The 283,392-nt window shown below is 41.2% G+C and overlaps 1 protein-coding gene and 4 long non-coding RNA genes across 16 annotated transcripts; 3 read left to right on the forward strand and 2 right to left on the reverse strand.

The window, feature by feature from the left end:
• Nucleotides 1-27,432: 27,432 nt before the first annotated feature.
• Nucleotides 27,433-221,646, reverse strand: LOC148385285 (uncharacterized). Of its 11 annotated transcripts, none has more exons than XR_015853072.1 (4): nt 221,524-221,646; nt 219,739-219,874; nt 156,891-156,979; nt 27,433-27,912 (listed from the first exon to the last, which is right to left on the reverse strand). It is a non-coding gene; the product is annotated as an uncharacterized LOC148385285 (long non-coding RNA). The 11 variants fall into 11 exon arrangements; XR_015853070.1 differs by lacking the exon at nt 27,433-27,912 and adding an exon at nt 46,823-47,311; XR_015853075.1 differs by lacking the exon at nt 27,433-27,912 and adding an exon at nt 63,582-63,748.
• LOC148385286 (uncharacterized) lies at nt 80,667-97,748 on the forward strand. 2 transcript variants are annotated; one of them, XR_015863456.1, is made up of 3 exons: nt 80,667-80,855; nt 95,487-95,539; nt 97,494-97,748. It is a non-coding gene; the product is annotated as an uncharacterized LOC148385286 (long non-coding RNA). The 2 variants fall into 2 exon arrangements; XR_015863455.1 differs by lacking the exons at nt 95,487-95,539; nt 97,494-97,748 and adding an exon at nt 92,964-94,025.
• sox11a (SRY-box transcription factor 11a) lies at nt 112,214-115,513 on the reverse strand. Its single transcript, XM_088401233.1, has one exon. The coding sequence runs from the start codon at nt 115,013-115,015 to the stop codon at nt 113,861-113,863; it is 1,155 nt and encodes a 384-aa protein (XP_088257359.1). The 5' UTR covers nt 115,016-115,513; the 3' UTR covers nt 112,214-113,860.
• Nucleotides 121,295-130,832, forward strand: LOC148385288 (uncharacterized). The gene is made up of 4 exons (XR_015853081.1): nt 121,295-121,580; nt 124,650-124,765; nt 129,631-129,776; nt 130,465-130,832. It is a non-coding gene; the product is annotated as an uncharacterized LOC148385288 (long non-coding RNA).
• LOC148385289 (uncharacterized) lies at nt 180,824-207,356 on the forward strand. Its single transcript, XR_015853080.1, has 3 exons — nt 180,824-180,975; nt 198,584-198,705; nt 206,980-207,356. It is a non-coding gene; the product is annotated as an uncharacterized LOC148385289 (long non-coding RNA).
• Nucleotides 221,647-283,392: the final 61,746 nt, after the last annotated feature.

Here is a 283,392-nt window from a genome sequence, read left to right on the forward strand (position 1 = left end):
TGCAACCCGGGAAATACAGACAAAATATTGCTAAAGTTGCTGTTTTAACTTTCCAGTATACCCGCTGCAATTTAATTTGTGATGATCACTTCCCTGCTTTGGTAATTTATGTCAAGCTTTGTTGAATCTGCGTGAGCACTAGTAGGAGTCACCGCATGAGAGTGGCCGCTCGCAGGGGTGCAGATTGCGTGGGCAGATGCTGCTTTATGCAGCGAGCTCATTTTTTTCATCAGTGTGTACGCTACACACTGGCGACATAAACCTAGCGGTGCAGTCATGCCCGAAGGAAGTAAGAAGGGGTTGTGGTATCGTTTTCACTTTCTTTCTCTCATTAATGGAGTCATTTCCAGGCCAAACAACTGGCAAGTGTGAGGAGAATTGATCAAGTGTGCATCTTTTGCTTTTATTATATTGTCAATGTCTGGTAAAAATCTGATTTCTCCAGGTTGACTTTTTACAGTATGCCCGTATCCTCCTCCAATAGTCGAAACCGCTGAGGTCAACAAGCAAGTAAATCAGCTAAATGTTTTGCGAGAGGTATAAATTTGACTGACGTTTATTTGTTCCATTGTTAATAGGCAAGACTGTGCAACAACCACAAAATAGTTTTCATGAAATAATGTTCCTACCTGTCCCATAAAAAAACCCCGATAATACTGTCTGATTAATCACCATCATTCTCAATGAACCAAAAATAAGGCTGCTAACTATATATGGACAGAGAAGAAGAAGAAGAAAAAAAGGATTTTCCCCTATTAGCTGGTGCGTTTTATATTCTGTTGCGCCTTATAGTCTGTAAATTACGGTATCTTGATAAACTTTACCAAGCAGCAGCTATTTTTTAAAACGGGGTGAGTTTTAATCCAGCAACAATTTCTTTCATTCTACACCAAAAATTATCATGCAAGGAACGTAAACGTGCAAGTGCGGAAAGACCAAACGCCGTTTCTCAACCTGCCAGTTTGGCGGTGGCCTTCGGAGGATAGCAAGGATAATGGAAGTAGTCTAATAAGTTTGTTTGGCTTGTTAGAGTGATTGTTTTCTCGCAAAGCTAATTAACTGTCTCGACCTTAGGGACCCTCCCATCCTATATCCTGCCATCGCTGCCCACCCCCTCACACACACCCACGCTTCAAATATACACATTCATCTCACCATCCCCACCTTGCTCACCCCTCAAACCTCCCCCTCTCTCACCTTTACCAGCAGCAGATCTCTGTCTTTGCTTCCTGTCATGTGTAAATTGATGAAGGGTCTCGTGATTGTCTGGATGGTCCCAAGGTGCCTTTCCTCACTTCACAGGCATCCTCCGTATTCTCCTGCTCCACAGTTGATTACGATAAATCAATGTGTGGGGGTCAAACTGGACCGGGGCACTGTCATCCCCAGTGGCTGAGGAGGTATGCCGGTTCAGGATAAGAGGGCGTTTCCTGAAACCTCAATGACCCCCCCGGACCACTCTTGTTTCCTCGCTGACACCTTTATTAAGGGGACAAATCTGTTTCTGGAGTTAAAAAATAAAAAAAATAGCTAGAAGTGTCAAGACTGTGGGGGTATCTTCCGGGTTTTTCATCACCTCTCTACCTCGGGTGGCCTTATTTCTCAGTCTCTAGGAAAGAGACACGTAACAGCCAAGCAGTGCAATAAAGCCCCCCCCCCCCGGCCTGTAAGGCAAATAATGACGGAGATTTAATCAATGGCCGAGAGGAAAAAGCAGGGGCAAATCAATAGAAAGCAGGCTGTTTGCACCCCCGCTTTTGAAGGTGAATCCAGGCCTCGCTGCAAAAACCGGACTAATTGAAGAACACAGTAGGAGACAAACCTTCCATAAAGCATGTTTGTACCAGCATGATTTCTATGTGAGCGATTTAAAAACCTCAAAGATGAAAAAGTAAACAGAACATGATAGGAAATACATTAGCACAAATCGAGTTCATAAGACTAAACACAAGAAACCTTGAAAGTATGTTCCAGGATTCTGGTTTTTGCCTGCTTTAGTGAGGTTTAGCACAAAAATAGGATATGAACTGTAACTTTATTATGAAATAATGTGGACAAATGTATTCATTGTAATATTATTGATTTACGTATTTTCTCACCACACTGTTTATAATTATGTGGCTATTTTTTGTCTTTTAACATAGCTTGTAAAATGTAATTAGGCAAATTATAATTTTTTTTTCTAACAGATACATGACATTTTTTATACCGTCATTAAAAATAAATCAAAAGCTATGTTTACCGACCAGTAAGTATGCAATTTTTTTTATGACACTACATCACACATCATTTTCATTTCACATCTGTCTCCGGCTGTACAGTGCATGCGCCAGTGTTTTGCTTTGAGCTTTGGACATAAATCCAGTGAAAGAGATTCATCTCATCAGCAGATTAAAAAGAGCCACCCATGAGACACTGTTAAATAAATTGGCCTTATTTTCAGAGACAAAATGGAGCATTCTGTACCTAAAACCAATCAATCAGGTAAACGACCGTGCATTTCACACAAATCTGTCACTATGGAGCCATGTCAAATTACCCAGCGGACTTAGTGGCATGTCCAGTGTGTGAGACCTCATTTCATCTTCAATGTCTCATGAGGCCGAGGGGTTTGGAGGTCTTAGTCTTCTGCTTGGCCCTAATTGATAAGTTGGGTTGTAATGGTGAAACAACACAAGGTGTTAACCCAGTTAGTGGAGTGGGGGGAAAAGGGGGAAGGAGGTATTAAAAGATCCCTGCTATGGATTGCTTCACAATGCACCGGGAAAGAGATTTGAGTCCAAATGAAATGATTGTATCTGATAGAAATCGATAACAATCCATGCCTTCCTTAATCCTGCACTCGCTCCTCGGATCACTTGGCGGCGCAGGCAATCTCTCAGCCATCACTACGACGCGTAAATCAATAGCGAAGCCTTCGCTTAACTTTCTGGCTACACTGCAAAACAATGAGAGAGTGGCTTTGGGTGTCTGATAGCACTGCAACACTTGTGGTAGAGGTCATTAACAAGACAGGGAAAAATGGGTGACGTCCCTGGCTAAACAGGAAAACAAAATGGTCTCCAAAATTTCAAACAAACTTCCAAAGCACAAAGTTTACAGATCATAATTACTTTAGAACTTCAAAAAAGTTGTTTAGCCCCGATTTTATTTGATATTCTCAAATTTAATTCAAAATTATTTTCTCAGTCTCCCTTGCCTTATATGTTTAGTAAACGGAAGAATAACAATGCCGCCATGATTGGAGAACAAATCTCAGGCGTTCTATTCACAGACAATTAATTGGTATATTTATCACTAACTTTAGTGTCTTAAATGACAAGAAATCCATCATTAACTTCAATGGCCTAAAAAGTCACAGAGAGAAAATCTGTCCGCCTTCAGCTTTTTCCACTTAAGTTATTAGCAGTCAAGTCACAGAGCGAATGTTAAAAACCCCTCAATTAAAAAAAACCAACCCAAGTTAGGCGCTTCTTTAATGATAGTCATGATTTTAATCAGGGGCGTCATATTCCTTGTAGGTCCTAAAGGTCTGGAGGCCTCAGTGCACATGTCGACTTATCTCTTTCCTAAAGCTCTAGTTTTAATTTCCCACCGCCTTCGAAGTCTCCTCGACTTTCTCCATCCTCCTCTTACCCCTCCCAACAGACAAACCGCATTGGGAAAAAAACACAACAGGAGTCATTAATTCCATTAGCATCAACTCATCAGCAACAAACACAGGCATCAGGAGTCAGTATAGTAATCTCAGAGATAGGAATCCAAAAGAGTTTTTTTTTTCTCTCCCGCTTTTTCCTTCGGCTCCTTTTTCTCAAGGACGCCCGCTGGCACCGAGGCGCAGCAATTAAGAAGGGACGCAGACACATGGCGTAATTACCGCCACACGTTGCCGCTGTCACCGAACTCAGCTTGCCCCCCGGTAATAAAAAAAACATAGTGAAGAATATTTAGAAATGAATTATTCAAAATGATTGTTCATACTCAATTATTTATGGGGCCCCAGCGAAAGCGGATTTGCATCTGAACACTGTAAAAATGATTTAGGCTGCCAATTACAAAAATGTCTGCCGTCCAAATTTCTTTGATGTTATATACAGAATGATAAAAACAATGATCTCAGTTTTATATTTAATACACTGGTTTAAAAGTAAACAACAACAACACTTAAAGCTCAGGACTAGTCGTTGTTAAGTCTATTAAGTAACCCATGCACAACCCAAATTAAAATTCTTTCTCATTAGTAAACCAACATGTGCAGGAATATCTATTGCAAGTTGAGGCACAACAAAAACGAGTGATCTACATTCTCCATTAATATTATTCAAGTGTGGATCGATAAATTACACGCAATCTACATTTCATCAATGATTTACTTCTTATGTGGAGTTAATGGCCGTGCATCGACGGCCTTGGCGGAGCACCACTGTCAAGCTTAAAGGAACTTCTTTCCCGTTGATGAGTCAGAAAGTTAAAAAAAAAAAAAAAATCTAGCCAAATGCATGTATTGATTCATAAACACATCCATCCTGTGAGGACATCAGCAGTCTGGATCTTAATGGCGGCACGCTATCTCGATTGCCGCCGGCTTCTGCGAGGTCCCAGGATGAATGGCGGAGTGACACCTCCTAATGCTTGCGGGGCTGAGGCACGCACTCTAATAGGCCTAAACTTAATTAGTATGGGACTTCCCCGGCAAGGAAAGATAAATCCTAACCCCTCCCGTGAAAGAAAAGCTGCTGACACACATGCAAACACTATTATACAAACACAGGTAGAGACAGAAACACACAGATTAGATTCAGTACATATTTATGCAGAGAAGAGCGAATCAATGTGCTTTAGGCAGAGCTGATTAAGGTGATGAAGATTAAAAGAGTTTTCACTTTGTTTTCTGCATGTTGCTCTCATTGCTTATACAGGCTGTAGGGGTGATGTGTTATTTTATAATCACGTGCTGGCTAAATTGCATTAGGAACGTCCTCTCATTAATTTGTCCTGCTATTGGCAGCAGTGGAGATGAAACAGATTCCAGAGAGCTGAGAGCTGAGACACTGAGGCGAGAAACTGCTGGTGTCAGCGTTTAGTTGGTGTGTGCGTTGAATGGCGCTCGTGTGTCTGCCAGAGTAAATGGAGGGAAAAGAAGAAAAAGTACGGGCGAGACGACAGGATGAAATGGCACCGTTAGAATGTTTGAGTGAGTTTTTTTTTTTTTTTTGTACGGACAGTGCTGCAGTGGTAAAAGTGTCGTCCTCAATAAGGCCTTTGAGATTTAATGTTTCACGTTTCAAAGATGCTTTATCCATAATGGGATTAGGTTTTATGCTTTATGGATGCTCTTGGCGTCATCTTTTGCACCATCTCTGCCAAGCGACATATATGTGTATGGTGCATTAATAAAAAAAAAAAAATTCCATCATCCATGTATAGAATGAATTCAATAGATGGAATTAGATGTTATCTTGTATGCTAGCGGATGTTTCAATGGAGGCACACAATAGGGGATGTCTGCATCTTTTTATTTGGGTTGAAGGCACGGTTTGAATTTCTAAACACGAATTCCAACATCATTCCAGAAGAAAAATGGAATTGGGGCCGGGGAAAACCCTGTTTGAACAGACAAGACCTATGAGGACTGCGTCAGAGAAGTTCTGGGCCTCGTGTCACAATTGGTATATTTCAAAGCTGCATTAAAAATTCCAAATTATCCTTTTAAAAATTGGTCAGACAATGAACTGGTTACCGCATCTTCCGCACTATAAGGCGCACCGGATTACAAGGCACACCTTCAATGAATGGCCCATTTTAAAACTTTGTCCATATATAAGATATATACATTTGGCCCGTGGGCCCGGACTTTGGACACGCCTGCTGTAGTGGCTCAATATTGGTCCATATATAAGGCGCACCTGATTATAAGGCGCACTCTCGGCTTTTGAGAAAATTTGAGGTTTTTAGGTGCGCCTTATAGTGCGGAAAATACGGTAATCTAAAAAATGGTCCTTGGGTATATGTTCCCATCAGTGCACGAGAAGAAGCAATAAGGATGAACCGAACATTGTGGGTTTATGTGACGCAGAATCAATCAAGATACCTCATTGGAATGTATCACCAATACCTGGTTCGATGAAGATAATCATGCTAAAAGTTCATATTAAAGATTCCCCTGTCACATCTGAGTAATGCAGCTAAGAAGAGAGAAGGGGAAAAGAACTTGTAATATATATCAAGTGAGCCCAAGTGGGACCGCATGTTACCTTTGTATGCACAGCGTGTAAAGTCATTCCGGGGTTCACATGGGTGACTTACAAACCGATAAATCACCGTCGGACAAATTAATCAAAGTGGCCAGCTGTTGCCGTTCATAGCAAAGCGGCGACAGCCCCGCTAGAGGCCGAGTCTCCTTCTCCGGGTGTATTGTCTGCCTTCTCTACCTCTTCTCATGTGCTATATTGGGTTTGTCTCTCACTGAGTGATGTAGTGCCACTTCCCGCCTGATACTTTATCACCAGGTCAGATGTTTATTACAGCGATACGCTTCTCCACTTTCGCCCCAAAACGATTCAGAGAATGGATTTTGTCGTCTGTGACCGTTCCTGCAGAGTAGCTTGTTGTTTTGCAGGAAGCCAAAAAAAAAAAAAACACCACACAGTATCAGTGCGGTTTATTGCCTCAACAAATGGAAAATGCTGTTTGGACAAAAGTTCCATTATTGTTTAGAAATAATGCAGTTGTTTAGAAATACATGATAAAAAGTCACTTACAACAACAACCCCATTGTTGGAGGGGATTTTTTTTTATCACTCAAATATATTCCCTAACATTAAGCCGACCATAGAAAGAATATCAACCAAATTCTGATTGAAGCATCCACAATAACAAATATTTTCTAGTTTGTGGTTTCCAACAAGATTATTCAGACATCTTGTGCTTTTTCAATCATGATGGAAGAAATCTCAGGCTACCTTCAACAATGCTTTGACTTTTAAATGGGGTCTACTTTTTAAAAATGACATCTATCATATAGTTCTCTCCCCTATAGGATATAAAATGGACCAATTCACAACCCCATCCACACTTCCAAAAGCTAAGTAGGATAAAAACATCAATGTTCACCACACAACAAACATCAGTCCAATTTCCAGACAATTTGTCTTCAACAGATTTAAAATAGGATCCCACTTGACATAGGGCGGGTCAGTCACAGGCCATTTGTCCGATAACTCACAGAAATGGTGATGCGAGCTTGCCGTGCACTTGTGACATTTCCCAAGCTTTACCTCAAAAGATGAGTTCAAACTGAAACTAAATCCCAACTTGCTTTTAAGGCTACAAAAGAGAAAACAAACAAAAATTCATTGACGTTCCTTTGGTCATTCTGCAGAAAAAAACCTCATTTGTTACCTACATGAGTGTCTTTGTCATAAATGCTTTCCAGTCATTGCACTTGAAAATCCCTGTAACCTCACACTTGTCCTCTAAGACACTGAAAAAGTGCAAACAACATGGATAACCATCATCCCTGTGACACCTCCGGTCACCTGCTATGTCTCAGACGTACTGCACTTAAGGTAATGGAGATATTTTGTCTCTGTCTTACTTTATTTTCCCTGAAAACATGTCAAAGCTCCAACACAATATCCCCGCACCATGCTGTGAATGATACCTGAACTGATCGTGAACCCGAAGCTCTGATGATGTCCTCTGTAGGGGGAAATCAGTCTAAGAAGTTTACTTGGTGCTAATCTCATAAATGCCCTCCACCTCCCCCTGTCTCCCAATGATGCAGGCACACAATAAACCACTTACATAAACCTCCCCTTTGAGACAGGGCTAAGGAAAAAAAAAATAAAAATCAGCTGACGTGTTCAAACTTTGTGTCTGCCTCTCGCTCTTCATGCCTGTGATTTCCACCAGGAATGCTTTATTTGGCTCTTTTATTACATGTGCTGTCCCGATGACGTGAAGGGCAGTTTTAATACGCGGATTGTCTACAGCGTGTGAAACAAGAAGACAGACTGAAAAAAGACATTGATATTTATGAGCCGGAATGCTTTTAACTGGGTCTGTATTATGCGATCGATATAAGATGGCATCACGCTGCTCAACATCATTTTAATGAAAGATGGCTTAATATGTTCTGAAATGTATTTTTTAAAGCTGATTTAATTTGCATACCCTACATGTGAGCTATAAAATAATGCTCTCTATTTTTTTTTTTTTTAAAGATTGTAGCCACTAGTGCACTTTTCTACACTCTCACAGGTCTTCATGTTATTTTGTCACGGCTTGTTTTTCCTTCACCGCCTCTCTGCAGAAAGTATATGATGGGCCATCATACATCTCAGGAGAGCCATTCTCTCACCGAATTGCATCATAATTGTCCCATGCTTTGCTTTTAATCACCAATGGGACAACACCCTGCATATGGGTAAGTGTGTGTTGCTAAGATGATGGCCTTGTGGCTGCAAGGGGGAGCCAGTGCAGATGTGATCACTGAAGCAGAACTGCTTCCGAGTGCCAAAATCTAGACATTAATGTGAAGGCGACAAAACTCACGATTAGGAAAGTTAGGCCATATTAAAACAAAAGAAAAAAAAAGATAGAAAGAAAAGATTAAATCACAATGGAGGGTGTAGAAATAGTTAAATCATTGTGTCTTCATTTATAGATTAGTTGACTGGTTCTTTTATAACAGACAAATGATTTAGGTTGTTTTATTTACCTGACATGTTTCGGAGTGTACTTCCACCTTCATCACCACCACCACCACTTTGTCTGCTACACTTGCAATAACTTATTTTAACTTTAAGCCATATGCTAAATCAACTACAAAATTGCTCAGCAAAAATGTTTGCTCCACCTCATCAGTCATACCTGTGCACTCAAGGAAACCCTGATTTTATAGCTTTCTGGGCTCCACCCACATGTGGCTCAGGTAAGTAAATGAACACACTGCCTCTTAGTGGTTGGAGGCAAAACAAAACAGAGGAGACTATCTTTTTGTGGCCTTCTATGCTATATATATATAAAATAATAATCACCACCACCAAGAGAGATCTAATCAAAATGCTTTCTAGTACTTTGAAGATGGTGCAGGGTCAATCCAGTCAAATCTGTTCTTGATTGTAAAGTGGCCGTATTATATAATATGTCTTTTTTAACATAAATCAAATGCAACATAAGACATATAGTGTAAAATCTTACATCTGTGCATTAACCCATGGCCCATCACCATTCATCTTTTAGGCTTATGCTACATTGCAGAATTTTCAAGTGATTTTTAAAATGTTTTTTTTTTTACAGTATACACGTATGTGTGAATACAGTGCTGCAACATGCCAGGCATTACTGGAGTCTACTGAAAGAGATACAGCGTAACTAGCGGAAAGATGCTGTGGCAGCTAATGTTTCCAACCGAGCTCCGTTAATGGTCGTTGTCCTCCCAGAGCAAAGAATATGCACTATGCCCGTGAGCAATGTCGGTATGACTGCAGTGCAAGAATAATAATCAGGGGAATCACCAATCCGATCTTATTGCATCACCTGATGACTCTGAATGCTCATACCAAACTTTATGCTAATATTAGGTCACATGCAAAAAATTTTGAAGGCCAGAGGATCACTGCAGTAGGAGGGCACGATTGTCTGGGGATTGTGAATTTGTTGTTAAAATTGCCTGAATCAAATAGTGACTTTTCCCACCATGAGCCAAAATGCTGAACTGATCGACTCTTGAAGAATGGATGTGCACTTTGTTGACCTCCTTGACTTTAACTTACTTGATTACTCCATTATCGACCATTCTGCAGTCCCATTTGACTTTGTTGGCTGGCGCACACTTGGCACGTTCATCTTGGCAAGAGAATTTGGCTCAAAGCAAAACTAGCAATTACATTGATAACAGTAAAGAAACTAAAGGGGGACGCCCTCTCGATAAAGTATAGATGGGTCAGCAGAGTGCAACATTTGCTCCATATATGCACTTTTTAAAAACTAGGTTGAGCTGTGGTTCTATCTGCACCACTTGTTAGACAGCAAGTGGAGTAACTTGGGTGGCAGGTCCTGTTCCAACATGGTTCTAACATACGAGTTCGGTATGTCCGACCCCCGTGCAGTCTGCATTGATCGACCTCCTTCCCTGGACATTCAATGCAGCATGACCTCTTCAGCAAGCAGCCGGTAATTGATCCTTGTTGGACCGTTGCTAGTCCCCCATGGCACACCCACTAACCACTTACAGTATGTGTGTGCCTCTTCTTCCACTGTGCTCCTTAACGACCACTCAGTTGCATTTAAAGTGTGACCAATGGCTAAAGTTCACACCTGTACTGACTACAGTACATCTATTTTATTACTGCTGAGGTTTTAGTCAGTCTGGTTTGGTCTTGTGTGTGCAACTTCCTGTCGGCAATTACTAGTCAGAGAAAACTCAATTTTTCGAATAATTATTTGGAAATTTGGATTATTGCCCAAATGCTTACATTTGAAAACACACATTGATTAGACTGGGTAACAATTTGGGAACAAATCTGTTGAGTTCCGTTATTATGCTGATTAAAATTTAATTAATTAAAAACATTTTTTTTCTCCACACTTTATCCTTCAGATAAGCAAAATTCCTTTGAATACCTGTCATGAGAAAAATTATTACAATTTGACTCATCTCCAGCTATTTGGCAACTTGTTTGAGCATTTCCAATTGAGACGGAAGTGTGTGCGGCTCCCATTCATAAAACACACATTGCTTATGTATTGGTATGCATGATACACACACATATTGACACAGTAAGATAGATAGCCCCTCAAGTCTTTCAACACACAAACACATCCACACACCAACTTCAGTTAGGGCAGTTGCCGTTCCTTTCACTCTCAGTGATGGCGTGTATCTGCAATTCAAAATTCTGTTGGTTTTGCCGCTGCCAAATTACAAGCTCCATTTGGCAGCCTAATTAATGGCTCATTGCATCCAGTCAAGTTTATTGCTGAAGCCCGTACGCATGCCAAACCAAACAGGATAGACCTCACAGATAACCGTTGGCCAGTGGAAGCTGACACCTTGAAAAAAACAAACTTGTTACAGGGAGTCTGTTTATATAAAGCCCTTGCACCCCCCTATGTGTCTCTCCTCGCTCCACTGTCTCGTCTGACAGTTACTTGACTGTTTCACTCCATAGCTTCTATGGTGATGGTTGTTAGGGGGGTAAACGTAGACTGGCAACCTATTTCTTTTTGACCGCAATTGTGGTGTATTTGTCAGTAGGTTCCCGTAGGGTCAGTAGTATTTGAAAGTGCTAGCTGTAATGGGAAAGGAGGAACGGACACTCCAGCTTGGCAAGACACCATGTCCTCTTATACTTGGTTTCTAATCCAAAATGGTAGAGTCCAATCAGTCCAATACTCTCCTTCCGGCAAAGTTACATGTTGCAGCAACATCGGTTTCCTTTTCAGCAAAATGTTGCTTCTGCTTTTGTTGTGTGACAAAGGTGTCACATATAAGACCTCTGTCAGGCTTGCATAGTCTTGCATCACAACCGTGAGCTTATTGGCTCGCCCTTGGTTTGAGAGTGCAGAGGACACGAGAAAAACAAAGGAGACACACATATGTGTTATAAGACTCACTAAATTATGTAAATTTACAATTGCAAGTTGAATGTTTAATTAGTTTCACATCTTGCATTCATTAATTTCAACTTATATGGGTATTTTTGCTTTTTGTAACGATGGAGCTTTTTCCCTCCGTATTTCTATTCGCGTGACTTGTTAGAAGAAATTGTTTATAAATCTGAATAAAAGAAAAAATCTGAGGTTGATCAGCTCACCGTAACTGATTACACTTCCCTTCGAGGTTCCATTACACGAGTAACTTTCCCCAAGCCGAGATGAAAACCTACTTAGACAGAAAGATAGATTAAAAGCGAGAGTGTTGAAAATGAGAAGAAATGGTTGAAGGATACCCTTTTGCCCATACCCCTGGGGAACGTTGTTTTGTTGTCGGTAGAATCAGTATATCAATCAAGCCGAGTCTAAATGAGACACAGAGGGATGCATACATAGCAGTGTTGCTAATTGATCGATGGCTCGCAGGAGGAATTGAAAATAAGATGTTTGTTTCATTAGCACAAAGCTCGGGAACTCCAACCCGATTTCCATATTCAGAAACAAGCCGGAGACATTTAAAGTGAAATGAAAGAATGAAACCCGTTATTTCTCCTCTGTCAAACCGAATTCCGTCATCCCGTATATATCCTCGAAGTGGGCCACATAGAAATAAAACTTTACAAAAGCACATGTCATATTGTCCTCCGGGGGGTGGCCATTAGTAGAAAAGAAACTGGACTGGGTTTAACTTGTCAGACGGCTTCAAAGAAGACTGTGTGGGCCTCTCGGAAGCCTCGCCGGCTGATGGAGAATTATCGATTGTGTGTTCAGATATCTTGAGGCGCTGGTGTATAACACTGGGGCTTAAATTCAGCCCTGATGCACAGCCCATGCATAATTTATGGGGTTCCCATCAAAAGGTAGAAGCAATGCAAACTAAAGAGGTCTCAAGAAGCTTTTTTTTTGTTGTTGGTGGTGGTGGTGAATGTTTTCACACATCAACAAGCTCGGAAACCGGTATGAGCTTGATTTTACAACACTGTGAGCAAAAGGGAGAAAGTTTAGTAAGAGGGTGAAACTGGAAACTGGCTTTTGTAACAATTAAAGACATCTAAAGTCTTATTATTTTAAATGGTTTGTTGTCTCTATTATTTTTTTATGCTTGTACAATAAAAGCAAGGAGTACAACATTCGGCATTCACTTTGTTCCTTGAATTTGCCTCATGCATGTAAAATCAGCACGCATTAGGTGAATAATGACAGCACCATTCACATATTGATCTGTCTGTTTCTATTGACCAGTGCTGCTCCGGGCTATGCTTTTGCACATACTAAAGAGATTTGTTCAGGCAGAGCGACATTTGCTTGCAAGTGTAGAACAGATATATTGTGTTGTATTTGGGTATATTGTGTGTACATCTGAATACATGTTCCATCTGTTGCAAAAAATAAATATGTGGAAACTCGATAAAGATACAAGAAAAATAAGTGAATTGGAATTAACTGGGGTTTGGTAAAATTTGCCGATAAAATCAGATCTAATCTTAATCGGTGTAACAACAAAAATATTTATTAGTAACCACGTCGGTCCTCAATCTTGTTTATTTGATAGCTCCGCCCATCAGAGATCCCTCGCTTGCAACGCATATTCGTGGAGACTAGTGAAGACTGATTGATTAATTAGATCAGCCTCATTAGAAGAAAAAACAATCAATGCAAAGTTTTACAGAAAAACAAACCAACCGACAAGCCGCATCTTATTAAGTCTACACCCTGCCACTAAGTTTAATTGTAGCAACATATTCCTTAAGTGCTACTATATTCCTCCAATGTGTTGTCTGGGAAATTGACAGAATTACAATTTTTGCATAATCTGATGTGGATGGGTGAAAAACATACATACATACGTATGCATGTATTTGCATTTTTATTCCGCATCAATGCACAATTATTTGCATTTGACGCTTTGCAACAGCCTCTGACAGCTTTCAGGAGGCCTTGTTCAACACACGCCGTCATTTCGGAATAAAGTTCTTAAAGTAACGGACTGCACATGTCGGCAATCAAAACGGAAAGAGCTGTGACGAGAAAGACAACACAGACGGTCGATCTCGTCTGGTATGATACCAGACGCTCTAACGAGTTGAAATGATATTTTTCATGCTTATTTTCTTCTGTTGTACAGTACGAGACGCTTGTTATGCCCTCCCATGCGTCTGGCACAGCGGGACCTCGTGTTTCGACAGTGCCCGTCCTCATTACTGGTAGGCGAGTACCTGAGAGATGAGCTGCATCCTGACACCCGGAGCTCCTTCTCACCTCCATTAACACCAGCAGGGGGTCGCCATGATCTGATTAGGGGACGGCGTGAATAAAGAGCGGAAGGAAATGTTGGGAAACAAGAGGGGATGAGAATGAGGTCGGTAAGGGAAGAGTGATGTACGTTGGGGGGGTTTCTGGATCGGGGGATGAGGGTGATGACAGCGACACGTGTGATGTGCTTAAGCCGGAGGCCGTCACGACTAATAATGGAGGCCATCGGCACGTCGTCTGACTTTGATCAATACCACCTGATGAGGTGTCTGACTTCTCTGTGATGTGCATCAAAATGGAATATGTTTTTCCTCCCTATTCAATCGATGGAACGAGTGTAAAACTAATTGGGCAAAATTGCCGGGGCACTTATTGATTAATCGTGCAGAAAAACGAGGTGAACGTATCAGAAGTCGAAGCCGCGACGTGACACAATCTGTTTTGATTGGCCAAATGAATCGATATTGGGCGTGTGGAAAGTGGAAAGGTGCGTGAAATATTTAATGATACAGCAGATCTAAAGAAAGTGGAATAAAAACAGATGATGATGCCAGATGATGGAATTCTTTGCACCGTAGAATTTTACTATCCTCTTCCTATTCACAGTCAGGCAGCGTGTCTCTATTTCTTCTTTTTTTTAAAGTTTGGAAAACCATTTTCACATGTAGGATGTCACAGTGAGGTCCCCTGAGATCCAGGAATGTATTGGCAATAATCCCTCCTCAGTAGCGTGGAACCCCTGGGAAAAGTTGAATCAGGCTACTTGATTCAGACTTTGAGTTCCACTATGCCGTACAGTACGCAGACACAAAAGCCAACCATTCCCCCGAGGTCGATATAAATGGAAATTTGAGGAAAAGCTAGTCAGGGTCAACCCATATATAGAAACTTTCTAAATGGGAATGTGTGAATGTCTAAATTGTATTATTTTAAAAGCTGGGTGCAGCAACCCTGCCAGATTAAATAATAGTATGGTCCAATATTGTTAGAATGCACAAAGGTAGGTAAATTCTACTTTATCATGCTATCGGAGTTATTTGCCTTACTTCCTTCTCCCTGTGCTCCACTGGAATCTTGTTTTTCCCTTTCCGAATGTGGCGATGGAACAATTTCCATATATAAAGCATGATGAAATGAGTTGCAAGCAGCCAGTGCATGAGACTACCACAGAAGAGGGGGAAGACAAGATTTAAAAAAAAAAAAAGAAGAGGGGGAAATTGGCATCCATGCCTCCAGAGGTCACCACAGTGTCAGGATGGAAGAGCACTTAGTGACTTGCGCACACACAATTTACTTAAGAAGATGTGAACACTCTGGTGGCTACTGGGAGGCGGTTTGATAAGATCATGTGTTGACCTCTGAGCGGCCTCGCAACGTTGCTGATTGCCGGATGGAGTCAGCGGGGAGGCTGGCGGTCTGGCTCGCACAGCTCCTGGGCTGGCGGTGTCTGTCAGTGCAAGAGTCTCAAGGCCACGTTATTCTGAGTACAAGTCCGCCGGGTCTCGTTGTTTTGACCCGCTGCAGTCCTGTTTACATACTAATGAGAGGTTTGGTCTTCACAAGAGCTAAGCGCCATGTATGCTTCTGCTCGCTTGCCTGGAAGTCAGGCTGCATCCTGTAATCCATAAAAAATACGTGGGATATATATTGTGAGTCCAAAATGGTCAACTCAAGAATTGGTTATGGAAATAAAAGGCTAAAGTTGATTCAAATCAATAGACTTCAGCTCCTTTTTAGGAGTTTAGTTGTTGAGCCAGAGGAAAATGTCATAAATTACTCATGGCCCAAATCAATAACTCAACTTTTAGAATGCATATGGTGAAACTCTACAAAACTTGAAGTTGTTTGTGCATCTTCTCACAACGAATGACATCATTTTATTTCTCTGGCAGCACACGGGGGAAGAAGTACGTGCCTCTACGTGACAAAAACATGTCAGTGGATGTGTGATTTAGTAAACACATTTAACCATGTAGTCTAACATAAACAAAATATCTTTAGTCACGGTTATAAACAACGTTTTTATATTCTGCACCACTTGCACGCTAACAATTTGGGTGACGATAGAAAACAGGACTATTCTGAAGTTAGTTGCTCAAACAAACAAGTCAGGGTTAGCATGTCCGAATCACGGTCAAGAAAATTTGGGTTCAACACTCTCCGATGTAAAGATGAACAAAATGTCTAAATTATGCATAGGTTTTAATGTGAGTGTCTATATGTGATCTATAGTGGACTGGAGACTAGTCCAGGGTGTCTTCCACCTCTTGCAAGACTTTTTTAAAAATCAGTAAATTGGGTGAAATCAAGCAAAGAGGAGATTAAACTTGACTGGTGTGGGACATTGTTGGAGACTTAGGGGCCAATCTTCAAGTCACAGTGAGTGACTCTGCCGCATGTTTGGCAGGTAAGCAGCCCCCATAAGAAGGCTCCAGCAAATCTCTGTACACTGGCAAGTCAAGTTTGCAAAGGGCGAGAGGGATGTAGACGAAAGGGAAAGAAAGACGGACCCCCATTTACAACCTGTTTGGGATTTGGCTATCGCACCGTGACTAACACCCCTGCTGGAGCGCAGATGCTGCTGAATTTTAAGTCTGGCATACTGCGGGAGGTACCCGCTTAGAAAGAGCACAGAACAAATGCCATCTGTCAAATAAACAAAACATATTCAACATTTTTTTTTTTTCAACACAGGAGAAACTTCCCTGCATGTTAAATGAATGCAAGCCATTCCACCTCAACACCAGACGGCCAATTATGTTTTATTTTGGCACTAAAAGTTTGAGAAGGTGTGCAGGATATTGCCCATAATGTATACACACAAGCAGCCTGCCGCCGCAGGACGTCTTTTTAAACGGGCCCCCCGGGGTTCCGAACTGTGGAGGGAAAGGTAGCACAGAGGCGGGGGCAACCACCTGCATGTGTCTGCTCATATTACATGTGTGCCAATTACTCGGTGACAGACAGGCAGAGGATGCTGACAGGCCATTGCTGTTTGGCACATGTCACGCACAAATGCTTCGCACCAGGCTAAGATGAAGGTTCGGCCTGACAGCTCGAATGGAGCGGGACCGAGGAGGAAAAAAAAAACACGGGAGTCATGGTAGCGATGAAAAAAGTGGCTGGGTATTAATATTACATTCTTGTGTCTAAAGAGTGTGACAGGAGCATGACAAGAAGCATGTGGAAATCGCTCCAAAGTTTGCAGGAAGTGTTTGACTGTTAACTATTTATGTGGCACATAGGACGAGGTGGGGATTTAAGTGTGCTTGCCTGAGGCGCAGTGGTACGGCTTTCTGTATGAAATTGTGATTTCATGTTAATGTTGGAGTTGTCAAACAACGAACAGAGGTGTAAAATAATGGATGACGCCCCAATCACTACCAACACAAATCCTCAACCCAATCATATTTACCTGACAGTAAATACGACTACCGTATTTTCCGCACTACAAGGCACACCTAAAGATCTCCAATCTTCTCAAAAGCAGACAGTGCGCCTTATATATGGACCAATATGGATTTGTGGATGAGGACTCATTTATTCAAGTAAGCTTCACGTGTTTATTTTGTGTGTTGTGTGATATTAACGTTTGAGCAACATTGAGTCATTGATATATTGTTATTGTTTTCACTATTTCGAGTGTTACTATATTGTGATTGCATTAATATCTGAGCAACGTTGAGTTATTTTTTCTATGCTCCTTATAATACGGTGCGCTTTATATAAGGACAAAGTTTTAAAATGGGCCATTCATTGAAGGTGCGCCTTATAGTGCGGAAAATACGCTAGTCTTGTATTCCAAACCCACAGTTGATGTTTTTTTAAAAAAGTGATTTTAACTCCTGGCCATCCTTTTCAAAACTGTACAATTGTCATGGAAATGAATCTTTAGCTAGCAAGAACATTAGAGTGTTTCAGAAACGCTGGAGTCAGGTCCCTAGATTCAAAACAGTAACACACAAACAGTATCCTGAATGAAATTGAGTTCCCGAGTGAATCACAGCAACGATTGGATGGAATAGAGTGGACTGAATGGATAAGTGTTCTTTCTCCTTGAGGGGCGTCCATGTATTTGTGTGTGTCTGCATGAGTGATGGACATCTGTGGATGAATTCAAAGGAGGACGTAGAAGAATGAACGTCCCTCCCTCCCCGGTGACACCGGCCACCTCTGTCATAGATGTTTCCTATATGACATGATTACCAAACACTCTTACGGGGCCCACCGCTGCACTGCGCGCATCCCAATGTGACAAAAGAGCCCGTCTACTTGCTTTGTGTGCGTGTCAAGGATTCTCCCAGAAGCCGAGACGGGTTGCGTGACACCGTCACACTATCCATGGATCCCTGCAGGCAGCCTTGGGACAAGAAACTCATCATTGTCCCTCCCTATTTCTCCCAGGTGAACAACAGGGAGCAGGAGGATGGGGGTTTACGTGCTGATGAGGAGGATGGTTGGCAGAGTGGCAATAGACCTCGGGCCTATTGTGGAGATTGAGAAATATCCACGGCGGCCACTCAGACAGGCAGCACGAAGGGCTACTCAGACGGACAGCTCTGTCAACGGTGATTACCCTGCTGCCATTCTGACATGGAGAGATTGGGGCCATATGAACGCCTCCGTAGCCCTAAGCGGTGTTTCGGGGGCAGGGGTTGGCGAGATGCGCCAAGCGCTACTTATGAGAGGTCATAATCAGATGTGAAAGCTGTCTTGTACGCTTACAGGCAGCATTGTGGCCCAAAGTGCCGCTTGCTGTAATATTGATGCCGTCTTTCACCGAGGGTTGCATTAAGGGGACGGGTTGGAGGAAATTGCCATTAGCGCACCTTATAGCTTTGGATTTCAGGTTCAAGGATTGTGAACTCATTCCACTTGTGTCGAGGGATTCGGAATGTAAAACATGTAGGAGGATTATCATCCCAGGAGGGGATGAGTGTGAGATGGGAAGAATTGAAGGAATTGTCGCCGTTAAGCACTTAAAGGGATCGTCGAAGCTTTGTGCCCCGCGGTGTTGACGTGATTGTATGAAAATAACAACCTGTCACCAAAATAAAATGAAATCCTCACAAACCAGCTCCCCATGTGGTTTTCACACAAAAATATAAATGCATGCAACATGTTTGTTTTTCTTAGTGTGTTTCCCAGGAGTCAGTGCGGCGGAAACCCTCCATTAACTTGAAACCGTGCTGGCCGGTCAGCCGGAGTACTGTAATAGGTGTGAGGAAATGCTTGTGGAACCGATTTATTTGATGCCACTCTCACTTCCTCCAATCTAGTGCTACTTGATGGTTGCAGCGCTCACTAATAAAAAAAAAAAAGGAGGCTGAAAATAGCAGATAGCACATCTCTGGATGAAAGGTGCCTCAAGGGTGGCTATCAGGACGGAGGCGCGCAAAGTATGCACCTCGCTCACATGCACATGCCAGCCCTCGGGGTCTCGGGGAGTGATGAGAGCTGACAGTGGTTTGTGCACGATGACTACTTGTGTTTGTGATCCGCAGCCACTGAGCCGCCGCCGCCTTCACAAATCTCCAATGCTGGAAATAAGTGCCAAAAGATGGCCTCAAATCACAAAGCGAGCACTCTTTTTTTTTTTCTTCTAACACACAGGGGATGACTGAAGAAAAACACACATTTTCCAAAGTTTGTCGTATCCTTAACAATAGAACTAAAAAAATGGTAAAAGTCTATATCTGGGTAGATCTTTTTCATGCATAATTAACGTGTGCATTAGGCACTAAACAGCGGTAATGATTTCAAAGTGCTGACCGGTAAAATTGTACTTGCATTCATGGTGTCATCTGAAGGTCCTAGCAATGTAATTTGGAACGGTTAAACTCGTCCACCTTTGCCTGTCTTGCATGTGAGATGGCACAGTAATGGGCCACCATTTGCATAAATCATGAGTCGGCTTCCCTCTTTTTAACATGACATGCAAACCACTGCAAAGTGTTCATATTTGGAATTATCACGTGGATGTCAACCTGCACTTTTATGTCAAATTTAATGCAGCCTCAAAAATGCGTTTTGCACTGTAAGCCAATGTGCCCAAAAAAAATCATATCAATTAATGACACATCACTGTCTCTAATTCTTATAAAAAAAAAATCCTTATATATAATACAAATCGTTTCATATAGCTGAAAACGATATATTTATCCCTATAATTATGCTTATGATTCAAGTCAATGAGCAAACAAATTTCATTAATGGATTAAAAGCTAAAAAAAATTGTCTGTTATCCAGAATTGAGCGGCAAAGAGGATTAGCCTGCAGGCACATTAGACTTATCATCGTATGCTAATAAGAATGATTAGTAATCAGTGGCTCCTCTAAATGCAGCAATTGGAATTAAAAAAAAATACTTTGTAGTTTTGAACTATTCTGAACACAATAGAGCCCAATGCTCAAGGGGTCAGACCCAAAAACAAACATTCGATGACTGTTTGCTGAACTTTATGTTTTGCTCAGGATTCACACTCAGTGAACCAGCTGCTGTTAATATTTTAAGACAGCTAGGAAATAATTTGTGTGTGAGAGAGCCGGGACCACTTATAGCTTTTAAGTCCTTCCACTATAAATAGATCGTTATCGCTAAAATGTTACAGTGTATGCATGTTTACATCCTTGGAGTATTTTATTGGCATTTCATTTACTTCAGCTCTTTCGCTGCAGCTTCTTCCTAGTCCCATTTTTTCTTCTTCTCTCTGGGTGAGTGGTCTCTGAGGGCTTCATTTAGAATGGCTGGTCACCCCTGCCTTGGATTCATGTTGGAGTACTGGGCCAATTCACACAGATTTGCTTTGGCATGTTCACTAGGGTGTGTTAAAGGTCTCCAAGAAAACAAAGTGTGACACGCATGTTAAGGCCATACACGTGGATTCCCAGCCGAGTGGTCACTCGCTTCACTGGTGTATTCTCCCAACTGGCCTTTGTCCATCCGACAACAGGTAGTGATTCATAAATAAATCTGGCACCTTGTTCAAACGGTTTGTGGAAGATGTTATTAATATTGAGCCCATGGAAAATCCCCAGCCTCCTTATAAAATCATCATGCCACAAATTATCTACAGTATTAAGGCAGAACTTTTTCCACCTCTAAGGACTCAAAAGCAACTTGAGGAAGTTTTATCTTGATGACGCCATGCTTCTGCAATGCTAGCACCTCCATCATCCACCTCAACCCAGTAATGAACCACAGCACCCAAACAATGAGTTCAGCAATTTAAGCAGGATGGAAAGAACCCACACAAATATATAGACACTGATTAATGAACGCTCCCTAAATTGGCAGAATATTTTATTTTCCACATGCTGAATCAATTTATTGTCTGGTGGGAGGGAGGGCTTTTCGGTCGTCTTCCATAAATAAGGCACATTAAGGCTTCGGTGAATTCACATCCAGAGAGATAATGAGTCATTTAATGAAATGTAAGAAACGGGTCATTGTGGCTGAACCCCATTGACTCTGCTTATATGAAAGCCAGCGCATACTTTAATGTCCAATCAAAGCTCCGAGGAGGCCGAGAGATGAGCTAATCCAAACATGGCGGTTCTATGAGACGATGGACTTTTTTGTAGTGTTTAAAGAGAAACACATGATGAAACCACTTCAAAATGTGTAACATCCTCCAAAGCATTTGTTTGACGCTGACGAAACAAAACTGACTGATGCTCTTGCATTCAAAAATCTCATTACTATGAAAGCTCCTTATATAATTGAGTTAGACATTTCACAGTCTATTACTAATCATGCAATGAGAACATTTGAAAAGTCGGCTTCCGTGTCCGACACTGTCTAATCTTTCCTTTTAATGTATCGGGAGCCAAACAGTTTGCTTGACTTAGTCAGCTAAGGCTCTCAGTTATAATGAAAGCAGAGTGTATGAAACATTCAAGGAATGAGTGTTTTACTCTGGAGAAAAGTTTTTTCCTGGCTATCCAGCATGTCCTTGTTAGGGGATTTTGCTTTCTAAAGCAAGGTCAGAGCACCCGGCAACTTTTTAGCTTTATTAGCCGAGGGCTTGTCCTGAGGCGCTAAGTGGCTCTCACACAACAGCATAGATTGCAACCTCTGATTGCGCCTTACGTCTGGCTCTCTTACTTTTTCATGTTGCGCCTTTTTTTTTTTTCCTCTACTGCTGCTTTCTGTATTGAGGTTTCCCCGCAGCTCAGCCTCAGCAGCATGGCTCCTCTTCTCCTCCAATCCTCCTCATTAGATTCTCCCCGGATAACCTGAGAAGCCCCTCTGCCGCCACCCCTCTCTCCCCTACCCACCGTCTCTCCATCCCCTTTTCCAACCCCGACCACAGGATTCATCAGCTGGCGACGAGCGACCTTTGACACCGGCGCCTCGCAGGCAGGATTACCATTGAGTCCGGCTCATGCTTTGTTCCTCTCAGCCGAGGGAGCAGAAAGACTCTTTAATGAAATTCAAACTTTGGGCGTGTGGAGAGCTAGACATCTGAAGACCTTCTTGGCAATGTGTGGAGATCAAAACACCTTGAGCCAAGGCGAGAAGCAGAGAAGTGTGTTGCTTTGCTCTGTGAATGCGCAATGATAATGAGAAACAACGGTTGGCTTGGATGAGAGCCAAGGACTCAAACAAGTGCCTTCGATTACTTTTCATCTGAAAAGTTAGAGAGTTTAAATCAAACAAGAAGCAAAACTGCTAAAATAAGTTATTGCGTGTTTGAAAGGTACTTTCAGGAAATTGAACCTCGTAATGGCCGAAGTCACTGAGGTTGATGAACTTTGAGATGCACAGCCATAATATTATTCCATGTTATTTTGCAATTCCCAATTTTGGTTAGCCACAGCAATTCAATGTACAATAACAATCAAAAGAATCAATAATAATTTAATCTAAAAGATATTTCATGTTTTAGTTTCACGCAGCCCTATTGCCCATTCTCGAGGAATAAAAATAGTCTAAATCGGTCTATTCTCCAAATGTCCAATATGAAGAATCAGTTCATTGAGAAAAGGGGAAAAAAAGAATCTATAAAGCCTGATAAGCTCTTCCATATGGTACATTGAGATGAGACTCCAAAATCCCTAAAAAAAAGGAAGACAAGGAAGGAAAAAGAATAGCAAATCCTAAAGGCCTCATCAATCACCGGGGAGCAGGCTCCATCGCTGGAAGCCCCGCTCTGCTTTTGTCATTGACAAAAAATAGCTTTCCATAGAAAAATGAGGGAGATCACACAGCCCGGTCCTGTATTGATTTTTATGGCGGATGATGGGGATGCTGGGTAGTGGAGGCAATGCTCTCGGAGCAGATGTCTAATGGTGTTTAGAGACTCTCTCCTTTATCAAGCCAGGCCAGCACTGACAGTAAGATGCTGGAGGGCAATTAAAATTAAAGCCTGGCTGATTAGAATATCATATTCATCTGGATGGTAATTACTATGTCTGGCTCCCTATAAATAATTAATTATGCAAAACCCATGCAGCTGCCACTGGCTAGAGTTAACTGACTTTCTGTCAACGTCTCACAGTTCGAGAAAGGATAAAGAGATTTGGGGAAATAAGCTCTTTAGCCGCTCGCTATCTGGGAGCCTGCTGGGGTGCGCACGCCGTGCCCGTTGAAACAGTGGCGGGGTGCCCTCGCTGTGTGCAGGTGGCTTTCGTGACACATGGCGAGGGTTCTTGTTGCACTTGTTGTCACGTGAAAGGAAAAAAAACTGTCTCCCTCCTTTTTATGACTTGTCAGTTTACAGTCATGTCTCACTTTTGTGACGCAACATCTCTGCATCAGTTAAAAATTTGCCACTATTAGCACAAAAACAAAAAAGTTGTACAATAAAACTGCTCTTCATGTTGTCTGTTATGTTTTTATGTGATAACACAACTTTTTTAATACCGTAATTTTCGGACTATAAGCCGCACTGGACTATAAGGCGCACCAGCCAAAACTCGTGATTCCGGGTTCAAAATGTGTGAAAAAAGTCACGGTATAGTCCGAAATTTACGGTAACTATTATTGAAAAAATGCTAAAGGTTTTTGTAGGCTGGAAGCTGTTCAATGTTGATTTGATGTACAACAAAATTGCATTTCAAGCCAGGTCACAAGAAAACAGTGGCAGCTTTGCTCTCTTCTTAACGTTTCCAATCACGCAAACATAAACAATTACTGAATGTTTAATAAGTGACACTGAAATCACGTTTGTGGTCTACTCTTCATTACTGTGACCTTCTCCCAAAGACACTCATGGCACCACAAATTAGTTTCATGCTGTTAAGGATGTTAATATGGTAATCAAATTCAGGTTATATAAGCAGGGAAGGTTATTCTATTTCATGTGGAAGAAGTTGGTAAAAGGAAATTGAAAACAATTGAAAAGACCCCAGGATCACTTTGTGTGTTTATCTGTGTGCCCACTTGGACTCCTCCACTCAGTTACGCTTTTACATTCCCTCACACTATCATTTTAAAATTTGGAATATGTTTTATAGTATAAGAAATATCTGCAAAAAAAAAAAAATCAGCAACCCCAATTGCTGCATCTGAGTTTTCCCCTTATATTTACATTGCCGCAACACTCCAGCATGCTCAATGTAGTTTTACAACATTCTTATTGATTTTATTGTTCCACTGACCACTGGGATGAGGTAGCTAATTGTGTTCGCCAATGTTTAACTTGATGTATGCATGTTTTCCCTGTTAGCCTCGAGGAGTGCTACATGTGTTCTTTGATAATCTCTACGCAGAGGGAGGTTTGGCCATTATGGAAATTTCCAGTTAAACTATGTGAACTCCGAATGAGCATCGTTGTGCCGCGGTAAAATCGTATTCCTGTCAATGCCTGGTTGGTTTACAACAAAATTTAAATTTAATTTCCATAATGAGACAAATTGATTTTGATTTTATTTTAGTGGATGCCATTTTTCAAAAACTAATCAATAATAAACCACAATGTAGATTAGTGGGGTTAATTATATTGATTCATGTTGGATAGATGGAATTTAATAAACGTATTTAATCGGATGGAAATAAAATTATATCATAAATAATGGCTTTAAAATCATGACTGGTTTCTATTTGTACTCCTGCTTTTGTTAATGCTTTCCTTTCCTTCATCTTGAAGTCACAAAGGTCGCCAAAGAACTATATGGGATGTTTTTAAATCTTTGAGCCAAAATGTTGGTGTATCAGCAGTATTGTTCACTCAAAAGATGTCTACAGTAAATCTGCAAATCATTCAACCGCTAACTAAGCCAATCAGTCAAGACCATCTACCCTGTGCGCTCTATTCGAATGCAAATCAGACTCTGAATGGCAGCCCATAGTTCCACTTGTGTGAGGGCACCTGCTGCTGCTGGCACATTGGACCTCACAACGGGGAACCATAGTGTCAAGTTTTGGCACCAGCTCAACACTTCTGTTTGCAAGGTCACACCGGTCGTGTCTAAGCCCCGCCTACAGTCTCGCTCTTCAAACGTGTGCCAGACTCTGTGTCGTCTTCACAATCACACCTGGGAATGGAAGACGATGAAGGTAGAGAAGAATTACAAGCATAGGTGAAGAACTGGACCGGTTTTATTGAGATACAACCGACATATCACCATCATTCACCCACACAGACTACCAATAAGCCGTTCAAAGAAAGCCCCTTTTTTTATTTGCGGCCTATAGATTTGGGGATGACAACACTAGCTTTAGATCTCGCTGACAGAAAAGAGGAATGTGCACCTACAAACACAGACGGAGCAGCCGCTGATAATAAAGTGTGTCATCTTGCTTTGCCCGGAATAAGATGAATAACGGTTATGTGAGCAGAGTGTAAATAAAGTTCCCAATATGTTGTTTTTTTTTTTTTAATATCACAGCTATCTTTGAGCTTGACTCGACACCTGCTGTGGACAGATATGGACTGGAGGGAAAAGGAAAAGGCTGGAGGTTGCCGCAGGACCATGGCAACCGTCCACACTGAATTTCCCTGTTGCTTTGACTGCATGTTGAAAGGCGTGATTCCAGACATGGGGGAGATTTAGGAAGAAAAGCGAAGGGAAAATAAATCAAGACTGTTTCATGTAAGATATGAGTTTTGCATTGAGCCCTTTCAAATAAGCTCCTTTATGTTAGAACATGAGTGACAGTCATAATAGCCCCAGCAAGTCACAGAAAGAGGAGAATGGGAATGGGCAGGCAGCCAGATCTTCTTTCTTCCTGGCAAAAATGTGGCTTCCAAAATAAAACAACCAGCTAAGCTCATTAAATAAATAGAAAAAGTGACTATACTCTACATTGAAAGTGAATATATATTATTTGGATTAAATAAAACAGGACCAAAGTGCTCACAGGAACAATCCTGCAAATTGGGCACAAGTACAAAAAAGCTGATGAGCAAATTCTTCTTGTTTATATCACAATAACTTACAAACAAAACGAGTCACCAGCCACCATGTTGACAAAACCATCCATTGCTGTGTCCCATCGCTTCAAAACAATTTCCAGCACATCCTACAAAACATACAACACTATCGTGCGTCATCATCAAACGCTGTGAGGTGTTGCAGAAAAATGGAACAAGGAAAAGCCTGCTAATTGAATTGGTCACACTTCCTGCTTCCCATTAGTGTAATTGGCATATCTATTTAGGATGTACATATTTTGTGAGAAGCTGCAACTGAGCCATATAAGATATATGGAAGCAATCGTCATCAGCTAGCAAAACAGATTCAAATATTTTACATTCTGTCTAGCAGAAGCAACCATTTGCAAATCTTACCTTGCTTCTCAATTGAGTCTGTCTACACTTTGCAGATGGGAAGAATTGGCACACACTTGCTAGTCTTGGCGCCTTCCCGCATTCCTTACACACTTGCTGGAGCTGTCCTATCAGTCGTCACCTGATGTTGGTGGTCTAATGGTAGAGATGACCCTGTGGAAACAGGCGTGCTGCCACCCTGGATCTTTCCCATCTGCCACCATTATCTTATGATGCCCTTGAAAGCAAATGGCTTCAAACTAACTCTGGCCAGGGATGGAATAAACAAAGAGATTAAAATCTAATGAGCCGGGGAGAACATATTTAAATGAATATGTTTGTGATCCTCATTTTTTTTTTCCTTTGGTTATTCAGATCTTTAATATGTGCCTTTTTATGCTCATTATGTTCCTGCAGGTTTCATCGGTGCTAACGAGAATAAAGTGGTAAGATTGTAAGAATTAAGAAAAACTGGCCTATTATATAAAAAAGATGAAATGGTATGAGGCAAAAGCGAATTCAAATAAAAAAATATTCTCCTAAAATGACGTTTTTTCTTTTAACATGCCAAAATAGTATTTATATTATTAACCGTGTTTTTCTTATTATTTTGTAATTTTGTGACTTTTACAAAACACATCTTTTCCTAATATTCTAAATTGGGATTTTATCATTTCTTTTTCTCATAACAAAAATAATTGAACATTGTTGACAATTTTCAAACGTAACTTTTTTCTTGTAATATTTTTTTTATATACATACACACCAGTATAAATAGATGATCACTTTAAATAATGAATATTGGAACTGACGGGGTATAAATAAGTAAACAGATGGAGGTCTTTGTGAAAATATTGGTTGAAGGTGCTCTGCATATGTTACCATGTAGGAGAGAATACGAGTCAAACCAAAATAACATCACCCACACACAAAACATTCCAAACCAGACCATGTGCTCCATTTGTTTACATAATTTGGCAGTGCTGAGCACCATCACCGCTTAAGACTCCCGTTGTGTTGCGACTATTCTTTCCTCTTCCTTCCACACATGTGGAGGCAGCTATCTGAAGCGTCCACGCCGTCGGATTATCCCACTAACCACCAATCCTTTTGCACCAGTTGAGAGGATGAGCGCGCCTGTTGGACCACCTCCAGGGTCTGCTGCCGCTCTCGCTTCTTCTGTTCCCTTTTCTCCAGCGGCTCCAGGCGGACGCCGCAATCCCACATCTCATCATCCACTCCTGCATCCCTCGGACCAGCAGCGACTGGCACAGACAACGCTCTGAAGGGGAGCAAAGGGTCCAGATGGTTTTGCTTTATGATGGTTTGTTTTCACTCGCACCTGTCAGCATTGCACAGGTGGGTGCTTTTATAGACGGAGGGAGGAGGGCGGCCATGTTTACATAGCATTTACTTGTCATAGTTAGAAAACTGACATTGACGTAACAGAGTTACACTCAAATGTAAGAGGCAAATATTCCCATAAACTTCCTGAATCTGAATAATTTCCTATACCAGTTGAGCTCTATGAAGCCCCGCCTCCATTCACCTCATTACATATGGGCCTCAGACATGCAAATGACTTAAGACAATAAAGCCAATGATGAGGAGATGCTGTTCTGCATGTACAATCAGCCCTCAAGGCTTTAGTTTAAACAATGTCTAATCACACAAAATAACTGCAAATGGAGAAATGGATGAATGGGTCGATGAATGGTTGCGTGGAAGTCCAGAGGGTGAATATTTTATTTCAAAGAAGCGGCAAACCCGTCTCACTAGCAGTTTACGAAGGAGACTTCCAAGAGGTAGCTTGAAATAGGAAAGTGGGGGGTGAAGTTTTCCCCGAATGTTGCAAACGTTTTTTGTTTTCATTAAACAAACTAATTTGAAGCTGATTTGTATGCAGCCATTTTTTACCGAGACCTTAATGCTTCGTGCAGTCACACTGGCAACGGACAGATTGGCTTCTAATGGTTATCCAATACTATGCAGCTGTGTACCTATGTGTTCTTTAATAAGGTTAACTGACCTTTCATGGTGGTTATAAATCAAAGCAATTGTCACACTTTAAAGCACTGCTAGAAATGCATATTATTATCTTCCTATCACCTTCTCTCAAAATAAAGCCACAAATATAAGGCAGTCATTTCAAGGCGCGGCTTCTGTCTTATTGACACAATTTTAAAAAGTGCCTTGAATCACACGTTCCATAATGGCAGTATTTGGGGGGAAAAAGCCACAGTACATCTTCTGGTGCCATAGAGCAGTTTTTGGATCAAAGGGGACTGTGAAATTACCTTGACAAGTGGAACAAGGTAAAAGAACTCCATGATTGTGGTTGATTGCAGGTAAATGCCCTATGTTTTTGTCAAAGGTCCACTACGCTGCTATCTAAAGGAAGTGCCGGCTATTATTTCTGGGATTATTATCCCCCGGCTGAGGCGTAATGGCCTAGCTACGCACTTCTGCAATAACGGCATTACAAGAAAGCCGAACGGAGCAAGCCTCATGTCCAGAATCCACCCATTTAGCCTCACAAATAATGCTTCACTTTAGCCCAGAGCGGTGGCGGTATTACCAGCAAAATCGCATCTAATGCCATCTGCTCTGTCAAAAAACGCAATATAAAAACACTGTTATTCTTACTACTACAGCTTGAGCACAATAAATGCAATAGAGTGCTCCAGCTACCGATTTAAAATGTCATTTGGAATCAGTAACACATTTGCCGTACAAAAAAAAAAAATACTTTGTGTATGCATATCATCTCAAGGGCCTGATGTGTGGGTTGGGCAAAAGGGGTGCGAATTGAATTTGGGATACATTCCCCGCTTTTCTAATAAGCCACCGGCATGGTGCCACTTTCCTGCATGGGATGAGATAAGAACTGGCAAAGCTGTGGCGTGGACTTCCACTGAAACCCCGTGTGCTGCTAAATCCCTCCACACACCTGAATACACACTTCACACAAACCGGTGAGGTAATGTTGTGATTACAGATGCAAACGCAGACACGGCGTTTTGGGAATACGAGGTGGAAGAGAGACGAATAAAATCCACTGAGAAAAAAGCACGTCGTTCGGAAAAAGCAAAAACTGAACTTCTTAAAGTCGTGCCGGCTTCAAAGAAATTACCACACCAGCAATATTTCCTTTTTATGTTCCCTCAACAATCCCCATTTGTGGGGGGGATTTAATTTGTATATCAAATAAAATATTCCCACCCACAAGGGAGTAAAGCTTGGTTAAGATTAACCCCATGCAAAACAGATTGGCCATTCCTTCAATAAATTAACACTTTAAAAAAAAAAAACATTTGTGGAATATATTGTTATGTAGAGCGAGTGGGATCTTCCACACCCAGCAAGTAATTGCCAAATTGTTGCTTATCCATCTGTGGAATGTTTTTGTCAAGGAAAAGAGGCGAGAGGAGGTTAAGCAAATATTAAAGTGATCTTTTGCCTTAACACATTTAGTGGCCATCAGGCACTCTAAAAAAGTTCCCGCCAACTCAGGTTACATTAATTTGCAAATATTTTTGTGGAACTGACAATTGTGCCATCGTCATTTTTACTGCAGTTACAGTATTTGTTGATTTTAGAGCAAATCAACAATCACTTCATAGGTTTTCACAAGTGAAAAAGTAGAAGAATACAACTGGTTTGATTTCCCCAAGTCCTGTGATTGTTCATTTTTTCTGAAACACCAATTACGTTTCCACATTGTTGTTTGGATTTCGTCACTGTTCCATCCATGCCAATTTAAATGCATGAATAAGACATTACAGTAACAGCAGAAGGAGAGGGAGTGTAAAACTAAAATATGATCAGCACTGATTTGTTTTCCTTGCTGTGTCAATAAACCCAAAACATTGTTCAGGGAGAAAAACTTTGAAGGAGGCAATAAATATACCAAAGAGTCATACTGCAGGGAAACTGTAAAAATAATACTTCACATTGTGCTAGAATGTCGTAATAGCAGAAAAAAAAAATCTTTCTAAATCGTTTTGTCGCCTGCAACATGATTTCCCCTGCACTAGTATAACCGTTGGCAGACACTTTTAGGGGACACATCAGGAATTCCTCCAATACCAAAACATCTGAAGGTAGCCAGAAGAGCAAGGGAACAAACCGATATTATGAGAAGCTTGAGAAATAGAGAGTGGTACCAATAAGAAAGTATATACGAGTAGGAAAAGGGAAAATATTACAAGGGGTTTATAGTCATTCTTGCCGACAATATTATGAGCTCCTAAAACCAACCTGAGGACACAGCTGCCTGTCAGCTGCACACTAAGGCCTGAAACAAGTCGTGCAGGAAAAAAATCTGGATTAAGCATTGCTTTAAATGCATTTTGAATGTCCTGTGGTAGACATTCGGTTTTACAACACCATTATGAAGAAAGGGAGAAATGGACACCCTTAAAAAATGCTTTTATGAGTCAAGAATGTCATCAAATATTACTTTTTAATAGTATGATATTACATCCAGACGTTGATAACATGTTAGCATATGGTACCATCAACTTAAGCATGTGACTTATGTCTTTGGAATGATTTAACACATTTAAAAGCCTTTTTCCAGCCACCATTATCATTGAGTGTGCATTTTAATAACACACATTGTTATCAGTGTTACTTTTGGAACATCTTCTGACAAGGTCAACATGTAATGCTTGTCTCAGGGCCAAACAGCTTCCCGTGACCGACCTGTGCTGAACATCTGTCTCTTTATGCAGATAAGCATATTGTTTGACAATTTATTATGTCTTTTATGCCCTTCACTGAGAGTTCAGAGCCAACGTCCATCTTGGCAAAGGCCAGGTGAAAAGTGGGAATGGTTCAGGTCACAGCTGTCGGGGTCTCAGTAAAGAGCCCCGAGAACCTTTCATGGCGATCTTGAAAGACTTGTGAGATGTGCGATGGTAAGTCTGAGATAATCGGAACGACACGCAGATAAATGTGGACATATTGCTTTCAAGTTGTAAGGCTCACAAAGTCAAATGAGGTAAATTCTCACGTTTAGGATCCTCCAAAGAGCAATACTGACTGGAACTTTACAGGTCTACCTACCGGTTAACGTTTCAAATACTTAACCCGCTCCGGTCGCCCATGGCAACCTCGCTCATGTCGCTTATTCAAAATACACTCCTTCTTACATTGGCCTTAAAAATAACAAGCACGATATAAAATGGATGAAAATCCATTAGTGACCAGGTAGCAGACCACATTTTACATGGATAAGCTAAAAGCAATGGCTGATCGAGTCGGGAAGTGTGACTCAGCTAAGGGCCTAGTCTCGTCACCTGACCCGCTACTTCCTGGTTAACAGCAGACATACACTTAACACCCTTAACACTCCCACTGCTCCAATCCTCCCTGTACCCCCTCCTACATGGGGCCTCTTTTCCATCATGCATATCAATGCTTTATGAGCAGTGGAAGAGAGGGGGATGAGGGATTGGAACGCAAATAGAGGAAGGGTCATCCGAGGAGGATTGGGCAGTGCAGTGAGGCCTAAACACCGGTCGGAATCAATCTAGTCCGAGGGATTACTGCTCCACCGAGTTGTGATCAATATCGCACTATCCCCCTTGCTAGGAAGCTTGACAAGCTAAATGAGGGTCCGGGTGATGCACCCCAACCTCATCGGTCCCTGCTCACATACACCTCCCTTGCTTATGAGGTGATGCAAAGATGTTTTGTTCGTGGTGAAGAAGGCAAAGGCTTGTTATTGGTCCAGCAATTTTGAACAATAGAAGTAGAGGTGTTAAATATTCAGCTGAGAGGAAACATTGAGCCTCTGCACCCGAGGGCTTTAGTTCCAAGACTTTACCCTGTGACAGAAGGGCTTCGGTTTCCATTCCACAAAGCAGTACGGGGGGCTATGGATAGCGAATAGGTGCCGAATTCTCAAGAGTCTAGAAAGTCATCCACTGTGTTTACAAAACTGATAACGAAAATTTAAGATTGAATGAATGCACTGATGAATGCAGAAGATGACATCATCGGTTATTACTTCCGATTCTGTGAGTCTGGCTTCCTAACAGGAAGGATTCAGTGCCAGGAATGATGACTCGAAATGTTGTTGGGTGACATCATTCCTCTTCCCGCTCCCTTCTCTCTCTCGTTCTCGAGTGTGTAAATATATGGGAGTAGCTGTTGTGCCCAGCAGATGGCACTCCTGTTATCCCAATGGTGAGCTGGAGCCTACAGCAGGAATTTGGGACTGTTCAAGATTTAACTATGTGTTAAAGTACTCCAGCTCTCAATTGCCTGGCGGCTGATTGGGGGGAAGCGAGCCAAAGAAGAGGGGAAGAAGAAGAAAAAGGAGAGATAGCATCCCAAATAACAGGTTATCTGGATCAGAGCCAACAAACTCACAAATGCTCACACATGCTTCAACAGAACAATGAAGCACAGCCATTCTCCCGTTAATAGGCAATCTGTGTTGTCATGAACATTTAGTTTGATAACTGTTACTGCTGTGTAAATGATGTCATAGGACTGCCATTCTCGATAAATTAACTCGCTGCCTCCAGTGAGCTTTGTTGACAATCATTCAGCATTTTTATTTATCACAATGTGACTTAGTCAGGAATGACGTCATGTAAAAATCAGCATAATATTTCATGTTGTTTGACATACACATGGTCAACAGACAATGGAGTAAATGCATTCTAAATATCCTAAAGGCATAATGAGTAAAATTACATAGTGTAGTTCAATTGAATCTACTATAAAAGCTATTAGAGGCCAAGACATTTTACAGAAGCAGCCAACAAAGTGACCCCGGCACCAGACAAGGAAGACAGGAGATAGAGGATAAAAATAAGGATGGCCTAACTTCATTAGTGTGGTCATGAGTGCAGAGAACGATGTATGCATTTACTGGGAGCCTGTTAGCGAGGCTTACCTGCAAACATGTAGCAGTAATAAGGATGGTCAGGCAATTAGTTATACACTAATGCATGATCGGATGACCTTAATTAGGTCAAACTGAGCCAACCAGTTTTAAAATGAAAAGATTCAAGAATTTTTTATTCGCCGTGTTTGAGCGTGCCAAACAAGGAATTTAACTTTGGTACAAAAGTGATACAATATGATGATATTTATGAATTATTAAATGATAACAGGGGTGTTCTTCTTGAAGCATAGTCGCATAATAGTGTACCCTGACATTCTTCACGGAAATGAGTCAGTTTGACAAGATATTATAAAATTCTCCAAATTGTTGGTTATAAAACACTTTGGTAGGAATATAAAGCCAACCAAAATACTTCCATTCATTTTCAGTATTATATTATGTTTTTTGGGTCTCAAATTTTGGAGGTAGGAGGATTTCGCCCCAATGTTGCCCGAATATATGCATCAAATAACTGCCCATGATCTAAATGAGCAAGAACTTAATGAACCCTCTCCCCTTTAAGATCCACCGAGCAGAGCAACATCGAGAGAAAACGTGTAACGTCGTCTGCAAACACCTAATGAGCCTTTTGGTGCATTATTGCTTGTCTCAAAGTGGTTGACTCACGCTGTGAAGGTTTGAAAAAGTAGGTGTACAATTACACAGCATGCTAGCTTCAGTAAAGACAGAGATGTAATGGTAATGTGCAAATCAAATGAGTCTATTCTTCCCTCGCGTCTGGCTGATTTGCAGACGCCGTCACGCCGTGCAGCAGAGCTGATGGCTACAGTATATGATCTAAGGCGCCTTGATTGGAACATAGTGCACTGCACCCATGAGACTCTGTGGGAAGCTGCAGCGGCATAATATGTAGCCGTGAGGACGGTGGCCAATGCTTTGCTGCTTACAAATGAACTGTTACGGAACACGAATGAATGGGCCAGACACTCGTGCACGTGCTTACAAATAAGACAAAAAAAAGGCGAAACGCAGCTAAATTGTGCTTCGGACCACACCGCCTCCATAGTGATCTCCCTTTCATGTTCCTCTATTGACTGCTCTTATATCCTGTGGCTTGATTGGACCACACGAGACAACATCTCACACGTCTAGCTTCCCCTCCATCACCTCCCCCTTCTTTTTTCTCCCCCTCTCCCCTCATGTTTGCCTTTCATTAGCTTTCATCTCTTCAGCTTATTGAACTCCACCACTGGCATCAAGAGTGTGATGCTTTGATGATGCGGCCGCTGCCCAACATACGTCTATATTTAGTGCCTTTACATATTTCCATAAGAAATGATTTGCAATGTCTGCCAATTCTCAGGCTGTAACGGGACGTAAGGGGCCATAGAGTACTATGTTGCCCATGAGCCGTTCAAAGGGTGCCTTTGGTCTCTAGATACACTGAAGGCCTCACTTAAGATTTTTCTTCTTTATGTTCTGCCCAGAAGTGTGTTCCTTAATAAGTATCACACTGATATAACTTAGAAACAAGAGAGGGCATTTGGCAGACGTGGTCAATGTACACTGCATCACACTTTACTGTGGAAACACGATAACGTTTTAAAAGTATAGATCCTGAGCCTGGTTTGTTGACTTCCTTGTTTCTTATTTCAAAATATTAATTAAAACAATTAATAGCTGTACCAACGTGCTGCGCGGACGGTGGAGAACACTTGCATGAAGAAATAAACAGGGTTAAGGCCTTACCCTACTTTGAAACCCTAACACTAGCTTGAAACCCTACTTTTATTCCCTAACCCTAGGTTAAACCCGACTTTGAAACCCTAACCCTCGGTTAAATCCTACTTTGAACCCCTAACCCGAGTTTTAAACCCTACTTTACACACATTTTACACACACACACAAAAACAACTCGTGGAGTTAGTCCTTTAAATACTCACTGAGTTGAAGGCTCCCAAGAGTTTGGTTGAACTTTGTGCTGACCTTTTCCTTTGGAGATTAAATATTACCCAATATGATTTCAATTAAAAACTCCGCCTTCCTGCTGCTTGTCCTTATCAAAGTACACACAATTTCCAACACATCTGCTATACACAGAACAACTCTCTGGGGTGAAGACTACTTCAGATGACAGTTGCGTGATTCTCTTGGTCTGGTGGATTTAGTTTTCCTGTGGGGATGTGTGTTAGCAGGTGTTACAATGTCCCTTTCTTAATAGAGAATAAAGCCTTTGTTGCTCGATAAAATAAGAAGTCAATTACTTACACGCGTGGAATAGTGTTCATAAAAATGTAGTATCAAACTGTTTACATGTGACCTCTGCGATCTTGCATATCTTTCAAATACCGACAGTTTTGGTGTTATTTAGTGCGATCTTGGCTCAGTGTTACATCACACTATGAAACATGGCAAGGTCTTGTTTTATTTGAACAAGAGTTGCTGTAAACTCGAAAGAAACGCAAGCGAAAGAGAATAAATTTCCATGCACCCTGTGGTTCTAATCATGTACTTTGCATGTCATAGCAGTCAACATAATAATAAATAAAATTTTAACATCATTAATTTCTTTAGGCCACAACAATAGTCTAATGTTAAATTGGGTTACTTGCAATGCAAATGAGCCAAAAGTGATGGCGCGTTTATTTGAAGTTGAACCTTTTGTTGTCAGTTCCAACTGTATTCTCTGTTTTTCAACCCCGGCGAGGGACCTTTTTACACATTTCAATGGGGAATTTGCCTTTGAATTATTCAACAGACTAATCCGCCATCGCCAATGCTTTGGTCTGTGTGGGCCTGCTGTTCCAAGCACCAGCCAGTTCATCGTGAATGCTCAGAGAAAAAGATAAAGAAAGACACAGGGATGCAGACAACAAAACCTTGGAGAACGCCAATGATGTCAAACTGTTACTACTAATGATGTAAATACATTTGTTATTTGTAGAATAGGTGTATATTATGGGCATGGCTGGAGCTTCTGGACAGCCTGTAAAAAGATCCTATTGGGAACTATCAACTATTTAATATTAAGCTCTTGCCAGTTATGGACCCAGAGATTTACTGTTCTTATAGCAACTCGGTATGCATAAAAAACAAACAGATGGTAAATTATTACACATGGCAGTTGGGAATTATTATAGTTGTAACATTTTCTGCAACTATACAAATTGTTTGAACGTCATGTTTTATTTATAGGAACTAAGATTAAATGATGTGTATCTGAGAAATATGGGGAAAAATTGGAGTAAATTTTTTGTCTGATGTTTATCGTTCTCACTCCTCACTGATTCACAACTTGTGTGGATTAGTTATGTGTGTGTTTTGCAATTATCCCTGCTTCCATTTTTGTCCAACTTTACCTCTGATTGGCTTACAATGAAATTTGACTCACGCATTCCCCCAAAGTCATCTTAAATAGGCTCAATCTCACCTCTGACCTGAACTATTGTTGCTGTACTGTTTTGCATTACTTTAATTGGTTTAATTGTTTTTATGCTCTGGGTCTTTTTTCATAAAGCAAACCATTTCCATACGTAAGCCATTACGTTCAGTGTTTTTGATGATGCCAACAAAGGTCAGTGTGACTATTAGGAATTAAGGGTTTACAGATGCATGTGCCATGAATGAATGTATTGAGGTGTTATGAAAAGCTACTGTTCAACGTGCTGGTCTTGTATAATGATCACAAACGACATGCAGTCAATCAGTGTTGATTGGAAACGTGTCACGTCGGTTTGTGGTTCACGTTTCGGACTAGAGAGCCTCCTGTGGTGTACTGTAAAGCAGACTAAGTAATCACACGTGTTGCTAACCAAAAAGAGAAAATTGTACCTCCACATGAACCGATCTTGAACTTGTGCCTACTGGATAAATGCTGTTTGCTAATGAGTACCGTTTGCTAATGCAAGCGCAATTTCATTGATCTGCCTGTCATTTTACTGCTGTCAAAAATAGATGAGCATCATAAATAATTTTTGGACACTCATCCATTCCACACTGATTGAATGAACTAAATGAACCTGGATCCATTCATTATTCTCTTTAGTTATAGTTTTGGTGTGTTTTTTCCCTATTGTTGTATGCCTTATCCCTGTTATTATTTTTTCTTTTTTTTCATCTGTATGACATATATTAGGATGCATATTTCTCTATTCATTGAAATTTTACTTTAAATGTATTCATATTTCTAGAGAATGCCACTTTGCAAGCCCCTGGAGGTTTTTTTTAGACATTCTCCCTCACATTTATTTAATCTCTCTCCATTTTAAATGTTTTTGTATGTGAAAATAAACTGATTGAGAGTATCTGCCCCAGACTGACCGACAAACTGCGCATCAACACATCTAGACATCTTCCAAGCTTCCAAAATAGGTCTCACTTTAGAGAACATTCTCAGTTTTACTGTACAAAATAGCTTAACAGAGAACGGCGAAAGTGTGTGGGAGGACGCGCAGCTCAAGTGTTTCTTGTTACGGTGGAAAATTATGCAAAAGCTCTCCGACTAGCATGAAAGATCAAAGATAAAGGCCATAGGGCATGCACATTAAGAGTTAGAATGAGAGCCCTTAGCTGTGCACTGTTTAATTATTGAAACAAGAAACATCTTAGATATTTTAAAGAGCCTCTAATAATGTAGTTTGAAAAGAAACACCTCGGTGAAGACAAAAAAAGAAAAAGCACCCTTTAATTTGCTGAGTCGCTTGAGCCTTGTGCAGTTTTGCCCCAAAGTGAGCGAGAACATTCCGCAAATTAGGCCGAAAAGAACCACGCTTGCTGCGAATCAGTTTCCCCACGAATGCTCCAATTATCCCAATTACTTCTAATTAGCCAGCGTGATCAACAGACAAACACAACTCAAATCTCATAAGCCAGATATTGTCAATGCTGTTGTTATGATGCAAGCATTTAATCCTACACTCATATTATGGGAGAATGTGTGTTTGCTGGCCGTGAATAAATCAAGATTCCGGTCGCCTACGCATGCAAGATGTCTTTATCCAACAACCGAATGCAAAGTTTTTTTTAGTTTATATTAGTCCCTTAAATAGTCCACTCGATAAAAATCCCTATATAGTGATTGAGGATTGAAAGGATTATCCCTGAATAGAAATAAAGGCAACACAACATCTGAGAAAAGAAGTTCGACTATAGCAAAGAGCTTAAGAACATTCAACGGGAGTTAACTTGCTACTTAATATCTCACCATTGGTACGGGCCAAACATGTGTGACCAAACGCAGAGGGAGGAAAAAGGGGATAAGGGCCACATTAATCCATGTCAGCGCAGGCCAAATTATTTATCACCTTGTGCAAACAAACTGTGTCCTGGACAGCCTGTCAGGGTGGGGAGGGGGGGTTATGTGAGGTCCGTAAGGGCTGCCAGCTACTCTGCCGCATGACCCCCATCATTCTTCCTCTTATCTCCCGTCCTCGTCCCGCTCCTCATTACTCCTTGTGCACAAGCAACCGGGGCCTGTGTGCATGCAGGAACCCCAATGAGATAACTGATGAAGTGGCCCAGTGTTTTTATTTTAGTCTTCTGTGACATCTTTGCTGGATTGCATTTAAAGCACCCGAGCGCTACGCTGATCACCCGGGAGGTTGTCGGCTACTTTATGTCGCCACTTGTTCATTTGTGTGCCTGAACTTGTTTGTGTGTTTATGGGCAGGGAGGAGGGAGGAGGGGGGGGGTACATCTGGACTCTGGGAAGCAACCTCCTCAGCCTCTCTCACCCACAGCCAAGCCCAGCCAGGCCGGGGAGTTCCAATCAATAAGCAGTCCCCGTAGCTGCCCCGAGCAAGCTGTTTGAAAAGTCAGAGAAGCATGAAATGGCCATTATTAAATTACTGGGACGGACACATTTAGGAGGCCATTGCATTAAGAGAGCAAGCTCACCCAATTAGTGGATCAGCACATTAATAGCCCTGGATGAGAACACCATCTGATCAGAGATTAGGCGTACACACAATCTATTGACCTATTTTAGCGGTCCACTGAAAGCTTCATATAGCATTCGAGCGGCGCAACACTAACTCATGTCCCATGGCCAGAATGGATGGTTTATATTTCATGCATGATTCATTTGTGGACTCGCTAAAGCTTTGTGATCTTCCTGCAGTTGCTCTTTTGCTGAGTCAAACCTCATCCATTTGTAAGAGGCAAAGCCATATTGTAGACGAAGAAGTATTATTGTGAGATGTTCACTCGCTCTTTTCCAAGTGCATTCTCCAGAGTGAGAACTGATTTACTTCTTTGCTTATACTAGAAAGTATGCAGTGCCATATGGGTTAGTGTTAGCCAAATTGCACAATTGCTCAAGTCACCAACTTACAAACTAATTTATAAATATACCAATACACTTGCTAACAAATTGAATCTAAGCTTGTTTACACAAAAATTTAGATTTTTTTAGATTTATAATTCAATCAAGCAAGAAATAAATAAATCCCTTACCCATTTAGAAATATGGTGAAATAAGGTTTGATACATTTCATGAATAAATTTGATAAAATATTTGAAAATAATTCCAACCTTTATCAATATGATAAAGGAACAAATAGAAAAATGAATAAAAAATATTTTACTATTTATATATGAAATATTTTTATCGTCTGCCTACTGTTGACTGATCGCATTCCCAACTTTGGAGTTTTGACGCAGACGATCCCAGAAAAGAGTTCTGAACTATATTTCTTGACTTTTTCTAGCACTCATTACAAAATATCTATGTGAAAACATCGCTGTCTCTTCAGCAGTATCGTTGCTGTCAATGCATTTTAAAACAAGCATCCACAGACTTGGCACGTCAAGGGCTCTTCAGAGCCCTGGGCATATTTTAGGGCTTTGGTGAGTGATGTTTTTAATATAAATTATTCACCCCAGAGAGGCGAAGCTTTGGATGCTAGCCCTTGTTTTTAAAGAGCACCTTGTTTGCTCCTAATTTTACAGCTGGTCAGGCAGAAGTACAGCGGCTAACCTGTGGGTCAGACTGGCAGATGGGAATTGCCATCTCCCTGTGCACTTCCATTGCCGTTCTAATGCCTTTGAGCACACACACAAACACACACAAAACACACAAGACTAGTTGAGTACTCGTAGACAGAGGTTACAGGGGTAACTAAACCGCCGGGATGCCAAGATCGTTATTTCGCACTCTTCACAGGGTTGTGTCCACCTCCAGCGTGCTCTGTCTCAACAGCACCATCAGCATCACCATCAAACGCACAACCTCAACCCTCAGCCTGCGGCGGCAATGTTTCCAGCAGGCCGAGGTAAGAGTGTGCATGTGTATTGATTTGGCTCTGCTATGTTCACCCACACAGAATCTAGCCTTTCACTTGTTAGCCTTTGACTTTTTGGAGTGTGGACTACAGCGTAGATCACAGTTGCAGGAAAGCGAGTGGCGGTATTGTGTGTTTCGGAAAATATTATTATTGGTGGCGGTAAAAGAAGATATAATTAATCCACAATTTAATCAAGTCATCCTTTTTTTTTTTAGCTATTTTTGACTGTATAATGATGCATGCTGCAGGACTTACATTTTGGTAACTTCATGATTATGACTTAAGTTGAAGAGAAAAATATGCGGAGAATCGCAAGCCCCTAAAGATTGACGGTGTTTTGTGTGGAAAAAAGTAACTTGTAAGAACGCTGCCCTCTGAAGACTTAGATTTCCCGTCAGCAAAATTGGCCCAGACAGGCAAAAATGTCTTTGCAAAGTGATGAAATATTGAGTCTGTTTTGATTATGAACTCCCCCTTACCTCTTGCAGCTCCTGCAACTTGGCTGAGGTATTGACGAGGTGAGATTTAGTCACATTTATTTTCTGCTCTATTCCTACTTCTTGGCAAAGAAATTGAGCGTTGTCTGACAAAAACAAGCTTTGCAGACATCCAGTCGGCCGACCTGAGCTCACCCTGTTTTCTCTAGCTCAGCTTGTTTTGCAATGTGGCCCGGAATAAACGGTATTATGGGATGTTGATATCTCACTGTCAAAAGAATTTGGTATTTTAGAGGAAGCTGTTGAATTCTTAAACAGTGACACTTAAATCGTAATGCATTCAAGTGAATATAAGCGTATGAGAGATTTACACATCCAGTTATGGATTTTTTTTAGCCTTATCTTTCATTTATTTACTGAGAGGTGTGTCAGAAAAATCCCAGGACTATACATTTTCATTTCCAGTGTAGGTCAGATGATCACCCGGCAGTTCTTTTTCGGCATTTGCTTTGCTCAGTGCGTGAGCAAAGGTGAGACCTGTAGCAAAACAACTGCATATCTTTTGTGACACTAATCTTGGAACTTTTCTGACACATCTCCTATTCCATGTATTAAAAATAACGCTTGCTAATATTCGTGATATGTATTCTCCACTCTCCTTCACTGCTCATCGGCAACACACTCCCAAGAACAAACAACAGATTAGAAACCAGCAAAACAAAAAAAGGGGGCTGCCTACTGTTGGCCCACATGGAAATGGCCCAGATCTGGCAGGGAGGGGAAGGAGCTGTGGAAGCCTGCTGCCGGGCCGAGGGCCAAGGTTTGATGCCCAGCCGACTGGCGTCCTTCCAGCCCAGAGGAATGAGTGTTCCACCCACACCCCCCGTCCTCATCATCGGCAGCACCCCGCCTTCATCCCCCCCAAAGTATGATAGATGCTCTGTCCGCTCCCTACAGCCGGGAGAAGGCATTAGACATCTGTATAATTGACTGAGGATGAGAGAAAAGAAGGGCAAAAGGATGGAAAGACGGAGGACAGATTGAGACGGCGCATGTTTGCACTTGACGGAGACGTCGGGCAAAGAGCTGATGTTTTACTTGTTTTTGTCTGAGTCTGAAGGCCAAACGAGAGACATGAGGAAAAGAGAAGAGCATACAAGGTGAGAGAGAAGATGGCGGTGAAGAGGACATGTCGGCTTTTTGCGCCACAGGACATCCTTTCACACACATTACACATGTCTTCTCCAATCCCCTCACACAAGCGGCTCAGGAGCAGCGCGTCACAAACAGGCTTACACTTCTGTCTGATGAAGCTAGTGCTATTTCACAGTCATGTGCTCCAATTTCTTTTGCTTTTATATCCTCCAATTCCAAGAGTCTATCTCTGGGACTTTGACCCAGTGGCGTGTAAAGTGGGGGGGGCACATTGGGGCAAGGGGCTCCTCAAAAACACCTGAGGGGTGTCCACAGCACCCCCTAAACTTGTTGACATAAAAAAAATTATTCTTGTAAAGTTGAGAAAGTTTAAGATTTATGATATACCGTATTTTCCGGACTATAAGGCGCAACAGACTATAAGGCATACCTTCATTGAATGGCCCATTTTAAAACATTGTCCTTATATAAGGCGCACCGGACTATAAGGCGCACCATTAATACATCATGTCAGATTTTTAATCCAAATCAAATCATTCTCCATTTTATCTTTTTTATTTCAACTTCAGTCGCAACAAATTACTTTATAATCTCAAAATAATGATAATAGTCTTTTGGATTCATGTTTCATAGTCTTCAGCGGGCCACTTATGATTGATTTCATGACAAAATGCTTCGGGCCAGTTTAAATTTCGGAATTTAGTCCATATATAAGGCGCACCGGACTATAAGGCGCACTGCCGGCTTTTGAGAAAATTTTTGGTTTTTAGTTGCGCCTTATAGTCCGGAAAATACGTTGAATTAATTCACTTTGCTGTCAGATTGTACTTTTCGCACAAAGTCAGCTGGGCTCCAATTAACTCGTGTTCAACTCTTACGTGCCAACTCCAAGTCTACATTGTGCTTTGTGTGCGAAATACACCAAAGAGCAAACTGATCAATCCACCAAATGGCCTCATTTAAAGAACATGCGCCTATAAACGCTGGCCATTGTCCACATATCAAAGGCAAAGTTTATTTGAAAGCCACCACGGGTGTGGAACTTTCCAGGGAAAATAACACAATTATAAGCGTACACAGACTGGTTCATTATTAATGGACACTGCTTTTCAAGCGCCTCACTCAAAAGACCTCTCAATAATTTATCACCATGGAGACACATGTCAAGGCAGTGTGCTTGGACACTTCATGAATATCAAATAGATATGCAAAACAAAAGGAGTAGCTATACACTAGATCATTAAGCACACTTGCCGCTCCGCTTGCAACTAGCCGGGGAGCCCTGATTGTTTGCCGCACCTTAAAAGCAATGGCAGCACTTTGATTTTGTTCCTCATGAAACGCTGCGGAGGCCACGAAGCCACAAGCACTTTGCCACTTTGGAGTCTTAATGATCACTTTTTAAGGGAACGGGTGGGAGACACGCGGCGACGTCGTGATTAGATTATACTTTAATGACCATCCTTGATCAGTTATTAATGAGACATTTTTCATTAGTTAATTGAATAACTTGCTAAATGTGCTCAACACTACGCGCCTCGTGTCTTTGGATTCATTTCAAGCATTAGATGATGATGAACTTGAGATGAGAGGGCTGAGCCATGCTTCGTCTTTATCGCTGCTAAGTGCCTGATGAGACACGGGCGGCTTTGGCAATGTGACTGCGAGGTTCGTTCGGTCATTAACATGAATACGTTGGATAATGTTAGCGAACAAACCTCCAAGGTCTAACTTCATTTGTCTGGTAAAATTGATTGAGTATACAAATAAGGTGAACACTGCTAAGAAAATAAAAAAGTCATATAATGAACCAGTCTGTCTCTTAAAGAGTTTAACCAAAACAGCAGGATAATTGTAGACTTAAAATGTACTTCTACAATTTATAGGTCATTCATGGATCTATGGTCTGGATAAAAAAAATGTATAGGTCAATCCATTCATGGATCCATTCTCATATCTGGATAAAAAAGTATGTTTGGTCAATTGGCCACTCTAAAAAGATTTTGGTGTATTTCTTCTTTCGTTATTTATGTGTCATCTAGCAGTGTATCGGGATACTTATTGGCCTCAGTGATCTCTTCTGTCCATCTCAAACTCTAATTTGGTTCTCCTCTTGTTTTGTTCTCCTACATGAACGCATTAATCCAAACAGCACTTGCTTGAGAATTCTCTCATTCTCACTTCCTCCTCCTTATTGAGACAAATATACACTGCAGCACTAGCCACTTTGTCATTTGACACCAGCAGGATGTTGCAAATGGGAAACACCGTCTTGACTTTCAATAAAGGATCAAATTTGGCCAAAGAAACCAAGGCTCTCCCTATGCCAAACAAATTTATTTCCACTTTGCATCTATTTATGTCGAAAAAAAACAAACACTTCATTGGAACGGACTGATTGGATGGATTGAAAACGGACACGGCCTGCTGTGTTGTGCATGCCTATCCACGCGTGTTCAGTCTGGGTACATGTAGATGGAATTCATGTTTATAGATGCACGACACATCCTATTAGCGTACTCGGTTCAGAGTTGAGGGTCACTGTAGGTACGCATGCGTGTGTGTGAGGGAAGTGGAGATGGGGGGCCTGCTCGGGGGGTCTCCAAGCGAGCAGGTGAGAGTCATGCTGGGTGTTCTCTCGGTTCACTGCTAATGGACTTCAATCTGGATATGTGGAGATCCACTTTAGTTTCCAGTCGCAGCTCGCTCACTGTGGGATTTCACATTTTGCCTTTGCGTGATATGCTTGTTTATTTAACCCAGATAGTAAAAGTGAGGAAAAGACAGATGGTAATAGAAGAGCAGTGGAATATGGCAAAGATGTTTATGTTGACAATGAGGCACCAGTATTGAGTTCTCTTATATAATGTTTTTTTGTGTATGTTGATGTAGTAAAAAATAACATGAATAAGTTGTTTGGAAGAGCATATAGAGAAACTTAAGGACACACACTCCACTTGATAGTCCTGACATGAAACAGCCTCTCTGAAGAATTGGGGAGGGGCGGGAGATGTTTTGCTGATTCCATTTTGCTGATGATGGAGTGCATAGGGGGATGCCGCTGCCATGGGAGGAAGGCTGAGCCAAAGGTTCGGGGCGTGTTGGACTGCCAATCACTGTTGGATGTTAACGTGGAGAATAGCAATCTAAAGCCAGCTGTAACATGGATGACCTAAATGCACAAAGTGGATGAGGAAGCCAATTAAGAGACATAGTGATCTGGAATTCCTCCGATTTAATGTGAGTTTTCTACTTTTCCCCCAAATTCAGATGGGATTGGCTGCAGCTCATCTATATGACCCTGAAGAGACTAAGGGGGACAGAAAATGGATGGATGGACAGTTGGCAGATTTATAGAGATGGAATCTAAAAGCCAGCTCACGTTAGCCAAGATCAAATGGAAATTTATGTTTAAAAAGTTATATAAAAGTTTCCCTATATGTTAAGAAACGCAAAGTATGGCAGATTTGGCCGCAGAGTGAAAACAGAAGTTAACCAAATTAATCAGTAGGTTAAACGCTAACTAAAATATTAACTGCTTGTAGATTTAGTGAAAAAAGACAGTTCGACAATAATCAAACAGCAGATGTAGATTTAAATAAAACATTTGTGTAGCCATTAAGCTCTTGCAGATTTGTAGGGAATTGAAATGTAACTATCAAAAAACAAACAGATCGGCATGAAGAACTCGCAACCATTTTATTTGCTCATATCTTTTTCTCACTCTTACTCTCAATCAGCCACGCACCAAGGGAAAAAAAAAAAAAAAGAACCAAACGTCCCCATGCCGAGCGAGCCTAGATTACACAACCCGAGTCTTGACGGAACTGATATAAAAAAGTGATGAATTGATTCACAGACATGGCTGAACGAGTGAAGTGACACTACATTCCTCCAGAGCTTTACATTCAATTCCATCTCCGGCATGGCACCACAATATAGCTTTTCTTTTTTTTTTTCCCTCCCTGCAACTCCTGAGACACCATCACACATGGTCAGCAAAATATATGTGTGTTACACACTACTCCTCTGCTACCTCTGCATTGCACTGCAGTTTCATCAGCCGTGGTTCATGTTTAACAAGCACTTCCTCTTATTAGAAAACCTGGTGGGAATGTGCTGTGTCAGATGTCACATGTCACAGCCACTTGGTGTTATGTTTATACCAAACTCTTGGATTGCCAGCATTTTTTCAGATTGCTGTATTCTGATACTATCAGCACTTTTTGATTTTCACATAGCAACATTGTATTATCTGTCACGGTACAGTATACCTTTGCATCACAGCTTTTTTTTTTTTAATTATAAGTATAGACCCAAGACCAGTCAGCCAATGATTTACATTTAATTACAGTTTAGGCTACACAACAAATTTATGAAAGCTTTGAAATCAGACTAGGGAAAAACTGTTCAAATATTGACTGAATGGTAAAACAAATGTGCGTTATATCTGTAGTTTTTAAAATTGAGGACAATTTGCAATTTTAGTATTGACACCTGAAGATGCTAATTTGTCTTCGCGGGCCACATAAAATGATGTGGCGGACCGTATCTGCCCCCCCGGGCCTTGAGTTTGACACCAATGCCTTAGTATGTAGAACTATGTTTTTCCTGCTCCTTTTGTTAAAACAAAAGTCTCTTGGCTAACAGAATGAGCCTGAACTGAACCGCAGTGGTCACTCCAGTCAAACGTAAAACTTGAGAGAGGCGCTTGTCTACATGAAATCAGTGGCCTTCACTTTTGCTACATTTGTAGCCGGGGGGCAGCAGGGCTGAGATGAAGCCGAGGTATTTCTGGGTCTCCGGCGCCACATGTGCTGCTGCTCCCCTCTACCAGCAGCACACCTTGACAGTGACTTTGTGTGACAGCAGATATAATGTGATTGCTTCCTCATCCCTCGGGTCCGCCACAGTTGATGGAGACTTCTGGGTTCGCCTTTGCTTCTCAGCGACAGTAGTGACAGCAAAGGAGAGGGGAGAAAAAAAAAAAAAAAAACGAAGGGAAAAAAAAAAAAGACTTAAGCATGATGACCAGTGGCGTTTTTCACACAGCTTGTGTGCTTTCACTTTTGTCTTTAGTAAGTGGAAAAAGCACGGTCTACTTGTTTGCGATAAGGCCACTCACTCACTTGTCCTTTTACTGTATATATTCAATTTTCTTGCCTTCAAAAAGCTTTTTAGGTGCTTTTTACAGTAACTTGCAGACAAGTAAAGTGGATAATGGCAGAGCCATTTCATTGGCAAATCATTTTCTCTCAAGTGGTTTATTTTGATCATGCATTTTCGCTTCCTTCGGATGTACATTATTGCAAATGTGAATTACTCTGCTGCAGAATCTATATAGTCCTCTTCTCCCTTGCTCTATTTTTCTTGAACATCTGGAGAAGTGAATAAAGACTACATTTTTAGTCAAATCATTTTGTGTCACAGTTTTTTCTAATTTCAAATTAATGTTATGGAGTCTGAATCCACAACTCTGCCCTTGTCGAAATACTTGGTAATTTTGGTGCAACAATACTGATGTGTGGGGATTCACTTTATTTAGTTTTACACAGCCATCATGAGTCTAAATCGCTGTGATGATGTGGAGTGCGTACGCCGTCGGGTCTACTGTAAGTGTGTCAAATCAGGTGAATCGGCGCAGTCTTATCCCTGCAGGCGGTACACGCCACTGCTGTCTGTGCAGTTCACGGCTACACGCAGTCTAACATCTTGTGTCAGACCCCTCTTGTCTTTCGACACTTAAAAAAGGAGTTGACACCACCTGCGCAATCAAAAGGCACCCCACAAAAACGTAATAGATTTTTTTTAAAAATAAATTCTAAATGACATGCAGTTAAAACACAAATTATCTGAGATTAGGTGGCATGAACTATTGAATAAATAGCTAATACGTCTTCTTATTATTATTTAAAAAATATTGTTTTGCATTATTTTAAACCCCTATAGACTTTTTTTGTGATATATAAATACGGCTACCCAATGAGGTAGTTTTGAGGAAACCAGCAGTTATTTTATCATGTTAGTTTTTGGCATAATAAATAATTATGAACTGAAAACATTTGGGTAATTTTGGATTGAGAAATGGTATAAATCATTTTGAAAATATAAAAAAAATATGATATGCATGTAAATGGAACTGATAAGATTAAATAGGTGCATTGTGGACACTGTTGGAATGCATGAGCGTATTTTCAACACTTTCACTGAGCATATTAGAGTGCAGCAGGGAGAACTTTATATTGTCAAGTCCTTCCTATAAGTGCTTCACTCTTTGCTTGATGTGATAGCAATACACCATCTACATAATGTACGATAAATGAGTGTGGAGAAAAGACATTGCGGGGCCTGGGTGGAATTAACTTGCGCCAAGCGACTTGGCTCAGCTGTCATGGTTAGTGATGTGGGATGAAAATCCATGCACACATATAAAACCCACATTCAGTTTACCTTCAGCATTGGTGAAAAATACCATAATCAGACTGGAAGCTTGGGAGAAGCCAAGCCTAGCAGATGATTTATTTGATGTCGATTCATTTTATTTCCCTCCGCTTCTTGGACGGGATGCCCTTAATTATGGTTAGTCTATTGAAGAGCAAATGAGCTTGACAGTGTTCCATCTTGTTGTCACGGGAGGGGAGGGGGGGGGGGGAGTTTGTGTGTGTGTATGTATCTGTGTGTGTGTCGGCAGATTCTCAGGTGGAGTGTGTTGTGCACTTTCTCCTTGCCACTAATCTGCCCGTCACTAATGAAGTGTGGCGCTTAAGAGTGGGAGAGAGCCGGCATCAGCCATTAGTCTTATCCATTATCATTAATACTCATGGATTACTTATTATTCCCTGACTAATAAACAGTCTTCAAAGCAGCCTGAATAAAGTAAGCTTTGTTGATTAGTATTAAACCGATTCATATGCCAGCTCGCCAAAATGCCAGCCTACATTAATATTATAATTATGCTTTGTTTTGTTTCTCTCGCGAAAAAATATTTAAAAAATATCAACAAAGGCATATTTGACTTTGACAGTAGCATCTTCTTCCAAGGTATTCATTTCATAAACAATGCATATTAGGTTTGTGTTTGGACATCACGGATCAGAACCAAATAATCCAATTAGTAAACTGAGCGAGGTCGTATTGATTTTTCGGAAAACATTAGCCAATCAATTTGCAAGGGGTAATGAAATTCCTTTACTTTGTGCCCCAACCTCCAAAAAAAAAAATGCAAACGATTGTGCCAGTGAAGAGCATAATTTCATGTTAGGCATGCCTCTCAGGCCACGCGCTAATGGGCAACACAAATCTTAAACATAAATGTGATTACTTAGTTGGAGCATTCTATTCTAAAGTGTTTAAAGCAGAGGTATGGAATCACCATGAATACGTTAACCACCTAACTACTGAGCCACCTTTTTTTTTTAAAATGGTTAGAAAAAAAAGTATTCAATATGCTCAAGTGCTCCAAAAAACAAATTAATTCAGAAATTCATTTGCTTTTGATCCTCACCAATGGTTAGCTGTCCACAACAGTACAAACAAATTGTCACACTTGTCGACAACATGACACCACTGAAATATTAATTTCAGACCGGACTTGAACGTCTGCCACTGCAACTCTTAGTTGGATTAAATATTGGCCACAATTACATTGTAGTGGTGTGGTATAAATAGCCTGGGGATGTTTGCATGAATTATAACATTATACCACACCACCATTATACATCTCCCTGCTCTCACAACACTAATCCCAACATTGTGAATTCAATATTGCCTCATTTTACAGCAACCAGGGGTTGTTTTCCTTTCAATAATCTTACAGGCCAGAATAACTTGATTAGACTTAAAAAAAAAATAGTCAAACTCTCAATCATATATAAATAAAATTAATTAATGATTAAAAAGCATCACAATTCCCAATGCATCATAAAAAAACTAAAAAATCCATTAAATAAATTTAAAAAATCTATAAATTATGTACTTCACTCATTCCTGAAGTCATTAAGGAGCACCTCGGGTTTAATGCTCAGCTGCACATTCTTGATCCTGCCGTTATGATAGTTATTATAATGTGCAGTAAAACATGTCCACTTTATAGTCATTGTGGAGAATGGAATGAAGGGTGTCACTTTGAAATATGCCACTCTTCAATAAACTGTATATCATACACAACCGAGCGGCCGTGGTTACACCCAACACACTGATGTCTTCGCTATTAAAGAGCTTATTTCATTTGACTTCCCAGTGACAGTTTAAGAGCCAAAGTCACCTCTATTGCTCGCAATTTCCCTTGTGAAAGTGACTAGTGTAATCATTAATAACTAAATAATGTCTCCTGGATTGAAATGATTGTGTAATAAAAGCAGGGCGGATACAAAGTGGCTGAAATACCAGAAATGAAGCAGAGGCTTCATTAACAATCCATGTTTAGACGCATTAAACACTAGAGTCAAATACCAGCAAGAACGCCGTTAATTGGTGTGAAACAATGCTGATCGATTCGACGTTGGACAAAACATCTTTGCTTTTCTTCACAGTGTCTCGGTCCAATCAACGACTTTGATTAGGAGCGACAAAAGTGGCGCCTGAAGCTTCATGAACTATAAGTGCTGTCAATCACAAGATCTCTTAATTACACAAGAGCTGTCTGCCGTCGGAAAGAAATTTCTACTGGGTCAATGGACCCTTGTTTGGCATATACTTTGGCATATAGATAACAAAAATCTTTTCCGCTGACATTTCGAGTCCTAATTGTTATCAAATAGGACCAAAACAGTGCTTCTACAAAAAAGTTTTGTGAGGTGAGAAATTTCTCCAAGTTTGTCCCGGTAATGCTGCAAAATTGGCAAACAGGAAGTAACATGGGTGCTAAATTTCCCGCTGGTTGGTCTATTGGTTTTGGCACCTTAGCAAATTTTTGTTACAGAAAATAGATATATTTTCTAATTAAATAAATAAACGAATGAATGAATAAATAAGTAAGTAAGTAAGTAAGTAAGTAAGTAAGTAAGTAAGTAAGTAAGTAAGTAAGTAAGTAAGTAAGTAAGTAAGTAAGTAAATAAATAAATAAATAAATAAATGTTTAGGTGACCTAAAAGATTTCTTATTGTGCGATGCAGGTGCTGTAACACAAAACTAACCAACCTTCTTGTCATATACTCCTATCGTTTGGCTCGGTGTGAAAATGGACAACAATGAAATAACATCAAAAGGTCATTTATATTTGATCATGTCATGTGGAATATCCATTATCCATAAAACCTCCTGCCCCTATGTCACCTTACGCAACATCTGAGGAATATGTGAAGTGTTTGTGGGATGAATGCACAGTGCATGACCTGAAATGAATGTGCTTGCAATCAGCCAATCAATTAGTAATGCTGCCGGGTGATAGCAACTCAACTAATCCCCATGGGGGGCTTTGGGGGAAATCTGAATTATATTCCCCACTCTGCAGCGACTGTTTCTGCAGGAGGCAGACCAGACTAATCAAACAGCATTACAGTAGACGATCAATAGGCAGACAAAGTGATACATGGGCCTGTATATTCATATCATATAACATAAAGCATTCACATACACATTCAACGATGGCGTGTCCGCTGAGATTCATTAGTGTTACACACAAATATTAATATCCGTGCGTCTGGTAAAAATGTGCTGCCTTCACACTTTGGTTATGCTGAGTCAGAATACATTCCTGTTGCATGTGAATAATTACGGAAGCAGTATGAAATAAATACTCATGTGGAATAAGTTGGGCTCAGATTAAAAAAGTGTGTTTGCTGCTGATTCATCGCTTAATCGACAGTATCCATATCCTGCATGTAGACGATGGAAAAACATGGGAGTGTGGGATATTTCTTTTAAATCAAACCGTTTTTTTGAAGATAATATTGTATGGTGACATTGTATCTGTAAAGGACTTATGTGTGAGGTGGGGGGGGGGTAAAGCTCACTATAAAGTGGCAGAGTTGCATACACTTCTTTCACAAATAATCTAATCTTTTTAATTTGAGCGATAAGGTTGAATTGAATGTAATTACGTGCAGCTGGCTCTGCAAAGGATTCATAAAAAAAAATGAGGCTAAGCCCATCTGCTGACTGGGAAAACGAGGTGGAGGGTGGTAGGGGGGTGCAAGTGACATTGGAGAGAATGAAAGGAATAGAGTCTAAAATCATTAAATCGGCCACTATCTCCTCTCCTCTGTCACTCAGAGAGGAGGAAAAAAAAGAGGCACTAATGAAATATTAATGCCTTATTTGGAGATTTACATTAATCTTTCCTCCCTGTTTCTGGCCGTCGACGCCACTTTCTGTCGCCTCGGTGAATGTGAAATTTGAAAGCCGGGCTCGGGAAGCTTGAATGTATCTTTTGATGAGATGCATCTGAGAGTTTAATTTTCCTGTTTTGCAATCTAGTTTCACATATTACAGAGTCTGAGTGAAATTGCTTACCCCCCTCCCTCACCCCCTTCCCGTACTTCTTAACAGCATACATCTGCTGCGTTGATGTTCTTTTTGACAAAGGAATAAAATATGATTATTCCGAGCTTTTACGACATTGACCCATTGGAGGAGGCCACCCGTTTCACAAAGATGTATTTTGGAATTGTATTTTGGAAACTTATTTTACCCCAAGGACGAAAATGTTACTCAAATAACGTTTTGGTTAGTTGGTGTTAAGGATCAAGCCAAAATCCAGCAGCTTCCTCAGGGGTGGGTTCTCCCAGGAGCTGCTTAAGTGTGTGTCAGGTAAACCAGCTGCAGCTTGCCCAGTGTCCAATCTCCACTGAGAATTGGCGAGAAGAAAAAGCTGACACCACTGATGCTAACAACTCTCGGGCACACGGTGGTTTGTGTTACCTCGCTTATGAATAACAACCCCCTACAAATCTGCAAGTATACACTTCTGAGTTGAAAATTGGTTCAGAAATTGAAAACCATAAGACCCCTTGATACCGATCAAAAAAAGGTTTTACTGTGACATCTTTGGTATGAATTTACGGATTGTGTGAGAAATGATGGCAATGCTGCAATTTAACCACTGTTCCGTGGAACAAGATAAATGCACATGCTGTAAGTATGGCCAGTATGGAACATTGATTCTGGAAGTGAACATTTTTCTGCTAACAGCTATCCCATTAGCGATTCATCATTTCCGCCACGAGGCCTTCTTGTCAGAACTCAGCATTCCGCTTCCTGTCCTTCAATAGCCAGTCATTTCCTCTCAGTGTATCTACTGCACCTATAAATATTGTGCTGTAAAAATATCCCCCATCAATTTTACACAGCAGAACTGGTGTGGCAGTTGTTGTATATACCACACACAGAAATACAAACACAATCCAAAATCACCAACTGTTAGTGTGACATTGTCTGATGGCGCCTGGAAGGTTTCATGCAGTTGTGTGTGTATGAGTGGTGCAATGGAGGTGACGTTTGTAAGGGGAGGGTCCATATGGTGTGATGTCGTGTTGAGAGGGAAGAAGGTGACACCACGCAGCGTCAGTCACAATGACAGGCACACTCGATCTACCGTCAGGCCCGATGACAACAACCAGATGAGCTAATGGGCCGAAAGAGCTCAGAGGATGCTTCCAACCTTGACATCTACACAGATATACGTACTTATCAGGATTACATACTAAACTCATTCGGCACATATTACGTCAGGGGTGTCAAACTCATTTTTTTTCACGAGCCGCATGGTAGTCATAGCTTCTTTCGGAGGGCCATTACGACTGTCAACCCAAATAAATTTACGAGCACCTCATTATATACAGTAAAAGCTACAAAACAAACTGATAAATAACTCGTTTTCAAATCAGAGTAAAAACTGGTCACATATTTAAAAAAAAAGATATTAAAAGTGAAGACAATTTGCAATTCTAGTAATGACACACGAATTTGATGCACAATTTGTCTTCGTCACATAAATTGATGTCGCGGGCCATATCTGGACCCAGGCCTTGCGTTTGACACGTGTATTACGTCATAAGACCCCACACCAAAAAAAAAAAAGAAATTTTTTGTGGTTGCAAATTTGTATCTTTTCAAAATATGCAAAGATTATTTTTTATTAACCAGCTCAATGATGACTGTCGGCCCACCGAGTAAACACCCGGAAAGGCAGACTGTTCTAATATTGTAGACCTTGAAAACGTTTACCTGTTACCGCCCCCCCACTCTCTCTCTCATTACCCAGTCTGAGCAACCGACTTCCATAATCCTGGAAGGTTTTAGCGCCACTGTGTTGTGATTGGTTAGACATTACATCAGTGTGATGTAATACTCCAAGGACTGGCTAGTGGGTTGTGCGTGGAGGGGTGGGTGGGCTGGCTTAGTACTGGGTGAGGAGAAAAGGTGGAGTAAACCAGGGTGTTATTGAGCAAGAGTCTTTTTCTCTCTAACACTTTTTTCTCACTTGCAGCCAGTCAGTGTGCATGTGAAGCCACCACAGAAATCCTCTATAATCCCAAAGCACACAGCAGTGCTTTGGAGAAGGAGAGAAATAATCAAGACTGTTTCCATAGTCTCCCCCCCTCCCATCTAAAGGCTGGAGATAAGCTTTGCTATGCATGTTGTGTACTGTTAGCAGTGTGTGTTGGGGATACATACACAAAGCAGAAATGGGATTTTGGAGGGGACTGAAATTCAATCATTAATTGCAAATAGACATAGGAAAGGGAGGTGATTGTTTGGCAGGGACAGAAAATGCCAAGGCATTTGGTGTTTGTGCATAATGACTTGTAGCCAATTTCCCACTCCAGTGCAAGGTGCTTTTTCATGGATTCAAACGGTCTTATAGCATATCTGGTCTTTGAGATGAGGTTAGCACAAAGGCGAGCCGGTGGCACCGGCAATGTGTTTTCGCCTGATTGCTTTCATCCTAAGGCAGGTGCTGCTTTTCATATGGTAAAAACAACGTAAGGTCCTCAACATTAATCTACGGTTCAAGCATTAAACAGTTCAACTAAACGGTAAAGAGAAGGTTTGCCTAAAATATTGATTGTAATAAATGTGATGTATTTGTCCATGGCGGAACGGTGGAGTACTGGTTTGCACGTCACCTCACAGTTCAGAGGTGCCGGGTTCCATTCCGTAATATTACCGGTATGTACTCGATGAACTTCAGAAGTGTGATTCCAGCATTAATAGCGCAATACCAGGGGATCCAAAATTAGAGGTCAAGCTATCACACCATCACAAAGCATCCAACATCAGACACCGAGGCTACAATTTGGCCTCAAGACTAAATGGCTGCCTTCCATCAGGCCCATCTGTGAGTGTCTTTGGCAGCAAAACAACCTCTTATTTTCCAAATTCACAGTTAATGTATTCATAAAGATTGAGAGTGACCAAACATAAATATGGTCAAAACATGTTCATCATTAAGGATACAGTAAATAAAAAGAAGGGGTTCATGAGCCAGCATACATTTTAATAGTCTCTTCCTATGTAATGGGATTGGGGTGGGAAAAGAGGCCAGAGGAAAGTGGCTAAATTGTTGAGCCGGCTATAAAATGACACACTGAATTACGGAAAGAGAGCTTAATGAGATGGGCTAACCAAGAGATGAAATGAGAATGGCTAGAAAGCCTATTGAGGATGGTGTCAAAAACCTCGATAAGGTCATACGTTGCCCTAAGATAAAATCTAATGTTGAGTAATAAAAAATATGAGCATGGATGGGCCTTGCATGTACAGTATGTACTATATTCTGGGTACTTTTGTGGCTTTCCCTGCTACAGATGGTTTGCCCTAATCGAATTAACTAAACTAGCTCTGAACAACAGCAACAAAAGTCACTGAAGTATAACATTGATGCAGCAAAAAAAAAAAAAAAAAAAAACATGTTACTTGCCTCCAGGTGTGGAACTTCTAATAAATAAATTATAATAAAATAAAATATAATATAATAAATACACAGAGAATAGATTTTAAGCCACATTTTCTGAGGAAAAAAAAAAATCAAATTGATATACGTATTTGTACTCAGAGTTTACACAAACACCGCTGAATACATAATTTCCTTACTGGAGCTGAACAGATTAAGGCTTTATTTCACTGTCTCTTTTTCCATAAAGTTCACTCTCATTTCCATTTTTGTACAACCACTAAGCGTGAATCAATGGAAAATTCTGCCCCAGGCAAGCTGTCTGCAATCCTCTTTTATATTGCATCCCTTGCTGTACTTGTAAAGCATCTCCCACAGCACTAGAAGACACCGCCTGCACTGTTATAAAGCTGTCTGGAGTACACTGCACTCCTATCGCTGTTACAGAGGTCAGTGAGTGCTTGAGCCCGCCTGACGTCATCCTGCCGCAACCCCCCGCAGAACAACTGACAGACCAAGAACAGCGGGCGCCTTTACAGCCGCTTACTTATCCCGTATGCAAGCCACAGCAAGCTGCATCGGTAGATACGCCCTGAAGGCGGACCCATCTCAAGCGTGCCATGTTTTATTTTCTAAGTATATTACAAATATGAATGTTTATGATCCAGAAAATGCAGAATAATTCATTTGGGATCACTTTGTAGCATTCCCTGAAAAGGTATGCATTTTAATGTTCATCCTCGTTGTTAATGAACACATTGTGCTGAAAACCTAATAAGGCATCGAGGATGCACGCTTAGGACAATACTTTCCGCTATTACTTATCTAATAAACTGTAGGATGCAACTGCCATTTAGGAATGGCGCTGATGCGGGTATTCACCTCCCGTCGGCAGGATCCTGAAAGCTAATCTGCTGTGTGGCTGTATGCAAATATAAGAGTGTTACTGTCAGGATGCAGTCTAATTCCACATTACTCCTCGGGTAGCCGGCCAATCAGGTTGACTTTGAAATGGATTGTGGGTGATTAGCGGGGAATACTGAGAGGATGCAGAGGTCCCTCTAGTGAACCCCTGCAGCTGGTGCGAGGATCTGCAGAGCAACGATCCAGGTAATTAATTCTTTGACAAGCATCAGTGATTTGGAAAATCAGTAAGAATGGCATACGCTGATCAAAAGGGAAACACGTGGTGAGATGTTTAAACAGTGGAGGTCAGTCACGTGGGGGGGGTCAAATACTTGGGGCCTTGAGCACAAACACTAAACACAACGCAAGGAGCTAATTGTCTAACAACAGGAGGCTGGGAGGGAGCAAGTGTGTTTTGAATGAATATCACATAGACGTAACCTTGACAAAGTCAAATTTGCAGTTTCCAATTGTTACAATAGTGGACGATTGATCAGAGCTAGTTTCTCTACCTTTTCATATTTCCAATTCATTTTTTAGTATTTGGTAGTGACAGGAAAATGAAGGTTGAAATATTTATGAAGATTTGGACACATTGAAATCAAGGCATCTCAAGCTGAGCCAAGCCGAGCAGCAAAAACACAACAGTGACTTGAATAACGATCACCTCATCTAATTTATTTCCTACAGTTTCGCTCAACATTTAGGAAACAAGCCTTGCAGTGCGTAAAAATGACCAAATATGTAATGAACTCTAGGTTGAATCCATAAATATCCCTGCATATGTATGAACATATACATAATATAAACATACTATTTCTACCACTACGTGTTCCATGGCTACAGTAAACAAATCAGGTATATAGTCTAAAAAATGGAGCTAAACCTCACATTTATATTCCATTGGCAATTCCTCACACACAATACAAACACAATGAGCACACGACCCAGGAACATAACTCAATACACCCGCAAACACATGTGGTAAGGATCAATTCATTTTCCATATTTATTATACATATCCCACTAAGCCTACACCGTTGAATGAAATGCAAACAATCGCATAGTATTCACGGGCATGATACATGTGATGTGAGTCCACATACCCACGGTACTGCTCATAAACACACAAGAGCTTGGCTTGACATTACTAGCTTTGATTAAATCACGTGTATATCCTAAATTTGATTGCATGGACGGAGAGAAAAAAAACACACAAGCGGAAAAAACAATGAAACATCATTGGCGCAGCTATTACACACAAGCTGGAATACGAATTCCCTATGCAGGTATTTGTTTTCACCCATCAGTATTCATTTTGTGAGTAAATGTATCATAGGAGTGGAGCTATTGATCCAGAGCTAAATCTCATTGTTATGTTCCTATTCAGCAGAGAGAGGCAGGTGAGGGAAGAAAAGACGGTTGACCAAATGTCATGGCGACAACATGTTGCATTGCCGAAAGGTAGCTTTATCGATCAAGACAGCTATAGAAAGAAAGGAGAGTTCAGCAGGACCCCCTGACAAGTTGACATTTAAAATGAAAACAATTAATAGACATTTTAGCCGTTGTAGAAGTGTAGAAAAAAACGAGTTAACCACCGTAAAGAACATTTTAAAAAATACTCTCCGCTTTATTCTGCAGGAAATACGCACAGCAACTATAGAAACAAGGAGAAGGAATTCATAAGGAGAAGTGAACAATTGATTCGTCATTTTTATAAGTCTTGCTGTCATCTCTTCATTGAGAATGGATGATTGCAGTTTGGAAAATTTCCAATTAATTGGATACCAGCCATGCAAAGCAAGTCTACCAAACCACCTTGATGACTAAGACATGTTCCTTGTGGGACTTTCCATTCAGTATGTCTCACGGCATCGTAGGACGACAATAAAACTCCCAAGCGTGGTGATGGATGAATGAATTAGTTTTTGTAGACATCAAAGTCAGCCACTTCAGCTGCTCGAAGCCATCAAGCAAGAGCGAGATGCAGGTCAGAAGGTGTGCAGGTTTTCTGGCTGAGCTTCATATGTCTCTGCCTTGTCTGACTCTCTCAGGTAATTAGCGCCAACTTGCAAATTTTTCCCTCTGCATGGCTTAAAGCGTCTTGTGTTGAAGCAGTCCACATCAAAATGGCACGTCATAGCACATTATCTTCAACTGCATTCCCTCCAGCAAAAAGCCCGGCACCCTAGTCAGATCTGTTCTCCATCTGCTTGCCTGCATGTTTATCTGTTGATAGCACCGGAACATATCCACGCTCATTGTTTTTCCACCAAAGGGATCAGCAGAGTGGATTAAGTAGATCTTTTGATCGCTGGATTTACATTGCATTGTAACGTAGTCGATCAACAGAAGGTGGAAGTTAGAAACCAACACATTCCCATCTTACAGATCAAGGTCCCAAAAGGCGGGGAGGAATCAGGAAATTCATATTCACCTGAATTTTTTTTTATTGGCTTGCATATATATTCCAGATGAACAGATGCTAGGGCGACGTTTGACAGATTTTTGTCTATGGGATTTTTTATCCATTCATCCAAATAAACATTTGTGAGGTCAGATGTAACAGCTGTTTGACAAAAAAGAAATCTGGCCATCCCAAGTCTGTCTGATGGGGTTGAGTTTTTCCACACAAACCTCAGCCAATCATAGTTTGAAGGATTGAACAAAAAAAAGGGCATTCTGCAAATTGCTAATGATTACACAAGGTCCCCAATATAATGAAAACAATAAAAGAATTAGATGTGACTCATTACTTTTGTCTGTACGCAATCAAAACACATTTAAAGAATGACTAAGAAACAGCATCCTTCCAAAACGCTCTTACTTAAGTTACATCATAATTGCATGAAAACACTTTCCCATTTCTCCTGTGCAATACAACAATGCCTGCAAATTAGGCCAAACACAAAATGTAGGTGACCTACACTGAAGCTTTGAATGTGTTCTACTTTTTTTTTTCTTTTCCTAAACATGCCGTCTTGTGTAAAAACTGTGTAACAGGCTCCCCTTGTTGCAAAACAACTCTTAGGACATATTGTTAGACTTAAAACATGATCCGAGGGGAAGTTGTGTCAGGAAGAAGTCTTGAGGGTGGTTACTATCAGCGGTGCGGCAGAAACTTTGAGTGAAAGCCTTGCACAGCAATAAAGTGATACACGCATGAATAATGCAGGGGCATTTAGTTGAGCGCTTAGGCAGTGAGGGAATCAAGATGTCCCCGGTGCCCTAAAGGATTCCAGTCTACTGAGCCAGCGTCTCTGGTCCAGAATAGACCAACGCAGACCCAAAGGAAATCCCACAATCCTAGCAAGTCACACACAATTGCAAGACTGCACAAAATAACAACACATAAATTCACACTCATTTATAAAAGGATCAACCACGAACTCTTGACTTCCTCTTAAGTGTATTTTGAATTAATGTCTTTTTTTTTCCCCCTTGATTGAGTACATTGCATGTCTACAAGAAAAACATCACTCGCTTTCGTCATCATCAGATAAAGAAGCCGTGCGTAATTGCACAAACATCCGCTTATAGTTTTACTTTTAGTTCATTCCAGAGGGAATTTGGATTTTAAATTAAGCCGGAAGTCTCTCAAGTGGAAGTGAGTGGGCAGAACTGTGGAGGAGATTTCATTTAGTCATCTCAGCTGACCAAAGAATCAGCTAATGGTTAATTAATTACTACATAGATCCCAAGTCAAGTTGTGTGTTTCTCCTTGATATGTCGTATATGCAGCCTTTAGCTTGCGTCTAGGAAAAATAGCAAATTATTTATTTTTTAATATATATTTTTTTAGTTTAAAAGCATCCAACTAATCCCTGAGTAACGGGGGTGACCCAAGTGGTAAAATAAAAGCGCTACAAAGTAATGAGTACTTTTTGGTCTGCTTTGATCCAAACGGCATTTAAGTTATGCATCGTTACTGTTTACCAGCTTTATTTCTATATTTTTAATGAAAATGAGAGCAGCAAAGCGTCGCCTCCCCAACATATGCAACTCCTCATTTGCCGCCACGAGGGGCCTGTGAACCCAGGGGCAGGGGGCGGGGCTGCTCTTCACATCGGCATGGTAATTCGCCAATCAGCCAAGTGACATGTGCAGCGAGAGAAAAGGAGAGCGGCGCACCTCTGACAGGGACATCAGTTTTATGAAACATTTCCTCCTCTGCACCTGAAAGCGCGGCATAATCACGGGCGGGGGCGATGCACCATGAAATGGAATGGGCGCCAAGATCTGGGGGAGTGGGCACGGTGCCGTGTCCACAGAAATTAGGGTCATTCTTTACCCAGAGATGCCACGTGTCAGGAGGAAATGCCCTGCAGGTCCGGTCAGACAGTCACACGGGCGGCCTCATCACACCATTGCCCGTCAAAGATTTGACTTGGATGAGGCGTAAATAGATTGTTTGTATTCAACAAAAGGCACCAAGAAGAAGTTTTTGTCAGTAAACTAAAATAAGTAAGACATAAGAGAGCAAGGTTTTTCCAAATGAACCTCTAAGTAGAATATAATCATTTTTGGGACACATGGCTAATTTGAGGAGATGCAAAAAAAGGAGACCAGGTATAATCTCCAAGATGGATGGATGGATGGATGGATGGATGGATGGATGGATGGATGGATGGATGGATGGATGGATGGATGGATGGATGGATGGATGGATGGATGGATGGATGGATGGATGGATGGATGGATGGATGGATGGATGGATGGATGGATGGATGGATGGATGGATGGATGGATGGATGGATGGATGGATGGATGGATGGATGGATGGATGGATGGATGGATGGATGGATGGATGATGGGATTGTACGGTTTTAAAAATGGACAGACGGATGGATTATACGGATTTTATTCTATTTATGAACTGCCCAACTGTAACTTCTTTACGCCTTCTTGACTCCCTTCAAATGTGCAATATAAATACAAGTTATTACTATTTTTTATGATTAGTAGCAGCGAGCATCGAAAGGAAAGCCTTTTCGGTAAATCAAACATTACACATAGAATTCTCACCACCACCGTGAAGTGTGTTTTTATTGGCATCATCTTGCACACCCCCTCCCATAGGCTGTGTGGATAGTGAGACACATTTGAGCTTGTAGGGGAGCAAATGTGTGCCCAGTGAGATAAGGATAGAGCGCATTAATGGACTTTGCCTCTACAGAAAGTTCAATCTAGCCCAATAAATAAATAAAATAGCATGATCTGAATCCTCAAACTAGCAGCTTTCGCTATCTGCCAGATGTATCGCTGTTTCTCCAAGCAATCAAGAAGTAATTCCCTTTATCGGTCAACATGAATATTAAAGTTTTGTGCTTGAGGGATCGCTTGTATAAAGCTCTACCGTCGCCGGCACCTGTCAGGGACCGTGGAGGATGGTTGATGAGGCGCATGAGTGGCTTGCCGTTGCAATAGCACGGTTGGAGTGATACGGATGATGATGATGGCGGCTGGAGTTAAAGAGCAGGATTAGTGGACGCGATTAGAATCTTTGTCTTCAGGTCCTAGTTATCTCACATGTGTACATGTAAAAGCGAGGATGATGCTGGCGGAACCACATAATGTTGTTGACACCCACTGCAAATGAGGGCTAAACAAAACAAACGTGCAGATAGAGCTATCCTAAATGACTTTTACGCTTATAAAATTTGTATTTATCACGGCTTACGTCTTGCAGGAAATGAAGACAGAGTTTGAATCACACGGCACTATGGAAAAGAGCTGCTATGTGGATCGGTGCTGCTGATTTATTACAACTGTTCATTTTAGTATTCAAACATTTTGATAAACACATGAAAAATGACTTATAAAAGGGAGGTTTGAGCCATTGTGGGTGTGAACACAGCAGTTGTTCTCATTCGATTTCAATGTTTTTTCTACTTAATTGACATCCCGCAAATTAAATATTAATCAGAATACTGTGTTTAGACTTTTGAGCATAGAACATATTATAAAGAAATATTCCTAATTTCAATGTAGCGTAACACTTCTGATTAACAGGTGAGCACAATGAAAATTCAATGCCTTCCTTAATATGGAGAGAGGAAAACAAATGTATTTAAAATCCCTGTTGTATTATACATCGGGATATATCCACAGATTAGGACTAATGCCCATTTTTAATGGGGATATTAATATTAAGAGTATTAGCCATGATTGTACCCTCAGCTAATGGTAAACAAAAGACAGAGGCGATCAAGTCAAATGTCCTTGAGCATAAACTACAGTGTTGACTTTGTCCTGTTGCCATGTTGGATGGTGTCCACACATCATATCCAAAAGCAGATGCTACAAGAGAGATAAGTGGATTGTACAGTAGAGGCCTGTCAGGGATCCTTTACAGTCATCCGGAATCTGCGGATTGTGGGCCGCAAATAGGCTTTTCCAGCAAAGTGATTTAGATTAGAATTGGGGTTTTATTTAGTCTGTTTTATTATGGATTGTTTCACACTGACACAAACTTGGCTGAGCCTACGGGCATGTTTCTCGGATACAAAGCAAAACTGCTGGCAGCCTGGAAGGTCTTCGGTGGCTTTCCGGGGCCAGAAATTGTAACATTAGCAACCTAGTTGGATGCTCTGCTCGTGAAGAGTAGCTACAGTAAATCAGGACTGGAACGGTTCCTAGAACATCATTAAGAAGACACGGATAAGGCTGCCTTCCTGAGAATAGAAAACAGAACAATCTTCACAAGTGAAAACTAGGTTTTATATATTGGTTTTGATTGGCCCTGGCCTTTATTCTCCTAACGCCGCACGGGACTTTATAATGAGTTTTACAAAAGGAAATAAAATTGTTAATTTACACCTTTTTCTGATTGGATGGTTTGGCTGCTGTTTGCTGCACTTTATCAGAGTTTATTGCCTGCTGATTATTTTGTGGAATGACTCCCACGCAATAACACCAGTGAAGCATTAAGTCAAGATAAAAGCAATCTAAATATGAGCATGCATGATAGCTATGCTAAATGCACCCAACTAATGGTTTCATTAAGGGTTAATGTATATTCAAAACGCCTATTTACTCGAATTGTTCTTGCATATACACGACATGACTCCAAAGAAAAATGCTCAGCGGCTTTATTTGGATTCATATTTGCCCTTTTACAAAACTAAAGTGGGGGATATATGTATATTGACATTTACGTAGCTAGTAAACTATTGAGCGGAGGATTAATATTCTAACCTGATTAGAAACGTGGATTTATCTAAAACTTGGTTGATAGTTTACATTTTTTATGTTGCTTAGCAAGATTAGTCATAAATTATCAAACCATTAAATACTAATCCATGAACCTTCTTCCTATTTGTTTTTGGGCCAACTTTTTTTTTATATTACCGATGTGCTTACAATGATTTTGAATTGACCGAGGAAAAACGTAATCTTCCGTACGTAGTGCTTCTTCTACTAAATTGTTTTCTTAAATGTCTCAATAGCTGTTAGTCAGTCTCAAAGCAGTTATGCATGATGTCTTTCTCAACCTCCAAATCTCGTCACTTCCATCCCAGCTGCACTGTTGGGACAGAGTGAGTAGTGTTTGTATTTGAGCAGGGAGTGTGTGTTTGCGCCCGTGTGTGAACAGAGTGGGCAGTGTGCTGGCTCTGCTGATTAACCCCTGGGCCAGGGCCGTTCTCCTCAGTCAGACAGATCGCCTTTCGCCGGTCCCGGCCTCTGTAATGGGAGCTGCTCCAACAAGCCACTTCAAAGAGACACGGCCAGCAGGGATGTCAGGTTCACAGCCAGAGGGAGCAAGTGGAAAAGATCGAGGGGAAGAGTGTGAAGGAGAAATTGTTGCTGGACATCTGTGTGTGTGTGTCTTTTGGAGCTTGACCATGAGGAATGTGTGTTTTTGTAAGAAGGACAGCTGTATATAGACCTTCCTTGTTGTGGCAGCTTTCTCCGTGTCAAGGTGTTTTAGTTGATTCATCAGTCCACTTTGGAGACCAATAAAAGTTGAGCTGCTCTTAATTTGCCCAATTCGGAATCGCCCCAACATTCCGCCCTCGGACACGTGTGCTTGGCGATTAATGTCGCAATGGGATACACCCACACGAGCGTGTTCTCATGAAATTCCAAGAGGTGACACAGGAAAACCCCCTCGGGGACGGTCTGGTTTGCCGCGGTGGAGGAGACAGCCCGAGCCGAGGCGCTCTGTCGATCAGCCGACACTGTGCTGCCTTTTGTGACTGCGAGACAATGAGAGAGCCAAGCAACCTGAACCTAGCACAGGAAGCTCTTAAAGTGACACAAAACAAACTGCTGAGCTCTGGCATTTCCCCTTGCTGAAAGACTATCTCTACTGTCATTAAAGGTGAACTCAATCATCTAATCGCCCCCTTCCAAAGTCACTGAGCAGCCACTGCTAGAATCCACACTTCACGTTTTGCCCTCACTGTCCCAACCAAAGTCTCTCCAAGATGGATGTCTCCAATGAAATGCCAGTGGTGGGGTTAGAGGTCATAAGGGGAAAAAATAGCTGTTTGCTAGGAAATGCAAATCAGTCCATGTGATAAAAGGCAAACATTAAAAAAAAATCATTACAGTGTAAAATAATCTTAGCAACATTTTACTGCAAGAAACGAACAAAAAAAATGACGGAAAACAACCTCAGCGTCACCACTGTGACTGTGACAGAAAATAATGGAGGAAAATAATCTTAGCAACATTTTACTGCTGTAAACTAAATTGTAACTGCTCAACAGGTAATCAATCAATAATGTATTGTGAAAAATCAATAAACGACGGAAAACAACCTCAGCATCACCACAGTGACCGTGACGGAAAGAGAATGAGAATGGACATGCCCCTTTGCACATCCAAACACATTCCATTCACTGCTCCAACATTACATATCATTTTGTTACCATTCACATTTGGCTAAGGCCATTTGTAGCTCACCCATAATGTGCTGCCAGCTATACAAATAACACTGTTTGGAATTCAATTATCTTTACCTCTTTAGATCTTTTTTTTTTTTTTAACTCAGGCAAGTATAAAAGCCCTCTATTTTCTGTGCACCACCATTGAGCAAAGATGGAAAAATGGTACTCACAGCTCCTATTATTGCTTGAAAATCTGCCTGGCTGCTATACATGCTGGCTCATTACCTTACTGAAAAAGCCACCTTAACCTCCATTACGAGCTGGCCCTGTAATTAATGACTTTTTAAGCTATTGAACCAAAAGCAATTAGGTTATAAAGGAGGGCTTGTTCGGTAACAAGAATACCTTCCCTTTATTAGTCGCATCCTTGAAGAGGAGACGCTAAGCAAATGTGACAGTGCCTGGAATGAAGATGCTAATGCTTCCAGTTATTTGAACTTGTCAATCAAGCTGAGGTGGGGGCAACACAAAAACAAACGTGGAGTTCAATGCTATTTGAAGGTTGAAAGATTTTTATATTCCAGTGTTTACCGTGCAGATGAGCGCGCCACCGTTCACGGCAAAGCAGATACAGCTTATTCCATCAGCAGAGTATGCGGGCTGCAGATAAGGCTACATACAATAACACATTTGCTTTGTATTTGTTTTAGACTTTATCGCGTGTCGCGTTGGAGGTAGACACGGTCGAGACATGTGGTCTCCATTCTAATGCCTTCAGGGGTCAGCCCGACGGTCAAGCGGCACATTACTCTATGTCCACGGCGGACAGGTTAGAGCGCACAAGACTAATGCTGCAGCTCATCTAAAAGGTCATGCGTGGATATTAATGTGTAACTTTAACTCAACTAACTTGAGGCAAAGCCAGCCTCTTTTTTGCACTTTGCAAAAGAAAAACAAAAGGCGGCTAAACACACCTGCCGTATGTCATCCAAAGTTATCTGTCTGTCATCCCCAACAAACCCTGACTACCGTATTTTCCGCACTATAAGGCGCACCGGATTATAAGGCGCACCTTCAATGAATGGCCCATTTTAAAACTTTGAATAGAATAGAAGAGATCTTTAATGTCATTGTCACACATGTCCATATATAAGATATATACATTTGGACCGCGGCCCGGACTTTGGACACACCTGCTGTGGTGGCTCAATATTGGTCCATATATGAGGCGCACCTGATTATAAGGCGCACTGTCGGCTTTTGGGAAAATTGGAAGTTTTTAGGTGCGCCTTATAGTGCGGAAAATACAGTACTTCCTGAAAGGACATAATAGCGCATTGATATTTTTCTTGCAGTTTTGCCCAAGACTAATCAAAAGAGCATAATTAGTCCTTTGGAGAACATCTTTCTGTCACATTGATCGGGGCCAAATGTTTCACGGCTGCTCATTCTTCACAAACATGCTGCCTAACAAAAACTGCATCTATTTGACAGCAAATCTTTGAACAGGCCAAAAAGTTCCTGGGATTGATTTTCACCTGTTGAAAGCATCACAATGCGATATGAGTAGCATCGTGTATTTTAGTTCGTCTGGAGCAACAGTCTTTATCTGCCAGTCCTTATCTGCCATGAAAAGTCTGAGTCTCTATCTAAGTCCACTAAACCTTGTTCATCTTGCAGCTGCTGTGGAAACACCCGCTCCAACTAGTAACAACTAACACCCCGTTTATTCCATCATCACACCCTACGAAGCACGCAGAGCTGCTTTCTGAATAATTGCCTCATTAGTGTGTGGCGACACAGGTATGGCATGAATGCAAAAGTGTGTATGCAAATCCAATTGCTTGTCTGAAACACTTTATTCATGTGGTCAGAAAATACTGGATTATGCCGGGGACCTCAGCCCTGAAATGGAAATTCGGGGATAACAAATGCATTTTCAACACGTGAGCTGAGGCAGAGCAGCTTTTGGCTAAGAACAGAGGCGGCAGAGGATCATTTGGCACGTTTTTCTATCAATGTGTACCGTAATCTGTCGCCCCTGGTGTGACGACGTACGATTTTAGGAAAGTGGCAGCAATTTTGGAAAATAATACATTTTTAGGCTAACTTGAGCTGCGTGAAATGCGAATGGAAACAGCTAAGGTTTGGCTTTAGAATATGAGAGGGGAGGGGGGGTACCTCTCTCTCTCTCTCTCTCAATATGTAGGTCTATTTTTTAATCAACTTACCTGCTGAAATTACAGCCAGTGTTTGGTATTCCAAGCAATTAATCGTCTTTTCGACTGACATTTCAAAGTCATTCACTCAAGCCAATTATCCTGTTTTCTCAGTCACTCTGCCTTGATATTGAAATTTCCTATAAGTACAAAAATTAAATGAAAAGTCCTGAAAACTAATATGGATGGAAGTCCACAAATCAGAGAACTAGCAACTTTACTATGTGCTACCTTCCTCTAAAAAAACAACAACTGTAGAGGTTTATATGAATCATAAATTGTGTGTCTGCTTGATTAATATTTAATAGTTTACAAGCGATAATCGGTGACCCAATAAAAACACGCGCGGGAACAATTTCGAGAAAGCCTGCACTGGATAAAGCTCTATCAAAAGTGCCCTGAAATAACTGCTGTTATGATTTCCTGCTATATAAAAACGTATTCGGTCTCCTTCGGTTCAGTCTCTCTTCTATCAAAGGTTTCATAAACACCAGGGAAGTATCCCCCTCTTTACAAACCTACAATCCCATTTAATTGTTGAATACGAGCGTTAACACAGGTGTCAAAGTTAAGGCCCGGGGGCCAGATACGGCCCACCACATCATTTTAGGTGGCTTAGGAAGACAAATTTTGTATCGAATTCATGTCAATTCCAAAATTTCTACTTGTTTCCACTTTTAAAAAATAGAGATTTTGTTAACTATTTTTATTATCATTCATTTTTATTTGGGTTGACAATTTTAATGGCCCTTTGAAGCAAATTATGACTATGATGCGGCCCGCGACAAAAATACGTTTGACACCCGATAGTACATTTGCTGCTTCTACAAAAAACAGATTCCTTTTTAACCTGATTCATCGACAATATGTTTGCCAGATTTCTTTTCAAAATTGACTTAACCATAGCCTTTTTATTCATCGTAATCACATTAGTCTACTTTTGATACGCTGTGTAATTATAGTTGCAATTTATCTTTAAAGGCAAATAAACACATATATAATTAAATCGCATGTTATCTCCAGCCAGAATGTTTTGACTAGACATTGGCCTCGGTTCAACTAGCATTGATTTAATCGTGACCAGCTTTGTTTCTCAGTCGACGGGGTTACAAGGTCACTAACTGCCTCCTCGTGTGTGTGTGTGTGCCACTCGGCCGCACTGAGACAACAGTTGTTCTATATCTACATGGTAAACGAAAAAAAAAATTAGGAAGAACAAATCTTGCATCAACAGTGAAATCCCATCAGATGTTTAGTTATCCAAATTATGCATATATAGTTACACAAAGTAGACCATTTTCATGATCCTGACTTCTCTAATTTAAATACCCTTTGAAGAGGTTTTACACTATTGAAAATCTACCATTGTAAACGATACCCCCCGCTTGTACTTCTGCATGGAAAGCAGATGCTGTAATTGAGTGGAGAGCTGATTTCTCGCATGGTCAAATTAGTCAAGGGATGACCGTGTGGTGAACTGCAGGAGCTTTAATATTCTGTGTTTACGTCACCGCTGGAGCCTTTGTTTTGTTCATTCACTATGCTAATATAGGCATCGTATTGCACAGCGAGTGCTGACACGCCATATAAGAGCCTACGCTGGAGATGTGCTTCTCCCAATAAACACACTTCAGGTGTCAAAATAACAGGAAAGTATGCTCCGGTAATGCCCGTGTGAAATGGCCTCGTTCAAAGCTTTTGGAGATACTCCACCTGGCTAAGATGACTATTTTTATGAGGGTTATTATATGATAAATTGCATTTCCAGCAGAGCAGAAACTGGGTCACGTTGCCGTGGTTTAAAAAGTGTCCTCCCTGATTAAATATTTTACTCTGTCAAAAATGCATTGAGATGACTAGACAGACTGGTTGATATCCCTAAAGTTGCCCCCTGCTGGGCAACACAAAGAATACAGACAGCCTCAGTGTGTTTCTCTATCCCAAAAGGTCTAGGAGATTGTTTTTGGACAAAGCTCAAGGTTGTCCATGTGCTCGTTGAATCTATTGGTTTCAACCTTCCATGTCTCCCTCCTGTGATGCAACTAAAGTTCATCCTGTTTTCACTGGCATGATGAGTGGGATTTGAATATAGAACACATCAGGAAAATAAATCTCATGCTAGATTTATTTATCCAGGCTGTTTCCAGATAATATTGTTGTGCCTGTACAAACATTCAAAACAACCTATATTTCAAAAGACGGAAACAAATAAATGGTGATTTCTTGCTACTGCTTCTTAGTGTAAAGTTTATTTACACCATTAAGTGTTGTGACTTTTTCGCCTTTTTGAAAATAATCCGATACTTCTTAATGGTTTGGGGGAAATAGAGAGTGAAACTTAATTGAAATGGACTTTTCCACCTCTAAATTTTAATGAACTGCTGGCTTGAATGGCTCTTATTAAGCAAAATTGTCCATTAGCATTTTAAATGGCCGGCTATCTTCATTATAATCAGCTTGAGATGCATTTCTGTGCTGGGGAATCTATTGATTGCTTGGCAATGTCAAAGTCTGCATGGAGACACAGAGACAGAGTGCATGTGTGAGAACTCTGGCTGGAGCTGATACAGAATTGCGAGCAAGCTGTTGGGGGAGAAAAAAAAGCGGGAAATATCCATTGTGTTCACTCTCAAATAATTACAGTAATGTGAAAATAATTACTGCGGAGGCAGTGCAGTTTTATCACGGGACAAAAAGTAATTCGATTTTTGCTTCCTGTGAAAATAATCACTCACCACGATTACGTGGAGTGACGGTGACACAGTTCTAATTGCGATCCTAAATCCGAGACCGTGGTCATGAAGAATAGCACAGCTGTGTGTTTGAGGATTCAGCACAAAATCACCTGTATGCTTATTAACTTCATTCCCGGGTGCAATTATTCAGCAGTGATGGAGGAGCTGCGATGAAAACATAAATAAATATTAAAAAAATATAAATATTCTGTCAACAGTTTGACTCTATAATAGATATCAAATGTTTATTTTTTCCAGATATTAAAATAAAACAAAGGTGGTGATTCAAAGTTATTAGAGCCCCAAAGTAGGATCACAATAATTCTATTTTAATTTACGTTTTATTGCCAGTGAGATGGCGAGCTGAGTCAGACTGTCCCAGTTGAAGAGGGGAGGGTTGAACAGTGTATGGGAACACTTCCAGATGGTGTAGGGAGGTGGGGGGCTACCCTGCTTTAAACAGGATGCCCTCCACCCTCCTCTACCTCATCTTCGACGTTTTCCGCCCTACTCTCAATGTCCGAGTCTTTGCCCTCCTCGTGTCCTTCTCTTATCTCTCACTCCCCATCTAATTGTCACCTCTCACCCCATCCGCCTCACATTGGCTCTCCCCCGTCTTTCACCACGTCTTTTTGCTTATCCAAACAGTAGTGTGCTGCCCCACCATTAGGCCTGAGCTGCCCCCACCTTTCCCCCCTCAGCCCTCTCGCTGTCCTACGGGGGGCGACAGAGCCCTGCCCTCCTATTACACCGAAGGGGGGGCAAAGGGTTGGAATACAGCCCTGAGGGCCGGCAGCTGTCAATTAGTGATAACTGCAGTGAAAGAGACAGACACACACACGCACTTATGTGTGTGTGCCCTCGCTTTCCTCTCTCCCCACTTGCTCCCCGGCTAATCAGGGGGACATCACCTAGCAACGGTCCAGAGGAAGTCCTCAGTGGGGATGCCTGGTAAGAGGTGCGCAGAGAAATGGCGGAGCGGTGGAGAGTGGGATGGGGAGTGCAATGATGAGAGGTAGTAGGGGGGTAGATGGAAAGAGGATAATGGAACCTCTTCAGAGAGGACATTTTGATGTGAGACAGCCACTGTCCACATGATGATACAGTGCAATATATAATCGATGAAACTTTTGATTTTGAAGGTCAGACAATTGTGCAAAAATATGCCTCAAGTCACACAAAGACTTCACAGCGGGGGACTTCACTCAGTCAGCTTGGAAATAGAGGGAAAAGAGAGGCGGCAGCCTTTTCACACTTTAATGTATTCACTTCATCAGCGACCGTCACTCAAACGCTTGTAAATACATTAATATGAGGAGAAGAGAACAGAAGTGCCGTATTGCACAGGCTCCAAGCGCCACTGCCTCCTGTCTGACAGTGGGGCCAACACATAGAGCCATGAACAGGTGATAAATCCTTGTCAGGTTTTATTAAAAACCCAGCCAGGCCAAATAGAACAGCTCATATTGAGTTGTAATACCCAAGGAGACACTGTATGAGACAGAAGGTGAGGCCTTCCTCTTTGGTATGCTGGCCAGCGGAGCTTCTACTGCTTCTACTTTGGTGCCATTAAAGTGGAGCCGCATGAGGGAAAGGTAAACTGCACAAATACACACACACACAAACACACTTCAAGACCTTGCTGTTCTAGTAGAGCACAGGGCTTTTCTAAAATCCTTCCATTCGGAAAACCATCAGTCCAGCACTATTTGTGCAGGGTGTTGTGTTGTTGGGAGTTGGTCAAAAGCCTCCTCACAGCTATAGAAGTTGAATCCTACAAAAACTACAACATTTTAAATATTGTTGAGTCACCAATAAAGAGTGAAAAGTTGAACACACAAATAATTTACAATTAAGTATTTAAAAGTCAAAGTTTGCTTGTTAATTCTGACTTGGTCAGTTTCTCCAAAGCAATTTATAGCCTGAAAAATTCCCATTCCATCTGAAAAATACTCTTTTCAAAAATGTCCTCTGGAAAAAAAAAAGACTGTTATTCGTCATATGACGAACTGACAAACGAACCATAAGATATGTTCACGTGTGTATTTTCTCTCGCGGTCAACCTCCCAGATTCATTTCTGCTGACTAGCCAACAATAGAAATCATCACTTTGCTCATTATTTATTTACCTGGTTGAGAAGCACTTTTAAGACAATTAATCAAGTCAGTGAAAGATTTATAAGCAGCTTGACCGGAGTGCTCAGACGGCAAATGGGGCACGTTGTCAAATACAGGAGTGGGGGGGGTGAACCTTGCAAAGCAATTACTCTGTCATGTCATGATGACCCAAATAACCCAAACAAGGAGTGTTGACAAAATGAAGCTTAAACTATGTGCATGGTTGCCTGAAGCTTTATACCGCAATGGCTCAGCGGAGAAACACTTTTCCTTAATGTGCGCACTGATGGCTCATAAAAAGTGCCACACTTGCACGCGCAATAATGAACAACGCCATGCTGTTGACAGTAGGTGTGGCTTCACAGCCGAGTGCACGCGCCACATGCAAAATGCTTGTGCCAGCTCAGCAAATTTCTGCAGGGCTGTCCTGAAACAGGATAGCCGCCATCTTTACCTCCTTCCCTCTTTTTCCTCCTTCTCAGGTCTTCACCCTTGATGACGGAGCTTTTGGGTGGTCCGTCTGACCGCATTGACCCTTCTGCTCAGACAGCCTGACGTAAATTTGCTAATGCTTCGCATCTTGGGCCTTCTGTGACGGGATTTTTTACTATGCACCTTTTTCTAATCTGGGACATACAAACAATAACTCAAAATTGAGATGTGTCAACACCGTGGATGAGTTAGGAGCAGAATTGGACTGTGTTACATTTTAAATAGGTCAAACACAAAGCAGACATATCAATTTTTACAACTCCATCGATGGGAAATTTACCCAAACTTGATTTCAGTGAGTTTCCTTAAGTCATCTAAAACTCAACTGATGCTATTTTTCCATTATCCAGCACTCAAAGGTGTTTAGCCAAGTAAGGTTCTAAAATAATATCCCATACTCCCATGGTAAAATCCAGAGCAACACAGAGGTTGGTACCCAGTCTTATTATTGCTACAATATATCTCCTGCAGCTGGAAGATGTTAGGAAGACTTGGCATTGATACTTTCAGTTGCCAAAAGAGTTTCTCTTCTCCTAAGACTAACACAAAGAAAACGAGACCATAGGTTTTGATTCGCCGTAATTCAGTCATCCGTGTACTGTAAATACACGGACGGGGGAAAAAAAAGGGATGAAGGATGATGTTTGGACTAGCAAATTAAAAAGGAGTCCTACAGGGTGCTTCCTAATGCAGAAACCTTTTTAGGGCTCCTCTCTCCTATACTTCTCTCTCTCTCTTACTCTTACTCTCTCTCTCTCTCTAAACAATGCAATCAGTTCATCTTGCATTCTTGTCGTTGCTGACCCTACATAGCCAAAATAGATCACGCAAAAAAAAAAAAAGTATTTTACAACCAGGGTTCATGGAAGGAAGAAAGGAAATGGGTGGGTGTGGCCTCCAGAGAAAGTGAGGGACAGGAACCTTTGCACCAGTCAGGGTTGGAGAATAACATGCTAAGAGCATCTGTCTGTAAAAACAAGCACACCAGCCACTCTGAGTGTGCACCCGCTGTGGCGAGGTTAGCAAGGCGGCGTTTTCTCGTGCCCTGTTTACACATCAACCAAACAGCAATCTGAGAGCATCTTCAAAGACGAGCCCTAACTCTACCTAATCGCCGGTGCTTGGGTTTTGATCTTGGGGAGGGGAGAGAAAAAATAATTACATGTTTCAACATGCCCTTTTACAACATTACATTCATACATATATGCTAATGGGGAGGTTGTCTGCGAGATGTGGAGATGCTGAATGCTACTTGAGGAAACCTGCTGAGACATTTTGTTCGACCAAGTCTGAAAGCTTCTGGCAACCTGCCTCGGTAGAACACAGAGATGGGGTTTAGAAAACAACGTGGGGGCTGACATTATATAGCCCCCGGTGCACTTTTGTGCAAGGGGGGGGACACACCACCTGACTTAGTGACCGACCACTCTGCATTTCAAAGTGTCTCCACTTATTTGCACCACTGTCCGCTTTTATTTTCTTTTAAGACCGTCTCTCTATGATCTGAGGATCTGTAGATTTGATTTTGCACACATTTAATTTCCCTTTCATCTTTTATCAGGATGGAAGACGCGCTTACATATCAATTCATCTGGTGCGCTGGATGAGATGTCCTTAGTTTGACCTGATGGATCTGAGCACAGAGAAGAGAGCAGGACATCACGAGAAATGTGGCTTCGCTAGCATGCCGAGGGAGCAACAATCCCACCTGGAGATCGTGAATATATATAATAAATTGTTCCATACAAAGAGTACTAAAAATGTAAATAATTGCTTGGAATTTATCCTCATAGCATGGTGAGCTAGTAGTTACCATACCTTTTACATGTTATAGCACACAATTCAAGAATCAAGATACAATATAATGTACAAATGTATTCAGGAGTTCAAATCATTCATGGCGATTGTTCCATTCCATTGAAATTGTAGTTAAATGGATCATTGACTTGCTTCATCATCCAGACAAGAAATACAGTCAAATGCACACCTCGGCTGGAGATAAGCAAAATGCATGATGATTCAACGTCAATAATGTTCAATTTTTCATTATGGTTGTATCAAAGATTCCTCAGGCTTCATGAGACATGCCTTTCAATATTGACTTCTCAGTGCGCCCTTTATAATAAACGATAAGTGGTTGAGTGTTCTGGTCAAGAAACACTTTCTGCCTTGACTTTGTGTGTGATTATGAGCACTATGTGTAATCAATCGAACAATCTATGACAGTTTCTCCATTTGGAACACAAGAGGAGACAGCCAATCATCCTTCATGTGCCCTTTGTGACTGATGCATCTACTTCGTGTCTGCAGCATGCACGGCCATATTGCATACACACACAATATTGGATCTTAACGTATTGAGGTTGTCTAAACATGATGACGCCGAGACCTGTACTAAGTATCTGTCATACTGCTCTGGACTACTGGCTTCCTGTTTGAGTGATGGCGCAATGACTGGCCTGTGAATGTAGAGTGCTCGTTGGAATTGCGACTACATCTGCAAGCTTAGACCCTACAACTGTAAAGGTCTTAATTTTTTTTTCCCGTGTACTAGAGGAAAATCTTTTTGAACACTCATAGATATAAGAAAAGCAATTATCAGTGGGGCAAAGGGGCCCATAAAGACTGGGCCCTGGAGAAATGGGAAAAGCTGATGTGGTCTGACGATTCCAGATTGACCCTGTTCCAGAGTGATGGCTGCATCAGGCTAAGGAGTGAGGCAGATGAATTTCCATCATGTCTTGTACCTCACCGTTCAAACCGGGTGAGGTCACCGTTAAGATCTGAGCTTGCCTCATCTGGTCAAGTCTGGGTTGAGCACCTTTATGGCTATGATTAATCCGAGTATGCCGATACTGAACCAGAACAATACCAACCTCACATTGTTTTGTTGAACACAATAGCTGTCAACCCTATGAGTGGGCAAAGCAGAGATACAAGGGACCAGGAATGAATAAAATGAACCCAATGGGGGGGAGGGAAGAGAGGCAGAAGGGGGTGACAAAATAGATGCAGATGAAAGAAGACGTGCTGACAGCTTCAAGATAGGCATGGGGGCGTGACAATGGAGGAGAGATGGACGAGAATAGAGCCAGGAAACCCAGCAGGTGTTTCCAACACGCCTACCTCCTCAATTGTCGCTTCTCCAGCACCTTCGGCTGGAGAAATGACGACGTAGCTGCACTGTCAACCACAACTTCAACATCTATACGACAACACAAGTCAGTAGTTTGACTGAACTGATGCCGATCGAGTCTTATGGGCTTTATAAACCTGATCGCGTGTCTGTGTCGGTAGGGTGCTATTATTGTGTCTGACACCAGGTGGATTATGTCGTTTAATTCGCAATGAATCAAACAAAAGCAAATACTAATCCAGAGCAAGGCTTTGGTGTGATGTCTGACGCCCGGGATTAATTCACAACATTCCCCAACCAGCCTAATCCCCAACGAACCAGACGGGATGCTTTCCTAACTGACAGTTTGGCAGGGTGATATGCTTCACCTACCACTTCTTTTTAGATGGGAAAAATCATCCTGATGAGAAAGACAAAAAGGAGAGCATTACAGAAAGTGTAAACTGGGTAAAAACTTTCCCAAAGGCTTTTTTCTCCCCTGTAGCTATTAAGCCCATCTTGAGGCATTTTGGAATGTACTGTGCTTCTCTTAAAGTTCAGGTTTTGACACTCTAAAATCAATAGGAGGCAGAGATATTTTTTTTTCTCTACAGACTCATGAAACTAGGGTGAAAACACTTCAATCAGGCCTGCAGAGAACCTGACACAAGAGACAGGAGGATCGATCCATAATGAGCGCAGAAGTACCTGCGGTCCCACTAACAACACTCCTTCTCGGTAAAATCCAGCAAATCTAACAAACCATTCACAGGAATTGTTACTTGGTAAAGCAAATTTTCCACAAAAAAGGTTTTCTAGAGTTTCACTTTAAGACCATTGAATCTTCTGATTCCACTGGAAAAAAATAAGAAAATAAACACACGTTGTATCCTTCTATGTGTACGTTACTTCACATCTTTGCTTTCCTCACCATGGCTAAAGAAACACATTCAACGTTTGAAAAGATGCTTTTGTATCATCAGGCCAGTCTTGTTAATTGGCTGGCCCTCTTTTGTTGAATCTGCAGACCCTCTGGGCCCCACAGCTGCTCGCTCCATGGAGGTTAAGTGCTTAAACGTGTTCGGCCCCCCTTTCCGACATGCTTCACAGAGGTACTGCAACACTCCACATCATTTTAAATGACTTACTAAAAAGGTAAGAAAGAGGTGATGTTCTGTTAACATTTTTTATGAAGGGTTTAGAGAATAGAACATTTGATGCTACAGTGTTAAATTTCATTAGCTTTGAAAACTGTTTCACAGCAGCTCCTGGTAGATAGGAGTCTCTTTCTCCCGCTCTCACTTGCTTACTTCAAACGGCATAATCTGATAAGTGTCAGTTAGCGTTCCTGTCTCTAGGAATTCACGTGATGTCATCATATGACTAACTGAAATGTGGTTTACCCAGAACCCACGCATGAGGTCATGGGTCGGTTGTGCGGGATCGCCTCCGTCACCTAAAAACCAATCACTGACCCAGCAGAAAGAATGGCGTGGAAAAAAATCAGTGGAAGATGTTTTTCGTAGGAGAATATCCAGGGAAGCTGTCAAAGTGGGAGGTATTAAAATGCTATGTAGCATTTTAGTGCCTTGTAAATCTGCGATGTAATATAGAGATGTGAGGCCTCCTCACTGACTGAAAGCACGTGTTTATGTGAGGTTTGTTATATGGCGCTCCAATGTGAAAAGCACCTTCCCAAAGTCAGAGAAATGTGACGTGAACCCACGGCAGTAATAAATAGCCGTGATAACTTGAGGAGGAAGCCATATTCGGGGCGGCGAGATGGCTCTGCGCGAGGACGAAGCAGCCATAAAAAACTGAATGAAGAGATGTAAAACAATAAGGCCAAGAGAGGGTGGGAGGAGAAGAAGGGCAGGGTAGGAGGGGGGTGAAGATTGCGACCCCTGCAAGCATTGGTGGACGACCAAACAGAATGAATGGTGGAGGAGGAAGGGAGAGGGTGAGTCATCCATGTCTGCACTCCATCAAAAACTGTGTCAATCATTCACGAGAACCAAGCAACCCCGCCTCACCTAAAGCAGTGGCCCCGCCCCCTTGCTCCCCTCTCCCTTCAACTTGCACATTAATTCCACTTCTTTTACCCGCCAGCCAGGGTTGTCCTCGACTGAATGTCAATCCTGTGTTGAGGGTGACAGAGGAGTGAACCAGGGGTGGAGAGTGGTAGCAGGGGGGGTGGTTGACGGCAGGCAGCGTGGCCGACTCGCAGGTCTTTTATATCTGAAGGTGTCACCCGGCATGATCCGCTCCTTTTCCATTTTAATTACACTCTTTTTAATATTACTGCCATCTGCTCGACTGGCATTTACAGACATCTGATAAGATTCCGCCGCTATGATGTGTTGAAGACAGTCGACATCTAAAGCTTTACAGTCAAGAGGCTGTGATGAGTGCTGACTGCCAATAAAGGAATGAAGATGCAGAAGAAGCACAGGATGAAGAGAAAAAGTCATTTCCTGCTTTTACAACCCCAATTAATCAATGACAAGCTCTTTTAAAACCAAATCAGATCCGGACCGACTCTTATCTCAAGGCAGTTCTCGATCGTATATCATCGTCATTCATATCAGACAAGCAGAGTGAAAGCAGGTAAACATGCATGTAAGATGCGAACGTGCACATCCTCCACATGAGGCCCGATGAATACAAAAACAAGCCTCATATCTATCTATATCTGCTTATCATGGCATGTGTGGAAAATAATTACGGGAAGGCAAAAGTCGACAAGCTCCAACAGCTGCCCAAACGCCGATCGCTAGTATAAAACTCACTTTACGTTTCTCAACTTGTCATTTGATAGCACATGAAGGCCTTTCTAGCGCTTATACTTTTCACCAAGGAGAACTGACTTTTTTTTTATTATGTCTGCAAACCATGATTTATGTTTGACATTTTTTTAATAATTCTACAAGGTATTGACTTACGAATCACCCACTCACGCCATTATGTTGCTTTTGACCATTTTTCTACTTTTGTGCCTGAGTTCTATATAGTTGTGGATGCCAAGAAAGCAACTAAATCCCTACAGAAAAGATTCACACAAATCCATCATCTAAAAACACTCCTGCAAAAACGACTACATTTTCATCTGACTGCCACGGAGTGAGAATCATGAGAGCATTTCAGTCTAACAAGGTGGATTCCAAACACTCAGCTCACTGCGTTGTGGCCCGGCACTTCTAGTACCCCACAGCTCTCCGGTAAGAGTGAGAAATGGGCATACGGAAATTGGGAGGCAGTCCTGGGTGAAATTCAAGGCCAAAGCACTCATGTCCCCTCCATCTAGCACCTTCCACCCCAGGCAGCACATTACCTCTCTCTGGGATATAATCACAGCCAGCGAGGAGCGGGATTTACCAGGGCTGTTTACAAGTGAGAGAGGCAATGTATGTGTTTGGGGTGCATACACCTAAACACTGCAACAAGAGGACGACTATTGAAAGTAGTCAGCCAACCGCACTTTTCCGCTCTTCATAAGCATCCCTCCCTAGAGTATTCTCGTTTTCAATGAGTGGAAATAGTAGGTCGGGTATTTTTAACATCTTCAAACAAATCTTCTCTCCTGCCCAAGATTTTGTGCTATGCTTAAACCCCTAAAGTATAAAATGTACAATACGGCTGTATTCATAGTTTGATCTTTTTTTTTTTGGGCTAATTGTTATCAACAAGCATCGCTAATTAAAATAATCATAACGTGTCCTTAGTTGCACTGGCGTCGTCGCCCGATTTATTCATCCAATCACACACATTTGCTCATCCTCCAAAATATAATTTATTAATTTTATTAATCTACTTCAAGCTGTAATCGAACTAAAATAATTGAATTAAAAATGGTGTTTTCATCCTGCTTGAGTCATTGTAAGCAGCAATATATATATATTTCTTCCAGCAGTACCCACCAGTGGCGTTCAGCCTCACACAGGTAGAAAAAATATCACCTGGGGAATAAATAACTCCGCCAGGTTAATTATTTGGCAGACTGTAGATTAACAACAGTATAAAAATGCAGCAGTGGACGGTGGCACGCTGAAATGTAAGGTGTTGGGGGGTGAGGAGGAATGATAGGCAATTGAGCAGAGTTATTGGAGAGCAACAGTGCATGCCTTGACTTCAGATGGATGTAGCAGTGAAGTCGAGCCCCAAGGCTGTGAGTATGCTGTCTGGGAGGAGTGAGATTAACTAATGCAGCTCAGTGACATCATCCCTGCCAGGTTGGTTATGAGGAATATCCATTACAGGCAATGTATTGTGACATATACCTGCATGAAATATTTTTTCAAAATGAAATTGCAACTCAACTAAATGAAAAATGCTTATCGGGAAGAACACATTTTGTCCTCAATTAATGAGCCCTCCACCTGGCCATAATTGCTGTGTAAGACTATAATCGTGTTGCAATGCAACTTCCAGATTTAAAAATAACCTTTCTTAAAATGCTGGTTGACTTCCAAGTTGGGAATGTATCGTTTAAAATTTGTTCCAGCCTCAAACTGTCACCATCATGAACACTTTATTAACTCGACAACCAGTAGTTTATATTTAAATGCTATTTTAGCCACTTTATAGTAAAATTCAAAGTCAAAATAAAATTACTTGCAATGTTTTTTTTAATAGATTCCCAAACTTTGGTTCTCAGTCTTTCCTGGAATGTCTAAACTAAGAAGGCTAAATCAATGTGGCGATAAGACCTGGCTGCTGATCAGTTCTGTAAAACAGAGGCAACCCCATGTGGAGTTATTATCATCACAAATGCACAAACAACCCAAATACCCTTAATCTAGTCAAGGGGTAAAGCCTGTATTGACCTACTGGTTCAATGTGTGTGTCTATGCATGTGTGTGTGTGTGTGCAGTATAGATGTAAAGAATTGGTGTGTGTGTTTCTGACCTAGTCTGATGGGGGCAGTGACTAAATCCCTCAGCCTTTTTTACCTGAGGAGGGCAGACTGGGGCAATTTTCCCCTCTCTCTCTCACCTCTAAACCAAATATGGAAAATTTTCAGTATGCTGGTTGTTCTTCATAAGTTTTACATCGTATCACATCGGTGCTATACTCGCAATGTCCAGTCTGAGGACTGTTTAAAAAAGGGGGGCTTTTAGGTTCCATAGAGGCTATGGATCCATGTCATTTTCATCCACGAGGCCCTTTTTTCTGTTCCCTTCCCCCTACCCATCCATCCATCAGCCTTCCACCCACCCACCCATCTCCCCTCTAACCCCTCTCACTCTGCAGGGCAAGCCCTGCCTTCCATCTGTTGTCTGTCCCAGCTCAGAGGAGCCCCGTTCCCCCTCCATTCCCATTTACAATTCAATTAAAAGCAACAAGCCCTTCTTCTTCCTCCTTCTACCCCCCCCACCCCATTTTTTTTCCCGCTGTGCCCGGATGAGCACAGTAGATACCCCACGTTGGGATGCAGTTATGACACACACAGTTAAAGGGCCCAAGAACAATACGATTCAAGAAAGTGGGTCACACTTTGCAGCAGAATAACGTATGTAACAGTGATGTAACAGCTCCTCCCCCCTAAAAAAAAATGTGTTTTAATTTGATAAATTAGTCACAGGACTTCATTGAATATAGCTGGAAGAAACGCAAAGATCTAAAACAGACCTTCTCGTAAAATGTCATAAATAACATAAATCAACAAGAGAATAATAACGCTTCTGTCAAAACAGCTCGGCTCACTACAGTTAACCCATTTAACCTCATTTATTTTCCCTCTTATGATATAATACACTGGCAGAAAGATATTATGAAACCTTAGCAGTCTAAATTAAGCCTCTCATAAATTTCATCTGCTTTCATTGCAGTAACGTGAAAGCAATATCTAGAGGCATCCCCTCTACTCAAAAAAAAAAAGGGGGAGGTGGGGTATGAGAGTCTTTAATATTTAATTACTTTGGTGCCAACATGCAACTTTTATCATTTTCTTGTGTCATTTGCATCTCAGGCGAGCCCAGAAGATATACACAAACGCTCGTAAAAGGGGGGAGAGGGGTATCGATTGTGATGTGGAAAAAAGTGAGGGAAGAGGCTGATGAATGCAAGAAGAAAGAGAAGTGAAAAAGAGGAGGGATCGGCGCTGTCATGGGAGGGGGTCCCATATGACAGTGAGTGAGCTCAGGAGAGATAAAGGTGAGAGATGGGAGGGGGGTAACAAAAAAAAATAGGGCAAAATTGAGATTAAACAATGACAGGAATTTCAACAACAAGGAGGAAAAAAAGCAAGCTTCATCAAACTGGCACTTTATTTCTTCGTAGTAACATGGTTACTTATAGCTCCGCCCCTTTAAGGTCTAAGTGTGTCAGGCACCCTTACAGAATGTGTTAATGCCTGATAATGTGTGTAATTAACCAGATAAAAGCCACACAATGCTAATGAGGAACCACAACAACTCCATGTTTGGTCTTGCAAATGGCCGACTGAATTGCCACTTCTCAGTCTTCCACACTTATGGCCAAAAAGGAGATTTACAAGTGGCAAAGCGTTCATGTTTTGCTTTCATGAAGGAGTTTGGTTTGCCCTCAGGCTGGAATTGAATGAAATATGTGCAGTCGAGGACACCGGAAAAAGTAGAGTGTGGTGGTGGACAGGAAACGGAGAGCAATTAGGAGTGCTTTGAAAACACATTGCACATTTCTCAGAAATGGGAATGCAAATCTGCCCACTCTTTTCAACAAGCTCTCCGAATAAAAACTTAACTGTGTTTCCAGTACTTTTTTTTTTGCCTTTTTACGACTGAGCGCAAGCAGCAGGTGTGTCGTTCGGGAAGAGTATTTCTCTGATGTGGTTTCATCGGAAAAGATCACATGAAACGCTCAAGTGAATATGCCAAGTGTTACAGGCTTACTGAAATCCAAAGCTGGGCCAAATTTAAGTGCCCGGCTGCAGCTGGATGTCAATGAGAATCTTGAGAGGAAGACGAAACAAAATGTGAACTAATACTTTGCTTCGTGGTGTGGATCAGTAAACTTTATTTTGCAGACTCTGAATTCTAAGTCAAGACAGAAGGGGCCGCTGAGGTGGTGTTTGGGAGGTTTAGAATCAGAACTCCTGCTGTGCAAACCTTGATTAGGTCCTGGACTGTTCTCTTACCACATGAATTATTCGACCCCGCTCACTCCAAAGATCACTTTCAAGCCGCGTGGCTTCAAACATTCTGCAGAGCGTGGTTTTTCTCGCAGGGATTTTTGCAGTGTGATGGAAAGGCTGGTCTGGCCGTACTGACACAACATGGGGCTTTGCAGCAGTAGCATATGAAAGAGCCTTATGTTAGGACTTCATCCGTGATGAATACGAGGACCCAACAACCCACTGAGGAGCTGTTAGTGTGGGGAGTAACCGCCATCGCGCCACCCAAACCGCTCGTCCAGGGTCAGCGTGTTGGATGTGGTGCCGAGCGGAATGCAAACCACGTGATTCATGGAAGTGCAAGTGAGAGATACTAAATATTCCAAAAGCTATTCCAAAATTACCCAACTGCGTTTTTAAAAATGTTCACAGGCTATTTACAGTTTTCTAATTTAAATTTGGAGTATTATTCCATTTCTCAGAATATATTCATGAACATAAGAAAGGGTGCTGTGTATTCCTTCCTCTTGCATGTCACCGGTTGTTTCAAGAAAAGAAGCAGGCATAGCCAGGAAATCCAAAGCTCCGGGCAATGTCTGAAGCAGTGTCTGTTTTCCGCTCTCTTTGCATTGAGCCATAATGCATCTGGCAGTCTGAGCATTCAGTTTCAGCCTTAGCATTACAAACAGCAGGTCCCCACAAAGACATAGGAGAGGCGCACAAATGGGGTAACCAAGGAAAGTTCCCTGCACTACCAAGACAATGACCTAGCAAAAATACTTAATGCTCCACAGGTTTTATTCTCTATGTTTCATTATGTTTGTTATCATTTGTATACCCAGTCAATCGATGTCTCAATAGATCGATGCATAACAAACGACACTGTGGGCGTTAATGACAACGTGGGATTAGGACGGATAACGCCGCTTTGGAAGAATCAATCGATGAGCAGCGGCGGTCGTCGTCGTAACAATACTGCAGTAAAAATGTGCACTCACAAATACGCCAAGGATCGGTAAAAACAGAGCGGGCATTGCGCCCGAAAGGCCTATCGGCTTCCTAACAGCAGTGCCGTAACACCGTTTTTTTTCCAGGTATGCTTTTTAGGAGTCTGAAAAAGATTTGCCAGGGTGCCAAGAAGCGAACATGTGCTAATGCTAAAATGTCAAAGTGCCTTAATTACCACACGGGGCTGTAACAGTGATCAAGGCTCCCTTGAGGAGCCGACACAGTGTACAACCCAATCTCTCTGCCTCAGCTTTGCTCTTCCTGGATCGATGGAAATAGATTTTCTGCTTTTGCACACACCTGAGTGCTGTCAACAGTGCCACGTAAATTTGGTTTTCTGTCTCTTCCCGGTTTCCCGGTGCTCACACACCTGAGTTTATTTCCTCTTTGCTGTGCACAGAAAGCGAGGGGGGGGGACTTGTTATAAAACGTTGTGTTTATAGTGGTTTTGGTTTAAATCTGCTCTTCCTGCCCTCACATTGAAAGGCTTCTTTGAAAACACGGCCTCGGGTGGCTTTGGTAGGGATTCGCTGCTGTGAGCGCTCTCACACATTTGTGAGTTCACACATACACACAGTGACATACACACTTAGACTCACACGGGTCACTCTCTCATTACTCAGCATAAGGCTTTCACGCTTGACCTGGTTTTTAACTTTCTGATCTGGATTAGTGGCAAATAATTTAGGAAGGAGAAGAGCAGGGAGTGTGTCTGTTTGAGCCCAAAGGCTTAAAGGTTGTGCACTGTTATGGTCGGACGCAGGACAGGAGTCGAGACAGCTGCTTTTAAGCATTAGTTCTGCTGTGTTGTCCAGACAATTGGTCATTTGACTTTAAAAAAAAATCTTCAGAGTGAACTGTTCAGGTGACATCCCAGATTAAAAGAGGGCTACCTGGTTTAGAAGGAAAAAGGTTGGGGGTGAAGGATGTGGCTGTCTGAGAGCGGGGGTGTTGCAGGCGGAACAGGGGGCTCAGTGATAAATCCATTTACATCCTCCCCTTGTTTTATTTGCTCCCATGGACTCTGCTCACGTCTCCCTATTCAGGCTTGTTTACCTGGCAAGCCAAGTGTGACTGAAGAAAATTCCCCACACCCTGAGGTGGGATTGGAGCTCCGACAGAGGGGAGTGCATCGCCCCGGGAGGGGAGGGTAAAACGTAAGCAGAAAGGATGCAGAATGTGTTGGCTAATGTAAAACTGAGAATACACTTAGGGAATCAAACCTGTGCGAATAAAGAAATGAAATAATGGCGACCCACACAGGGATTAAGGAAGCATTACAGAGAAACACACATGCGGAAACACAAATGCACAAATAAGGCGGGGCGAGCCGTCACGGTCTGCTTTTAATCAGAGCTAATCGTCAAGGAAAATAAACATTCTAGCGTGGTAGACGTCTATCTTTGGCTCAGGCTGAAGCGGCAAGATAAGAAGCAACAGGCCTCGCTGACATGTGTTCGCTTCGTCTCTTCGGAATTAAGCTTTAATATGAGCGTCTGTGAGGTGAAAAGGTGAAATTATAGGATGGATTGTTCCCAGACGCATCAATCATCTTTAACGCTATTTGTTGGGGGGTCGAAGTTTCCCCCACTTTAAAAACGTGCTCGCTTCCGAGCGAGCTTTCATAGGCACTACAACATTATTCAAGAGTGTCGGCAACTGATCCGTCAAAGTTCCCCGCATTGCCTTGCACGGATCTTTAATTAGCCATGAAAAGCCTCGTTAAGACGGGCTCGGTGGCTTTCATGGCACTTCAACGTCATACATTAGCTCAGCTCTGTATACTGACATAAAATAAAACACTTCTCTCACACTCTATAAAAATGGAAATTTCAATCTAGAAGCTACAAAATGAATCTGTAAAAAACACAAAAACAAACCTCAATGTTTTTAAAATTATATATGGCTATCATTCCGAGACGATCACATTAAAGAGTGAGGGAATAGTGAAGAAAACAGAATGAAATGCTGTGCATCAAAGAGAAAAGAAATGAAGAGGGAAGACTATCAATCATGAGGTAATCATTCTATCAGTCGCTGGAGTAATGAATCCAATTTCCCAAGCAGAGCCAGTTTGATTCAAAAGCGGTCAAATGAATCTTGATTCATGGGACCTTTCTTGAGTCTTTTGAAACATTTAGATATTCACACTGTCATTGACTTTAGTGAATTAGCTTGATGTGACCTGAAACAAAAAAAATCTCATTTTGAAGTGACATTTTGAAAAGAGTACTTCATGATTTACCAAGCATGTGTCTCCATTTTATATTTCATAGCTTTGATGCTGGACAATCAAATCGGCAACATTTAATCAACTACTTAGCCAGGCTAGATCCCGGCTTAATTTTCAGGGGATCACTGAACTGACCCAGACCAGATAAGGCGGCAGCAAAACTTCCTTTATTTCCTTTTGTTGCTGCAGTTTCTGAGCCAAAGTAGCCTCCAACAAGCTTAGGGCACACTGGAGATAAAATACGAAAGCTACTCTTAACACGCTAAATTTCAAACCTGATCAGAAGGAATGCAACTTTGCTTTGCGGAAGCATCTGAGCTTAGCGGCCCAGCAGCGAGGCACCAGTTATTTCCATTTTTTTCCTCCAGGTTTGGTCTTTTTGTCGTAGTAACTTAAGCTTTCATTGATGCAGACCGAGCAAAAGCTATATACGCAAGTAGTATATAGTCCAAAATAATGTTCAGGTTGTCTAGCCTATGCAGCCATGTGTTGTGACAGCCTCGAAATGTGGGATCTCAACATTTTTTTTTTTTTTTTGGAAGGAGCAGATTTATGATCTGGACAAGGATCATTTGTAAAATACTGATTACATGTTGAAATCTCCACTTGACTAAATCTTCTTCATGGCACACTGATGTACAATTATCTGCAGACTAAAGATCTGATGAAACACTCCACATTGGCCATCTAATGCATCTTAAATAAGCAAAGATGGCATCGTTGGTGGAAGGCGATGCAGAGCAATTGGGAAGCAAATTGATAGGATGCATCGGACAAGGAAGCGCAAAATGGTTTAACACTTGATCCGAAATGCTAGACGATACAAAATGAGGGTTAGGGGGTTGGAGGTAATCATTAGATAACTTTCCTTTGCTTGGCCCAGTTAACACAATGGCTGCCAGCGCATCACTGAGCTGTGATCAATATTGGCGTTGTCATCAAGCAGCCCTCTGGTAATGAGGAACGGGGGGGACACATTGTGAACACAGAGTTCCTATAATGGCTCTTAACAAGCTAAAACGTACATACAATTTGAATGTCAGACTCAACTGGCGTGGTGCAATAACACACACTAAAAATATGGAAAACATCCAAAAACTAAATTGTCTTAACCACAGAAAGTGTGCTAAAGTGAGACAGTGCTATGTTATTAGTTTTGAGGGGGTGTGGGGGATGTTAAAAGATCCTGCAATTCATCCCTCAGCGGGCCTCCCTAATAGCCATACAAACACACATTTGGCTGTGACGCACAAAGCCGAGGGTGCCAAATCATCCATCACTTATTGAGAAAAGAAAAGGACTCAAAGTAAAAAAGGCAAAGTAAGGACATGTTTTGTGGGACTTTGCTTTCGGGTCAATTTGACCCAATTTCTTGCACCGGTCCAATTTTGAACCCGGGTTAATATTTACTCTGACTTGCTTCTTATTGGCAGCTTGATATTTGTTTCTATGTTAAGAAGACTTCAGCAATTACCAGAAGTTAGGACATTCAGAGCCAAATCTGATTTGGTCCTTCATCTATTGCAGCCCACACATTGGAATAAATTTGGTCTAAATGAATACACGATGAATCAGGTCTGTGGAATCAAATACTAAGTTGAATGTCAGAGACACACAACCCTCTCCCTCTTCAATAACACGGCCTTGGTGGTATGTCTCACTACGAGACATCTTTGACGGATCCGACACTTTCTTGCATTTGATGTTTCTTGGGATTCATGAATGTGAAGGACGGTATAGTCGCTGTAGTAGAGGAGACTATGTGTCTCCTTTAGATTTGTTCTCCCCGCTCTGCCTGAAATATTGCCGGCAGATTACAGAGTAGCATGAACGACAGCGGCTGCATTTCATACAAATGCTGTGAATACATAATGCATAGCATTGTCTGCGTGAACCCTTTCACATGCTAATGCCAACCTTTCTGCAGATGTCTCAGAGGTACGCACCGGTGACTGAGGAATGGCAGGGAAACGAATAAAAAGGAATAAAAATGGAATCAAATGCAACACTGGAAAAAAAAAAAAAAAAAAAAGCTCATCAGCAGTCTGGTGGCTGTGACACGCAGGTAATCAAGCATTATATAAAAATACATTTAGAAATAATTTGCCTTTATCTGGCGAGTAAATCACAACGGTACCTAAAGGTCTAAAGTAGACTCAGAGGTTATGTAAAGTAATTGAGAGCCCCATTTCGCAAAGCCATAATAGTTAGTATAGACGTATATACGTAGTATATATATATATAGACATAGATATGTATGCGCACATATAACAAATATATATATATATATATATATATATATATAAATATATATATATATATATATTTATATATTTGCATGTGGGTGTGTTTGTGTTTTCTTTACTTCTTTTGTTTCTCAAACAAGGCATGAGGTGAGTTGTAGCTTCCACTGTTGACAGGGCCCTGCTGACCTTCCGCCACCCCTCGGGTGCGAGAAACACTAGACAGGCTGCCATAGTCAGGGTCTTTGTTTACAGACGTTTTCAGAGCAGAGCCCCAGTTGTGAGACCAGAGCAGTCACTTCCAATTCGCTGTAGTTTTACTCACAGAAAGCCAAGACACAAAACTGATCTTGGGCCAGAGATCCTGTACGGAGATGCTTGACACAAGGTTGAGTCGGTGGTCTCGGGTTTCTCTAATGCGAGTGAGCATTCGCTGTTCTACTACTGTTGACTTACCGGCCCTGCTGCTATGTCTAAATAAACAATTCAGAGGTTTCGGCTGAGCTTTCCCATCTACACTGGCATACACACTCTTATCTGATTCAAGTCACAGAGAAAGGACTAAGAGTAACACACACGTAAACACCCCCCCCCCCCCTCCTACCTCCCCCTATATGTCATTACACAGTGGGTTTTGCAACATTTTTGCAAAGTAAGCATTTTCTGGAGGCATTCCATCGGATCGGCAAAAAGAGATTTCTTGATTAACTTGAACTTTGACATGCACGCTGCCACACAGGCAGACCTAACTGAAAACAGATATCAATAATGTAGGGGAACCATTTGAAATATTTCATTTCAAGATTAATAATAATAGAAAAATTCTGAATAAATGTTCAACTCTATTTCAATCAATGTAACTGTATTGTAAGTCCAATAGCAAACGTTGATGAAAACAATGGAAAAAATGATACAGCTTTATTGATTTTAAATAAACTTCTAGCTATTGATTTTTTTAAAAAATGCCAATACAGATATTACCGTCTTGATTTTTCCAATAATTCCAAAACTGCCTTTATGAATTAGTTATTTTAGAAATTAAGGAGCAGATATAGAGGAAAAGGGGAAAGAAAATGGCCAACGAGGGAGAGCAATGGCTGATCTCTGAGGAATGATACTTGCGAAGCTTCTAACACACATTTTAGTGACCTATGAAGAGCATTATGGGGCCCACGTCCACATAGGCTCGCCGCCCTGGTAATCTGGCCCATCCTCTTAAAAGTGGAATTGATTGAAAGAATTGATCTTCCCGAGGTTGGCAGACACAGCCGCAATAATTACCTGACGTAAATCTCTGCAATCACATATGAAATGTCAGGATCTCCGGCTCCCACTTTGCCGCTTAGCTTCTTGTCCTGAGTGGTCTCTTTGGTCTCAACCAGCACATGTTCTTTCAGATAAAGAGTTTTGAGAAAATGGATTGTCACATAGAATCTAGCAGCTGGCGAAGAAATACTCAAATATTTGCACATGAGAACAAAATCGTGAAGGTTCCACTGTATTTAGAGAACATTACATAATATATAGCGCTTTGTGCAAGGGTGGGTGTGTGAGGCTTTGCATTCATTCAGCCAACAGCTGAGCGGCACTCTCAGTGTGATTCATAAGGCCGCTCGCTCTCGGCTAAATAGGCAGTGACTATACACAGGCCGTCACGGAGGCCCAAAAAGCAGCTGCAGCGATGGGAGGGTGGAAGGATTAAGGCCGGAGCCTTGTTCAGATGGGGGGCATTTCCATGACAGTGAGCTGCAGCACAGCTTAACAGCCCGCCCCTGTTTATGCTTTTTTGGGAGGAGAAGTCGGAATCCCTCCCTGTGACAGATGGCCTTTCAGCCACAAACTGCAGTGTTTAGACTTAGCTTGCTCTAGGGCAAGACTGCAAAGCTGTGATGACACAGCATTCGGCAAACAACTCCCACATGCAGAGGTGGTGGTCACAGAAAGCACACTGGCTGACCCACAGAGTAACCAAATGACCAGGGAATTTGCTATGTGGGAGCGAGGCGGGGGCAGGGGGGCAGTACAAGGACACAAGAGATAATGATGGGCTTGAAAACCCAAAGAAGTGGTTGGCTTAAAGATACGTAACACAACTCAATTTAGATTCAATCCAGTACAATCTCAAGCATTTGCTTAGCACGGACAAAACAGCCAGGACTGAATCGATACGGTCTGAAAAAAATTAGGCATCGTGTCTGCTTTTAATTAAGCGGATTGTTAAATTTGGTCAGCTGAAGTGTAAAGAGATTTCTTTATAGGCAGGCGAGGCAAAGCGGACGATTTTGCATTAGAGGGTAAACAGTGAGTGAAAAGGACCAGCTGCTGGAGAGAATTAGCCCAGTCTCATCTGATCCAACACAAACCTAGTCCTGCTTACGCTCAGAAAAAAAAATCTGCCCTGACCTAGTCTGACCCTTCATACAAAGCCAGAGAGGCCCCGGGGGCAGTGAATTAATTGCAGCCCACTAAGCCTGATGCACCATATCTTAAATAGGAATGAGTTGCAGACTCAGGAGGGCTACGGACCTGACGAGAAAAGGCCTAAAAAAGGAAATGTGTTCAAATTGTGTGCAAAAGACCATCATGCTGGGAATGTTTTTGCTCTTAGGGCTATCCCAACAAAGACAGATTATGTAGTTCACAAGGTTGCACACTCAGCTCGGAGGTACAACGGTGCATTATGGGGATGCGGGTTGACCTCTGATTTGTTTCCATTCTGAAACATTTTTTCCCCGATGAGAAATAGGAAAAATGTACCAGGATCAATCTGGAAGTGTGACAAAAAATGAGTGCATTCCACTCCCCGGTGAAAGAGCGGGCACGAAAAAAGCCATCCTCAAACACTCCCCCAATACTGATTCAGAGTACGGAGGTGTTAGTCACTCGCTTCGCCTCGGCTGCTGGTTCTTCAAAGCCCCACTGTTGGAAACCACCTAAATTGCCCTCTTGCACCATATAGATTTTCCATCACAAAGCAACATCTAAACAAGACGCAGAACGTAAAGAGAGTGATAAAAGAGGAAGTAGAGATCTGGCCAGTCTGATGGTTGATCTCATTGTCTTTCTTGAATGAAATATATACTCAAATTAATTCATATGATAACATTGAATTCTTTTTTTTTTTTTTAGACGTTCTGGGTCCTGGAAATAATTATCCATATGAGGTAAACAGATCATACTGAACATAGTTCTGCAGGTAGCATGGGAAACAAGAAAATGTCATGTCAGGAGAAGATCAATAACATCCTACGAACGATGAATTTGAGAAGATACTATCTGTCTGACTGCTGGTGGCAATAAATAGAAGATTAACCTTTGCGTTCTTGCTAGTCTTGGGAAGTACCCTGAAGGGCATGCTCGGCTATTTACTAATCAAAAAAAAAAGTTGCTTTTTCGATATGGCGGGAGAAGAGAATGGCTTAGTGGCTCCGCACAAGACCCTGAAAGTTATTGACTCCCACCCCCCACCTATATGAGCATCATAAATGTGAAAGATGAACACTCCACAGCTGAGTATTATATGTCACAAGTAATGGCTCCAGAGGTGTGCATAGACACTGCCTGGTTTATTAAAAATAAACACCATATATTATGACTCTGCTGCAACTCAAATATAATAATTCCTGTTGCCGTGCATAGAAATGTGGAAAATGTAGACACAAGACATGAGCGGCTTGTTGTTTGGCAGAATATTCTTGGCTGACTGCTTGGCTGTGTCCTTTGTAAGCCACGGGGGGAAACAAGAGCTCCTTTTCTCTTTCAGAAGCACGATCCCCTTTCACCCTGCACCTTTGAGCTGGGAGCCAAGGTTTTCAATGCCGGTGACCCCTGTGACCTCTGGGCTGGCTCTTACTGGCCTCCGAGCGTCCAGCTGTTCATCCGGCCGGGCTGCCACGCTAGAACAGGGCTTTCCAGAGGCAAGAGGAGCAGCGCCGAAGATGTGACCTCCCCCACCCTCGGCTGCGGCCACAACACCACATGATTATTACGAGTGTTTCCCACATGAGCGTTAGAGCGTGACAGGAAGAACAGAAAGGAAGGTGGAAAAAGGATCGGCATGCATGCATGAAAAAGACTTTCACAAGACAGGATGAATGGAAGGAGATGCTTGAAATATATTCCATGCTGGCCTGTGATATACTCCGCCTCTCGCCTAACGTCAGCTGGGCTAAACTCAAAGTGCTAACCCAATCTCTCACTTTTGTCCTCTGTCAGTTTTACCGTCCTCTGTTTCTGTCTGTCTCCTGTTTTGCAAAAACATATCATCCATCTGAGACACGCAGCTTTGTTTGTTTACCTACGAAAGAGCATCGCCCCAGGCTTCTCACTCATTAAAGCATCCAAACAAAGACAACAGCGACTCGAGAAAGCTTTTAAAAATGCTTAGAACTCTGTATGGAAGTACGTGTGCCTGTCACGTGTGTTCAGGATGAAAGCCTCTGAGGACTGCCCATTGACAACGAAATGAGAAGATCTCCCTTCACCTTCAGACACGGGAAAAAGTGGAGCTTGACATTGCCCCGGGCACTAAACCTTGGGAGCCAACAGCGGTATTTCCAAAGAGTGTGATTATTATTTTCCATCTGTGTGTGATTTTGTTTTTTTTTTAATAAAATGCCCTTGCATCATTCTGTATAATGTTGTACACAAATCGGATTCGGGAAACTCCATAAGGACAAGGATGACTTATTAAAGTTGTGATAAAACTAGAGAACCTTTTCCATACTTTTGGCCAAGAGTCATAACTTTTTTTTTTCCATTCAACAGATTTGAATATGAATGTGTGTGTGAAATTGTGTCGTATATAGTAAATGTGCATATGGTTCTTATGTCTGTCAGTGTTTTGTGTGTGTGTATGTGTGTTTCATCAATGCACAGGCCTCTGATTGGTTGGCGAGCTTTGTGGTACCCTGCTGGGACAAACTGGGCTCAAGCAGCCTGGTGGAAGGGACAAGCTGTGGCTTGTATACACACACACGCGCACGCACACACACTCAGCAGCTGCTCCTTCTGCAGCTGCTGCCGTCGCCCATCCCAGATCTCCCAGTTCCAAAAGAGACGAGAGGGGGGGTAAATGTGAGGAGGAGAGGGAGAGGCAGAGGTGACGAAGGAGAAAGAGAAGAGTTGAGTGGAAATGGGAAAGGGAGAACTGTCAAAATAAATTGGAAGAGGTGAGAAATGGGAGAGGAAGGGACACACGTTTTAGACCTTCAAGGCCCAGTTGGGACTGTTGAGCATGAAAAAATATAATTATCACTTTTGAATTTGACATTTTTAAAGTGGTGAAGATGCAAAAGCAACACGACATCACATCCCGCAGGCAACAAAATTCCTTAAGACGGTCATGTTTCATAAAAGTAGCATTCTTTAACAGTGACGCCGGATGATGCAGCTTCCACATTTCTTGAATGAATAATAAAGGAAGTGATCAAAGTTTGTGGATTTTTTGGCTGCAAGTAGTATGGAATGGTTTCAAAAACAAGCTGTCCTGCATGGTCTCGTCGCCACAGGCGCTTTTGCACAGCACAGAGGAATGCTTACATCATCATATGCAATCCCGGCGTCCTGCAGAGGGCACTGCTAATAGCAGAAACACTGAAGTGGAAGCAGGCATGCCAGAAATGGGGAAGGGTGTTCAGCATGGCCAGGACTTCAGATATTCTTGGCAGACATTCAGAAAAGGTCACTTGGAAAGTGTTGGCACGTTGCAAACTTTCGAGATGCCAGAGACATTCATTGCTATATAAAATTAGCTTGCGCGACAGAGATGATGTTTTTATGAGGGAATCTCTCAGCATGCTTTTCAATGTTGCTACTCTGATTTCGGTACTGGACCTATAAAGACTATTTATTTGAATCTGTATGTCTAGTTTGGGAATCTCAGCTACATTTGACATCATTTGGATGGGTAAACAAAAATTAGCTGGAAAATAAATCAAAATTTTATTTTTAATAATGTCAATTATTTTCAATTTCCAATTCCGTGGACCGCCTGCAATACCGCCACGGATCATCGGTTGACAATCCCTGACCTAATAGGTTCTTGTCAAGGCATGGTAGCAATGGCACACAGCTGCGTTGTCAATATGTCAGATTTATCTCGCCCGGCATTCTCGGGGTGATGACATCAAATCACATAGCAAATGCTTGAGCACTATAGAGGCGAGCTATGAACACAATGTGCACAAGTGCGTTCTTCTCATGACTCACATTAACCACTGTCGCAAGGGTAACTTTCTGACTATGTGCCTTCGTTTTTCTTTTTTTTTTTTTTTTTCTTTTTCAGGTTACAAAGGCGTGGGTAGCCAGCTGCAGCGCCGTTCTGGATGCTGATTGGAAGTGAGTGTTGAGCGCTCAGGACAATTATGGAATCATTACCACCGCCGTGCTAGAGGCAAAATATGAACACTGCACCATTTGTCAAATGGGCACAGCTTTCCAATCAAGCTCTTATTTATGTGTGTGTGTTTGTGCGTAGGGAGAGTGAAAAAGCCTTGGCATGCTGGCAGAGGACTTGGAATGTCAGTCAGTATGTCTGTGTGGACATATTTGCGTGGGGTAATGGATGACTCAAAATCCCTGCCCACTATTTTGTGTCAGTACATTTGTGTAAACGCGTGGCCGTGTCCAAACGGACAATCGGCCCTCGTCCGTGTGCGTGTGTAGCGTATGACAAATGCCCTTCCTACTTGCAACTGTCTAAACATGCCCTCATCAGCTGTCTCTCCCATGCCTTCATGGAGAAATAACTAAGCATGAGTTATTCGTTTTCATCATGCTATGATCCGACGCTGGCGGCACAAGGGGATGTCCCTCGGTGGACTATTTTGGATCGGAAAGGTGTGTCAAATTCTACAAAAACAGTGAAGGGTGATAACAGTGTCATGTGGGGTGGAGAAGTGGAAGAAAAGCCTTCATGCTCCTCTTTAATCAGCCCCCCCCCCTCCCCTTTTAGCCTACAGGAAGCACCTGTAATCCATCTCCCTGTTTAGGGATTGTACGCTAACAGGCGGCATAAATATTTTAGGTAGATTTAATTAATTGATTCAGTGAGTGAAAATAGCAAAGAATATTTATCACAGGTGCGTTTTATTTCATGGCTTGGAAATGCCGGGGGGAAAGTCAAAAAGGATGTGCCTCTTTAGAGTACAAAAAGAGTAGCCTTGGAATTGGAAAGTGGAATAATACATATCGTAATTTAAAAGTGGACATTAGAAATTGCAAAGTGTAATGTTCTTAAAGTTGTACAATATGAAATTAAAACAACTGAAGACATTAATGAGCATCCGTGGATGCTTTTTCTTTGCATTTTCTTTTTATTACAGAACGTGTCTTCATGTCAGGGCTGATTTTACGGCGACTTATTGAGAGGGTGAAAGTTGTACCAGAAAAAAAAAGGCTAAAAAGAGAAAAGTTGATAAGAGGATTTAGAGAAATATGGAAGGTTTATAGGTTGAGTTGGACAGAAGGAGAAAAACAATAAGACCGTCCGCTTCCCCCCCATGACATCAATTGGCAAAGAGTTCAGAGTGAACCAGCGTCTTCAACTCAGTGGAGCAGCACATGCCTGGGACGGATCAGCATGTTTCAAAAGCAACAATCTTCCCCGGAGCATATGAGCAGGGGTTCGTTCCTTTGGGGTTTACCCAACTGGTCTACGAATCGATCCCAAATAACACCATTTCAAAGGCTTGGAGGAACTTATGAGGTATTTTTCTTTCCCAGACTCCAACAAAACACATTCCAATACAGACAGCCCTGCAGCCACTTGTGGCCAAACTATCCCAAAAGGCTTAGAGATAACTCTTTTCAACCCTTATCATTAAAGTTTAGACACAGTGTAGAAGCCTGACATTCCACAGTGACCATAATGAAACCCGGAGGGAATTAGAAGTAAGCCAATAAAAAGAATTAGTACTTGGCATTCCAGTCCAACACCTGGTTAAGTTTTAGATGTGTAGCACGGATGCCATATGTCTCACGCTGACCAAGCTAACCAAGCTTTCTTTGAACATGTGTTTTGGTCGTCAAAGCCATTAAAAGCTCATTACTGAGTGCAACAACAGAGATTGTGAATCTTTGTAGGTCTTTACAATAATTCATCAAGCAGGAGATGAATGTTCTTACATGCACAAAACACGAGGGGTTAAATATGCAGTGTGACTTTGAAGACTGATCGGGAAACTTAGCAAATAAGCACCGGACAAAGATAAACAGATGGTCTTTGAGATTCGCACAGAAATTATTATTGTCACTTGTTCGCTCATTAAAAATGGTGTTGCATTCTTTACAGTGAAGACTGATGGTGCTCTGACCTCCAGGCGAGGAATCTGAACTCTTCCCCCACAGCTGCACGTTGAGGCCGAAAGCCAAGAGTGGACCACAGGTTCAAAGGTCATCCATGATTCGACTTGATCCAACACAATCAATGAACATTCTATCGAAACAACTATCATCAAATTGTGAGTGAATCAAAGAAATGTCGTCAAAGCGGAAAACATATGTAACAGTAATGAAGAAAATTTAAGCCACTTGTCATAAAATAACACTGTCAATAAAAACGTAAGCACCAGCAGACGTAAATTTACTTTCTAAGACTTTTGAGATCCATAAAAGCCAAGCCGCTTCCATCCTCATGTGTGCTCTAAATCAGATCACTTCCATAAAATGAAATGTTTGTTCAGTTATTCTGTGGATGCTAAAAAGGCTGCAGCGTGTGACATGGTTATTAGCTCGCTGCGGGGAACGAATGTGAAATTACCACTTTCCTATAACGACATTCCAAATACACACCACTAACAAGAGAGGCAGTAAAATCAGTGAATCGTTAATGTCCTACATCTCTTGAGGCAAATGACAAAAGTCACCAGGTATGATATGTAAACTTTCTTTGCAATTAGCGAACAAGATCTTAGTAATGAAAACATAAAAGAACTTCATCGGAAATTCATCCCATTGAGGGGACTTGCTGAGTTGAGGTCATAGGGGGGTAAGCCTCAGGTATATGTGAGGCGCTCTTGTTTCTTATTCCTGTCTGATTTAAGTGAGTCCATAGGGGGGCTGTGGTAAACACAGCAGGGACATGAACCTTCAGGAGAGGGAGAATGAGTGGCTGCTGTTCTACTTGGGCTTCACATAATGACCAACAAGCCCCCCTCCCTTTCTTCTCTACATACCAACTCCCTCTCCACCATCTATCCATCCATGCTCCACTTCTATAGGTTTGACCACTAAAGCCCTCATTCAACCTGAGAGAGTTCTCTCTTCCTTCTCGAGTTCAGCAGGTCCTTTTCAAGCTAGCTGGATGCATTCCCACTGTTTTATGGGAAGCATTGTGATCGCACAAGCTCTCTCAGGGGGGGACGGCACTTAGGAGCTGCTGATTTGATCTACTCTTCTTTCACAACGTTTCTCGAGGTTTCATCAAAACTTCCAGGACCACTCGCCATGGGAAGCCTCCGAGCAAATCAAATCCTCTGTGTCGTCGAAACGGCCATCGTGGTGCAACAAGAGAAGACACCTGATGTCGGGGGGGCGGTGGGATATAAGATTATAAGAGTTCCTCTTCACATCATGGCAGTCACATGAAAGCCATGGAACACTAAATATTCATCAACACTTGAAACACTTCTTCCAATATTTAGAGACCATTCTTTCCCGACAGACAGTTATCCTCATTTTAGTGAGCGACATGAACCACTGCAGATCCTTTGCAAGAGTTCAGTCATTTTAAAGAGGAATTAAATAATAAATGACCTGAATCAATCTCCTTTGGCAGGGTCTTTCACTCCAAAGAATTAAAGAGCCCTTTAACTTGCAAAGCCTTCTAATTATCACAAATCATCAACTCCGACGAAAAGTTTTCACCCAACTTGTAGTACTTAAACTGCTTTAGTTTTTACGACTTGCTTAATGATGCTTGATGCCTTAAATGCTTTTTATTATAGTACCAACATTAGCGTGACTTATTTTAATTTGTAATTTCCTATTTTTAGGCAACTTTAAATATGTTATGGAAATTCTTTTTTTTGTATCCAGCTTTTTCCAATGATCAAATTGTGAAACCGTCACGAAGCTTCTATATTTATTATCATTAGTGGTAATTCTTCGAACAAGTGACCTCAGAGGACGGTTCCTTTTGCACCAAGTCTCACAGGAAGGGAGGTTTTAAGGCCACAAGGAAATTGTTGACTGATTAGGGTCGAACAACAGTGTCAAGTTTTTCATGTTAATGTGTTCCCAGGCAGTAAAAAGCAAGCTCATTACACCTTCTAAACACTAGTTTAGAACTCAAACCTGGCACTAACTAAAGCGACATTCGAGAACCAACCCCCAAGTGGCCCAGCCTGCAGTCCAGGCCTGCTTGAATTGAATTAAATATCTCGGTTTGCAAGATATAAAAAAATGTTCATTAGTGATTTACTCAGTGCGCTCAACATTTCTTAATTTGAAAATAACAGATGTATCATCTTGTGAATGATTTAACATAAATGTTTCAAACATATAAAAAAAAAAAAATGCTCCTGCAGTCGTCGCTGTATCACAAGTGTCTTTTGCCGTATCATCCCCACATGATGACAGTGATAATTTGTTTTTTCTAATTGCGCATGGGAAACAAAATACGAAAGTCTTCAACGCTGGATGTTCCACTGAGGAAATGTTTGAATGAAAACAACAACCGAAACACAAATAGTCTGTGACACCGCAAATGTTTTTGCTGGAGTTTGTGGCAATTAAATCATCACAGGAGACTGTGCGGCAATGTTCCAAAGCCAGAGATAAATTGCTCCTAGACAGCAGTCTTCCCGAGGGTAGCTTTTAGCACAGCAATCAGCGTTTTGCAGCATGTTCGGACGCAAGCATTCATTTTAGAATCAAGTGTAAAGTATTTCCAGTGCATATATATATATATATATATATATATATATGCTAAAATAGGAATTCTGGAAGGAGGTCGAGATGGGGGCGAGTAAACAAAAAAATAATAAAAAATAAGGGAGAAACATATCACGCCCTTTATACAGTATGTGAGATGTGTGACGTTTTAGAAGTCAGGGGAGCAAAGCCTTGAGGGCATACAATCAATATTACATTTTCCATTGCCACCTTCATAGCTATTGTAAATGGCTTGTGTCAAAAATAATAACAGGTTGTATCAGGAACCTTGGGTTTGCAATTTTGCTCCGAGTGCTTGGAGGCCCGCGTTTGCTCTCTCTCCCTTCCTCCGGCACCGCTGGGTGTTAATGATGCTGTGGTGGCAGACACTTTTCACATTGCAGCTGACTTTTTTTTTTTCTTATGTCAAGATCATATTGCTCACTTCATCTCTTAAGTTCTGCCAGTACTGAGATAAGTTGGGTAAAAAATATTGTTCCTCTCAGACGAATATCTTTTTGTCTGCCCACTTTATGATGATCTTGACTTTTTTGACTTCACATAGACATTAAAGAGGAATGCATTAACAATGATTTACGGGAACAAAAAATGGAGCCAAATGTCAAAAGACACTTCAGTATTGAATTAATGATGTCAAATTCTCCTCTATAGCCTCCTCATTGGATAGACAAAAATTTCCAACACATTAAGTTCTGTTACAATCAGAAATGTCCCGCAAGACATAATGGTGTTTGTCCCCTGCCTGCTATGTGATAAATTAGTTTTAGCAGATACTGCTACAAAAATGTGCAAAAACCAAAAGTAATATGTCGTGACAGGATGCTGTTGTGGTCCATCATCACATCAACAGAATAGCCTAACAGCTTTTGTATGTGTGCTCCTTTTATTTCAGCTTCCAGCTTTTTTTTTTTTTTTACTGGGATGTCTCTGCTCTTATCTAAAGAGCAATCTGCAGGAAGTCACAGAGCTTATCTTAGCTAATTGTGGATATATTTGTGTGCGTGTCTTTGCACAAGAATTGGAGGTGGGTGGGGGGAGGGTGTCAAATGCTGCAGGATCCAGCAGAGCACGTCAGGGCATGAGTGGCAGGCGAGACTGACAGACACAATGCAAACGTCTGGCAGAAACAAACAACAGCAGCGCATACACAACAACGGCCATACAGAGAGTGACGGAATCACCCAGGGCATAGGTGACATTTAATCCATCCATCACATTCCGAGCCAAAAGGCAGATGTCAAGGTTGGTCAAACCTTGTGTGTATGCGCCGTTTGTGCGCTAAATGCAAATGTTTGGTTTGTTAGTGATATGATGTCACGGCACAGCAACAAAAGTGACTTTTAAAACAGATTTTTGATTGAATCTACATTTGTATCCCAGGCACATTTTCATTGCTGAGACACTTGTCAGTGGCTCGAGGCAACAAATACTGCTGTCCAATAAAAGGATGTGCAGCATCCAGTTGTGCCCAATGAGAGATGGCTTCAACGGGTGTCTTTAAGAGGTGATAAAAAGGTCTGTGACCTTCCCGAAATGAAAGACCCCTCCACCCCTCCTCCCCCATTTCTGATTTGTGAGCCAAAGCCATGGAAAGTGTTGTTGAAGGCAAAGCGAGTGGGTGGTCTGTCCCTGGGTTCATGCACCTTTCTCTGTACAAATAGTCCAAATTTACATCTTTTTAATGGCCTCCTGAGTGTACTGGCTGTTGTAAATCAAGAGAGGGGTTTTAACCTCTAGGATTCAGCAGGGGTTAATGCTAAGAGCAACGGTCACTGCTGTTTGGGGCTGAGGACCGAGCAAGTGGATGTCCTTGACAACCGCATGCTTCGGACCGTTGGAGGGCATATATGGCTTTGGGTCTGTTTTGGTTTACAGTTCATCAATAATTGAGTCCATTAGTGCAGTGTACTAATAAGCAAGTGAAACAAGCATTGGGATAATTTAAAGCATAGTTATTTATAATTTCTCTTAAAATTTGGAGTTTGACCTACAGTATTTTCCGCACTATAAGGCGCACCTAAAAACCTCAAATTTTCTCAAAAGCCGACAGTGCGCCTTATAATCAGGTGCGCCTTATTTGTGGACAAATATTGAGCCACTACAGCAGATGTGTCCAAAGTCCGGCCCGCGGGCCAAATGTATATATCTTATATATGGACAAAGTTTTAAAATGGGCCATTCATTGAAGGTGCGCCTTATAATCAGGTGCGCCTTATGCTGCGGAAAATACGATAATTTGGGAGAACTAGTACATATCTCAAAAGTTATACATATTTTGGATTTTTAACAGTGACTATATTGAAGCAATGCAACTCACGAGACTTCATTTCTGGGAATCTTGCACAAATCTCGTAAATTTACTTCAGATATAGACTCATTAATATCGGAATAAGGAGCCTGCAACCATTATTGACTAAATTAATGAAATGACAAATACCCGTGCAAGTTTTACCCTTTCCATCCTCCATTCATGTAGAATATACTTTGCCCATGGCATTTTCCTCTGCCATCATAAAGATCATTCACACATCGTGAAATCTCTGAGGTACCATCGTGAGCGGCACACCTGGTGGATCTCGGAAAGGCCATCAGAGCACCGGGAGAATTGGCTTTCCTCTAATTGAGATCCAGGCAGATGATTATCATTTGAATGTCTAATGACCATCTAAATGAGATCGCCTCTATAGTAAGAGTTCTATTTGACCATGACCTGCAGTTTCCCCAAGCATCTATTCCCCTGGCTTCAGATTATGTGACAGGAATATTAGAAATTCTCACGGCATGCCATCTCAAAAATCAATCGCTCTTTTTTACGGTAACACAGTCCCCCAAATCACAATTCACCAATTTTCCATGCAGTAGAAAATGTAGCCAGTTATCAATGCAACAGTTTCAAGACACTGAAAGGATTTGACTAACTACCGTATATAATTTCACTTGCGATTGATTCATTTTATCTAAGTGGCAATTTTTGACCCGTCAAACCGTAATTCCTTTTCGTCATTGCTTCATCAATGTTGATGGGGCTATTTCCGAGCCCATTCACCGAACAGGCGAAACATAGGTCTGACCTTATACAACAGCATAAAGCATTGCTTTCCTCGCCACCTCAACTCTCCATCCCAATCTATTGAAGATCAAATGAAGCTATCGATTACGCTCTCACAAATATGGCGAGCTGTGTGAGAATGACATCGCACTTAGAGATCATTGCATAAATGTATCCTAAATCACAAAAATGGAGGAGGGGTAGTTTGGAGTTGAGTGCTTGTGCATTCACTCAGAATTTAATCAATGGATAAAACTATCACATATCGATATTTCCTATGACAACTGCTTATCCAAGAGCTGGAAGACACTGGAGGCCTTTCGATCATCTTGCAGCTGAAAGGGCGAGTGAGATTGAGTGAGACACACGAATCTCTAATGGTGAATTAATACTGCATACAAAATTACTCCACTGCCACAACAGGGAAGATTCCATGTACAGCTTCTAGTAAATTTTGAGAGTATGACTTGGTGACTCTCATGCAATGGCAGCTAGTCTATATGGATCATCTCCTTGGTTGACCAGTGGAATAATCGGCATGAAAATAACGACAGTTTCATCTAAGAATTGCAAACAACCTATCTTTTTGCTTACTTATGCATCATAATGTTACCATACTGTAGTCAAGCAAGTCACCTTATTAACATCATGTGTAGACATTTATCGACCTGACTGCGATGGCGATCAATCTGTGGTAAGGAAAAACAATAATGCAGAGTTCATCCTCACACTGTCCAAACTCTCATGGGCATTTAACATTCGCCTTATACTGGCAGTAAACAACAACCTGAGGTTTAAATGCGTTAATATAAAATATTTTACAACACGTCCTGGTTGCTTATGTCATTGCGTACTATTTGATGCTGAATATGGTAATATCTTTGAACCTTTGACAATTCAATCAACTGATGAGAGTGGTCACATAATAAAGATGCCATTTTTCTCACTCAGCATAACGTGGAAATACGGAGCATATATTTGACCTAGCATCTGTCGGCGTAATAACATTAGCAGATGTATGCACTTGAACATACCATCACAAGAATGCCCTCACACCCACCAGCCTTTAAAACACAAACACTGTTGTGTTTACCTGCATCTGTGAGAATCAATAGAGTAAATATGTGGAATCAGCATCTGCGGAATGACAACCGTTATAAGCAGATGATTCCTTCACAGGATTTAAAAAAGCACCAGCCGGCTCACTCGTCAAATACTTTGATGTTTATTAAAATTGAATGGCAGGTAAAAGCGACAGGTCAGCATAAAAACAACACAAGCAAATGTAACGGGAGTGTGTTTGATTTATGCGCGTGGTCATCTGTGGCGTGTGTCTGCATGTGTGTATGCTTCCTTTGTGTGTTCAAATCAATGGTCATCCCCCTGATACAAGATGGTACCATAAATCATTGTTTGTTGATCACTTGTCACGAGGCAGTAGCCTTATGGCGTCCATCTAATTACTGCAGCTCACAGCCATGCTGGAAAAAAAAAAAAAGTTGCGTATGCCATGGAAAATTAAAGGCAGGTAGATTTCTAATAAATTTTATGGGCACTATTGAGGTTGCAGGAAGCAGCATTTTCTTTCAACTGCAAATTCGACTTTACCAGGCAATGTGTGCTGTAGAGAACAATTTAAACTTTGATGGGGCATATTTTTTTCTATTTAGTGTGTGAAGTAAAAAAAACAATCAAACATTTATATTATCATGTTTATGAACATTTGTGAGTCACATTATAAGAGGCTTTTAAAAATATTACAGGGTTGTATTTCATAATGTTGATTCCCTTCCCCTAATTTAAGGAATTTTGGATGCTCTTGGAAATAATCTTATGTTTAACTAAGGCAAAGGAAATTGCTCGAAGTTGGGTGATGAGGTCAGACAGGCTTCTAAGGGGCACTGAAGTGAGAAATCTAGTGAATTAGATATCAGTCACACGCCTGCAGTGTGCAAGGGTGACAGGAACAGATCAGCCCAGTGATCGAAATTGTAGCAACACAACTAAATCTCTTACTGCGTCCCTGCAATTGACTTGTATCTTTTCTTTTTTTTTTTTTAAACAAATTCAAGCACATCTTTATTGCCACTTTCCATCAAGTCCTCAGAGATTTTCTTGGACGGCAAACCTCTTGACATCTATGTTTGTGTCTTGTCGACAAACACTCGGTCCCTCAGTCAAATTGAAGCTGACATGGATGACTAACATTTTCTCTTTTTTTTTTTTTTTTTGCTTAAGAGCCAGGGGCCAACGTGACATTCAAAAAATCTTTCCCGTCATGACAAATTCTATGGAGTGACAATCTAACTGGTCAAGGTACACCACTGGCTTTTAGTGTCATTAACTTTTCAGCGGTGAGTGGGTTTCTGTGACCGTGGACAAAATTGCTCACAGCAATTACACGCTTGAAGCCGTCACTTAAAGAGGAGTATAGTTTCTGTAGTACGGCCTAATGAGAATATTAGTGAGTACTTTCAATGAGGGATCGAGCAGCTCGCAGTGATATGTATAAATGGGATCGTATGAGTCAGGAATATGCTGCACCAACTGGCCTTCATGTTAATTACTGCATTAGCCTTCCTAATTAACTAATCTGCACAGAGTCTAATAATTTACAAAATCACAGTGGCACCGTTTCTTGCCTCGGTCATTTCACCCCACTGATTCTCAATCACGCCCGGTTACATCTCGTTTATGCGTGATGAAACTTGTGTTAGCTTGAGGCTGAGCTTAACATGTTTAGCAGGAGCATATTACACTGAGGCCATGCAGGCTGCAACCTTTCATATACATTTGTTGACTTGGCATTCTTTGCATTCTATGGATTTCTTTGAAAGATATTTCGATGTCGATGAAAACCTGGAATACTCAGCCAAAGTTTGATTGTACCCCGTATAAAAGAAAATGTCAGGGAGAGAAGTGTAGGTCATCCAAAACATCAAGAAGCAGCAGGCCCACGTCTCAGGACTGCCTGTGGCCATTTGTAATGACCTACCGACATTCGTTCTCTGCCGGCTCAATCAAATGAATAACTCTGACCAGTCAGGGAAAAAGTAGCGAGTCAAGGTAAGTGTCCGTCTTGGTCGTGTTTGTGTGGATCAAGGATGAAGAGTGAGGCCACACGTCACATCTTTTCAGAGACAAGTGATCCCGCTGGCTATAAGCAATCACGTAAAAAGTCCCGCTGAAGTTTTGTCTGACAAATTTGTACACAGGCAATATGTTACGGACCTCCATATTACATTCCTGGAGCATGCAAAGTTGTCTCTGCAGCAACACTTTGATGGAGATCCATTAAAATCTACAAGTAGTTAATGGACTTTTTGGCAGCGCTTATCATTTTGCAGATGCAAGCCTTCGAGGGCATTACTGCCTTTTGCTAATTAGGGAGGTCAACCATCCATCATCCACTCCGGCATAATTTGTTACAGAATTGCTTAATGGCTGGATTAGAATCAACATGTCCGCTCTCTGGTGATTTAAAGTTTTTAACACAATGAGATACTTGGTGTTGGCCACTAGAACTACTCTTTAAATATTGATGTGGGTATTCTTTATTCTGGGCCTCACCCATTATTTTTATTTGGAAAACAAGCAATTTTAAGACAAGAACTGTTTTTTAATGTATAATAAAAATTGTATAAAATATATAAAATAATAAAAAATGTTATATATATATTCAATAAATAATGTAAAACAATAAAAATATATTATATATAGATATAAAAACAATGATTGACAAAAATATATTGTCAATAAACCAAGTTTCAAGGATGTATGCAGGTCAGCATCTGCTGACTAAATTAACAAGTGACACATCCATGTTAAGCACTCCATGCTTCCTGTGTGCTAATTATTTACTGATGCAGCAAAGGCGACCAGATGAAACCCAACATTCGCTTGAACTGTGAGGGGATGCCCTGGTGGTGTCACCTGGGTAACTTACAAGAAGATAGAAAGATAGGGAGGGGGCTGAGGGGGTTGCAGATTGCAGAATGAGGCGGGGCATGGTCAGATTGCCCTGGTGGAGAAGTTCACTGGTGAGTCAGGAAGGGAAGGAGGGAGGGAGAAGGGCGTTGCACAGCGGGAGGAACAGCGGCTGAGTATTAGATTTCAGATGCATATGAATGACCAACTGCTGGCTTTGCTCTAGCTTTAGGGGGAAATTGCATGGGCTCCCTTTGAGCTGCACTTTTGAATCTAGATTACTACTTTGCTTAATCCTGGTGTGGGCAGGTAGGGGGTCATGAATGTCTGTTACCGGTGCCATTAAAATGGAGACTTGCCGAGAGGTACTTTACTTCTTTTAAGTTGATTTTACAATATAGCTACAGTGACCAAAGCGCTCCAAATGAAGCCATTAGTTTGTGTTGAGAGCCTGTTGATTTATTTTTAGTTCATGCATCTTGCTAGGGGAACGACACCCACAAAAACCCAAGCATTGCTCTTTCTTGCTCTCTCTTGCACACTCACGCAATCTCGGTTCCAAGAGCGGGGGAGGAGGTATTGCTCTAGTCTTAAATCCATGCATCCGGGCAGATAGCCAAACAGACTTTCCTCAACAGCAAGCAATGAGAGCGCTGAACTGAAGTGATAAAGTACTACACAGTCCCTTTGATTAGTTGGCAAATACGTTATCTGTCCAAGTATAAATATAGACATTTACAAGGGAGTAATCAAATGATCAAAGCCGTTATCCCGAGTTGCAAAAAGTTGCGTGTTTTAGTAGGTTGCGAATGTTGCGTTCGCCAATGTTGGCCAGTCACCAAACCAGAATTGTGAACATTTTCAAAACTGGTACATCCATTGGAGGACGTTGTTCAAACATGGGTTGCGATAAGACCGGTTTTTGAAATTTTGATAATTTCTGGTTGACAATACAACAAAACCATTTTGCAAACTTGAACCAATGTGTCATCCAAACACTTTGTATTTCAACCTAAATGAATCATCTACAAAAAAAATCTCAGCCAGATTATGATATCATTCAGATTTTTCATCAACACAATCCATACAATTAATTCCATTATAAAACCCAAGTTTTTCCAATTTTCTCATTAGAAAGCAAGGCCATGCTCCCATTGCTGCTGCTACAGACAAATATCAAATGTTCAGTCACAATTAATTGCAAACACAGCTCTGCAAATCCCAAACTGAGCACAATCAGGCCAAGTGACTTTTATGATTGCTCTCTGAGCAAATGTCATTACAAAACGCCTCTAATTACACTGATCCCATTATTGAGGCATTTATGAAACGGTCTAGAAATTATTTGTTTTCTCCCGCAGTGTGCAGCGCAAACACAATTCTCAACCCCAAATCGGCAGAATGTCATCCGAGGGCCTCTGTGTAATTAATAGGATTACTCCGAGTTGAAAAGAGAAGCAGGTGCGCCTCCGGGTTCCTGCCCTCCCCTTACAGATAATTCACATGAGTGATGCACGACCTCCAGCGGCTCCCTACAGAAAACTGACCTTATCCCAATGAGATCTTCCCACACGTCAGAACATATTCGAGGAGGATTGATTGAACTGTTTGTTTCTGTGTCGACGAGACAATACCACCGCTTCAATCAACCCCCGACGACCCACTGAGTCTACTCCAAACTTCTCTACTTGTTACTAAATAATGAAAGTGCAATGTGAACAATTGGAAATGGGGGAATGTTCGCTTGCAGCTTGAGAAGAGACTTTTGAGCAGTTTGTTAGTTTGGGAGTCGATTACCGTAGATTCAAACGTGGCTAGTTTTTGTCAACATAAGCACAACATATATATTTAAAATTGATCGCTAAATCAACGATCCAGAGGTGGCTCATATACAGACAAGCACTCTTCCACTCGTAAAACATTTTGTTAAATAGACATAAAACGGTAAATTTCCTTTGGGATCAATATTCTCTAACGTATTATTTTTTAATAATAAGGCTTACGATGAGAGGGGGGTCTAGGTTACGATTTTCATAATATTGTAAAATGGGAAAAAAAAAATTGAGAACAGCTTTACTCACTAAAAGGTTCTCTACATTAGGGTCCATATTGCTTTTTGCTGAAACAGTGTCTTGTTGGCCATTTGGTTAACGTCAAAGCTGTTTTATAGCGGGTCTAAAAGCAAACATTTCTGATTGAATTCTATAAAAGGTGTGAAAGCAGGACATGTGTGTGAAGTGGTGGGCAAACGTGAGTAAGCCACAAGGAAAACAAAAGGAACAGAGCACTGCGTGTACATACAATATCACACAATCCAGCAATATTTACTCTACCACTGCTTTGCCCCACCAAGTCCAAATCGAAAGCCATCCGTTGGTGGACGTTGCTCAATGACGGTTTGAGATTATACTAGTTGATTTACCAAGTGACATCATAAACTGTGCATAAGGCGCTTTTCCCAGAGCTAAGAACTTTAGGACCTTAGAAATTGAGCTCCTGTGTATTTTATTGGTAGACTCTACTCGGGAGTACTACTTTTCTTTCTACTACTTTACTCCACCAATTCCGATAAAAAAATACCCCCAATCCGCAACCACCCCATCAGTTTTCCCTTCTTCACCCCCTTCCAATATGCACATGTGCATGCTCAATCTCGCAGGCTGCTCAGGCGCCATGTGGTGAATTGGGTCCTGGCCACCCCCTCCCCGTCCCACAAATGTGAAGGGATAGTGGATACCAATGCAGCAGATGGGGCTGATGCGCTCATCTCTGCCTCCGAGCACATCCACACCAAATGGATAGCCATCAACAGCAGCAGGAGGAGTCGCCCCAGGGCCAAGACTAGAGCAGAGGATACTGAGTCTAAGATGTGGCAATTTTACAGACAAATTCAGCGAGGGGGATGAATGGGCACTTTGAAGGTCCGATGGCTAAACATTCATGCCTTTCTCATTTGGATTCATGACTAGACTATTAAAGTGATATTTCGAGGCTTGTATAACTCATCGGACAGAAGGAACCGCTGTCAGTCAAGCAGACACGGCAGACAACAGGCCCGGGTACAATAAATCCTTCCGACTCGTAAATTAACCGACAGTAAGCAGGTTTAAATTTAGGTGAGCGCTGTTGTTATTGTCGTGAAGAAAGCACCAGCAGTATTCCCATAGCGATATTAGACAGCTCTTGGGGGAGGGGGGGGAGCCGATGTGGATCAACGATGACACAACATGGAATCTTACTGCACGGTGGCATAAGCTCAGCCATGATGTAATGCATCTGAGCTCACCGGATGAGAGTCAGCATGCAGGGAGAAGGAGGGGCGCTTTAGGAAGATGCGAGGGATACATAACAGGCTTTGTTATTAAGAGATTTAATAATAAAGAGGACGCTGTCGTAACATGTTTAAACGTTGGGTTCTTTTGGTGGTTTTTGTGTCGGGGATTTGCTTTTGACTTCAAAATGTAGATGAATGATTTAAAAGCTCATGGAATGGAAAATGACTTACTCGTGTCACCCCCCCGATGAATCGACCGCCGCATCTCTCGAGGATTTCAGATTCGCCCTTTTTATTTATTTAAGCAGGATATAGAAGGAAATTTCAACGGGTCACTAATTTCATTTCAACATGTAGCAGTGGCATTAGCTCTGAGCAGATATTTCAGAGGAACACAAAATCAATGTTGAGATTCTGCTGGGAATAGCCGAGGAACCCATTAGCAACTTTGACCAATAGGTCAGCTAAAGTAATAGCTGGATAAATGTTTTATTACAGATTTGCAAACCGACCTAATGGGGGGCCAGTACCTGCGCGGCCATGCATGGGAAATATTAATCATCGGATTCTATTGCCGTAATGAACACAAATCTCTCAGCAGCCTGAGATGCGTGGCTCGTATGATCTATTGGAGGCGGAGCTCTTCGGCCACGCCTCGGAGGAGACTGGAGGACGCATATGTGCAAAGACGTAAGCACTTAAAAGTTCATCATTTTACATTCTCTGACATTGTACTGTGACATCACTTTTGGAGGAGATGTTTTCTAATTACACCTAACTTATACCTATGACAACATCTCAAACATTTGTCTTTGCCATGTGGGGGGGATCTGCACATAAAGTGACGTATGGGTACTTTTAACAGTCACAAATCTTTATTTTGACCTCTAAAGAAGAACATATACTACATACGTATATATATGTGTGTGTGTATATTTGTATATATACGTGTGTGTATTATTCCTTATAAGTATTGGATCGCACAGATCCACTTTTAATTCTTTAATCCTCTGGCCACATTATCACAAATGTAATATATTTTTCATATTTTATATAATATACTATTTTCTCAGTCACATCTATTTTTTTCATTTTTATTTATATTTATTTTATTTCATTTTAAGTGTATTTTTCTTATGAGTGCAGCCCCCACCTTCCATTTAATATCATAACGCCATTCATTTTATCTGAATGCCACGTGCGGCGTCCACTGAATAATCGTTTTAAATCGTCTTTAGTTCCAAATGACACTCCCCAGTGATATTTTTAAGAATTAACAGATCGCTAGACTGAATTTCCACAGTGGAATTATGTTCTTAACAACACATTTTTATAGATTAGAAGACATCTGCCTGGAACAAGTGCAAATGTTTATCTCAGAGTGAACATATGTCAGATGTGGTGCTTTTTTTCTTTTTTTGCACATCTCTCAAGCGGCTCAGCGCTGAGCATGGAGCTACTTTTCTGAATGGAAGCCAGACACACTGAGTGCTCCCACATGCTGGGTAGGGGAGGGAAGAGGGTGGGGGAAGCGGCTCCTGTTTCCAGCTCCGTCTCCAAGGGGACCACCGAGCCCACCAATCGCGTCGCTGAGCGCCGGCAAGCGGGCGATTCAATTGTTTAAAGGCGCAGCAACCGCTTTCATGTTGTGGAAGTAAATCAGTTTCAAGACTGGAGTTAAGCACTTTTCTTTCGTTCCTTTTTTTTTTATTATTAAATGTGAAATCACATGTTATTTTGAGCCCATCCACTTCTCACAGCATCTGCCTAAATACAAACTAGGCCTCATACTGTTAACACATCCTTTTTCAAAACAAATAACACAGTTGTGTACATATACATATATTCACAAACTGAAAGGACAGTCTATGGTGGTAGGTTGTTATTTATTCCAAAAAAGATGACAGGTTCACACTCGGAATGTGAAGTAACTACTGCCCAGAACTTCCAACAAGGAAAACAAAAAAAGCCTCGGCATATAATTAAGTCATATTCCAAAAACCATTTGTTCTGCTTTTTATCAAACAGATTTCATATGAGACTCACATAAAAATAAACTGCTTTTTAAGTGCAAGAAATAAAAAATACAGGTTTATGGTTTATGATAAAAAAGAAGGCAGTCTTCAGTTTTAAAATAAAGTTTCATTTAATGAAACCGGAGTGTGGAATGTAGTTTTTTTTTTTTTGCTTGCTTTGACCACCACGGTATCACACATGCCCTTTTGCAGAAGTAATCGTCACGTCAACTGGTTTGCCCCCCCCCACCCTCACCCACCCCGATATTTCCAATAACATTCAAAAATGTGTTTGTATTTATCACACCACAGGCCATATGAACTTGTTTTGCATCAGTTCCAGCTGATTTGTTTTTATTCTTTGTCTGCCCGGACAGGCTTCAGCATCATAACATGAGAGGATGTCGACAGTGCACAAGTCTGTTCAAATTTTCCCATCACTTGCTACAATTGTTGATGGTCTGTTTCTTAAAGAGTATTATATTGCACAAAAAATGAGAGGGGCGAAAAAACAGTATGTGCCATAAAAATACCAAAAAAAAAAAAAAATCCAGTTTCACACCTGCGATCGGGACCCATCCACATATCACGAGTATGATATACATAAACTCCTAACTTTTACTATATTACAGTACATATACAATCTTGAAACTAGTTCCAGCTCTGAGGTATGTGTATCCCCCATGACGCCATTGTATTGTCTACAAATACTCAACAAATCTGCTCTACAACTGTACAAAAAAAACCTAGTTGAAAAATCACAAGGCATTTTTGATGCAAGTTTTAATTTAACTTAATCCTTAAAACCAGGACTCCCTTGCATGCGTAAAAACAAAACAAAAAAGGATAAAGGGAAGAAGTGCCTGAAACTCACTGAAAGCACAGTAAGAACATTCCCTTTTGACTGTACAAAAATATGCCTGAAAATATTATCTTACTTTTTCTTTTAAAAAGATGAGGTCTGTCATGTATCAAAATGTTTCCTCCACGTGTTGTGTGTACACTGCTGAGGTTTGTCGAATTTATCCAAACAAGGAGGAGGTAAACGGAACCGGTTACAAAAAACAAAAACATTTGATTTAGAAATTACAGAAACCGTGTGGGTTTTTTTTTTTTCGCTGATAAAGTAACATCCTGAACAGTTCACAGATTTGCTTCGAGTCAGTCCACAAGTTTCATCTCCCTGCAGTTTGTCTAAAAAGAGGATAAGATGCATAGAAGTCATGTTTTTCCCCCCTATGCAGCAGGGAAAATCCAGAAAACCCTGTCATGCTGCCAGATAATTTTTAAAAAAGTCTGCAGACTTGTGTTTGCTTTTATGTTTTTTTTGCTACCATCTTCTTAAGCATCTCAAACCTCACCTTGCCTCTTGGTCCTGAAACACAGGACCACCTTCCCCACCGAAAAGGAGGGAGGCAGGGTCTTTAGGGACAACTTGATCAGGACAAACGCATCAGTGAATTTCTCTCCTCTGAATTATTACTTTTTTTTTTTTAAACTCAGTATGTAAAGACCAGGTCTGAAAAGTTGGCCTCCAGCCAGTCCCCTGCGATCATCTCACTGAGTTCAGGCGTGCAATAGTCTGGGAACTCAAAGTGAGAGCCCAGGCTGCCCTCGCTGAACGAGTCCAGATCTTTATCCACAAGGGACAACGACAGGTTCCCTGAATTGGGGTTGCCCAGCTCCGAGCCAGAGGCGCTGGAGGCGAAATTCAAACTAAAGTCAAACAGCAAATCGTCCGCGTCCTCGCCGGAGGAGGAGCTGCTGGATGAGGAAGAAGAGGAGGAGGACGTGGAGACCGACCTGGAGGATGCTGGTGAGAGGGAAGCAGCATGCAATGTGCTCTGCTTGGAAATGTTCTTGATGTTGTAAAAGAGTCTGTTGGTGGTGCCGGTGGTGCTGGTAGCTGAGCCGCGCATCTCCTCGTACATGCTCGCCCCCTCCGACTCGGCCGAGGAGCTCAGCGTGGGGCTGGCGGGCACTTTGGCGACGTTGTACGGCCTCAGGCGCTCCTCCTTAATCCCCGCGACCCGGTGGTGGTGGCGGTGCATGTGGTGATGCATATGGTAGTCCTCCTCGTAGTCATCGTCGTCCTCCTCCTCATCGCTGGGCTCGCTCTTGATCACTTTGGCCGCCTTGAAAGCCGAGAACACCCCGCTGCACTCGTCCGCGTAACCGTGCGAGGACTTGGGACCGCTCTTGGTCTTAATCTTGCTGCACTTCTTGCTCGGGGTCTTTGCCATTTTGCCGCACTTCTCCGGCGACGGCGCCGACTTGGAGCTGTCGAGCTTTGGTTTCTTCTTGGGTCTGTACTTGTAGTCGGGGTAGTCGGCCATGTGTTTGAGCCGGAGCCGCTCCGCCTCCCGAATGAAGGGGATCTTCTCGCTGTCCTTCAGCATCTTCCACCGCTTGCCGAGCCGCTTGGAGATCTCGGCGTTGTGCATGTCCGGTGATTGCTCCATGATCTTTCTCCGCTCGATCTTGGACCACACCATGAACGCGTTCATGGGTCTCTTGATGTGGCCCGTGGCGGTCTTGCACCAGTCCGGGTTGATGGCCACCGGGCTGCACGCCATAAATTCACTCTCCTCCGAGTCCGTCGCCTCCCGTGACATGCTCCCGTCCGTCTCGCTGTTGTCGGTGTGTTGCACCATGGTGCCACCCCAACGTCTCTCAACACTTGGTCAGCCCCGGCTGCGTCCTCTGTTTTTTCCTCTCTATTTCCCCTTACTCTGGTGTCTGGGCACCGGTCTTTTTTAAAGCGTCCAAACGCGCGCGTCTCAAGCTCTGCACTCTTTTTGCAGACTTCCAAACTGCCTTCTTAACTAGTTATCGGCTTTTTTCGTGCCGTTGCGTCATGGTGCGCCGTCCAATCAAGTCGCTTGCACTCCGCCCAACAGACTCCATCCAAGACTCCTCTTAACCCTTTTAGTCCTCCCCGTCGGAGTGGGGGATGAGGAGGAGGAGGAGAAGAAGGGGGAGGAGGAGAAGAAGAGGGGGGTTGGTGGGGCTACGCTGTGTCTGGGCCAACACTTCGGCACAGACGAGATGACCATCGTGCAGCCTAGTGCGTAAAAGTGCGTCTGTGGGCTGGGGGTGCGGTTGAATACCTTTTTATTTTAGTTATTTAATAGTAAATCTATAAGACGGTTATGCAGATGTTTGTTCAGCAACGAGATGTGATTATTTGCTTTTTTCTGCTTCCTCTCCCTCAGGTTGGATACTGAAGGTGGCGCTTGGACACTGTTGCAGACGCTTGGATGCGCTGAATGCGTAATGCCCGTCTACGCGCCTGGCTAGTTCGAAAAAAAAAAAAAAATCGGAACCCTAGCGTTATTTGTTATCTTGGATATCAGCTCCCCTAAGATGCATCTAACCAAGTGTTATTGTCCCAGCTAATCTATTTTGGTGACGTTTCTTTTCCTGTTTGTGTGTGTGTGTGCGCGCGCGTCTGTATCAGAGGGAAAGAAGTAGGTCAGTAGTACAGTATCTTTCCAGGTCGTTTTTTTTTTTCTCCTTCCCAAAAGTATTGCATGTAACATTGTATTTGCACATTTTAATTAAGTAAGAATATAGGTCAAATAAATACGAGTATATGCTTTGATTTAAATATGGATTAATATGCATGTGGTGAGTTAAAGCATGCAAACAGAATGGTATCCCAGTTTGACGACTCTAATTTTGATCTGCATTATCATAGCTCAATTTTTGTCATCGGCGTATATGAATTGAAACCAGGTAAACAAGATAAAATCTAATAATTTACAAGACTTTACAAGACTCTCTGGGCTGGCGAGATGAAAGCTAAACTTCTCAAAGGTGTGCAATGGTAAATTGTAACAGCATTTCAGGAAAAGATCATACTTCAAACACACATCCCACATGAAGGGGGAATATCCAGCACAAAAGAATAATAATAAAAAAAAAATCAATGCAATCGTGAAGCCTTGCCCATACGTATGCATATGACCTGTTGACATTTGCTGTGTCAAGAGTGAGCAGCATCTAGGTAGCTACTCTTGTACCCCACCCTTCCTCCATCCCGTGTCTGCAGGCCCTGGGTGGTAGCCAGGCAGCACCGGGCCCCTCTCTTTTCTCTCTGCTTCGTCCCCTAGAGGGCAATCACTTACCCTTTTGAAACCCTCCCCCCACATACACCCTGCCACCTTATTTCCCCCAGCTGGGGTTTAGGAGTGTCTCTACCAAGGTAGTCAGCGAGAGCATAGCAAGGGAGGGGTGTGGCCTATGGACGGAAGGGGGGCTGCATCATGGCAGAAAGATGCTGAGATCGTTTTCAGTTTCTGCCTCTCGGATACAGAAAAGGCTGCGATGATTCATAATGATGCTGCTGGTAGAGCTTCATCCGATTTTTCATTTATTGTGATATTTTCTGCTGTTTTAGTTATATGATTTGTAAACTGCAACTGTGAAAGCACTATATTAATAAATATGTATTATTTTTAGAAGGGTAGTTCAAATCATGGTTACAAGGGCATTCTGGTTCAATTCAGTCTTATTAAATAACCAAAAGATAAGGATCAGGCAAAATGAGTAAAGGACCTTTTGTGATTGCTTCCCTTGCCTTATCTCTTCATGATGCTTCCAGGCTGGACACATGAATCACCAGCCCGCTTAATGATGAGCATGCAGGGTGGCTGTCCTGCTCATTAGCATGGCTCATTATTGGCTGTGAATGAGGTGTGGTGTCAGCTCATGCAGCCCCTATGAGTCATCTTTGGGAGGGGCTGGTCGCCATGTCTGCCTCTCGCGAGGCAACCCCACCCACGTCAGAGCCCATCCCCCTTCTTGTTTCACCCACCTGACTGCCTCTACGATCAGACTGAAAGGAATAGTGAGGTGTCATTCCAACGAAAATATACAGAGAAAATCTCGTGTCCAAAATGCTGATTCAAATGGCAAAATTGATGTGAAAAAAAACATTTTAGTCCAATGTATGGAATAATTTTCTTAGCAAATCTTCCTCCAAGTGTGATTTCTGCTACACCCCATTCCCATTGCACCCCCTCAAGGCTGACGCTTAAATGCTTATTTGCTGCCTCGTGTCAAGGGAGAGGACTTTTTATTCTAGAGCGATGGAGTGTTGAATTAAGTGATGGTTTTCATGTAGAAGCATTGAAAGAGGGTTTTAGGGAAGGGAGGGGGAAAAAGCAAAACAATTCTCTTTGCATTGCTTATCTTAAAGCCCCCTGAAAGCAGCTGCTGCACTCACAAAGGGCCAGTGAAGCGTTAGATCAATACTAACCCTGGCTGGAGGCTATCTGATGTTCAAAATGCATGGATCCGTCTCCTCTACATAGCCCTGAGACAGGTGTGGACTTCTGGAAGCCACTATCTGATGGCCTCACAATGGGCGAGTGGGGGTACAGAGGTGGGGAGGTAGCGTATAAAAACGCAAATTGACTTTTCAGTTGACACATTCTTGGGTATCCTGTGTGCTCAGGTTACAATGTTTATTGTCCACACCGTCAAGTGTCGTTTCTCATGGTGGACTCACTTCGCACTTGCCTTGTGTTTGAATTTGTGTAACAAGTTCCAGAATTTAAACCGCAGCAGAAGGTAAATTGCTTCTCCTGTACAGCACATTCGCAGGAACCCAATCTAGTCTTATAAATGTGATGATTTAAAGTTCACGAGTCAGTTGCCACGGCCTCTGCCCGTGTCTTCGAGATGTCACTAAAAGTGCTTCGCTGCCTGCCTGTCACTTTATGATCTCATTCCTCACACTGTCTCCCTTGCTCCCTTTTTTTTTTGCAGATAATACAAATGAGGAACAGTTGGGGAACTTGTTGTTGCACCACTTGAGTGTTTGCAGCCTTTGGGCCATTTTTAATCCTCCCTTCACCGACCCCCAACTCCTCACTCTTAGCGTTTTGCATCAGTGATTCAATGCAAATGGTTCTCCCAGGTGTCAGGTTCTTTGTTGACCTCCTTGATGTGGCCTCTGTGTCTCAAAAGCCTGATGCTTAGCAGATACTTGAGAGTAGAGTAGCTTGTCGTGAATGTAAACAGTTGATGCTTGAACACTGTGCCGGAATGCAAGTGTCGCAGACAGCCAATAAGAATAAACGACTCGCGACAAAGCTTCTTTGCATTCGCCCTGCTCGGTAGTCAGCTCCAGCGTAGGAAGCGCCACTCGCATCAAAATGTTATTTCTAGAGGTAGGTATCATGTCCCAGTGAAGGAATGGTACATTCGTACGTCAACGATAGACGGACACTTTGCGGACTAAGAATAAGGTGTGAAAAAGTACAAAAAAAATGACAGACTGAGGACGGACGGAAGTGCTTTTTTGTTCGTCTGCATCAATAACTAGGTCAAGTACCGACAAACCTCTCAGTCCGTCTAACGGACCGTTTCGGCACACCAACATGCTGGAACGATTTTCAGTTTCCAAAGGACAAACGATGGACGAACAGACGGAGCAATGACGGACGAAGAAGTTAGAACGGACCATTAAATTTGGTAAAAAATTCAAACCCAGAACATCTTGACTAAGAAGCAGACACAATCGCCCCAATTTTGATCCCTACCAGGAAAACTGAGCTTCTTCACAATTTTCTTCTTTGTTTTTCTATATTTAGGTAGCACCATAACTCTAGCATATCCTAAACTACTAGTCATGAGAAAATTCAACATAAATATTATGGCACTCAAGTGAATCTTTAACTAAATAAAGAGACTGAATATAACACTTAAAATCCAGTCTCTTTATAAAGGCGACAAGTGTTTGACTGCTCTGTAAGAAAGCATGATAAATATTTCCTGTATTTTTCTGCTGCTAAACCCACAACGCCAAGAAAGCACAGTGGTCAGAACAGGATGACATCATCTTGCAGCTAACACTGTACATGTTCCCTAGTAATCATATCGCCGCGTCATCCCAGACCATTTCAATTCTTTAATTATATAGCAGCACCGCTGGCGACATGGAAATGTTGTTTACCATCCGAGTCCAGCACTCCTCAGGTTGTATTGTACATTGTGTCTTGTGTTAATAAACTTGCAGAGGAAGAGCCCTCCAGGCACTTTGCAGGCCTCGTAATGAGAGTGTGTTTAGTCTGGAGACCGTGTGCGACTAATGCTGATGGATCGTGTGGCTGCCGGTCCAGTTTTGTCCTCTTTCGCACACTGGAGGACACAATTGGCGGGTGGGGGATGAAGAAAAGTTTCATTTGCAAGTCTATAAAATGTGTGTCAGTCTACAAGAAGATAATTTACATGTTAATGAAGGATCGCTCATTCAAAGTGTAATTGCACAAATTGCAGCGAATAGTGGCTGAGCTTCTATGTAATTCAAAGGGAAACAAATATATAAAAATATATAATAATAAAAAATACACACACAGACACATTCACTCATCTTAAATTGTTTTTGCCAAATAGATATTTCGTGGAATCCTGCGTTCTCTCTACTGGGTGTCCTTATTATTATGAATTCAAAGTAAAAAATGATTTGCAATGGATTTGTTGACCATATTTCACAACTAAGCTCTAACAAGAAACACAGGGCCACGTGCGTTTGCTTTCCTGCTGGCTAGCTCAGACTTGCCCCTTTCCCGAGATAAGATAGTGTTGACTGCAGGCCGGTGTGTGCGGTGACTAGCGAGGAGAAGCAGTGGGGGGGCCTCGGCTGTGCTTAGTCACCCTCAGCCGCATCCTGTGCTCTGAAGTTTTACTGGTTTATGATCTTTGCACCATCCTAAGAATAGTGACAGTTCAAAGCAGCATGACAAATTGAGAATCCATGCCCTGTGGACCTCTTCATTATGAGCTGCTGGGTTGAGCCTAAATTCAAATCAGGGATTGTTTTTAAGGTTAAGGTGAACTTTTAACGTGTTTGCAAAATGGGAAGGAGGGGAGTTCTGTTTATGATTGTGCAAATTGGATTCCTGTTAACCTTTTTTTTTAATCTTCCATGAAAACGACAGAAGGTTAGATACCTGATACTCAATAAATTATACCGGACACAACCTGCAGGTTTAAGGAAAGATCTCTCATTTGCTAAATATGACCATGCAATATAATTCTTGATACAAATTTATGATATACATCCTAAACTAAAGTATTGTTTTGGAATCAACTCATTCAGATTATGCTCAATATATTTTTAATTAAAATGAGAAACCTCGAAGCAACGAAAAAGCTTACTAGACAATAGTCAAAGACATTTCTTCAAGTTGTAACACAGTCGTGCAAATCTGGCGCATTTATCAGGCTTTACCCTCCAAAACAAAAACAAGACGAAACCGACTCACAAAGAGACAAACACTTGAAGCGAATCTGAGCATTCAGTCATGTTTGAACAGTGACCAGATAAGATAGCTCAAAGTTATCAGCGTGAGATGAATTCCCAGAGGACTCCCCTGGAGGAGTTTCATCAACGTAGTGTGAGGAGGAAAATCAATTCCTCAAACCACATGGTGACAAATAACCACCTAAAACCAAGGAGGAATTAGTCTCACCCTCAAAGGCTCCATTCCGTTGAGGAATGGAAAGATGTAAAGGACAATCATTCCAGCAGCGCGGCACGTAAACACGGAGCAAGTTTGTAAACATCATCATACTCATGTGGGTCAGAATGAAAACAGTCACCAGGAGTCGACGAGGTGGTCGCACACCATTTTACAAGAATGCCTGGCTAAGTTTGTTGTCTAAAGAAAGACAACATTCAACCCTTGCATTCCCAAATTTGCCCATTTGCAAATTTTTATCCATTTTCTGGAGGGAGGGGGAGATGGCAACTATCACCGATTATTTACTGAAAATTATCTGCTTTAGCAATAAAAGTATTCCTTGATGTTAAGGAAGTAAGGAGTTGAATAGTTCAGAGCATTTAAAAAAAAATACTTTCCTGTAGCCGTTCAAGGAAATTTAGTAAAATAGCTAAAAGAAGTCCATCCATCCCATTTTTCTTATTTATAGCTCCAAAATTACAAATGCACACTATTTTTTCTTTCTATGAACTGACTCTCTTGCCCTTTCCTTCACGTCTCCTCTTGAAATATTCGACAGGCTTCAAGAAAGACTTTCATAAATGTGCCCTTTTTTTTGTTGTTGCTAAATCCTCCATATCCTCTGAACGAGCCTAACGCTATCTGTGAGCCAGCAGTAAAGGTCAGTGGAGGAGACTGGGGGATAGTGTGAGGCTAAGATGTGTGCATGGCAGAGCATTTAACAACTAGGGATCAATAATGGAAGGTAATGTGTCATCGCAATCACACTTCCTGACGTGGGTGTCGTAGAGTTTCGTGCTTCCTTCAGACGGCTTTGATGTTTGCATGTCAAAGATCAATATTTTTTTTTTGTCTTTCTATGAGCAAGGTAGGTTTGAAAGTATGATTTTTTTTTTTTAGAAGCAAGACAGTTCTGTCAATTAAAATAAAAGTTTTTTTTAAATAAAAGAATAATAGAAAAGATAAACACAGTCAAGTAAGCACCGGGGCCGATTATCTCGTCTTTATTTCCAACATTTGTGCAGCGATACTAATCTAATTACAAGTGTCTGTCACGCATACATGACGATTCACTTTAACAAGGTGCACTTTTTTTTTTTTTTCTCCGCCACCCTTCAAACTCATAGCGTTGTTGGCAAATGAAAATACATGAGAAGCTCTTGTGAAACCGACAAGGCCTAACAAGGAAAAGAGAACAAGTCTCAGCACTTTTGATCAGTTTCTGTTGTGACTCGTTCCTTCTATCGAAACACGCATCGGTGATACAATATTAGATTTCACATAAATCTCGGATGGAAGCAACACGTAATTAGCATCTTGTTAATCGAAGGGAGTCATTACAGTCTATGATAGTAGACTACATTTTTTGCTAGCACCAACATAATGATTCTCCTCACCCTAATTGTATTTTCTATATGAAGCGCCTCGTCTTTCTTTTAACAAGAAATTGTGAAAAACATCCTGAGGCAATTTTTTTTTTAACTACTTTTAGCTAACAAGATGACTGCATAAATATTACATGCGGCTCTGCCTGCAGTATACTTTTTAATTTATATATTTATAGATGTAGAAAACTTTCAGAAGCATACAAGACAATTATAATCGGCTTCAAACTAACTCCCGGCTATACCATGATGACCCCAGTGATCTTTGACTGTCATTGTCTTTCCAATAGCGGAATAATCTGACTGTTTTGCTCAAAGCACCCGGAAGACCAGTACCTTAATCATAGCTAATCCCTGCAAGCAAGCAAGACACGTCTTAGAGTGGAGGGGGTGTGGGTTGTGGGGGGTGTATAGGATGGACACATCACCCCAATTAGCAGATGCTTTAGCTTTAAAACCAAGTCATTAGGATCCCATAACCTCCTTGTCATTCAGAGTTTCTGCTTCAGCCTTGAGACTCCGACAGTCTCGTGTATTCGTTTATGAGCAGATGCATAACGACAGAAAAAGACATGAAAGGGATAATTGTATTGCATGACAGTGTCTAACATGAATATCCTCTGGGCGTAAATGAGGTAGAGCAGGCACAGTTGTAAAATGGCCAAATATATTTTATTCCAGTTTATTTTGATGAATTGTTATTAAATCTCAGCAAGTTCAAATGTCTGTCAGGTTTGTGGATTATTTTACAAGAGGACTCCTGTTGCCGTAGTGACACTAGTTTTCCGTTATTTAATACTCAACTAAATTCTGAAAGGAACAAATTTGCAGGGAATCTTTGTAGGTGTGTGCGGGCAGAGAGGTCAAAGTATTAAAGGCGCAGCCATTAAGACAAGCCACAATAAGATGAGGGTCAGGGATGAAGTTGAATGACAGCTCAGGATGAATATAATTTAAATGGCCGCGATAAAGACGGGTTCAAACGTTAAAAATCGGAATAATAATGCTTGCCTGCACCTACATATTTTCATTCTTTGCTCCATTCTAGAAGCGAGAGGTCAGATAAAAAGGAGGACAATGACCAAGCTGGTGAGATTGATGGCGAGAATGAACAACCGAGCAAAATCTCGACTCAATCAAATCCATTCGCCGTTAATGAAAAAAAAGAGGGGGACCGTACTGTAAATCATCTTATGGTCTCATATATTAGCGGTAATGAATTCACGCTGCCACGTTTAACCTTAGTTTTGCAATTCATTATTTTTGAGATTAACAAGGGAGGGAACTTAAGTGAACTGTCTGCGGGGAATTACAGCGAAGGCCTTGTTGTCAATCAAGGATTGTGTTCCCATGTCTTTCATTAGGCTCTGAGGAATTAAATAAGACTTTCTTCTAATGGCGGATGGCTCTCCCTATTTAACGCTCCTCTTCTTCTCCCAAGATGGTTAACTCTTCATTACCCAAATTAAAGGCATCCATCTCCGTTGGCTCCTGCCACATTGCTTTGACCTCTACCTGTCAAACTTTTCATACGAACGCTTGAGTGATGGATGATAGCCCCTGTACTATTGTCAAAATCACCCAGTGACTGTCCAACCCTTTCTGATCCATTCTATCCATCTCCCCAGGCTACATGCCGCCAGCCGCGATTTAACAATGAAGCCGAGGTGCTAAATTACTCTCCAAGAAATTAGAAACTACCTTTTAATTATATGCCTGGGAGTGTTTCAAAAGTTCAGAAGATCACTGCCAAAAGCTTTTAACTCGACTTTGTGTGCGCTGATCGTTTATATTCCTTAGGCGTGCTATTTCAAGGGTCGCTCGACATGCCGAAGGCTGAGCGGTGAGTTTGAGAAACCATTGGGAATAGGTTAGAGAAACATCTGAAGGACATCCATGTTATACGATGTTGAAAAATGCTGCCATGTTATAGTTATATAACCGTTAATGACATATTTAATGACAATGATGATTTAAATCAGGGGAGCATTTATGTATGCAAAGTCTTTCAATGGTAGTTTTTTCAATTATTATAATTAATCAATTAATTATATATACATATATATATATATATATATATATATAATTATAATATATATAGATATACTCAATAAAAACTCATTAAAAATTAGATCATCATTGTGTAAATATAACTGTAAAATAATTATAAAAAGCGAATAACCTGACATTTCTTGGCACAGCTCTGATCAGTCGATATGTGTTTGGCAAGGTACTTAAATGTCCGCACAGTCTTTGCTTACAAAGGAAGTGCAGGTCCTCTCAAATCCTCCCTATATTTCCTCCCCTTTTTGCATCACTTTGAGACACATGCGAGTGTTCAAACACATGCCAAACATCATACATAAAACATGATATAAGTGGTCCTGTTCTTGTCTGACCTCTTGTCCTCTTGCGTTTCTTGCGGGCAGATGTAGATAAAGCTCCAGACACACCTCAGTTCCTGAGAGGAGAGTTATGGCTTCCTGGGAGAGGCAACGCCATCCCCACGGAGCCCCGAAGAGTTGGACAGCTCCCTATGGTTAAGGTGCATTTCTAACTTGGCCTCCCCTTCTCACTTTGAGATGCTTCGTGTACCTGTCAAAAGGTCAAAAGGGGACTCCGGGTGCAGACAGCAAGATGGTGTCGGTGTGTCCGGATGTTTTTGCGGGTGTGAGCGAGAGACTCCCCTCCAAGCGCATTCCCACTACCCCATGTGACAGATGCCAGGCTGTTTATGTGTGAGGTGGAGGAGTGCTGGGTGGGCAGGTGGGCAGATGCATTTGTTTGCAAGTGCATGTGTGAAAGGAAGTGTCTGTGCCTTGTATGTGTGTATCATGCCAGAAGCTGCACTTGTCAAGAGAATGCAGGCGCACGCTTGAAAGCATTTGCATACATGAGCATACAGTTTGTCATGCATCTTCATTCCCTTGGTTTAATTTAAGAGATTTTTTTGGTGAAGGCCGCAACCAAAATAAAACCAACCCGTCATATCAGCCACTACGCAAATGATGAGCTCATCATTAGAATCCATAACCGGTTCCGTCTTATTCAAGATTATAACTCAATCGCTCAATCACACTTAGGTAATAGTTTAATCACAGAGTGGTCAATAGGAGTCGACACGAGACTAATTATAAATCTGGGGTGACTTCAACTCATTGTTCTTTCTTGATGGCGGCTGGAGCGAGAGGAGATTTTGTAGGATGAGTGACAGCTCTACTGAAGCAAGGATAATCATGGTGCTATGTGCTAAAACTACCCCCACCACCCCTCCCTCTTCCAATAACCCATCCAGAGATCAAACTCAATATAGCGCTCTCCTTGATTAAAACGTTTAATTATATGTATCACCTTGCAATACACACCTTAAGATAAAAACTCGAATGCATAATTTGTGGTCCGTTATATTAGTTGGTTGTGTTTTCAAACATTTCCATTTTGTGCTAGTTGTTGTGTGAACAAAAGCAGCAAAGCGGTTAAACAGCTTTTTTAAAAAGGTCATTCCGATGCCAGCAAGAGACAATAAAAAATAAATTGAGACTCTCATTCATTGACTCATTCATGATGACAATGTCATAAAAAAATTGCCGTAATTTCAATAACAAGTGATTTCAACTAAATTCAAAGGCTTTTTAAGTGACTTGTGTCATTTCCAACTAATTACAGAGTATTTTTCTTTGACATCCTCCCAAATTCTTCAGAAAACCAGCTGAGAAGTTGACTGTTGGGTATTCCTCTACAGATTTTCCCCTAATAAAGGCTTTCTATTTGTTAAAGTGATTTGACAGGAAAGTAAAAACACACACAAAAAAAGATATTCCGCAAATTGTGGCAAATAGACACAATCCGTTGAGTATATCAGTTGCCGTAATGTGTCTTGAAGGTTCTTCACTAAGCCTTTCTCATCAGGTTAGCGGACAATCGTGCTTTTTAAAGCACAGTCTTGGCTCGCGGTTGGAAACAGGAAAGAACAGCAGTCTCCTATTACGACTTCTTCACCAGCACTTGGGAAGGAAGCGAACAGCGGTCTGCCACCGTTACAGTTTCACTCAAACGCACACAAGTCAAAAGCAGTCTTGACTCATGGTTGGAAACAGGAATCAAACGGTGATTACACACCGCAAAAGAATCTGGTCCTGTTGTTCGTATACAAAGTAGCTTTTTGAATTTGTAAGTTGTCAGATGAAGTGAAGATAATTTGTCCTGGTGAAACAGTAGAATTTCACACAGCTTGGAAAAAGAGATTTTCCTCTGTATCACTCTTCTGTGTGAAAGGCACCGAGGGTGCGAAGGTGACTTGGCTATTTCCTGATTTTTTGAAACCTAACTGAGGCAGGAAGGCGTCAGCGTGAAAGGAAATAGTGGAAAACCCGAATGGCGGTGCGAAGTTTAACACCTGGCAATCATTTACAACGTACACTTGTGTTGAACGTAATTCCAAGATCGTACTTGACGCTAGCTCTCATGTGCTCATGCATAAGATTCCCTGAATGCGGAATTTTATGTTGCGGCAATATTCCGTTTTTTTATGAAAGGCACAAGCTGGTAAATGCTGAGTTTCTGGGCTTGATGGACTTGGGATTTGCAACTTGAAGTTCGGAAGGGTCACAATATACCCAGCATGACTCGGGAGTCCTGTAAAGATGGCAGATTGCAGTCAATCACCTTCTCAGTGGCGTGAATGATACACTGCAGTCTGCCCTTGTCCTTGGCAGAGGCTTGAGACTACCAGATGGTGATGGAGGAGGCGGTGAGGATGGAAGTGCACCATCATCTCTGAATCTTAGCGATAATGATAAAACATGGAGTTCTTTTGGAAGAGGGCACAATTATTCTAAATTTTAATGTAATACCTTTCAAAGAATTCACAATCTATAACTTTAAAATATGTAGAATTCAGATTACTTCTAACCATTATCGGTTCTGCCACAATGGTCCAAGCTCAATTTGGTTTTCTTTCAAAACATTTCCAATTTAGGTCGATTATATTCGGTATAATTAGATCCGGAGTCCGTCACCACAATATCTTTATTAACTGTATGTTTGAAGTATGATTTCATCTTGATTGTAACTTTATGAATCTAACTTGCAACTCTACCATGTAGCGGTTTACATTTTCACTCAGTGAGGCTTTTTGGAAAATAGCACAAACAGATGGACTCAAATGGTGAATTGTTTTGTTCACAAAAAAGCTAAAAGCTATGTTATTTTGAGTCTGATCAACCCCAAGTCCATAGAACCATAGTAGAATCAATTACATTAACATTATAACTGTAATGTAAAAATAAAAACTCATCTGATACTACTTCTAATAATATTTTACAATTATGAAAAATATCAAACATTTCAATTTGGTTCAACTGCAAATTGTATAACTTATGGAAAGTTTAAACTTCAATGCACCACTGTTTCTCATCAACTAGTGGAAAACTGTTGGTTGAAACAAACTTAACAGTTGAACTCGAAACATCTGAAAAGCTCCACTAAAAGTCTAACAATGACATTTATAAGTTAAATATTTGCAAAACCCCAAAGACAGACACTATGGGGGAGCCAAAGCATTGACTTATGGGAGACATGTTTTTCCTTTCTTGTATCCTGTTTAAGCTTTAATTCCTCGGACCAGGTTGAGAGGAATGAGGTTCTGCCTTTATGTACCAAGTATACGGATTCTGGGGATTCCCAGCTTGACTGTTTATTTTGCTGGACGTTGAACAGGATGTGAGGTTCACATCTGTGGAGAAACGGGGGCACAAAAATGAAGGAGATAAATGATGAAAGGAAAACAGTCCCGGTGAAGCTGTCTATTTTTTTCCCCTTGAACATCTACCGAAGATTAGATCCAGCCTTCACTCAGACAAACTCTGTTACACATTTATTTAGCAGCATTTATGTCGACAATCCTTTCCAAGAGTGAGCACCAGATTAGACAGGAGAAGAATTCAACGTCATTCCTCGGAAGAACGGTAATGGCTTCTCATTTACACTAAGGGGAAAAAAAGTCACACTAACCAGCTCCTGTCATTAAAATAGTGAGGGGGAGAGCAGAAGCAAAGGAGAAGGTGTGTGTGTGTATGCATGTGTGTGCATGAGAGGTTGATTGAGGGCAGAGCTGTCACGCTTGCTAATGTGGAAGCTAAGCCACAGAGCCCCCAGCCCCAGGCGGGCAGATGGTGGGGTGGGCAGAGTAGGGTGAGGGTCCCCTATCTCTAATTCTCAGCTGCACTTGTAAGATATGCACTATGTATGAAATGTGTTGGCAAGGATCCATGTCCTTCAACTCCCTGCGCTCGCCCCCTCCCTCCCCTCTACAGAACTCACCAACCTCACCCCATAGCAGCTCCACCCTAGCCAGCTGTGTCTGCGTGAGCTCACCGGGCTCCGGCAGCAGGGATCAAAACAACACGTGAACTAGCCGTGACATGGACAACCATCAAAACATGCGAGCAAGTGCAACGAGGTTGTCTTAGCTATATGACAAGAGGTGATCGGTGTTTATAGCTGAGGTGGCAGAGTCTGAATTTGGTGGTATTTTTTTATTTTCAAGTTCTAACTCACACCGCACTAGTAAATCGTGGGAGTTAACATTTTGGAAATGTTAGAAACGGATTTTGGGAATGAACCCAGCTTGATGCACCACACATCTGCAGAGTACAATATCTGTCAGAACCGCAACAGAATTCCCCAAAATCACAGTTGCGCCACAAGTTTGACCTGCTTCCAGCTGGTCTAAAGATGAATCTACTTTCAGCCAACATATTGGCCAATTTGCCGTGAGCACGTAAAAGAAAATGCCTTCAGTCTGCCTTTTACTTAATTCCAAATATGTTGTTGTCCCTCTACGCAGATTAATTAAAAGCTCTTCCATTAGATGTCAAATATTGTCTTGACACAACAAAATAAGTCGTGGCTTCAAGAGCTTTTAGTTTAATTAAAAGAGGTCCAGATTTCATCGTCCATTTATGAGTAAATTGACAAAATGACAGAAATGATGAGTGAGAAAAATGAATGGCTATTTCTATCAATGACTATTTTAAAGACAGGAAATACTTGCAGCATTCCTGTTTGAATCACTTGGATTAATACCAACATGCTTGAAGAGAGTTCAAGATAGGCCTGTTGCCCAGGTGTCCTTCTGGAATAAGCCAATTCAGTCACCCATTTAAAGATGATTTTAGAATGGAGCAGGATGAAAGGGAAAGGAATTGGGAAAACATCAAAGTCTGAACGATTCAGAAAGCATCTTGCTAAAAAAAAATGCTACTCCATTCTGTTGGAGGACGAATAGAAAATCCACACATCAGAAATGGTGATCGTAATCATTATAAGGAATGAAGAAACAGAGTTTTTCCAGTAAGCTGCAACCTGTGCATCAGATAATCACTTGTTAAGCTGTCCTATTCTTCACAGGTAGCAGATGACAGCTTTGGTCCATCACTCGGGTCACATATTAGTGACACCCACCTACCCGCACACGAAGAGAGTATGGCGTCAAACTGCGCTGGCAGCAGATGGAGTCCCGGGTGACACATGGTGGCAGAGGAAGGTTACATCATGTAAATAATGTGCTGCCCGGCCAGCCTTTAATGACATCACATTTCAATTTCACCTCCGTGCTTTATGCCCCCTCACACGTTCTCAAACAGCTGTTGCTGCTTTGCGTGCGTAAGCCTCAGATGACATCCAAATTACATTTATGGTAATTCTCAACTTGATTACGGCAATCTAACTTAATATACTCTTTAAATTCAGGATAGTCGCGAGTATTCCGGAGCTATCGCCCACTTGACCGTTCCCTGGCTAAGCATATGTCGTTGAAGATTGATTATTAGATTTGATTCAAGTGTATCAGACATAATTAGGGTCATATAATTGAACACAATGGTGTTTTTTGGCACAGGTCCCTAACGGCGGACATGTGCCGACACGAGTGAGGGGAGCCGAGCAGCTGCCGGGGTACTTGTGCCAAAAGAACAAACCTTTTGAATCGACTGAAAGTATTTTTCATAGTTTTGTGTAGATTGACGTCCCCAGATGTTGCATGTGGATGTTTTATGAGGTAGTTAACGGCGGCTCGGGCTTTGACAATCACTGAGAAACAATTAATAAGGCATAAACAGCCCACTGAGCTTTAAATTCACTCTGCATCCACACTGAGAAGAAAGGCTGTGGAAATTTGCTTTGTGCTCTGCGGGGTGGTGGACTTCTTTTAACTTTTCTTTCTATTTTTTTTTTTTTTACTAGTGAGTTGCCACAGAGCTCCATCCGGCCGCTGGTGGTGGTGGAGGGATGCCGCTGTGATCAAATTGCTGAACTTGGTGACCCAGACAGTTGCTGTTGTTGTTTGCTCTTCGACACAGACACCTTATCCAAAATGCACAAAGAGTTTGTTTTCAAGCGGGACTTGCCGCAACACGATACAAGTAAATATAGTTGTTGTCTGCTACTGTTGCTGTTGCTGACGTCTATTTTCAATGAGAGAGGGAATTGCGGTTCGTGTCGACACTTTTGATCATACATAAGAATCATTTAGATTGTTAAAATGTTTTAATAAAAACATCATAAACAAATCACTGAATATGCAAACTAAAATGTTAAGACTCACTTTCTTAAGGGTTCAAAGGATTAACTTAATTCGGTAATTTTATTGGGAAACTTTTTTTCAAGTGATGGATTTTGCGAGAAGAATGTGGGACAAGAGTAAAAAGAATACAAATGAAATTGCCTGCATTCAAGTCAGTAAAATCAACGTTGAAAGCATACCGAACTTTTTTCTCCCATTTTTTTTGTCTCCTTTTCATCACCCGAGTCGTGCTTTGCCTTTTTGATTCCTATTGATTCGCCAAGAATAGCAAGTATGAAATTCAGAACTTTATACGGCCTAATGATGATCAACTGTCAACATCAGAACACCTAAATTTAGCCAACATCAATGATTGGTGATTAAAAAACAAAGTCAAAGAATATGAAAACAGTTTGTAAATTCCTATGAATAAGAATCTCTACATGACGACTATTTACGTATAAGTAGATAAGTGATGTATGTCATCACAAACCCGGGAGGGAGCACTCCAGTTTCATCATCACACATGACTTAGCCCTTACCCAGAATGCTACAGCAAAGGTGAGAGGTCACCCAGCCATCAGAGGAAGCCATCACTGAGGAACTGATCCCATCGCATCCCACCCCCTACCTTTCATCCGTCTCCCTGATTAGTTTGCTCATGTGACAGATAGCAACTTTAAAATGAAACGCCCCCGTAGACACCCTCTGGGAGACGCTCTCAAGCAAGACAGACGTATACACATCGCCGCTGCTCTGCCGGTGAGTGCACTTTCAATTACAAGAGGAGAGGTTGGGCCTTTAGATGTCAGACTACTCGGGGGCTCAAAGCTGCGGCTGCTTCGGGCCTGTTTGGCTTCTACGCGAGTAAATCCATCCACATCGGCTTCCACGACGTATCGGGTGTCCTCTGGCATGTCTCTCATGCGTGATTGGTGTGCTCCAGCACCGCAGTCGCAGATGGGGCTGTGCCTGATGTGGTGGTGTCCAATAATCATTCATTGTCAACGTTATGCAATGCATGGGCATTCAACTGCCACGACGTCGAAGTGGGAGCCACAATCTTTTTTCATTTTATAATACACCATTGACTACTAAAAGTATCTATTTAAATGACTTATAGTGCATGGTGAGGACCTACGATGTGACACAAAAGTCGTTTTTACGACTGCGCACGTTCAGAGAACCAAGTTCGAATTGCAATTTAATCAAGGTAATTTCTGGTAGCTAAATTTGCTAACAGTCTTCAATTTAGTTTGTTCTAATGTAAACGCCAAGTTGTATTGTAATTTACATAATTTAAGTAAGGTTTGTGGATTTTACCTCACAAATATTCTCTGTCTTTTGTCATTTCATTACAATTTCGATTTATCATCATGTTTGTTTTCCAAACCAGAAGAGAAATTCAAATTTCTTTCTCTTTTGTTTCTGCCAAAAGTAAGACTTTGAAATTGAACATAGAAATATAATAACCTAATTACAAAGAATCCACATGAATAACCATCCAATAAGAGTCATCTGTGGTGCTCATTGTGAAGATATTGTAATATAGTTGTCACTGAACAACACAATCTCTTGTACCTCAAGAGTAGGAGCCAAGCAATGGAGTGCGTTCATCATTCCAAAGGACACTCTAGAAACAACAGGTTCCTGATTTCATGATCGCTCTTCACCTTGTGCTCCAAGGGAAGGCGGGTGGTCCACGTGTTGATGCGGTCGCCAGGGGGTGATTTGGCTGAGACGTATAGCTCATCACAAAGCTATCCGCCATACTGATTGAGTCATATGTAGAGCCGCTGGGATAATTTCTCGCGAGCCCGTCAGGTCAATGGACTTTGATTGGAACACCATATGAAATGGAGGAAGTCCACTGACTGAGTGCTCTCACAGCCACTCACGTTGGTGCGATTTTCCTCTGGCTCAGTCTCCAACTCAACACGTCGTAATTGACATTTAGCTTTTTTTTTTTTCTCAACATAATATAAAGGAACCTTCAAAGTTGACTGGATTTTATAGATTTTATTCTATGAAGGCTTGCAATTTACCTGGCACATTTGACTAAGAAATAAATTTTCCTTACAATGTTGCATCTTTGTCTCTATACTGAATTGGCCTGGCCTCCGCCTGGGGGGGCGCCTGTGCCTGAGCACAAAGCACAGGACTGTATGAACTCCTTGCAAAATACAGGTGTCCATTACAGTGATGTAGAAGATTGGTATTCAATGAAAAGTTAAAATTCTAACAGCCGGACTAACCTGTTTTTACGTGACTGTAAGACGAGGAGGCTAATAATAATAGTTCCATGAAAAAAATTGCCTGAGACACCTGTTCATTTCATTTCACTGTTAACTTTGAAACTTTCAAACATGTGGCTCGGCCTGGGGAGTCTCGAACGTGCCAACAGCTTCAATATACAAGATCAGCTGTGCGCCATAACTTTGGACATCTCGCTGTGAAAATCGCAAGCGTGGCGATGCCAAGCCGAGCGACTTGGTTCCCCTTGATTACCTTCGAGTCAAAAGGAGAAGAATGGGATGTCTGAAACAGATATGAAGTTGAATAACTTCCAAGGGGAGCTTGGGTAAAATACCTGCGGTGACGTTTCCAAACCGCAAGATCTTTTTATCCGAGGAGTGTTTGGACATCCCGGAGTGGGAGTCTCGAAAGTGACCATAACATAGGTATGCCTAATCCTCTTTCATGTACAATCTAACACAAAGGGAGCATCTGTCCAAGAGACGAGGGAGACCTTGTGTGCGTGTTCTCATAAGAGGTTTCGTGTCTGGACCAACATTGTCGTGCTTCTTATTATTCTTTGCACATAGCTGCAAGTCCAAACAAGGCCTTCCTAAGGAGCACTGCTGTGCACTCCTGCTGGCCTTGGTGGTCGGTTGCAGAAGTGTGTGTGAGTGTGTGTGTGTGTAGAGTTGAGAGAGCACTGCTTTCTTTCTATAGGGGCTTTCACTCTGCAAGAGCTCAGCCCCTGTAAAGATGGAGCCTGTGCTGGTACCTCTCTTAGCCTCTCTTTTTTGTGCAGGCATCTCCTTGCTTTCAATCTCTCTCTCTTGCTCTCTCTATCTCTCTCTCTCTGTTTGCAGCAGGAGCACTAGCTCTGAGTACTTCCAGCTGCCGACATTGAATACCACCTCCCACACACGCACACAGTTCAAAAACACACACACATACACACAGGTACAAAAATTGGTGCAATATAGACGATTTATACACACACACTCAGATACTGTGCATTCCTCATTTGCGGAATCAGACACAGAAGTTTCTTGCTACTTTGACTTTCCGAAGACGTGCTAGTTCATTCCGTGTGTGTGTGTATTACCAGTTGGTGCAAATTGTTTATATTAAGGTTGAACTCAACACATTCCTGGCTGTTGGTCTGCCGGATTTCCCATAGGAAATAAAAATAATCTGTCCTGAGGTTGAACTATGGGTAGCAAAAGATTTTTATAAGTGACATTTAAAGTTGGTTAGAATAATAATATATACAATTAATTAGTGACCTGTCTTGTCCCTCAGAAAACACGACATGGGACAATGCAGATTCATGTCAAAGAACATGACCGTATGTGTGTGAGATGTCCATGCTCCTGCACACCCACACATTCCCAAAGGGGGTTAACCTTGCACCTCGTCCCCTAAGAGCAGCAGCAGCGGCAGCAGCAGCAGCAGCATGGCTGTCAACTCTTTCATGGTGTTATGAAATAAGAGGAGAGCACCGGAGGAACCTGTTGCCGGGCTATAAGACTGAAGCAGCTCGGGGAAAAAATGGTAATACAAGTGAGTGCGGCGGCGGGGGTCTGCGGCGGTGTAACCATAGCTGCTTAACTTGCATTCAGGCCTTTTACCAAAGCTGGGCTCGGGGTATGCAGACAACCTAGGGGCTGCAGACTTAGGGAGGACTTTAAGCTTCTTTGTCAAGCTCCTCGGAGCTCAGTCTACCGCTGTGAGGAGGCCAAGGCATGCAGCTGTCTAGCAACAAGAAGCTCTCATAGCGTAGACACAGGCCTGTGGTTTGGGAGTGTGTCTATGCGAGGTGTCCAAAACATTTGTGAAAGTAGGACAAGATTGAAAATCACACCAGATGAGACCAGCATAAGATATACCGTATTTTATTTTCATTATTGTTGAGAAACTCACTTGAGTATTTTAATCATGCTGTTTATTTGCTATTTTAACATTTGATCATCTGTCAGTAATGAAATATACGCAAGGCAATATTCAAATCTGTGTTTACTTTCCATGACGGTATTACCGCCGGTCTTAACACCTCCTTTCGGGAAAGCTACAAACCCGCCTGAAGTGACGAAGGAGCTACACTTCGATGTTCCAAATGAGCCATGGTGAATTCTTCCCCGCCATTCACTCCCAAGGGAAGCAGTGGAGAAAACCCCATTATATTTGGGGGTAGGCAGCCCTCAAACTGACAGCGACTGCTGTGACAGCAAAGCTCAGAGGAAGTGGCAGGAGAGAGGTACGCTTTTGCAGCTCCATACGAAAAACAGAGTAAATTGCAAACAACTTGGACTTGTTAGCCAGAGAATGTTACAAAATGGAGAGCGCCGTGCAATTCATTTGCCGAATATGTGACTGATTAAAAGTATATACGGTATAAATATATTAGAGACTGTTTTATAGGAAACCAATTGGCTTTCCAATGCCACATCTATAATTTAAGTTCACTTCTTTATTTCATGGAGCCTTTAAAACAGCCACACTTGTAATTAAAAACCGTATTCCCCCCAAAATTGTACAGCCTTGAAACCACATGGATTACAAGTGAGGCTGGCTAATTACTTCAGGCATGCGGTCTATGAGATCTGTACCGATCGTCAAAGCGAGAGCATGGGCCGGATTGGAAACATGGGTGGAGGCGAGTCCACGCATGTCGGTTTCAGTCGCGGGGATAACACGAAAAAGGTCAAGTCTGAGTCGGCAGATCACAAATAATCACCTCCCACACAATGTCGATGCCCCATACAGCGGCAACGGCGGATGATGGGAGTACCAGATAGAAGGAGGGAGACGGATTGACGGGGAAGAAAAAAGGGGGAGAGGGAACGGAGCAAATGAGAGTGAGAGGAGAAAGAGGAGAAGGAGGTATTATCATTCCAAGCATCAGCCTCAGAGCAGATGTGCTGCTTGTCTCGGTTCTGTGAAGTGAGCGGCGACTGACCCCGTTCACCTCCGGGCCTAAAGAAAGATCGACTGACTCACTCGGCTATGCCAGCATGTCTCGATGTGCCACCGCTTGTTATTGGATGGAAAGACCTGGAAGTCGTTGTTGCTATGCAGGTTACTGCTCTGGAACTGGACTCTTTCTGTTATATTACTTATGACAAACAGGTGTTCGCCACACTTTTTTTTTTTTTTTTAATGAGACATGTCATTGAGCCATTTTTTCACAATTTAAAATAGTTTCCAGGTGTCTAAATAGCACATAATAAATACTAAATATATATAATAAATGAATAAATAAATTAAAAATATATACTATATACACAGTACAAAAAATATTCAGTTTGTTTCTCATCAACAACAATAATATAGTTGTCAGATTTTCTCTATGGCTGGAAAACCGATCTTCAAACAAGCAGTTTTGCACAATTTACAAGTATCTGGAGATCCCGCAGAGAGAAGTCAAAGAGCAGATTTATTTCACCAATTCACGTCTGGAATAATGTTTGCTGAATGAATGAAGTTATCCGAAACTGCTGTATGAATCTCAAATAATCTTGTGTCAAAATGAATGATGAAGTCATCTACGGACACAAGGACGGGTGACTTTTTCTGCCGTATTCAATTAGCTCCTCAGCTGGAGCACTTTAACATTGTCAGTCAGCAGGCAGTAAACACTGTCTTTCACCAGTGGTCCACCTCGGGGTGGCAGTAAGGGAGTTCGGGTGAGGGGTTGTCCTTAAACAACAAAGTCAGCTCTTTGATACCTCCCCGTCTCGCCTTTCAGCACCGCCGTCCCCAGACGTAAAAGCACACCTTCCAATAAAACACTAACACACACTTTTTGGGTGGACTTTATGGCCTCGCCTCACACAATTACCCATGATCACACGATCAGCGTTTGACTTTACGACATGTACGTGCATGTGTGAGGCTGTGCGAGTGTGTGTTTGTGCATGCTGGGAGACAAAATAATGTGTGTGTGTTGAGGGGGAGGGGGGGGGGGGGGCTTGGACAGGGGTCATCCCGCCGACATGTGAAAGCCAAAGCATTTATATACAGACTGGCAGGTTTGCAGGGAATTAAACTAAGGCAGAAGTGAGCACACACACACACCTTATTTCCGTGACCTTTCTCCACCTGCCCTTAGCGTTTTTCGAGATTCCAAATGACGTCCTGACAGGAGCATTGAAGGCTGTGCGATGACAGACCACAACAGCTTTTATCAGTGACCAGCACACTGCCAGCTTGCTGTTTGAAGATTAACTGGGAGATTGAAAGCCCCAAATCAGCCGCTTTTTTACCCTGCTTCAATACAACGTCATCCTCCTTTTTTTAATTTAACCCCTAGCATGCTAGGTTTAATATAATTGGCCTATTTCCCTAATATGAAGTTCCCAGTTTGTTGTAATTGACTCGTCTTTTATTGGCTTTGAAGTGAGTTAAATGGAAACCAAATGGAGAGGCAACACAGGAAGCAAACTAAGCTGGCTATGCGATACTCATGGAATCAGTCAACCTGAGTACACAGACTTTGGTCGCTGTGTTTTAGTCTAGTGGTTCCCAACCACAGGGCCGCAGGCTGGTACCATGAAGTGGATCACTTTGCTCCACAAATTCTGTTTTAGTGAGCTTCCTGTGGTGTCCCACAGGGTTCGGTCATTGGAACGCGATTGATTTAGCAGTCTTAGATCATGTTTAGTATTTTCCTGTTGTCTATATGAACCCCTGTGATTAATTTCTATCTGTTTTTGATCTATGCTTTATGGTGTTGTCTTTTTGATTTACACCTTCCATTCGTGCCTCGCCTTGGCGACATTTGCCTTTTGTCTATGCACAGACCTGAAAATGTGACGACTCTCGATAACAGATCGATGGTGCATCCTATTTTCTCGTGATTCCTAACCCAATCAATCAAAACCGACTGACACATACAATGCGGAATTTTAGAAAATATGATCCCTGGACAACAGTTGCATCCATCAACACAAAATTTGCAAAGCGAGTCTATTACAAGAAGACTCAAAAACATATTCAAACTTATCTCCAAAAAATGATATGTTCCATCATTTATATTTCAAGAATCCAACGCTGCAGTTCCACTATGTGAAATCGGTTCCTTGAACATGAGCAAGGGCCTTTCGAGCCTTTTCATATTAGCAAATGGGAGCCGTAATCATCCAAAGATGTCAAAATTAACTTATTTTGTATTCATTTGATTATATTTTTATGCAGCCCATATCAGTTCGGCAGCTTCCTCAGAGTGCAGGAGAGGCATTGAGAGTGAGCCACTTTCGGTCTGTTTCATCAAACGTGGCGTGCCAGCGTAAATGGCGTTCAACAAAGCTGATACTCTGCGCTTTGATGTTTGCTGGAGTAAATGGACTATCAATGAGAAGTATAAACACTCCTCCATGCAAATGTTCCTCCGGGGGACTTTCATGGCACCCGTAGTATCTGTGAAGTGTGTTTTGAAAAATTGCCTCGGCCAGCCATTTGTAGGCTACGGCGAGAGCTGGAAATTGGAGCACAAACAAAGTAGGGAGTAAGTGACTCGTAACGGTCAGCGGCGGCCGAGCAGAGCCGGGAGTCTGCTTGACTGCCAGGTGACATCATTTGGCATTGTTTCACCACTCTATTTCTTTTATTGGCTCTGTTGTCCCGCAGTATTCACTCAATCAAGTGGTTGTTTTTGTGCGGCTGGTGTAGGTAGGACCAGGTGCAATGTGCTAGTGGAGGCTTCCTGTCTCCCCACAAGTCTTTTCAATGCCTCTCCTGCAGCGGGTATTGTCATACCCCATAGTGCATCTGAAAAGAAGCAGCAGCCCTGCGTAAATGTCAAAGAGGTTTCTTGTTTTTAGCTTCGAACAGGGTGTGTGTGTGTATGTGTGCGTGTGCGCGTGTGTTTGAATGAACCAGCTGCCCCCTTTGAATATTTTCTCACTTTAGTAGTAGTTTGGCTTTGCAGAATGGCGCCCCCTGTTGAAAGGTGTTTATTTCTAATATTTTATTATTATTATAATTATTATTGTTTCAGTGCTGATCTGTCTAAAATCGCTGATTCAACGGTTTGTTTTGATTTGCTACTGTTGGTAGTAGCTTCTGACAATGTAAAATTCTGCAGTCCGAAAAATGACGGTGTGAAATGGTAACATAGACGACCCACCAAAAAGAGTTTAGAAGGTGTTTGAAATTGTAAAGCTCTAAAATGACAACTATCAATACATATCTTTTATATTGGTTGGGATCAGATTGAGCACGTGTGGAATATCTCTAGATCTTGACATGTAAATTAGAATGTTTTGTCCATTGTAAAGTTATTTTAGGAAATGAAAAAAAAACAATATCCCAGCGATATGTGCTCCACTTACGTTCCTTTGCATGAGTATTTGTGGATATTTCACACTTCTCTTCCCACTTTGTGAGAAGAAGTTTATTTTGACTCCGATAAGGCGTCATCTGACAATGAAAGCTTTATTAAAATGTGATTCATGTTTTTTGGCAGCCTAGCAAGACAATGAGAGCAATGTGACTAATGACTCTAACATGAGCAAGAAGATAAATAGAGGGTGAGCCAAAGAGGAAGCCGCAGACCTAAAGCCGTGTCAACTTCAATTAGACCATCTGCAGAGCTTTGCAGGCAACGGCTAACAAAGTCCAATTTGTCCGACATATTTCAACATACCTTTTCCCACATGTGCTCACCATTCGCGCCAAGTTTGGACAAATATTCACAAACCCTCAGAGGGAGAGATGTCCCGGACTTTGACGTGAGAATCCAGTTTATCGAGGAAAGACATCTGTACGATTTCTCTTTTAATTCCCCGTCTCCCATAGACGATGGAAAAGGACCAAAAAAAAAAAAAAAAAACACTTTTTGTCATCTTTCGTTTTACTTTTTGCACATGCACGCACACACATGCACAAGGCCTGCGGTGAATGGCTCACATATGCCATCCAGTTAGTGGAGTATTTTTGTCAGTGTGAGTGGGCAGCGGTGTCACTCAGTACGCTTTGAGCCCGGTGGAGGGAGAAACTGTGAAAGCGAGTCACTAACAAGCAGAGAGATCCCTCCATCCCACAGCCAGATGGCTAATCTCCACAGAATAAGAAACACACTTTTCCTCACAGTTGAGAAAAATATATACAACGGCAGCATAACAATCCAAATGCCTTGTGGTCACAAATTGCCTGCAATGAGGTGACAACAGATTTAAACAAAGTCGCTTCGTGTCAATGTGGTTTCAAATAATTAGAGAAACTGGAACAGCATCAAACACACTCCAGTGCTCAAGGCTGCTGCCGTAAATTGAAATAATTTGTCATTTTTAAGGTGGGTGTGAGGTCCTGCTAATTGACGGCTCACAAAAATGCTAGATTTATTATTTATATGCCCTCCCTTGAAGAAACAAACTGGAGAAAGGAATATTAAGGCCAGACGGAAAGGGAGTGAAAATACAAAAAGTTTGGATTGATGGTATTTAAGTATTGAAAACAACACGATGGATTCGATGGAGTACTGGAGCAAAGCTGGAAAGACAAACTGGAAAGAAAAATAAATAAACTCGCTCCTTATGGCAAACACTGCCTGTGGCCTGAAAGATGACTAGCTCCAATGCTGAAGGTGCTGTGCCAGCATATTGCCCAAAAGAAGAGGAAACATTGTCATTAGCTATCCGTGCTTGTGTTTGTGTGTTTATTAAATTTATAAAAAAATTAATTAATTAAAAAAAAATGACAAAAATATGTCATACCATGACAGGTATATTTATTTGTGTATTTATTTATTTATTTATTTATTTATTTCAAAGACTGGTCAACAATATCAAAACTTTGGTAAATATTTCAACAGCATTAATATAACTTTAACGCAACAATGTACAATAGTTGTAGGAAAATAATTTTATAACAATCATTTGGATGACATACTTCCATTAAGTCTCCATAAAATCTCAGAACTGTTCTAAAAATGAGATCACAGCATGGTGTTATAATATTGCCAAGTTTGATTGGTGTAGTGGTAGCCTGGGAATAAAATTAAACTCTCAATGACTGTATATCTTACTACTGGTTTAAATCAATAAACATGAGCTTTGATTTACCTCATTGGCACACAGGCAACGCATCCTGCCACTGACAGCATTTTTTGCAGGACACCTAATTGATGTTATTTACGTTCAGTGAGGAGTCACACATCTGATTTAGTGAACACCAGGAATCCCAACCAGCTGTTTGATAGAGAGAAACTAATGATGTCATGCCCGGAATGGTCAGCGAGGAGGCGCTCACCATGGGGGCTGTCACTCAGCGACAGAACGCCGGCAGCATCGGGGCCTCTGTTTGGGGAAGGTGCTTGTCAATCATTTGGCTGGCGGAGGAAAGAGGAGCAGGTGGACTCGCCAATCAGAGACAGTCCCAGCACAGCAGGTTAGGGACCAGGAAGTGAAGCACCATCTGGAGCCAAGTTGAGCTGTGAGTGGGTGACTCCGGCAACGTGATATCATGCCGGCAAAAAAGCCGTGTGGATTCCTGGTGACAGTCACACCAATTGTGTTCATGGTTGTGATTTAATTTTATTTATTTATTTATTTATTTATTTATTTATTTATTTATTTATTTATTTATTTATTTATTTATTTATTTATTTATTTATTTATTTATTTAAAGGAGGTGCACAAGCAGCCATTCTTTCAATATTATTATATATATAATTTTATCTGGTTGGATACCCAGTATCGTGCGGTGTTTACCCACAACAAATTGAATTAAATTACAATGAATTAAATTCACTATTAACAAGTTGTCAAGATTCAATATTTGAATTTCAAATAATTCAATGAGTGTTTTGTAAAAAGGTAGTGTGGGTTGATACATCTGAGTTCTTTCCTTTTGTCGTACATGTCATGATTGATTGATTCGCTGTAATTATGTTATTCTGTTTGTGTACGAAATGCGATGATGTGCTGAATACTATTACGCAAAAAAAAGTCTGATTTCAACAGCTGCATAGAGGGTGCTAATTGAAAATGATGACATGGAGTTGATTTGAAGAAAATTATGTTTGAGAAAAAAAAAATCCATTAAAGCATATCGTGCACGGAAGGAGCTGGCTCTTTTATGTAACAATGATCTTTTTATTCGTGTGATAAGAGGCTGATTTGCTGAGCGATAGGTCAGAGGAAATGGAAATGAATAGAAATCTTTGCGCTACATTTACCGAATCATCAATGTGATTAATAGCAGTTAAGGCATCGTAAAAATAGTGCAGCAATTACTGCGAAAAATTAGCCGGTCGCATTACCATCATGCTAATAAGTGCCGGAATAATTACATGTGCGGCAGTATTGTCACAGAGATTGATAAATTCATGCTCCATCTTGTTAATCTCTCATCCAGCACCAAATGTGATCTTTCTCGTTGGCCAGAATGGAAACGAGTGAAAAGGAGTTTAGTGATATGAAGAGCAGACAAAGGTCAAAGAAGATGGATAGACGACACATATACACCTGTCCACCACGGCTTGAGTAAAGGAGGGGTGGTATAACAGATAATTACCAACTCTGAAAACTGTGTCTTTTGTGTCCTGCTCTGAAAAGAGAAAGTCTCCATAACTGAGCAGATAAAGCTGAAAACAAAAGCAGCTTGAATTGGAGCAGGATTAGCTTTAATGGTGGTAATTACCGAGGGGGATAACAGCCCCGGTCCTCACCGGCCATGACTGAGGCCTGCAGTAGAGGACAGCAGGAGGGGTGGATGGGGTTGGAGGGGTGGCGAGTGAGAAAAAATCCTGAATCAGGGCCCGCATGCTTGGCTTCCTGTGTGGCTGGTGGCAGCGCTTTAGCACATTCAATTGTAAAACACTTGGACAGCCAATCTATGTCTGGCCTCTCGTGTGCTAAAAGCCACTACTGTATCTCACCCCTCCCCAGCCCAGCCCCCAATAATGGCCATGCATAAAAAAGGAGCAGGCCCTCCACACTGTTGCTTCTTGAATTACAATCTGAACTGATGGCATGGATAACAGCGCCCTAAATTATAGCAGCGGGGGCACACAGGCCTCTCTCCCTACGCTCTCCTTCTCCACCTCCTCGTAATTGCTGAGTAGCTCGGCCTAGCTGCTCGGTGTAGACGGATAGGCCATTATTATTTGGATCATCCTACTCCCATGTCAAAACAGGGAGGAATAGAACCCTACTTTCCGCTCAGGCAGCTATCACTGATACGCTTTAAAAAAATCTCGACTTCCAAATTAACATTAGAGATATGCATTCCCATGATTTGTAATTTAGAAAAGGTTATCGATTAATAGTTAAAGCACCTTGAAAGTTGAATGGCTGGTGAGTTCTAAAATTCATAGGTTTTTGAGCTCAGAAACGCTTTTATGCATGATTTGACAGCTCAGTAGGCATCTGAGAGATTACCTCCATAAGTGATGAAGGTACCAGTGATGGCAAAGAGGAAATGTGTGATGACAATTTTAGAATTGGAAATGGAGCTTTTCATTCAAGGAATGGTTCACACGTCTGTCCTGGCAGTTCAGTGCAGTGACAAAGATTTTCATGCACACCAAAGACACAAAAAAGAACATTAAAATGCACATTTCAACTGTAAAAAAATAAATAAAGGAACTTCGGCTTGTTGGGTTCTAAAAGCAGTCAGTAATGCTGCAAAAACACAAGAGCAAATTGACAAAGGTGTGCAGAGGTATTGACTTGACGCACTCTACCGCAGCCTGTTTAGGCAACAAATTAGGTCGTTCTAAAATATAGGCTGGTCGCCGCCTCTTAGTGAAATCCAGTACATTGATTCAAGACCGGACTTAGTGTACAGCACAGCCTTATTGATAGGAATGTTAAATTGATCAAATAACACATGATGGATTCATGCTAAACAATCAGTTATTCTACAATTGATAAATTCTACCGGTCTCTAGTCTCCAGCTCAAACAAATTGGACAAAGTGTAAAAATTATAAATTACAGATTTATAATGAGGGTAGTATGTAAGTCATGAACATTCGTTGATAATGCTGTTTTATATTTGAGAACATCCAAAATAGCTAAAAAAAAATGCACACATCGGGACTTTTAGTGGTTCACCGCAATGTCGTATTTTTCCTAAATTAAGTCCGAATTGTATGACCTCAGGGAGGTTCAAGCGTCTGGGCTCTTGTGTATTGCTGCCTCCCACCACCCTGTCCATGAAATATTTCCAGCCTCCAGATTCCCAAGGTGTGTGTGGATGTCGGTCTGACCTGTGGTGTGTTTGCAGTTTCCTCAACCGAGGGATCGATACGAAACAACCCACCAGACAATCAATCCGCGGAGTGGTTGGATCTATAAATATCTCATATGTCCAGCTGAGCCTCACCATAGACTACGTGCAGCCTCTCCACCAATCATCTTCTCATTGATCATATATACAAGTGTGAATTGTTTCTACCTGCAATGTGTGGGTGTGTTTATTATGTCTGTATCAGTGTCAAAACAGATAAGGGGCAAGAGGAGTCACGATTATAATGGCTTGGGTACATCCAGGTCTGTGATGTAAGCGCACTGGTGTGTCGTTTTAATTAGCTCTTTTGAACTGCAAAAGCGAGATTAAAGGCCCGCCATTCAAAAAGCCGACTGTGACGAGCGAGTCTGCTCGGTGGCGTCTGTCAGCTTTTATCCGATGAATGAATCAAGTGGATCATCACATTTCTTGGTGTCGTAAAGCCCTGAATCAAGAGTGATTTCAAATTCGGCTTGAGTACCAAAGCTGTTTCAAATACAGAAAATGTGATCTCAGCCCAAATTCCATGTCGACAATTAGAAAGGTAATAAAAGGACTCAATGACATATAAGCCATTTGTGCAAACAAATTCCTCCAAGCTGACATCAAACATCCAACCACATGTCTGCCTGCCCTTGCAAGGAAGTCGCCATGGAAATCCCCTCCTCCCTCCTTCCCTCTCAAATAAGTTTGTGGTTACCATCTCCTCCTCCTCAATATTTAATCCTAGAAAAACATTGCAGATGAAAGTGGCGAGTAATGTTGCTAATGTGAGCGATAAAGCCCCAATAAAGCCACCATAATAAATTAAAGAGCACCGCCGCTCATGTGACGGAAGCCTACAATATAGACACAAAGTCACACATTGTCCTCTAATGCCCTCCAAATCACAAGCAGCCAATAAGAACCTCCGTTCTAGACGATCTGGTTGCTGAGATAACGCCAGACTGTAAACCAACATACGGTGGTACCTTTTACGTATATCGTATTTTCCGCACTATAAGGCACACCGGAATATAAGGCGCACCTTCAGTGAATAGCCCATTTTAAAACTGTGTCCATATATAAGGCGCACCTTCAATGAATGGCCCATTTTAAAACTTTGTCCATATATAAGATATATATACACTTATCCCGCGGGCCGGACTTTGGACACGCCTGCTATAGTGGCTCAATATTAGTCCATATATAAGGCGCACCTGATTATAAGGCGCACTGTCGGCTTTTGAGAAATTTGGAGGTTTTTTGGTGCACCTTTTAGTGCGGAAAATACGGTACCTCAATTTATGAGTTATTGCTTTGTGTTGGGGGAGAAAAAAAAATCTCTGAATGATAGGCAGATTGTTTTGGCTCTTAAAGGTTCCACCTTAGTTCAATGCTCTCTTCGTGACTGGTTAACCCTACAGACATTCAATTACTTTTAAAGTATGCATTATGTATGTGATCTGGCTGAAGCAGATATCAGGATTTGGATGTTCTGCCATCCATGACTTGTATAGCTCGATGTTCTCTTTTACTTCTCCACCACAGACACACACACACATTCAAACACAATTTACGCACAAGCACAACAACACGGACAGAAGCCATAAAATTCAGATGTCCCCACACTCCATCCTTTGTGAGACCTTATTGTCCCGGTTATTACCCGAGCTATTGTTAAACCGAATTGGTATGCTTATCAAGGCCTGTAGTCTAAAGTTGATACGACACTGGCCTGGCAGCTTCATTAAGATTGATATCCTTCCGCGAGGCGATCTCGAAGCGAGCGTGCAAGCGTTACATGGCGAGAAGCTGGATGAGAACGTGGGTCCACCTCCCAAGTAGCTCAATTGCCATCTATTGAACCACTTGAGCCGAAGAGAGGGGCCACGCTACGCATACCGCGCTTTTAAGGGCATCGTGCTCCTGTAATCTCACCCCGGCCGGTTATAAATTACCCCGACTGGTTCACTCCTTTCACAGTGGATGCACAGAGGGCCCCTGTAAGCTCTCCATGAGCAATTAAAGCCTCAATAGGATGGTATCAAACCTTACTGACCTCATCCAACCTCCACTGTCATTGTGGGCCCCCTAAAAGGTTCCCCTCTGCTTTGTCCCTGGAGTGCCACTCCTCTAGAGGCAGCTCGAGTGCTGACCAGTGGGTAAGCGTTAGAACCATGTCAAGGGTCAACTGGACTGTAGGTTATTGCTTGTTTTTATTCTTGCCAGCTGGTTAATCATTTGGCTAGATGCATGCACTGATTTTTTTTTTTTCCTGCCAGCTGATGGCCGGGTCCCCTGACCCACATTTTAGCGTTGTGTATTCAACTGGATTGGACTTCATATGAGATTCAAATCTAGATGTTTCTGGCAAGATTGCAGCTGAGTATTTGCTGCACTCAGTGAAACAAACATTTTGTGATCTTCAGAAACAATCGGCGCATATGCAAACTTTTTGCTGAGGTCATGCAAAGCTGTGACAACTGAGGAATGCTCGAGTGTTGACAGCCAAAACTGTTTGTAAGAACTTGGAACTATGAGTAGATATGTCCTTTCTTCAATCTCAGCTACATTTTCACTAACTTCTTCATTGCTGGACTCCTTAAATGTGCTTTTGCGTGTACATTTAAGAGGCTTCACGATATTGTATAAGTACGCCGTGTGACTTGGCCCCCGTTTAATGTTGCATGTCAGCCGAGTAAGGGTCTCTCTCTTTCCTCCTGCAGCAAGTCTGTTAATGTTTAGAGTCAGGAGGCCCAGGGGACTCTAAATCCCATGGACACAAAGAGCCTCTGTGTGCCGACGAGGTCACATCTGCCCAATGACTCTGCGTGCATATAGGGAGCACTCTATGGGCCATCACAGGGGCTTGCTGCAATTGCCCCACTTCTATAATACTCGTCTGTGTGCACCACGCTGGCCAGTGGGCTTGAAAGAGCTTGACATTTCACCACACGCTCGCAAATTTGCTGTCACGTACCGCCCCATTCTCTTAAAAAGCCAAGTCAAATAGTTAGACATGCACATCCTGTAGTCTTACTATTGCATTGCTTTTCCATGATGGGTTACATCATTGCAGTTTGACTTTGGATGTAAAAAGAATGATCTGCTTGTGGAAGCCACGGCATGTTCCGACATGTTCAATCATTTTTGCCTCTTGCAAAAAGGAAGAAAAAAATGCTTGATTGACGGTCATGTGAACACATGGGCTGAATTTGAGCAAAATATCAAAACATTTAAATGTTTTTATGATTCTTGGGTAAACATTGGAGTGGTGAAAGGATACAATGCGAAGAAGTATAAATATCCAATCAACAACAGAATAAAGCAAAAGTGTACCACTGATTCCTGACAGAGATCTCCGGGTGCCATGGGAAAAAAATTAAAAATCACTTAAGGTGTTTTGAACAATTCTTATTTATAATGTATAGAGAAAGGAAGTTTTTCCATTAACTACCATAAGCCACAACAAAACTGTATCCACCTGTTGCCATTACTTAAAGCCCTAACAAAAATACTTTGTCACCAAAACACATCCTTATATGATCCTGAGAACTTTTCAGCTCATCGTCCATGACTGCTGTCTTGTTACTGCTGCCTGCTGTTTTAAAAATCTCCCTTTTCAACAAAGTACCTAATAACATGTCAAGGACTATTGCTGTGCATGTGATGAACATGACGTTATCAGCTCTCTTTGCCGCTGTAATTGTGTGATTATTCACTGCTATAGTTAAAGCCGTGCGGCGATCCGCTGATATTCTCGTCCTTTTCCAGCAAATAATAATGAAACAACATTTGCATAAAAGGAAATGAAAGAGGGTTACATTTGCATATATTAAACATTTATATGTATGTGTATAATACATTTCAGGAAACAAGACGAGATAATGTTAAAGACTAAGACAGGAAATAGAAGGAGCACAGATCCACAGTAAATATTGGCCTTCACTATCTACACTCCCCTCAGACGGGCGGCCGTATCATTTTTCAGCAAAGAATCCCCCCCCCTCAGTTCTTAAGGACTTGGCCAGGCCTTTCTTTATTAAATTATCTCCCTTGCTTCGCAAATACAATTTCCTGCATAAATCACTCAAATGATCCTTCAGACGGTCAGCTCCAAGAGAGTGTTTTCCTACGCTATCTTCCTCCAACCAGGTTATGCAAATCCCACCACCATTGCGGTATGTGTTCGATATCTGTTGCGATGCTCGAATTGTCTGCATTTAGCCTTAAATCCTTTGCTTGTCCTCATATTATTCTCTTGCCCTTGATAAAAGTGACACCGAGCATGAACCCATCACCAAGTTGGTAATCCATTACAAAAAAAGGGCACGGCAATTTAACTAAGCCAGAAACGGTGACCTCCCTCAACCTTGACCTTGTAAACATTACAATGGGGAGAGGTCAGCGTTTGCGGATTGGAGATCTGCTCGGTGGAGCATTGGGAAGAGCTTATTATGGCCCACTAAGCTAGGCTCAATTCAATCACATTGGAAATAGCCGAATGAAGAAATCCTTAGCGAAGGTCAACTTGGTCCAAGACCCTAGTGCTAAAAGATAGAAGTATGCATTATCATCTAGTCTGCAGTCGAGCTCAGTCGGATAAACATCTGTAATGCATTGGCTCAAATTGGAGCGAGGCTTTGGGTGTCTCCGGCTTGATCCTGGACAGCTGTTTGAAGACCGACAAGGGTCGAACTGCACAGGGGGTCTTGGTGCATGTCTTGAGAATGGACCTCCAAAGGCACAAAAGAACCTGGTGAACAATGTTCTTGCAGATACAATGGTGGAGCACAGGGAGGAAGGGCCAAAGGAGCATTGCCTATTCTAAAGAGCTGAATGACCCGACGCATTCCTCGCCAGTCGCCGAGCAGTAAGCGCGCTGACCAAGAGTGACAAGTCTTTACACCGCTTTGTTGACACGCTTGCGTGCTTGACCAATATATTCCTCACGTTCCCTCCCACTTTCCTCCCCTCTCTCAACTTCCTACTTTACTTCGAATTCACCAATCGCACTTGTATTGATTTATTTTTCTTTCCCGGTGGGTAGCCGGGACTCTGCCGAGGCAGTGTCACTCTGGTTACACATTGCTTATATTCAAACAAAACATGTACTTGCACATAAATACAAGTAGAGGTCAGGTCACAGCAAAGCATTACTCATTGCTCATGTTTGTTCTCCATAGGAGCTACACATCAACCATTTGACAAGTAAAATGGCTGAATATAACATATTGGACAGTATCAGGGGTTCATGTGGGGGACAGCGAGTTGCCTTCTTCCTCTCTCCCTCATTCTCATAGATGGGCATGCAGAGAAGTGGGATCCCCAAATCCCAAAGGCTAACAAACTCATAAAAGACAAGAGAGCAAGTCAGTGATTGCAATCAGTGCTAAGACTATTTTAGAGGCAAACAAGTAAATTAGGAAAAAACACACTCACTTACTTCAAGCAGAAAACTAGTGTTCGATTTACGTACAACGGTGGCTACGTAACCTGAATGCTATAAGTCGTAATGTGCCACAGTCCATCACTCACCTGTGCTAACTTAATGGTAAAGTCAATGGTTAGACAATGAAGTGGAAAAAAAGAAGTACGATGCTAACCAAGCGGCCTTCTTGTACTACGTGACGACATATTCATTGGCTACTGCACAAACCGATTCACCATTAGGTCTGTAATACGTCTGGACTGACCTAAATCATCACAGATGTTTCTGAAAAGTGCACAAAATAAATGAGCAAAGAGGAAAGAAAAAAAGATATATACATTTTTAAATATATACGAATTTGTATACCACAGGGGTGCCCGACTTGGGAGGTTCCGCAACACTGGTTCTGTAAGCGTGGTGGAGAACTGTGCTGCACAGGTGGCACATATGCTAAAGAGCTTGTTGGGCGTGAACATCTGATAGCATTTAATTGGCTTGGTAAGCCTTGTGTTGATCTCCACAGAACTCCAGCATCTGTGTGTGACTGGAGCAAGAATGACGGCACTCATTAAAATGAAAGCTGAAGGAAAATGTTTTGTAGGAATCCTGTTGAATCTTGTGTGCTCATCAAAATGATATGTGGCAAATTTGGTAGGGAGATAAAATTGGGGCTGGGGGAAAAAAGTTGAAAAGTCTTCCTCCTAATAAAATGTTTTCCTTTGTACTCTGTAACAAAACAGTTTCTCCTGTTGCTCTGAGCAACTTTTAGTCAGAAGGCCCTTCACGATTTGACACTTGCTGAAGACCTTCACTTTCTTTTCAAAATCCTTGCCTGTCATTTGCGTTTAAGTAAACAGCATACATTTTTAATGCACCTGTCCCAAAGATAGTTGCTGGAATTCCAGCAGCAAAATCCTGATTACCACCATGAACCAACCACATTCCATTCCACAAGCGATGTTTGACCTTGTAGTTGCGACACTGCAGAAAAATGGGATAGCAGTGAAGTGTGCAAGCAGTGAAAATGAATTCAGTACAGTGTATGAATCTTGGGATGAGAAATGTTCCGGTAAATTATGACACAAAGCATAATTCATGTGATAAAAGGAGGGAAATATTGCATAGATGGAAGAGATTATTGGTCTGGAGGTTCATACCTCCGGGCTATGAATACCTGAACTAGCACGTCCGAGAGATAATAAGCACCATCTTAATGGTTTATGAATCTCATTTGATGTATGGTTATTAACCGTAGTGGGTCCTGCATTGATGGACGGGGGGATTTCAGGATTGTGTGATTGTTATCGGACTAGCTGTCATCTACTCGATTAGATGTTGAACATTCGATTGAACACATTTTTGTTTTTCTTGTTTTCATAATATATTTATTTGGGGATGACACCATTCCTGCTCACCTCTATGAACCCCACCAATTTAAAAAAATTGTAGAGATTGTCAATAGGATTTCAAAGGTGGGGGGGGGGCATAAGATGCAAATATTTCTTTGCTTTTGTCTGTGGCTCAAATGGGACTGATGAGCCCGCAGCTGGAATCTCTGCTTGTCACACAGGTCCTGAGCTCTTGGCTGCATTGATTCCCATCATTTGGGGCGGGAACTTTACAAACCGAGGCTATCACTCTGCCTGGCGGAGCAAGATAAGGAGCCAAATGAACTGACACCGATTTAATTACAAATTAAGCCAGAAAAAAAAAAACGAGACTGGGGATTAAAGAAAATAGAAAATGTAGCTGCCATCTGATAAAAAACACTATGTCCAAATACTGATGTTTTTTTCAAAGCAGAAGAAACATGGTCACAGAGCCAAGCGTAAAAGCAGTGAAGAATTAAGTCAAAGAAATTAAGATGATCACACACAGAGAAATCAGACCAGTCAGTGGTTGTGCTATAATAATTGGTGTCTATTTCATCAAATGATGTATCGAAAATCATTTAAAACCAGGGACCAATGAAACCGTGACGGAGGAGGGGCTTAACACAAACCCAATTACAGTTGATGAGGTGAAGGTGATTTTTAAATCCAGCTAAAATTATTTAACTTGACCAAAAAGGGGTCACCACACAGTTAAAATGTGAGCAAAACGTAAGTATTATACTGCAGAAATAATATTTTTGAAATATTTTACATTACTACATTAAGGGAAAAAATTCATTGTTATTGTAATTGGGTAATTTGGTAACAGTCGTATTTTTCCCAACTGTCAAAGCACAACTTTAGTAGTGGTAGAAGTTTTTTCTATTCCAAAAAAGAAAATCTAAGCTTTTCATCAGAAAACGACTATCTTACTAGGTTAAGATGTTTCCTATTCACATTTGTTTGGGTTACTTTTCAAAAAGTGGGAAGAGGTGTCCCACTGTGACGTTTTCTCTCTGTCTGACATTTCGTCTGATTATGAGTACTTTTGCAATCTGCGACAGCATGATTGATGCTCCACTTTCATGAGGGGAATTTTAACAGCACCTCTTCAGCGCTCAATGCGCACCCAATTATGCGTCTGCGCTGGTAACCTTGAATTTATGTCACCATGGCAACAAAACCCCCGGTCATGCATTATGGATTATCATTGAAATTCTACACCCCTACCTAACATAATGAGAGCCCGGGACTTAATCAAGTCAGCCTATTCTGCGTGTCACAAAGTGAAGAAGGAGATCTCATTGTATTGGGCTTGAGGTTGGGAGAAGGCAGGCAGGCAGTCAGGCAGGCGGCGGGCGGGTGGCAGGCTGGGCTGTGACGGCCCCGGCAGCTGCGGGGCTCGCGGCCTGATAGATGGCTCCCACATACATCAGTGAACATATAGACAGATGGCCCTCAATGGCTGGAATTTCCAACCCAGGAAGCAGCTGTTCTGCCTAACCTCTGCTGTCCGCCTCACCTTGTTGTCATGGAACATTGAGCAGGGAAGGAGAATGTGGACAGTGACATGGTGAGTAGGGTGGATCGTGACACTCGTGACTCAAGGGGGTGGGTTGACCTACCAGATAGCACTGATTCAAATGGTTTTATATTTCATCCAGGAAAGAGTTAATTAGAAAATTAAAAAAGGATGAATAAACTTTGCCCATAAATTATTTTTATATAGCGAACTGTAACGTGACAAAAAAATAAATGGATGGATTAGAGGGAGGCAAAAGTGTACGTATATCAAACTGACCTTGAATTAGATAATCTGGAAAAAAAAAAGATGAATGAATCCAATATGTTTCTCATCTTCTCCCTACCTCCAACTGCCTGAGCCGTTACATAAAATATTGATCACTCTTGTGTATTTTGTCTCATTGTATGTAAGCATTTTTGTTAGCTAACAGGCAAGTGGAGGAAAACATTATTGCCCTACAACTTTTAAGAGCTCAGCAGATTTTGTTTTTGTGTGCTTCTCTTTAATTTCCCAGCATCATCTCAGCAGACTTCTGGGTTGCCCTGAAGAGTTCAGCAAGGGAATACCAGGGATGGGGAACAGGAAATACCAAAATAGGTCCTTCTTAAGAGATGCTGTCTTCCTTTTATGAAAAGTATATTTTTTTCCAGCACACTTAGAACTAAAAATATAATAAAAAAACAAAAAAACAAGTACTGAAGTTATGAATACATTCTAAATATAGCCTACTTGTTGCACTGCAACTCACAACTCAACCACAAAAACTTCCAACACATGAAAATCCAATAACCCATCTGTACGCAAACTGCCTCCATATTCCCAATAAACACAACACAGCATAATAACTGTTATTGTCTCTGTAAGTGAGCGCATCACAAGCGGGGTGTCATCTGAAATGCATTTTTGATGTGCTTGATGAAGCCTGCTCATCCCCCTGTAATGACACCCCATCCTCTCATGTGTTATGCATCACATCTTGTTACCATCTTCCTCCGAGCATGGCTGTCATCGCCAGTCTTCCTCGGCCCCTTTTCCGGAAGCATCAACTAAGGGGGGCTTACGTGGCAAGGGATGTGACGGGGGGGGGGGATATCTAACTCCTCAAACGCACATCTGTGTGAAGCACGTCCCTCCAACCGAAACCAAAGTGCATCATGTGTTGTATTTGTGCTCGTAGTGCTTCTCTGTTGCATTATGCAAATACAGTTCACACAGAGTATGATCGGCGTAACATTAAGAATCAGAGCAGAATATTTGGCCCGATATAACGAGGCACTTTCTCTGAATACATTTTGGCTTTTTAAAAACACACTTGATAGAGCATTTCAATTTCTCCGTGGATTTTTAGTGCACAGCGAGATATTCTTATTTATTTTTTTTTAGATTGAGGCTATTACAGGGATGAAACAGAATATCTTACAAGGAGATATGTCCACTACACCGTAATCACATTCTAATGCAAATCACGTCAACCAATGATGTTCATTCCGCAAAGGAAAATAAATGACCACTTATAAACTGGCCTTCTCATGCGGTGCATGTATAATTGAAAAAAGTGACATTATCATGGTTTGAGGGATAAACTGGGCTCTTCCGTAATGTGGGAATGCGTTTTACGCCACAAATGTGCATAGCGTCTTATCTTTCGTTCCCTATGGGCTCTTTGTAAATCAGTGTGCTGTATTTGGCATGGGAAAGTATACAAAAAGGACATACATCACTGGAAAGTTGGTCAGCTCAACTTGTTCATTTATCATCAGGAAAGGGACTGAATCTATATGGAGGGACTAATATACTAATGACTTTGCCTCCTGTGGTAACCTTCTCCTGACAGCCATACTATCGGGTTACAAGGAGAGTCACACTTGTGCAGTCGGCGTCGCCTCATCTGCATAAAATTAATGGCGCATGCATATGCAAATGAGCGTTTTAAACAATGTTGATTACTGCATATGTATTCAGAGGCCAACAGTCGCACATGTCTGACATGCCACTTCTGCATGTAATTTGCACCACAGTAAAGGGCAACCGGTACAGTCTCTCATGTGCGCCCATCATGGCTGCAGGCAGCGGCGATAACAGACTCACATGGCTCGCCGCTGGTGATTATTTATTGGTCTGAACGTCTGTTCTCAGCTCGGAAATGTGAGACTCCATGATTCACCCAACTTTTGCTTTGTAGGGCAAGTCAAGTTAAAAATATGTTCTCTGAGCTGTAACCTTTCTAAACACTATTTTCTGGTTTACTTATTTTTTTTCTATACAAAGACACCACCACAAATCATTTCTTTCTTCCTATGTAAGCCATCTTTGAATCAATATATTTTTTGTATTTCATTTCACTAGCCTTGTCACAATAGTAATCAATGCTCAAGGGATGTTTGGCCCATTTTGATTTCATACAACTTGGTGTCTGCATTGATTAATGTGTGCCTAACCTATGTTTTCATTATAACAGGAGATGGTTTGTTGAGATGCGTGTGTGTACATGTATAGGGAATGGATGGGTAGTATGATTGAACCCCCACCCCCCTCCCCCACAATACCTATGCCTCCCATGCGGAGGTAATGAACCTGAAGACAAGCAGCGGCTAGCCTGAAAATTTCATGCATTGGGCGAGCGCCTGACCATACATATGACCAGCACGGTCATTTGTTATCGTTAATCTTAACATTTACGGCTGCAAATATATCATTAGGAGGCGTGTCCTGAGTATTTCACTTTGATTGGGAGGTGCACTATGACATATTGATCAGGTGAATTGGGGAATGAGGCCAAAGTGACCGAGACCTTGAATTTGGACTTCTGCAAAGGCACGACCATGGAATGTCTGGTTCATATTGAGAATCCATGGTAATTTCCCTTTGCGTGTGAGGGAGGGGGGAAATCAAGGGCACATCACACGAGCGGGTTGGGTGACAAAGTGACATCATATATGAAAAGCAAGATGGGAGTCCAGCAGCTTCTAGCGAATTACTTTTCAGAAAATCCTATTTATCTTCATTCAAGCATTTCAGTGTTCACTGGCATGTACTGTTTTGTGGGCCACATTCAGATTGTCTTTATATGAATGAGTGTTGCCTCACTTCCATGAAATACCTTTACACAAGCAGCAGAATGGAGGCCTAATAAGCCGACACGATTCTTGTGTTTATCGTCCATGGAAATTTCCATAGGTGAGTCAAAGAGGTCAAAGCTGTTGCATTATGCTGCACACAGCTCACGACGATGACGGCCCAGGTTGCAATCAATTATACAGCAGTCAGAAGCACCACTTGCTATTTTCTAGTTGAAGCAGCTAATCCCATGATAAAACCAATAGTGACCAATCACAGAAAAAAAAAATATGCGACCTGTTTTATTGATGACGCACGTCTGGCAGGGCCTATTTATGCGGTGGCACCGTATGCGCCATATCCGTCTTTGTAAGTCAGAAAGCAAAATGCTATTCGTCATAGAAAGAAAATTTCCAATTCATGAGATGGCTCCCCTATGTATAAACATGCAAAATATACATGGGAGGGCAATGTCGTGGAACTCACTCATCAGTGTCTGATGAAGGAAATATTTCTCTCTGTCAAACAGTGAAACTAATGCGATCCAAAACACCATTCGGCACCCAAAATGACATTTGCAGAGATTTAGCGATTTTGGTGTAAATAGAAAGGTAGGTGAATCAGCTTCATTTTATAAGGTGACCTCATGCCTGTAATCACTAAGCTGCTGGCTGGCTCACATGCAAAATGTGCTTAGCAACTCTGCAAAGATTTGAACCCAAAGTCCTGCCCTGCTTCGTAATGCTGATTCATCACCGGTGACATTTTTAGGCTTGATCCTCGTCTGAGACGGGATTTTCTCTCAATTTTTGAACCTTATCTTATTGCTCACATTCCTCACATTAGTAATGCATTCTTACAAGGGGTTATAGCACATTAAAATGATTTAAAACAGGAATGACAAATAGGATCAAATTATGAACTGCAGCACAGTGACAACAAATTAGGGACAGATGAATTTTAAACCAGGCAGAAATAAATAGTATGTAGTGGGTGCTTGTGTCATGATATTTTAATATGAATATTAAACAAAATTGATTAATGAGTTAATTAATTATTATTTTTAAACGATGTGTGGTTGAATTCTCTAGTTTTCTTTCTATTAATTCACCATTAACCTGATAATGTGTATTCATATCCATAAACAATTTATCACGCTAAAATGTCATCCAAAAACAAAGTGAATTTATAGAAATGGCTGTATTATTCTTTGTAAACCGCTCTCTTGAGTAATGGCTTTTTATGCATGTTCATGGCTGAAAGAATTGGGTACCTCTACAGCGGGGATCAGGTGGAAATGTGCAGGTTATGCATCTGGACTCCCCACGTTCCTCTTTCCTTAGTCCAGTGACCAGCTCCAGGCTGTAAATTAGAAGGACAAGTTGTATGTGACTGCTGCTGTTTATTGCTGTTTAAATTCAGCCTCCATTCATAACGGCATATTACAATGTGGCAGGAAGGGGAGGGGTAGAGAGCGAGCGGGCGAGAGAGAGAGAGAGAGAGCTGGAGACGGCATTTAATATAAATGATCTGGCGTTGATTGTGATGGATATACTATGTAGAGACACCTTGCTTCAAGGGCATCGAGGGATAAGCTATCATTTTCTTCCTAGTACGCATGAAGGGAGGAATGACGGAATGTCCAATGTCATCACAGTGTCTATAATAATGCACCTCGACCCAGACAACAAACATCCTGAAAAAACAAAAATGATATACAAAATCTAAATCAAAAGTACCTTTATTGGCTTCCATTATAATTATACGGACACCAACTATATATGTGACATGAATATACACTGTTGGCTAAAGCACACTTAAAATGAATCATAACAAGACATGGGAGGAAAAAAACACAAATTAAAATAGATGTTAGTGATAACGTCATGTCTAAAAATTATAATAATGACTCCAATTTGTGGGTTATCAAGCAAAATATTTATATACCAACACTCGAGCACTACATACAATTTATAAAGCCAGCCCAACTTTTTCATGTTGCGACCATATATTGATTTATCCCCTATATTGATAGCATACCTCATGCAAACATGGCCACCGCTCTTCATGGAGAGTCCATGACCTTCTATCAAAAGTTTTACTGAAGCTACAGCAAGTTTTCAGTCAATGGTGTGTTTTAGCCCCACTCGCCTTTGCTGATATTTCAATAAAGAACGTCAAAGTGACCCAGGTTTATAAACCCATGCTCAGCATAATAGGCCTATGTTACGATTAATGAGATACCCAGGGCATTATTCATTATCTTATATATCTTATTGATTGTGTTGTCTTTCATCTTTGCAGGCTTTCTCCCTCTGTGTGACCGCCAGCTTTTTTTTTTTTTTTTTACAGACCTGTGGCTGTCTGCATCTTTCTCCCCCTTTGAGCCTGCTTTTCATAGGACTTGGTGACGGTTGAATAGTCAAGGCATGCAAAATGAAAGCTTATATAACTAGGCCTTCATCACCTGCAGCGTCTGTTCACTAATAAGTCAGTTTAACTGAATGCATCAAGCTGTATGCATCAAGCTTCTTCGAGCACTGGCCATGCAAGCTCCTCTTATTTGGAACATTCACTCTAATGTGTCACAATTCAAGATGTCTATAAAGGATAATAGGGAGTTTCACACTATACACATCTAGTCAATTAGGCTTTGATTGACCTCGTCTCGCTTGCGGGATGTCAGAGTGATGCCCGCAGGAAACCAGGCGGCCACATTTGGAGTGTCGACCGCCCGCAAATTCTAAACACGGTGGGAGGAAGGCTAGGACCAGACGATTGGAAGTGACACAGCATAAATAGGAAGCGTCAGACAATTAGTGTGTTTACAGCACAGATGAGCCGCTGATGAATCTGGCTATCGGAAGCCATTTAGCATTTAGTCTGATATGGATGCTTCAGTCCATCTTTTCTCTCTGTGACTCTCACTGATTCAGTGTTTTTGAAAATGTTAGATCTACACCAATGCCATTATAAAAGTATATATCTGGCTATGAATCCATGAGCTCCAAAAGCTAAGCGTGAGACCATCGTAGAAAATCATAACGATCAATTCAGTTCCATCCCCCAAATCCGCTCTGCATAAAATCAAAACAAGGCCAAAAACATGTTATTGTACATATGATGGGAACAACATTTTAAAAAAATGTTCTTATACCAGACTGCCATTAAACATTTAATCTTACATACCCCCTGGAGGGCATTTGCGCAGCCCCAGGGGTGCTCGCCCGACGGTTTTCAGGAATCCCTGCTGGCTTACAGCCACTCCATATGTGTCTAAGCGCTATGGCCAGTCCCATTAAGCTTAACATCATCATTTGGTGGGAAAAAATATGCAATGTTACATGTTATCAAGGAAAAATGAAAAAGGAATGAAAGGACACGGAAAGAAAAACAATTACAATGAAGCTATGAATATTAATGCATGGATTTTTTATTTGGCAAGCGTCTGAGTCATCGCCGTGAGTGTATAATGAATGAGTGCTACTTTTCACTGTGTCGGGGTCTCTTAAGCGACAAATAGCAGACTAACGACATCAGCTAAAACGTGTGCTAACGGTCCTCAAAATACTCGACTTTCAATAATATTGTGGGCTGATAGACGCTGCTGTTAAATTGAATTTAAAAGCCATTATTATACACAACTAAATATTAAAAATAAGAAAAACCATTCAATTTTTTTGCATCAAAAGTAAAAATACATTTTCAAAATGTCCATGCTTTCATTGAACAACAAATAAAAACAAACTAGCATTACTTTCAAAATATGGTCCTGAATTACGCGCCGCCAAATATCTCATGTTGTCCTCTATCATTACATTTTTAATCTTTCTTTTATCTCCTTTAATCATCCCCACACAACCACATGCGTGCAATCTTTGTGGGCAGTGACCAGAATTCTGATTCCTCTCTTAGCTGTGTGTGCATCAAGAGTCGATCTCCTCTCCCTTGTGCTAATCCACCCTGGTCTGTCCCAGCAGTACTGGCCTGTGACAGCCTACCAAGTCTAGTGAGCTCTGCTAATCTCAGAGCTTCTGTAGCCTGGAGGTCAGCGGGGATCTCTCCGGCCTTAAGCGGGGCCACCCTGGGAGGCCAAGGCAAAGGGAGAGCCGGGTCTCGGCCCTCGGTCTCTCGGGCTCTGCCTGTCGGATTAAAGCACCTAAAGGGACATGGTGCTTGTGATGGGCCGCCGGCTCATCGGATCACAGGCTGACAACACACACAAGGCTCGTGCTTGTTCCAGAGAAAAGCTGAAGGTCTGGTTATCACACCCCTTCCTCACAACGCAGCCAGACAGCAAGTTGAAAAGGAGAGAAAATGTTTTGTTTACATATAGAACTTGTACATGTGAATTTAGCTCAAGGCATGATGTAGTGGTGCATGTCAGATAGTTGCATTAATGTACATTAGCAGAGAGAGGCATGTTCCCCGTCAGCAGCCCCTGGAGGAGGCCACAATGTGCTTATATGATAATATGATAATGGAGAACTAATTCAATAATTAATGGTGATAACCATCAGCAGCAGCCCAAATCGATTCTTATCTTTGCCTGTGCAGAGCAATGCTACATTTTTAATGTTCTTGTCATTTTGATTAAGATCATGTCATTGCCTTTGTCCTCACTTATAATGTGAAGCCGAGTGCTCGGAGAAGGCTGACTTTAATTAGGCTTGCCGAGGTTGCATCAAATTTGAAAAACTTAGTTATATTTGTGCCGTTGTAGTATCAAAATGGCCTTTTGCCATTCAATATACAAAATGTAAACAAGTAGAGAGATGAATTGAACTCCTGAATGAGTGAGAAAAATCAACTATCAGTTTTTAAAGCAAAAGTGCAGTTCCGCCATCTACAAAAAACAAAAACAGATTTAAAATCCTTTCTTTTAACAGTGCAAATAAAGAATTATATTGATCAAGAAAAAATATATTTAACTCCCTTAGACAACACCTAATGCAGCAAGATGTTTCCCTGGAAATTTAATTGAGAATGTAGGTTACATGTTCCCGATTATTACAGCCAGAGGACATTTTCAGAATCCAATAAACTACTGTACCCATATGAATTAGCGCGATGCATGATTGTAAAGTCGACAGACCGCAGGAGGTATTAGGTTGCAGGTGGGCACTTTAAAGTATTTAGCCTGCTAATTCCAGTTTTTAATCATTCACTCGCAATCATTTTTTTCCTCCCTTTCTCACATCCACACATTCACACCTGCACCTGAGGAGGCAACATGGCAGCATCTTATCCCGGGGGCACATACACACCGATTGAGTGAAAACCCCGGGGGCTCAGGCAGCCATGATGAGGAAGGATTAGGAGCGGTGGGTTGTCAGCAGGATGCATTTGTGAAAGTGTGAGTGTGTGTGTGTGTGTGTGTGCGTGTCGGTGGGTGTGTAACTGTGTTGGTGAGACGGAAATCTTGCTGTTTTGCTATCACCTGCTTGCTGAATGCGCTGGATGGCGGCTTTTATGGCCTACATTGGCTCATGTGAGTGACAATCCCAAAATCTGCAGCGAAAGTGATAAGGCATTAAAAAAGGGTGATGTAAAGGGACATTACTGCCGGGTATTTCCATTCTCACAATTCGTGTAGAGCTGCTTTTACTTCCATTTGGTCACAGCCAAAGTATTGAAATTGCTCACATTATAATAATATGTGTCTTGATTTAGGACTGTTTCATATTCATACGCTTCGTGGGGCATTTTCACACTTCTCTGTCGTGTCATCATCACAGTCCTACTGTTTGGAGAGGATCCTCATCCAAGTGCTGCTTTAAAGCCTACAATAATTTCAATATTCTGTTTGTAGTGCACTAAAACAATTATATCACCATATTTGTGTGAAAGAATTGGGAAAAATAAATATAAAAATAAAATAAAAATATGTATTAATAAGATTAAAAAATACAAATAATATAGATGAATATATTTTTCATTACTGATCATAATCCATTGAGGTATTCATACATCTTTATTGTTCGTACTACCACATGGGCTTTCTTAATTGTACCCCAGCCTTTTGAATAATGTGATTGCTGTGAAACATGCTCGAAATAAATATACATATTCTCCATTTAGATGGTAAATGCGTCACATATCTAATCACTCTGTCTTAACATTATATCACTTCCTGACAGATGGTAACACACTGCCCACAATTAGGCAGCACATGGCCAAGATCTGTCCATTTCTGGAAAGTGGATCTGACATACTTTCTAGTTATCTGCCAGCGTCTGACATTAATCTGGCAAAAGATAAAAGCACTTGGCCGAATTCCAGTACCCGTAGTTGCGTGCGTTTCCTGCCTGGATCTTGAAATGATATTCCATCTCAGATCCTGTTATAATTATTACTTTTTGCATTGCTCTTATATCGGGCAAGGCACCACATTTAATAATTCAAGCGGGGGGGTTCACAATGCCTGACACTGAAGTGTGATTTCTCCTCACAAACTAGGAAAGAAAAATACTGTTGATGTAGAGAAACCTCCAAACTCAAATCATTTTTAAAAATGGAAAATTATGCCACAGTCAATGAACACCTGCTGTTCAAACTATCTTCTGAGATTCAATTTAGAAATCAGCTTGTGAACGTCACATGACCAAATTCAGAGTACAGATGAGCCGTGATTCGTCCGTAACGGAGCCCTCAGCACGTGATCTTATTTCAGTAGACAGCAAAGGTCTAAATGCATTTCTAAAGAAAAAAAAAATAAAAAAATAATTCAATTAATTAATAATAAGTGCACTATCCATTTAATCCTTCAATCAATGAATAAAACTTTTATGATGGTGTCACTTTGTGTTACTGAGAGAAAAAAATTCAACTGTATGATACAAATTGTGAATATTTACATGAACCAATGAGTAAAAACCTGTTGTCATTTTCTTCACAGATGAGAACCTTGCTCTGTACATCCTGGAGTTTTTGTTTGCATTCATATGCCACATATTGGTATTGTCAATTATCTACATCAAGAATGATATGAGAATTATCTTTCAATTTATCAGCATTACCATTTGTGACATGCTAAATGTGCGCCGATGTTGACGGTGACATTTGAAAAGGTGGGGGGTGGCGTGCACACAGACGTGATCAAGATTGAGTATTGCAATAAGCCAACACTATCGGACGCAGCACCTGCTAACGCTGCAGAGATTGCCCCCCACCACCCTCGCCTCGTATGGAGAATGACGTACGCCCCCTAGTAACACTCATTCAAGTTGCTCGTGACAGACTGCACAATCATCTGACACCGCCACGCATAGGAAAAGGGGGAGTTCCAAGCAACTGCAAGGAGTCTTTTATTTTTAGTTAATGATTGGACAAACAATCCTCGTTCTGGAGCCGTGCCCTCTAGTGGGTGTGACTACCCCTGGGGCCATTCTCTAATAAGCATCCCCCCAACCATCCCTCACAAAAAAAAAAAAGCCTGATATTTGCTCAGCAACTAGAGGAGGAGGCGGAAGAGCCGTTAGGAAGGAACGATATTGGTTGGCTATGACACATGAAGACAGAGCAAGACTTGGAGAAGGGAGGGGAGGTCAGAAGAAGGGGTAGATGGAGGGTTATATGCTGAAGGTGGGGTAGGAAGGGGTTTGGGTGGGGGCGACGTCTTTTCTGCACACATACAGCACGCCCGAGGAACAGATGGGGCCTGATAAATCCTGAAAGGGAGGCATTACCTGCCCAAGTCACCAAGCAGCCACAATTATCACAGGGCTCTGGGTTCATTGTCAATTAGAGTGGCAGTTAAAGCCAGGCAGCAGCTGTGGCAGATGGCCGCCATCCAGAGAAGCCGGGGGAGCCGGGTCTGAGGGTAGCCCCCAGGCTCCCTCCAGTGCTCCTCCCACTTTCCTCAACACCTCATTTTCTCGGCCCAATACAACAAACTACGCTTTAGAGGAAGGTTTACTTCTTATTTAAGAAGAGGTTCGATTAAGACATTGAGAGCGGAAAAAGAGATGATCCATATTTTGTAAATTCAGTTCAGAGTTGGTTGTAGAAATTCACAAGGTTGTAAAATAACAAAATTTCTTTAAGCCAATGTCCAGAACTTCTAATTTGCAAATACTGACAAAGTAAATTAAAAAGAAAGAAAAGATACCTTTGTTTTTTACAACTGCTGATGTTTTTTCCACTAGTAAGTCATTTAAGTAAATTAAAAAAGGGTCTGATTCTTGATCAGGACCAAGGGTCCACTTTTCTAGTAAAAGAACGAAAAAAAAATCTATTAAATCACTGTGCACCAAAGGACTGAGTCTGAATCAATCTGAGGCAAATGAAGAACATATTTTTGGGCACAAGTTTAGACCACTGCCCCTGTTCTCCATCTCTATACTTGTTTGCCAAGAGCAGGCCTGCCTTCTTGGTACCCTTCCACAGTATGCCGACAGGACCGCCGTCTGCCCAGTGTGTCCCCGTGATCTTCCAAACGGTCTCCCTTCCCAGCCTGTGCCAAAGCTCGGCAGCAGGCTTCACTTTCACCAAGTACCTCCATTCATCACCAGGCAGGGGTGCTGCAAGAGGGGAGGGGTACAGCAGGGGGCCGGTAACGGGGTAGTTTGTGCCCCCTTTTCACCCTCCCCTTTTTTTCCCTCTTCTCCACAGGCTGCTGAGAATACAGGCTTCTGCCACAGACAGGAGCCACACTCCTCTCTTACACGCTTTACAATGGCGCTCCAAATGTATTCAGGGGGAGGAGACGCCTGCTCTCTTCTATTGCTCCTTTGCTCCTTCACCCTTGTCTCTTGCCCCCTCCTATTCTGTCGCCCTCACCCCTTCCCACCCTTGCCCCACTCTCCCCCCCTATTCCCTCCCACTGGGGCATCATTTCTCCTACTTTGTTCCGCCAGTCCTGCATCCAGTGTCTGGGCCGTCCTGATAGCAGAGAAGTAGCAGCCTATCCATCTGCCTGCCCGGGGCCCGCCGATGAAGAAAGAGGAGCAGAGGTCCTCATTCATAACAATAGCCATTAACAATGCTAACAGCGCTGCTGCTGCAGGCCCACTAGAGGCTGAGGAGTGGGATCGGGGCGACGGGCTGCGGAGGCTAGAGGGTGCACACGCTCTGTCGCCAGGCAGAGTTGAAAATTGCAGGGATCTGATAGGTTAGACCGTGCTGGAAAAATGCTGTTCGGGCATTAGGCAGGTCCTCTGAGTCCGAGGCCGGTAACAAAATATTGATTTTTATTATTATTTTATTTTTTGGCCCGTAGTCAGGCAGAATGTAGAATCTTGTCCATGTGGAGGTGCTCTCCAATAACACCTCACGGCAAAGTGTGAACCATTTGAAGGAGTCTGGAGTCGAGCACAAAAGTTGCAAATGTTTTTATTCTCTGGATGTCAACAAATGTAAAATAATAGAGCATCCAGTTTAAAATAACTAAAATTTGCTACACAAATCAATTTAAATTAGATACAGTACGTAAATTGATATTTGATGTACTTAAACTATCGATGATCAATTAAATTCTCAAACCTCTGATTAGTATTAACTCTGATTATCTATTATTAGTTTTAATTATTTTAACTGGCATAATAACGCCTCCTGGATGAGTTGTGCCGTGGTGGACCTCTTCACAATGATGACATAATACTTTGTCGTGATCCTCTCATTACTTTTTAAAAGATCAAAATAGTTGAGTGAACTGAATCAACAGCACCTCTGCTGGTTGTTTTCTATTCGTGCAATCTCTCGCTTAAAGACATGACAAAAACATTTACACACAATCAACCAAATATGTTAACATCTGAGAACATTTGAGAACATCTGTGAGGCCCTAAGAAACCTGATATTCCGAAAGTTATGTTTTTCTGTTTCTTTTTTGTGGTGGTTGGGGGCGATGCATCAGAAAAAACAAACCACAAACCAAGCAAACAAGATATAATTCAGCCACCGAGTGGACCAAAAGTGAGTGTACAGACACTCCCACATGCTATAATCATAGCCCAAGTAGGCCACATTTACCGCTGTTACTTCCCCTGGCACCTCTCCTGAGTTTTGACACATTTTCACATTTATCGGGAAAGCATCTCCGTATCCAGGAACAACAAAAAGGCATCCCTCTCAAGCAAAACACGGCATGAAGCCTCCTGTGAAATGCTTACAGTAGCCCCCCCTACCACACCATCCTCCCCTCCGGCCCCCTCCTCTCCTGAGCCTCTCATCTTTCAAATCAAACTGTCGAAAAAGCAGACGTGTCCTCTGTACGGGTTTTAATTAGATTTGGATGGATTTCAAATCTACTCTTGTTTCTTGGAATGACTGTGAATGAAAGAAGAAACACTACAATGAGATTACGTGCTAATATGTCCTCTAGTTACACCTGCAAAATGTGTCTGTGCTGTTTTCCATTCAAACACAGTGTCTCCTTTAGCAACATTGATGTTGTAATTTAATATTAAGATCATCCTGTTATTTTTGTGTCTACTGAAATTTTCCTTCCGCACAATAATACTTATTTTTTTTCTTTTCAGTGGCACTCACACTGAATGATAAAAAATGATCAGACTATGATTTAAAATACATACTTTATATAGTATACACTAGTGTATGGCATACAAAAAAGATTAATAAACGTGCAGTAGTGTTTGGTATGCACTTGATAGTCCCAACATTCCCACATCAATAAAATTGAATTTGTCCACAGGGCAGACAAACCTCATGTATACCATCAATGATTCTGATCAATAAGATACTGTTATGGCAACTTATGTGAGGTGGCGCAATCAATACTGTACACATCATCAAAATCCTTATCTTTCACCATTTTTCGAAGTTCTAAATCTGATATAAAGAACAGCAATGACGTTTCATTACGAATGTTTATTTTACAGCCAAACAATGTGATGGCTAACGGGGAAATTGCCCAAAAAATGTCAGGCTGTTAGTTATGCATAATTTACTGTCAAAATTATCAATGAGTTAATGATCGTAGGGAATTGGCAGGCCATTCTAGCTTTTCAATCCATCCCTTTAAAGCTTTTATTTTTATTGGCAGATTAAACAGGCGGGCCAAAAAAATAGTGTCATTAAAAATATTACGGAATATGCTATTGTCCAAATCAAGTATGACAATATTTACCACACACTTAACTCTCTTTTTCAAGCCTTGCTGAAATTAGCCTATCTCAAGGGTGTGGCCTCCTTCCCTACGCCAATGGCAAGTGCGTCTTTTTTTTTTCTTATTTCCATGGCAACCACAGGCAGAGTTACTTGTTGAAATACCAACATCATCAAAAGAAAACTATACCAAAACATGCACCATTGCATCCGTGAGGTTAAAGTGCCAGTAAATAGATGATATTATCAAGTACATAAGCAATCACAGCCAAGGGCAACTGTGCATCAAATTATTTCATCTCCTCAATTTATGCTTGTTTTGTCCGCAAATCCTTGTAAATTGGCTGTGCAGCGTTTATGAGGTGATCAAACCTGCATGGTTGAACCTTTCGCATGGAACATGAATCCCCAAAGCATGTGCGCCGTCGACATGGTCCAAAAAGGGCACTCGTAGTCTTTACCCGTTTGTCCTTCCGCTCGTTGCCCTCCTAATATGTTAATCTCTTTTGGAATGCATAATGCAATTCACTGTCACTATTTATTCAAATTAAACAGAATAAATTGCGACCCTCATTGCTAAACCCTGATCTTTGTTGTCGCCATTTTGCCACTTGACTCTTATTTTATTGTTTTAAATTTCCACACAACTCAAACTGTGAATTTTTACAAGCTTTGCATTGGATGTTTTGCAGCAGCTCGGCTGCACTAAGCTCTTGATACATGTCATAAAACATGAACTCTGCCTGCTGATAATGAAGCAGGTGACTGCTGTATGGCTTCCCAATAGTCTCCGATGCACACTTTAATGACTCAGTGTGTGCGTGCGCGAGTGTGTATGTGCCATCCTTGTGTGGTTCTTTCACGGGGCTCCTGTCAGGTCCGTAATTGACAGTCTAAGTGGGGCAGCCGAGAGGCCAGGCCCTGTTAATTTATTTTCTCAGACTCCCTATCCATATTTATGAGCCCCTGCTGTTTTGTCTATCAGGGCCGATCAAACTTAGTGTGTAATTGTACTCGCTAAAGCAAGGGAGCCACGTGTGAGCCCTAACTCGGACCACGACAGTCGCATTCGTCTTTATTTTTTTCCCCTTCATTCACAAGGCCAGACCTGGCGGGACGAGGAACAGAGGGGAAAAAAAAGAAAGACTGGGACTAGAATCCGAGAAACGGGTCATTATGCCGACACTCTCTGATCTGTCTCAAAGTAATTGCCGTGGATCCAGTGGGTGTGTGTACCATCTCCGTTTTAGCCCTTAACAGCTAAGCACAGCGTGGCCCAAAACCATTCATCATAAATAATCATTAAGACAGCGGTGCTTTAAATGTAATATACTTAAATATTGAGGAAAGTACAATCCGTACGGTCTCATTTCAACGTAATGCTCGTCCTTCTTTATGTGGCTTTAATGTGACTACGACCAATGAACTGAAGTCTATTTATACCAGCGGAGAATCCGCCGCTACATAGCCCGCAACACATGTGGCTGTTTACCAGGACTGAAGCCCTTTAATGAATTTAATTTGTTTACACGCGAACATCAAGGAAGTATTTGCTGGCGAGACCTTCGTGTTTGTGGTGTTAGATGGGGGCATACCTGCGTCGTCTGGGGTAATCGTATTATTACGTGCTATTTTAGTCCTGCAAACATACATGCATTTCCATTCATTATGACTTATTATGTTTTCATCAAAACAACACTACGGCCTGATGTAGGCATGCATAATGGAGATTACACTAAGTGGTCTGATGTTGGCCATCTCTGGTTCCTCTTAGCTTGTTGAGATGTATATAATGCCGCCTTGTGCTCACTTTAAGTAACGTTTAGGATCTGTGGATTTTGTACAATAGTGATGTATGTTTTCGTTGTTGTTTTGAAATCAGGCTTTTGTGGATCTCTTTAGAACATAGATTTAGAATCACAGCAGACTTCAGACATGTTTCCTAATGTTCTGGTCACAAGTAAAATGTATGTTGTCAATTTGTGTTACGTGAAATCAAATTTAAAATTCAACACAAATAAAACACAAATGCACAAACATACAGAGATCCATCCCCTGTTCTTTCTGAGCTAAGATTAGATGATAAAGATTTTGCTTTAGGTCAGAACCTCAATGCAGGCCTCCTCAGTATCCCCAGAAGAGTTTCAGTCAGTCCAAAGCATCTCTGGTAAAAAAAAGTGATCCATCACTGTCTGAAGTTGTTGCTGAGTGTGAGTTGAGTAACAAGTGCTGCATCAGCTCCAAGCACCATGTCACCAAAGAGGTTTTTGAAAACTTTCACTCTAAGATGATTAAGGCCCCAAAAAGCCTTCCAAGCTGATTTGGCGTGGTACTAGGCTGATGTAGCTCCAAAGGCAAGGGGACAGAGAAGATCTGATGTTTGGCAAAGTAAGATGAGGAACTCTCAGTGGCCACTGTTGAAAATATTTCCCTCACCCATTTGAACTCAGAAGCCTCCATTTGCATGCTGTTTTCACATTTTCATTGTCACATCTTCTTTTCTCCCGATTGACTGTTGTCTCTCCCTAATGGCTGCATTTCAAGTTTTAAAGTACAAATGAATTATCTCCGGTCCAAATGAAACTTTCTCTGATATGGGCTCCCAGCATGCATTGATGATTATAGAAAACCCTCGCCGTGAAATTGTCTTGGTAATTGTTTCACTGCTCTTGCTAAGACAGATACTTCCTTAATAAAGCAAAGTGAGGCGCTATCAAAAGGCAGTTAGATAACCTTACAGAGTCAAATTGCTCCTACAAATGGTTTAGCTTTGCATTTTTTATGGATGGTCCCCTGTTCAATTTGGCTGTTGCATGCCATTGCTGGTATTGTATCCATTTAATTTCCATTTTATTATTCTAATATGTACTACTCAAATGACAAACAACAATGGTAATAAAATAAAGTTGGCTCTAAACAATACCAGAAGTGCTGGATCAACTTGGTGGAAAATCATCTTGTAGAATTTCTATCTATGAGCTTTAACGCTGCAGAAATTTGTACAAAAATAAAAAATAATTGAATAAAAAACAATATAATAAAAAATATTTTAACTTTTGCAAAGACATTGGGGATCCAAAACAACTCTGCCCAATGGACAGTACCAAATCACCTAATTTCAAAGCTTTCCCAAAGATTGAGCTATAGTTGCAATATTTACTTCCATCAAGAAGCAAAAAAAAAGGATTGAAAGAAATTAATTAAAAGAGAGGACACAACTTCAAACAAGCGGGACGTGCCCTGGGTGAAACGATATCATTGAATAGACTTATACGAGAACAGAGATTGAATCTGGATTAATCAATGCTCTGTTGTTTTCTCTCCTACTTGAACCCAGGGCCAAGCTATATTTCACAGGAACAAATTGAGCGGGGGAATGACACAGCTCTGACCATAAAACCAAAGGTAATTAGAAACCAGTAGAAGATGTTCCATAAAAGACGGAGGGGTCAGATGCATTCAATATACCCCATGGATGATACACGCAAGCAAATAGAACACCAAATGGCTTTCTGCAGACTAAGCAGACGCCGACAGAATCTTAAGAGAGACGAGACACAACGGGCCAGATTATGAATTCAGTGTGCAAATGTTGACAAATAACACCTTCAACACCAAGGCGGTAATTTGATTTACGATGAGGTGATCGAAACTAATTGACATGAGGGTTGAGAAAGTAACGCGGCTTTTAAAGATTCCTGACAGTGAAGCTCCAGTGTTGCTTGTAAGATGCTTGTCGGATTTGGTTGAGACCGCCATCCTTTTACCACCATTTTATTTCTTGGAGTGGAACCTCTCACGTCAGATTATTTTTTTTAATTTGATGAAATTTGACAAACATTTGTCTCAGTCGATACAAATGGACAAAGGTATCTTTCTATTAGCATGACATCACTAGTTTGAGCTCTTTTTTCTTAATTTACCAGCGTTGTTGTAACATTTACCAGGGCGCATCTTCTGGCTCTGGGATTTATGTAGCTTGAAAAGCAAATGGTCGGACATTCACTCAGCTGTGCTCTCCTCATTACACTCAGTGAGTGAAAATATTTCTTCATTGGCCCAGATGTACATTTTAATGTTCTTATGCAAAGGAGGAGAAATAACTATAGTTACTATGATGAAAAAAAAAAAGATAACGGACAGTTATTGAATTTATTTCTAGAACTACCCGACATAAAATAATAAATTAGTAGCGATAAAGCGTGTGTGTGTGGGGGGGGGGCATCAACTGTACCTCCATGTACTATTTTAATGGAAGCCCTTTATCATGTAAGGCATTTTAAGGTGGATATATAATATTATTTATTATTATTATTTATTATTATTTTTAATTTATTCATATTATACTTACATGGTTCTTGTAAATGAGCCATTGAGATGTTCGCCTGGGACGGAATTGCAAAAAAAATCATTTAACGAATGAACAATGAATGGTTATGATTTCTTGGACTGTTAAATCTTCAAATATTTATAGACTGTGTGTGGGCATGTATTTGCATATGTGTGTGTGTCATGGCATAACATCACAACTGAAGCTTTTGCAGTTTTGGGACATATTGGAAGTCGGCAGGCTTGGTAGTATGCCAAGTAGTCCATAAAGTGTTGTTTTGAATGACTGAAGGTTCCGTGACTGCATTTTTCATGCTGGCCTCCACAGGGAGTTCCACTTGGGGGCGGCTAATTCGTGCGTAATCCTCCAGAGATGAAGCACACAAATATCGCCCATCAGGGCCAATTTCTTTTTTTTTTCCTCTGTGTAAACTGAGTTGAACCAGAATGTTCCGATTTTGCCAAAGTGACTGTTACATCACCATTTCCAGGACATCATGAGAAGGTACTGTGGCTGTCAAGAAGCACTTCCAGATGGCACCCACAGTGTACGTGGCGTGACCTTCTGCAGTGCGGGCACACGGGGGCACAGTCTTCGTGCAAACAGCAGGCAGGGCCCTCAGATGTGCCCAGAACCCCCCCCACCACCCCTGGGAAACGGCAACGGAATGAGATGCCCATCACTCTGTGGCTCTGCAGATGCTCCTCACAACTGCCAGGCTTTCAGCTTCATTAGGCCTGGATCAGATACATAGAGAGGAGCATCGCCTCAGGCTACAGCCGCCGCACACACATTCGCATGTGCACGTCCGCTGTCACATTTGGATTACTTTCCAAAGAGAGCCAATTTCATCAGTGCAAGGACGTGGCGGCGAGGGATTTCTTTTTCTCAGATCGGTGTCCGGAATATATGCCCACAAAAGGGAAATAAAATCCCACATGCCGCGATTTAATGAACACAGTAAGAAAAATAGATTCAAGATAAGGCAGCGATGTTTATCAAGCTAGCATTGCTAAGATCAGACGTCACAAAAGCGACACCAAAGCTCTTAACTATGAAGATAAAATATACTAGAACATCGAGTCTTTCATTGGGGAATCCAACCCAAAATTACGAAGAAAAATGGCCCTCAAGCATACAAAACTTCAGAAAACAACTATCCTATGAGATGTATTGCGCAAGACTTCAGTTCAGTGAGAATCATAAGATACGACTTGGCAATGATTGGGATCAAGTTGTATCATTCATACATGAATACATTTTGCAACTCCCTAAAACTGCAAGACTTAAATATGAAAACATTCCGGACAATTGGTATCTACTGTGAAATCCACTGCGTCTTTTAAAATGACACCCAAAAATAGTCATTATAAAAGGCTGCCCAAAGACATCCGTTTGTTTTATTTTGTCTTTCCACTCCACACCTTAATAAAGCAAAGCAGTCTAACTTATTACACTCCTTTAATGTAGATGTGCTTATTACAGCAATTTATATGGGCGACCACTGTTTCATTTCCTGTTTTGTCTGCCTTTTTCTCATTAAAAATGCCATCTCTATCCATCAATGGTTTGGAATAACTTATTAGAAAGAGAGACACAAGGGAAGACGGTACAGAAAACGAGAAAGAAGGGCAGCGGGTTTATCTTCAGTCAAACACATGCATGTTTTTTTTCTTGCCAAAAACGCAAACGCTCACCCAGCCCAATTTCCTGGATGTTGTCATGTGTGTCCAATCAAACGCATGTGGCTCAATAATGTGAAATGTGTCCCAAATGACACAAGCAGGTGGTCCACAATTAATTCCTCCCCCCCTAAAGACTTCCGAAGCCAGAAATGTATGGATGTGTGTGTGTCCATTCCAGCATGTCCATCTATCTGCTGCCTTTGAGATTTAATATTTGAATGAAAGAGAAATTACTCCAATAGGTTCCTTTGGTCCAATTTTGAGGAGTGCGGAGGTGTGACAAATGAGATACGAGTTGTGCAACGAGAACAGCATTGTCCAAAATGTGATTAATATGATGGATTTTGTTTGGATAATTATATTTGATCTACCAAAAAGCCACTGACGATTTATCTCGAGCTTGGCTTGTCACTAGAATTCAGCCTGACAGCCATCACTTGAACTTCAAACACTATCATTAACGAATAGGCCTAAAGCTCAAATATTAAATTATATATTTCACATCTGACAGTGTACCAAGATGAAAAAAAGAATCATTATTTTTATAATCCTTCAAAATGACACCAAGATTATCACCACACATTTATACAAAATTGGAAGGCTGAACACATTGTGGGCAGATGGCACAAATGTTTTCCAAGAAAGTTGATTCAAAATATATTACAACTATAAAATATAAGTCAGGGTACAGAAATCAAGCCTTACCTGCAAAACCAACTTGTTGAAGAGACTTGCATTGGCAACTTCCTGCTTGCCTTTCTCTTGATGTATCCATTTTGATTTTTCCAGACTCTTTAAAGGTTGATTTTCTGGCATTGTCACTCACTTGTCATCGTTTGCTTTGCACATCAATCGTTGCAGACCGAAATATTAATCGGCTGGTTTCATTGCTTGCTGGTTAGTCACTTGGCCCAAGCTTTTAATCCAGTGCAGAGTGCAGTCCAACTATGCACAGAGGTGGACTTTTCTATCTTTTGTTAGATGCACAAAGAAAGATGTGCTGTTTGGGAGTGAACAGGCCACAGGTGCTTCTATTCCATCAGAAGCTAAACCACTTCCTGGAGCTCAACCTAGGTAAAGCCAAACTGTGTCAGGGTTTTTACTTCCTGGATCTCAGTGACCTACCTCAGTTCATTTCTTATTGGTTGAAAACATAGGTGTCAAACTCAAAGCCTGGGGGCCAGATACGGCCCCTCACATGATTTTATGTGGCCCGTGAAGACAAATTGAGCATCAGCATCATGTGTTGATATTAAAATTACAAATTGTCTTCACTTTAAAAAAAAATAGAGAAATTTTATTTTATTACCATTCATTTTTTTAAATAGCTGAAGTTTTTACTAGTCTCTGATTTTAAAACTAGTTATTCATCTATTTGTTGTGTAAATATCCACATGCCACTGTCTCATAGTGCAGAAAAGGGGGTGGAAAGGTAGTCATAAATTGCATTTCTAACATTGGCTCAAAAATGCCAAAACCACGGTGTGTGTATTGGCTGTTGGGGGCAACTCAAGAGAGTTAGGTCATCTGTTGCCTGGTAACAAGGACCAGATTGACAAAAGGAAGAGCAATTTAGGACTACTTTCCCCTGGAAATCAATACAACAGGCCTGATGCGATGATGTGAGATTAGCCGAGGGAGAGACGCAACATATTTGGCAAGGCTTATTTCATAAAGCAGACAGGATGGAGGTGTGTGTGTGAGTGGAGAAGATTGCATCTAAAACACTGACTATAAAGCTGAAATCTATGGCTACCTTTTCTCAACACTCTAAAATTAGACTTCTAGTGCTTCTGTCTCCGCCTCAATAATGAGAACTTTAGTAAAGCGAACAAAGATGGGGAAGATGGAATTTGATTTTAGAGTACTAGTATAATATCACCTGTCACACTGTCGCTAATATCGCCCCAAGGCTGAGGAAATATGGCTGAATTGTTCAATATTGGAAAATAGTGGTGTCAGAAGGGACCACAAGTTGAGTAAATCTTTAGGACAGCTGTAGACATTCATACTCTCTTCATGTATAAAACATGATTGCTGCTATGCGGACTCTCACAATTACAGATTTTTCCCTTTTGCAGATATAAAACTGCAGTATGTAAATATAGAAACATATTTTAGTCGGGAGAAGATTACCAGAAACATCTGTTCTGTAGCTGAGGGTGACAAGATATGCTCACAAAATTTTGCTAAACGAATCATGAATCCTTAATTTAGATCTTTTCAGTCACATAATACCTGGAAACTTTGAAAAAAATAATCACTGGTGAGTTCACTGACTTCTCTTACGTTAATTCTGCATACATTTCAATTCTGAACATTTAATTTTCTAATTTGTACAAGAAATATGCTTGGAGTGATTCTCATAAGAGAAAGAACATTTGTTAAATAGCAATGACGCATTACAATGCTACTGTGTGAAAAAGTAAAATAATCCTCAATAACTGCCTCCTCCAATGACATATTAGTACTAATGTGCTGATTACATGATGGTTTTGACAGCGACGCTAATGTAGAGTACCGAGCATAGATAAGAAAGGTGGACCGAAAATAACAAGAGACCCAGTCACTAATCTGGACGACTGAATGATGAGATGCAGGATTTCAAAACATTCCCACAGTTTTTTTTTCCCCCAACTTGAGGTCCAATGTAACCAGACCCCTGTGTGGCTAAACATTGTGAAGCTCTTGATGAGCTGGAATGTGAAAGTAGAGAGTAAAGACATGGCCAGGAATTTGTTGAGTCCTGAGCCAGTGGGAACCAAAAGTCGGGAGAAGGTTGTTACCTGTGTAGATGGTTCTGTCATCACATGCCCTCTGCCCAGAAAGGGACAGGAGATGGTGGAAAGGGGAGAGGAGGGGTGAACACAGAGGAGGGAACAGTGGGGGACTAAAGAAATAACGAGACATTAAGCCAAAGTCTGATTCAGTAGTGCTCGGTATCTTCTCGATCCGGTCCATAATCAACGCATTGATCTTAGCCTGTGAAGAAGGCAGGCAGAAACCCAGGAGAAATGAGCTCTTGAGTATTTCTACTTGTCCTTCCCTGACTATGATGAGGCAATCAACCCTAATAAGCTCTCTTTCTCCCTGTCTGACTTTGTTGCTCTAACCATTGGCCACCATTTACCAGCGTCTGGATCATTAGTCCGCCTGGATCGGCCCTTCTGGACTCATGTCTCCGTGTCAGGACCTGCCGCATTAGAGTGCTGCTCAGGTGCCATAATTCACCCCAGTATGGACGAGGGGTCAATGGAGAGTTGAGGCCCTTTGGCTTATATCTACTCACAAAAAGACAGTGAGTTTGTGTCAGGGTCATTGGGGGTCATCATTGTGGAACGGCAGCCGGAGGAAGTGTTTGTATTAAAATGAAATGAACAACCATGAGGGGATTCATTAGGAGATTTAAATTGGGTTTCTGGAAGGCAGAGATGGTAGGAATCAAATAATTTTAGAGTTTAGAGTTGAGTAAATATCAGTCAATTAAATATAAATACAGTCAATTATCATGATAAGCGATATGAAATGAATGGAAGGGAAATTAAGAAATTATCACGGAGCAATTTTCTCAACATTACACGATACTTTTGCCATTTTTTGAAAGAGGGATTTATTTTCCAATTATGACATTTTTGGATGAGTCGGGGGAGAGGTTGGTCTTCACAACTTTTTGATAGCAAGGGCAAACAAGATCACTGGCCGAGGCCAGGTTTCACTTAGCTTGACTACAGCAAATGGTCATTCATTCGATTCTGACGGGAAATTTAATCAATCTCCACAGGACAGGCATTAAAAAATTGTCCATTGAAGAATGGAGTGATTCAGTCTTGGCAGCGCCAGCGACTCAAATATCTGTTAACAGACTGCTTCCTGGCAGAATTACATCAGCTCTGGCACCAGCCAGGCACACAGAGACATTAGTCAGCACTATCCCTGCTATCAGACTACATTGCCTGACGCTATATCCGGCCAGGGAGGGTCCACGTTGATCAGCTGATATGTCATAGTTAGTGACAGTTATTGTAATCTGGCTCTCTTAAGCGGTCATTATCTATTAGTGTTACAGTTTCATGACCAAGTACGACTGATTTTTAGCTGACATTTTGTAGGGCGAGCCTATTTGGGTTCTTGAAAAAAGTCAAGTACTGAACAAGCAAATGTTATAACCTATACTGAATGCACTCATGGGGACCATATGCGTCATCAACATTTTTTGGGGGCCTTTTATCAAACCAAACCTCTCATATTTTAACAACCTGACAGGCCCTAATAAGTCATCTTCAGAAATTAATTCTTAATTACTAATCTTAATTTGATGGTTGAGTGTTATGCATTGCACCCCCACCCCACCCCCACTACAATTCTCTAATTAACATATTTTCATTATCCTGGTAAATGAATAATTTAGAGGCTCTGTAATAGACATGAATTATTAGACTGTGGTACAGTGATGGATTTAAACAGGCCCTACACTCAATTTGTGCCTCAATCCCTCCCAAGGTGACATGAATAATTAGTAGAAAAGAAGCCCTCCAATTAGTCTTATTTTTTTTTTCAGGTCTATGAAAGTAAATGTTGCAGCGTCAAATGGACAGCATCTTGATAAATGCTTACTACGAAAGTTCAAACTTTATCTGCAGTAGTCTTGAAGACTCGATTCAGCTTTGAGTACTTTAAGGTCGTCAGCGTGTCCAAACAATGATATTTAATTTTTAGAAACTGCTAGGTGAATATTGAGACTGTCAAACTAATCTGATCCCAACTGAGATCTTAAATAGGGAATCCGAATAATGAGTGAGAATCATCACCTGCCTTTGGATTGTCTTCATAATTGAACCTACACTGGCGTTTTCAGTTATTTAGGGTGATTCATTAGTTGTTCTATCTTTGTCCTTGCAGGTGTCACTTCCGAGCTCTCCATCTTGTTTTCCACCTGTCACTTTCACTCTTCAACTTCCACTTTTCTTTGGCGTGCCTCCGCTTCTAAACAGACTCTGTCAGTGTAAAATGAAAATAAAATGATTTATGTTGTACCCCCTCCCCACTTGTTGAAAGTAATGAGATTCCATATTTCAGATCACTTGACAGACGGATTGGAAATTAAGGTTCCTTAGATAAGTAATGCCTTTTTGATGTTGGACTGTGTGAATAACTCATATAGTCTGATTGATTTCAAAACTCTTATGACAGAGCGTGCTCGCCCGTGGAGGGAGGAACAACACGGTCGCACCGCTGTGTGTCGCCGTATTAGTTCATGTGGCGGATCCATCTCACGGAATCCTGTTTTCCAGGAAGCCTCATTCTCATTCATTGCAATTTATTAGAATCGTATTGGGTCGATATGTACAGGAGCAATTGTAGCCAAACGAGGAGGAGACCGATGCATAATGTAGGAGTGGGCGTTTCGTCTAGAAAATTACGATGGTGCAGGATTGGAATTTCAAGTTGGACACTGTGTTGACTCTGCTCAAGCTGTTTGTTTGCTGTGGAATACCTTGTTGACAGGATCTGCCATAATTGAAACCATTTTTTTTCCACATACAGTTGAGCTTTTACGTTTTGGGGTGAAAAATAGTATCTAGAGGTTGTACAGAAATGAAGAGTTGGAATAGCAATCGTGCATGAGCATCTTTTATTGACCAAAAAAATGGCGACACCAATAGAACAGAAAATAAAATACTGCCTCATGCTAAAAGCAGCACTTTTGAATGAAGATGATGAAGAAGAAGTGGATAATAAAGTCTTTATGTGAGGAGACTCTCCTCCCAAACATAAACAATAAACTTCCTCTGCCTGTTTGTCGGTGTTTCATAAGCACAGTTAAAGTTGAGAACATGCCGAGTTGGGTTATATAAGAATTGGTCATCTTATTTTTTTTTTACTGTCCGACAAGGCTTGCACAATTAAAAGTTTTAAAAGTTAATACAGTTTGACCCTCGAACAAATTAATTAATTTTACATGATTTTCTATATAAAAAGAAACTCTTCTATCATCCTGCTTTAAGTAGCTGCTTAAAAGTAGTGATACAAGAATAAATGAAAAAAAAGAACTCTTACATGCATCAGCTGTGCAGGTTATGTAATTTCTGCATGTGACCTTCACACCAGGACAGTTTCTCACACAACCTCTTTCATCGCGTAAGCTTACCCACTTCCCGCCCCCCCTCCTCCTTCAGTCGATTTGTGGGAACAGACAGCTGTCAATTGCTTTAGAGGAGACAGAGTGAAAATATCGAACCGCCGCCTCCCTCGCAGGAGACATCGCCGCCGACATAACAGTGATTCATCAGAAAAAGTGCTTGATGAGCACAGTGTCTGTTCTCCGCTCTCTATTTGTCATCAGGCATAAAAAGTAATAGCCAGTAGTTGTCGTGTGCAGGTGTCGGAATGAGTGCTGTTAATGGTAATCTATTCTGTCACCCTCTGCTAGAAGACAGAATTTTAAAATGAGACTGATTATGCCAGTGTTTTTTTTAGAGGTCATATTGATCAAAAGCTGTCAGGGGTAAACTCTTGTTTTTACCCGCTGCTCTGCTCACATCGTTCGTACATCTCATTTGAAACGTAAATTAATTCAAAATGCGATCAGGATCATGCAGCATTTGACAATTCTGTTGAAAGTAGCTCTGGCCTGACTTGCAGCTAGAGTTGCCGGCCTAGCGTGGAGGTGTTGGTCAAACGTGGTGTGACACTGCTGAGCACAGTCTGTTTACTAAAAGGAGTTCAGAACAGGATCAGCTAAACATATTATGGAAGAAGTGAGTCTTGATATTACCCCTGCTTGCACTACAACTGTAGACACGCACGTTAATAACCATGCAGAGGGGGAACGATCTGGTGTGATCCTGGTTTGAGGCTCAATGGTTCAAGTTAATGGAAAACAGTGAGAAATAAATGTGTATTTGTCTTCTGGCTCTCCGCTCAGCGTCATTATAACCTTAGTCATACTTCATACTTTCTTCCCTTTCAGCTTTGACACACTCCATCTGTGTCTCATCAAGTGAAACCTCAATATAAATATAGAGCAGTGCACAAGGAGCAATGCATTTGAGACGCAGCCCTGGATGTTACTTGCGAGGTGTACTTTCTAATCATACGCAGCTTTAAAAAGGTTTCAAGCGTAAAATACATTTCAAAGAGAGCTGCACAGAAAATCATGGTCCAAATGGAGGAGAAAAGGGAAGTAATACGGAGAGGAGAGCAGAGGCGCAAACAAAATGAAACAGCAGTATATGGGCAAAAATATTGGGACACTATTATTATTATTATGCTGAGCGATGTTCTGCCATTCAACCTACGAGGCGTGTGGGTGGCCAAGTGGGTCTCTAGAAATTAGGTATGTCAGAATCCCATCTTCATCAATCATTCAAACTCCTTTTTGGGGGCATGTCTGCTGATGTGCAGTTCATTTGTTCCAGAGTAATGACAGGGAGGGCACTAGAGGTGCAGTCATATATTTGCCCAAAAATCATCTTATATAGGGTAATTTTTCATAAATTTCAATGATGTAAAATGTTTTTTTTTTTTATTGTCGTCTTGCTATTTTGCATCCTCCTTCCAAACAAATCTCCTTCTTCAGAAGTGGCCCTCTAGGCCCCTGTTAAAGGCTCCCCCCTTTTATTCTCTCCCCTTCCATCTCACAGGCCTCTACTTCACAGCTTCTCTCCAATTCTCACCTGTCTGGAAACTCCATCAACACCTACTCGTCTCCCTCTGTGAAGGGTTCACCGCTTCCGGTCTCCCGTTGTTCGCTCCGAATGAGCTTTAACAGCTGTATAATCTGAAATAACATTGCCATGGCCGATTCCTGCAAAAAGAGAAAAGAAAAAGAGGTGGTGGAGGAGTGGGGGGGACTGAAAAGGGGGGTGGTTGGACAACCGAATATGTTCCCAGCTAATGGATGTTCCCTGGATGTGTAATGTAATAATTTTGGTGAAAAGGAGCAGGAGCCGGAGCAGAAGGGTATAAGGGAGGGGGGGTGAAAAAAGATGAAATGGATGGATGAGTAGGGGAATAGATGAATAGAGGGCAGGGTGAGAGGCGGCCAGTGAGAACGAGGGGGAAAGCAGATGGAGCCAGAAAGAGGTTGGGCTGATTTAATCTATTTGCAGGGCCTGTGGTCGCTCCGCTCAGACCTCTCTGACAGGCAGTCGGGGATTTGGCAGAAAAATTATAATCTCATACGCCTCTCACACCACACTGGCAGATGGCATGCATATGCTTCTTGCTGCCAATAAAACCATAGACGATGAGATACTAATGATTCTTTTTTGAAGGTGAGCATTCTCCATTTTTTTTTTTTTTTACATAAACAACCCAATTCCTCAATGCTTACACTAAAACTGGGAATACGCTTTTTCTAGGCCGATTCCGAGATGGCTGACACGTTTAAATATTGGCTCGATTCCATTCTCTGCTGCCAGATTGTTAATTCTGAAGTATGGTATGTTTTGTGAAATATTAGCACAAGGAACCAAGGGAATATAAGTTTGTTTTTGCTAGCAAAAATATGTTCTGGACTTTCAATATAAAATTAGAAATGGTTATCACATGGTTACCAAGTGGACAGCACTTCCTAACTCGTATGAATTTCTGACGTGTCAGATTATGTCAGGTGTGAAGTTTGACACTCACACTCACTTCTCCCACCCTGTCGTGTTGAAAGCGGGCATTTTGTGCATCACACAACATACTGGTGCGAATGTCGTCACGCATCTAATTGATGCAATATCTCACATTCATTGAGCTCTAGCAAATGAGCTCATGCAGCTCAAAACGTGTCTCTGGTGTAGCTTTAAGATTTAATATATCTGCACAATATAAGTCGCTGTTTTTTTTTTCTGATTTTATTATTGGCATTCTATGACGCTGCAGGCTCCAGAGCATGACTCACCATGCACTCTCTGCCGCCTCCTCACCATTCTCATCAGGACTAATTCCCACTTCCTCCTTCCTTCGATACCTAGCGCTAAGTATCCTCGGTGTTGGATGTCACTAACAGCACTTACCGGGGCTGCAATATAGCAAAGATGCCTGCAGCTGCCTGGCTGCCGGTCCCCGGTGTGGTCAGAGTAGGAGGCCGATTGTGGCCGAGCCATCGATCGAAGAGGAGTAATGGATCTGGCTTAGGCTGATAATGCATGATGTAATTGTCAGAGGGGTTTAATTATATGCTTATTACATGAGGAACTGAGTATTCACGCTCGCTGCCCATTTACGGCGCACAAGGCCATAAGAAAGAGAATCTTTTTAAGTGCTAGTGTACTATAAGCAATCATAAACTGCTGTAATTAAATTGGTAATCATTTATAAGAGTACAGCTAGTAAAAATAGGAGCAATTTTGTCCCGTTTGTATGTGAAGTTTGATAACATGCTTTTCCATTCCCTGAGCTGACATTGAGCCAAGTGTGAGGGTCTCAGTTAATCTAAATTTCTATCATGGCACACAGCTCCTTCTATCCTTCCTTCCATCCCTTCATCCCTGCAGGCCATGCCGAACCATAATGGTGGCCTCATCGCGTGTCTGAGTGCATACGCTACGCTGAGCAATGCTTTTCAATTACCTGCGCCGGAGCCCCAGACGAAAATACATAGCACACAGAGAAATAAAATATACCTCATGTCATTTAATTTGACAGTTGTCCTTTCCCGGCTATTCGATAGAGGTCGTCACTTGCTCGGCTGGGGAAGCACATCTTGTGTACAGTGAGTGTGCGGCCAATTGGTGTGTTTTTATATTGGATTTAGCTTTGAGGGAAAAAAAAGACTGCGGGGTTCTGGATTCTACTATTGGTCATTTAAATGAGCATAATTCTGTCCAGTTCTGATAAAATTGCTGCTTTGGGAACAGCAAAACCACACCCTAAGGAGAAACCCTTATTTCTTTCAAGAACAGTGACTGATCATTACTCCCCCCCAACCCCCACCCTTTAATTTCATCATCATCCAGTTTCTCATTTAACCCAATCATTAGCAAAAACATTTGACATCCCACTTGGTGCATGCAGTGCAGCTTTCATATTTGAAAATGGATAGTACATTAAGTAAGCAATCACTACAGTGTTAATTTCCACAGTCTGTGAGTAAGTGTGCAACATGTTTGATCAACAGCAACTCCCCGAGGAGATATTTAAAAAAACATTCACATTGGAAAACAGATTACTGCGTCTCAATTGATTAATAATGTTTGGGACTGAAAAGTGTCATCTGTGTACTAGAAGTCATGACCAGGAATACTCAGGCCAATTTTACTTGCTAAATAAATCTCATTAATCATGTTTTCCTTTTGGGGATGGTGTTAAAGGGAGGAAACATTAAGGGTCGGTGGGTGTGGGCGTTGTAGGAAATCTCCTGGTGTCCACCCATGTTGGAAGCTGCATTAATGAGCTTCAAGTCAGAAATGGGAAGCTGAGGCTCCATCTTTAATGGTGTCCTTCTGGAATAGACATTTGTGGATGTGTTGGTAAGAGAGGGTGGGGTAGACAGAATATATGGGTTGTTTTGTCAGAGGTGAAACAGGACACCTCTGATCTCTCATGTACACAACATAGGAAAAAAGATCACTAGCTTCCACTGGCATCGTCGGAGTTGTGTATCTGCTTCCCGCTACAACGTCCTGCTGGGCTGCAATTGCAGTCTATGAAGTTGGCCGGTACCCAGCTTGGAAGCTATGAATTTTTTTTCGGGCTCCTAATTTGGAAATCAGCGGCTGTGCAACCAAAACAAATACGCCTGATTGCACAGAGAAACTTTCTGGGGGCAGATATGACAACATCCAGTTGCTCGGCGAATTCCACTTTAGACCTATTTGTGGTGTTTAGCAATTATGTGCGAAAGCTCGGATCGAATATGGAACAACAAACACGGGCAGTTATCTTCTAATAATCTCATGTATGGAAATGAGTGTTTGATTTTCCCTTCATGCAAATCAGATTTTCAATTATCCCCAAAAAAAAAAAAAAAAGACAGGCTTGGCAGAATGTTCCAAGCTTGTCTATTGTGCCGTCCCCTCACAGAAAATAAATTATGAATACCTAAATAGCATTTCACATTGGAGATAATTATGGCAGGGAGGGGAGGGGGGGGGGGGAGTGAGGAGACTGAGTGGCTTTTAACATGCAAATAAAATGCACCACTTTGTTTTCTCTTGCAGAGATCAATCATAATTGGGCAGGTACACACAAACGTCGGGGTAATTTGGTGACCCGTTTTAGTTTTGGATCATGCACACCTAAAATGAGTGATAGTATGTCCTCTGGAGTCATCCCATCAGGTGAAAAAATACAACAGTGTAATTGTCGAATAGTATCCACACGAGCGGATATATTTATATTTATCTTCACTGGATCACTGTGCTTTGATTTTACTGAATAGACTTGGTTTGATTGAGACAATTATATTTCTTTACACACATTAGGCCCAGTACCAAATATTATAAATACAAACAAAAATAATCACGTTTAATCTGGTATATCTTGCTTCATTGGGATCTGCTTTAAAAAATATATATACGAAAAATAATTGAATCTTCGCACTGTGATATCTTATCATATGCAAATTTTTATCAGAGTGTGGCTGAGTTAAAAAGGATTTACAACAAGATGCGGCGGCTCCTCGCATGCCTCTAATGAGCGATCCAACAGCGCACCGGCAGAGGAGGAAGCCGTCACGTTATTAACAATAAATAGTGTACATGACCACAGGACAAAAGTGTTTGAGCATCACATAAATAGAAAGAGGATGTACTGGTTTACTGTACTGATTACCAAGCCAATTAGGCTGCACAACAGGTTGACATAAACATCGCAAAGCCTCGGTTTTATCCTCCCTTAAGGGCTGGCAGGTTGAACACGTGTCCTGGTCTTGGTTGCCTTTTTCACCCTCCCTGTGGGTTTTGTGAGCATATGTGTCTCTAGTGTAAATCCCCCAAGGACATTCAAAGTCTCCTAGATTTGAAGAACTACCATGATGGAAGGATCTCTTCAAATATAGTGGACATCATCTTTGTAGATGCTTGTTCTTACGCGGCCAAAGCGCTTGAGGGAGTGTTAGAAGGGATTTAAAAGTGTGAAGAGCAAAAGGTGAAAAGATGAAATCCCTCTCATTCTGTCCATTTGCTTGCTCTACCATTTTCATCACCATTTCATCCGAGACTACCTACGTTGTATACACTCCATCCATCCTCCTTCTGTCTGACCTCATCCCTTCGCTAAATCTCTTTCCTGTCAAAGCGTCAGAAACACGGAAGTTGTGAACTTGTGAGGAGCGGGATCAATAAAGCAAGGACACACCATACCAGCAGTGAGGATGGGCACCCGCCGGCCATAAATCGGGCTGGGCAAAGAGGGTCGTCATCACCCTCCTCGACGTGTAAACAATTACGTCAGCCGTCCTATCACTGTCAGCATGGCATATAAATCCATATTAGCAGGATTGAAGATAGAGACGGTGATATATGAGCAGGCTGTGTCATATATGTCACAACATTGCAGCGTCGGTGGTGTTTCATACTCGGGAGGTGCAAGAGTCATAAAAGCTTCTGATTCTAAGTGTGATTGCTGCTATGCACAATGTCCGCGAACTTGATCACCTTTTTGACCTTTGTATGAACCCTCTGTAATTACACGTCAATTTAGATCTACAGGGAGATGGTGCATACTGTTTGTAAATCAAAACCATAATAAACAGACGCACAAGTTCTGCTTAGAAACGACAACCTGGGTAACTTTCCGAGACTATATCTGTGTCATTGGAGTTGGTTTAAATAGCACAAAACATTTTATACATAAATAGTATGCTCCTTGGTCCCGTCCCAGCAGTCTTCATATTTTCTGGTGACATTATCAGCTGTCTCCATCATGTGCACAAGCAGGAAATAAATTGCATTTTTTGCTGGTGGTTCCGTGGCGAGCAGACGGCAGGAGGAGCATTATAATATAAAACATGAATAAACAAAATCACTCATGAGCAAATGTGCAGGAGCATGGGGAGGTAATCTGCTTTAGGCATGGTCCTTGAAATTAACTCAAAGAGTCTGCACATGAAACGTGTTAAGAAGATTAATCAAATATTTCTTCTCCCAAACCAACAACTCGCTGACTCCTTCTTACATTTAAAAAAAATCTATCTCCATCCTCTCTATTTTTATTTTTAATCCAAACATTATGTTAATGGATTATTATAATGTTTGCTTTAGTTAGATTGCTTGGCCAACAGGTGTATCAGACTGAGGAGAAGGATAACGCCATAGCATTTATTTTCTAATAGTCTGGGCGTGATTTTGCCAAATGTGCGTAGCAAAAGAGATGCGGTGTATCTCGTGCGCTGGGCCAATGGAGCAAGTGAATTTGACAGATAATACTTTGAAAAGTCTAATTGGAAAACTTAAGAGAAGCTTGGAGAATGTTGGCCCTCTTTTCATGACGTATTCCGTTTTGTATTCCTTGGTTCAAGATGACGCTACTCCATTCCGTTGACAAAAGTAGGTACCACGAGGTACCATTTACGATTAAGTTCCAAGCATCATGGGCCGATATGATAGTCGGGTTTCGCCAGCAAGGCCTTCTCTGTCGACCTAAACGTTATCAGAAGCAGTGACCTACATATATAGGCGATATTCTTAGATGGAATTGCATTAATTAATTCCCAACAGTCTATTCTCTTCATTTTGTAATATTCCTCTTGGCCGCACAGCTTTCAGTCCATTTGTGTGTCCAATTAAATTTCAGCCTTTTTATTCTGCCATGTCAATCGAATCTGCCAAGGCCTTCAGAATCAGGAGTGCTGGCCTATGTAACTTAAACAAACAATGGGACTGTTCAACTAATTATGTTTCAAATTTGTACTTATAGGGCGAGACTACGAGCGAGCCCCCGGTGAGCTTAGGTCAGCTGGAATGGAGCCGATTCTATTATTGTATTGGGCAAAAGGCAGATTATATTCTGGACGGGTCACAAATTGTTCTTTAAACCTGAAAAAATGAAAAATAGGGGCAAACACTAACAGTGGTTCCACAGCAAGTACAGGGGAGCCACGTTGACGGGGAACACGGGATCACGTCGCCACCTCATGCATCTTTCATGTCAAATGGCTGTCACGCCCAAGCGCAGGTAAATCACTCATCTGTCCACGTAATCATGCAAATTTGCATTATCCCTCATGTCGCACACGCCTCTTGGCACTCATTTATGCGTTTCTGTCTTTTTGGCCGCATTGCTCACATCATGTTGGACAAATGCTGGGGGAAACCTACCAGCCAAGTGCTTGTAAAATTATGCTCTAAAAGGAAAATGGAATGTCGATATTTAAGATAGCAGGAACCTGCTTTGCAGAACTTTCAGTCCTGGCCCAGGAAATAGACACCTTCATAACAAGAACCAGCTGAATTATATATCAACTATGTTGGAGCATAAAAAATAAAACTATCAAAATAATATGATGTATACGGTATATAAACAAACATACACAATTCAATTACTGTGACATTAGTGGTTGTTCTATTATTTTTCTTTACAAATGACCATTTATACACCGTATTTCCCAGACTATATGTCGGTACTTTTTGCAAAAGCTTTGAACCCTGCGGCTTATAGTCCAGTGGGGCTTATATATGAACAAAACAGTATTTCCACCTAATTTTAGCTGGTGCGTCTTATTTTTGGCTGTGGCTTATGGTACAGAAATTACGGTACCTGTCTGCCCATTTAGTTATCTACACATAGGGCTGCAACTAACGAGGAGAATCGCTAAATCTGTTTTTTTTTTACATTACCATTTGCTGGGTACCCCAGCTACAAGGGGCAGTTTGGAGAGGAGCAGCAGGTGTGGTGATAGTCGAAGAATTTTTATACATAACTTTTATTATGAGACATATTGTAAAGTAAATCCAACTACAACCCCCCCCACCCCACCAGCATACTCAGTAACAAGGGCTTAGCTATTTGACAAACACTGAAGTATGCTGCTACCTTTAAACATCACAGCCATAAATAAAAAGTATGAAAATCCATCTTGAGCAGGCAGCCAATGTGACAAAACACGCTAGTGTGGCCTTCACTTTAATACACAATCTGGAAAGAGTGACAGAATTTTGAAAGGCAAAGTCACAGTCAGACCTTGGAATACGTATATTGGTGTGGACAGAGAACGAGGGGGGGCTTGGCCCTCCGTTTGCGAACGTCCCCGGTGGCCCGAGAGTGTGCATGCCTGATCAGTCGGCGGCCCGATGTGCTCGGCGATGACTGATGAGTTGGCAGTGGACCTTGGAGGTTTGGGTGATAGCCTTTCAGTGTGTGATTCACGGGGTGCGCCCTGTGCGCTGACACCCCCGAGTGCCGTGATTGAGTTCGCAATCCTGCACCATTCCTCCCAAGTATATATGGCGCCCCAAATAAATGAATGGCAGAATCATGGGCCTTGTGCAATACAGTAGCCCTGACAGGCTGGACTGGATGAGATCATCTTTAATCTTGTTTTTTAATCCCAAGTATGTTTTGTGTTGTGAACAACATCTGCACACTGTGTGCAAACAAACAACAATATGGAAGTACGAGAGGTTATTTTGTGCTTCTCAGATTCTTACTGTTTGGATTGAGATAATGTAAGTTGAAAGAAATGCAAGAAATCCGATATCTTCAGATCCAAATCAGATCTGCGGCGTAAATCCTCCTTAAATGATGCCGAGCTTTAATCTGTCTTTTGTTTTCCTTCTGATTTTCCTGACTGCTGACCAAAGTACAGTTGTATGATGTCAGCATCTTCATAATCAATCACGCTCTGACTCCTACTCTAAAGTTGAGTTCCTGCAAAGTCCCCCGAATCATTGTTCTTTGACTGTCTCCTCCGAGTCTCATCCACAGACCTCTGGCGGAGCATTTGCTGTCATGTAAAAAGAGGATTTGCACAAATAAGTCTGTAATCTCTACGAGCCAGTCACAGGGGTGACGTAATTGTTGCTGGGAGTGAATAAGCAAGCAATATGGAGGTGAGTCATTTCTCAGTGAGAATGGGGTCTAAGCCAAAGACTTTAAGCAGATAAGCTTGTTTGGACTAATGAAAGGACAGATTCAAAGATGTCATCCGAGATTTATAACAGGACTCGGAAAGGAAGGGCAAATACTTGCATAAAACCATTAGAGTCAATAAAGAAATGAGAGAATTGACATCATTCATGTTCGGGTAAATCAAATTAAGGTGTTCCGGAAACTTTGTAATATACAAAGGCGTATTGGGGACACAATAAATTATGACGAGTAATGTCAGGATTTACTAAAAAAAAAAATGTTTCAAAATGATTAAATGCAAATATCTGTGTCGGAGAACTACATAGGCTCATTACTAAATACAAAAATAACAGCAGTTATCATATTTTATTCCTTTACATAAAGTCACAAATAGCTGATTTTCCTTTTTCTGTGTAGCCTTGGTACTTCTAAAGTCCACAATAATAAACTACCACAATCAACACGAACATGAAAACAATCCAAGCTGGAGACACTGAACGTCCTGCTTACCTGACACCGTAGCTGCCATGTTAGCATCAAGGCAATATTATCAGTTCAGTTTTATTTGTTTTCCACCATTGCACCCTTACTGAGGGTGAAATTAGCTGCGCTCGTGTTTGGGACAGAGATGCAAATTAAAAAAAAAATAGAGTGGGACGTGCTGTCTGTCCACACCTCTGATGTTCAATGTGAGAGCTATTGGTCTTATCAGTCACCCCCGAAATGGCCCTCTAATTGGTGACATGTTTGGATAAAATGTGTAGAAATTGCTGGTAATTGCTTTTGTATGCACGGAAAGGCTAATTTTCCTCTATAATGGCTATCAAGAGAAACACATAAACAAGTTAAGCCGGTTCCTCTATCATGGGTGAGATAACGATAAATAAATCCGAGCCCTGTACGCGAACCTAATGTAAAGCAAATGCAAATTTGAAATAGAACAAGGAGTAACTCTTTTGTAATTACGGACGAAAAACCGGCGGCCTACCCTGACCATTTTTTTTTCTCCTCAGAGAATTGAACTCAGACATGAAACGTGGCATCACAAGCGCTTTTCTGAGGCAATGCACACACTTGAGATGCTGACTGCTTGTGATAACTCCTGGGTTCAGCATCCCATAGGCAGAGCTTTGGAATAATCCATTCTCCATACAGATTTTGCACACGGAAGCCGCTTTATCCCATTATCGCAGGCGTTATACAAATGTATACCGCTGTAATCCAAACACTTAGAGCGTGTTGCTTTTGGAGAGAGGCGCCTTGTTTCCGACAAACAGCTTGTGATCTGCCGCAGCCCCGCGACAAGTCAATACAAACTCACAGTAGGTAGGCCGCGTTCGTAGGAAACTTTGTTCGGGGGCGTGCGTGTGTACAAATGAGTGCTCCCGATGAACTATTTTCAGAGGGAGTCGTGTGTAAGGAACTGGGGGTGTCAGTATGGGGGTGTTTAACATATCCAAGGTCTCCAGCAGAGGCACACAGAGGCAAACGCAGGTCACGAGGGATGCTGATAGCTCTGTGAACTCAGCAGGTGGTCGAGCACAAGATGTGATAACAAGATGTTCTCAAGACAACAGTAGAGAAGCCGCTCTGTAGCGAATAACACATCCGAGGAAGAAATCCCTCCCCTTGACTGTAGACATGCTGAGGTCATGTGACCTGGATTATCTAGCATCCAGATAATGCAGAAGATAACAGTGTTGCTTTAATTGCTGCATACTAGAAATGATGGGAAAGATTGAGCTTGCCAACTAATGGTTGCTATTTATGCTTCGGTGGAGATATCACACCGGCAGATGTGCGCGCTCCGCCAACGCTTTAATTGACATCTGCATGGAAGGGAATGGCGGCGGCACCAGACGTAGGCTATGTTTTCTGGGAAATAAGGCAGAACACCTCCTGTGAGGGCGCATTGGCATTAATGGGACATATTAGACGACTAATTGTGGAATCATGTATCGTAGCAGCTGTCGATCTAATTTCGATGTGATGTGACTCTCCTGAAAATAGCAAATTTTAGTTTGTGTGGGAATTCTGCTGTCCAGCCATATGACAAAATATATATCGTTTAAAAAATATTCCATTAATTTTCTCATTGCAATACTCACTTGGAAGCTGAAGTTCAAAACATTTTGAGATTATGCTAAATTGTTAATACTGTGCTTTTATAATTCAAGCTTTAAAATGGATTAGTTCTATTTCAAATATTTCTAATGAGAACAATTCAGACAGCCACCTTCTTTCCCAAAGATTCTTTACACAATGAAAACATCATAGTCGTGATGTAATCTGCAAAACCTTCTGAACAAGACACATGATTCCGGTGAGCAAATCCATAAGTATCCTCTTAAGATTCTAAATTTAAGGAATCAGTGCTTCCCTTACAATTGTTCGAGATTTAAGGCTTAACTGTAACATAACAAAGACGTCACATGTGATTTATGATTGTTTTGTTGCTGCCATTGGTGCCAGTATGAACACAGTCAAGAAGAACTTTTTTTTTTTTTTTTTTTAAATCAACTATTGTATATTTTGCATGTATTTATTACTGCACAGCTGGCTACTAAATTTATAAACATAAACCTTAGAAGGCGTTTTTAAAAATATATACCAAGTCGCTGCAGAAAAACCTCATCATAGAATTTCTCATAGAATATATATTTTAAAAGCTGTTGAAGAAAACAACGCAGTAAATTACTTGGCATACAGTGGACTGAATTAACTTCTACCTTCAACTTAGATTAAGTACAGCCACCGTAACTAATCAGATTTCCACGACGGGGAGGATTCATCGAGATTTACTGTGGGCTCCTCTCTATTTGAGGTTAATGAGTGTCTTCCGTAGCTCCCTCACAGCTATTTCATACCTCGGGGATTTGAATAATTCCCATTGATGGTTTTGAAATTTCAAATGAGACGGGATTAATAAAAAAAAAAAAAAAAAAAAAAGCAGAGAAAGCAAGGCTTGATGAGGATGAAGCCGAGGTTGGGGATGTCCCAAGTCATGAAAAGGGTGAATGATTTCAGAATGCAAGTCGGATCATGTTGATAGCTGGCGACGAACCGCATTCTAATGACATTCAAACTTCAAAGTATGTCACCTTTTTTTCCAGCAAAGATCGTTTTGACAAATAGCCATCATTCATTAAAACACGACGACAGCAGAAGATATCAACCCTTTTTTTTTTCCCCTTCTGATAGTTTACTGCAGTTCACAAAAGGCTCATTACTTTTCCCGAGAAGTTTTTCCCTAAAACAGCTGAAGCAAATAAAAGTCCACACAACCCGATATTAAACTTCAAATAAGTTGTGCTTGGACGCATTCCTTTTAGTTCTTGACAAGGTTCAGCGTATTCAGACACAAGTGATGTCCTTCTACCCACATCCATTCATTCATCACGAACGCGTCAATTTCATTACACACAACAGGGGTGCTGAAAAGTGTGAAAGTGGAGTGTGCTAGCACTACGCCATGTGGGCATTGGTATTTAAGTTCCCTGGGATAAATCATTCCCGTCAATTCAGTTACTGATGAGGCATGAATACATATAGCGAATTCTGTTCAGACATGATTTATTTTAATTGTCACACAGGGACTTGCTATTACGCCACTGTAGAACGGGTCAGTGCATTAGAAAATTAAAGCACAGGCTCTAATTTGAAATCTATTTGTACATTCAAGCCTGTGGGATAAAGATGTGCTGAGCGCGTAAGAAAAAAGATATCTAAGTCACCTGGCTGCCACCGCACTTTGTCTATGGAAAGTGGAATGTTGGCATGTCCCGCAGGAATGAACATAGGTGGTGAGGTCAGTGAGTGTGTGGCAAGATGGAGGATACTTATATTCTGGTTTTCACGGCTACTATTTCCTTCAATCATTTAATACAGGGGTGTCAAACTCATTTTTTTCGCAGGCTGCAATGTAGTCATAGCTTCTTTCGGAGGGCCATTATGACTGTCAACCCAAATAAATATATGAGCACCTCATATCATATACAGTAAAAGCAACAAAAACTGACAAATAACTCATTTTCAAATCAGATGAGTAAAAACTGGTCAAATATTTTAAAAAAAGATATTAAAAGTGAAGACAATTTGCAATTGTAGTAATGACACACGAATTTGATGCACAATTTATCTCCGCGGGCCACATAAAATGATGAGGTTGGCCGTATCTGGCCCCCGGGCCTTGAGTTTGACACCTGTGATTTAATATGTTCCCTTATCAGCTTTTTGGGAAATGATTCTTGGGTTGAAAGGTTGCATGTATAAATGTCAGACAGGGCATAATAAAGATTAAAAAAATGTTTGCTCTTGATACCCAAATATTTCGGTCAGAATATTTAGCAGCAGGTTCAGAAAAAATGGAGGACCTTAATGATCAGGGTAGATCGAGCCTCATTTTAGCTACCACGACCTTATACTCCATCATTTGCAACAATATAACGCTTGCTTCCATTTAGGTAAATAATTTATTTATCCCAAAGGAATTTATAGCAATTACCATAGCCTCACAAGCTATAGTTGGAGCCTCCATTTTAGCTCGCAAAAACAATTATACTTGCCTTCATGTTAGCGAAAAATAATCCAAGCTTCCATTTAGTTGGATAATTTATTGATCCCTGAGGATATACTAACAATTATCAGAGTCTCCATCTTATAGCAATTACTCTACCTTCAAAATTAGCTAACCAATGCTGTATTCTCACATCAGCCTCCATTCAATTCGCAGTAAAAACAGAAAAAAGTTGCTTTACCGAAAACTGATACTTTGCAAGTCTTAGCTGACAGGTTGTCACGGTGGAATAATATGTTGTGTGTGACAAGCCCAAAAGGCAGCATCTCTGGTGGCTTGTCACATCCACTGGAAGACAGGCCAAGACCTCTAAAACTCAGTGGCAGGTTAGAGAGCACAGACATAGTTCAGGCCTTTCCTTGTCATTTGCGCCTTCCCCTTGCATTGATGTCTCACACCGTGTGGGACCCCAGAGTTCCACAACTGAAGACACGCTTACTTTAAGTGGGGAAACCGGGGTCATGGTTCTTTGCAGGCTGTCTGGAAAATATGACCTTTGTCCTTTATACCCAACAGTGGCTGCATTGTTTTCCCCGGCAGGGTCGCTGAGGCAAAACGAGCATATTCTAAAAGTGATCCAAGATAAACATGTTATTCTGAAGGGGTGTGGGCTTTTTAGGGTCACTAGGGGACATTAGACATTTGAGTGGTCCATCTCAAGCTCCTGGATCATAATTTGTCTAATTCCTAGTTAACTTATAGCAAACGATGCAGTTCAAGCAGGAAATGTCCAACAGGATCTTTATTGAAGCATAGTTCAAAGAGCCTAGATCAATCTGTGTGATGGTTCAGTTCAATACAGTTCAAGTCATATGCTGGATAAATCATTCAGTACTCACGGTATGGGGTCGCAGCATATGAATGCGATCACATGGAGGTCTTGCCTTGAACTGTCAAGAATTCACAACTACTTCCTTTTTGCTTTCTTGGTAGTACTTTAGTATTTGTAAGCTTCTCTAAAGTTTCTGCAAGTGAAAATACGCACAAATACACATTTATGAAGCGCAAATCTGGCGAAAGCCTCAGGCGACTGGAATATATCTCACCGGGTCAGTGTTGAGCTTTCAACAGTCAATCAAAAGTGCCCTTGCACTTTCACACTGCAGCCAATTCTGTAAGTTTGGAATTAATTTGTTTTCCCTTTCTCACTCACATCTTGGGATTTGTTTCTTATCCACCATCATGCGGACTCCATACATATTTCTAGGTCATGGATTCTCCAATATGTTGTCTGCATGATAATCAGTAATATTTTTTTTTTGTTCCGGCTCTGGTCCAGCCACTGACCCCTGCTGACCTCCTTCAAATTGATTTTGCGCTTGAACCCTAAAGCCAAATCATGGAAAAGTATGACAGATGGGAAAGAGAGGACAAAAACCGGAGAACAGAGAAGCATTCTGAGAGGACAGACACAAAGTGTTCAGCCATAGGGTGAAGATAGAGGGGAGCATCTGTATAAGAATAGTGAGACTAAATGATGAAAGCTGGAAGTTAACAGCCTAATTTCCTGCTCGGTCTACTGAAATATCTCTATGACTCTGACAGCTGATAAAAACGCACTGATTTCCTCCAAAGTGAAGATCAGATCATTTAAAGAATTCCGGCAGGCTCCTTTCACGTGTGTGCGCATGTGTGTGTGTTTGTCAGGAATTCAAGCCATCACCTCTGGGCTAATGACAAATTCTGTGATGATTGCCAAGTTTTAATTGATGTTTCCACATCACTGACTCAAACTACTGTTGGATTTCTCTGGCGAAAAAAAATGCAGGTGATTTTTATCACTGCATGGGCCCCCAGATCCCTAGACCATAAGAACCCAATAAGGTGATGTCAATCTTAACGCTGCCTCCTAGGACAAGAGTACTGGTGAATGGCCATGAGGTGGCGCTATGCAGAGAGCTTATGTATTTAAAAGGATGATGCAAAACAAATTAGCCAAATGAAGGATGACAGAAGAAATAATGATGATGAATGTTTAAATCTTAATATAGCTATGTATTTAGAAATTTTCCAAAACCAAACATTTCAAATACCAGCCTTCCAAAATTAACTTTTTCATAGACGTCGCACTATGCTATAATCCCACTTAATACATAACAGAATATCATTGCAATCCTCTCAATTAACATGCAAATATGACCTCTAGGGGTTATGTGTATTAGAGAGATGATGTCGGAGCAATCCGATTGGACGAGAGGCTTTAGGAATAGAGATCCAGTACAGAGCTGTATGAAAAACACACTTCAATTGCCTTTGTAAAGACTGTGGTGTGTGTATGTATGGAGATTAGTTGTCACTGGATGCATTTAGATTTACCTCATGAAAGTGTCAGAGAATGGCCCAATTATTCAATAGTTCACTTCCAGACGCACAGTGTGTCGGCTCAGCAACAAAGTCTCTATTTATGTAAATCAGATCAATAGGACAGCAATACAAACGGCCCGCAGCTGTGCACGGCCATCAAGCGCCTCACCTAATGTAATAAGGAACATCAATAGTTGATTTTCAAAGCTAGTGGGGCAGAGACGCCATAAACGACGGCGACGAGATTGCCGCAGCTTGGCTCCAGTGCTCCATTTTATAAACAGTCACAATTAACACGGGGGTGTCATTACGGAGCGAGGGGAGTCGCGAGATGAGTCGCTGAGAGGAGATTAATAACTGCGAGGGAGTCAAACTGCTGCGGCGCTCATTCCGGTTGATCAGAGTTGACGCTGACATTTGGAAATCGGGATATGATCATTAATCATGCCGAGTTGTTACACACGCGTGCCTCCATAGACGTGAGGGGGCCTTTCTGTTTTACGTTGTACCTCACTCAGGTTCCTGGAATTTGATACCGGACGGTATCAAAAGCCATCTCTCCATCAATGTAGATTATAGCCATCTGTTCATCCAATGAGACTGTGTTTAGTTACCGTTATTTCTGCACTATAAGGAGCACCTAAAAACCTCCAATTTTCTCAAAAGCCAACAGTGTGCCTTATAATCAGGTGCGCCTTATATATGGACCAATATTGAGCCACTACAGCGGACGTGTCCAAAGTCCGGCCCCCCTATATATGGAGAAGTTTTAAAATGGGCCATTCATTGAAGGTGCGCCTTTTAATCTGGTGCACCTTATATATGGACAAAGTTTTAAAATGGGCCATTCATTGAAGGTGCACCTTATAATCCGGTGTGCCTTATAGTGCGGAAAATACGGTAATTGTATTTATATCGCAGCAAATGGCAACAGAGGTTATCTTAAGGTTATGCATCACATTAAGCAAGTCAAGCACCACAAACCTCATACATTAAATATTATATATATATGTGTACGCACATGAGCAAGCACTTGTCAAAGGAGACAAGAAAAAAAAAACTCCCTCGAAGGAAGAAACCTGTGGGGGAGACCGTTTGTTTTGCTGGAGAATTTTCTAAGGCCTTTATTAGAGTGGAGCATTCTATAAATTTTTATCCCTTTGCCAATTTTGGGTGAATCTATTGTTTGAGTGAACAACAAACACAGTGTTTAATGGAGCGTCACAACAGAAGGCACTATTTGAGGAAACACATTTCGGCATCAGTAGTTTAATTGATTTCATTTATGGGAGATTTTGTTTTTCTTAAATGAGTTCTATGCTCTTTAATATTCTTTAGGCAAAATTGCACAAAGGATAAAGAATTACAGCATGCATTGTCACACACTGGTTTAAATCATTTGGTTTATGGTGTATGATGCACGTTACCATGACGACCGTGGCCAAAGCGAAGGCAATACAATGAAGCAAGTGGCTACTTTTCCCCAAACTTCCCAATTTTTTCAAGTTATGTCCTTGTAAATTTTTGAAACAGAATTCATGAATCTGTTTTATAAAAATGTCTGTGACTTGCTTTTTCCATATTCCTTTAATAAGTATAATTTATGTGGATTTAATACTTCACCCTCATCCTAACAATCTGACAAAATAGAAGTCATGACACTCCTCTCCTGCAACCAGACACTGTGTTACGAGTGTTTTACAAGAGAAGGTTATCTGGAGGAGATGAAGCTCTCATTCCTGGTTGCATTGGATTAGTTAGTCTGGGGTGAATCAGCCGTTTGTCACTGACAGCCTTCCAGTGGCTTTTACAGGCACCAGGTAAAGCAATAAAAGGAAAGCTTCCCTATCCTCAGGCTAATAGAAGGGCAATTCATCTACGAACATGAAGTACAAGATGGGAGGAAAAGTAGTGCAAAACATCCAGCGAGTCAGATGTTTCAAGGTTTGTGACATCATTGCAAACGGAAGCAAATGATTTCCTAGCAGTGGAATTAAGTACAACTTCTGGGAAAATGATTGCCTTGTAAAAAGCTGTTATTATTTTTTATTTGTGCACCACAGAAAGCAGCATGACATAATATATTTTACTGGATAGATTTTAAATTAAATAATTTCCTGGAAATTGTGTAGTTCAGTCAATTATCGTGGTTAATCGTTTACAATCTCACATGTTACTGCAATCATCAGAATTATTTGAGTTAGTTTCTCATGTATAACGACGACAATTTTATCATCACATTATTGTGTTCACTACATACTCAACAAATCCCGGAGAATAAGTATGAATGACAAACAACAAGCCTGCAACAAATGTCAAAACACAACATATCACTAGAGGAAAGTACTCATTTGCATTGCAATTATACATTTTTTTTTCTCAGAGGAAAATGAACTTATTTGGTATTGCGACCGAGCAAAACAGCAGTTCAACGGAATAACAATGTTTTAAGTATGTGTATGCAACGTTGTGAGTTTGCGAATGGCCTTGCAGGTTACAAGAGCATTGTACGCTCTCATTGTGTTTTGGTAATGTGTTTTCAAAGCACTGTTATTGCTATTCATGAAATTCAAGCAGGAGCAAATAGCTCTTGCCGCTCACGGGCTCGTCACCGAACAGCCGGAGGAGCTTTTACTACTGTGTGGAAATAAAAACAGGGCTTTATTTGTGTATTTCTTGGTAAAACAGCCAAGGCAATCAGGATATAAGCAAGAGAATGTAACTGGAAAGGGTTCAGCTGTGGTTTTCTAAATTATAATTTAGCCTTCATGGTTGCTGAGCTACTCCAACTCGATGGTAGATCTGACTATTGTCGTATTGTGGTTATTTTCGTAAACCTCAAGTGAGAGCGATTATCACAATCATGGAGCTCATGGGGTTAAACAAAACAAAAAAAATGATTTTATTAAGAATTTTACTAAGAACAAGATAATCACTAAAGCAAAGACAATTTTTAAGTAAATTACTTCCCAATCTAACCCAAACGTTTCCGTTCAAATTAGATCCTGCTGAGTCAGACGGTGGTCACCAATGGCTTTTCTGTCTATAGTTGGGAGATCATCAAGTGTCCCTGGTTAATGATTCATCAACAGTTGCCAAATCAATGGTTTGAACAATGCTGGAGGTGAGTCATTTATCACAAATCCACCTTTGGTTGTTGTTATCTTCACCAAACATAGAGTGAGAGTTATTGATTTTTTTTTTGTGTGTGTGTGTTAGTAACTAACTTCAGCAACTTTAAAGATACTTTGAGTGAAGGTTGTACACATGCATAGTCTTACTTCTTTGGTTGGGATGGATTGATTATATTTCCATTGATTTCAGTGGCCAAAGCTACCTTGGTTTTTGACCGTTACAAATAGGCTCATAGAACCAATTAATTCAGTGATCCGAGGTTTTGCATCTTGTGATCGAATCAGTGATATGTTTTTTTCTTGATGATCAGCCGCCAAAATCCTGATCATGTGAATCCTAATTATTTCATAATCCCCTTTGAGACTTGTCACCAAATCATCCTTCTTAATGAATGCACATTCACTTTTCACTACGTGACTGAAAATATTTATCCTTTGCCAGAATTATTTGTGTTGGTATGCAGACCATACTCATTTCAGCATGGCAGCCTATATGAAAAATGTTCCGGTTTCTTTTAAGGCTTTCTGATGTGGTGAGGCTGCCATTCTAATCGCTGGCCAGTAGGTGTTGAGTGTCCTTCGTCACAATAAATTATGCATCAAAAAAAGGAGACTTTTTCCACCTCAATAGATGTGTCCCTTAATCCCTGGATCCAAACCCCTGTTTAATCTCAACTAAGTCATTAAAACAGTAAAGGGATATCACAAAGGACTTTCAAGCCAATTGGCTTAACGCTAACATGATTAGATCATTGATCTCTCAGCAAAAAAAAAAAAAAAAAGCTTTGGGCTTCCAAGTGCGAAATGACTCTTTAATGAAATCAGAGAAATCTCGTTACTTGAAAATGACTGATCAAAGTTAAGGCCAGGTGACTGCGGTGGCATTGCTCACAATATATCCATGCTAAAGGTATTTATTCTCCACATCCCCTCTTGACATTTCCAAGAATGTTTGGAGGTGGAATGAGAAATCATGTCCTTAATCCCTTATCAGGCACTATCCATACCGCCATTGCATCTTTAACACGGATTCCTGCTTTAAGCTTTGATCGCAATCACCATGGAACAACCTTTTTATTTCCCAGATGCATAGAAAGGAAATGGCCTAATGTTATTATAGCCTGATTAATGCAAGCAGCATCTTTTGGATCCCTTTCTATTGTGTCTTGGAGCCAACATCTTGAGGATCATGCTTATCGGTCACGTTAGCCCAAAAAAAAAAAAACACCTCTCGCATCAGTAAGCGCTTTAAAGCTCGGGAATGTCAATTTGCACATGTATGGCGCCTACCGAAATAACTCAACACCTGAAGTGGAAAGTTACCGGATATCACCAACGGGGATTACGACAGCCTCAGTCGTAAGGGAAAGCAATAATGATACGACACAAGGCTTCATTTGTAATTAATAAGAAGCGATGAAATATCACTTCATTTCAGATTTAATCAAGAGCCATCATATTTCCTTCATCGGATCGCCCGCTGATGCTGTGCACTTTGCTGTGGCTGATGGTTGCACTGCGCATTAACAACATTTACAGCTCCCCGGACCGTTTGTGGAATTTCCCGTGATGAAAACATTCTGGAGAAGGAAAACGCACACGGTGGCGACTAACAGCAGATAGTAAGGTTAATAAACAGTGGTAATGAAAATTAATGATACAAATCACACATAGGCCTCGACACACTTTTACTTGTTTTAATTGCGTCGTTGAGACTCACTCATTTTAATTAGCTGGACTGCAGCAGTGATGTCCTTCGATGTCAAGATCCAAACTTGTCTACTAGCGATGAAGCCATTATCATAACTACCACAAAGGTATTGACTTCTACCCTCACAAGAGTTTTGCTTATGCAATAAGAACCGCCATTAATTGAGGTAATGAGGCTTGCCTACTGACTTTCACCGCTGCCTTTGCTCTCAATCATGTAGTGATGATTTAGCATAAAGGAGACTCGGAGCTGAGGTCATCTGGAATCTTTGATTGTCATTTTGCTACTCCCTCAATGAACCTTATAACTCTTAAGGTTGTTTTTAATGTGTTTTGCCTGAGTAGATCTACAAAGACAATTGTGAAACCTGCTTTTAGTTGCAGTATAAATTATTTTATGTTATGTTATATTATTTTTTTAAAGAAAATACCAAAAAAATGATGGAATGTCAGAAATTAGATCATTCACCTATAAAAATGCTTGACAGAATAGAATTAATTGTCATGTACATCTTATTCAGCAAGGTTACGGGATGTCATTCAGCGATCAATAGAAGTCCTCTAAAAATGAATTAGCATCTACGTGCAAGGAAGTGGAAATTTCACAAAAGGCTGAAACTCAATTGTTTATCAATGACAATCATTGGTTGTCCCATGGGGAAGTTAATACGCAAAAATGATGTTTAAATAAAAAAATGCTGATTTGGCACAATGTTGCGAAGTCAAAAAGTAATAAACAGGACCCCCGCTGCTAGCTACAGACTGATGATGGATTAGAACAAAATTCAAATTTGATACATTGTCCAACATGCTGCACTTGTTTAATTAATGATAATTAATCTCACAGAAGTTTTCAAAGGTGGAGTGGGTGATAATGTTGTCTGTTTGATGTATAGCCCGTGCGAAGCCCAGCATGCTCCTCAGTGGGTAGGCTTGTTAAGCGTTTGCTTTGTGGGTTCCTCATCATTCGACTTGCCATACCGATGGGATTTCACTTAATTGACAGCTACTTAGATTCATTCGTCAACATGACAGGCATAGCAAGGTTCACCACATGCAGTATGTACTTGGCAAGGTGTAGTGTTTTGTGTTTTTGTCCCACTTTTGGGGTTTTCATATCTGGGTCAATCTCAACATCAAGCTGCAGCATTTTGCGGCGCACCGGCGGCCTGTGCATTGATCTCCTGGCTTTCCTGTGAAGCGTGGCCTTTGTGCGCCAGGTCTGCCTTTCTTTCCGCTGTCATTTCATGACACGCGGCTCTGACACATCCTGAGTGTCGTAGCAGTGAGAAAATATCACATATCGCTGACCTCTTCAACTCCTTCTTCTCTACAAGCCCTGAAGAAAGAATGATTCAGCTGCCCACGTCTCTTTAAATGTCCACCAAGGGACATGGCTATTGAGGGTGTAGGGGGTGGGGGGGTCATTTCAGAATAGGTATAGATCCTCAGCTGGTGTCAGGTAGAGATATCGAGCAAACCAGCCAAGGATTTATAGCATGCACAATTCATATATTGTGCATGGACTGTAGAAAGGCCACTATTACACAGTCTTGTCAGCATTTCTTTGTCTGTGTAAGCTAAGGTACATTCAATTAGAGACAGTAAGCAGAAAGCTACAGTTAGACCGGACTGTACTAAATGTGCCTTCTAAAAAGACGACAATACATATATATCGTATTTTCCGCACTATAAGGCGCACCGGATTATAAGGCGCACCTTCAAAGAATGGCCCATTTTAAAACTTTGTCCATTTATACAGCGCACCGGATTATAAGGCACACCTTCAATGAATGGCCCATTTTAAAACTTTGTCCATATATAAGATATATACATTTGGCCCACGGGCTGGACTTTGGACACGCCTGCTGTAGTGGCTCAATATTGGTCCATATATAAGGCGCACTTGATTATAAGGCGCACTGTCAGCTTTTGAAACAATTGGAGGTTTTTAGGTGCGCCTTATAGTGCGGAAAATACGGTATATGATTTTATTACTACTTGTATTTGTTTTTGACACGATTTCCACATTATTTACTGTCCATGTAATACACACAATATTCACAGTGTCCTGACTGCTTCCACCTCTCCACTGCCTTGTTTGTGTTCACACATTTGGCGATGAAAAGGTTATTCTGCAATGTTTTGTTAACATCTCTGTTAGATGATGTGCTGCCACATGTCACATCCCGACCTCATCATTCCGCTCACACTGTGAGCCATAAATAGCCATAAACACAGCCATTGAAAATGTGAGGTGTGTTGTTGGTGCGATGGGTGGGTTGGGGGGGGTAGTCACATAATGTTGTCTTTGGATCGACCCGAGGAAGCGATGTCACCGATCATTCATGACGCCGCTGGCATATAGTGAAGGTGGGAGGGGAGAGGATTGGTGGAGGTCTCTCCACAGCAACAGAGGACAGCCTATGGAAAATGGTCCATGCAGCTACCTCTCCAAAGATGGTGATGTCATCAGAGGGGAACATGCATTTCCACACAGCTGTCTGTTGTGTTGCATGTGTGTGACACACATGTAGGCTCCTCCTACGTGCTGCATCACCTTCAGGTTGTCCTCAGTTATACCGCAGGGAGCCACTTCTCTCATGTATATTGAATGACGCGAACAACTAGCTCATGTTCACGGCTGATTTATCTTGCGCAGGTGCGATCGTGTCAATATATTGATCAATCAAGCGATGATAGAGGACCATATGCTTGGCTGGTGATTAACATTGATAACCCAGTGCACCCCTCGCACTTGGCAATACACACACACACATCTGTGTCACAACCACCAAGGGTGTGTGTGCTGACAGGGGGTTGTTAGTTGCATCTCAGCATGCAGCCTCTTGAAGGAATTAAAACATCTTGCTCGATATTCCATCTTCCCATGTGCTGTATCACTAATCCTGTTCAGAGACATTGCCAATCTCAGGTCAAGGTTTTTTCCTCTTTAAAATGTGACCCACATGTGAAAAAGACCATCAAATAATATCAAGCAAACAGGAAGCCATTGAAGTTTTTTGGATGGCCTTCATTTAGACATGTTGCTAGGCTTCAAAGGAAATAAGGAATTCGAGGATAAAATATTTTGCAATTTTGCTCATCTCCATTTAGGGAGGCAAAATAAAGCTGGTTATAGAAGAAGAAACATTAGACAGGTCAACAGTTCGGTTTTACAATTAAGATTATGTCTGAATACCACATTGAGAGTAGCAAATTAAGATATCATAATTCGCACATTTTTTTTTTTTTTTAGCTGTGGAGCAATAACCAGAATTTGTTCCATTTATTTTTAGATGGCTCTGTTGGTTTAATAATGTGGTTTAAGAAATAAAGTTCTTGCAGCTCAAAGATGAACACAGAGTGCCATTTAAAGCAGTCAAAAATTACAACCGTTTCATAAAGCAAATTTGAAGCTTCATTTTCCCATCACTCCTAAACACTGTGATGTTTGCTAATTATTTCTTTTCTATTATTTTTGTGGATTTGTGGAATAGTCTGAAAATAGTAGAAACGTTGGCTGGGAACAACTAAGTGTAACCATAGTATAGCAGCTCAGACAATATGCACAGGAGAAATTCAATGGCTCTGTGTATGTGTGTGTTTGTGTGTTATTGAGCACAGTGTATGCAAGTCTGATTGCATGATGTCATCCTCTCCCCAGCTCCCTTTGCACATAACAGAAATTTGCTCAAGTTGTACCCATTAGAGTGCTGGTGACACTCTAATCGGGTTAGCATTTGATTGACGCGTCTCCAAGGTTTGTGCTTAATAAAACATCAGGGCTGATGCATGTACCGAAAAGTCACACAAAGCCAATGTAAAGCTAATTAGGCTCCTCTCAATTGGCAAACGCACTAATTCAACAGAGTCAAAGCGCAGCATGTGGTAGAACATGAATAAGTGCATGCTGTAGGAGGAAGGCGTCTCAGAGCTATTTGTCAAATGTAGACTTTAAAGCCAATGTGTTTTCCCAACTCTAAACAAGTGTTTTGGTTCTTTAAGTGAACCAAATTGACATGTCAGACATTATTTTTCAACTGGGGATTTGGTTTGTACGAGTTGTGTCGGGCAAATGACTTTAAAAGAACCTCTAGGAGAAAGTTGTCCAAAATACAAAACTACATTAAGTGCTGCCTAGTGCTTGTATACAAGGACGAAGAATCTGACTCTGTGCCGTGAATGTATCTGACTTGACCTTCCGTTTAAATTACTTGAATTGAAACAGGGTGTTGTTTTGACACAACACACTTAATGTAATGGAAAGTTCAGCCGTATGGCAAAAAGTCTGTAACTTGCTCAACATTTGGTACGCTTGTACAATATAATGTTCAGTACAATAGTTGTTCCTTTTCAAATTAAGTTATTCGGAGTTTTAATTTTATTATTGTGGTTGTTTAGAACTGTATCTGGAGCACTGCAATGCATCATACTGAGAGACATTTTTTAACACTGGGAAAAGAGGAAAACTATTAAAGACATGATATGTTTACTTCCATTAATAAATATTCTGATGTATTTTTGTAGACTACTCATAACTAATTTTCATTTTCTGTTCTGTCGGGACCTGGACCACGGACAAAGCTAGACGGGCTTCGCTGATTTGTTGCACGGTATTACACTGACGGATGGACTGACAAACACTTCAATTCAGCGGTGACGCCATAGCGGTCATCTCCACTCCTCCATCTGACTGTTTGCTGTTGTGCGTTGATTTGCTGGAGCTCTCCTCCCTGACAGGCCTCGCTTCATCCCTCACTTTCATTGGGCCATAAAAGGCTCCTCTGTGGCGCTGAATGCTGCTGTTTACCGGTTAGTCTTTGTCATCATTATGGTGTCAAAGACACGATAAGCTGGATTGGAGGTGGAGGGGAGTGGGTGGGATTTGTGGAGGACAGTCAGAGGGTAGAGTGTGTGACTGCAGCCAGTCCAGAAACCACATGACAACAATGACATCATGACAACTGAACATGTGTCCGATGGATGGATGGATGGATGGATGGATGGATGGATGGATGGATGGATGGATGGATGGATGGATGGATGGATGGATGGATGGATGGATGGATGGATGGATGGATGGATGGATGGATGGATGGATGGATGGATGGATGGATGGATGGATGGATGGATGGATGGATGGATGGATGGATGGATGGATGGATGGATGGATGGATGGATGGATGGACTATAATTTGACCCTGGAAGAAATTATTCCTACACTCCACTCTGCAGCAATTAGTTAACCAGTTTGTTTGATCCGAGTATGGATTACATTAGCGCCATACAAATGCAGCCTCCTTTGTACTTGGAGGTAAATATTAGTGCACCGGGGAGTGTTCGTTGTTCTGTGATTACGACTTCGGGGCACATTGAAGATTTGTACTACTCAAATTTCAATGTTAGCATCCATCAGAATGCTGCATGCCTATTGAGCCATTGAAAGGGAAACATATAGTTAGACTTTGTACTAAGGTTGAGTCATTGAAAAAGCAAAGAAGGGGAAAACATTTTTTTTTTCATCCAAAAAAGATTTGTATGCTCTTTGATCATTCTGTAAACACCACCGAAGTGTTGTAACTTATCGGTTTGCATGTGTGTACATGGTGGTATGTTAAAAATTTTCTTCCTGTTACACCTGAAATGGAGAGGCTTCACCCATGGATGAACCCGAGCAGAAGAGTATTTTATAAGAGACAAACAGCATCTCCCTAACTGTCAAGAAAGGATCTTTTCGGTCCTGCGGCTGTGTACTGCGCTGCTGGGATGACACGAGTGGTGGGTGTGTGTGGCTGCGGGGTTGGAAGGAAGGGAATGAGATGGTGATGGAGCCGCTGCTGTGATCTCATCACAGCACGGCGCTCTTTGCCGGGAAGGAAAGGGATGATGTAATGCCGACTTATCAGATGTGCTCGCAAGAGAGAAAATCTGCAGGAAACCATCAAATAATAAAATGCAGACTGTGATTTTACGTGGCGTCATCATCTTTTTATAAACACATTACTGTTAAAGTCATCCTACCTGCATCTCAGGTTTTGATTTTTATGTTGCCGTCTTTCACTTCCATTTTGGAAGCTTCTATTATGTGCTTGACAGATTACGTTTCCATATGGCAAAAATTGATTCAGCCTCGACTAAAATATAGTAGGAATTGCAAAATTAATTTTACAGAGACAAAAACGAGCCCATCCATTTACATTGCCGTCATATTTCCTCTTGTCTTGCGTAAGACAGTCACTGCAATGCAATCATATGATGTGCATTATATGGTGGATTTTTATGCAAGGTAATTAAAGACATCATTGCTTTACGTCCAAGGAAGCCATGGACCTTCACTGAGTCACAGCCCCCTCACACTAAAAGTGTAATAGCCTTATCCCTATTCTTGACTATTCAACTTTAATTGCTTATTTCTTCTCCAACTACCTACTTACTCTTGTTTTACATAAAACAGCTATTGATGCACTGAAGCAAAGCATCACCCGTCAGAGCAGGATGATTAGCGCGATTTAATTCTTTTTTTTTTTTCTTTTCTATTTTCACTGTCCTAGGTGGTGAGCCGTGTGTCGTAGGAGGATGAGTCAGATGAGCCGTAACCTGGTGATGTCATCTCCGGCGAGCATGACTGCATCGGACTCTGTTGGGGGCGCTGAGGCACACAGCGTAGCACCTGTCCGACGGCATCTTAGCTCACAACACTGCGATGCTGATGAGGCTCGCTCTACACTCAGCTATTATCATAAATCTCCTGTGATGAATCTCTCACATGGAAAAAAATGTTTCTTATCATAGATATCTTAATAATCAAAGCAACAAAATGCAGTAAATTGCCTTTGCATTATTAATCATTAACATTTATTTAATTTGATAACATTACGTACATTGGCACACGGTATATAAAAATATTTGACTCTTTGTTGACTTTAAATATGCCTAATTTTTGCTTTTGCTGTGATAGTAGATATGAGGATAAAAAAAAATCAATAAAAACAAATCGATAAAGCAAATGACTGTTTAATTGATTTTATCATAGCTGGATCTCTGGAGGAACTGCCCACCCATCAAATTGAAATAAATCAAGCAAGTAAATCATTTAGCTGCCTATTCTTGAAAACGTGCATGTAAAAGATAAGCAGTTTAGATAGTTATGATTTTCAAAAACATTTTACACAAATTAGCATTAACTATAAGTGTATATAAAACACACTATTCATTGATTAAAGTTTAAGTGCCTTACAGCCTCTTAAAAATGCCACAATGATTTACATTTGTGATGTCATCACTCATGACACATCCACTGCATGCAAGCACGTCGTCATGCAGCGTGACATCCTCCACATATGGTTGACCTCTTGAAAACACCATGACACATTCCCATTGAAAAGTCATGCACAAGTATTCCATCATAAAACTACATAATGTGCAAAAAAATATATATACTCAAAATGATTTAACAATTTAAGCATTGATTTAACACACTGGTATTTAAATGTCAGCACAATCCACTGCAAAAGAGCTTTCACTCCTAGTAAACCAAGATATGTTTCCACATACAGTGTAATAGCCATGGCAGTAGAATAACTCTGATTTAATCTTGCTAGCAATCAATATTTTTGACAGAAATGATTGATGAGTATTAAGTAGGACTATTAACTGGGAGGGAGGACTGGGGGGGGGAGAACAAAAGTCTGAATTCAACTGGCTGCTGCTCAATCAAAGCACTAATGTGAAAAGGCATAATTTGTCAGCTCATTCAAAACCGGTACGGAAGTGCGGACATATTTTCTTAATGAATATGTGAATTAGTCGTGCATTGATTCCTATTGTGTGGGAAATGTATAAAAAAGTGTCTGCAGATTCACTTCATTGACGTTTCGCTTGAGAGGGGGAGAATGAGTGCATATGCTGAAAGCAGCAGAATGTGTATTTAAAGCCTCTGGTGGATCAAGGGCACGGCGCTGACCCTTTTAGAAGTAGCTTGTCATACATTTAGCGGAGCAGGGGATCATTTCAAACTATACCCCATCACATTACGACAAATCTTAATCGACTGCCCCGATACAGCTTTGCTGACTGGACGGGAAAAAAAAAAAAATCGGATTTTAATCTCATCACCGTAATACATCGCCATGGAAAATTCTGGCCTATTAAAATATTTGCATTGTAGTCATGATTCAGAAAGCTCTTGGGGTAGTAGTGATGAGCTCCTCTTTCACTATCCCCACAAAGTGTCAGAAATTAGTATGCTAATAAAATAACCTCTGCTTCTAAAAAAAGGGTGCGCCAGTATATTACTCGACAACAAGGCGTGCCAGTTTGAGTGTTTCATCGCTTGACAACTCGAACTGGGGATGTGCAACATGTATTATCAGTGAGAAAAGATTGATTACTGGGGTATTGGACCCCCTGGTAGGAAATAAAGACTGTGCGGGAAATGACAGTGGTGGAACTATTGGGTTTTTCAGCAAGTAAGTGAGCACCAGAAAAGGCAGTCGCTGTAGATAATGCAGGGTTCACAATACTACAAAAAAAGTCATAGTAAGAGAATGTGAGACCCCGCTAAAAAAGGTCTTGAGTTTATAAGAATGAATATGTCAAGATAATCCTGACAACATCACAATGTTGCCGAGAAAAACACGACCTGTTTTTCAGTGGCAATTATTCCTTTTGTTTTCTTGCAAATCCTCTGTGTCTTAGTTAGCTCCTAACACTTTGAAGTATTGTTCATGTGATGCCTCCTCTCCTGGAAAGCCATTCGTCATCTGCTCTATAACGCAACCATTTGTGGAATTGAAGACAAGTTTGAAAGTTTAAAGCGTTGAACTTTGGTTGCCCTCTCGCTGTGCTTCCTTTTCATAGTCCCTATACACTGTGCCTCTTTTTTTTGGGGGGGGGGGGGGCTTTCTCTCCACACAGACACAATTCTCCGTCAGCCAGTCTTGCCAGGTTTATCAGTGAACCACATCATTAAGAAGCGCCCTGTGGATCCCTGTCTAAACTGAACGCCGACTCGCTGCCGCCGGCTCCCCGGATTAAAACAAAAAAAAAACTCAAGGCTGTGCAGGCTGACATTCCCGCTGCACAAAGGTAAATGATGGCAAGGAGGATGGTGGTCCAGAGTTCCTCTCAGTGGTGTTGAGGGGAGAAGACAGGGAAGGAGAATGATGATGGATTGCTCAAAGGAGCGGGCCAAAGCGAATGTGCCCGAAGAGCACCATCTGCTGTCAGTTCAGGCGACTTATGGCACTTCAAGTGAACACAACCATCAGGCACTGATGGACATGTAAAAATGGTCTCCCTTTCATTATTTCTTCAAATGTTAATTAACTCAGTGAGAAGTTTCCTGTGCAGAAAAGAGCACGTGTCAAGGAAAGGCAAATGACACTGTTAAGAGCGGGCTAGCAACATTTATTCCCACAATGAGATTTCAGTCAGAGCTCTTAACATTTCCCCTAGTGGCAAAGGAGGCTTTGCACACATCCCTCACTAGCAATGTGTACTCGCCTTATAATGGCAATATTTCATCCGCACAGCTCCCACGTGTGCCGCCAGAGTCAAATAACAGGATAGCTTAGGGGCGAGGAGGCAGTCGAGTGCCAGTATCAAATGACCGTGGCTGGCCCCTCTTAAAACAATGAGCAGTTTATGGATGATTTTAAGCATCTTAAGCATCACTTCTGAGCCAATGTGAACCCAAACGGCTTAGGATAGTAGAGAAACGTCATTACGGGTTTCAAAGATAGAAAAGTAGCCGGAAGAGGGGCTGCAGGGTAGTACCCCCTGAAATATGCTTAGACTTTCCCCAGGTGTCAGGTAAAATAATTGACTGTTGGGTATTTTCGATTTTTTCTGAGAATGTTTCTCCACATTTCCACCTATCTACCATAGAGAACGTATTTTAACCATATCTATCAGCGTTGTCTGAAATCTTTTGGGGGGTTGGTAGTTTTTTCTTTTGAGATATCCTTGCCCAAACCCATAACCCCTCCAAGGAGAAAAAAAAAAAAAACACGATCTCCATCAGTGGGTATTGTACTCTAATGTACTACATAACTACAATGTATAATCATGATGAACAGAAAACTTTTTTGGGGCAATAATATTAGCATTGATGGTGAATTCATTTAACCTATTGATTTTCTTAAATAGTTTGTATTAAAACATGCACTCCTGTTTTATTTGAATTACAAAAGCATAGTGGATGTCTTCATAGATTAGGATTGAAGTCCTTCAGACCACCTCTGTTGGTTTCAACCAGTTGTGAATTCCATTTCTCTCATTTGTCTCAAGACAAGAGTCTAATCCACACAATCAATGGGATTCTTGCTCAAATAAGTTATCATTTTGCCCATTTCTAGTCTGTCTGACCACATTCGCCTACTTGCTTTTATTCATTTTCCTCCATAAAAATAGATCTCATGCCATATAGTATAGCTCAGTCTTCGTGTAGCACTGACCTTCCCATTTGGCGTAGCCCGCCGCTGAAAGTCTTTCTGATTTCCAAATGGGAAAAAAATGAATTCCCCTCCGAGGGGCCATGCAGTTACATATTTCAGGGATGAGGTTTAGGGTCAGGATTAAAGTGGGGTCTAGTCATCTAAGATGTCATTTCAGGGGGTCCACGGGAGCACGATTGTCAATAAGAGGCTGCGGTATGGACACCTGTGACACCACTGCGGCTCTGCCCGGGACTCGCTGCCTCCATCGTCAGCCCACTTGAGAGCGACACGGGCATGCTTGGTGATCAGGCCATGCCGATATCAAAAAGGTTGCAATTTATGAAAGGGCGTGACATGAAAGCGTGGATCAATGGCTTCCACGGGGACCTCAAAGGCAGCAGTGAAATTGATTGTATAGGTGATATTGTTACTGGCGATCTGCAGGCAGTGTCAAGAGGGGATGCATGCTCAAGTTGAAAACGAGCCATTCTATAGGATTTGCGTCAGTCACACGGCAGACTTGGACAGTGATGGGAGACCTCTGCTGACCCCCCTACAGAATGATACGCGCTTGTCAGTGGGAGACAGGTGCATACTAGAGGGAGAATATTGTATTACGGTGAATAGGCCGCATGCTGGCCAGCAGCAATCTAAAGAAGCATCGCTTGGCTAAAAGTGTTTCATAACAGGCGACGCACCATTGGACGGTGAGATGGATGTATGGGATTGTGATGAGATGATCCAGACAGATCCACCCAAGGGGAGGTGGAGTACATTAGTGTGCATCAATGCCAAAGTAAGAAGCGAAGACACACACACATTGTGTTGTGCATAAAGTAGCAACGCTCCCCGGAGCTCAGCTGCGACTTAAGCGTTGAATTACTTCCAGCGACGTAGAGAAGCATCATATTAATAATATATCAAGAATCAAGATGCTATCAAAAAATAAGGAGCTGTTTGTCTTTTGAATAATGAACATTTGGGGGCTTGATTTTGTTATATGATTTTTTTAACTAAATGGTTGTTCTACACAGTTTGACTGTGAAATGCAAGTGATGGAAATAATTAACAAGACTTGAATCGCTCTGACCAGTTGAGATCAGACCTCCAGGAAGAATTATGTAGAGCGACACCAATAAAATATTGGACACCTCCTGCATATGCTTGAATGTAATCATTATGATACATGCATAACTCAACAAAACAATAGTGTTGGGAATTGTCAGGCCAGTGGAAAAATGGCATATTCAAGAAAAGTAATAAAATGGGATTTAATGAAATATTGTATAAAAAAAAAAGCAGAAAAAGAAGATGCAAAGGGACAGTATTTATTGTTTCTCTATACCAAAACTGCAACACCATGCAACACAATAAACATAAAAAAATATTTTTAAAAAAGATTTTCTACTCTCTGTGATGTGACTATGTCGTCTAACTGGTGTCAATATATTCCTCTAACATGATAAAAGAGTGAAACAGACCCACTACCCTGATGTCTGAATGGACAGGAAGACTCCAGGGCACCATGAATAAATAATGCTGCTCCAAAAGCAAGATTCCCTTTGTACTCTGTTGTATTTGTCAATGATGTGTGAGTGCAGGGCATGCTCCCTTACAAGCAAATAAATAAGGCACATATTCAAATGCCTTTTAAAAATCAGTGCGACAAACAAAACGACGTACATTACATACACGGGTAAATTCGACTTCGTCAATCGCCGATTCGTGTTATAGTTAAAAACACAAACAACACATTTGATTACCTCGAGACGCCATGCTCACACCCATCACCAAGAAGGAAAATCTTTCATTTTTGATGAATTACAGCAGGCTTATAAATAAATAAACAAGACTGATGATGCGGAATAAATCCAATTCACCATGCAGAGGATAATCAATACATTAACCCGGAATCCGGCGCTCAAGCACCTTTAGCCGACAGTACAGTATGTGCTTGTTGACTTTAATTGCAAGTGCAGGGATGGTGAAGCTGAGGGGCCGACAATTGATAGTAGCCATTAGCGAATGATTAGGCGGACAGAGATGAACTCGCTCGCATCGATTCAGGCCCAGCTTACATTTCCGACTTTTGCGGGAGAATAAATAAATTCACCTGCGAATCTATAATGCATGACTTTACATTCATAATGGCCACCAGCGAGGATCCTTAGTGTTCTCATTTCCATGCTTTGCATACAGCAGGCTGGCTTGTTGAAGTTGCGTGTCTACCGTGTCTGCGTTGCGCCAAATCATAACTGTTTATTCAGCCAAAAGCCACATTATAAATCGTTGTGAAGATTTATAATGAGAGCAGGATGAGGTAGGAAAACCACAAGTTTCCCTTCATTGCGCCGCTTGAAAGCCACATATCAAACATTCATTTCATCGTTTCCAATTACAAGAAATCCTGTCATTTGAGCGTTCTAAAGCCTAATTTGTTTGGAATGGCATTCCTGGCTTTCTCTGAATAACTCCTCCATAAAATTCCAACAGTGGCAAACTGCTTAACTTGTCAGCAATCATTTTAAATGTTTTTAAACCGCGTGACCCAAACACGTCTCGTGTTACTATGGAGAGCAGAAGACAGAAGTCGTTAAGTTTTGGCACTGGAAATAATTGGAGAAGAAGCGTGTTCCAAAAAATAATTTTGTGGTCTTACGCATGAAAAAAATAAAACTCAAATTGGAACAAGATGTGTGAAAACTAAGACTGCTTTCCTAATTTTTTCAAGGCGAAGGATGACTCGCAATAAAAAGGCATTTTGTGGGTTAGCATATTATGAAACACAGTAATGGTTGTGCATTTAAAAAAAATTCTATTAAAAAACAAACTGAAAAGAAGATTTAGCACCCTGACCGTGCTGTTAAAATATGTAGCTATTATTTGAAAATGATAATTAATTCCATTAAAATTGATTTGGACAATGATTGAGAGAATGCGTATGCCTCATTTAATTTTGCAAAAACTGTGTTTTACCACCTGTGCCACAAGTTAGACCTGCTTTTAGGCGGTCAAAACTCTAGTCTACAGTTAGCCACAAAAATGCCAGATTCAATAGAATATGTTGGAACGCTAATCTAATCCAAGGCAATATTTCTTCACATCGCTGTACACTTTGTCAGGGAATTGGGAGTATCTAGTTGGAAATCAATTGAATTAGCACTTGCATGTATGTGACAGGATGATGCAGAGCATTGCCACTTCAGTGTCAACTTTCTTGCCCGACAGCCAAAAGTGTTCACCAGCCGGAGTCCCACTGCGACATAGTGTCAAATGCATATAGCACTGCACTCTTTCACACAAAGTGACTCAACTCCTCTCAAATCTCTCAACTCGTCAGCCAGCCATCTTGGACAGCTAGCTGGTAATCAAATGTGGGTGGCGTCTTCAAACCTAATTTGGCTGTTGGCTCTGCTGACCTCCTGACTTTTGACATTCCAACCCGCTCGGCAAAGGTACGGCGTGATTTATTTACTTTGTCAAGACATAAGCCAGACGAGACTCATGGCAAGAATGTTTGGAACTCAAAACACAAATAAAAGCCAAATTAAACTGGAACCAGCCGAGGCCACCCAATACACGACGGGGCAATAACGGTGTCGCCCTGTTGGCTATTGATTCATATTGATTCTCTCGAAACATTCTCACCTTTTAAACTACTCTTTGAGTTCATTTTCACTGACCGCGATCAATACGATCAATTATCGAGACAATAAGCGGCGGTGACAGTGAATGCACGTCAATACGAATGCACCAAACTGCAGCCATTGGAGTGTATTATGCATATCAATACAGGAACCATTACCGTTGCATGTTCACAAAGAATCTTTTGTGGCCAACAAATGGAAGGAATCAAAGATCATTCAAAGGTGAAAGGTGGTGCAGAAAAAACAGAATGTGAGAAAGCACTTACTCCAGACCACCCAAAAAAATATTCACCCTCCCATATCTCCCCCCCTTCCTGTCTCCCTTTATAGCTGGTTTGCTTTTGCTTGACCAAGGGTTTGCTTACACCTGCCAGGATAAGAACAAGCAGGCATTTGGGCACAGAAAGCCAGTACAGAATTATTTATGGTATTATTCTCAGGCCAAATAAATCTCCGCCTGGGGGGGGTTCATACTCAAAAACTTTTCATTTCAGTCCTGGGCCTGAGAAATTAGCTCTGTAATGCCACCCGGAATTTTTAGAAAATTCAGATAATTTCTTTTGCATTGCCATGAAATGTGTGAATTTATCTCTGGATTGTTTTTACTATTATGGCCGGAACATCTTCAATTAGGAATCAAAATAGCCTGGGTAATATTTACCCACATAAAACTAATTGGCCAAAACTTGCTGATTCAGAATTATGATTTGATTTATTTATTTTTGGTACCAATTGAATTATATGTAGAGTATGGGTCAACAATAAATACACAGTTTAGAGTAATTAGTGTGAAGAAGGACAAATACGGAAATACAGGGAGTGGAAAGACTGAGACTGATTCGAAAATGTTTGCAATTTGACCATGCCAGATAATGTCAGCCTACATTCCTTCTGAGTTAAATTCATTTGTGATTTACTCAGTCATGCTGTTATGATGTCACACTATTTACATAGCTGACACAGCCACCACTATCCCGCCTACACACCATATGGTGGAAACACAAGACTACTTCGAACCAAACCGAGCCGCATCTCCTGGTGGAAATAGAAGCTTTAAATACAAAGCAGAAAATCGTTGTATGCCCAAGAGACGTTGATGTGCTGGGTTTTTGGCATTTGGTAACCAAAAACTAAAAAAACTGCTGATTAAATTAAAGAGGTTGTTAGATTTTGTGCAGAAAAGGAGATCCAATGATTTCTACCAGTGTCTCCAGAGAGTTATGCAACGGTGGCTTGCCGCATTGCTTTTTTCCCTACAGTCATACAAAAACAAAAAGGCAAGCCCAACATTAAAGTTTTTAAGTAGACAGCGCCTCAGTGCGAGTAATCTCTCTGCAGACTTCTGCTGAGTTTTCTTCAGGAGTCAGCCACATGCAATGTTCCACTCCTGCACAGCTGGCCTCCTCTTCCCCTCCTCTCCAAAAATAGGCCCGTGGCTGAGCCTTGGAACATTTGGCCGTTTCCTTCCTCCCATCTTGTCCACGCCTGTTAGACAGTTCAAACTGCTCTCAAGCTGACCACAATTTCCATTGCTCATCAGTGTTTAACTCCCGGACTCCTTCTGGAGTTCATTACAGAGACTAGCTTCCCCCAGATTTATCACAGCTATGACCTGCAGCAGCCCAAACAGCTGTGTGAACCCGCTCACTGCTGATTCTGGATTATCATGGAAAGTGCAGGCCTGCAAATATATACGATGTCTCTGTTTATTCAAGATACATTGTGTGCGCAATGTTTGCGTTTCACGCAAATTTGAAGAGATGCTGCAACCCTCTGCTTTTATTTGATCTAATAAATGAAATCACTGTAAACCTTTTTCGATTAATGTGAACCATAAGTTTCAGCTGCATGTTTACAGACCTATAAACTTATGGAGCGTTTTAGGAAGAACCATGGATACCAATAAAAGGACGCCATCGTTAAAATTTTGTAGAAAACATACACGGACTTTTACATGTTCACCACTTACATGCTGTTCCAATATTTTTCGAATAGGTAGCGGGACAAATGGAGTGGAAACAGGAACATGCTGTAAGCCATAAAATACATTGTGATAAAAACAATTTAGCAATCACGATAGCAATCATGTTATCATGATACTAAAAATTGTATTGTTATTCGTGGTTCCATAATGGCGACAATTCAACACGACCAGATTATTTCTATTTCGATACACTCTTTTGGGGGAAATAATGACACGGATTTATTCCTAATAGCGTTTTGTAAGCTGTGGTTTGGCTTGGGACTGCCATTAATGTTTGCTACAAAGAAATCTAGAGGGACTTTCACTTAAAGAGAGAACAGGTAGAATGGGCACCTATAGGATTCTAAATTCACATCAATCTCTCTTCTGCAAGTGCTTGGAATTTTAACCATATTGCCCTAATGCGAAAAGGCTCATAAGCACTTTGATTCCCTTTGCGTTGTTTTGATTGTTAGTATTCACTGCACTGAAACAAATCTATCCTTTTATAAGTAATGCATACCAAATGAGCTGCTGTTGACAGTCAATAGATTTGCCATCCCAAAGCGTGCAAGCGGGCTTTGGTTTGTATCCATTGCAAAGTGATTCTTATCATGCATAATGCATTTAAAAAAAAGGTCATTAATTAATCCAAAAAAAAAAGTGAACGGAGGTGAGAAGGGTAAAAGGTGTGCATATGTGAGCCACAAATCTTAAATTGTCCATTAAAAATAATTTCCTCCATATGATTGGGTAATTTTTTTATTCCTCTTCTATAGATTTTTTTGATATAGCATTTGTTCACTTAATATATAAATAATAATAATAATGTAATAATAATATAATATATATATATATTATATAATTATTGTTATACTATACTAAAATATTTTCCTCCATTTTGTTATTCCTCTTCTATAGATTTATTTTTTTAGTTAGCATTTGTTTACTTACTCTGATGTTTGTTTGTCTGTATGTTGAACATATTCACTTGAACACTTGCTTTATTATATAGTAAAAAGCTAGCTGTGTGCAATGAAGTAATTACACTGTAATTGATGAGCTAATAGACGTGTAAATTATGCAGAAGCCGGTAGCTCGGTAAAAAGAGCGGTTGTGTTGCATAATTACAAATTCCAGCTGCCACGCTCCTGTACAAGAGTCATGAATTAAGCACACAAAATTTGAATAGCTGCATCTTTTCTCATTTTGCTTCACCATTGTTTTTACACAACCAAATGATTACAAGACAGAAACATGAGGTTGTATTTAGTGTGAGATTCACACACAAAAAAATGGTGTCCTCCTGCTCTTCGGGATCAATTCCCAATGGAACCACAAAAATGCAACCTCATGCAGTTAGTACCCTCGGGTAAAGCCATGTGCAAACGTGTAAGCCTATTTTACTGCTTAAACTATGCACAAGGAGGGTCTTCAATCTCCTTTTCAACTCTTTCTGATGCCTTTACCTGATCTATACTATGCTGGGAACTGCTTTACTTTAAAACATAACAGCACTCGGTTCAGGTCAAACATGGTTTGTTATGATGAGGCAAACATATGCAAAAGTGTTCCCCTTCCTGTGAGTGGGATTCTTGAGTTTCAGTACGCACGGATTGCTGATTTTCGCCACGTTATTTCCGACGATCACATACGGCTGACATCAGCGCGAAGCAGATGTCTTATGTCGTCATACGCTTTTGGAACAGTGTGTCCACAAGGCACCAAGAATTCTGGATCTTGATCAATCAAAGCAATGCGAGTTGATGAAAGCTTTTAAATCTTAAACAAGAGAGTTTTGTAAAAGAGTTTTGGTCAGATGATGACATGAGAGGAGGCAGAGAAAGAAAATATGTATTCATCCCATCCATTGATTATATTGAAAATATAAAAATCCAGGATTGAATCCAAGATTATTTTTGTGATCAGGTCTGTCTGCCGAACTGCATTGTCTTCATTCAAAGATTCTTTTACCCAAATTTTTGAGTACTTTCTCGAAGACTTAGGTGAGAAACATTGAACATTTTATTCCTTGTTAAAAGATGTTCTCCTGGTGTCTCTATTTATTGCTGTTGGCTCAGATAAGGCCTATGCTAGGAATAAATGTAGCCCGACAGCCAGAAGAGTTCATCTGCTGTTCATTCTAACCTGCATTGCCCGCGTGCTTCAATAGGTGTTCCATTCCAATTCCCTCTTGTTTCCTTCTCTTCTGTTATTGTCTTTCTCTTGCCCATGTGGACTTTGGGTGAAGCTTCTTCCTCAGCAATTCTTCCCTGGTGAAGTCGCTGGGGCAGTCCAATCAGAGTTGCCATTGTTTATTGTGATAAGTTGGGATAATGAACAAATGAGCTGCCACCTGGAGCACTTAGAGCCGGGTGTTAAACTTGGGTTATAAAAACCTCTCCCAGCTCTATTGATTTACTGGCAACATTTGATTGTACCCATAGGGCAGGGGAAGGGGGTGGCGGGGCTGCAAGGCTGCACAGAGCTCTTACTGTTTTACAGTCCTTATTACAGCAAACAAATAAATCTCCTGACCGTTCATTCACTGCATGTGTCTGTACCCGGCTGCTCCCAAGTGATATATATATATATATATATATATATTTAGAGAGAGAGAGAGAGAGAGAGAGAGAGAGAGAGAGAGAGAGAGAGAGAGAGAGAGAGAGAGAGAGAGAGAGAGAGATATTAAAAGGAAAATAATATATATGTATTCATTCTTGCGTGGCAACCAATCAAACTCTGTGATTTGTGCAGCTGTACAAGTGTATTTTCCTGGAACTGAATTATATAACCAATTCTCTCACCCCACAACGCAGTCCTTCCACATACGTATACCATCATACCCATAAAACGTCCACCGAGTGATGACTAAATCACCGGAAATACTAAAATCTAAAACATTCCCTCATTTTCCCAACATATTTACCATCATCTGAATCACCAGCATACCCTCTGATTGTCGATTTATGTAATGACCTTTCAAATCCACTTTCCATCCTACCAACTACTTTCCTTCTACAAAGCTATGTGTAATTATGAACATTTGTGTAACATGTACTCATCCTGCGGTTACACACACATGCAGGATGCGCACTCATCCTTTGCGTGACGTCGCCTCCAAATGAAAGATGAATAGCTGACGTGCAAACCTCAGGAGACTTTGTCTCTGATTAAAAAGCTTGCTGAGCATATGCACGTACAGAACATACAGCATATATATTTATATAAACATGCAATGCGTGCATTTATAGTACTTACAATATGCATATGCAACTTCCATGGTCCTCCGAAGTCCTCTCGTCTCTTATTCCCTTGTGGCCAAACATGGCTTGTAAAAATTAGTACACCACTCAAGTCTTCTTCGAAATGCAGACTCCATTCAGGAGACCAGACTCTGGATAAAAAAAAGAGAAAAGCATCAGTCAATCAAGCACCTAATCCATAGAATATTTTGCTAATCCGACAGGCCGATTGAATAAAATATATGTTCATTCGGGCTATCACAGAGGGAGGCATCTCAAAGAACCCAGTAGCTCTTTAGCCCATGTAGAAACCAGAGCAACAAATGTTTATTATCAGTCAGATGTCTAATGAGATCATTGACAATTGAGAGCACACTCTAAGGGCCCTGTGCGTGTAATTATAACAAAGGTAAAATGTTTTTAATCAGGATTATACCGTAGCAAAACAACCAGCAATCTGCATTGAAGCTATGTCGGTGCCATTGATGTGCCTCATGTAATCAACAATGTCAACAATCGGAGCCGTGAATGATACATGGCTGCACACATGCTGCCATGACAAAGGACCTTGTCTTGTCACTTGCTACATCACAAAATGACTTCTCCCACCCTAGTGATATATCAACTCTTCTCGGGACGGTTATTTAAATGAAGTACGCCTGCACAATATTATTGATTATGGTGGATATCAGATGCATTTTGACATATCAAAGAAGAGCAATGTCTTCTCATGAGAGTTGTAGCAAATACAAGATGTTTGTTTTTACAATAATAATAATTATTATTATTATAAATAAATGTCCCCCCTCCAGCCTTTCCCTTGAGAGAGGCAAGACTTTAACTTTCACCTCCGACATTGCTTGAACACACATACAAACTACATTTTTGTGAGGATGGTGCAAGAAGCATGTGACATCTGTTCTCTCTCCGGTGGGCTCATGTCCTCGACCTCATCCATATTCTCCGTGAGCACCTGGAGAAAGGGCCGATGTATGACAAGGGGACGCATATAGAATGGGGGGGGGGCTTAATTGTCTGCACGAGTGAGACTTTGTTAGCAGGGCGGTAGGTGGTGTTGTAGACAGAATGAGTCATCTACCACAACAAGGTGGCCACCATAAGCACCAGTAACTTTTCCCACCGTGACCTTGACCTAAGTGTGGTGCTTTTTTTTGACAGCGTAGGTCTTTGTCGACACCAGCTGTGTGAGCCAGATGCGCAACAAACACGCGAGGCTGGCCTGACATGAAGTTTTATAGTGCTGAAACATATGCTGAGGCATCGCGCTGCAGTTCAGCGACCTCTTGAGATTGTAAAAGAAATTGTCGTTATCATACTCAATTCACCCTTTTATGCAACCACTAACACGATGCAATCATATAAACCATCAATGCCGTTCCATAACAATCAGATTTTCTCTTTGAGAATATCCTTTATATCTACTTCATATTTGCTCCATGAGAGAAGTGTAAGCCTCTAAAAACAGAACCTGAGTCTGTTTAGCACATTGACTCAGTGAATGAGTGAGGAGGGGTCACGGGTTTGTTGGCTGCGGTTTGATATCCCAACAGTCTTTTCAAATCATTAAGTGATGATATGAGACCAATTCAAAATAGAAATACATTGACAAGCCAGCAGTCTTTCATCTTTCAAAAGCATAAATGTCATTGGAGGCAATAGGCCAACATCTGCTATTCTAACTCCATCATATGCAAGCTGTGCACCATAATATACAATATACAAGGCAGTTATGTTCACTTATTTTCATTCTCTTAATTGATTATTGCACAATCGACAAGACCTGGTTAACGGAGGACTGTGGCGTAGAGATGGATTGGCAAGGAAATGCTTCATCGGCTATGACCACTTCGGTGTGCACAAAAAGAAGACTTCAGCACAAGATAGGTGGGACGCAGACTATTTAAAACATAAGGTAATTGAGAACAGGTGACCACAATAAGGGCGGAGCTAGCAGACGCATGAGGAAAGGCAAGTGAACTGGAATGAGGGGAATCGGGATTTCAAAATAAAACACCAATTAGTCAAAGTGTGCACGGACCCACAAATATACCACACTATAAAATTCCACAATTCAAATTTCCCGATGCTGGCTGATCATGTGGAGTGCAGACAACGTTGACCTTGGCATACATACCATCCATCCATCTTCCCTCTCTTGCGCTTTCTCTCTATCTACCCAGAGTGGCCCCTGGCCTGGAGCTTACTGGGGGGCCTGCAACCAGCCTCCCATCTCAGACAGGCCATAATCTGGGAGGCAAATGATAAGGTTGAGGTTTACAGTAGGGGCTTTGCACGCTCACCCAAATTTGCATTTAAAGGCCCTCAAGTAATCTGAGGCTTATTTAAATCTCAGCAAGACACTAGCATGGGAGGAAGGGGTGGGGGGGGCGTGTGCACATCCACCTCCAATGTTTCCTTCCCATGGCAGGCCAAATCCCCGCCATAAAGCAGCAGGCATCACACAGCCATTCTCTGCATTATCAACAGTGTCTAATTGACTGAGAATTATTTTTGCCTTCCACAACAAACCCCCACCACATGAGACTGGCGCTTCAACCATTGCTACAAATCATTTTCCATTCTTTTTTTTTTTTCTATCAGCGTTGCTTGCTTCCTCCCAAACAAAGTAAACAGACTTGATAGAAGTCACTTTGGAACGGCTTGTAATCTGTTGAACAAATTTCAACAAATAGTTTCAAATAAATCTGTGACTTATGTTCTGCACATAAAAATCTGTGCCAAACTCCCTGGCGGAATACACCAAAGTGTAGCTGGAACATTGTTCAGATAGATTCTGCTCTAGTTTTTGTTGTATGTGTGTATAGTAAATATTTAGAAGCTGCCATAAAAGGCGGTGTCTTGCTGTCAGCATGTGTGTCTACGTTCACAGAATCCCATCATGCAGTATGTACAGTGTGCTATACATAACAGCACAATGCTTCTGCTCAGCCAATTCGTGTCAGCGTCAGGGGAGTTATTTCCAGCTCGGGACCTTATGTGGGGGGGCCATCCTACACATCCAGAAGGGATTTGAAAGATTAATCCTCACCTTTCCAACTGAATGTATGTAATTTGGTTTGACAAACACCAGTCCTACAGGGACGCTTTCTTCATTAATACTTGACAATGTGCCTTACGTCTCGAGCTTGAGGAGATGTAGCGCATTGACGGACGAGAATGCATTCAAGTGACCCAGATTCAATCTTTCTTCTTCTTTTACTAGCGAGGGCTTTTAACTCCGAGCACCTGTGATACACAATTCAGTCGACAAAGCAAACAAAGCATTATAAGTGGACGCAGTGCTGGGAAACAATCTGATCATGCTGTCAGGATGTTATACATATTGAAAAGACACAATGAGGGTGCAAAGCACTTTGTGAATGGTGGAGAATTTATTGATTTGTTGGTTATTTAAGAATTAGGATGAGTCAGCATTCCTGGATGGAGATGAAGATGGAGAAATTGCAAACAGTTAGATTACTTAAAAGTATCAGGGCCCTATTTTTGTGTCCATATGCAGGAAGACTTAAACACAGTCCAATTTTATTTATTTATTTTTCTTAATTTTGGTATTTTCCTACACTTGCATAGATGGAAGAGTGCATTTATGCCCTTGTAGGATGGAACACGTCCTTCCCCCCGGCTAATCGAAACAAAGTGTGCACATTCGGTTAAATTGTTGTTTTAATGACAAACCATTTATTTGTATTTGACACACAAAAAAATGCACTATCAATAAGACTCAATTAAAAATGGAAGACCTGTCCCTAGATTAATATTTGTTTTTCTTTTTCATTTTGCATAACCCTCTTCACAGCCTGAAGACAGGTCAACTGGAACTCATGAATACAAAAGCTGGTGCCCTGGGCTAAGATTTAACTTGCCGAGATGAGTCTCCAGGCTCAATACACTGAGGGGGGAAAAAAAACACCCTTGCTGCAATTCTAGCTGTGAGAAATATGATGAAACTCCCCCCAAACCCCCACCACCCCTCACTCACTCCCACACACACACACAACCGTCCTCCAATCTCCAAAACTACCCGTTAGCTCGATTCCTCAGTCACACTACGTAGAGCCTCTGCTCACTCTTCCGTGCCGTAGCCACTTCCTGCGAGCTCCAAACAATGCAGACTCCATTTGGGTTCCTGTAATGGCTGACTGCTTGACATAACCCTTGTCAGTGAGAGCCCGGATAGGCGACACTTGACAGACGTGTAATTGCCCAAAGAGCTTCACTGACAGCAGGATGGGCTTTAAAGACAGACACCTGATATGCTTCTCAGACTGTTGACACCTTTGAAACAGTCACTTCGAGTCAGCGTAATGTACCTGACTTCAAGAGGAAAGGATTTTATTCACATACATTCTCAGTAGTATAGATTTGATGTAGCTTTTGGGGTTACATTTCCATCTCAGGTTGGACCAGAAACCGGCGATAACGCTTCACCCCTATAAGAGCTAGGAAGCAAGATAACCATTTGCTTCTTGATTAGGTGCTGAGGGGTGGGTGGTCCACCTTGAACTGCAGTCACACGAGTGAAACAGTAAGATGTGTTTGGGGAGAGTCTGAGCATCTGTATGCGTGTGTGGGTGTGTGTGACTGGAATGTAAATCAGTGATCTTCAGAAAAGCACAATGCCTGCACACCTGTCCATCATTCACCATCGGTTGTTTTACCTCCAGTGCTTTAGCTCACTGTGGTAGGGTTTGAAATTGAGCTTCAAGACTCATGTATGGAGTCTTTTCATACAATATCATAAAAATCATAAAAAATCCATAGATAAGCTCCACTGGACTATAAGTCGCAGGGTTCAAAGCTTGTGCAAAAGGTAGCGGCTTATAGTCCGGAAAACACGGTACATGTTTGAGGTGCAAAAATATAAACTATCATCTTAAAGGCTTTGTTTGTTGGAAGATCTCATTGAGTTAAGTGAACTACAATTCTTCTGTTCAACTTTTAAGACATTTTATGAAAATGTTGGCAGAATTTCACAAGCTTTAGGCTGTTCAACCTTGGAGGCACTACTCAATGTTTTATAGTATGGCAGATAGCCGTGCATATACAGTACATACTGTATATGGGCTGACGGAGGCTGAATGCACCCCAGAAGCATCACTCGGTTCATCGGGGGTGTTTTCACTTATAATTGGGGTAAGCTTTCATCCTGTCTGCCAAAAGGCAAAGCAGCGAAGAAGAAGGAGAGCACCGAGAGGGAGCTATCACGTCCCCTATTTCCTGGCCCCAGACAAAGGCATCCAAGCAGCCGGCGTGCTGAGGATGATGTCTCTTCTGATCAAAGAGCCTGAAGTTGTCAGCAGCCTCGACGAGAGCTTGGCAACCTGATTGCTCCTGGATAGATTTGTCCCTTTGATCAGAGCAGACGCCGACTGCGGGCGCTGTTAATGCAAAGAGAAGATGGCAGCGCCGAATCTAGCCGCTCCTGTGTGTGGAAACACGTTATCAGGCCTTCGCTTCTGGGTACGGCGTGTAGGCTCACACACGTGTACGGGATGATATCTGTTATAAGTAGCGCTAATGAGATAACGTTGCAAAAGCCCCTTGTTCAGACTTGTTGTTGTAGCGCTTATCCACTGACTGCAAAAAAATAAATAAAAAAAACTGCTCACGCTAAGCTGCTAAAGCGATGTGTCTAATTATAACCACTTACAATAGATGAGTAAACATAATGTACTTGAGCAATGAGTACAAAGTGATCACTTAGCAACGCTGAGCAAATGTCATAGACTAATGCTAGAAGAAAAAAAAGTTTTTTTTAATTAGATTGAATAAGTATTTATATACATTAATGGGAAGTTCAGCATTGTTTTTCGTAGAAACTGATACTTTGGGGTTCATTAACAGATGAAAACTCACATTATTTTGTCTTAATTCTAAGCCCAAATAAAAAAGGACAAGAAAAAGCAAAATCACAGCGCACCAAAAGGTTTTACAGCAATCAATCGAAATGAATGAGTCATTCCTCAAGTAACGAATCATGACCATGGTGAGATACATTCAACAACACCGAACCATAAACCATCTCTGGTGGCCACATTTCATCCTTGATGGAGACAATAGCTTCTCTGACACGTGGATGTGTTAAACTTCACACACCTGTTCCCGGCATTAAAAACACATCCTAACACATTGGCCTGACCTTCTTGATTATGGCTCCTATTCTATCTCCGAAGGTGGAAAATTGCTAGTCGGAAAGTGTCACAGAACACGGAAAAAGGCGAACAAATTACTTCTTTCATGGGCAGTGTAAGAGCTGATCAGTGCTTCAGTGGAACATTACAAGACTGCAATGATTCCTAAAACAGGAATCCAGTTTGTCACATAGTGACTTATTTTTCTGGCAAAGAATCCTATTAAACTCTCATGAGATCATTTTGTCACAACACTACTATTCCATGACTGGAACTCCAGGGTAAGTAATATTTATTCAAGCACATCGTCAGATTGTATTTACAAATCCCAAAGTGACCTGAGCCATGCTTGCATCTGAAGCAAAGACGCTTCAGTATAAGAACTACACGAGTTCAAACACCAAAATGTCAAACATACTTGTCTTTAAAACACGCTGGGAAGGTTAAAGTGGGTTGTGGAGGCTTTTAGTCAACCACCAACAGTCTGAAGCTAAAAGGGGTCTTCTTGCTATTCGATTGGAATGTTAAATGTTTCTAATCCTACTACTTTTCATTTTGTTGGTAGCTCAAGTATGGTTCTTCCATTTTGTTGTGTAGAATAACTTGTTGATTAGCAACATTCCAATCATCTTGTCTTCTCTTCTGGTCTTCAGGGACACAAGTCATGTATAACATTCAATAAGTTTGGTATATCTTCTGACAGGTGCAAGGTGGCAAGCTCGGAGGCCCACAAAGTTGATGGAGGGAGCGGGTTAAGTGGTTACGTAAACTGTGATTAACATATCTGACGGCTGCATTTGGGTCAAACAGTGATGGGTAATTCAGGTCATTTGTGACAGCTGATGAAAACAGAAATCATCATGGCGGGCGGGTGGGCGGCGGGCGTAATTATGTATTTATGAGTAGAAGAGGACCTTGGGGGTAGCGAGCAGAAGCGCCGAACACGTGGCGAGAGGAGCCTCGCCGTTGTGATGACAGCTCGTTTCCCCGGCGTGCTTGTTTTTCTCAGCTCGGCGCCAAGCTTTTGTTGGTCCCAAATGCTTACTGTACCTGCCAGCCAAAGCCTTTTATGGGCAATAGAGGAGAAGGGAGGGGGCGCTAAGTGATGCATTATTAAGGGATAAATGCTCTGCTGAGACTAAGGCCAAAGGAAAGGCAAAGCATGTACAGTAGGTCTTACCTACCCGAGTGACCTCCGTGGCAGCTTGTTTGTGCTGTAAGAAACACTGCTGGGAAAATGCAGATTTAAAAAAAAAAAGAAAAGCATTTGATGGAAAAATGATTCTACATCGAAATACAGTCTTGTACTGATTTGATGCTGCAGCATCTTTATCCAGCCATATTGATTTGCATGCTATAATCCACAATAAATTAGGTCTATTTTTTTAACATGATTTTTATTTACCCTTCAACTCAATTCCATTAACTGGGCTCAATAGATGATAGAGGTGAGAGGCAAGGAAGGATAAAACCAAATGTGAATACGGCTGCAGTTAAATCAAAGCCATCTTCAAATCAACGCTTGCCTTTCTCTGTCAGTCCACAGTGACATCTGTGATGCGGGAGCCACTTTCAATCCGCCGCTGCCTCCTCCATTGGCCGTGTAAAGTTTAATGAGCACCTTTTGTGGAGTGATATGAATAATGTATACATTACGGCGCTTTAAAGCGCCTATGGCACATCTGTCTGTGCGATGGACGGAAGCCACAGGACCGGTGGAAATTAAAAGGCCTGAGGGGAAAGAAGTAGAAAGCAAAAAAAAAAAAAAAGTTGAAGGCAGTCATATTCATTCAAATGCGTACGTGTGCCACTTTTACTTTGGCATAAAAGTCATAATCACGAACGGTCGATTCCCCCAACACACACATGCACATGAGCTTGTCTGTGTCAAGCTGCTCCTCACATCAGGGTACGGAACATGCAGTACATGCACAGAGGACAAGGTGAATGTCTCCTTGAAAACTTTGTGGTGAGCTGGAAATTGTTGGAAGCAAACACAACTCACTAGAAAGTAGACAAACGTTGAATTTGAACAATTACAGATGATTTTTGAAGATACTTTCAGTCTTGCATGGAAGTCACCTTATGTATTAGAAACAATGGCTATGATATTAAAATTAAATATCAGGTTAATTGACTGAACTTATTCCATCCTCGACACATCCAGACTTATCTTCTTGGATGAGAGCTTGACTCCAAAAAAGAAAATTAGAAACCTTCACCAGGTCAGCCAGTCATAAGATAGGCAGACCTCTATCTTCTTGAACATCTCCCCCTGTTGAATAGGCAATGGAGTTTTTCCTTTTCACTTGTCCACGCCAGGCTGGCCCGAATGACCCCAGCCTCCGCTCTCGTCCGTTCTTCCATTTCCTCAGATTGACATCCCCATCCCCCTTCGCCTTCATCTCACCCACCTTCTCCTCTTCCTCCTCCTCCTCCTCCTCCTCCCGCAGCCTCAGCCAACAGGGTCTATACGACCACACAAAAGAAGGCTCCGGCTTAGTGGCCTTGTGATGGATGCATTTTCATAGGCCAATCTCCGTTATCTTGGAGAAACAGGTCTCAGTCCTGATTCTCCCAGGGCTTTACAATTTTTATCCCTCTTTATTTCCACCTCCTCCCTTCATCTCCACGTCCTCTTGTAGCATTTCACGAAGGTCACTCATTAATGCCGCTGAGCACTGACACTGACCCCATGAACCCAAGCTCTTGCCCTATATACTCTCACCCAGGACCTAGTTTGGAAGCTTAGAACCCCCCTTTTCCAAGGTCAAGGACTGGCCCACAAAACAAAAGGAGGCCCTTTTCGTCAACGCATCCCCACGGACACCCCCTGGCTTGTGCCCCCTGGGCCGCTTTGGATTGATTTACCATTCAGCAATATCACCAATGTAAATCAATTCAATTCATTGCATGCTATTGTGGCAAGCTAATGGAAAATATTCAGAAATCTACTAATTTAATACCTTTAATAAATGCGTATGTGCACGTGTAAATAAATAAATGAATAAATAAAATAATCAAATAAATAAATGAATATTTCATCATAGTTATACTACTGAGAGAAATGTAAACAAAATGAAGATGTAAACACAGAGACACATTGAAAATATTGTGGAAATCTAGTTTTGTATACAAGGTGTACAATCAGCATGTTTTAATTTATTGTAGGTAAATCAAAAAAAAAGTTTCATTTGATTCCCAATGTCAAAATTACTCTTTTGTTGTTAGAAAAAATACATTCAATATAATAGCATTTAATTTAATTCAATTTAATTGCCTTAATTTTGACAACTTCTAGTAACTGCTTTAAAATATTTAAATTGTTTTGTCAAATTAATTCAGCATGATCTTTTTCATACTCCACGAACACGTTATCTTTACTTGGGCGCTTCAGCAAACTGGCAAATGAATTTGCCTCATTATCTGGCTGAGTTTGTAAATGAGCGTAAACAAGGTGCAAACAGCGTGCAGACAACCGCACGTTCATTTCAGATGTCGGCAGGATCGAAAACACTGCACACCGCCTGTGGTGTGTAGAGGAGCCACATAAGTTGGAAATTGTTTCGGTGACATTGATTCAATGTAAAAGGGGGGGGAAAAAAAAAAAGAGTCACAACAATAAGCTCATTCATTTTGTGCTCAGTCTGCACTTTGCTGCGTCCTCATTTCCCAGTCGAGGAGTTTCACTAGGCCTTGATGTATCATATATCTCTGTGTTTTTCCTGCGTGGCTCTTTTCGGGCCCGGGGTCAAGGGGTGAAATAAAGCAGACCCCATTTTGAAGCTGACAGGGTCTCCAAAGCCTCAACCTGAGGGCAACGCTCTCCCCCAATCCCCCGCAACCCCCCCGGCCCCGACCTGACAGAGGCTGCATCCGACAAAGGTGCAGTTTGTTACAAGCTGGAAAGGGAAGGGGGAGCAAAGCAACACAACGGGGAGGCTTATTTGGTGTTCCTTTGACCCTTTAAGCCCTCAGAGATGAAAAGGCTTTCAATTTTTACCAGACGAGGACGACCACTCCGGCACGTAACATCGGTACAGCCTTCAAAGCTCAGCACAAATTTTAATCAGTGACAAATTACTGTATATTGCAGAGTGTGCTTTGAGGCGCTGCCACTGAATGAAGGTCCAAAAGGTGCACACAACAGCATCTCACTGACAACAAATAAGTGTTATTGCTGGCACAGCCTTCATGCTTTTGCCAAAAATGCTCAAAAATCCATTGAGAAGCATTTATTAGGGTTGGTGCAAAATCAAATTCACTTTGGTTATTTGATGTCAAAGAATGTACTACCCATCGATGGTGCATATCTGCAAATTAATAAAAACAAATACCAACGTTACCCACAAGACTGATTTGACTGTTGATTATCTTCCGATATCAAAGTATCATTATACCAATGGGAAAAAAATTACAATTATATTTTATTGCATGTTTCTAACCATTTTCCCGCCTCTCGAAAGCAATGGAAGGAGATGATATGTCTTATCTGCCAAGTTAAAACCAAACAAGCTAAAAGCTAATATCAAGGTCAACCACAAATACTGTTTAAAACAGCATTCTGGGTAATAAAAACACATCTATCGTTTACAACGTGGGGCTAAGAGAAGAGAATCCTGAGTGCACTATGTCTTGTGCCATTTACTAAACATTTTATCAAATTTTACAAAGCCTGCTTAATATTTAAAGCCTCGGTCATGCAGCCTAATGGTCTAGGGCAAGAATAAGCCATTCAGGGGTCAATTGTTTTATTAAGATTAATGAGGGGGATCAAGAGGGGACGTCATATTTGCACTGTTTCCCATTTTCCTCAGAGCACAAGTGAGGCATAATAAAAGGAGTGAGTGAGGTTTGCCAGTTAGCTTATCTACCTAAGTGGCTTATGGATGTATTTGTTCTGAATATGCTTTCATTTCTGTTTCATTTTTTTTCCCCTTCCTCAATTCATTTTTCATCAACTGTTAAACTTTCTTATTCCCCTGAATATATCAAAAATGCGATGACTATCAGGTAGCTTATTTTGTTATTTTTTTATGTATTTTATTTATGTATTTATTATTTAATTTACAACACACATTAGTGAACATGAGCACAAAATGTAAATATGATGGATTATATTTTAAAGCCAAATCTTACATCCATAGTCATCAGGCAGGCCATATTATAAGAAAGAAAATATAACATACTACATATAAAAACATAAAAAAGAAGATACAACTTGCAATATGAGTAACAATTAGATTACAATAATATTTTATGAAATAAGATTTTTTTTTAATTAGAATATCAGCTTTAGTAATATTTTATTTTTTTGTTTTGAAGTTTGACCTATAAAAACGTATGCAATATGGATTTTACCATGCATTGTAATTCATAGCTATGATGGTCCTAAAAAAAATCCACTTGTTGCTGAACAAAATGCCTATTTTGGCTGAGGCCATACCGTATCACAAAAGCTATGATTGCATCAGACACAATTTAATGCAAGCATCAATTTATCTACATCATCAGATAAGAGCAGACTGTTAGCGCCTTCCGAATATAATCGCTACACCACAAATGAGGCTTGCCGATGACCAACGGCCATCTTTAATCTTTTCCAGCTTCCATCTCAAACTGCCGTGACTTTTATGGACTGATGCATCTTTTGTAGTAAAAAGAGTCTAATCTGAAGCATTAGCGAGAGGGGAACAGATGGAGCTGGGAATTGGGCGGTGACAAGTGTTAGGCAGGAGGCGCTCATCTCTGCAGACATTAACACAGCATCAGCCATAACCCCCCACCAACCACCCTGGTGTCATTGTTGTAATTGCTTTGACACTTGGAAGCTGCTCCTAATCCTGTTTGGACAGTAGCCTCAACTGAATAGAAAGAGGCCATGCATTGATGTCCACCACTACATCTGTCCCAAGTGGTCACACACATCAGTGTGTGCTTTGCTATGAGTCGAAACTGACTTTTATAGAAAGAGCTTAAACCCATAAAGGCGTGGCATAATATTATGTAAGGATGAAAATGGTTTGATTTATGCAGAATTCATCTGAGAGCTGTAGTCGCCAGAATGAGTCTGAATAGAGACAAAACTCATTGAGCTCCTCAGAAGCTAAAGAATTCTGTATTTAAAATATGCACACCTCCACAGACTGAACGATATTTCTATATCTTGTCATTGAGATAGTGATAGGAAAATGAAGGCTCGAGATGATTCATGAACCAGTTCTTATGTTTATGAGACCACTTTCTGTTCACCATAGGGCTAAAAGTATACTGACTTTCTTAAACGCCTCTCAAAACCAACAGTGCTGGTTCACGAAGCAAATTTGAAGCATCATTTTTGCATCACTCCATAATAATGAAAGAATAATCGAGTCAGAAATTGTCCTTATGTCCTTCTTAGCATAAAATAAATCAAATTTAAAATTTTAAAATGTTATTTTCTTTATCTTGTTATTTTGAGCCCAAAATCATTTTAGAATTTCATACGTATGTAGTATATATATATTTTTTTAGACAGCCACCATTTGTTGATTAAAAAGTTCTGATTTAATCTGAACTAGGCTGGTAAAAGTCAAAATACTGCAAATAATAAAGATAACCAAATACTATTACAAACTCGAAACCATGCAAAAGATAAAGCAGGAATCAAATAAACCTTTGCATGCTTCATATGAATTAATCTGCAAGTTAAAGCAATAATCAAAATATTGATTTATTATTTTCCTGTTGACAGGAGCTATAGTGGTAGGCATGCAGGTATAGTAAACAAAGATGTCACATGACAGCAGGTCCAGAGGGGTCATCTTGTTTCCACTGGACTGCTCTTTGTCTCAAGGCAAAGCATAATGTGGACCATGTATTAGCCGACCATCTTCGACCACCATCTTCAAGACATGCAAGCTTTTTTACGTGTCTCCCGCCTCGCATCAAGCTTCCCATCTTTCCCCCGCACGGCTGCGTGCACCTTGACACACTGACAAGCAGTGAGTGAGTCAGTGTTGTGGTTGACCCGGGGGCTACTGGGACACAGAGGCTTGGTCCACAACACTTTGAAAGGTGGCTGAGATGTATGGACAGCAAAGTGCAGTGAACTAAATGCCCCCAAGACGACCTCCAGTCCTAGTAAACATCTGCAAAGCATTGACAGAAGCGGTGAGTAGATGTGACGACTCAACCTCGGGGTGACAGAGACCATAAAAGTCTCTATACTTTGCGTCAAACTATAATCTTGTTAGAGATTATTCGGAAAATAATCGAATACTGTAACAAATTGCATAAATTGTCACGCACACGAGTATAAGTACATTTTTGTTCTCAATGCAGTGCCGCTAAAGTTCAGACTATTTGCCACAGATGTTGGCGAGTAAAAACAATCAAGTCGACTTTGTGACAATGTGCAAATGATCAATACTTTTAATTGCAAAGAGAAATGATTGCTATGATTACCACTATAATGGGTCCACCTGTAAACGTTTATGAGATTCTAAAAAGGAAGGTCAGCTGCAACAAAAAAAAATATCTTCCAGCAAAAGCCTGAACACCAATCGAGCCAAACAGCAGTTTACCCAAAAAAAAGAAATTGCTTCGAATTTTTTTGTAAACAAATCTCAAATCTCACAAGGCTTTATTGAAGTTCAAGCCAGACCAGAAACACTCAAAGAAAAGAAAAATACATTTATTAGATGTGCATGGAAGAGAGCAGGGAATAAAAAAAATGGTGAAGACTGATATTGAGTTTTTGGAGCAGCAGTTCCAGGAAAACAAAATGTACTGTATTATACATCTACTGTAACCCCACGGCTCACTTCAAAGGCTTGTCCTGAAATTCAAGAGGGCAGTTATTGATCCAACCCCCTCAATGATTCGGGAATTGATAACCGGAGACTTCAAAATGCACTTTTATGTCTCTTCACTTTGAAGCGGCCCGCTCTTCTCTTTCCAGTTTGTTTTTTATGTTTCACAGACGCCTCTTTAAAAACCAACTGTCGTCCTTGGTTTCACCAGCACACTTGGAAGGTTTGTCTTCATCCAATTTCGAAAGGAATGAGTGGGATCTTTCTTCCAAATGGAAGCTCCAAGCGGGAGGAGCTTTGACAAGGCCAGACATATCTTAATATGAATCAGGACCAAATTGTGTATTGCGTAACTCTGCTGAAAACCACATTGGAGGAGGTGATAAATATTAAGTGATATAAAGGGCACCTTTTTTTTTTTTTTTTTTTTTTTATGAAAGATCAGGTCAGGTGTTTGGAAGCTGCAACACGGGCTTCCTCCATCCACATCTGTCCCACTTTACTCTCTCCCGCTCTCTGATGGGGCCAGCTTATATGACAACCAAACAAACTGCTTCCAGACATCTCCCGAAGCCGTCATCTGTAATCTTGTGCATTTACTCCTTCCTTATTTGTCTGCATTATAGCCCAGCTGTGTTTGTATGATCTTTGCGTGCAAAGACACACATGATGGAATCAAAACGGAAAATGTTGTTTAGAAGTGAGGGGCTTGAAATGCATCTAATTACAAAAAAACTATTTCAGCTCTGGATAATTGTGACTTCCTGAAGTAGGGATGTTTTTTTGTTGATGGCCGCAAAAATAAAAGTTACTTCAAAACAGTCTGTTGATGATATAAATGGAAACACTCCCAAAAGTAGATTCAACACAATTGTGCCACGTTGGACATCATAAAGGCGGATGCGTCAAAAACAGGATGCCATATATTTTGTGAAGGATGTTTGGGGCTGCCAGAACATCGTAATTGCATGTCAGCTTTCCCTTTGGGAGGAAAATGCCTTTCTCCATATGTGGCAGTGATAAAATACTTTCTCCCGTCGACAGAGAACGGTATAGATGCCCTCTAACTAGACAAGGGGGAGCAATGGAAAGACACACAGAGAGAAGATAAAGGCCACGGGAAAAAGAGAGGAAAGTTGGCTTGTTCTTTGAGGTACAGAATGAAAAGCAGCTTTGCCTTGTCAGTTTTCTGACTAGCGTTGTGAACCGGGAGATGCCCACGGTTGCTCGCTCTACCTCAGCACAGCTTCACACCTGACAATAGCCCAAAAAAAAAAAAAACACACACGCATAATCAGCCAGGTCCCCCTGGTGTGTTTGTGTGCATTTGTTCCAAATCAGGCAGCTTCAGGCATCTTTTGGGAAAGCAGGCATCAGTGGCGATGAGGCCCCGGGATTGTCATACGTCTGGATGCAGACCAGTGGCTATCGTGGAAAGAAGAGACTCTCATAGTTCAGTAAGCGTCCCCGATGCATCGTGTTTCACCACAACGACGCAGACACACAACCTAATCAAATATTCCAGTAAGCTTTTTTTTTTTTTCAGTGGCAATCAGAATCTTAAAATTGAGCCTTTCTGCAACAGTCCATAGAAAATGTGTAATCAAAGTCATTACAGCAAAACACAGGTGTTCAATGCTGCACTCCACCGAACACACGCACGTTCGCTGACAGCTGATGGAGTAAACATCAGTGTAGAATGAAAAGAAGGAGAAAAAAAAGAAGGGAATTTAAAATAACAGCCATTATGGGGACTTTATTGACAGACAGTGAGTGAATAAACAAAAAAGATTTTTTTTTGTGGCGCTTAACAACAGGCGCTTGATGAGCAGTCCTTTTGTTGCTTCTCTAGCCATTATTATTATCTTTATCGACAGACTAACGGTCCAGATAGACACACAATTTACAGACAAACATGAAAAATACACAATGATTGAAATACATGCAGGCACTGAGTCGCTATCAAAAGATGATATCAGATACTATATTCAGAGAGATATTTTCATATCGCTTAAAATGATCAAAACCAATATACTACATTAAGCACAAATTTGGTCAAGTACCTAGTTTAAAATAAATCATCAGAAATATATTATATTATATATTAGATTTGGTACATCTTAAAAAGGTTTTTTTTTAATGGGAAAATAGTTTTAAAATATCAATGTGACATTTATTTATTCATGCATTTGTGTTTATTTATTTATTTGTATTTATTTTATGTATTTGTTTAATTCATTGTCAAAACCACACATAGCCTAAATCAGCCAAAACCTCGTTCAATGCATCCTTCAAAATCGAAAATCTAATCTTAGTGAGAGAGACAGAAAGAGAAAGTGCAATTTACCAAGAGCGTATACTGAGAGATCAAGTTCACTTCAAAGAGGGGTCCCAAGCTTCACACACAGCCCCGAGTAGCAGCCTTGTGAGGGTACGAAAACATGAGCACATCACAACGCTGTTAATAGCAGCCACATCTGAAGAGGTCCCCACCTTGTGCCTCCCTGCCTGCCTCTTAGATTCTCTGACAAGCTCTTGCCTGGAAGGAACACACTTGGTGTGTGTGTGATTGCAGGACTCCATGCTGGAACCTTTTAAACGTTCACAAGAAAGAAAACCAACAGCTGCTACACAAACCCCTGAAACATATGTGTGTGTTCCTCGTTATTTTATTGTATTCATTCTTTGCATTTATATAACCGTTGCTAATCTATGATTGGCAACTCAGTGCCGTGGCTGTGCACCCGTGAGAGGTTGAGGGGTGTCAAGTTCTTGCTCAAGGGCATCTGGGTAGTTTGGCTTGCAAGAGCAGCCACTAACATATTTCACTGCACTGTTCTTTTTGTTGATGAACCAAATATCATTTGGAACTATGGCCAAGATGTTGAACATTCCTAATTCGCAGCAAAAAAAATATTTAGGTCTCTATTTCAGAAGATTTGAATTTTGTAGTCCATATTCATAGGAATTGGGTTTTAAACCATAGTCCTTCGAGAATGAACATGCTGATCTAGAATAACCACTATTGCCAGGAATTATCTTGTTCGAGTCAGCAGCCAGCTCCAAGATTTTCATGCATGCATTTTTTTTTTTTGGACAAGGGAGGGGAAAAACAAAATCGCATCTTAGCTCACAGTACCAATGCAATGCAATGCCTTGTGTAAGTAAAGCGCATTTGGACAGTAATCTTTCATCACTGGATAAATATGATAAGGATAGCAGCTATTCCCCAGGAGTTATCCTCATCCTGCCACATAAACAGGATTAAACTGGCTGGGTTATGCATCCCAACGAGTAAGCGGCAATCATTTCAAAGCACTGACATGTTACTTCCTATATTGGTTTGCATGTGGGAGAGAAAGGTGGAATAAATTATGCGGAAGTTATTTCCGATCACGTGGTCAGAGTTCAAGACTGAGAGCAGGATACAAGGCTTCCTAGGCACTGTGGGTGGGTGTGTGCGGGGAAGTACATGCTGTCTGACCCTGTTGTCAGGTCTCCCTCGTGGGACATGGCATAAAGAGACTTTTCCTTGAAGAATCAATTGAAAATCTGATTAACATAGGTGATGCATATCAAACTAATATCAAGCGCACAACGTGTGCATGGCTAATTCTAACCTTTTTATATACGGAGATGCTTACAAGATGTTTGGGTCAAATTTGATCTGTTTTTACACCACAAAATATATTAGATGATTTTAAAGTTGAAAAATTCACATTACATTATCCCAGGAAAATGAATAAAACTCATAATTTGGTAGAGAATTATTATGAGGATATTTTTGGCATTATTTTTGTGTATAAAGATAATTGGTTTTAAAGCACTAAGAGCGCTTCTGTTTTGTTTTTTACTAAGGGATTTGAATCCACTGAAAAGGCTGACATCTGTTGGCTGTGACCTGAAACTGCAAGTGAAATGATTTCGCTCACCCCCTCTACGACCCCCCCACCCCCGCAGCAGGGAGACAAGACATGGTGTTATTGCACTGAGGTTTGCAACAGTTCAGAGCTGCTGTGCCTGCGAAGAAAACACTTAAAGAGACACGAGGGGGCAAAACTGCGGAGTCGTGAACCGAGATGAAAAGATGCCTTCAGGCGAGGCTTTCAGCCCAAGCGGAATCACCCCGAGTGCTTTTAGTGCACCTTCCTTTCCGATGTCGTTTGTAACGAGAGCAAAAGCTTCCGTGTCTGTGTGAAACTTAATTCCCTGCTATGTCCTTGGCTGTAAACTCTCACCCCGCTCCGAGGCATCCGAGTGACCCTTCACTTCACAACACACAAACTCTCTTATATTGACAGATGTTCTTAATTTCTAGCATTTTGTGAAATGAGAGTTAAAAATAATCATTTCAAGTAGAAAATGTACTTTCGTATGTACTTCACCAGATGCCTTTGACCAAAACAGAGTCCAAAAACTGCCCAAAAAATAAATTGCACTTTTATGTGACCATTGCAAATGTTTACAAAAGCAATGTGGAGCCAAAATGGTGCCGTTTGTATCTATATATAGTTCAAAACTGTAATTTGGTCATTGTTTTTAGAGAGCAGGAGTTGTTTTTTTCTTCACACACTTACAACCCTGAGGCCCTGACCCGCAGGAATGTGTTCTCTCTGTGGAGGACGATTAGCTGGCCAGCCCTTTAGCTCCTCCAACACAGAAAGCTCATTGTGATAAAGCCCAGTCAATGTTTGCTGACACACGTTATCTGCGCTCCCGGGGCCTCCGGTCGGATTGGAGCCGCCAGCGCCGCCGAGGCTCCTTTTTACAACAATTTAGGGAACCATTTGTTTTCCAAGGAATTGTTTACTCAAAGGCCACCAAGCGCATGGCAGGCAGAGGGCAAGGGACAAGCGAGGGAGCTGTCTGAATTGTATTAACTGTGTTGACTCCGTGACAAAGCGGCCTTTTTTTTGTGCCTGCAACTTCCTGGTCTTTGTTGCTTTTCTTTTTGCATTCTTTATCATGGTTGAGAGCGATAAGAAGAAACAAGATGCAGTTGAGTCGATGCTTGCCTATGTGTGCGACTGTGAGAAAGAAGAGCAACACTTATCTTGCATGCAGAAGAGGGGTGTGTGCTGATAAAAGAGAATATTGCTCAAGGAGGATCAATAGTTGTTATTCAGACCTGCACAGGTCCCCGTATGGGCATCACTGACACTGTCCAAAGAGTCTGCCGGCATTATTGATTTTAATTTATTTTTAACTTAGTGATGGATATGGGACGTGTCGTGAGAGTGAGAGGCATTGGTCAAATAATTACCAACATCTATTCATTAATTGGAAGGCAGAAAGAGATAGAACACTCAATATTCATTAAAGCCTGCAAAGACTTTGCAAAAGTGCCTTGTGACAGGGTGATGTCTGAGGAATATGTCGATCACCTAATCACACCATGCAAATGTGTCCCCATGATCCTCAAAGTAGACAGAGCATATATATATAGATATAGATATAGATATATAGATTTTTTTTGGGATTGGATGTAAATATTTTATTTTGTTGTATTGCATCATCTGCAGCTGGGAAAAAAAAATGTGCTGAAGTCTTGTCCTACATATGCCAGCATAAATTTATGATCAAATGGCCTGCAACCTGCTCCTATAATGTGCTTGATTGAGTGCGCATTTCTTTGGTGTGCATCAAGCCAAACTGACCAAAGTGGCCTGTGGCTTCTCTCAAACAGGGGGCCCCTGCGGTGATCCTGTATCACAACACTAATTATCCAGCGGCACGCGAGCTACTGCAAGGCTCTGCCCTTTGAGAGAAGCAATCAAACAAGATCACGGTAGGCTGAATAATCATACCGCTTCGTGTGTGCTGGGGCAAAACATGTGTGAGCATTACACTTTTACAGTTGGAAATTACTGTGGAACAATTGGCAGAAAATACGAACGGATGAACATTTATCCCATATTGCAGTATGATGTCATTTTAATACCTGAGGTGCTGTATTTTCTAGTGATGGGAAAATAAAGCTATAAATTTGCTTCATGAACCAGTTGTTTTTTGAGTCCTCTAGATGACATTGATGGTTTAAAGAAAGGGGGTTAAAAAATGAGAAGTCAGTGTATGTTCAGTCCTAAGGTGAACAGAGTGCTCGGTAAACATGACAACTGGTTCATGAATCATTTTGAAGCTTCGTTTTCTAATGATTTTTCTAAACCTCAAAACCTTTTCTACAAAATTCTCCCATAAACTAGTGCTAAGCGTTAACTGTTGACTGATCATACAGAGCAGCTAAATGCTCATTTCAAGGACCCATTCAGAAGAGAATGAAAAATATAAACGTTTGATTAAATCACAAGTGACGTCAAACTTCAGTGAAAAACCTAAAGTGAGGCCAAGGACTCTAATAAGTTACGATGAAGTGATGATGCACTCAGCGAAGATGCGGACTAAAAGAGGTCTCTGTTGAACCGTAAACCTGTCTAATAGATCAAAGCGTTCTCTGTGGTGTGCGAGCTCGATCCCAACGAAAAAAAAAAATGAATAAATAAGACTCTCACGTCTTTCTTCCATTCTGCTCTCTAAGCATTCACTACTTCCAAAACCTGACGGCGGTGGGGATTGCATTAAAACGAATGTGTTGCAGAGAAGGAAAAACGACATTGATTTCAGAGTCCCCTGGTTCCGCTACAGTGCCATGCACGGTAATGATCAATTATTTGGCCTGCTTCTGGCACACTAAGCAGCGGCCATACAAAAAAAAAGTCTCAGCGCGACACAAACTCAGCAGACAATCTATTGATTTAATGCTCGGCTGCTAAACCCCATCTCCTTTTTATCTGTGTTTTGAGTGTAAGAAATTTTGGGCAAAATAAAACTAATGATGAATAGTTTTTGAATAGTTAGGCAAACAGGGAGTGTTGTTTCCTGAAAAAAAAAATTCCACCGTTACTAAGGCGCTAAATTGAGTAGGGGTCGGCTTCTTTTGAAGGAATACTCCGGTTTTCACCGCTATTACAGAATTGTCAGTGGTAAAAGGTATTTTCTATAACTTCCAACCATAACTCACTGCAAACGTAGGCTTCAGTGGCACCTGCCGTGGTTTCATTTCAAGGTGGTTAAGATACATATCAGATTTACTTTGCTGTAAAAACATCAGCAAGCTGAATATGATTTTTTTTTTCCACTCCAAGACAAATCCCTACAGAGACCAAATTTGAACACTCAGTTTGAAAGGCCCATTTGAAGATGACTGTAAATCACCAGACACCACAGGGGCAATTGGGGAAAAAAAACAGCATATTGGTCCAATTTTTTTAAACCCAGGCGACAACTTTACCCCCTTTCACACTTGAATCCACTTGTCCAATGGGAGTGAGGCAGCCTAAATGCCCCATCAGCTTTGAGGTTTGGCTGCTACAAGGGTATTAAGTTCCAAATTCTGTCCAGCTGGAGTGAAGAGAAGCTCGCATGGCTCTTTTCAGCCAAAATGACAAAAAATCCCTTTCCTTTTAACGCTGTGCACCCAACCTGATCTCGCCTTCGTCAAGTCTGCCTCAATTCACTGTTTAAACAATCAAGTGACTGAAAAGTGGCGTCGAAAATTTGGGGGCTGGAGTAATGGAAAGGAAAGAGAGAGGAGGAAAAAGGAGTGGAGGGGTTGGTGAGAGGGTGAGGAAAAACGGAGAGCTGCTGGGGCAGGTGCAAGCCGTCCGCATACAAGGTGGCGATTAGGAGGGGGGGGGAAGTGGCCTTGTGTGAGGCAAGAGGAACATCTGTGCCTATTACTGAGAGCACACAAAAGACAAGAAGCGAGGGGTGGTGGTGGAGGTGTCGGGAGGGTGAACGCCGCCATCTCCAACATGAGCTAGGCCTCACCAAACCACAGACTGAATTGCATGGCCCAATTTAAGGCTTTCAGCGCAGCTCATCATTAGCATTTGAAGAAAAAAAAAAAGGGGAGTCGGGTGTGTGAATATATCAGGAGAGTGACTTAAGAGCTCGGAGGGTGGAAGAAGCCCCTTGAGTCTGTAGGGTAGCGTTTGAGCATTTTTACTATTGCTAATCATCAACAAAAAATCAATGAGAAGTTCAATAAAATGAGACTAAAGTTGTTGTCAACATTCAAATAAATGTTAAAAATAATTTTCCTTAATATCACATACAACCTCAAAACTTAATTTAGTGAAGACTTAATCAGCAAGAACAAGAAAAAAAAAGCAAGATTGTAAATTCAAATTATAAAATTGTCACTTAATTGTGTTTGAACCTTGTTTTGAACTATCCAGTAAGAGTAAAAGTTCAGCTATGATAAAAAAAACAACTTGTCAAGCATATTTGAGAGTTCATCGAGGCTTTTCCACAGAACACGACTATACTTTCCCAGAATCTTGTCAGAGGTGCATGCGTACATCCCGCAGAAAGGAAAGTCCATCCGCATGGTTGCATAAAGAATTGGAGGCATGCCAAATGAAATGTTCAGTTTGACTACATTTGGAATAGCCGTATTTCAAAGTGTGTCAACGTGACTCAAAACATAGCTAATGGATGGTTAAAGCATGAAAAATAAAACACTCATTCTGGTGAGCGGCGCATCAAACTTGTATACCGGGTTTGCTCGCCCCCCCCCCCCCCCCCCCCCTCCCAGAATTGAGAACACTTGGGAGGCAGATGTATTACTTATTTAAATGCCACGAGGCATATATATGTTTGCTTAAATATTCCAATTTATTCCAAGACAGTAAGTGCCTTGCTGGAGTGAATTATGGATGGTAAATGAAGATGCTGACTTATTAGTTATGACACCATCAGGTTCCAACAGTCAATATTTCTCCCTTGGAGACGTTTTTTTATTTAAATGAACGGCGAGAGATTGGTAACAGTAACATGATGAACAATCCATCCGTGTTGTTACAAGTTGAACAAAGTTTACCCAGTAGATTTGTTGCTGTTGAATTTACTGAACCGATGAATCTCACACCGAAGCAAGCAATATGTAGCAGAGAATTTACATTGGGAATAGATACATGCTAGTATACGATTTTCTATTTTAAAAATTAGTTGAGGGCATTTTAGGAATGTTATTAATACAGTTTGTTTGATTGACTCGATCCCGTATGAGACTGATAACCAACACAATTGAATAAAAGAAAAATCCTTAAAAAGCTAAATGAATAAAATAAATAAAGATGAAGTTCTCCCGCACATGTACGAAACAGCTACTTGGATATCTCCAAGTTATGATTAACTACAGGAGATATGTTGCTGTCCTCCCACAAAGAAAAATAATTTTCCAAGCGAACGTCAATCCATTCAGTCATCAAGTAGGTGCCTGTTTTATTCCTAAACTGTAAAGAGATCATCTTAAAAATTTTAGAGGTCGCCCTCAAATGTCACATTAAAACTGCTTAAATGTCAAGGTTTCAAATAATAAAGTGTCCACAGTCACTGGTAAAACATCTTTGACATAAATTTGGGGATCTTTCAGCGAGATGCATAAAGACAGTAAAAATACATTATGCATGCTAGGAAAGTAATTTAGTCCGAGCTGATGAAATCCTGCATTGGAGGACTTTTAAAAAGCAGGCCTTTGTATAATTACAACCATCGATGCTGAAATAAAAAGACAACCGGAGGCTTCGATTCATTAGACCGTCGGCGTTGTTAGGTCACGAAGGCAATATTGGCTTTTGAATTGATTAAACACACTGTTCATTTTGTCACTTGCGCAAGTGCGATCAGAATTTCCGTGCATATAAATATTTAATATGCTGGTGAAATCATGCATGGAGGTTCTATTTTGTTGAAGGATGCTTTCTGAAGGTCATTAGAGCTTACAGTCATTTCACAGAACTCCAAGTCGCTTTTAATCTTCTTAACCTTCTTCTAACATTTGCGAAACGCGAGTTTAGATCTTCAAAAGTAGTGATCAGTGAGATGGAGCCACCCATAAGTACTCCTCCCTTTCCCTAGCACATGCTGTAAATGTTGTGTGGCGGACACTTAATATGATCTCATTGTGTTATCGACACCCAGGGATGGAGCGGCGTCCACGGCTGATTTGTTTAATATCTAGTTGAGGGAACACTATTGACTTTCGTCTTTTCCCTCATCTGCTCCCGAGATGAAAACATATCTTCCTATCGAGAAGCTTTGACCTAATACTCCTTTCTAATGTTTTTCAGAAGGACGAACCGTATTGTGTGCGAGTGTGTATACAAAGTACGTTTAGGTCCATTCAGGACTCGTATCGATACGAGGCAAGCTTAATCCTTTCACTCTGATGGCTTCAATGACAGCCGCACAGCATCAGATAAGAGGTCATTGAACTGCAGCAGCCACCTCTTCATTCAGAATAAATGGGGTGCACCAAGAGTGCACCTAGCAATGTGCCTGCCACATTGCTCTGGTCATAATGAAAATGTAATGCATTTTGGCTAGCAGCTGTTGTCACGTCTGTGCTAAACAGGACTGATACTGTTGATATTACTTGTACAACTTGTTCGGAGCAGTGATGCGCATACCAAACAAGGTAGATCTTCCATATATTTGTTTGTATATTTGTACGCTAGTTTCTGGAATAAAGGGAAAAAAAATATTTTATAAAAAAAATCCTGAATATCAAACACCCTAAAATAATTATTTTGCCATCTGCAAATTACTGTCAAATAAATAAACACATTTTCAGGGAAAATATTTCGCAACGAATGAAGTCAAGGTTTTTCTCTTCCTACGCATTCTAAAAACATATTTTAATTCACTCTCAAGTGTGAATGAAAGTGTGAATGTTTTTTTTTGACGTGTGCCCTGGCATCTAATCGAAGTCGCATCTTATCTAAATTTATCCAGGGTAGGCTTTAACTCTGCCACATTATTTAGGGTGACAACAGATGGGTGGATTTTTAAATAATCAGAATGGAATTTTATTAAAATAATACTCGTGAAGCTTTTCTGTATTAATTAAAAAATCTGAAATGTTGGTCAATTTTATTTTGCTTAAACTAAAAATATACCTCAAAATAAAAATGTTCCAATAGAATAATAGAATCCATAGCTCAGCAGCCAGCTGCTTATTTGGGACCTCTGCCTCCAAAATATTCCAATATGTCCATCAACCTTGAAAGCATTACGCATCAGGCAGTCAGCCAGTTGGTCAGCCGCATAGCCAAATGTAAGTGTAGATGATTCCCTTTGCTTGGCTTAGCAGTCGGTTGAAAGCAGCCACTAGTGCATGGAGACAATTGGCTCTAAAACCATTTCACATCTCTCTGGCTGTAGCTTTATGCTCTGCCTGCCTGCAAACCCCCATAAGAGACTACAGATTGAAGCACGGCTGAAAAATGCTAATTCCCCCTGATTTTGTTTTCAGTCGGAATGCTCCCCGGCTGTGGCATATCATTTGATATTTGCATGATTGAATCGTTCCGTGTGAACTGTCACAACATGTGTTGCTGTCTACTGACGCCTCAACGGGCAACTCTTTTTGAGCAATCATCTAGGGATGACCCTGACTAGATGTTTGTTTTGGATATCTCATCATACATTTGCAACTTGGATTACTAGGTCAAAATTACAGAACAGAATCATAAATACAGTATTTAAATTGATAAGCAATAATCATGCTGAGTGAAGTCTGTTCATTTATTTTATTATTACTGCTATCATTTCATTTATACTGTGTCACCTTGGTTTTACGAAGTCTAAGTCATGTGACTTCAATCAAAAGAGGGTTGCAGAATGTTATAGGAACAAAACCATCATAAATCAAGAAGCCCCTGCTCTAAATAATATTTATTTTGATCTAATATCACCTTCTTCATTCCAGTCATGGCAGTTTTAGGACAAAAACCATCACCATAACGACAGTGTCAATGCAGTAACCAAGGAACACTTTTCATTTAGCCTTTTCTTCATTTCAATTCAATTATCAACTTGAACAGTTCAACAGCAAGGGAATAAAAATAATGAGGGGTACGCTCAGGATGAAGGTGTGCAATGGCCGTGCAGTGACATCTTTTGTTCTGCTGGCGGATCGGCAAGATAATGGCGAGAGCAGCAAGGGGTGGTGGTGCAGGCGGTGCCGGCGGGCGGGCGGGCGGGCGGGCAGGGGGGAGCGCACCACACAGGTTATCTTTCTTGCCGTACGGGATAATCACGGAGTGCTGAAAGCTGGGGGGAGCGGAGCAAACGTATCTGCTCGGAGATCAAGGTCAAAACAACTCAAAAGGAAGGTGGAAATGCAGCTGGGAAAGAAAAGAAAAAACAACACTCGCAGTTGCCTGAAACATATTGATCTAGCACCTCTTCTGCCTGCCTTCAAAGTCTCTGATAGACTCTGTAAGAAATATATTATTTTCTTGTCATAGGCACCACAATGGATGACTGTTAAGAATACAGGGAGGAGAAGGAAACGTGGAGAGCGTCTCACACTGTATTAGAAATAACAATTTAGAGTGACCTCTGCTTCCCATCAATGCTGCAACACTTCCCCATTAGAGTTGGCCATCAATCACGAATGTGAGAGTAGCAATTAAGAGATACAAAACATTTCAAAACACCAATAAGAAAGTCAAGCATTTTTTCCCCCGATTGCGGAATTGCTATAATTAGGTTTACGCGGATAGATAAATGCTACATGTCCAGTCTGGACTCGGGCTAGCCGTTAAAAATGCATTGCCGCTTCATCCGTGGAATCACTCAGCAGAAACTTTCCACAGACAGATCAATAGCAACGCCGCACGCCGACTCCTCGGAGGCATCGCAGTGAGCTCAATCTCAACCAAATGGCCTTTGCAACAAAGGAATAACTCCCTTCTCATCCCTTTGATTCATACCGTTGGAACCCGGCGTATATTCCCACGAAAGAAAGTCAAACTATCCAATTGAAGCACTTGATGTTAAGTAAAATTGTTCATCCTAATTTGCTAAGAGTCCACGATCAAAGTAAATGAGGCAAAGCTTTAGCGTTTAGCTTTCTTTGGAATCCTCTGTCCTCTGCGATAGACGGTGACCATGTTTACAAGATGGCTCGGCGAGAATTTCGCAATTGCTTTTTCTCCACCAAGCAGCCTTATATTTTTCCCAAGTGTCTTTTTAGTTGTGTCGGACCGACTTGATACTAGTTGTTGTTCACACGTTGTCACTCCAAAGTGCTCCACCTCTCCTTCTTTGTTCTCTGCAGAAATCCTCCTTTTATCACCGAGGCGGCAGCCGGAAGGTCCCGACCCCACTTCCCTACTGCGTTTTTTTTTTTTATTCCATGTGTGATACACCCACATCACCTCTGGATTATTGTAATACTCCATGCACTTGCTTTGATGTAATAACTATGTGGATCTTGTCACTGGTGTAGAATTCGGTAGAGCACTGACCCTGATGTCAACTGGATCTCCATCTTCGGGTCTGCCAATTTATTTTATTCTTTGTCAATTTACCTCTACAGCAGCATCTCTCGTAAATTTAAAAGGGAAGAGAAATTTCTAATTATTCACTGTCATCCTTCATGTATTGCAACATAAATTCAGCTGAGCATCAATCAATTACAAAGCACTGGGATTTTAATGACCTTGAGTATATTGAGGGAGAAACAACTAACAAATGAACAAACCAAATCAGTGTTTATAGCATTTCCCATCAATCTGTCAAAGTCAAATGCAGGAGTATAGGAAGTGGCACCGTACAGGACTTCTTATTATCTTCTGCCAGGTAATTTATCGACGGAGGTCTTAATTGATTTACTGACACTACCCTCAAAGTCACCTCGCTTGAAATGTTACAGTGGATCAGAGAAGCTGCCCCGGATGAGCATCGCTTCTCATTAGCAACAGTAAGATGATCAGAAAAGCAAAACAGAGTGTTGAATTATTCCGTGTTACTCCAGACATTTTTTCCAGACCTTCTCAGCCGTTATCAATACCGCAGCAACAAGTCCAAATTACTCAAGGCAGACTTCAAACGGGTCAGCTGACGACAGCGTCAATAAATGGGTCACGTCAGGCAACACGGTGAGCAGACATTCCGAAATCCGGACGTCTAAGTGAACCCGCAAGTCCTTCTCGGGTGACTGAGTTCATGCTGATGAAAGTCACCTGTGCTGGCATCTGTCAAGCCACTTCCATCGAGATTTAGATGCATCAATCACTAAGCCGCAAGAATGTGACTTTGTTGGTTTAAGGAGCTGACTGAAACACAAGCAGGCTGACTTTGAGCATTTATTACATGAAAGGCAGTCTTGTTTTTTTGGCCTTGTGTCTCCACCCGTCAATATCGTTGATTTTCGGATCAGTGTCCAGGATGAACCTTTTCCAAAACTCAATGTAGACTTGTTGTAATTGTGGCAATATTTTCTTTTGTATGAAACTTGAACTACCATTAGAATAACCTCAGCAGATTCAAAAGATGTTTTGAGTTTCATTTGAAAGATTTGTGCGGGTATTGCGATTGGAGTGCTTCTTCCTGCCTACATCCATTTGTAGTTTTCTTTGGTGGAGTAATTGCTTGCCACCACTGGCTGTCACGTCATGTCAGTGTCTCATTAGCACCGCCATTGGTTTCACCGTCACCAATGGGAAAGGTCACGTTTCGCTCAAACGAGATGGACTCAATAGGTGCTATCTGACCCAATACGACAAACCCGAATACTGGAGCCTCTGATTCTTTTTTATTTTACAAAGGAGACGAGAAAGAAATATATCTGATTGTAGTGAAATTTAACTTTTAGAATCTCATAATACGTGTCTGTAACTTCCCAAATGGATGGATTCGTGAAACTTAACCATCTGGCAAGTCAGGTCATATCCATACGAGAAACAAGCTGTTTGTTCATTTACTCTGTTCAAATGAGAAGTGGTTGGAACCTGGCAGTGAAGGGTCACCTCGAAAAACACCTCGCTAACCCGATGTCTGTGATACATGTCCAAACCGTAATGGAAAAGAGACTAAAAAAAAATAAGATGGACCAAATCTGTTTCACTCTGCTGCTCACCTTTCATTTTTTTCACACAACACCAAGGTGCTTATCAACTAACTATTAGCTGCATCAAATCAATGTGTTCATTGCACTCTTTCCTCCAATGCACTCTTCCTTTTTCTCTTCCTTTCTGCCAGACAGGTCCCGATATTAGAAACCGGTATTATCAGTTCTTCCCAGGATGCTGGTGGAAAAGTTGATTTGCAACGCCCGATTGAATCTACTTATCCTTCATGGCGGCCAGCTGCCCCGGCAGACAGGAACCCAATGGCCTATCTATACAGGGGTGCCAAGGAATAAAAATATCTACAGAAGGAGGAGCGGGGGGGTGGCAAGAGTGGGGGTCATGATGGGGCAGAGTGTCGGCCCACATGTCACTGCATTGGACAGCAAAGAGAGCGAGAGAGAAAGAGGTGGGGGTCATAAATGGACTCCTTCCTATCCCGACGCCTGCTTCATTCCCTTTATCTACTCGCACTATGCAGCCATTTATCTGTCAACACACAAAACACATCACCCCCCCTCTCCTCGATCCCACCACTCACATATGCACAAGCAGTCGAATTAGTTGTAGGATGGAGCAGAGACGAGCGAAGCAAAAGGTGATGGGGGACATTCATTAGAATAACGGTAACTAGTTCCCGATAAAGGAAAATAATTGTTTATCTGCCGGCCCGGCCGCCGTCACAGAGGTTGAGTGGCTGTCGGTAGCACAAAAAGACCCATTATTGCTTTATCTTTGTAAATAGAGGAGGGCAAAACCTGCGAAGGGAAGGAATGAAGGGATGATAGTGGAGGAAGTGACTGATGAGACGAGCATGGAGCTGTGGCTGCTGCGAGGGGAAAAAGGAGGAAGAATACATGCAGTGGTAACAGTGGGGGGAAATGGCACTAGATTGCTACCTCCATCAGGGGGTAGCGGCACAGTATGTGATGCGTGTGCGTGTGTGACAATTTGTGAATGCAATTACTGCAGACCTCCTCTAAGACCCATGACTGAATTGAATCAACACTATGGTAGCGACTCAATAGGCTAAATTCGCCCCTATTCGAAGGACAAAATGGGCAATTAGAATAATGATAATGGCAGGTGTTCTTGCATAAAATGTCTGGGTAAAGTGCTTCGAATACAGTAGAACTTCTGAGAGTGAACACAAACCCATTCAAGATGCAAGGTAGAGTTGTGGATAATGAATCGTTTTCTTTTTTTATCCCATATAGGAAATAACCAATATAACCAATCAATCTGTCACGATAACAACTTTTACTAACAGTACTGTAATATTCTTTACTGTCATATAAGTTCAAAAATAAGCTCAATGATTACATTGAAAACCAACTTTTTCATATGACAACAGGGAGAATGTAATTTACAATTTCTGATAATGATTGCGTCATCGTTCCTGTTCCAACAGCTTAGCTTTGGGAATTGTTTTGGCAGACTTGCGTGTGAACCCTTTAAAAAACATACAGTATAATTTAACTTAAGTGTTCCTGTGAGTGTATTTTTCGTGTAGAAAAAAAAAAAGATGGAGTGGTCTAGTGAGTAATGTTGAAATAGTTTTTTACCCACTGTGTTACTCTCAAGTGACACCCCCAAAGATGGAGTAGATGTCGACATAAGACGTCACATGACCAGAATTGGGTAGTTGCTACAGGCCTCAATGACTAATCTCACACACCGGTTCCCCCATGGGGAAAAAAAAACAACAACATCAAACCGGTTGACTTATTGACTTGGGCACACCTACAATTAAAGTCCAAATTCGTATTTTTTTCCTTCTGCTTCAAATATCCAACCAAAATGACGTTTGACTTTTGGGCCTGGGAAACTTTTAATGGAGTTCGGGCTGCAATCAACGTGACGCGCGTGAGCCGCCTGAACTCTGACGTATTGATCGGTAGCAGTGTGTTTGCTTGCCGAGGTCACCGGAATCCCTTCGACAGGCCTGTAACGGGGTCAATAATGTCAATACAGTAAATGAGGTAATTCTGCTGTAAAACATCTCAGGATAGTCAATTTCTATTTTAGTAAACTTTATATGCGTGACACATAATTACGCCCACACGTCAAACTGTCACTCTGAGATGCTGAGATGGATCTAGCCCGTGGAGGCTCTTTTGAAACACAATGAGTAAACAATTTATCTTTTTGTCCATGCAATGATAAATTGCTCTTCTGTAATGGATTGGGGGATTTGTGGCAGTTAACCCTTTACTAACTGGAGAAGATAAGGTGCTGGTATAGGATTTTGGTAAAATGAAGTTTATCTTTAAAATTGATGTCATAATTATTTTTTTAATTGGTTATTAATTAGTTTAGCACATTATAAAGGCCCAATCAACAGATATCAGCAATTAAATGAATGACCAAAATTCGTTGTCGGGAATGGTAAAAAGTTATGACTAACAGTTCAACATAATTTGAAGTATGCTGTTTTTTTGGGTCTTCACATATTTTTAAAGAAATTTTTTTTTTTTTTTAATCAAGAAGTTGTCTTTTTTGGGGGGGTGAATGATTCACGGTAGCAAATTAAATTTCCGTAAAAATGAGAAGACAGAGAAGACTCATCTTCCCATATTTTTAAAGAAACCCCTTTTTTTTTTAATCACAAAGTCGTCTTTTTTTTTTTGTTGAATGATTCATGGCAGCAAATTAAATCTCCCTAAAAATACAGAGAAGACTCGTCTTCACATATTTTTAAAGAAAAAACTTTTTTTCTTTTTAAATCAGGAAGTCATCTTTTTTTGGGTGAATGATTCATGGTATCCCACCTTGTGACAGGAAGAGCAAATGGATGCCTATTACACGTGCGCCATTTTGCTCTCTGCAAGACAGCTCTACAATTCAGGACGGTGCAGAGGAGGAAAAGGCAGCGCAATCTTGTGAAAAACGCTGCCTGTTTAGTCGTGTTCAGGGTGGACACAAAAGGTAGTGGCAGCAGTGAATATTGGAAAAGCTAATAGTAGGGCTGGTATAATGATTGGAATGGTCGGGGTGGGGGTGCAGACAGAAGCATCAAGCTCTTGTAAAGTACTGAAGACAGACACACATCACAGCAGGCTTCGGAGATGGAAGTCCTGGGAAAGGGGCTATTGCTTGATACCACAGGGGAAATAAACGGCCTAAAATAGGCACAGGGGCAGGAAATGGATTTTATTGGAGAACTAATCAAGAGGCCGTTTTAGTAGGGCACAATTTAGATTTTGATTAGATTCCTAGTGACATCGGGCTTATCAATGCGGCTCATACTGGGAGGTGTAATTTGATCTTTGGTGTCCACATTGTTGTTTTGATGTATGTCTTGCTGCATGCAAAACGACTCTTGTTGTGGGTGTGGTAGATAATGCGTGCTTGATTTTGGCGTGATTGCATTTTGATTAAATGCCATCATTTGGCTGGAGTTTCTTTTTTCATTCATTTTTATTTTGCAGCATCCTTTTGAGATGTTGTGGTTTAATACTGCTTGCGTTTATGAGGAGGTGAGCAGTAGCACTTGCTATGTACATGGATAGCGAGGCAGTTGTGTGGGTTTTTATTTCCTGTAATTAAAGTATACAAAGTTGTTTTGGCTGCATCAGCGATGTGCTGTTCACATGGATCAATATTAAAGCTAGAGACCAGCCCAGCTTGGCAGTTACAGGACAATAATTAAGAACAGAATTATAATAAATTGGCCGTTAGCAGAGAATGTAAACGCACATCTGCGGACAGCTGAAGTGAATTTACTTTCATTTAAATATTGGCTCCATACCCCTCACTAGTCTGTTCTGTCCAATCCATTAGGCGTCATGAAATGTGTGTTTATTGAAGTCGACATCTGGTGAGCTGACTGCTAATAACTGATCCTAATTTAGCTTCTGGCAAGCGCAAACTGTTCTGTCCAAAGACTGGACCGTGACTGGTCTTGTTTGCATAAGCAGCACTTTACTATATAGACCAGTACTTCTAAGTAGCGATAAAAACTTATGAGGGTCTCTGACACCACCCACAAAAAAAAAAAAAAAAAAATTGACTTTGATGACATCCCAAGTCCTTAGGGAGGCACCAAAACCTTCAACAAGTAAATCCTGGACACCATTTAGTTCCATATATCCACAACATGCATAATTGTTGCATTCCATTTTAATGATTTTGGAGCATTCCCAAATACATCAATCCAGCTATTTGATGTCTATAGAGTGGCATATAAGTCTCAATATCCCATTAGTAGTCTGCTAACTTTTCAGTTATCATGCTATGCAGAGATGAAGAGCGCAGCCCTTTTCTAAGATGCAACACTCTAATCCCGCTTAAACCGAAGCCAACACAGAGCAGTGCCAAGACTTCATCAAAACCAGGTGGCTTTGATGCCCGCTCCAAGACTTTAGAGAAGGCGGAATGTGGCACCGTGAGGGGCAGCCAGGTGGGTGCCGCCGCATAATTAGGCCTGAAACAAATTAGGAACCGTAAGGAATATGAATATTGCTTATTAGCATCATATCTTATGTGCATGGGATGTTTAGGGTCACGGGGAGGATCCACGGTTGCTACGGGAATGACTTAAAACAGTACAAATGGGACAACCAACTGTGTATTAATTAAACATTTGAGGCATGAATTCTATCAAATCTGCATTTTAAGCACCGGCATGGAGAAAATAAACATCTTTGTTGAAGTAAGCATCGTCTTTAGTAGTCATTACAGATGGTAATGCAAGGTTTTATGTTTTTTAACTATTGTTAGGCAATCACAAATTTGGATCTGCAATTGAGTCTCACCATATGTCACACCAGTGACTTTATTTACATGTTTTGCTTGAAGAAAATGTCTACCAAACTCTGGAGTGACCAGGTTTAGGTTTGAAACTACTGCATGAGAATTGAAAAGGGGAAAGAAGCAGACCTCCAGTGTCCAAAGAGAGCAATCAAGATGCTTTTTGTGGCTTGAAAGCTTGCTTGAAAGCTTCACAACACACCATGTAATGTTTGCATGTGAATGGATCCATACAAACTGTGTCATCACTTATCTTTTGCATATATGTATATATATTTATATATATATAAATAAGAAAAACACTGGTGCCCCTCTTGACAGGTGCAAAAAAAAAACCTCTTTGTGTCCCGCTGATAAAAGACAATCCAACAAAGTATATAATTGTGAAGTCAAGCAATAATTGCCTGTATAACTATCGCCTAATGCTGAAATAATTAAGAATGTCTCTTACTGGGGACTGAAATGCAATTATCACCTTGATGACAGTGCCATACAAAAGCATTTGGAGTGGGGGTGTGCACAAAACGAGAACGCGGCAAGTAACTAAAATGACGGCGATAATATAATTAGAAGAGGGCTGATGTGGAAGGAAACAAAGGGGAGACAGCCTCGGGCCTTTTTTTCTAACAGGGTTGCCATGTCTACACACTTCATTTGCATCCTTATAATGTCACACAATTAAACTGCATAAGCATTTGAAGCCTTGCAGGGAGCTCATGTAGCCACTTACGTAACTAAGTTCAACATCTTTGTTTCTTTAACTTTTAATATTAGGGTTCTCTATTGGAGGAGGCAATAGATTTTTGCTCTACTTGTAGAAAAAAGCTGCTTCTCTACTGCCAACAAGCTTTCTTACTTTCCAGCTCATTTAAAAGTTAAATCCAATAATTACCCAGATGGAGCAGATGTCAAGCAATGCTTCACTCTCGACATTTACTTAAACCATCATTCCTATCGACTCCATTTCAGCCTGACAGCCAATGCGCCCAAAGCAGTCAGTGTGATATCCGCTACTGAACGTGTCATTTTCACGATAGCTTTATTACAGATAGCTTAACTTGCAAGGCAGCGTATGATGTACGTACTACGCAAAAATGGACAAAGTCGTTGTATATAGGCAAAGTGGGGGAACGTACAATCTCTCATTGTGCATTATTAAAGGTGGAGATCAAATGAAATATTCAGCAGATGATATGCTGCTTTAATATTCATAGAAATGAACTTTATATTAGAGAACACATTTTTATGTGGAGTGGACTGGAGGCTACTGATTAAATTTCATTGTTTGATCACTATGCAGAGACATTCTGAGGCATGATGGGAGCTGGCCAGTCGTTCCCTCCTTTTAGCAAACATTTAAGGAGCGGTCACAGAGGCCACACTTTTTGACAAAGTTTAAAGTTTTATACAGTGAAACTACCAAAGTGGAGGCGGCACGAGCTGGTTGGCTTCTAAGTTGTTCTAATTAAAAAAATATATTATTTCCGACAGGCAATCATCTAAAGTGAATACATTTGTTCCATGATCAGCCGGTGGCCATAATAAAAGCTTTACTGTATATTAAAACTAATATAGAGTAAAACTACTTATCCTTTTGAAGATGCCCAACTGACGTAGAGTGGTAATCCGCTCAAGGTGTTTTTTGCATATTAATCATTTTTATTCAAATGAGGCGTGGAAGTGTTGTGTAGTGTATGTAATCCAATATCTACTTTGCCCCAAAAAAAATAATGTCTGTAATTGAAAATGAATCACTTGTTCGTGGTGTACTGCACAACAACGAGCTCCATTTCTTCTGGCAGCATCACAAAGAAAAAAAAAGTAAGATAAAGTTTTGTTTTACATTCACAGAATATTGTTCAACAAAATATTGGGTTAGTTCCAAATTGCAGCACTTTCACAGCAATAGACGTTGAAGGGTCAACAGTATCCGAGTGCACTATTGATATATGTTCTTGACATACACAATAAAAACACGAGTTGAGTGGTAAGCACAGCCATCACGATATGCGCAAAAAAATAAATTAAATAAGCAAGCAGTGATTCATATTAATGCGTTCACTGGCAAAGACATCACCTAAGGCATGGAGGACTTTGTAAATATGAATAAATCACTTGGAATCCCCGTAGTGCTTTCATTTGCTGGAGTAGAGTTCATGTGTTGTTGTTGTTGTTGTTTTGTTGTGCTCCCACATTTTGTTGTGTTTACATAGGCGCATTAAGGAGTTAATTAAGTTTAAACTGAAAAACAAACACAAGCTTAATTATGCAAGTATCCACAGAGACATTGGTGGAGATGTGAATGAGATGAAGAAGAGGACCTCTGATTTTACTGTGTCTGCATTAAAATGACACACTCACACACATTCCTTTCTGGACAGACGGACCTGCTGTGACTCCTAACAAGACGGCATTCACTGAGGTCAAAGGTGGTGTCTACTTTTAAAGGGATGTGAAACTCAACTCAGGGCTTTCGAACAGTTATCTAATTGGATTAGTGCCCCCCTTCTTTTTCATCCCCCTTCATGGCCGGCTTTTGTCCATTCACCGCTGAGCTCAAAGGTCTGCAGACACAGAGGAAGAGGATTAGGTGGAGGTATTCTGACCAATTAAGACGAGGCCAGGTGTCGTGCTGATTGCAGGAAAACGCAGACCTTTGCCGACGTGTCTAATTCTCCGTTACCATTCATTTGCGCGTCCATCTCTCGTTTCCGCTTTCCTCGTCGAGGAGACGGCCTTTCCTTGACCCTGGCTGTCCACAGAGGCCTAATCAAACCCACCCGGAGCTGCCCCGAGCTATGATAGGCGCTACTTAAGTGAGTATCTGACGAGAGGAACCCTCAGGCTAGCACTGCAGGTTTAGCACCCATCACGCATAATCAGACAGAAATGTCAAAGAGCACTTGCATATTTGCTCCGTCAGTGCAACGTCAAGCAATGAATGTCGATGAACCGTAGAAGGATCGTCCCTTAAAAGGATCTGAAAAAAAGTGTTTGTTTTTTTTCTACTTCCTTTCACCAATCTCAGGCGGCACACAAGTGCAGCGATTAGCGAGCAAACGGAATTTAAGTAGATAAAAAGCCCAACAGGGAAACAATAAAAGGCTTTAAAAAGCAATTAATGGATTTACATTAGTCAGCTTGTCAAAAGACAACACAGATGTACCTCAAAATTCAAACTAGCAATTTTGGTCAAACATTCACCCCAAAGTTCAAACAACTTTAGGAGTTGAAATACTGATTCCTATTTTTCTCCCATTATTGAGCAAGTTTCTGTGAACAAATTGCTTTTATAAATATAAATAAAAAGAATTAATCTTTAAGGTGGATGTTCACATATTTTGTATATTAAAGCTCCTCATGCACTCTGACACTAACAAACACCATAGCAATTTACCAGCATAATGCGGCTATAAATAAATCACAAAATGGCAGATTTATAAGTCATACAGTTTTCCAAGTTTTGTTACCATGGGATATTACAATCAAACAAATGTCACATACAAACAGCCTCATATTACTTACTACACGAAACTATAATTCCCTCGACTATTAATCATCCAAAAAGCAATAATAACACCTTTTTCATATTATTTGGAGCATTAAATTATTCTAATATAGCCGAGGGCCAACTGAAATGGAAACAGGAGCATGCAGATTCAGTCCATTATGCATTGTTAAACGTTGATCTATGGTTTAATATTTGCTTGCCAACAGCGCTGACAATGTGTTATTACCTTGACAGGCGGCTATAATGTTCCTTGACATGCCGGTGATTATTTAAATAAGCTGCAACAATAAATACGACGCCACATGATATGCAATATGAGCTTCATGGAATAATAAAAAATAAAATACGTGGACAGGGGAGAGTAACAAATGGGATTGAAAGTGAGGTTAGTGGAGGTTTGGAGTGAAGAATGTCAATGAGATTTATCAGGAAAGCGGCTCATTGTTATTTGGAGATTAGGCTCAGGAACAAAGCTGAAGTCGCATATCACGGAAATGAAATGTTAGAGTGTTAAAGCAGGAAAATTCTTGATTACTACCGTTGTCAACATGGAAATGACTAGGCCTATATGCCCAAGGCCTTGACGGAACCAACCAAATCCTCACAGCTGTGCTGTAGTGCCATCATTTCATTCTCTATGCACACTAAGTTTCTTGTAAATAGTTACAGAAAACACAAAATCAACACCTGATTATTGCCCAAAGTTTCCAAAGCGGCTCTCTGTCTCTCAGAGCAGTTGGAATCAACAGATAAAGATGCAAAATTGCTCCTCTGACAAAGACTAAATAAGCAGCAAACATCAGCTAAAACAAACATAAAAGCCTCTTTGCAAACACCAACTGTCATGAAAGGCAGCAGATAGCGAGCATACTGCTAGCCGCGGTAATTAAGGGAGAAGGGTTAGCGGGGGACTCTGCCGGGCGCAGACTTGAACGCCGGCCGCTCCGACACCTGTTCATACGTCTGGCCCGAACCTGAAAGAGAGAGCGAGAAAGAGAGACGACTTTGTAGCCGTGCCATCTTCGCGCATCATCGTCTAATGAGATTAGATGCTGCACTAATGAGCTCGACAGTGAGGGGAGTCAACTGCCATGCGAAGGTCAAATATATTCTGGACTTGAATGTGTTGCATTTCAAATGTCATTCACTAATAAGTTGTTTATAGAAACAATTGTGGTGCATGAGCTTGTAAAAAGAAATGAGCTTGGACTAGTTGTGGAAATAGTACAATGTGACACAGTAGACTTTAAATTCAGCAGAAAGTAGACAATCATAGGGTGGGAGGAACTGATCTGCTTCAGGTACCACGTTATTTGTAGTGATGAGCAAATGAAGCTTCGAGATGATTCATGAACCAGTCGTTGCATTTATTGATTCCTCTAGATGGCACTCTGTTCACCATTGGACTGAAAGTACGGTACTGTACACTGACTTGCCATTTCTTAAACACTTATTTTAATATGTGCTGACATGTTACGGGAAGTTTACAATCATCCCCTATTCTGGCTTTTAGTTAAGCGATTAATCATTTTTGTTTGCAGATATTTCTATTGAAACAATTTGACCTCCCTGCAAGTAAAATAAATTTTCAGCGTGATTTATTGTAATCGTGGCAGACAAAAGCTGCACGGCAAGTGAGATTTACTCATTTATCAGCATTTTATTGGCAAACAGCTAAATGTTTACTTTTTCCATCCCATTACATGAAATGCCCTGTTAACCAATGATAAGATGAATTTCATTTTAGCAATATTAGAAAGATTTAATCAGCCGCAATTTGCTTAAGTGCATAAAACCATAATTTTTGTGAACGCTGCATATTTGCAAAGGAAAGATTGCGTGGCGAGGTGTATTAACACACGGAGAGTGCCATGCATCTTCCTATCAAACCTGCGAGATCCTTGTCAATGCTATCCCCTGTAATCTGTTTAATAATGTTTATGTCGGGGAAATTGAACATGTGGTATGGAATGACTAATGTCACGCTCATAATTTAGTCATAAGACTCTGCTGGGGCCATTTATGGAGGCTGCATCCATGAGGACGCCGTATGAATAGTCATCCATCCACTCTTCACCTTTATAAGCCCCGACGGCAAACACCAATCACGGGCAAGTCGGTATCGTCTGACCTCGGACCTGGAACACTGAATTGGAATTTCACTTGAAGTTCTTTTTGAATGTCTGCACAACATCATAGGAATTAGAATGCTGCAATATACTTGAGGCCATTGCAGTCTTTATTACCCTTATAGTGGTGCATCTATGAGATTTTGGTGGTTAGCACCCATCAGCCTCACCAAAACGATAATGAGCATCCATGTCGACATTGTATACTTGTATAATACAATATACTTTTGAATTTTATCTGAAACGTATGTAACTTCTATTACTGCTATTATTGGAGTTTTAGTTGGGGACCTTCTCTGCCTCTTCTTAACTTATCTATGCAGCATTTTTTCTGGTAGCGGCACGTCATGGTACTACACTGAAGCAGCCAAAACTCTAAATTTAGACTTGCTACTGTAAGAGCAATAAACATACTGTATGCTGTAAAAACAGTTGAATTTAAACAATATATCATGGTTATACGTCAATACAGTAAGGCAATATTGTATTGTTGTCATATATTATGAGCATTTGGGGGTTAAAGGTTTTAAGCTTTTTATATCGGTTTAAACTGGGGGGTTGTTTTTACAATTTATAGTGGGTCAGATCAAATGCTCTTGCAGGCCACATATGGCTTATGGGCCTTGGGTTTGCTGGCTTGTGCTTCAGATGAAACAATAAAAGATAGGATGTGGACATTTATATGTGTATGTGTGTGTGAAATCGTCCTCCTTAGGATGAGCTCACTGACCCACGAGCGATCAGGGTGATGACTTGGCCACTCACTTAGGGAACTTTGACTTATGAGGTGTGCTGCATTTAGCCAAGCTAATGCAAGTGAGGACCGTGCCATTAACCTCAGGAAGAGGAGCCTCGGCAGTATGATGCATTCCGATTGGCAGAGGACAATATTTCATCATGACAGGCATTACCAATGAATAATTAAGTGTTTAATATAATGATCTGGAGAAGAGAGAGAACAGGAAGAAAGAGACAGAGACAGAGAGGGCAGAAAATGGTAATTCCACAATTCATTGCCCTTAAAACCTATCTAGCATTATTACCCGTTGTATAGAAGAAGGGAGAAGGCTTTTGTTGAAACAAATAGGTTTTTGATGGCTCGCCGAGAGTCGAAACGGTTATTAGGTTTGAGAACTCCTTCATGATGGAAGTGGTATCATGCCGAGCGGGAGATCATGAAATTTTAAGTGGGGAATTTACAGCAGAGAGGCCGCGGGACAGCGAGGCCGTCTAGGCAAAAGCCCGAGGACACATGCGTTTGGGAGAGACATAATGCTGGGCTAATGTCACCGCAAATGAATAGTTAACAAGCTGAGGATGGTTGTTCTTGTTAGAGTGGTAGCCAAGTAAAATAGACACTGTTTTGGGGATGGATTTTGTTTTGGGAAACGTGAAGGCATGGTTTAACTGGAACTGTGTTTCAGAGCTCTGCAATACATAAATTTTTAAAATCACATATTGGTAGCGGGGCAAAGCTAACTATATTTTTATGTCTACAATGTACCATTATATTTATTCGTAAACTGCGTGCATTTTTTATTTGAATGAGTATTTTTTTTAAATAAAAGGGATTTTTTAATACAGTCTATATTTCACCCTGTAAGCATTATGAAATGATGTCATTGGTATTCTGCCAACTCAAACTAAAAAAAAAAATACTTTAGACGACTAGACAGAACTTCTCAATCAATAGCGTCCTCCAAAGTAAGCCAAGGACTACTTTCACGCATTAGCATAATTCACAGTCCACCCACGCCCTCCAAACACTTATTCAGTGTCTCAAAATGCCCGACGAAGAGCTAATTTTCACGCCTCACTCTGGTGACCTTTGGCATCACATATACTGTATGTGCAGTGCCTGTTGCCTGTCTGACAGCTTCTTATGCATATTCATATCTATACATGGCCCACCACACACAAAGCCCCTCTCCTTGTGGAGAAAACACAAGGCCGCTCATTACGGACGCTCATCACCAGGTCCGGTCGAGGAATGGTGCTGTTTTATTTAGAGGATGTGTTTTCTTGGGGGTTGCAATTGAAAGTGAAATAGTTTTTAAATACACGGGAGGGGGGGGCGTGTTTGTTTGTGAGTGTGTGATGATGAGACGTCGGGAGTGGGAAGTGCGCAACTTGTGGGGGTGGTGCGTTTGTGCAAGTAGTTGCCGTCTTTTGAGCAGCGAGTGGGAGTGTGTGTGTGTGTGCGTGCACGGTGGCATGCGCTCACAGCCTCTGCTTGTTTGTGAGGTGAGAAGAGAGAAAAAGTAGAGTCCCTCAGCATGCCTCCACCTCCTCTTGTTCCATCTGCCCATTTCGCTCCATTCTCCATAAATTAAAAACGCCCTACATCTGCTTTGGGGTGCATTGTTAGTTGTGTGCATTCTGTGGTTCCTTTGCTTATGAAAAATTAAATACTTTCCTGCATTGGATTAGTCCCCAATTCCCGAAAGCCCCTACTGCAGCAAACACGACGGGGGGGATGCCTCACCCCGACATCGACAGGAGAGGGGAACATCTCATGTGAAGTTGGGGGGAGTAAAGGAAATAATTAACATCTGTTTAGTATAATAGTGAGCACGTGTGAAGTCTGGAATCATTTCTCAACACTCTCATAAAGTCCAGCTTCTCACAGCAGTTACTCACCACAAGAGAAATACACCCACGGCCACAACATAGGTATACAATATCCACTAAAGTGGCACCTCTAATAACGCTGGTTAATTTCCATTTTGGAGTTTCATAACCATCTTTCCCATTGGAAATAATGTAATGTGAAACCTGACAGACCGAACAAAACAGTCCCCCAGTTCTCAACTGCCTTACAAGTGTACAGAGAAATTGCATACTAAAGTTCCATACAATTAGAATTAAAAAATGTAATATTTCAGTTCTTAACTGTCATGAGCATTTAGTGAATCGTGAAATTAAATAAATTAAACTAAGTAAAATTTCCCCATTCTTTGATATTTATTCACTTACTTACTTACTTACTTTATTTATTGACTGACTCTAAGCCGCACCTGAATATAAAACGCACCGGATTATAAATCGCAGGGTTCAAAGCTTGTGCAAAATGTAGCGGCTTATAGTCAGGAAATTACGTTCCATATGATTTCTGACGTACGAGGATTCTGCCTACACCAGAGAGTATATTTATGTGCGTGTTGTGTGTATGCCGGGTTGGTGTGGGGTGAATACAGTGTGGCCTGAAAATTGCATAACTTTGACCATTATTACACTCGAGTTGTTTCGCATGACTCCTTAATTATACGAGTCCCATGCGCCAGGCTCCCAAATGTGCACTTGCTCCCTTGCCCAAATGGATTTCCTGACAAGAGGACTGGCCTAATGAAAGATGCTCTCCAGTGAGTCGGGGCATCTGTATGCAAAGGGTGTATGGCAGCAGATGAATGGACATTTTATGGGCCACTGTAGATAATTGGAACAAAAGGGACTGCAAGATGCCCCTTAGAATAGCCTGGCTTGAGTGGAATAATGAGTGTAATCAGAGGTTGTGGTCGCAGTGTTGCCCTATACACAGCACCCAGGACACTGGGGAGGACCCGTGTTTGTCTTTGACATTAACATGCGGGGGCCTTAAGGGCAGCCATATTTGGCCACGGTTTGGTAAGTGGGAGCCCTCGCAGGAAGAACAGGTGTTGCGGCCCGACGAAGCCATCAATCTTTCACTGGCCCGTCTCTGTTGGATTCAGGGTTAATTATCATCAAATAAGCCATTAAGGAGAAGGATGGAAGCGTAGAGGATGAGGGGATACTAACCTTGGCAAGAGAGGTAAGTGGAGGGGGGATGACAGCTGGGTGCGATTATATCGGCTTTGGTTGTTGCTAAGTTACACATTGTGATTTGAAAAAATGTCTGTGTACAAACTATAGTAAGGGGGAAAATGCTATCTTGGTGATAGAAAAATAAATCACTCCTTTATGTTTTTCTTCCCCAAAAGAGCGGATCTAACAAAGAATGCCCCAAAAATGGTTAACGAGTTTTCTGGAAAATAAAATCCTTGAAAAGCAAAATTGAGTTCAAACCATCACTGTGCGTGATCAATTTTGCCAAAGGAACTCCACAAGTGTGTTTTTCTTAGCCGTCATGTTAATCAAGGTCAAAGTAAACAAATAAATAAATCCAGAGATACACAACCCTCCAATTAGGTTAGATTTCACCTGAGTGATTAATTTTACACACCACCAAACACACTATTTACCGTATATTCAACCGTTTGGCTCAAAATGTGAATAACTTGGAAGTCAAGCAGAATCAACATTGGAAGTATTGTAAAAGAAATGGTTACTTCCACAGGTAAAAAGTAATGAATGAAAGCATCAAAGGTGAGATTGAATGTTAGAATTACATAGAGTCATACCTTTATAAAAGACCCCACATAAAGTGCTCCTTTTATTGCCGTGCACCTTTCGTCTTAATGGTATCCATCTCATTCTAGATTAGTCCATGATGTATAAATGGAAAATGCCATTCGGCTTTCTTTCCGTGCTCTTAACATATTAATTGGCATTACAGTAAATGTCGCCGCGTACAGTAAATTGTATCCGGGGAAGTCAGTGACACTTGCCCTATTGAAAATTTTACAGTGTGCTTATACCTTCATTTATCCACTCACCGTGCCCATGAATATTTAAGGCCCGACAATTAAACCCCGACTGACCTGGAAAAATATGGAGCTGGACCAACGTTGTGAAAATGATGCTGTTTAAATAAATACAACCATGCTCATCAAAAGACAGAAGATGCATCACAACAATCGCCCCACACTCCCCCGACGTGCGGCTACAAAATTGCTTACACGACACAATACAAGTGTTGTCGCGATGACACACTGTCACTATGACAATGTGTCATGTTTTTGTATGTGAATCTGGAGGGGGGTTGTTAGTATAAGTTGACGTACCCAAGTAGCTCACCTTACCTTGATGCAAATATAATTGCCTAACGTGGAGTGATCACCTTCGCCAAGCAATAAAATGGACGGTCAATGGTCAGTCTCTGGTACGACCGATTGTTTCTGTATGAAAACCTTCATGGAGCTTTTCAGAATGAGCAGATTTTATACAACAGCTTAATGTAAAATTTAAAAGGTAGAGGTGGAACTTGGAACATTACAAACAGCTGTAAACAACATTTTATAGGACTACAATCCCATAATGGCTAAATGGGACCGTCGGTATGACAAAGCGGCATATAGCCATCACCTGACTTTGTGGTTCCCTTTAGTGCAGTGGACCATCAAAGTGTCTTTTTAATAGTTGTTTTGGTTTCCTTCTACTGCCCTCGGTGGTGTCGTATTATTCGTTGGCTTTTGTTTTTGTGCGTGGAAAAAAAACAAAAGCAAGTCTGAAATGTCACTACCTTGCTTGAATGAGGGATACTTTTTGGGAGATTATAAAACTGGGAATAAACAAAGTCAGAATCATGGGATTTAACTTCATCCACATTCTCTTGCATGTACTGCTAAGAATGTGGAGCTAAACAATAAATAAAACAAACAAACAAATAAACAAATAAATAAATAAATAAATAAATAAATAAATAAATAAATAAATAAATAAATAAATAAATAAATAAATAAATAAATGTTTCTAAACTGTAACAGGTTCATCATTGGCCCACCACAACTGTCCATCAAATCTTTTACAGTAATTTCAATTTAAGACCACATTCACTGACGGAAAACCATCGACTCGACCTAATTGCAATAGCCATCACAATATGCTAGAATAACCAGCCAGGTTGAAGATGGCTCTGAAGAGAGCGAGAGATGGAGTCCATGCTGTCACCTTATTTTCATCTCCAAGCTGGGATTAATGCACGTGTCTCCTGAATGAGTTCCGTCGTGGTTTTTAATAACGTAAATAATGCAGTGCTGCCATTGAAATTAAGCAGTCTTCAACAGATGTAGTCTCCTTTACTTTCCCATCAAGAGTGAGCCATAGCGTCTATAGGTCAGATTACTTTTTCATATGTCATAAAATATAAATGAATCAAGCTTCTCCCCCCTCCCACAGCTCTTCTAATCACTTTCCTATATTTTTATCACAGTGGCCATGAGGATAGGTGGAATGACTTCCCATGCTAATCATACCCCGAGGTAGGCGATCCCATTTTGCACACCAGAGAAAAAAAAAGCTTTGAAAGACAGATTTTATACATCGGAACATACAGTCCAGTGCCTCAAAGCATGGCCAATTTGGAGTTGGACCAAAATTGGAAGAGTAATCTATGCTGTACAAATCGTATCAAGCACTTTCTCATTCAAGCCAACTCTGATTTACTGTGACACTATTTTCCACTATGAAAAAGTAAAATAAAAGCTAGACAAAATGTATTTAAGCCAACCAACAGGAATCATTCCCAACTTTCATTGATTCCACCCAAGATGAACTCTATTTCTGCAAAAGTATACACAGCATGATAATTTTCTCCCCCCAAAAAAACATTCCCTCCAAATTGCCTGACATCATATGAGCCCATTCTTGATTCTTGTCAAAGCTCTGAAGTTTCCATTTATGAAAAATGTCTGGTTAGGAGTCTATCATTATAGCAATCGTACACTCGCTGCTGTATCATCTCCCCTCCAGCACACATCATATTTGAAGGCCTGCAAAAATGGTCCCAGTTTGGGTCAGCGCCTCCATACACACACTACCATTTTGCACCAACAATGATCTCCACGGGCAATCTGCATCTAGCTGTGGCACACGTTTGCCATGGGAATAAGAATCAGACACCTGTCTGCGGTGGGAGCCGTTATTTATTTTTATCCCCCCCCACCTCATCCCCAAACTTCAACAGCTACTGAGCAGCCAAGCGTTTCAAAGCAGTGAAGTGAAAATGTCTCCTTGAGGAGTAAGAGAAAGGTACTTCAGGTTGTAAAATAAGAGCAGGATGGTTATTGGGGACTAATGGCACTATTTCCAAAAATGTAAATCAAACACGGGAAATTCAGAAGTGATGACAGGCGCAACCAATTTAAAATGGGACGCTGTAATGGGCAATTTATGTCTATGAAAGTTGTTGAATCGTCGAGTAATTCATTTCAGGACCCAAATGTGTTTTGTTTTTATTTAAAAAAATAATGATAACCATAGTTCTGTACCACTTGGGCCGTTGTATGAAATGGTCCCAGGAGGATGACATCAGATGGTAAGTCCTGGGGGAAATAACAGCACTGGTGAATGCCATATTGACAGCGTTGTTTGCTTCGGTGTTCTCACTATCAGATCAAGGGCCATGGTGAAAAGGGAAAAAAAAATAGATTGTCATTGGGTCACAAAGCAGAATATCCAACTGAAAACACCAATCATAAGAGGTGTTTTGAAGCCAGCTTTAAACAGAGGAAATAATTCAAAGCTTTATAGTCAAACTGAGGAGGATTTCGACAAAGAAAGAGAAATAAATGTCCTTGAAACTTTATAAACTGGTACGAACATTCTTAAAATGTGCATCGGATAAAGAAGTTATTTTCCTTACATTTGACTCACTGCATGAGTATAGCAATATGTCAAATTGAGTGATGACGAATCAAGTATTAAAGCAATCAATTGCGCAACTTGGCTCCAACCCACAGTAGCGCTTTTGATTTAGTGTAAGCTCGCGTAATCTCTCTCCAGATCAACATGACGTCAGACAAGCTACATCCACACACACACACGTGTGTGTGTATATATAGTATATATATACATATATATACAGTTTATGTTTCTGTGGTGCTTATAAAAAGTAATTTAAAATGAATTTAAATGACAATTTATTCTTCTATAGATAAAAGGTAACCTTGGGGAAAAACAACCCAACTAATCCTTAACACGATTTTAAACTACCTGTATTCCATACATAATGCCATTAATTCTTTGCAATTGCCTTATGCAAATCCAAACCCTTCTTATCACCAAGACTTCATTAAACTGCAGTTCCATTTATTCTGGCCTACCTCTTGATCAGTCTGTACTCTTCATTAACTATACCTGATGTTTTTTTTTTTTTTTTCCTGGGATGTTCAATCTTATGCCAGTTGGGTCAAGCAGCACCACGCATCCGGAGATTAATCATCTGGAGGAGGACAACATACTGTACGGCCATACTTGTTTAATTGGCTCATATGGTCATGAGCAGGTGCTGATATTTATTTTTTAATTTTTTTTTCATGAGTGCATGGCCCTCCATGCAACCAAGAGGGCACATAAATGGACGGTCTGCTTGAGAGATCCTTTGAGTAATTTCACCCTGCATGTTTGATGCTTTTTAGGGGTTTCAATTGGACCCCCCCACCACCACCACCACCACCTCACTATATAAAAAGCATTATTAATATTCACCACAAGTTGCCAAGAAGAGCAATAGAGGGTCGCTACATCCAGATGGATGCCCCTTAAATCTATCTTCAATTAGTCTCCTCAAACTTACATCTTCCAGTTGAATTCTGATTAGCTGATCTGGCAATTTACTGAGCCAACGTGGAGAGCACTCAGTTCCCCCTCGAGTGCAACCTTGCTGCTTTTGAGTATTGAGAACCTTTGATCATCTCACTCTTATTACCTATAAAACCCAATACTATTACATTTCCCCTCTTCCTTGTCCATAGTGCTTTCTATCCCCTCATTTATATCAAAGAAAGACAAGATTATTATAGCTTTTAGTTAATATATACCTTACAGCTTTCCAGCACTGGAATAAACCTGTTGTGGCCTGCCCTCTGTGGTCTCCTCAGCTTGCTACTCCCCTCTTGTGGCCAACTAGCACACACAGATGAGTTCCACATGCTCACTCCACGGCCCTGTCTATGCAATTAGGAATGGATAACACGAAAACACCGCACTGATATTCCGGGCATCAGCAGGGGAGCTAAAGCATGCCTATTAACATATAGAGACTTTATTTCAATCCCAATCACTTTTCGATCCATTTCAAAGTCAGTAGATTGCCGTAGTAGTGCCTGCTGAAACTGAGCTTCAAATTTACCCCTTTTTATCTGATTGCACGAGTAAACAGCACTGTGATGGATAAGATCTCATTACAAGAGGAAAGTGAGAGTTTAATTTCCTGTACATGTTCCGTCTTTATTAATGTCAGAGGCAGCAGGTCATAAATTGCATTACAGGTCTCGCTGCTCCTGCTTGACACAAATGAGGCCACGGAGCCATCTTACATGGGATTACAGCGGGCACAATTCTCTAGCCAATTTCAATTTGGCCTTGGAGCTTTATATAAAGCATCCCAAAGAGTAAAATACACCTAGGGTGTGATAAAAAGCTAAAATATAAGCGTTTCAGTTTTAATCCTCATCACGGAACGAGCTTCCTTTCAATGGTCATCGGGGTGGCAAAACATCAGCTGGTTGAAGAAACAGTCTTGTGTTTTTGACTGTCAAGATGCCAGCCAAAAAGGAAGACGATGACAGTTGCAGCCCAATGTTACCCGTCCAGCACAAACAAAATGTCCGTAATAAAACTGTCAACACTCAAATGTGAATACCCAAGAGTCTCAACTGTCCTCCCTTGGCAATACGCATCAACGTGGACTCTCCTGAGGGACAGCATCTCATCCATCAGTCAGTCAGAACAATTCACCCTACACATGCCAACATTTCCATTTGTTTCGAAAATATCTCAGCTACTGGAGGAAGGAACTGATGACATCAAGTCAGGGTTGCTGTGACAATCAAATCCAATCACATTTTAACACGTTTGTCTCCTGGCCGTATGTAATCCTCATTGATCAAGAAGAGCACCTTCGTGTGTCTCCAAGAGCGGGAAAAATAAATGCGAGGCACCAGGGACCCCCGCATCCCCTGCACCTGATCATTGGCATGTTAAATTTGTATCGACTGATGGAGCTTAAAAGCTAAACGGGAGCTATTCCCCTGGTAGACCTCCGTGTAGGATCTGTGGTGGTAGGCTCTTGGTAATCCAGAGTAACCACAACATGGACTGTGTTTGGCCATAGATAAGGGGTCTTGTATTAAATAGTCAATGTCAACCTCACCACAGCTTCGGGATTCACTGATGACCACAAACCTGACTGGAAAATAGTGTGGTCAAGAAATTGCCAAACTTTTCTTGCCATTGCATGACGGGATATAAGTGTCTCCATCACCCCCATGCAAATATGTACTTGCCCTTGACATTATCATCAGCAGATTTACGCAAGGGGAGCCGGAGGTTAGGTTGAAATGCTGCTGATGCTTCTGAGAAAGCGGCCAGCTTTAGAGACAGTGTCCGAGGGCTAAATAGCCACCGAGAGACGGAGAAGAAGAAGAAGGTAAAGAGCTCAGTAACTGAAGCTCACAGAGCAGGCCTCAGGGGACAGCAGTAATTAAACAGTGATTAAATTAAGGGGCAATACGGGCAAAGCGCTTGCTGATTGACACTTTGCTGCCCCCCCCTCCTTTTTTTCACTGCCTCGGTTGTGGAGCATTACTTCCTATTGACCTCCAATTACTCAGCCAATCTGAATTCTTTAAAGTCTAATTTTCAAAAACTGTTTTCTTAGCCACGTTCCGAGCATGGATCGCCGTGCAGTCGTTTCTAGAAGGAAAAAAAAAAAAAACACAACAGGCTTTGTGCTTCCAATATTATCAATGTTTACTTCAGATTAAGTCAAAACTACAAATCACTCCACTGTTGCACAGGGAGTACTATCAGTCTTTTCTGGCAGATATGACTCCCAATCACAAGACGTGATTTAGAAACGATACGCAGGCAGAATCGTAACAAGCCTGCAGCCTGGCAGACTCACAAGTGCTTTATCAAATACTTTTCCGAGGAGGAGGGAGAAGCTATAAATTATCTACGGTGACTCCTTAAAGCCAAAGCAAATGCATATCTAGACAGATGGATAGGTGCTGGACAACAGCAATAAAAAAAAAAGCTTTAGCAAATAATAAGGCAAGACACTGAAATTGCCTTTTTCAGAGGTCTCAAATTCTCCACACACTTCGGGCTTACCCTCCCGTGCCACCGTGCATTGCCCGCAGGCGCACGTATGGATTTTCATAACGCAGGTCTTGTGTAAATAAAAAAACATCGAGAGCCCTTAAACAATCTGTTAAGTCTTCTGGTAGTGAAGAAGGCCCTTTAGTGCGTAATGAAAATTCAAACAGCAGCATGGAGATGGATCACGAACGGACAAATAACCGGAGCCCACTTTAGCGGATGAGCTGGAGATGACAGCTATTGATTAAGTGCTCAAAGAGCGCGGCAATGAAAGGCCAGCAGATGCCATGACGGCTCATGAAAGAATCATACGGCTCGTAGTTGTGGTACTCAACGAGCGGTGTCCAACTGCAAGCCAAATAGCTGACAAGATGACTTGTTTTCGGTGGTTAGACAAATAATAAACATTTTGTAGTGCCAACTTGATATGAGCCAGTCAACATTTTTTCCTGCCAGAATCCTTTAGTGCGTTGTTGGAAGGGATGTTCTCAGTAGCAACATATAATTCCTAAAAGGAGTTGGAGCACCAAGCCAACTGACCCGAGCATGGATTGCGTAATCGTTATCAGTTTCTCACAAGTCGCAAAATAACTTTAAATTGCATTCTTGACATCTATCAGCGAGTTTCATTCTAAAAATAACACTAATTTGTATCCAAGTACCGTATTTTCCGGACTATAAGACGCACCGGAGTATAAGGCGCACCTTCAATGAATGGCCCTTTTTAAAACTTTGTCCTTATATAAGGCGCACTGGACTATAAGGCGCATCATTCACGCATCAGTCAGATTTTTAATCCAAATCAAATCATTCTCCATTTTATCTTTTTTAGTTCAACTTCAGACGCAACAAATTATAATCACAAAATAATGATCGTTGTGTTTTTGATTCATGATTCATCGTCTTCAACAGGCCACTTATGATTGATTTCATGACACAATGCTTCGGGCCAGTTTAAATTTAGGAATTTGGTCCATATATAAGGCGCACTGGACTATAAGGCGCACTGTCGGCTTATGAGAACACTTTAGGTTTTTAGGTGCGCCTTATAGTCCGGAAAATACGGTAGCCAACTAAGCACAGAAGCAGACCTTTACTGTTTCAGCTCACCCGCTACTTCTCCCTTCGCCTGAGAAAGTGACCAGCCGAGTGCATTGTGGTTTTTCGAATGACAATTCTTCTTTGGAATGGATCCCGAGAGTGCACTGCCAAAGGTCTCTCCAGCCCATGTTCTGATGGAAACCAGGCAATAAATGCTTGTTAAAGCCATCATGAATATTCAGTTTACGACTCGGAGCTGCTGGTTCAAGCTCATTATCCTTGGACTGTGTACCGGCAGGTTTGCATGCCAAGTTACAACCAGGATCACTTATGAAAAACTCTAAAGGTTGCACTCAGTGGAAATGTTGGCTGTCTTTCAGAATCCGAAAGCAAGGTTCATCAAGAAGATGCAGCTGGATTTTTACTTGACTAGTGAAGATTGGTTAAATCGTCCATCGCACGCCAACAACCCGTAATTGTTCAATGAGCAATGAAACTTTTGGAGTGGAAACACAAACATTAAGAATGTATGCTTTCTTGCCTTTTCACTCTCCATTATGGATGTCAGTATATGTGGTTTAAAAAAAATAGCTCATATGAATAAATCAAACATAATGGAAGCATCTCGAGTGAAATGACGTATATCGAGGAATGAGCATTTCACGGAGCCATCACCCAAATATTTTCGGTATGCCATTTGTGATGCATGGAAGATCCATTTGACTTGATTACCTCTTGGCATTTTCTTTCTCCGAGAGTGAAGGCAGATGTTGATAAGGCAATCATGGCTCTGACATAGTGTAAATATATGAATATGCTCATTCATCCTGCTTGCAGATAAACACATAAGGGCGCATAAATGGACTTCTCATACCTGCCTCCCAGGCCGCCTCCCTGGCCGCCTGCCTGTCCATGGCGGCTTGACAGTACAGCGGCATGCCCTTCATTATCACCGGGTAATGCTCATCACAATGTCTTTTCTCCATGCCCCCCTCCCCAATCTCAACTCTCACAATGAGAAATGGGAGGGGGGGGGGGGGGGGGGGGGGGGGTTGAGATAAGGTGTGGGAGACCATTTCTCTTGACATTCATGATGGCAAACTCATCAGTCATGCTGTCAAAGGCGCTGGTATTGGCTAGTTTGGGGATTTATGAGGAATAATGATGGGTCAAAAAAAAAAAACAGTTAAGGGTTGTGATTTTGCTTTGGTAGTGTTGTGTACCGGAGGCACACTCTGCATAAAACCCAATTTCATTCGTCAGTGACCCCTTTGCTCTGCTTTCGCATTCAATCTCAGCACGTTTGAGAAGGCCTGTTTGAGCTGGCCCTGGCATTTCCGCTTCACACGATGAAGGACAACAGAGGAGATAGCTTTATTTAAGAGAGAGTGACGCATGGTTTTATATCGTATTCAATGTAAAGATTTATATTGAGGAAAAAAACATTACAGCTGTAACCTGATGGTCGAGCACAATCCATTCTGTGATGGCCCTCAACATGCAACATGAAATCAATTGTATTTTTTATCTCCTGTATGGACTCCAGAAAGTCTGTTTATGCTTCTGTTCTTGTCCTGTGTTGATTTTAAAGAGAATAAGAGGAGCCGCTTTCATTGGCCAGGAAGCAGTTCGACTGTGTTCACTCCCATAACGGCGCACACTCCCACTTCTACCTGTATGCAACTATGAAAATAATAAAAGAAATTAAAATGCCTCCATGCATAGTTAGATCGTGCTTTGAAGAATTTTGCTGGGTCCATAAATAGGCCCAATATTTTTGGACCTGATTGTATGTTTTCTTGAAAATGTCCATCATTCATTCAGAGCACCTGTACTATGTATTCGGCTATTTCCTCATAGCCTGTATTAAATTACTCAACAGGAGAATTTGGGGCAATTTTGATTCAAGTATGCATTTGAGACCTCTTGAAGGTAGAGGGTGCTTGGGGGTGTTTGGAAATTAAGCTATGAGATTGTAGCCGGAGGAATGGGGGGGATTGACAGTGACATTAGCCCCTCGGCACCTCGGTTGCATCACATGATGGCGCCTTGAAAAGCGATAGACACGGATGGCAAATTAACTCCTCTTAATAGTAGCAAGGGATTTACATTGGGGTTGGTTTGAACTGTTGGACCGCACGAGAGCGAGAAATGAAGTGTCGTGTTTTTAGCGGAATGGCATCAAGAGGCTGTGAAGTGTTTTGGCTAATTGGCGTACAGCAGCCAACTTCATACACACATAGACATGCATGCACGCACACACATTTATATTAATTTGAAAGCAACTCAACCGGAAGGCTCATCAAACTATATACTTCAAACTAGGTCAAAAGGTCATAGCCAATTCGTTTTGATATTTGTTGGCTTCATTACAAACAGAATGAGACGAAGGTTGTATTTATCATACATGGTTTACAATTCAGATTTATTTTCCCTCAGGTGGCCTAGTTCAGCATCTCGGGAGTGTTAGCAATTTAAAAATAATAGCCTCAAATCCAGAGTCAAATCATGATCATGTGAACTGATTTAAAATAAAAATAATAATTTTGTTAAGGAAGCAGTTAATTGTAATTGAAGCTAAGGCAGAATCCTCTTTGTTATGATAAATGAAAAAATATGTTTACACATTTTTGACATGAAGGACAAGCACTTATTTTTGCATTCATATCCACGACCTGCAAATTACAACACTTTCCATCATTTCTGCAGCTGACACATTTCCAGCTCCGTTGTTGTTTTTACACAATCCCTTTCTGCTATTTCCACATGCAGCGACACAACTATATTTTAACCGCAAAAGGCTAAGCACAACGTAGACAAAGCCAAGTCTGCAAATCTATGAATGCATGTGCACACTTAACAGTATAGGAGCTCCTCAAGAGAAGGAGCAAGGTGTTTTTCAATGCATTTAGATGAGACCTTTAACAAAAGGTCCCTAATGCAGATATCAATGAAGCAGGGGAGCGGGCTATCACAGCGAAATAGGCTGACGGAGGGATGTCACCCCATGTGCATGAAAAATGATGGATCCCATTTGTAAACTTCTCCTTTATCACGCCGCCCGCCGCGCTCAGCCTCACGGACACATGCGCATGCCCCCCCACACACTCGCCCCTTTCCCACCTCCCGCCGCTGGCTATTAAACAAGGAAGAAAACCTATGACTTTCCCTGCAAATAGCAAGTGGTCTGGTAAAATTGGCACTTCAGCGGCCATTCCGAGTGACTGGCAGGGAAAGCTAAAAGGAATATTTTAAACATGACAAGATAGATTAGCATTGGGGCCATTGTTTTTTTCATCATTCTTTCATTTTCCACACTATTCTCAGAGGACATCAATAAAATGAAAAGTGATTTTTTTTTTATATACATTAAATTTTAAGGATCAGATTGCTGAAGCTCTACTTTCTGAAATGTGATTCAAGAACCAATAGCAACTCCTTGATCTGTCAAATGAACTGAAGATGAGCTCACTGCTGCAAAACTAACAGCTTTTTCTACTACAAAATAGATTTGATTTATATCTCATTTCACGACAAGAGGTTGCAGGCTCGGTTCATGGACAAACGTGCTATGCTTTGATGGGTAGGTTGAGTGGTAGCGGAGACAATATTAAAAAAATAATAAATAAATAACATGCGGTATTGTGCAATAAACTAATCGATAAACTGGACCACCGTACTTAAAAATAGCAATGGCATGAAGAAAAAAATAATCATTAGAAAACAATCCTGTACTGTCTTGCTGTTAAATTTGTTAAAAAAAAAAAAAAAAAAACTTCCCCAGCAAAATGTGAAGGACAGCCTTAGCGCTGACATTGCTCTTTGGCTGATGGAGTGACTTTGAGATTTTTATTTTTTTTGCGGGCCACCGCTGTGTGAGACTCACGCCTGAGGGGTGAGAGGTAAATTTGCCAAGTTAATCACATAATGAGGCCAATTAAACATCGGTGGAAGCCGAGCAAAATGGGGAGCTGCCGCTGAGACTTCAACAAATGAGGCTGGGCTGATTCCCTCTGGACACGAGCTGGACAGCAACCCAATGGTCCTCTTATGTGCCTTCTCGCTTGTATTTATCGGATGTAGTACATTTGCATGTACATGTACACTATTGTCCTCCAGAGGAGTTAAAGTCAAGCAAAATTGTAGCATTGCTTCAGCAGTCCCTCAGCTGAGGACAACAGCAACATTCATTAGGAGAACGGCAGCACCATCATGAGGGTGATAAAATGTTATGGTCATGCACATGTAAAGTCAGAGTAATGGCAACAGATTTTATGAGAATTATACTAACCTCTAAGCCTATAAAGTTGAGACTGTATTGCATTTCATAAAAGTGGTGAACACACATGTCGTCAACTGACGCACGTTGGAGCCCCCAAGCCCTCCTCGGCCCTTCTGATCAAAGTTAGCAAAGGTTTTAATTTTTCCACTCAGTTTTTGGATAGCACATTCAAAGATGTGATCGCTTGTAGAGTAATGGTTGATATGTAAAAATAATTATGTATTTTTTAATTTTCTCTGCATTTATTTGCATATAGTGTCACCCACATAAAATAAAATGAAAATAATAAAATAAAATAGATAAAAATAAATAAAAATAAAAAAAATAGTAAAAATAAATTTATTACAGTTAGCTGATGTTACGCCTCTTCAGCACCAACAAGAATTTGCTCTGCCCATGATCCCCTTGATGGCTTGTTGACAATGTGAGTGCCACTGGAGTGTCTGGGAGAGGATAAATCTTTCCAGCTGCAATTAGACTTTCCCCCGAGTGCCTCTACCATACATGTAAACACGGACTTGGCAAGCACACTTGAGGGGTTAAAGTTCACAAAAGTCACATCTGAACAAGATGGATGGCAGCCAAAGAGTATATTCCTGGTTTGTACGTATTCAAGGGTTGTAAATGTCGTTTCTTTACTATGTAGAAAACTATCTGAGCAAGTTAAAGTGACATAAACATTCAGGTTTAGTCATAAAAACGAAAAAAAAAAAAATTGGCCCCATAGCAGCGCACTAATGAGGATGTTGAGGATTTGTCCTGAGTAGGACGGACAAGGGAAATGAAGGCAGGCCCATTTTATCGCATCATACGTTGATGATTTGTTAATAAAATGCAAAGCGACTGGAGCACGCCTACGATTTCAACTTAATCCGTCATTATCCCGCCTTTGAAGTGACCTCGCGCGTCATGTTCAGACGACGACCTCAAAGCTCACTCGCAGCTTCTTCATTAGCCACCATGAAATGGAGCTGCAGAAGCAACTTTGATGTCCTGCCATCATACACACACACGTGCAAAAACACACGCACCACATATCCTTAGGTGTGACTAGACTGAGGCATGCAGAAACAGTACGGTTTTTAATCAATTACGGCTCTCACCTTTGGGGCCATACATTCATTACATTTGATGGGAGCAGCTAAGGGACAATATTTGAAATGCACAAAATGTGATTTTTCTTGCTGAGATTCAAATGGAATAAATTGGATGGTTGGAGGCGAGACACAGGCAGACACTTTTGCAAAACACATCGTCAATGAGTGAATTCGCATACTCGAGCTGAATACGGTAAATTAAAAAATAGTCATTTATCAAATAAGGCCAACTTTCATTTTGTACTTCATATAGGGGGCTGTATGAAAAGTGAGTAAACTGCCGATTTATGGCTTTTTATACTCAAGCGATCACATTTGAACGTCACACCGAAAATAAGGGAATGATGTCATAAAAAAATACATCTAGCTGTGTATTTGACCAAAAAAAGTGTCTGAGGTTTGCCCGCACTGTGCACAAATTATTTCCCCCCAGGCAGCGCTTCGTCACAGCCAACAAGCACGCCCGGTTGTAAAGTGCAGGACGGGTACACTGAGGAACAGCAGGGCCATCTGCCCTGGGAATGCAAACATCCGTCTTACTGAGGACAGCAAGTCCGGGAATAGATAAGGAACACAAGTGGGACGGGAGAAAGAGCAGCATCGGAGCAAATAGGTGAGGACAAGGTGAAATGCAGTCAGGGAGGTGGCGCTAATGTCCCAGTCATGTTTTTCTTCTTATTTATATTTATACTTCTCAAATTCCACCCATTCCATTTTCAATACTGCTTATCTTAATTGTGCCATGTATCATTGCATCACCAAAATATATGTATTCCATTAATATTGTAGTATATTTTGATGTGGACAGGACAGCCAGGAAGGTCAATTGAAATAGTCAAATAGTAAATAAATAGCAAATAGTGCAGTCAGCAAATCCGGTGGCGATACAATCAAGCATTCTCCATTTATTTTTATTTTTAGACCGTTTCCTCATCACTGTATGATGAGTATAGATGGTCCCACTGACACAGCACTCCATATTATCTTATCACACTGAAAGCTTTTAGCTGTGCATTCAGCCATTAGCTTGAGACGGCGGGCAGCGAGCGAGCAGAGAGAGAAAAGTGGCCACCCGGTGCTTTTGGATGATGTCATTGACGAGAAGGTCTTTCTATAACAAAGGCTGTCTATCCAAGTGTCCCAAAGCAGATATCAAGACTTACTGGACCTTTCTGGAAAATCACCTTTGGTATTTTAGCATTATGTTTTTTTAACCATTCAAAGACACTTTGTCCAGTAACACTTCCACTATATCCACATGGTGCCCTTGAGCAAGACACTCTAGCAAAAATTGATCACCTGCGAAACAACGCACCATAATGGCTCATAACACAGGATTTTGATGCCAGGCCATTTTTTCCAGATGTGTGTTGTGATTTAATTTAGAGTGCCCATATGCTCAATAAGCTTACAAAGGCATCTGTTATTGGTTTGCACAATACACAATAATTTATCATTTAAAGTTTGGACGTTTAGGAATCAATGTATGTATTTTGTACCACAGGAAGCGATGATATATTATAGTATTACCGTATTTTCCGCACTATAAGGCGCACCTGATTATAAGCTGTACTGTCGACTTTTGAGAAAATTGGAGGTTTTTAGGTGCGCCTTATAGTGCGGAAAATACGGTACATTATTTTTTCTCCCACCCTTTATCAAGACAAGGCACATATGCTCTCAAAAAATTAACCACATGCTATGGCTGGAAATGGATGGATGACAGACGGATGGGCAGAGGAACGAATGGAACCGAATGTGGAATTTTGGCCCAAACTAACATGCAAATCAAGCAATATACTGCCCCCTACTGCCTTGGAGTGTGTCGTAAATAGTAAATAAACAAAGTGTCTACGAATGGCACCTTAAAAACAACTACGTTAGGGTGTAAAAGAGAATGACTCCATTACTTTGATGACCTCTCCTGAAAGAATAATGCAGCACTTCAAGATCTGTTCTCCAGTCAGCACACAGGACCTGATTTAACATCTCGCACAGAACAATTGTTCAGCTGTTCACCGGAGCGTTTCGGGTGGTCCGAGAAGAGTGCGGTGACCGGTGCATTATTGACAGATGGTCGGGCCCCTTTGGCTTCCCCACGGCAGACGTCTAAAGCAAACAACTGGATACACTTGAGGTGATCCTCACATCAATAGCGATCAATTATTTACAGATTTGCACGGGCTTGCGAAAAGCAACTCGCCGAGTGCGAGACTAGCATGCATTTTGTAGGAGCAAGTCCTGCACCCACTGTTGTGGTGCAATGACTTTCAGCCTGTCACACTTTGACAGAGCTGCGATTAAGTGGGTCAATGATTCTCATTGTCTGCATTATGGCTATTAGCTTTTATGGAGGAATACATAATGCAAGATAGCTCGGGGTTTTCAAGTACATCATGGGGAGAAGATTGTTTTATTCCACATAGAGCTTCAACTTTGAACTGTGCACACTCGAGGGAAGAATATTTTGGTCTTAAGATCATTAAGCTCCAAAGTATGATGGGCCGCATGTTGCTTTTCAAAAGTCTGGATTTGCTATTTCTCACACAGATTCAGCTGAATATGCTCTACATATTTATTGATGTCCAAGACTGTCCTCCAAAAGAACTTGAGCCCAACCTATTGGCAGAATCATAAATACCAAAAACTGCAAGGGAGCAAGGTTTTTTTTTTAAAGAACCTCACAGACAAGATTTTTTATCCACTTCAGTATTATTAAGCTAATAGTTAAATTAATTGTATTTAATCAGAATTTAATTCCTTTCAGTGAGAAGATGAGTCTTTCTCAAGAGCTGATACGGTGTCCATGAGGTCTGTTGATTAAACATAAGCCTAAAAAATAATCCATTCCATAAAAATAAAAAAATAAAAACACCACAAATCATATATCGGAACTCCTCACAAAAAAACTCTGCTTGGGACCATCACCTTAATAATTAAAGTCCACAATTAGGCATCTTAGAATGGGCTCAGTGTGGGGCTCCATGTAATATTTATAACCAGGCGTAATTATTCAATATATTCACTGAAATAAGAAGCCATATATCCACAGCAGGCCTGTCAGGAGCCAAGACATTTTTATTTGCTTTGTAACACTGTTTCATCTTATACATGAGCAGCTGGCTTGTGGAGACAGTAGCGAACGAGGACGTCTGGCCCTTGGCACTGTGGTACTGGCTCATCGAGGGAAGAAAAAAGGTAGCGGGGAGATCAGCACTGAGTGGTGATGCTTGTGCAATAGAACCTCGCTAATAATAAAGCCTATTTGCCGGACAACAAAGACTGGACTGCAGACAGCATAGTAAAAGATGAAGAAAGAAGAGTCGAGGCACTGTATGAAACCAGAGTCACTCTCCTGGGATAAATTGTATGATAAATTATACATAATGCCGTAGTAAAGAAAAAAAAAAAAAAGCATTGTATGGTGGAGTAAAAAAGCCCTTGATGGCGCCTGAAGCAAATAAGCAACAGCAGTGGTCTACAGTGGACACACTGTGGACAAGGTTGGCTTTCATCTTGAGATGCTCTTCAAAGCGCCCGACGAGGCGCTCGACAAACCGCCAATCAAAGCCCCGGCGGTAACCGGGCAGCGTTGCACTTCACAAGGCTCGTCGTCTAGGCCGTGGCACGGATCACACACTGAGGCGTCGCTCACATCACAATGATGATTTTTCACGTCTTATCATTTCGCACCATGTGAGATCACGGTTAGCGGGAGCTGCCATATTTTACAATGCGATGAATGAGAAGCAGGTGTTTTTATTCAATTTGACTTCTTCCATGATTCTGTGCTCAAGGATGATTCTTTTTGTGCTACTGAATGAATGCTTGAATGACTTATAGGCGGGGACTAAAAACTGTACATTTTGCCCGGAACATCCAAGGAACAACTTTCAAAAGGCAATTATGCTAATTTTGAGCAGTAGCCTCTTTTCCATTCAGATCCAGCAAACGTAATTGGTCAAACGTTTTGTACATATCTAGGATTTTTCAAATTACTTTTAACGAGTAAAATTGAACACTATTTTCTATTTTCATCACCACAATAAAATCTTTGCGGAGTTGAGTTAGACTTCAAATTGGTAATTCATGAATTTAAATCATAAGGTCAATAATATTTTTTTGCATACCTGAGTAATATCCTGTTCTTTTCAATCATTCTATTTACCATAAGTCAAAGCGTCATCCTTTGACGTGTCCTTCATGACAATCAACAGAACCTTTAGTCACCGTGTGCTATACTGCCAAAAACTGACCTTTGTGAATATGGCACCAATTTACTGTCAGTCTTATACAGATGTGATTAACACAAATAAGAGTCGAAGTCAAACAGGCATAAAGGTCATCACTCAGGAATAGTTCGGAGTCCGCAAAGTGATTTACAACAACTTAATTTGACTGTGTGGAGTCATTTATCTACCACGGAGGGAGCCATGCAAGTCTCGACGGGTGGGACAATATGCCGTCACTGCACACATCTCGCATCCGACCAATCCTTCAACATGCTTTACACCTTCTGTCAGAGACCCTAACAGCTCTCATAAATTACAAGGCCATTGTGCGTGCTGCCAATAACTTTTGAAGGAGAATCCCGACCAAATGCAGTATACTGTCGTTGCATCTATCAGTTTTTATACAACATAGTCAATATGGTGTTTTCTGAGTATGATTTAGACATAGTAAATAATTATAAAAAAATGATTTATTTAAATATATTTATGTTGGCAGAGTAGCCATACTGCAGCAGGTACTTAAATTAAATTAAATAAATGAACAAAAGAAAGCTGTAGAGCAGCGGTCCCAACCTTTCTTGCACCACGGACCAGTTATGTGTCAGAAATATTTTCACGGATCAGCCTTGAAATACGATGACATAAAATGGCATAAAAACAAATATGAACCACATAAAATTAAAACTCACCATTACGTTGAATTAGTGGGAGCTCTGAGCTTGTTTCTCAGAAACGAGCCTGTCCCATCTAGGCGTAATCGGAGACAATGACACCCGAAGTGTCGCTACATTTACTTATATATTTTTTCTGTGGGGCCCGCAACCAAATGACCGGTACTGGCCCACGGCCCGGTGGTTGGGGACCTCTGACGTAGAGGACAATCAGCTCTGTTGACACACCACTCACTGCAACTACTACTGGTGCAGCGCCCAGGAAGGCTCTCTATTTAACACGCCCATTTGATTAACACAGGTGTCTTCACTTTACACAGGGGTGTCAAACCCAAGACCCCGCGGCCAGATCCGGCCTGCTATGTCATTCCATATGGCCCGCAAAGACAAATTGACTTTGTGTTAATACTAAAAATACAAATTGTCTTCACTGATAAAAATAAATGGAGATGTTTCTGGTAATTTTGATTACCATTCATCTTTTTACAAATTTGAACAGTTCCTACTAGTGTCTGGTTTCAAAACTAGTTATTCATCAATTTGTTGTGTAGCTGTATAATATGAGATGTTCATATATTTATTTGGTTTGACAGTCATAATGGCCCTCCAAAGGAAACTATGACCACAATGCAGACTGCAACAAAACCGAGTTTGACACCGCTGACTTAGACAATCAATCAAAATTGTCTGTCATACCAAGAAATAATAAATACAATTAATCAAAACATAGAAACAATATATAATTGAGAACAATTTATTTCACACAAGCTCTATCATGCTTTGAAACACACGTCCAGTATTCCAACTGAAGGTTTGACAAATGCTTTTCATTAATGTCATCTGCACATACGCGGGCTGTAAGGCACGAATGATGCGGAATCATTTATAAACAGAGACAACAAAGTGATAGGGACAGAGAAATGAATAGAAAGCAGTAAGATGCTGTGATTCATTTCAAATGCACCCCCATTGGGAGACTATTGATATTCTGGAGCAGAATACTGACTATAACTGCAGTGTATCAGATATCTGCTGCCATCAATATGGGAATAATATACAGAGAATGCGGGGAAATCACGTCAGTTAAATGTTCGACAGTTGTACATATTCATGGAAGAGCACGTTTGTTGGAATGATAACACTTTAGGCTTGGAGCCTGTTGTGATGGTAAAAGATGCAGCAATTTTTATTCATTTTGCAATGACAGCGCTTGCCACCGAATGAAGGACAGACATTGATGACCACCCAGAGACCACCCAAATCTCATCCCTACAGCTCCCTTCAGAAAGTGAAAATGGTGGGGGACCACTGAATTGGTTTCATAACCCATGTTTTGCAGCCAGTTAGGAAAAAAAATTGAAGGGGCGAAAACCATGTTTGTACACAACAAAGGACCTTATCACATGTATGTCAGTCCTCTTTAGATGGTAACATTTGAATTAATAAATAGCACTGAGGCCATAAAGTATTGAATAATTTGCCGAATGAGAACTCATAAACACCCATAATAAATTAATTCCAGCCTCTAAATGGTCCATATCTGTAAATATAAGTGTGAATGGATATTATATACCAAAAAAAAAGTGCTAATTGTTACGCTAACATACAGCAGGATGAGAACCTGAATAGAGAAGACTAAGGCAGGAACTATTTATGATAAGAACTGATAAAACATGCAAACCATTTTAGTATGCTAACTCAAAGAAAGACTTCAGGCTGACAAGGATTTTTACTTATGGTAGATGAGTTGAAAATTCTTGCTATAGGCTCCACTGTCAACCTTGTGAGAACAGATGGGAAAGACGATGAATGAAAATTTAAATTAATTTGATCATAAGACAATACAATAAACCATACATTTAAAAAATCAAAATATAGATTTATATTAAAAAAAAAACATTGCTACTAAAGGAACCATGGTGTTCCCTCGTAGTCACAACACATATGCTGCATATAGGCTATTAAAATTCCAAGATGCATTAGAAATATAAAGAGTGGCACACCTTGACACACAGGTGCCTTTAACACTAAAGTAAGTCATCTTAGATTAAGCGGAAAATCCCTTTCAAGCAGATGGTGTCCATAAAGCACAGGTGCTAAAACTCT

The sequence above is a fragment of the Syngnathus floridae genome, chromosome 16 (assembly GCF_059516105.1).
Source record: "Syngnathus floridae isolate MCC-2025c chromosome 16, RoL_Sflo_1.0, whole genome shotgun sequence".
Lineage (NCBI taxonomy): Eukaryota > Metazoa > Chordata > Actinopteri > Syngnathiformes > Syngnathidae > Syngnathus > Syngnathus floridae.

Excerpts from the sequence above, each read along its gene's own strand:
- sox11a (XM_088401233.1), bottom strand. The coding sequence starts at position 115,015 with ATGGTGCAACACACCGACAACAGCGAGACGGACGGGAGCATGTCACGG.